This window comes from Nesoenas mayeri (assembly GCF_963082525.1).
Source record: "Nesoenas mayeri genome assembly, chromosome: 2".
Taxonomy (NCBI): domain Eukaryota; kingdom Metazoa; phylum Chordata; class Aves; order Columbiformes; family Columbidae; genus Nesoenas; species Nesoenas mayeri.
In genome coordinates this window covers 103,418,930-103,707,287 of record NC_137543.1, presented here as the reverse complement: position 1 = coordinate 103,707,287, position 288,358 = coordinate 103,418,930, and the positions used below count along the sequence as shown (strand labels likewise).

The following is a 288,358-nucleotide window of genomic DNA, read 5'->3' as shown; positions in this document are numbered from 1 at the left end:
ACAACCACACACACCAGCTGAATTATGTGAAGAGCTTTTCTTAAGTCTCTGATAAAAAATGACAAATTACAAGTCCTAGGCACCATGCAGAACAGCGCAGACACACCAGTCCCAGCCATGCAGGCAGATGGGCTTGAACAAAGAAATGTGAGTTGGGAAAACAAGCTAGCAATAAAACAAGATTTTAGCATAAAAGCTGTTATGCCTCTATTAGATGTTTTTAGTAGAGGAGATGTGAAGTACCAGCAATAAAGAAATTATCCATTTGGGGGATGCCTGCTCTACTTTAAGTCACAGAGCAGAGAGAGTCTCAGCAGAGAGTCTCACTGTATTTTGTAATTTGTAATTTGTCTAGCAAAAGGAAAGGAAGAGTAAAACTCAATAGCTAAAATGTTTTAATTCTTAGCATTTCAGAAGGAAACAATAAACATCCCCTTGGTTGAGATTTATAGCAAGACATTTCATACACTATTGAAAAAGAAATGTAATTTATCTTTCACTGGCAACAGGTTAGATAGGAAGTCACATAGCAATTTATATTAACTTGATTGCATATTTTCACTTTTTTAGAGTGGAAATGGTGTCTACTACTTATACATCTATTCGCTTGGCTTACTATTTTTCTGGAGGTACCACATATTAAAAAAAGAAAAATACATTATTCTCTGTATAGTCTAATCAGTTTTCCTCATCTTTTCCAAAACAGCATAAACTTCTTCACAGTTAGTTCTTCTGATCCCTCTAAATTATTTGGTCATGATGTCACTAGGGCCTGTTGGCACTCGATGTTTTAACCACTATAAAAAAGGTTGCCAGGTTCTATCCCAGAGAACATTAGCTTTTATATGTGCAGCTACTGACCCGCCAATGTGAGGTCAAGTCTCAGACTCATGTATCAAAAACAAGCCACTGTTGGCCTAATCTCACCCTTATTTTTGTAACAAGAGATCACTGACTTCTGACTCATTTATCAGCTGCTGAAGATTTGTTTGTTTTTCCTTTATTGTACCAAATGCTTTTAAGATGTCTGCAAACTTTGTTTTCATTTTGTTTATGTTTTGCTGGAAATGTGTTTTCCTACAGAGGATTGTGAAGCAGTCATCATCTCTTCTTTCCCAGATCTTTGTGTTTCGGGACACAAAATTCAAGTAGTGACCTGTCTATTGCCAGATGTAGGATATCACATTATGTGTAGCACAGGGGAAAAATATGCCCAGAACCACAGATTTCTAAGAACTTGAATCACTTATTCCAGGAATAATATTCCTGGTGTACATTATGCTGAAGCTGTGACCGCTGGGTGCTATGTTTGTTCATATACGCTCACAACATGGACCGCAGTTTCACAAGCTGTACATTATTAGGTACAGCCAATTTGCCCACTTACTAACTCATGTTTTGTGGTTTCTGTGTGGCATAACTACTCCTTGAAAAGCCATTGTCCCACATTTGTTTTGAGCCTGAAGTCAGTCAGACCTGAAGATAGTTCTCTCTCTGTGACATGCCGTTATGCCAACTAGCACTCACTGACAAAAGCTTAAGGTATTTCAGTAAACTTCTACAGGAGAAAAAGAATGGTGGTTCAGTGACAACAGAAAAAGACAGTAGATGAAAAAATCCCAGATATTCACTTGCTTAGCATTACAAAAACAGTGGCTGAAAAACACTTCATTAACTCATGAGTCAAGAGTTGTGCAATTTATATTTGCATTGTGGATTAATTTAAACTGAATCTGATCCTACAGATAAGGAAACCTCAAATCTCATCTTTCTTTTCCATGTTCCCTATTCCTCCATATGCCATATACTCTGGGAACATCTGTAAAATACAGCTGTATTTTCTGAAGTGCTAAACAGTATGCTATCAATATTATCTCCCTTAGGTTAATTTTATTAATTTTATCTCCCTGAGGTTAATGATTTCAAACCTATGAAGTCTGTCTAATGTATCTGGTAACCAAAGTTTTCTGAATAATGCAGTGACCTTATTTTCAGAATATTCTTTTAAAATGTGATTATTTCTTACATACACAGTCAGGGAAAAGAAACCCAAAGACAGCACTGTTTTACACAGGAAGTTTATTGCAGAGCTTAAAGCTTAAGCCCCACTTTCTGCCAAGCCACTGTTCTGAGCTTGAACCTCATAGGCATACTTTCGGCTTCCCATTTATAGTCAAAAGTATAGTCTATTTACATACTTAGCATTTATAATAGTTGAGCTTGATCCCAGGCACAGTTCTCCCACCACTATGCTGCCATGACCACACAAACAGGGACAAAATGTTTCTCTTAGATTAAGCCAAATTCAGGAACACTGAAGCATAAGTGGCTGTGCTTCTGACTTGCTCCAGTGGACTCAGTCTATGTAGAAAGGTGAAACCACATCTAATCTAATTTGCTTTGGCGTACAAACACCTCCCCTCACATGTTCTGAAGGAGCAAAAGGTGAGACTTTCCCATAAGATATCCATTTACTCTAATGTCTTATTGTGCAATTAGAGATTTCTAAAAAATGTGCCATGGTTCTTTTCCTGTCCTACTCATTTATTCACATAGGATTGTAGATTATTTTTGTGGTAGAGCATTCTTTAAAGTAGCAGAGGACAGTTCTGTTCAGCTATCTGAGGTCCAAATAGGAAAAAAGTATGCAATAGTATTTACTAAAGCAAAAACAACAAGTGATTCAGGACTGGAATTTATAATACACAACTAAAGCAAAGCACTCCAGCAATCACAACACACAGTGTAGCAATCTGCCACCAAGAACAGAGAATTATAAGATCACCTGGGAGATAAAGCTATGCATTGCCATATGGTAGATTTGGAGTACCTCACCCTGACAAATACCTGAAGATTTCTACTTTTTCGAACTTTCAGAATATCCCCATGAATGAAGTAAAATGTAATATGCGTCTTGAGGAATAGAAACTGTCATTTCCCTCTTTGAAATTGAAAGCTTGCCCTCATGTTGTAGGAATGAATTTGAAAGGAAAAAGTGAATATGATAAAGCTTTTTGAAAATAGGGGAAAATCCCTCGTTTTCAAATCACTTTTCCATGTAATCAAATTCCACATAAAGGCTATGTTGCAGTTTAACCTGGCAGACAGTTAAATACCACACACAATCATTCACTCACTCCCTGCCCCAGAGTGGGACTGGGGAGAGAATCAGAAAAAATAGTAAACCTTGTAGGTTAAGATAAAGACAGTTAGTAGGACAGAAAGGGAAAATAACAGTAATAACAAAAGAATACATAAAACAAATGATGCACAACGCAATTGCTCACCACCCATCAACTGATACCTGGTCAGTTCCTGAGCAGTGGTTGCCCCTCCTCCCTGGCCAACTCCTCCCAGTTTATATACTGAGCATGACATCATATGGCATGGCTGAGACAGTAGAAGAAACAGACAGGTGCATTCTATTTACACATGGCTCCATGGATGGCGTCACCACCACAGTTTTGGCTTTTTTGATAATGGGATGGCCTACATGGCACCAAGTTTGCTGGTGTCAGATGGAGTTCACCTTTCACAAAGGTGCAAGAGGGTCTTTGCACACAAGCTGGCAGGGCTCATTGACAGGACTTTAAACTAGGTATGATGGGGGAAGGAAATGTAATCGGACTTACCTGTGACATGCTGTGGGATGAGACACCAAGCATAGAGTGGCAAGGTGAAGCAGGCTCTAAACTGATGAGTTTGGAGAAAAGGGCCCAAAGTGGTGATGCTCATGCAATCATATCCAACTGAGGAGTATGCCAGACCAGCCAGAAGAGCAACAAATATTCCTTAGCTGCTTCCCAAGATGAGAACCAGAAGGCCAACCACCTCAAGGGTACATGTGACTGCAGGGGATCCTTCTGCACCCCTCATGAGAAACTCGCATGCTTGAGTACTTTTCTGAAGTGTCTATACACCAATGTGCATAGCATGGGGAATAAACGGGAAGAATTAGAGATCTGTGTGCATTCACAGGGCTGCAATCTCATTGCTGTTACAGAGATGTGGTGGGGCAGGTCACGTGACTGGAACATTGTTATGGAATGCTGTATACTTTTTGGCCAAGACAAACCATGGTGGGGGTCATGTTGGGGTCAGCCTCGGCGGTTGGTCATGTCATGGTTGGGGGCAACCTCAGCTGCAGTGACCATGAGATGGTGGAGTTCAGGATCCTGCATGAAGGAAATGGGACAGTAAATAGGACTAAAACCATGGACTTCAGCAGGGAAAACTTTGGTCTCTTCAAGGTTCTGCTTGGAAGAATCCCATGAGATAGGGCTCTAGAAGGTAGGGGCATCCAAGAGGGATTATTAATATCCAAATACCACTTCCTCTGAGCTCAAGACCAATGCATCCCTGTGAGGAAGAAATCAAGTAAAAGGAGTAGGAGGCCAGCATGGATGAGCAAGGAACTCCAGTCAAAACTCAGGTGAAGAAGGATGTTAATGTAATGTGGAAAAAGGGACAGATCACCTGGGAGGAATACAAGGAGGCTATTAGAGTATGCAGGGATGCAGTGAGGAAGGCCAAGCTCCACTTGGAAGCAAATCTGGCCAGGGGTGTCAAAAACAACAGGAAGGGCTTCTTCAAGCACATCAGCAGCAAAAGGAAGGTTAGGAAAAATGTAGGTCCACTGCTGAATGAGGTGGGTGTCCTGGTGACAGATGGCAGAGAAAGCAGAGTTACTTAATGCCTTCTTCACTTCCATCTTTACTGCTAAGACCGACCCTCAGGAATCTCAGAACCTAGAGATAGGAAGTCTGGAGGATGGAAGACTTTCCTTGGTAGAGGAAGATCAGGTTAGAGATCATTTAAACAAACTGGGCATCCACGGATCCATATGCCCTGATGGGATGCACCCACGAGTACTGAGAGAGTTGGCAGATGTTATTGCTAAGCCACTCTCCAACCACTTTGGAAGGTCTTGGAGAACAATAGAGGTGTCTGAGGACTGAAAGAAAGCCAGCGTTACTACAGTCTTCAAAAAGGGCAAGAAGGACAACCTAGGAAAACTACAGACCAATCAGCCTCACCTCAACCCCTGGCAAGGTGATGGAACAGCTCACTCTGGATGCCATCTCCAAGCATGTGGAGATTATCAAGAGTAGTCAGAGTGGATTCAAAAAATGAAAATCATGTTTAACCAACCTTATAGCCCTCTATAATAGTATGACTGGCTGGGTAGACAAGGGAAGAGCAGTGGTTATTGTCTACTTTGACTTCAGCAAGGCTTTTGACACTGTCTCTCACAACATCCTCATAGGCAAGCTCAGGAAGTATGGGCAGGATGAATGCACAGTGAGATGGATCATGAACTGGCTGGACAGCAAGAGTTCAGAGGGTTGTGATCAATGGTGCAGAATCTGGTCGGAGGCCTGTAGTTAGTGGTGTTCCCCAGGGGTCAGTATTAGGTCCAGTCTTGTTCAACCTGTTTGTCAATGACCTGGATGAAGAAACTGAGTGAAATCTCATCAAGTTTGGTGATCATATCAAACAGGGTGGAAGGGCTGACACATCAGAAGTCTGTGCTGCTATTCAGCAAGACCTGGACGGGCTGGAGGACTGGACAGAGAAGAATCTGATGAAATTCAAGAAGGGCAAGTAGGATCCTGCACCTGAGGAGGAATAACCCCAGGCAAGGGGTACAGGTTAACCAGTACAGGTTAGGGATGGACCTGCTGAAAAGCAGCGTCTTGAGAGAGAGAAGGACCTGGGAGCTCTGGTTGACAACAGGTTGACCATGAGTCAACAATGTTGACAATCTTGTGGCCAGGAAGGCCAAGGGTATCCTGGGGTGCATTAAGAAGAGTGTGACCAGCAGGTCGAGGGAGATTATCCTCCACCTCTACTCTGCCCTGGTGAGGCTGCATCTGGAGTACTGTGTTGAGTTCTGGTCTCCTCAGTTTAAGGGTAAGGATTTACTGGTGGGAGTCCAGCAGCACACAACAGAAATGATTAGGGACCTAGACCATCTTTGTTATGGGGAGAAACTGAGAGAGCTGGGTCTGTTCAGCCTGGAGAAGAGAAGGCTGACAGGGGATCTTATCAATGTTTATAAATATCTCAAGGGTGGACATCAAGAGGATGGGACCAGACTTTTTTCAGTAGTGCCCAACAATAAGACGAGGGGCAACGGGCACAGACTGAAGTATAGGAGGTTCCATCTAAACATGAGGAGAAACTTCTTTACTTTGAGGGTGACAGAGCACTGGAACAGGCTGCACAGAGAGGTGGTGGATTTTCCTTCTCTGGAGACAATCAAAACCCACCTGAATGCATTCCTGTGCAATCTACTCTGCATTTGGCCAGTTCAGATCAGCTGTCCTAGCTATGTCTCTACACATCTTCCTATGTATCTCCTCCCTGGCAGAGCAAGGGAAACTGAAAGTCCTTAATCTAGTATAAGCACTGCTTTGCAACAAGAAAAACATCAGTGTGTTGTCAACATTATTCTCATACGAAATCCACAGTACAGCACTATCCCAGCTACTAGGAAGAAAATTAATTCTATCCCAGCCAAAACCAGGACAGTTTGTCATAGGAATAACATGACAGCCAACTGCTCACACAAGACAATTCTCAAAAGGGTCTCAAAAGCTCCCATGTCTCTCATCTACTGCCATTGCTTTGATTAGCTGTTTCTTTTCATCTCAAATTCTGATGCTATGAAACTCATGGAAGGAGGAAGTAAGAAAGGTAGAGTGGGGTGTGGGGACAGAGTTGCCTGCTTGGGTTCATTTAAAATATTCTTTGTTGGTTTAGAAATAGTTGTATAAGGGTAATTTGCTAGGGAGTTATCTGTTAAGAAAAGACTGCTGCTTTCCCAAGTGCCTCAGACTGCTAACTGCCAGAAAGTGAGGGTGGAATGGGAGGAGTTCAGCTGGCAAAAATATGTGCCATGGAAAAAATATTTTCACTAAAACACTAAACTTTTTTTTCATTTTATTTCACTTCTTAATTTTTGGAAAAGCAGTCAGTACTATTTTTCATTCTCTGACCACTTGTAATGTCTTGGAAAGAGAACTTCTCTCTGCTGAAATAGAGCTTTGCCAAAATGAAGAAGTTAGTCCCTCAAAAATCTATGCTCAGTTGAGATTATTTATATGAGAATAAAAAACTTTGGATGTTTTCAACCCACATACATAGGTAGCAGCCACATGTAACAGTAGAGGTAGTCTAGAGGACAGAGTCCCATATACATTCATATACACACTAGCTACTTGACTGTAGTGCCGTATGTGGATATTCACAGGCCTTTTACAGATATTGTCAGTGAATTAAAATAAGCTGGCTAAATCTCTTGCTGATGTCAGGTAACCATTAGATCCCTGCCTGTTGTGAAACCCTGAAAACAGATAAAATTTCAGCATAGAGCATTAAGTTCAACGAGCAGCTAAAATATTAACCTGATATGCTGTACTCCTCCAGCTCAGGAACTAGGCTGTGAAGGAGCTGGATGTCTGTGACTTTGGGGCAGCAAAGTGCAGTGGAAGACAGGATGTGTGGAAGATCCTGAGCAGTAGCAACTTCAAGGGAGCAGTTAACATGCTGTTGATTCACAGTCTGACCTCCTGAAGTAACTTTCCAGTGTAGACAACAAAGAAAATCCATTCCAGGTTCCACCTACGACAGAACTGCACCTGCTTTGTGCCTCAGCTACCCCTCTATTAAAAAAATATAATGATATTGTAACTTACTGAGATACTCTAATATTTAATAACATTTAATTACACCAATCATTGGGTAAAGCTGTGATAAGTGATTAAGAATTTGGTGAGTAAATCAGGAAGGGACCTCAAGAGGTCATGTAGTTCAACTTAAGTGATGAGATAGATAATCTTAGTGCAAAGTTAATTCATGACCTGACTTTGAAGAACATGCGACTATGATCCAGAACTGGCAATATGACAGGTAACTTATTTCTAAATGCTTACACAGTCATTACAAACATCTGAAAACTCAATAACATGTTTTGCATTCTAAGTTCAAACTAGTTTCATCACCTGACAAAAAGCAGCATGAAACACAGGCTGTACTCACGAGAAAATTGGGAAACTCTTACAGTAACTTCATAGTCAGCATAAGGAAACAAGCTACAGTAAATCTGAGGCCCTTTTAGTCTGAAACACTGCATGTATAGAATTCTGGGAAAGAAAAGAAAAAAAATAATAAAATAAAATAAAACAAAACTTCCTGTTTCAAATAAAGTAAATTATAAAGTTTTCACAATGAAATCCTTGACATTTCTTAGAGACACTTTGTAAGAATTTGAAGAAGATTCAAGGAATGTTCTTGACAGATGCAAATAACTCGAGGACGTTTTTCTGCTTGATCAAATCAGCTGGAGTACCTATCTCTTCGATGTGTCTAATGCTTGCAATCATTAATATAACCTTTCTGGGCATCTACAGAATAGTTTCTTTAAAACATACTATAAATAATTATGGTGCTTACAGCATCACTTACTAATGTTTGACACTTCTACCTAATGACCATCTCTGACCTCATACAACGGATGAGATAACGGCATCATTTCTGATATGGTATAAAATATTTTGTGTCTGTATGGTAGAGTGGATTAACTTTGAAAAATAATGTAACCTTGACAAATCAAAGTGCCTCCTAGGAAACTTACTCCTAGATACTATGTTCTGAATAGAAAACTGTATTCAAGAAATACAGTTTTTCAGACCTTAGGGAATACCCAGGAATACTATAAATCTCTACAAGAGCAAACTTCTAATGAAAGACCCAGTCAAACTTGCTGGAGCAAGGTCAGGATAAAACACAGACCTTCATCCTGTAAGAGGATTTCAGTGACCTCTTTTTCCTAAGGTTTTCCATTTAAGACCAGCTATACCACACAGCCAGAAGTTAAGCTCCAGTACTGAAAAATGCCAGGCTTCATGCAAAAACATAAGGGCTTATGGACTCATTTCTAACACAGAGAAAGAGATTTTATTTGTATACAAGAATTTGAATTACTAGATTCTACAGCAACTTGTATGTGCACTAGTCCTCATACTGCACTAAAAGAGAAAGCTGTGAGCTGAAAAAACAATGAAAAATAGATGGAAGAAAAAATAAAAGAGAAGGCAGGTTCAACAGTGTATGAAAAAAAAAAAAAGAGTTTTTCTCACCTAAAAGATATTGGAAGTGCAAACAGATATATATAAAAGATATTAAATCTCCTTTGTCATTTACTTCTCCTCTGTAGAAAAATCTGCAAGGCATCATGTCTAGAGCTAGTAATTCAGGTCAAAAGTGGTAACAGTATTTAAGTAATAATGTACAATAGAATATATCCAGTTCTTTCTGTTCATCAGTAGTTTGTGTCCATACTGATTTGCCTGTGAGCTTATATACTCACTTATTTTCTCAATGAGTTTTCACAAGTGTGTTGCCTCTCTTATTAATGTTGAGCTTGATCAGTGGCTTGCTGAAGAGGATTAAATTATATGACTAGTTCAAGGGGCTTTGGAATAGGTCCATATTTCCAAATTGCTCACCAGAGCCTCATTGCAAAGGAATTATTATTTTTATTTGGTTTAATATTATGTTATGCCAAGTAACTCCCCTTTGCCTTGCTGTTTAAAATAGTATCTCTTTTAAAGTAATAGCATGCATTGGGTTCAAAATCATACTGCTATTTTCAGTTATTTATTTTCTGCTGGCTTTTTAGAGGTATATTTCCTTTCTTAATGTATAGTTCTTGTGAAGAATATTCTTTGCATTTCCTGTGCTATTTCAGAGCCATCTTAGTACTAGCTAGGTTGCAAAACATTTTCCTTTGGTTATGATTATTTTCATTTGCATAAAATTTTTGAGACAAAAAAGTGCATCAGCAGTGAGAAGAATGTGTGTAGAGCAGATCCAGGTTTTCAAAAGCATTTAGTTCTCCACATATAGTCTTACATCTCATCAAAACCATCTAAATAGTGAAAAAATTTACTGCATTATTTTACATATATAGCTATGAAAACCTAACTTTTTTGTATATGAGCGTCAGACACATTGTTTCCTTTCTCTCCTCCCTCTCTGCACTCTCCGGCCATTGTCTCCCCTATCTGAATTGTGTCATCTTTTCTTGAGCTACCTTTAGGCTATTGCTGACGCAATTTGTATCATGATAAACTCTTTAAAGACACAGCCAATGACAAAACATTAAATTAATTTAATTATATTTTGAAACATTTAGCTGAATATCGACATTTCTGTTTTCACAAATACCCGCTTATATGTTTTCCAAGACAGAATATTATTGTTTCACTGACCATTTTTAAACAATTTTTAAACTGGACATTGGCCAGAGATAGATCTCAAATAAATAAGGTTATCATACTTCATACTTATTAGCCAAATAGTTTGTGATCCCCATGATTTATCATACATCTGTTTTACATTGTGAAATCAGTATTTCAATGACAAGATATGTTTTTTTGGTCTGGAAGAGGACGTATACAAACTGCATTCAGCTTTGTCTAAGATATATTTTCAATGATGAAAAATTTGAAATTTTGTTAATTGGAATAAGGATCTTGTTTTCTTTACCTACGTAAAATTTTCAACAGAATTTAATAACTGGGGCAAATGGAACCCAAAATGTTTGTTATAAATGTATCCCCTTGTAGTCTTCCAAAACCTGTGATATTTTTATGTTTTGAAATACAACAGGCAGACTAAATCATATTTCCTTATATTTGAGACACTGAAATAATATCTCTAAGTCTCTAAATTAACTTTAATTCCAGAAAACCAAAATTAAAGTCTTATTTGAAGTCATTGGATCAAACCCTTGGGATAAAGTTTATTTGTACTGGAATTAATTCATATATGATCTACATGATCAGGGTAGTTCATTCTCCCCTTAAAATCCATAGTGTCCCCTGATCTGACCATGAACTTTTGGTTAATGCCTAAAACACCTACATCTCTGTCTTTCAGTAATTCCTAGGTACTTTGTAATTTAAAAAAAAAAAAAAAAAAATGTATATTTTTAGTTCTGTGACAGTGGTGGATTTGTAATCATTGGTGAAAAACTTTTTAGAGCTACTGCCACATCGGAGCAAATATGGCCATCATCCCAAAATATATCCTTCTAGAAAACCTTGAGCATCCTTCCACTTCTTTTTGTATTTATGCCATTCATATGATAAATGCAGTTCTTCTGAGCATCATAAGCAGACTTCCTTCCTCATCAAGTGTCTCCTTTACTCAACTAAATACTTATTTCACGTCTAACATTTCCTTTCTGTAGTTCCCATCATCGTGCCCACTCCATCTCTGATACAGCCGAAATTCACTCTCTTCTATTTTCTTGCTTCCATCTTTTTCTTTGCCAGTATAATCATACACAGTATGACATAGTGTCTCTTCTCCCAAAGAAACTCACATTTAATGTGTCTTTCCTCATCCAAAACTTCATCTTGCTCAATCCTAAACTCACAGATGGTATATATCCACTGATATTATTTTTCAAGTTCATCTGCGTACTTCTCGTGTTTTAGCTCCTGTCATTTACAGTTAGCTAAAAACACTCTTAAAATCTCTGCTGACTCCCTAAAATATTCTTGTTTCTTCAACTTTACCATAGATGACAACCACGACCATTGCCTTTAAAATCTTGTCCTACCTAGATTTTTGGCTGTTCTCATTGTCTATTTCTTCCATGTGATCTTTGGAGGATTTTCCCATTCACCTTCATCTTCTCAAATGGACTTCAAGAGAATGCCATTAATTCAAATCTGTCATCTTTCCAGTTCACAACCCTAAGGAATCCATACCAGAAGTTCATTAAACAGCTGAACACAGATAGCAAATAAATAAATAGAACAAAGAAGAATAATAAAGAAGAATATTTTAACCTTTCCTCTGATCAATTCACCCATTTGCAACTTAAGGAGCTGGATATATTTCCTGTGCATTTAGCAGCCCTCCGTGGATTTCTGTAGCATATAATAATCTTGCCTCCCATGTAACCGTTATCCACAGGATGTTGTGAATGCAAGAATTTCCATAGCTTAAATGCCTGCTGTCTAAAGAATTACTGCCTTCTGTTTGCCTTGAACCTGCACCCTCTAGCTTCTTGTTATGCCCTAACTCTTGGTTACAGCCTCATCCAACAAAAAAAGTCCCTTTCCAAGCCACTAATGACTTTTTACACACCTATCATATCCTTCCTCATATCTTTTCCAGGGTGAAGAATACTAACTCAATTTTCCCTTAAAAGAAAGGCACCCATAGTAACTTCCTGGCATAAGCAAATAACTATCATCTTACTGCTTATCTGCTTTTCTAGGTGATTTTTAAGCACATTGTATGACAGAGGTTCCTGTAGAAGTACACTGTCACTGTGACCCTGCTAGTAAACTTTAGTAAAAATTATTAAACTTCAGAATCTGCAGGAAACTCTTCTCTAACCACAAAGCTGGTGAAGGAGCTTATCTTGTACCACTAGTTTGTATCACTCTGTTCTTTAGCCTTGATGAATACAAGCTTACACAGCTCAAATTCATTTAGGTATTGACTTTCTGATCCACAGTTCTTCCCTGGCCATTCCTTATATCCTTCCCTGTTATATCAAAGAAAAGCTGTCCTTCACTACCCACATCATCTCTCATTCCATTACAGGGGGTTAATTCCCTGCATGGTGAGTCCAATGAAACCTTCATAGCTTACTTTGCACCATCATGTTTGTTCTGAGACAAGAAGCTACACATAAACACAAAAAGCCAATCTTACATATTTCCTTTTCCATTATACATAAAAAATAACCTACAGCCCACCTTCAACATAAACTTTCAACCAATAGTCTAGATCTCACAACCTATTATGTTGTCTACAGCCTTGCTCCATTGGTTTACTGCTTTGCCTGGCCAACTGCTCTGTATTTGCTCTCATTTATTGTTGAACAATTGTTTTGCAGAATACTAAGCCTGGATAACAGGTTCCTGATCCACAGCTAAAATTCCTTGGCACCAGAGGCTATATCTACAAAGATATTTATGAACCTAACTTTCCAGTGACATCAAAGGGGAGAAAGGCAACTAAGTATTTTTATGGTTTGAACTCATTGAGATCACACTAAAATTTTTTTTTGTATAATTAAAGCAGTTTCAGTCCTACTTAATAAAGACAGATTGAGTATCAAAGTACTGCTTGGTTTTTATTGTTTGTCAATATGTGCAAGACGCACAGATCTTTTTATATCATTTGCAATTTTGACTATCAGCCAGTTGATGAGCCTTAACTAGGAACAACAAAAATATCTAAAATCTGTGTTCTGCCTAATGAATATCTGAGTTATACAAAGCATAAATACATAAAACAGCTGAAACATCTGAAGAGAGTTCAAAGTGCTCTGAGGGACCTCTATTGCATTCTATTAGTCTCAGAACCCTGCTGTTTAGAAATTTCAAATGCTTGAACTCATTATGATGTTTTGTTGTAAATATTTTATCTGTTTGACTCACTGACAGCAGCTAGTTGGTGCTGACATCCCCAGCCACGAGGGACTTAAACTGAAGAATAATTGTATAGATCTTTTACCAGTTGTCTTGGATTTTTCTACATTTTACAGATTTTTGTGTCTAGTCCTAAAGTTTCAACTCTTTTATTTGCACCAATTGAAAAGCTCATCTAGTCAGCTGACTTTAACCTCATTCCCTTGGTGTTCTTCATGCTGCAAATAACTCCAGCTAAACAGTGAAATGTGCTGTTTCACCTCTAGCATATTTTGCTGAATGTCATAGGTCATGAATTCAAAAACTTGCACTGTTTGGAACTGCTTTTGTGACAAAAGAATTTCTTCTTTCACCCACTCACACTAATATACTTACTGGTATTTGCTCTCTTTCATGCCTAGTTCTCCACTTTTTAAAGGATATTACATTGTTTATTTCTATTAGCTCTAGAGCTAGAATTTCATAACAAACTCATGGACTTGGACAACATGCCAGATGAACAGTATTGATAGTATTTTTCACAGAAATAGGAAATCTTTGCTTTGGTGATCTATAAGTTTTCTAAACTGGCATCAGAAGTAACTGTGCTTAAAAACTGCACTTTCCACTTCATAATGAATCAAGGGTAAGTGCATTTTGTTCTGTTAATAAGTATTGTCACTAACATCGCTACAGTTCATACTTCAACAGTAATTAACCACACCCACAACAGGTTTTGCCCTTCCTCTGCAGAACCTCACACTGAGAGGAGTGGCTGACCCGCCAGAAGGCTGTGCTGCCATCCAGTGAGACCTGGACAGGCTGGAGAGTTGAGGGGGTAGAAATTGAACGAAATATAACAAGGGCAAGTGTAGAGTCTTGCATCTGGGCAGGAACAAGACCAGGTTCCAGTATAAGTTGGGGAATGACCTGTTAGAGAGCAGTGTAGGGGAAAGTGACCTGCGGGTCCTGGTGGACAACAGGATGACCATGAGCCAGCACTGTGCCCTTGTGACCAGGAAGGCCAATGGCATCCTGGGCTGTATTAGAAGGGGGGTAGTTACTAGGTCAAGAAAGGTTCTCTTTCCTCTGTACACTGCCCTGGTGAGACCTCATCTGGAATATTGTGTCCAGTTCTGGGCCTCCCAGTTCAAGAAGGACAGGGAACTGCTGGAGAGAGTCCAGCACAGGGCAAAAAAAGATGATTAAGGGAGTGGAGCATCTCCCTTATGAGGAAAGACTGAAGGAGCTGAGTCTCTTTAGCTTGGAGGAGACTGAGGGGTGACCTCATTAATGTTTATAAATATATAAAAAGTGAGTGTCACAAGGATGGAGCCAGGCTCTTCTCAGTGACAACCAATGATAAGACAAGGGGCAATGGGTATAAACTGGAACATAGGAGGTTCCATTTAACATAAAGGTGCTTAATTTGATCTAATATCACAGGCCTTCATGTCCTGATTTTTTTTTTATATATGTAACTGGTAACATAGTGTAGATAAAATATTGTAAACATCCTCCAACTTGAACTTATGACTCATACTATGTTACTAATGCAGTGGGACGGCAAACAGGATGATGAAGAATGGATGGTGCAGTCCAGAAATCGTTGGTTTTCCGCTGCTTGGTCATTACAGGGCAGTACCAGCCTAGCAGCAGCAAGACCATCCCACAAGTGACCAGGTCACAAGCACCCAGTCTCCGCCATGGCTTTGCTTCCCTGGAGGGAAACCATTGCTGACAGAAAGACAAAAGCTCAGTTTGATCACACTTAGGGGTAGAGGAGGAAGGTGGGATGGTACAGTTTATTTTAGCCTTTTATGGGGTAGAAAGAGCACCCATGATGAAATGGATTTTGATGGGTTTTTTTTTGCCTGGCTGGCAGAAGCAAGCAGATGCACAAGATTTTGGTTATTAGTCTGGAAAAACAAAACAAAACAAACAAAACCCAAACAAACAACAAAACCACCACAGGTACCTGTTCTGCCACAGTCACCTGAGGTGAGGAAGCAGTAGGTAAGGGGGAGGTGGGTGGCACTAGGCTGAAGGCATGTTCATTAAGGATGAAGCCAGCATTCTCCATCACAAGAAATAATGCCATTCTGATTAAGGGGTAACACAACTGAACAGGAGGGAGACTCACTCTTCATATCACATAGTTTCAGCTTTCAGCACACATCAGGCATGGAGAGTACGTAAACGTAGAGAAGCTGTAGAAGGAAGTTCATGTCATTTCATTTGAGCTGCACTACATATTTTATGACGCACCAGTGGGTCAGTATTCATGCGTACAGCCAAAACACAAAAAGGCCAACAAAGATTACGTGAAAAAAAGTCCATGACTACATGGTCTCTCAAGCTGGAAAGCTGATGTTTCACAGAATCATATAATCATCTTGGTTGCAAGAGACCCTCAGGATCATCGAGTCCAACCACAACCTAACCTAATGCTAGCACTAAACCATGTCCCTAAGAACCCTTGTCCTATCACTTGCTACTTGGGAGAAGAGACGAACACCCTCCATGCTACAGCCTGCTTTCAGGTAGCTGTAGAGAATGATAAGGTCTCCCCTCAGCCTCCTTTGCCTCAGTTCCCTCAACAGCTCCTCGTAAGACTTGTGCTCCAGGCCTCTCATCAGCCTCATCGCCCTTCTCTGCACTCTCTCTAGTACCTCAACATCCTTCTTATGAACTGAACATAGTATTGAAGGCGGGGACTCACCAGTGCTGAGTACAGTGGCATGATCATTTCTCTGGTCCTGAAGTTTCCATTAAACTTGTGGTACACTAGCACTAAGATTTAATTCTCCTCCAGCAGTAATTGTGCAATTGAAAATCTCACCCACAATGCATCAGCAAAGAGTGGTAAATACAATGGTAAAAGCTAGAGGGATGAATGGAGGACAAAGGCAGATATTAAGAAACTGGTGCATAAAAATTATACATAGATATTCTTGCTAAATTGAAGCAAAAACTCAGAAATTAAGGCTCTTCTAAAAAGCTAAAGCACAGCCCCAACTACATATCAGTTAAGCACCTGGAGAACTGTTGTTTAGCACTTGTATGTAACGGTAAACCCACCATTTCCACCATGACTACAGCTAACCCTGAGGACTCAGAGACAATTTTTCAGTTGAAATCATTGCATTTTGGAAGAGACTCATGTCACAGACTTGTGCCTGCCAGACATTGGATCAACAGAAGAATTTGTATCTGAGACCAAGTTTATTTGGGTCCTGATATCTTTACTGGTTTCCAGGTCAGCTCTCCATAAGTTACTTCACCTCCTTCTTGAATTTACTTTGCAGCTTGAATGCTGCTGTCAGCAACTTGTTTGTTGGCTATATTGTTTTCTTGCTTTTGATATATATCCATAAAACTGATGTTCATGCATATCCTGCCAAAAAAAAAATGTGTGTCAACATACAGCTAAGAACAAATTTTATCATTCCCAGTCCACTGTGGAAGAAACAAGGAAAGTCAGACTTTTTCTTCCCCTAGCACTTCTATTTATTACACTGACATACCACATTTACCATTCTTTAATTACAAAGTTGACATAAACATCCCATGATGCTACATCTGTGCTGCTGTATACTGTTCAATCATTTCTTTGTGCAAATAAGATGGAAAAGGGAGAAGGAATTAATCACTGTGACAAATAATCAAAATAGCACTTTCAAAAAGCTGAAGTGGATATCCTGCAATCAGGAAAAGAAAGGAGGAAGAGGAATCCATTTTAAAAGTTTGTGAAGCAAAGGCAAAGCTGAACAGCTTTAATTAAAATATTTTTATTGGCTTTCCTGTGGTAATGCTTAGGAGCCCCAGTTTTGGGTTGGTCTCCACCCTCCCTGTACTGCACTCGTTTCTAATGAGGTACTTACACACTAGAGTCCATGTTCTCACAGCAGCTTTCAAGTGGCCTTGGAAGGACTTAGTGCTACTATACATGCAACACCTGAGGCACATTATTCTTGAAAAACAAAACAAAACACTTGTTGTTCTTTTAAAGAAATCATTGTAATGAACTTTTGTTATTATAGCCACCCTAATCAGCTGCAAGATTATTAGAGCAGTAGAGGAGATTGGCTTTGAAAAGGAATGTAACAGGAAAACATGTGACTTGGTTGGGGGGTGTTGTTTGTTTGCTCATTTGGATCTTGCTATTATCATAAGCAGATAATCTGTTCTGGTCTCTGCTGAATTCCACTTACTATGCAGTCCTACAGAAGGGCACCATTTGAAGAATATATTCAGCATTTCTTCATCAAATGTTCTGGGTCAAATCTGCATATTGGCAGATCTTCAGTGAACCTCTGCAGGTTATATTCAGCTGAGTATTTGACCTAGTTAAAAGTCTGATTAATACCATATTCAGTGTTCTTACCCTCATGCAAAGCACGTTTGCACTGAACTACCACTTACCTAGTAAAACAGTATTTCTGGGGAAAAGATAGGATGTGACTAAACTAATTTCAAAAAGATGGGAGGAATTATACTTTTTGTTTACAAGTAACCAGCAAGACTAACTCTATTACTTAAAATAAAGAAACATTTTACAATAATAATAATCATTATAGACAACTGTAGCAGTTGCACATCCCCCTGAGATCTGGAGCCTTCAATAAGGCAGTTGATGGCTCCTTAGCACATTTTGTGCCCCACTGTGCCTGTCTCCACGTACATACCTAGGATGGTACTGACGGTCACATCCTTCCCACCTGCAGGCAGGGTGACTTCACCTCCATCCAGCTTGGGGGGCAGGAGGGGTGTGACCCTCAGTCACTTGACAGGGTCCTTAACAAAAGAGGTACACAGAGTAGCTGAGAAGCTTCTGACTATGTTGTAATGCCCACAGCCAGATCTGACCACGCTATAAAATGGGGTCCCCATCAAGGACTCCCTTTGAGTGGTCTTCTCAGAGCAGCAGATCTGTGAACTGGAGCCCTCCCCTTAGACTGGGATGCTGTCTAAGGAAACTTCCCAGGATTGAGAGTGCCTCACCTTCTCCTGTGGTAAGTGGTTATTTTTCTCTACTGGATATATCCTTTAATAAGTGCTTGCCTAACCCAGGCAAGTGTGAGCCCTCACCTAACTCAGGTGAGTGGTTGTTTCTTCAGGGTACCCTTGAGTGAGAGGCCTCTGGTTTTGTTTCTTGTGAGTGTATGTGTGCATGTTGTGAATCCTCACTATTCTTATGTTGCTGTACCCAAATAATCTCCTCAACTGATACTTGAACCTGTATTTTAAGTTGTCAGAGTGCTAAATAATTGTATAAACCCTGTTTCTAGTCGGTTTACTGATTACACTTTTCTGGCTAGAATAAAGTATGTTTTTGGAACTTGTTGTCCACCTAAAACGGACTTTGGGATGCCTCCATGACAAAAACTCTGAGCCAATTTACACTAAAAGATGAAGGCTGATGTCCCTCACCATTGCATTCTACTCACTATTGTATAACTGAAAAATGTTTGTGTGAGTCCTCTAGACACTTTCTCACAGAGGTCTTTCCTCTATATACAAGAAGGAGATCTTCAAGCAAGAAATTATAAAGTATAACTTGTGCAATGTTTTATAAAATAAAACCACTTGTTATCAAAATATGATTTTGAATGACATCAATCTTCCTATTGTTTAGTGCTTTTCTTCTCTTACACCTCTTAGTCATCTCTTGGGAAAAAAAAGTAAGGGCAAGATTTTAATCTCTGTTGTCGCCTCACTGCCTTTTTTTTTTTTTTAATTCTTCAGCTTCTGCTGAAAATTAAATGTCCAACTCTGTATTCAAGATGGAATAGCCAACTCTCTAATTCCATATGGGTTCTGTAAGTCCTTCATTGCACTACTTTACAAAGTGCCATTTCTGATTGCTGTTCTACATTGAGCAGCTCCTTCCATAACCTGCCTACAGTGTGCCACAACTGTAAGCACTCAGACAACATTTACAGCCTATCCAGAACTAGTCAGCTGAAACTTTCCTCTGGAGGGTGTAACAACTTCATTTCTGCATTGACTTTAACATATAACTGGGGAAAACACTATAGGCTAATGGCTGTACCACTGTTCTTCCATTAGGCACATATGAGTGAACACTCAATATGGAAAGCAAATATGATCATTGTCTGTGATTTTCTTTGCTGGTGCATTATAACTGATTTCAGCAAGTGAATAGTATTTATCTAAACACTTAACATTTTCCAAAAATTTTGTACAAATAAAGTAATTCATTTTCATGTGGCTCACACTCCCAGTATGTTTGCCTTCAATCCTTCAATTCCCTTTTAAGGGAAAGGGTTTAATAACAATGATATTCACATGTTGATATCACTTCTAAGCTGAAATGGATAGCTGGTTTTGAGACTAGTAAATCTTAACTTTAGGCAGAATAGGAAGAGAATAATTTATTACTTATAAGGACCAGTTCAGGCTGCTTGGTGCAGCTTGTAATTTACCTTTTATGTCAAGTCTTTGGGAAGAAATGTCCATTCTGCTGCAAAAACAATTATTTAATAATTTTGAAGACATATATTTAAAAAAAAAAAGTCCTTAGCTCTCAAGAAAAAGAACTATCATCAGTTCAGAACTATCATCTTCAAAACAGTCTATAAATATATACCTCTTAAAAATTAGTACAGTAGATAGGTGTCATACTGCTACTTCATAGATGACCAAGCTACACCAAAGAATTTACTTAATGCACCTGAAAGGGGAAAAGAGTGAAGTTGAGCAACAATGTCAGAAATCACAAACCTTTTACATCAAAATTTTTCTGCAGAGGTATGTATCTGTTGCTGTAGCCTTTTCATTATTCATTAAGGTCTGATCCATTGTCCTTTGAAGTGGATGAGAATACTTCCACTATTTCCTAACTAGAAAGCATAGTTTGGGAAAAGTGTCTGCAGCCACATGGAATGAGAAAAGTTGGAATAGTTCTGGGAGCAGAAGCTGTGCAGCCTGGTTGTCAAAGAAACATCCACTGATTTTATCACCACCAGGCAAGTTTTCTGTGGCAGAAATAACAGGGCTATTCAAGCAGCAATTAGATGCACTTCCGAAGATATATCTAGATGAAAAGGGATAAAATCCCTAAGGTGGCGGCTTGCCAAATTGCCTTTTGGATCCTAACACTTGTTCCTATGCTGCTTCTGGAAGAAAAAGCAAGGCACATAGGGATAGGCCTATGCTGAATACAAGGATCTTTTGTTTCACCATCTAGAGCAAGCATTACAATTGTGCATTTGATCCTCATAGGAAATACAAAAAAGCACAAACATTAGTAAAGTTGGCAATTGGTAGGTAAATGCCCTTCTGGTCTGTAAGGCTGAACTGCAGGCAGCATAAGCAAGGATGGATGGAGAAAACTAACACCTGGCAAAGGGTCTGAGTTTCCCAAAGAGGCAAAGCATTTCAAGAAAAAAGTTGCACCCAGCATCAGCAGAGCTGCTGCAGGCCAGATGACTGCACTAACTAGTTTTTAAACTCTACTGACCTCTATTCTAGAACAAATCTAAGTCAGCCAAAGTTTCCCAGTAGGGACAGCAGCTGTAACATCTCATCTAAACACCCAAATCACTGGCTATGGCTTTGAGCCATGTGTGATGGTTTTTTAAAGTTCTATTGGCATAAAAACTTCTAGTAAAAGTGCTTTGGCCTGTCCAGTCTTTCCAAATTAGTTATTAAACTATTCTTAAAGTTATACAAAATAATATTTCTAACTCCCTGTAGCTGATGACATGATGGCAGGACTCAGCTTCTATGCATGGCTGAGTAACTACAGGAGAGAGCGATCCTGGTTCATGGAGCTTCCTGGCAGATGAGTAGCTCATCAAGCAAACAACAGTTATTCTCCTCCAACTGGAAGCTCAGTACCATACAAAGAAAACAAAGTTAAAATCCAGGAGAGGATTAGGAAAATATCCTCTAAAGACATTTCCATGGATTTAATAGAAAAGGAGAACAAGATGAAGTAGACATGAAGTGAATCTGTAAGGGTCTATTACAAAGATTAATAGAAGCTAAGTCATTTTAACCTAAAACATGTGTATGGCAGTGTAAATGTATAAAAATGAATCCAGCTTATGAGGCACTGTTGGACAGCTGCAACTAAGGATAGTTTTTTGATGTGCACTGGGCAGCTCTGTTTTCACTAAGCAGAGTAAATTCTCTCCCAGTTCAACTTCCATTCTTTGTGTGAACAGGAACCCACAACTATCTATCTAACACACTTTGGTCTGCAGTGTATATGTACAAGCAAAATCAAAGACTTCTAAGTATTTGCCTGGAACCTGGACATGTGATAGTTTTGAATAAAGGTATATCTGGGTCACATCTTTTTCAGGTTTGGCTTTTTCAATTTTCAGAAAATTACGAAATGGTTTCCACAAGCATTGTCAGCAATGATAGAAGCAAATCCTGCTAAGAAGATTGTTTCAGTTTCCAACAGAGTTCATATTTTTGAATGAGATTTTCAATAAGATATTACCAGAATTAATTCTGGGACAATTCAAAGTGTGGGATTTGTGTGAAAGTGCTTCTCAGATTTCCCACAGATTTCTATAGTTGCCATATTTAGAAGCCAGAATTGTAAACCCACTAGAAGTAGTAAATGATAAAAGAAAGATGCTGTATGCAAGCATATTCAAAGCTTCCAGTTTGAAGTGTAAAAGGAGTTGTCTCTCGTACCTGAGAGTTCAAAGAGGTGGTTATAAAGGCGTGCTTGCATGATTGAGACCAGGCATTGCAGTTTCTTCATTTTGGTATCAATGCACTAAGAAGGTCTCCTATTTCTCTTAATAATCCAAATGTCTTCTCATTTGTGGATGTTCTCATGGCAAAGAAATAAAAATAAAAACAAAACAAGAACAACAACAACAAAAAATGATGCTACAAAATCCATAAGGGACAAAGCAAAAATGCTTGTTTAGGGAGCACTCATTAACAACAGATCTGACTTAATTTTATCTAAACCTTAGGACTCCTTAGTTTCAATGCTCTAAACAGTGCTTAAAAAAAAATTGTGATTTTTCGATTTCAATTATGCATAAAATATGCAATTTCATAATTGGCCTTTAATTGCACAATAGAATACCATTTTTCTGCATATACATTTCAGAATTATATTGTGCACAAATTCTGCTAGAAATTTACTTACAAAGTGTTATTTATTAAATAACTGTGAAGTCCATTCCGAAATGAGCTATACTAACATCTTTAAGGAAACATCTGCATGTCAGGATGTGCTGGCAAAGAATCAGACACAGTCCAGGGTAGAGGCTAGTGATACAGCAGGAAGGAGTTTTGTCCTACCTCACTCACAATTCTTCATATTCCCTCTGGGAACTTCTAGGTTTGACTGTGAGCAGCTGGCAGGATGTGCAGTCAGCTAGCAGAGGAGCCACAGTGGGTGTTTTGGGGTACAAATCCCAGGAGAGGAGCACCAAGAGCTCAGGGTCCTACCTAGTAGGCTTATAGACCCCATTCAGACACTCTTTATTGCCCACATCCACCAAAAACACCTCCATCATTTCCTGCATCTTAGAAGCCAAGCAGCACCATTCAGTTTAAACACAATGGCTTCAACTTTAGAATACAACAAAGCTAAATTACCTATGTTGTTCAAAATTACTATCTCCTCCAAGGATACTAACAGACACAATATGCGCCCTGTTTCCTGTGGAACAAGAAGCGTACATATCACTGTGCAGTTACTCAGTGTAATCCTAACTAGCTGAACAACATCTAGACAGTCCAATTGAACAGAATTACAGTTTTACATTCCCAAATAGGTCTCAGGCACTGTACAATTGTGCCATCTGCTGGGCAATAATTTTTAGCTATCAGCAAAAACTCTTGAGGAACCTGGGCAATATTTTTGAAAGCATACTGCACTCCTGGCAACTGAATTTTTACAACTTTATTTTATTTTCAATTGTATTGGAGGAAAAATGCTCATCAGGTGTCACTTCCACTGCTGGCAGTGAAGATGAAAGGGTGACAGTGATCCCCAGTCAACCAGCCTCACCCCACTGCCAAGCTTTTCTTCATGGCTGCTTAATTCCAAAGACTAAGAGAGGGCCCCTAAACAACAATCAATGGCTTTAAAACACCTAAGTACAATGCCAAGTACAGCCAAACACAAATGGTAAATTAAATGCAAAAAAATGTCCACATTCAGTTTCCACCTCAACCATCCTCTTCCTCCTGCATTGTCTCAGCAACAATAAAGGCAGGTGCTCCTGAGGAAATTATCTGAAACAAACTTGGGCATAATTTTATGGCAAGTGAGATTGTCCAGGGCTCTAAAGTTAAGGTTTGGTTTTGGCTCTGTCATCACCTTGCATGGCCAGAATCCTTAAATCCTCCAGGCTTTCATTTTGCTGTGTTTCACTATATACCAAAATACAATACAGTGCACACATATTTATATGTAAAAAATACAACACAATATAGTCCAACTTTGATTCTGGAAGTCTTTGGTTAGCATTTTGGTTACATAAGGAAAACCAAACTCTTTGTACAAGTTAGATAAAATGACTTCCACTCTCCTCACAGAACTAATTAACTACAGTCAACCTCTTCCCCACGTTTAGAAATCATCACATCAGTCAGCAAGAAACCAGTGGGAGGTAACAGCACCCATTGTCTTTCCATTCTCCCGAACCACGTTACCATGCTCCCTACCACCTAGACTCTCCACTGAACAGACCAGCACTCAGCACTTAACTCTAGAATCTCTGTTTTGCTTGCATTGAAATGGAAAGCTTCCAAAACTCAAGTTCTTGTGAGTTAGTACTCAATAATTTCTATAGGAACGGAAGTTCTTCTCAGATAGCATAAATTCTAATGAAAAGGTGGAAGGAACAATGTTAAAAAATGACAAATTGAGCTGGACTATCAGATACCTGATGTGTTGTTGTCTGCAAGAATTCAGGAAAACAAGTTGATCATATCCTCTAAGACGTCTTTTCTATTAAAAAAAGTTTTAAGTCTATGTCACATGTCCCTGAAGCAGTAGCTCCTCTCTATTCTAATGCCTTTTCTACCACCAAGCTGTCCAAGTTAAAACAAAAATTCTCCATTCCTCTAGATAACTTCCAGCTATCGCACAGTAGCTGTATTGTTAGTGTCATGTTGCTAAGCACTGATGGAGTACTGTCCTGGTTTTGTTAAAAACAAATTTCTCTTTCAGTGAATTTTGCCTGTCAGCTAAAGCCTTCATATTAACTGCATTTTCCTGGAGAACCAGACACATGTTTTGGTAAAACCTAGCAATGGAATGCAAACTTATTGATAAGCATGGATGGACATCTCGCGAGAGGGGCGACGAGAAACAACTGACCAACTGTGTATAACATACCATTCACGTGAATACTTCATATAAAATGGGAGATCACGAGGATCTCGTCCCTTTTTTCCTTCTACTTATGGCCGACATTAGGAGAGGACCTTGCTAGTCGTCCCTGTGAACTGAGGCCTAGTGAGAGACTGAATCCAGCTCTGGTTGGCTGTGGAGTCTAATCCAGGACTTTGGGTGCCGGCTCTGCAGTTGCTGAGACTTTCAAGATCGGTTTTGTATATTTTGTATTATTTTCTCTATTCTTATTAATAGCATTAGTAAAACATCTTTAATTTTTTCCAACTCTCTTCTCTCTGTCCTTCTTTTTTCCTCCCAATCGCCTCTCCTGAGTGGAAGGGGGGAGAGGGAGGGGCAAAAAGGGGGAAGTGGGGGGAAGAGGAGGTTAACAATACATCTGCCAGGGTTTTATTGTCACCCCGCAATCTTAACCCTCAACAGATAATTGGCGCCCAACGTGGGGCCAGAGAAAGGGGTAAATTTGGAGATTTTTGGCTTTTCTACTGCTCTGACGTACCTTTCAATTTTCTTGGCACGGTGCCAACTCTTAGAGTTGTGATACTCGCGCGCCTGTTTGCTTTGGATATTATTTAGTGGTATTAAGGGAAAGTGAATTCCACTGATTTAAAGATGTTATGGCTTAAGTTGTATCAGTTATTTTCTGCATTGTGCTCACTGATTCCATATCTGTGTTGGGCTTTCTTTTTAAATCGAAGTATTCATTATATAACAACAAGGAACTGGACAATGCTCATGATGATACTGTGTGGTTTGTCACTGGTTTATTTCATTATACTGCAGCCACTAATGAATTTCTACTCGCTTCTGCTTTACCTTGAAAAGCCTCCAGGAGAGATTAAAGAGCAGTACGGCTCTGTGTTTGCTAATTGGTCAAGCGAACCTTTAGAAAGGCTGACTAACAATACTTTCGTTTTTCGCTAGGACAGTTCGCAAATGTTTTAGAGAGCTTTGAATACCCTTGGAGTTTTGATAGAACTGTGATGGTGTTATCTGGTTTGCTGAATGTATGTCAGTTTGTGCTTCTGTTAAGAGAAATGGCGTTCAACAGGAGGTTTGCGTCTCTTTGTTGTCCGGAGATTTGCGGTGCGTCTTCGGAAGCTTTAGCAAAAAGCACTCCTGGCCACTCGAGAAAGAGCAAAACAGTGAAAGCTGCAGTTGCAGCTGCTGCCCTCGCCACGGCGCCTTCGCAGGCTGAAGCTACAGCTCCTCCGCAGAGTGCCAAGGTCACTTCTGATAACACTAATTCTGCAGCCTTAAAGGCAGCCCCCACTTCTTCACACACTGGGCACTGTTGCCGCTGTAACCATAGCGATCACTGTGACAGTCATTCAGACTCTGGAAATGAATCAAATGATGGCAAACCCATATCAGCATCAGTTGCTGGTTGTAAGAAGGTCACTAGAAAGACTACCCGTGCAGCAGATGATGGCACAGGGCCAACATCAACTCAAGGTGCACCATCAGGACAGGGAGGAGATGAAGTGACCACCACTCGATCCTTTTCTCCAGGTGAGCTGAGAGATCTGCGAAAAGACTTTAGTCGTCGTGAAGGCGAGAATATTTTAACCTGGCTGCTCCGATGCTGGGACAATGGGGCAGATACAATTGAACTGGAAGGTGGTGAAGCCAGGCAGCTGGGATCTCTGTCAAGAGATTCCGCCATTGATAGGGCAATTTCAAGAGAGTCTAATGCCACTACTCTCTGGACCCGACTCCTGGCAGCTACGAAAGTAAGATTTCCCTACAAGGAAGATTGTATATCCAGGTTAGGGAAATGGAATACTATGGAGAAAGGTATTCAGTTCCTGAGAGAATTAGCTGTGCGAGAGATCATCTATTTTGGACCAAACAGCCAAGAGGGAACAGACCCAGATAGAATCAATTGTTCACGACCTCTGTGGCGCAGATTTGTACAAAGTGCATCACCTGCATATGCTAAGTCATTGGCAGGAATGCTTTGGTCATCTAGAGGTGGACAAGATATTACTGAAGTGATTGAGCAGCTCCGTGAATTTGAGGACAGCCTTGCTGGTTCTCTACGGGCTTGTGTCTCTGCTGTAGAGAGACTGTGTGAAAAATCTGATGACCGATTTGAAAAGCTATTGCAAGAAATCAAAGAACTCAGAGAGGACACATACCATTCACGACCTGCACAAACATATGTTTCAGCTGTTAGGAAAAGGCATTTCCAGTCTCAAGAGAGAGGACAGAGGCAGCCCACAAAAAGAGGTTCACTGTGGTTCTTCCTACATGAGCAGGGAGAGAACATGAATAAGTGGCATGGGAGACCTACCTCAGAACTTCAAGAACGAGTACGTGAGATAAAAGGAAAAACTCCTAGAAAGGTGGCTGCTCCAGTTTACAAAAGGAGCAGAAGAGATTCTGATGCTCTTGAAGGAACCTCTAATTCACACCCAGAGACTGTGCAAAACAGAAATTAGAGGTGCCCTGCCTCCAACCAGGTGGAGAAAAGGGATAACAGAGTTTATTGGACTGTACAAATACGATGGCCTGGTACAACACACCCCCAGGAGTACAAAGCTTTAGTGGACACTGGTGCACAGTGCACAATAATTCCTTCTAATTATAAAGGAACGCAATCCATCAATATTGTTGGAGTGACTGGGGGATCCCAGGAACTGACTGTTGTAGAGGCTGAAATGAGCCTAACTGGAAAAAACTGGGAAAAGCATCCCATTGTGACTGGCCCAGATGCTCCGTGCATCCTTGGCATAGACTACCTCAAGAGAGGGTATTTTAAGAACCCAAAAGGGTATAGGTGGGCATTTGGTATAGCAGCTGTGGACACTGAGAAAATTGAACAGCTGTCTGATTTGCCTGGTCTTTCAGATGATCCTTCTGTTGTAGGACTGCTGATGGTTGACGATCAGCAGGTGCCAATTGCTACCACGACAGTGCATCGCCGGCAATATCGCACCAATCGAGACTCTTTGATTCCTATCCAGAAGTTGATCCGTCAATTGGAAAGCCAGGGTGTGATCAGTAAGACTTGCTCACCTTTTAACAGCCCAATCTGGCCAGTGCGTAAGTCTAGTGATGAGTGGAGACTAACTGTGGACTATCGTGGCCTGAATGAAGTTACGCCACCACTGAGTGCTGCTGTGCCTGACATGTTAGAACTGCAATTTGAACTGGAGTCAAAGGCAGCTAAGTTGTATGCTACAATTGACATTGCTAATGCATTTTTTTCTATTCCGTTAGCAGCAGAGTGCAGGCCGCAGTTTGCTTTTACCTGGAGAGGCATCCAATACACGTGGAATCGCTTGCCCCAGGGGTGGAAACACAGTCCTACCATTTGCCATGGACTGATCCAGACCACGGTGGAGCAAGGTAAAGCTCCAGAACACTTGCAGTATATTGATGACATCATCGTATGGGGTGACACAGCGAAAGAAGTCTTCGAGAAAGGTGAGAGAATAATTCAGATTCTTTTGGATGCTGGTTTTGCCATAAAACGAAGCAAGGTCAAGGGATCTGCACGAGAGATCCAGTTTTTAGGAATAAAATGGCAAGATGGCCGTCGTCAGATCCCAATGGATGTGATCAACAAAATTGCTGCAATGTCTCCACCTACTAATAAAAAGGAGACACAGACTTTCTTGGGCATTGTAGGTTTTTGGAGAATGCATATTCCTGACTACAGACAGATTGTGAGCCCTCTCTATCGAGTGACTCGTAAAAAGAACCAATTTGAGTGGGGCCCTGAACAACGACAAGCCTTTGAACAAATTAAGCGTGAGATAACTCATGCAGTGGCCCTTGGACCAGTTCGGACTGGACTAGATGTTAAAAACGTGCTCTACACTGCAGCCGGAGATAATGGACTTACCTGGAGCCTTTGGCAGAAAGCACCAGGAGAAACCCGAGGTCGACCCTAAGGTTTTTGGAGTCGAGGATACAAAGGATCTGAGGCCAACTATACTCCAACTGAAAAAGAGATACTAGCAGCATACGAAGGAGTTCGAGCTGCTTCAGAAGTGATCGGTACTGAAGCACAGCTCCTCCTAGCACCTCGACTGCCGGTGCTGAGCTGGATGTTCAAAGGGACGGTTCCCTCTCCACATCATGCAACCAAAGTTACGTGGAGTAAATGGATTGCACTGATCACGCAACGAGCTCGAATTGGAAGTCCCAACCGTCCAGGAATCTTAGAAGTGATTACAGACTGGCCAGAAAGCAAAGACTTTGGGATGTCTCCAGATGAGGTGGAAGTAAAACGTGCTGAAGAAGCACCACCGTATAATACTCTTTCAGAGACTGATAAGCAGTATGCACTGTTCACAGATGGATCCTGTCGTCTTGTAGGAAAACATTGAAGGTGGAAAGCTGCTGTGTGGAGTCCCACACAACAAGTTACAGAAGCCACTGAAGGACAAGGTGAGTCTAGCCAGTTTGCAGAAGTGAAAGCCATCCAGCTGGCTTTGGACATTGCTGAACGAGAGAAGTGGCCAGTACTTTATCTCTATACTGACTCATGGATGGTAGCAAATGCCTTGTGGGGGTGGCTACAGCAATGGAAGAAAAGCAACTGGCAGCGCAGAGGTAAACCCATTTGGGCTGCCACACTGTGGCAAGACATTGCTGCTCGGCTAGAGAGCCTGCCTGTGAAAGTTCGGCATGTAGATGCTCATGTGCCTAAAAGTCGAGCCACCGAGGAACATCTAAACAACCAACAAGCAGATCAAGCTGCTAAAATTAAAGTAGCTGAGGTGGACTTGGACTGGCAACATAAAGGTGAACTTTTCCTAGCCCGGTGGGCCCATGATGCTTCAGGGCATCAAGGTAGAGATGCAACATATAAATGGGCTCGCGATCGAGGGGTGGATTTAACTATGGACACTATTTCACAGGTTATTCATGAATGTGAAACTTGCGCCGAAATCAAACAAGCAAAACGGTTAAAGCCTGTATGGTATGGTGGGCGATGGTTAAAGTGTAAGTATGGAGAAGCTTGGCAGATTGATTATATTACACTTCCACAAACACGTCAAGGTAAGCGTTATGTACTTACAATGGTGGAAGCAACCACTGGATGGTTGGAAACATATGCCGTACCTCATGCTACAGCCCGAAATACTATCTTGGGCCTTGAAAAGCAAGTCCTTTGGCGACACGGTACACCAGAAAGAATTGAATCAGACAATGGTACTCATTTCAAAAACAGTATTATAGACAATTGGGCCAAAGAACATGGTATTGAGTGGGTATATCATATTCCATATCATGCACCAGCCTCTGGGAAAATTGAAAGGTACAATGGTTTGCTAAAAACTACACTAAAGGCACTTGGTGGTGGAACCTTTAAAAACTGGGATTCACATTTAGGAAAAGCCACTTGGTTGGTCAACACCAGGGGATCAACCAATTGAGCCGGGCCTGCCCAATCAGAAATTCTACGGACTGTAGAAGGAGATAAAGTCCCTGTAGTACACATGAAAAATTTGTTAGGAAAGGCAGTCTGGGTTACTCCTGCCTCAGGCAAAAGCAAGCCCATTCGTGGGATTGTTTTTGCCCAGGGACCTGGCAACACCTGGTGGGTGATGCTTAAGGATGGAGAAGTTCGGTGTATACCTCAAGGGGATTTGAGCTTAGGTGAAAATATTCAATACTGAACTGCGTGATGTGAATTGTTGTACTAACAGTATTTAATAAGTGTCTTTCAGATCAAGACAGTGATGATGAAACAAGAGCTAGTTTCTTCGAGTGGTGCCTGACAACTTCTTTGAAGTTGATGTCTTTAACCCACAACAGTGGTCATGAAATGAACTTGTACCATTTTTCCTGCCCTAGGAGACTGTTGTGACAAAATGAACTTAATGAACTTTTCAAAGGATGATCCACTGATTAATATTAATTACTCCTGGGTATATATGTACATATGTGTATATATATATAGTAGTAGTGATTAATTAGATTGTGTTGATAGATTGTACTGATAAGGTTTAAGGATTCAGTGAATGGCATATTTATAAGGGGTGGAATGTCCTGGTTTTGTTAAAAACAAATTTCTCTTTCAGTGAATTTTGCCTGTCAGCTAAAGCCTTCATATTAACTGCATTTTCCTGGAGAACCAGACACATGTTTTGGTAAAACCTAGCAATGGAATGCAAACTTATTGATAAGCATGGATGGACATCTCGTGAGAGGGGCGACGAGAAACAACTGACCACCTGTGTATAACATACCATTCACGTGAATACTTCATATAAAATGGGAGATCACGAGGATCTCGTCCCTTTTTTCCTTCTGCTTATGGCCGACATTAGGAGAGGACCTTGCTAGTCGTCCCTGTGAACTGAGGCCTAGTGAGAGACTGAATCCAGCTCTGGTTGGCTGTGGAGTCTAATCCAGGACTTTGGGTGCCGGCTCTGCAGTTGCTGAGACTTTCAAGATTGGTTTTGTATATTTTGTATTATTTTCTCTATTCTTATTAATAGCATTAGTAAAACATCTTTAATTTTTTCCAACTCTCTTCTCTCTGTCCTTCTTTTTTCCTCCCAATCGCCTCTCCTGAGTGGAAGGGGGGAGAGGGAGGGGCAAAAAGGGGGAAGTGGCGGGGAGAGGAGGTTAACAATGCATCTGCCAGGGTTTTATTGTCACCCCGCAATCTTAACCCTCGACAAGTACCTAAAGTACAATCAGCTGCTGTAGTTTTGAATGAGACTTCAGTATCCACGCCCACAGGAGAAATAAGCACCATATGCACAGCCTAGGAAGCTTAATAGGTAAACATATAGACATACATATACATACATAGATGTGCATATAAGATTGCTGATTTGGCTGAAAAATAATGTATTAAAATTTATTCTTTTTGGCATTATGGAATTTATATAAAATATATATACACATACGTACACATGTACGTATAAATAAGACCTATGTGAATGTATATGCATGTGCATTAAAGGTGTTCAGATGCCTTTCCATGATATACTCAAGCAAGTTATCAGTTAAGCCAACAAAATTTATCTCTATAACTTACCACACCAATGCTTTCTATAGGGTTGCGTGCATCCCTCATGCAAGCAACCTCTACTTTAAGTTGGCAATAAAAGATACCAAGAATGGCAACAAAGACGCCTGTATTGTGACTTCAAACAGCTGACAATTAGACAAGTAGAGATAAACAGATTTGGTTGTAACATATAAAACCAATCAATTTCCTAGCTTATGTACACGTCAGCTTTCTTGCTCCACAATAAGAGCATCACAGAGGAGATTACTGCAAAGCTAGTACAGCATTTAAGCTCACACTTTTGCCTAAGCCAATTTAACCCTGCAGTGGAGGAGATTCCAAGGAAGATGCAAGTGGGCTTTACAGTTTTAAAAAATTAAATCATGCAACAGCCCATCTTGGAAGGGACCTTAGAAGACCATGTGGTCTAACCTTTTCTGGGAAAGGGAGCCTAGATGAGATTATCTAGCACCCTGTTGAATCCATCTTGAAATTCTCTCCCACATTCATAGGAAGGTTGATCCAGTTTACTCTCATCCTAGAAAGAAATAAGAAAAAAAAAAAAAATAGGCATGTGTCTACGCCAGCCTACCAATGCCTAAACAATAGATATCTCATCCCCTGACACAGCAAGGTTCATATTATGCTGCAAGCATTTGCCAGATACAACTAGGAATCATACAGTCTTGTGAGCCTTTTCTGATCATAGAAAACCCCCAAAGCACTAAAAGTTTTCTGATTTTCCAAACTCCATATCACTCAAAAGCAATCTTCTCACCAGTTCACACAGCACCCTAAGTGCCAGAACAAGCTAATGCAGACTGCTTGGGATAGAAGAACAAAAAAATAATTCCTTCATTTGCTCACTTCTGTTTCCTTGTAGGAGACTAGTTACTTATTAGCAACCTCTTAGTCCTCTAATTTCTAGTCTTATCTAGTAATTTCATCCTGACAGCCCCTCTGTTTCTGTTTTGATGGGCAAACTTTCTGCAGGAGTGAGACAGGTGAGCTCCCTCTTCCCGAACCAGGCAAGGTGGTAAACAAACTTCAGCTAGGTTCTCCTCTGCTGTATCCCTTGCTTCTTGCAGTTGTCATTTTTATAGTCTTTCTGCCTCACTCAGCTACCCAGGGCCTGCAGATTTGCAGCTCCCTAATTCCAAATATCCTTCCCTAGCGCTTGTGGTGCTAAGAAACCCATCCCACAGTTGCGTGTGCCACAGCCAGTGAAATTGGCCACTACCACCACAGAATTTGGAACTGCTGTGCTGCGTGCCCACGTTACCAATATCTGTTTGCTGAACACACACTTGGCAATACCTGTTACCTTCCACCTGCCAGGCAATGGCAGGACCCACTTATCTTTACTGCCTCTCCACACAGAACCATAGGCTGACTTAGTGAGTGTGAGAAGACAGAGAACACATAGGTCCTTTCTTGTTCAGCACAGTGGATCCTGGTTGCATTGTTTGTCCTTCACAGTTGCTAAGCTTTCAGTAATACATGGTGCACATGGAAAATGATCTTGTTGTTGGAAACCACCTTGAATACTGTGTTCACACCTCAAATACTGTGTTATTTTCACTACAAGAAAGACATTGAGGTACTGGAGAGAGTTCAGAGAAGGGTAACAAAGCTGGTGAGGGGCCTGGAGCACAAGTCTTATGAGTAGTGGTGGAGGGAACTGGGGTTGTTTAGCCTGGAAAAAATGAGCCTGGGGGGAGACCTTATTATTCTCTACAACTACCTGAAAGCAGGCTATAGCATAAAGGGTGTTGGTCTCTTCTCACAAGTAGCAAGTGACAGGACAAGAAGAAATGGCTTTAGGTTGTGCCAGAGGAGGTTCAGATTGGATATTAGGAAAAATTTTTCAAGGAAAGGGGTTGTCAGGCATTGGAACAGGCTGCCCAGGGAAGCAGTTGATTCATCATCCCTGGAGGTGTTTAAAAGATGTGTAGATGAGGTTCTTTGGGACATGGTTTATTGAGAGAGTTAGTTTAACAGTTGGACTCAGTGATCTTGAGGGTCTTTTCCAACCAAAATGATTCTGTGAGTCTACAGTAAAGATTATATCTCTCTCCTAAAAGTTCCTGTCTCCCTGGACAAGTTTTGCCATCAAGCAAATGTTGGAGTGTTTATGATGCAAGGTGGATTGCTCCCTGCTCATAAGCTGCCCAGCACACAGTGCAACTCACCTTCACTGTCACTCGATCAAGTGCATGCATGATTCTGGCTATTGAGGAATACACATCCATCTCTCCCCTCGCATTTGGTGCCAGCTCAAGTGCTTGTTGAGGTCCTTGCCTGAATGGCAAGGGAGACACCATGAATGCTAGGATGCAAGCTAGTAAATCTTCAAGGACAGAGCCAACAGCCCCTAGACAATCTCAGAAACACACACGTAGCTTCCTGACTGACTCAGATACCGCATTGCTAAAAGAACACATGGACATCCCATAAATATGTTTGCATATAGTCAGGCAATAATATATGTGATATTGTGTTAGATTATCAGAGATATATTGTAGTGCATCAATCTGTTTGGTATAATTCATTATCTGCATATTTCTATATACTTTCTGTGAGGTGTGCATTTACCACTGGCAATTCTTACTGATTGTAAAAGTCAGATGATTCTTTCAATGTTATGTAATACAGGAACTGATTCAGCAAAGCAATTACATTTGCATATTATCTGTGATTCTTCCTCTGTACAGCAAAGCACTGAATCAAAATCTTCATAGTGTTGTGTCACGGAGACACCCCAAGGTTAGTTTAAGGGACAATAGGGTCCAAAACAACTTTTATTAAGCCAGTGAGAAACAGGGTTTTATCACTGCAAAAGTGACTTGAATACAGGTTCGGGTATCAGTTGAGGAAAATTATTGAGGGGCAGCAACTAATAATTCAGGAGGTCCACAGTGTGCATGCACGTGGCTTCACTCAAAACAATGCCAGAGACTCCCCGAGTCCGGGAAGAGTACACACTTGCCTGAACATGGTATGGGATTATTTTAAAGAGATATAGGTACTCGTATTGAGTACGGAAAGTGTACACTCGCAATTCTGCGAGGGTAAATTTATAATACAATTGCAATCCTGCGAGGGTTAATACACGTGCAAATGTGCACAGAATATTACACGTGCTTATGTGGAAGCATGGGAGGAAAATACACTTGCGATTGTGCGAGGAAATAGTTTATACACATGCTCGTATTGAGCACGGAAAGTTACAGGTGCAAATGTGCACAGAAAGTAGATACACTCGCAATCCTGCGAGGGTTAATTTTACACGTGCTTGTATTAAGCACGGAAAGTACGCATGCAAATATGCATGGAAAGTTACACGTGCTTATGTGGAAGCACTGGAGGAAAGTACATCCGTGTTGGAAAGTAAAATGTGGGAAAGCAAGATGTGTCGTTCCAGCCACCTGGATGATAAAGAAAGATCAATACTAACATGACCATTTGGACGGTCGAAGACATAATACTAACATAACAATATATAAAGGGCCTTGGACAGATTACTTTGAAGTACGTTTCTTGTAATTGTAAAAAGTTATAGCCCAGACTCATAAGAACGGTATCTCGGGCCGGATAACCACCCCCAAGTGCATGGGATTTGTGAATGTCCTTGTGCCTGGTCTGTGAATGAGTGGAAAAACAAGTGAGACGAATATCACATGAGTTTAGTGTGTTCCTAATAAAAATTAGTGGAAAAGCACCTTTTTGTAAACATCTTAGTCCAGGCCTGTACCTGTAAATCCTATAAATTGTCAATGGTGAATAAAGAAGGCAGGCTAGGCCTAGGTCAGCTCTCGGCTTGGCCAGGCTCTGCGCTCCTTCCTGAGCAAGATCTCTGCCACTGCGTGAATTTCTGTCTGTGTCCTGGTATGCGTCGTTCCTAATCACCACAAATGGTGCCCTGTGTGAGTGTGTGACCCCTGGAGGCTCTTCATTGAGCAGTGTGTTTGGCGGCAACCACGAAATCCGACGGGTAAGTAAATTTTATTTGTGGCCACATTAATCCCTATGGTATAGACAGGGACAAGCAGTCTTCGTTGAATGAGAGAGCTGCGGGCTTGCATTAGTATAGGGCAAGCCACTTCTCAGGAACATAAATTGTATTTGCAGGTTTTACTACAGCTATTACATTCTTCTGGGTATCGTACTTCTGAGAAGCAGGTAGCTTCGCTCCTGGTATGGGAGCGAAGTAAAATTTGGAAACAGGTCAGTGAACAGCTACATGCACAAAAGAATTCAGTTCCCAATAGTTTACATATTACTTGGAGGTCAGCTCTCTGCTTAGCCAGGCTCTGCACTCCTTCCTGAACAAGATCTCTGCCTCTGTGTGAATTTCTGTCTGCGTCCTGGTATGCATCGTTCCTAATCGCCACACACCCATGATTATGCGAAGATTAATTTTACACGTGCTCATATTGAGCACAGAAAGTACACATGCATATGTGTACGGAAAGTATAAATACACTCGCAATCCTGCAAGGAGAAATTTTACTCACACACGTGGTGGCAAGGCAAGCAGAGTCTCCATCCCAGTGGGGCTCTCGGCGGCAGCATCTCACTTGTGCTCTGAGAGATCCACAACAAGGGGTGGAGTCTTGACGAGAGTCCCGTTTTTTATTGGCTGATCAGATCTGACTGTGGGCATTTCAGAAGCTTCTCTGCACCTCCACCCTTGCTGTGGGGGTGCCCCTGAAGCCTCCAAACATCCCCCACACTGGCCGTGGGCACCCAGAGGCTCCCAGGTGCCTCAGCACTCCCTTCTCCTAACGGCCCTGGCCAGGGTGCTATGGGGCCAAACAAAAGAAGCTGTTAGCCTCAAAGAGCAGAGAGAGAGGGAGAAGTGTCTACTCCTTCCATGATGAAGGAGGGAGGGGGGGGTTGCATTCTGCCACATGTTGCCAGTCTATGCATGTATCTTATCATGAAATAGAATCATAGAATGTTAGGGATTGGAAGGGACCTCAAAAGATCATCTAGTCCAATCCCCCTACTGGAGCAGGAACACCTAGATGAGGTTATACAGGAAGGTGCCCAGGCAGGTTTTGAATGTCTCCAGAGAAGGAGACTCCACAACCTCCCTGGGCAGCCTGTTCCAGTGCTGTGTTACCCTCTTCTCATATTTACCTTCTTCTCATATTTAAGTGGAACCTCCTGTGTTCCTGTTTGTATCCATTGCCTCTTGTCCTATCATTGGTTGTCACCAAGAAGAGCCTGTCACCAAGAAGAGCCTGGCTCCAGACTCCTGACACTCACCCTTTACATATTTGTAAACATTAATGAGGTCACCCCTCAGTCTCCTCTTCTCCAAGCTAAAGAGCCTTTCTTCATAAGGGAGATGCTCCACTCCCTTAATCATCTTTGTTGCTCTGTGCTGGACTCTCTCCAGCAGTTCCCTGTCTTTCTTGAACTGAGGGGCCCAGAACTGGACACAATATTCCAGATGTGGTCTCACCAGGGTAGAGTAGAAGGGAAGGAGAAGCTCTCTGGACCTACTAACCACGCCCCTTCTAATACAGCCCAGGATGCCATTGGCCTTCTTGGCCACAAGGGCACAGTGTTGGCTCATGGTCATCCTGCTGTCCACCAGGACTCCCAGGTCCTTTTCCCCCACACTGCTCTCCAACAGGTCATTCCCCAACTTATACTGGAACCTGGGGTTGTTCCTGCCCAGATGTAAGACTCTACAATTTCCCTTGTTATATTTCATTCTATTTCTCCCTGCCCAACTCTCCAGCCTGTCCAGGTCTCGCTGGATGGCAGCACAGCCTTCTGGTGTGTATCAGCCACTCCTCCCATCTTGGTGTCATCAGCAAACTTGCTGATAGTGCACTCTATTCCCTCATCCAAGTCATTGATAAATGTATTGAATAATACTGGTCCCAGTACCAACCCCTGAGGCATTCCACTAGATACAGACCTCCACAACTGGACTCTGTCCCATTGACCACGACTCTCTGGCTTATTCCCTTCACCCAGTTCACAGTCCACATCACTACCTGACCATCCAGACCACACTTCCTCAGTTTCGCAGCAAGGATGCTGTGGGAGACTGTGTCAAATACTTTACTGAAGTCAAGGTAGACCAAATCTACTGCTTTGCCATCATCTATCCACCTCGTTATGTTGTCATAAAAGGCCATGAGGCTGGTCAAGCATGACTTCCACTTGGTGAAGCCATGTTGAATAGGCTGTAGAATAGTTGGTATTTTAATTTAAAACCCAGCTGATTGAGTCATGTATTTATGAAGAACTTCTCTTTTATTTTTGCTCACATAAGTGTATCCAGACTTCATAATTAGGGATATATAAACATTAAATGCTAATATTGAGAAGGCAATTGTATTTTTTTCAAGTGTGAATGTGGATCATGATCTGCTCATACTGAGAGGCTTTTCAATGAAAATTAGAAGGCTACAAGCTTTTTTTTTTTTTTTTTAACAAGAAGAGTAAGCTACCAACTTGATTTGACGTCTTGAAGAAAAATACAACCAAAAAATGATGGCCCACTCTTCAGAAAACTCCAAGGAGCTCAGCAGTTCAGTGGTATAACAGCATCTATGTCATTTTTCTGTGATAAACAGAATCCAGTGCATTCTGTTAGTACATAGGTGGCAAAGTACTTTACAAGATGATGCACTGGATGTTTCACTAGCACTTAGGGTTTTGGAGAAGTGGCATGGCAGAAAGGGAGTGAGTTGGTTTTTTGTTGGTGAGTTACACTATGAAAAATAAAACAGCTTACTGGATAATGAACACAATAGCTATTGCATTCAAACCACAGTAACCTGTGTGTAACCTGGAGTGCACAACTCAATAACCAGCTACATGTTATATTATAGGTTCACCAGCAGATGGAAGAGAAGTACACCTCTTGGATCATTGCTTGCATTGAAATTCAAAGAGAATTTTAAGGTCTTTTATGCTGTTCTAGCCAAGTAGAAGGAAACAAGAGATTGTCCCTATCATCATGTGAAATGCTGTGAAGGAGAAAACTTTACTTCTTCAACTAAAATATGTACAAATATGAACTGTGAAGTTATCAAAACACTTTGAGTTCTAGCCACAATTGTTATGAGGAACAATAAGGCAATACTTAATACGGCAAAATTTGATAATGTTCCAGTGTCTTATTTGTATATTTCATGCGCATATGAGAATACAATAGAATAGAATGGAATGGAGTGGGATAGATTTCAGTTGAAATGGTCCTACAATGATAATCTAGTCCGTCTGCCTGACCACTACAGGGCTGACCAGAAGGTCAATCATGGTACTAAGGGCACTGTCCAAGTGCCTCTTAAAACACTGACAGGCATACAGCATCCACCACCTGTCCAGGAAGCCTGTTGCAGGGCTTGACCTCCCTCTCAGTGAAGAAATGTTTCCTCCTGACAAGGTTGAATCTCCCCTGATGCACGCAGCTTTGAGCCATTGCCACACGTCGTGGCACTGGGTACCTGGGAGAAGAGCTCAGCAGCTCCCCCTCCACTTCCTCTCCTCAGGAAGTTGGAGAGCAGTGAGGCCGCCCCTCAGCCTCCTTTCCAAACTAGACAAACTCCAAGTCCTCAGTAACTCCTCATAGGATGTGCCTTCCAGCCCTTTTACCAGTTTTGTTGCCCTCCTCTGGTATGTGAAGTACCTTCACATCAGTCCAGAACAGCACACAGTACTCAAGGTGAGGCCGCACCAATGCTGAATGCAGTGGAATAATCACCTCTCTTGACCGGCTGGTTATGCTACTTTTGATGCACCTCAGGATGCAGTTTGCTCTCTTGGCTGACAGGGACGCACTGCCGACTCTTGTTGAGCCCACAGTCAACCAGCACCCCCAGACCAATTTCTTCAGGGCTGCTCTCCAGGAATTACTCACTCAATTTATACTTGTGTCTGTTGTTACTGCATGCCAAGTGCAGAATCCAGCATTTTGGACCAGTTAAATGGAATCCCATTAATCATTGCCCAATGCTCCAATCTAGCTAGATCCCTCTGTAAGGTATCTTGTCCCACAAGAGAATTAACAGCACCTCCCACTTCGGTATCATCAGCAAACTTGCTAATAGTGCATTCAAGCCCTGTATCCAGATCAGTGATAAATATATTGAACAGAACTGGCCCTAGAATTCAGCCCTGAGGAAAACCACTGGTGATTGGTCACTAGCCATACACAGCCCCGTTTGCTGCAACCCTTTGTGCTCTGCCCTTCAGCCAGTTCTTCAGTCAGCACACTGTCTACCTGCTTATTTCACAGCTGGACAACTTGTCTGGAAGGATGCTGGGAGAGACAGCACTCAAAGCCTTACTAAAATCCAGAAAAACTATATTCACCACCTTCCTTTCACCCACTATCCAGGTGACCTCATCACAGAAGGATATCAGATTGGTTGAAGACTTTCCCTTTGTGAACCCATGTTCCTCTTGTCTGACACGAATGCAGCAGGAAGACAAAGTTCCTCATTTCTCCTTTCTCTTTTTCCTTTTTGTCATGTAACAGCCTTTATTTTACTGTCATCTTGCACTGGGTCTTGGCGCCTGTGTGTTCCTGCCTGTTGCAGCACAGCCCTTCTTAGCCAGCTCCAAACACCACAGCTCCAAACACCAGAGAATCCTGCCAGTCCAGCAAAAAATGCATCCTTTTTTTTTTGGGTTGTATCCTTGAAATGTATCTGGAAATATCGGGCAATCTGCATTCATCAGAAATAAAGTTTTGATAAACTATTTCTCCTATTCCTGAGCTAAGTAGCATGCACACGTATTCGCTTGGACTATATGAGTGAAACTGGAGAGTGTTAAACTGTGACTGCTTAAAAACTGGTTAAATCCCTTCATCCTTAAACAGCTCTGGAATCTACACAACATGTACAGAGAGATAAAAACAGCTCCAGAGAAACTAAGTCAATCTCAGCTACTGCTACTAAACACACTAAGAGCAGATAAAGATAGGTCAAGGTCCTGATTTTTCAGGTGCATACCCCCACAAAATTACTGCCACCTCAGAAACACTCATAAGTTTACCATAGTATTAATGTTTGCAGGCCCAATACTTAAGTGATTTATTAACATCTAGCATGTCTAGTTTATAGACATAAACTGGAGACTGGAATTTTCCTTGCAGGGATCTAGAGTTTTATACATGATTCATCATCATCTCCCTTAAAAACCAAAACAAACAACAACAACAACCCAAACAAACAAAAAACCCACAAATTCTTGTAAGACACTTTGCACTGTTTCTCTTTTACAGTGGTTCCGGCCATTTCAAACTCACATAAGATTTTTCTCTCTCCAGCACTTTCTAAAAATCTTACCTATTACATCTCAGCAACATAGTGCTTTAGTCAGAAAGTACATTCACACTTAGATAACCTTACTGACAATGCAGACCTTACAAAAGGCCTTTGTGTGACTATGCACACAGGAAAATGTATACACAGACTGCATGTGAGTCAGTGAACCAGACTGAGGTTCAGGCATGAATGTAAAGGTATCCCAAATATAACCAATTTACGGGAGGTAACAGGAAGCAAAATTCTACCAAAATGAAGCATAGGAGTCCTAAGTTTTCATGAAATGTGACAAAGTATTACCATTGCAGAGATACAAACCATGTTTGTTCCACTTCTTCTGAGGTTCCAAGAAATAACCCAGAACAAATAAAATCAAATACCAAATCTGTATGTTCTACAGTTAACTAGACAATGCAAGATCAAATATCTATTTGATAAGAACAAACTCATATCCACAGGTCCCAGTGCACTAGTGTACCATGTGCACTAGTGTACTAGTGGTTTGTCACTACACGATCAATACCACTTTTGCAATTTTTTAGGTAACTGCCTTCTGTGAAAACAGATGGACACATGTTAAGCAGATTTCCTCATAAAAATCCTTTAAAGACTTCCAAGTGCTATTTCAAATGCCTAGTACTTGCTATGGAAAGAAACTAAAGTGGTCAGAAATTGTCTGAGTGCTCACAAGTCACTTTCAGGGCATGTTGTCCTTCTTGGTCACTTGGAGCAAAACATGCTTATATGTGAGAATATGGCTGCGAGTTTGCTATAGCACTCAGTTATATGAATGAATTTTAACGATTTTTATATGCAGAGAGAAGTTTGTGTGCTGGGAAGCTTCCTGCTGAGTTCTGAGGGCCTCCTCTCACCACTTACATGTCCCAGGTATAAACACCTATCATCCTCTGCAATGGGAGTTTCACATTAGCTTGTGAACAAAAAAGCTGGAAAGTAGTACTTCAATACATGAATCAACCTAGTCCTGTTTATTTTTACAGCTGGATTATTCTACTGTAGTAAACATAAGCACACAAATGTATTGGACCAATTGCATCCCACATTTTGATCCATAATGCATTTCATCCAAGTTTGTTTTCCTGTATTTTCTTTCACACATGCCAGCTGCTTTACAAAGAAATCACTACTTGTATATAATACAGGTAGCAACAGGAGAAAACCCAAAAATCAGATTTAATTAGGTGGGATAGGAATAGGCATAGATTAAATATATATATATATATATTTGAGAACAGTTTAATTTTGGAAAAAAAGTAATAGTTATGTAAAAAATGAATTCTGCTTTTTCAACTACTCTTGCAACAACTCTTTACCAAAGATGTTGGAAGATTTTTACAATGATGAAAACGTATTTTAATGATTTTAAAGGCTTATTTTTAAAAGAAACTTGAAGTGAATCCATTTTTTAAGACTGCTTAGATGACTGGGAGGGCACAAGCAGTTGATTGCAACCTGGAACAGTGTCCACGCATGGCTAAGAAATCTTGCCTGTCAGACTCTCTTACCTTTGCCAGCGTCCCACACTGCTGACGACCATGGTCGCCTCTAGAAAAAGAGCTTGTCTCAAAAAGACTGGCAACATGGACTGAGGTTTTGCCCCAAACTGTGGCTGTTCAGGTCTCCGGCTGCAGGGAGTGACGGAGCCTGCTGCTGCTGGGGGAGGGAGGCCAGCATTCCACCTGCATGCAATGTGAGCAGGTGCAAGATTTGCTCACCATGGTGGTGAAACTTAAGGAGGAGGTCGAGAGATTGAGGACCATCAGGGAGTGCGAAAGGGAGATCGATTGGTGGACTAACACCCTGGCGTGCCAGTCGGAAAGGCCCCAGGGAGGTACCCCCCAAAAGGAGATGGACCCCCTGCCCTCTCGGGCAGAGGGGGAAGTCCCGAAACAGCCCCTACCCCGTGAGTGTCGAGCAGAGGTAGGGGATCAAAAAGACGATGAGGGGTGGAAGCGTATTCCAGTTTGGCATCACAGGCAGCCCCCCTCCCTGCCTGCTTTGCTTCCCCAGGTGCCCCTACATAATAGGTTTGAGGCCCTGGATCTTGAAGAAGAGGTAGGTGAGGACGTGGTGCCAGACCTGCCTGCAAGGTCACTTAGGAAGAGACAGTTGACTCCACAACTCAAGACTGCCTCCAATAAGAAGGAAAGAAGGGTAATTGTAATAGGAAATTCCCTCCTGAGAGGAACAGAGGGCCCAATATGCAGGGTTGACCCTCATCTTAGGGAAGTTTGTAGTCTACCTGGTGCCCGGATCAAGGATATCGCTAGAGAGCTCCCCAGACTGGTGCACCCGACAGACTACTACCCGCTGCTGATCTTCCAGACAGATGGGGAGGAAGCTGCTTCCCATAGTCTGAGGGGAATGAAGAAAGATTCCAAGGCCTTGGGAAGGATGTTGAAGGACTCTGGGGCTCAAGTGATCTTCTCTTCACTCCTTCCATCTTCGAATTACAATATGGGATGGAACAGGGAAATTCAGACTCTAAATGGTTGGCTCCAAGGCTGGTGATATAGGCAGGGCTTTGGATTTTTTGATAATGGCTGGATTTATAAGACTCCAGTCCGGACAGTTATACACGGGAAAGGCTTATCTCGCAGGGGCAAAAGGAGGCTGAGACAGGAATTAGCTGGGACAGGAATTAGCTGGGCTCATTTGGAGAGCTTTAAACTAGGTTTGAAGGGGGATGGGGTTGAAGCTGGGCTTGTCCCAGTCGGGCAGCATTCTAGAACCGATGAGGACCAGGTGGCCTCCTGTACCCCTAGGGAGAAACTGGTGTGCTCGGCATGCTCCCTGAAATGCCTGTACACCAATGCACACAGCATGGGGAATAAGCAGGAAGAGTTAGAAACATGTGTTTGATCAGAATGTTATGATCTAGTGGCAATTACAGACACATGGTGGGACAGCTCACATGACAGGAATGTGGTCATGGATGGCTATGATAGGACAATGATAGGACAAGGGGTAATGGGATCAAGCTGGAACACAAGAGGTTCCACTTAAATTTGAGAAGAAACTTCTTCTCAGTGAGGGTGACGGAGCACTGGAACAGGCTGCCCAGGAAGGCTGTGGAGTCTTCTTCCCTGGAGACATTCAAAACCCACCTGGACATGTTCCTGTGTGAGCTCATCTAGGCGCTCCTGCTCTGGCAGGAGGATTGGACTAGATGATCTTTTGAGGTCCCTTCCAATCCCAAACATACTGTGATACTGTGTGTTTGTGGATCATAGAGCCACAGATCATAGAATGGTTTGGGTTGGAAGGAACCTTAAAGATAATCTAATTCTAACCCCCCTGCCATAGGCAGGGACACCTTCCACTAGACCACGTTGCTCAAACCTCATCCAGCCTGGCCTTGAACACTTCCAGGTATGGGACATCCACAACTTCTCTGGACAACCTGTTCCAGTATCTCACCACCCTTATCATAAATAATTTCTTTTTTATATATAATAAAAATTGCCCCGCTTTCAGTTTAAAACCATTACCCTTCATCCTATTGCTACACTTCCTGATAGAGTCCCTCCCTGTCTTAGCTGTAGGCCCCCTTTAAATTCTGGAAGCCTGCTATAGGGTCTCCCTGGAGCCTTCTCTAGGCTAAGCAACCCCAACTCTCTCAGCCTGTCCTAATACGGGAGGTGCTCCAGCCCCCCAACATCTTCATGGAGTCAGAATGGCTTCATCAAGAGGAAGTCACACTTATCAGCCTGATAACACTCTGTGATGAAATGACTGGTCTGGTAGATGTGGTGAAAGCAGTAGACATTGTCTTCCTGGACTTCAGTATGGCTTTTGACACTGTCTCCTGTAACAGCCTCATAGACAAGCTGTTAATGTAGGTGCTAGGTGAGCAAACAGTGAGGCAGACTGAAAACTGGCTGAACAGCCAGGCCCTGAGAATGTGGATCAGTGGTAAAAGGTCCTGTTGAAGGCCAGTAACTAGTGGTGTACCCTAGGGGTCCATTCTGGGTCCAGCCCTAACATCTTAATCAATGACCTGTATGATGAGGCAGAGTATACCCTCAGCAAACTTGCTGATGACACAAAACTGGGATGAGTGGCTGATAGGCCAGAGGAATATGCTGGCATCAAGCAGGACCTCGACAGGTGAGAGAAAAGAAGTTCAACAAGTGCAAAGTCCTACACTTGATGAGGAACAACCCCATGCACTGGTATATGCTGGGGCCAAACCAGCTTGAAAGCAGCCGAGCAGAAAAGGACCTGGGGGTCCTGGTAGATACCAAGCTGAACATGAGCCAGCAATGTACCCCTGTGGTAAAAGCTGCTAAAGATACCCTTGTCTGTGTTAGGCCATGTATTGCTCAGGTTGAAGGAGGTGATCCTTCCCAGTGTGGGTGAGGCCACACCTGGAGTACTGTGTCCAGTTCTGGGCTCCCTAGTACAGAGACATGAATATATCAGAAAGAGTCCAGTGAAAGGCCATGAAGATGATTAATGGACTGGAGCATCTGAGGAATAAAAGGTGCAACTCAAGAATAAAAGAAGAGTTTATGAACTTTGGAAGAAGGGGCAGGCAACTCAGAAGGACTACACGGATGCTGTGAAGTTATGCAGGGAGAAAATTGGAAGGGTCAAAGCCCAACTAGAGCTGAATTTGGCTACTGCCATTGAAAGCAACAAAAAATATTTCTATAAATACATGAGCAACGAAAGAGGGGCTAAGAACAGCCTCCATCCTTTAGTGGATGCAAGGGGAACATAGTGACAGAGGACAAAAGGCTGAAGTACTTAATGCCTTCTTTGCTTCAGTCTTTAATAGTAGACCAGTTGTGCTCCAGGTACACAGCCCCCTGAGCCAGACGACTGAGAGAGCTGGGACGGTTCAGCCTGGAAAAGGCTCGGGGGATCTCTCTGATGTCTATAGATACCTGAAGAGTATTTATACAGAGCCAGGCTCCTTTCCATGGTGCCCAGTGACACGACAAGCAGCAAGGAGCAAAAACTGAAACACAGGAGGCTCCCTCTGCACATCAGAAAATGCTTTTTTTTATGGTGAGGGTGACCAAGCACTGGCATGAGTTGCCCCAGCAGATCCTGGAGTCTCTGTCTCCAGAGATACTCAAAAGCTATCTGGACATGGTCCTGAGTAACTGGCTCCATATGTTCCTGTTTGAGCAGGGGAGTTGGACCGGATGACCTCCAGAGGGCGCTTCCAACCTCAACAAGTCTGCAGTTCTGTAAATGTTAGAACATTAAAACTGGTACAAACATTTGCACTTTGCAAAACACATCAAATGTTTTCAAAGGAAGTTTTGATATCTATTGCAGTGACATGTAATGCAAATCTTGTCTCAGTTATTCAGTCAGATCCTTAAATTCCCTAATAGCTCCCCTTTGCCCTCTTGATAGTCTGCCAGACTTGCTAAGTCTCCTGCAAGCTTCCTGTTTCTGACATGCTTTTGAGAACTTCTTTAGATATTTGCCTTCATAAATTTCCTTTGTGCACATTGCCTGATGTAGTTTACACTATTGTAACCTTTGCACTACGTGTCAACTGCAGAAGCAGAGAAGGGGTTTACTCTGCCTGTCTCATGGGCCAAGTTTTCTTGTTTGAAGAGTTTTCTCATATAAATATTTAAAAAAATCACCAGGCAGCAGCTTGTGCCCCTTTTTAAGATTCTGGCTGTTCACTGCAGGGTCCCTCCAAAGAAATTATTTATTTAACTGACAGAGAGTAGAAAAGAACAGGCCTCTGCACCCTTTCAAAAACCAAAAGGTAAGGGCTGAGTGTCATCTTGTTTAGCCTTGCCAAAGGAAGACTGAGAGACACCAGGGGGGTCAGATCTCTTGCTATAAATACCCTCAGGGAAGAAACAGTTATTCATGCTAAGAGACAATGCTGGCATAAGAACAACTGCATATAAACTAGCTGTGAGTACATTTAGGATGAATACTGAAAGCAGATTTTCATCCACTGGAGCAAAGAGACCCCAGAGCAGCCTTCAGAGTGGAGTCATAGCAGCACACATGTGCACAATGGCAGACAAGTTGAAGAACAAGCATTTAACAGGAGACTGCTCTCTGACAGAGATCCATTTTACTGTAGCATCCTTGTCATCTGTTCCACATTATAATTCATTCCGATAAAAGATGAGTACTTTTCATGAATAACTGTTGCATAACAACTCTGTTTATGCGCATGCATAAACCTCATGATGGCATGTAGGGATGAAGCACACTGAATGAAAAACTCCTGCCAGCCTTTGCCTTACAGAGAAGGAATCAGCATGACATAACAGAGCCTATCAGTCTCAGAAATAATCCTGATAAAGCATGTATATAATTCAAAATTCAATGTGTGGCTGACACACAGATTTTATACTCAGAGAGCTATGCAAGGGTGTCAAACTCATTTTCACCAGGGGACACATCAGCCTCATGGTTGCCTTCAAAGGGCCAAATGTAATTTTAGGGTGGAAAATGAGTTTGAGACCCCTGAGCTAGGGCTTAGATTTCTCACCCCCCTCAAGCTCCACTGGAAGTCTTTGCACCGTAGTCACTGTGGAGGCACAGTTAAATGGTTACAGACGACTCAGAAAGTGACACCATATGTTATTCTTACAGTGAAATATGCAACAATGGATAAACACAGTTTTATACCATTATAATCGCAAATTAACTAGGAAAGTGATATGCTTCAACTAGACTTGAACCACTAACAAACTCATATGAAGTCAAGTCCTTGAAAAGAATCTTTTAAGAAACAAAACTAAACCCGTTTCAGCATGCAATCTATCCTTACTTCACCAAAAAGGTTTTACTCATTACCTGATTTTCAATGCCAGAATTACTTTTCTTTCAGAACAGACTGCCCTGTAACACTGTATGTGAAATTTCATGTTCATAATTTTATTATAATCTGAATAGAAGCGATATTCAAAGAGCAGAGAAAATGAGTATACAAAGAATTTAGAGAACATTCATTTTTATGTACTGGAGACCTTTTGATGCTTTACAGTTTCAAGAAAAAGGCAAAAATTTTCACCAGTAGGTAAATCCAAGAAGGAAACACTAATGTTTTAATGATACTTTTGGATATAAGGAATCCATTTAATTAAAAACATGGCTTTTAGCATTTTAGTAGTTTAACACTGTACAATTATAGTAGTACATTTACTAAGCAGGTTAATAGGAGTCTGGCTAAATACATGTGTCAACTTGCTGCCATTAGTTATGAAACTGCAAATACACATCTACTAAAAATTTTGAAAGAAAGTGCTGTATTAACTATTTAGTCTTTTATTTGCCATGAACATAAGTTTTGTGAATATCTTTCTACATACACTACACCATGGTACACAATGAATTATTTTGCTTTGTGTATCTTTTAGTTAATTAAAAAGCAAAAGCACACGGCAATATACCATCCAAAGGAATGCATAGTAGAAAACCTCCCTTAGAAACAGGGCAACTTCTTTTTTCCGCACTTACGAAGTAGAGCTGAACTCCCAGGAAACACCACCAGGAGTGTCAGCATTCAGCTCCTCATGCTCTTGAATGTAGTGGGTATTAGGAAAACACAAAGAATAAAACATAAGACTGTGAATGGAAATTATAATACATGCGGAAAAAAAACTCACTTTATTTTCAGCCCAAAGGCCAACCCTTGGTGTCTAACAAGACACACTAAAATTTAAGTATCATCTACAGAAGTGAAAAACTGTAGTAAAAAATACCTCCTCATTTCAATGCTCACAACACATCAGATTTAAGTCTAATTGAGGCTTAAGTCTAACAGAAATATCAGCTGAAGAAATTCACATGCCCAAAATGGCTGACTAGGTTAAGGAACTCCATTCTTGGTGCAGCAAAAGAAAGGAAATCTGTTGTCACATGTTTCAAAAGGATCAAAGCTCCTAAAAGTAAGAAGTGCATTCTTTTTTGGATGGTACATAAACACCATTTAAGTAGTGTAACTCTGTGTAAGAACAGAATTATTTGGTACAAATCAGAGGCACTTGCCTTTGTTGCTTCAACGGTAGCTACTATGCTTTGGATTGCTTCATCCTTTTACACACATCCAATGCTCACTGCTACTAACACACCACTTCCTGAAACAAATACACTAAACTTCACATCTTTCTTCTCCTTCTCCTGCTCACTCCCTTCCCTTTAAAAGCTATGAAGTTATTTCTACAAACTTCATTATTACTCAAATAATTTGGTAACACTTTTGGCTATGTTCACCGAATAAGGCTTCCATGGTCCTAATATTTTAGGAAATAGAAAGAAAACTGTTAACAACAACAAAAAAAAGATGATCATTTATACAGAACGAACAGTTCAAATTGGTGGAACCTTCTTATCATATAGACCAACTGGAATTTCCCAGTCCATTTAACCATTATTTAGTAAAAGTGGATAAAAGGATTAAATTCTTCAAGTGGGTATAGTTACTAGTTAATCCAGTGCCTCAGGCATCAGCATGCTGAATTCAGTGTGTCATTTTATTCCTCGGGTTATTAATGTAATGTTGACAGCTACACATCAAAAAGATAGAGGCAATGAAACTTCTCAGCACTGTCACACTGCACCTGCTTTATTACCATCAGTTCTGATATGGAAGTCTAGTACTGCTGTTTCTGGAGAGAATGGGAATTACACAGTAAACCTCAGCAGTTTACCTTCCTCATGAAGGTTTCCACAGTAATCTACTGCATCCATTTCCTGTAAAGCTAACTAGCACTTTGTTATGCATTTAAAATATCAATGTGTTTAAGAAGACAGAGATATGTAGAAGTGTGATGGTTGCAGAAATTATAACACAAATGCTATCAAGAAATGGGACAGAGTAATAAAATAAACCTTATTCCCTTTTGGATTTCCTGACTCAAAAAATTATTAAAAAACATTATAAACCAAAACCAGTATCTACAGATAAAAAAGCCGAAAAATCTCCAAGCTCCAATGAAAATGGGGCCAAAAGAATCCACAAATATAATTATGTATTAGGTAGGGGAACAAATGTTACTACCACAACAGTATTGCAGAGACAAAAAATGGGAAGTATGTCACTGTAAGACAAAAGTCAAAATATGAGACTCTATTGTCTATAGTAAGGCACAGGCTATACACACTTATGGAAAATAGCACTAAAGAGGCAAAGCTCAGAAATCGTCTAGTTTAAGAATATCCATATGACATATCAAGATCTGGGATCTACTATAAATAATCTGGAACAGGTAAAATACATAAGTTATAAAATTTTCTTCTTTGCTTTTCCCTCATTTTTATCCTGTAATTATTAAAATACAGAATCTTCCCTGCTTAGTTCTCTGTATAAAAAATAATAATACAAAAACCCCCATTACAGAATAGATTACCATGCAACCTTTTTTTTTGTTCTGCCACCTCTCTCCTATTTGAAATTTTTCAAACTAAACGAGCCCAGCCTTCTTAACACTAAATATAGAGCAATCTCCCCATATATTCCACATTGCCACTCCTTTCTTATCAGAAATCAACTTGCACAAACCTTCTTTTCACCTGCATCTTCCCCTTTCTCCATTCAGATCCCATCACCGATCACATAAAGATGAAGGGAAGAGCAAATAGTCTTCCTCAGACCATCATTCTCTTAAGAGCATGTTTGCAAGGCCTACAGCTACCACTGATGCAACTATGGCAAGTGTCTTTGTGGAGGTTATACAAAACGTATTCTGCATAAAAAGTAGCACAGTCTAGTGAGTATTTCTGCTCTGATAAATGACGCAAAACAGCCTGTGAGAATATATTAGAAACCCTTCAGGGGAAAAGTTTTTCATTTATGCTTCATTCAGGTATGGGCTATATAGGTCTGGGTGGCACTCAGCTTCTTCTCTTTTGTCTTTTGAAATAAAAACAAAGAAATAATGCTTTGTTAAGTCAGAGGCATCTTCAGAGAAAATGCTGAACTCTTGCAAACACAATGCAGCTAGACTGTCCTCTGCTTTCCTTCTTGCAAATGACAAGGTTCAGACATTGTTGCTGAATACGCCTTCTCCCTCTCGCAGTGCTTTCCTTCGGTGAAGAGCTCTGAGTCAAGGACAGAAAGGCATCAGATTTTCTTCAGGGAACCAATCATGACCTTTGATACAAAGTTCACAATGGCGCTGGCAGGTTGCTCTGGATCATGCTCTGCAAACAGGTGGCATAGGTTGTCTGTAGTGCTGCCTTGCTTCCTGGCAACGAACCCAAACACTCTGCAAGGGCAACAATCACAGTGTATCAGAGAACAGACAGACAGGCATTGCCTTATTTCATGAAGCAAAAAAGATACTGCAGAAACCAAAAGCACAGAGAAGACCTGATCTGTTCTGATGGACAAGGTCCTGTGTGACTGTTAAACACAGTAGTCCAGATGCACCAGCCAACTCAGGAGCTCCTGAGTGGCTCAGAATCACCAGAATCAGGGAAGGAGACGATCCTCTTCCTTCTCTGTCTGTATTGCATCCCATACTACTACTGTCAGAGATATGCTGCTAATCCTGGGGATATATTTAAATATATCTGATTCAATACGACTTTCTCTTATCCACCTTGGTGGGTGTGTGGTACATTAACAGAGGTTTGAGGGCCACACATCTCAGTGGACAGAGTACTGGAAACAGAACTTAAGCCATCTACTCCTGTTCCTTTCCAGAACCCAGTGCCCGAGCTCTCTCTATTTAGGATTTTTCTTTTGGTAAATATGCGTCAACAACACTTGCATTCAATAGAAAACACTGCAATCCACTGGTAATTATACGTTTATGCCACACACTTGTATTACTAAGAGCATTTTTATGTATATGCCACACACAGGATTTTATTTTTAAAGCTATCAGTCTAAATGAGACAAGAAAGCTTATGTTAGCGTTGCTGGACAAGTGGAACACAAAACTAAGTAGCAAATGGTTCTGCTTTCATTTCTGAAACTTCAGTCAAATCACAGATCTGCAACCTAAATAAACAGCGCTAGCTTTGGCTCCAAACATCCCACGATCACATAATTAGGCCTTGACTTACAGAGATGCAGATGAAGTAAATTCTTAACTACAGTGGACAGAGAGACTTTTGTCTCTGAACAGCTGCCTTTCCTTCTACATCTCTGACCAAAATATTTTAGAACACTAAGAAACTGATCACTGTAATTATATTCCTAAAACTTTCAGTTAAAAGAGACTGAGACAGGTGCACACTTACTTTGCAGAAAGGCCATCTTTCGTCCATCTTATTGTCCATTAAGAAAGCAGTTAAAAAAAAAAAAAAAAAAAAAAAAAGAGGAATGGAGAAAGAAAAATGAAACCTATGTTAGTTTTTTTTTCTTTTTGTAGCTCAACAACAAAAACAACATATGAGAAATACCGCTTGTCTTCCTTACTTTCTGTCCTGTGGATCCAAAGCACAGAAAATAACACTGTTGACTGGATAATGTCGCCGAAAAAAGAGTCTGGATAGGAAGAAGTAAAACAAGTTTTAGGAACAGTTAAGATGCTTAAAATTACCAATAAGCAGACCTGAAACAGAAAAAATATTTAATCTAAATTTAATTATGATGATATATTATTTTTGCTATCTCTGAGTGACTTTGAAAGCCACCTGAACTGCTCTAACCAAATAAATCCATATTTAGAATTAGTGACATCTTACCCTCAAGCTACGATAAATAAGTATGAAATACATCTTTTCTAAAAAATGGCCATTTAGATACTATGTCAGTGGGAAATACAAGTTCATGGAACTTGTGAACAATTGGAGTATATTTACAGTTTCGAAATATAAGCACTCCTAGGCATTATAATTTAAGGTTAACCGACTTACACGCTTACAGACCCCACGGAATTAAGAAGCCTATCACTTTTTTTTTTTTTAGCCCATAATGAAATCGTGTTGACTCTCCTTTGTTTTCAAATCTAAAAACACTGTGGTAGCCTTACTGATGTTTAGTACAAAGTAAATATAAACTAACCTTTTATCATAGTATTTTACAGGGTATCCAAAGCACTATTACAAATACTGGAGATACACAGTGCCTGCTTAGGTGAACTCTGTTCAGTGACACTGGTAAAAGATACTGTGAACATCATTTATTTCACCGAGTATGTTGAACATCAAATGCTGGCAAAACCATTTCTTTCCCTTTTTATTATACTCTGAGACAGAGACTGCAGACCATAACTAAGGAAATCAAATCAACAGCAGCCAATCTCTTTTGCTTACTTTCTTTGATTATCTGTCAATGTGATTCCCTGTGCAGACACCTTGAAATGGACCACGGTTGAGATGGGAGAGGGATCCTGCACCAGTGTCAGGCTCAAGGCTTTCTGTACTGCCTGGTAGCCCGTGAGGGACTCCATCTCCACCGAATTCAGGTACCAAACATTACATGCTGTAATGAAAGAAGGGAAAGACTTTGAGAGGTCATCACCCAACAACAAGCAAATGGGTATCTTCTGAAAAAACAAGCAAACAAAATGTAAATTTTCTATTCTTGTAAACCAAACAGGAAAGACTGGCAGCAAACTACCAAACCTTCTACATGTGCCTCACCTTGTTGCACTATTGCTCCGTAATTTAAGACTAGAATTTCAGAGGTCAGAGGCCTTTTGATGTCCCTTTGTTTTTAATGCCTTTATATTTAACCAGTGACTGTATTTATATATTACCCACAGCATTTAAAAAAATACAAGACAGCAGCAGAGGAGCCACTCGTAGATACTATTAGGTTGGTGCAAAAGTAACTGCAGTTTTGGCTGTGAACTTTGAATAATTGTAACTAGTCTCAATCACATTTTTATTTATCAAAATAGGAACTGTTACAATCAACACATTTTTGCCAACAAGAAATACGTTTGTTTATTCCTGTAGCATAAAAATCCGTGCTTCAGAGTTCAACGAACCCTTGAAAGCATCTTCTGCATTCTGCTGGTTGTGGAAGCATTTTCCTCGCAAAATGTTGTCAAGATGCCTGAAGAAGTGGTTATCAGCAAGAGGTCAGGTGTATATGGCAGATGAGGCCAAACTTCGTAGCCCAGTTGTTCAACTTTTGAAGTGTTGGTTGTGTGACGTGCAGTTGGGTGTTGTGACCATGACCTTTGTTTGGTGCAAATTTGGCTTTGGGAAGTGCTTTGGAGGTTCTCGGTCAAACCACTGAGCTGGCTGTCGCTAGCTGTCGTATAAAATCCACTCTTCGTCGTATGTCACAATCTAATCAAGAAATGGTTCATTAGTGTTGCATAGAATAGGAGAAGACAACACTTCAAAACAATAATTTTTTTGATTTTTGGTCAGCTCAAGAGGCACCCATTTACTGAGCTTTTTCACCTTTCCACATGCTGGATGACGACAGAATGGTCAGTGTTGAGTTCTTCGGCAACTTCTCATGTAGTTGTAAGAAGATCAGGTTCGATAATTGCTCTCTGTTGGTCATTGTCAACTCTGATGGCTGACCACTACACTCCTCATCTTCAAGGCTCTTGTCTCCTTTGCAAAACTTCTTGAACCACCACTGCACTGTACGTTCATTAGCAGTTCCTGGGCCAAATGTGTTGTTGACGTTTTGAGTTGTCTCCACTGCTTTATGACCCATTTTGAACTCAATTAAGAAAATTGCTCATATTAGCTTTTTTGTCTAACATAATTTCCATAGTCTATAATACATATCAAATAAGCAGCAAGTAATAAGTCATCAGAAAAAAAAAAAGCGAGAAATGTGCATTAAAATGCTGTATAACATAGCCACATTTATTTAAGCAAGTATTCCAATACTGAACAGCAAATTTCAATAATGAAAAAAATGCAATTCCTTTTGTACCAACCTAATAATTTTTTTTACCTGGTCTCCTATCAAATCTGCAGCAAGCACTAAGAAAAGTCTAATGGATATTAACTCCTGGCTTCAACGCTGGTGCCATCGTGAGGGTTTTGCCTTTTATGACAATGGTACATTATTTTACGAATATAACCATGTCTGGAAGAGGCAACAGAATCTTTGGCAGTAGGCTGGCCAAACTGGAGAGGCAGGCTTTAAACTGATGAACTTAGGGGGTGGGGTCCAAAGTGGTGATGCTCACGCCATCACATCCAACTGGGGAATAAGCCAGGCCAACCAGAGCAGTGACAAATATTCCATGGCTGCCTCCCAAGATGAGAACCAGAAGGCCAACCACCTCAAGGGTACACATGGCTGCAGGGGATCCTTCTGTACCCCTCATGAGAAACCTGCGTGCTTGAGTACTTTTCTGAAGTGTCTATACACCAACGCCCATAGCATGGGGAATAAACAGGAAGAATTAAGAGATCTATGCATGTTCACAGGGCCATGATCTCATTGCTATTACAGAGAGGTGGTGGGACAGTTCACGTGACTGGAATGTGGTCATGGAAGGCTCTGTACTTTTTAGGAAATACAGGCCAGCAAGGCGAGCTGGAGGAGTTGCATTTCATGTGAGAGAGCAACTTGAATGTCTTCAACTCTGCCTGGGGGGTATGAGGAATGAGTTGAGTCATTATGGGTAAAAATCAAGGGACAAGCTAGCAAGGGGGACACTGCTGTGGGTGTTTACTACAGGTCACCTGATCAGGAAGAGGAAGGTGATGAGGCTTTCTACAGACAGCTGCAAGTAGCCTCACAATTTCTTGCCCTGGTTCTCATGGGAGACTTCAGTCACCCTGACATCTGCTGGGTGGGCAACACAGCTAAGCACACAGTCCAGGAGGCTCCTACATATCATTGATGACAACTTCTTGACACAGGTGGTGGAGGAGCCAACGAGGTGCTACTGGAACCTGTCCTAACAAACCTAGAAGAACTGGTTGGAGATGTGAGGGCTGGGGGCAAACTTGGTTGCAGTGACCACGAGATGGTGGAGTTCAGGATCCTGCGTGCAGGAAGCAGGGCAAAAAGTAGGACTAAAACCATGGACTTCAGCAGGGAAAATTCTGGTTTCCTCAAAGTCCTGCTTGCAAGAATCCCACTGGTTAGGGCTCTAGAAGGTAGTGGGGTCCAAAAGAACTGGGTAATATTGAAACATCACTTCCTCCAAGATCAAGACCAATGCATCCCTGTGAGGAAGAAATCAAGTAAACGGACTAGGAGGCCAGCATGGATGAGTAAGGAGCTCACATCAGAAGTCAGGCAGAAGAAGGGTGTTCGTGTAACGTGGAAAAAGGGACAGACCACCTGGGATGAATATAAGGTGGCTGTTAAGAGTATGCAGAGATGTCATGAGGAAGGCCAAGCTCCACTTGGAATTAAATCTGGCCAGGGATGTTAAGGACAACAAGAAAGGTTTCTTCAAGTACATGAGCAGCAAAAGGAAGTTTAGGAAAAATGTAGGTCCGCTGCTGAATGAGGTGGGTGTCCTGGTGACAGAAGACACAGAGAAAGCAGAGTTACTGAAAGCCTTATTCGCTTCCGTCTTTACTGCTAAGACCGACCCTCAGGAATCTCAGACTCTAGAGACAGGATAGAAAGTCTGGCAAAAGGAAGACTTTCCTTTGGTTGAGGAGAATCAGTTCAGAGATCATTTAAACAAACTGGACATCCACAGATCCATGCGCCCTGATGGGATGCACCCACAAGTACTGAGAGAGTTGGCAGATGTTATTGCTAAGCCACTCCCTAACCACTTTGGAAGGTCTTGGATAACAGGAGAAGTGCCTGAGGACTGGAAGAAAGCCAGCGTTACTACAGTCTTCAAAAAGGGCAAGAAGGACAACCCAGGAAAACTACAGGCCAGTCAGCCTCACCTCAACCCCTGGAAAGGTGATGGAACAGCTCATTCTGGACGTCATCTCCAAGCATGTGGAGGAAAATAAGGTTATCAGGAGTAGTCAACATGGATTCACCAAGGGGAAATCATGTTTGACCCATCTGATAGCCTTCTATGATGGTATGACTGGCTGGGTAGACAAGGAGAGAGCAGTGAATGTTGTCTACCCTGACTTCAGCAAGGCTTTTGACACCGTCTCTCACAACATCGTCATAGGCAAGCTCAGGAAGTACGGGCTGGATGAGTGCATGGTGAGATGGATCATGAACTGGCTGGATGGCAGAATTCAGAGGGTTGTGATCAATGGTGCAAAGTCTGGCTGGAGGCCTGTAGTTAGCGGCGTTCCCCAGGGGTCAGTACTGTGTTCAGTCCTGTTCAACCTGTTCATCAATGACATGGATGAAGAGACTGAGTGCACCCTCAGCAAGTTTTGTGATCATACCAAACTGGGTGGAAGGGTTGATACACCAGAAGGCTGTGCTACTAATAAGTGAGGCTGGAGCCTGGACAGGCTGGATGACTGGGCAGAGAAGAACCTGATGAAATTCAACAAAGGCAAGTGCAGGGTCCTGCACCTGGGGAGGAGTAACCCCGGGCACCGGTACAGGTTAGCAGTGGACTTGCTGGAAAGCAGCATTTCAGAGAAGGACCTGGGAACTCTGGTCAACAACAGGTTGACCGTGAATCAACAATGTGCCCTTGTGGCCAAGAAGTCCAAAGGTATCCTGGGGTGCATTAAGAAGAGTGTGACCAGCAGGGTCGAGGGAGGTTGTCCTCCCCCTCTATCCTGCCCTGGTGAGGCCACATCTCGAGTACCGCATCCACTTCTGGGCTCCCCAGTTTAAGAAGGACAGGGAATTACTGGAGGGCTACAAAGATGGTTAGGGGTCTGGAGCACCTTTCTTATGAGGAGAGACTGAGAGAGCTGGGTCTGTTCAGCCTGGAGAAGGCTGAGAAGGGATTTTATTTATGTTTATAAATATCGCAAGAGTGCGTGTCAAGAGAATGAGACTAGACTCTTTTTAGTGGTGCCCAATGATACGATGAGTGGCATCGGGTACAGACTCAAGCATAGGAGGTTCCATCTGAACACAAGGAGAAACTTTTTTACTTTGAGGGTGACGGAGCACTAGAACAGGCTGCCCAGAGAGGTTGCAGAGTCTCTTTCTCTGGTTGCATTCCTGTGTTATTTGCTCTAGTTAAACCTATTTTAGGAGATGGGTTGGACTAGATGATCTCCAGAGCTCTCTTTCAACCCCAACCATTCTGTGATTCACATGCTTAATTACTTTGGTACTGTGGTATAAAGTCAAATTTACAAGGAGATTAAGAACATTTTTGAAGCTGAAAAGCCTTCTTAGTCTCACTCTACAGCACAAGCAAGAATAATTAAACATATCTATAGCTAAACACTGGTACCAACAGACTTTGTGTTTTGGTAAAAACGTTTATGTATCCAGAACAGAATTTACAATTCTGGCAGCCGACACATGCAAATTACCATGCTAATATTTCATTTATTTAGCAGTTTAACTTGGCTTTCCAACCTTCCTATAAAAGCAAAGTTTAAATTAAATCTAATAGCTTCTCTTTTCATTTGGCTATTCTGTAATCTGACTAAAGCTTTCTCCTGTGACTATCTACGTAAAATGCAGCTAGATATGGGCACTTTAAAAACAACCAAGCAATCGTAACAGTTAAAGACTGCCTAAGTCTCAATTACATAAAAGTTTGTTTTGGAATCAAAAACGTAAGTTTTATTCCAGCATGAAGAACTTCACCCCAGTAACTTCAAGCTCTGGAGTCTCTCAGTGAAAGAAGCAATTCAGAGATTTGAACTGTGTGAAATTTCCCAAATGTATTTGCACATCGGTGTGATATTTTCCATAACCTTTGTTTGAATCAACTACTATAAAATTAATGCAGAGGGGGATTTAAGACGATGAATGGCAAGTTCAGTAAGGCCTTGCTTAACTGCTTTCTGTAATGCGTATTCAAAATTGTGAATAACGTTCCAAACCATAAGCTCTCTTCCCCTCACATCATTACTGTGCATGTTTGGTATGGCTCTAAAGTTCTTCATTATCCTGTCAGCCTTTTCCACCACAGGCAGCTCGCCTTGTTTCAAAGTCACACTCCTCACCACTTCTGAGACTTCCTCTTCTGCCTCATGTTGCAGTGCTGTCAACAAACTGTGTTTCGTTTCTAAACGAATAGCAAAGCATTTTGTCTAGATGGCCCTCAATGTGATAGTTCAAAAGCTATCACCAAATAAAGTGGGTCCCTTCTGTAGCACAAAAAAAAAAATAAATGGAACCTTCTTCAAAAGTGTTGCAAAGTGTAAAAATGTCAGCTTAAAAAGGAGATTACAGGAAAGGAAAGGTAATGAGAAAGGCTTGAAAAGCCTCATGAGGTATCGAATGGCAGCAATCCCACTGAAATCATACTCAACGCTAGAACAAAAGGAAAACATCTACATCTATGTCTTCTGTGCAATGCAATTGCCCCTGCCATGTCGCTGCTCTCATCTCCCACAGGTAGCATTTTGTGGTCACATTCATGGTACCACCAATAGCTACAAAATGCAGCCATTTTGAATAATCCCTGCTGCTTTTAGACTGTGAATGTGCTTCATTCAGAATGCTTAGTCCCTTGACTGTATTAGTGGAAACATCTAGGAAGAAACAGGTTTTATTTGGGGCAGAAAATTTTGCTGCTGAACAGGAAGGTTAATAAAGCAAGGTTTGTTCTAGGGAAAAGCCACTTATCTGTATAGTTCCTAGTCTTCATTTGTAACTCTTTCTGTTCAGCTTCTGCATTTAGACAATGGCTGGAAATGCTCATTAGGTTACTCAGACATCTATAAAAAATTATCATCCTAGGAAAAGACATCTTCATGTTTTTGTTTGTGGAGTAGAAGAGTGAGATAAGGCAGGGTAGGGAAAAAGTGCATCTGCTTTGACTGAACTGCAGGTGCTCGCACAAGCTCAGATAGCTGGAAAAGAAACGATTTACATGGTTTGGGTCTGCACTTCTATGTTGAACTCCACAACTTAAATGTCACTATGACACACAGAAAATCAGTGGGAAATGATGTATCAAGGCAAAAAAAAACCCCAGCCTTTGAGAATCATTCATAGCTCATTTATCTCTTCAGGTCCCAAACCTTATTTAAAACCAAAAGCAACAAAACAGGAAAAAAAAAAAAAAACACAGTGTGCCAAGATCCCCAAGTAATCCATGATGTGATAGCCCCCATAAGGAGCTATCTGACTACTGCCTCAACTCAAGTAAAAATTATTCCTTTTTCTTTGAAAAGCATTGCCTGAGCAAAGAAAAACAAATGTTTCTCAAAAGACAACACATGCCCCCTTTGCTGGGTTTTCAAGAGGGAAAATTCTACAAAAATTTGTTCTCCTTGTTTTTTATCCTGTTAGCCACAAACACTACCAGCACTGGCAGACAGAAAACCCAACATATGCTCAGTCCTGGCACTGCCTTGCAAAGGCTTGCCATTGCCTCAGCCATACATTCCTGCTTGATTATTGCACTCAAAGTGGTACTTCAAATTTTTAAGTCAAAGTAGACTGCTGTACAAGCAAGAAGCAACACTCCTACTCTCCAAAGCTGCTCAGCTTGGCAACTGCTCCCTTCAGAAGTGCCCTAAAATGGAGGAAGGCTATGAGGCAGCATTCTTATAAAGGGCATGCTTGGCCACAACCCTTCTGCTTGTGACTCCAGTGGTAGGCTAAACTCAAAGGACAGCAACAAATGTATTCTCCTGCTCTAATGTGACTAACAGGGTGGACAGACAGATCCTGGGAAGAATGCATAACAGGGACCATGGGAGGGTGCACACAGAATACCCTGGGCATGCCCACTGGACAGGGGAATGACATAGTGACTGCATTTCTACTGAGGACAGGCTTCAGATTATGAAAGGGTACTACTCAGAGTATTGTGTCCAATCATCATGGGTTAAGATGCTATCACATTTTTTCAGACAAGCTATTTCACTAGCTGTCTCTGGGTCAGCTGCACACAAACAAAGCAGATGAGAAGCAGAGCACATCTCTACACAGCTGCTGTGAATACCTCTGTTTGAGAATTATATAGATGAAACCAATGCACAGTACCACATCACTTGGAGGTCATCTTGTCAGGGTTCTTCTGCCACATCAATATGGTCACAGTAAGACAACTTCACTTACCAAAATGTATGCTGCAGTATGCATGACAATCCATAAAACAGCATCCAATGGAAAAGATACTGGACATTTCCCAATAACATGCAGCATCAAGTGAAGCACAGGGCAATGTTTTTTAATATGTTTTTTTTCAGATTGACGGGACAGTAAGCATCTTCCAGTGGTACTGTTGAGCCCTATGCTGAGAACTTAGCCCTACTGAACACTTTCCTTAGTTGATTTTTGCAGGCCTCAGACATAATTCATGAACCAATGCAACTACACGTTGAAAATATCTTTTTTATGTTCATCAGTTATGAAAACAATATCACCACTTAAAAATTGCTGTGCTTGAACCAACCTGTGTGTACCTCATATTCTCATGGGAGACACAAGTAGAAAGCAAACACAGAGTTGTAGAACTTAGAAGCTAGCTGCAGAAAACAGAAAGAATTTGGTACAGATCCTCAAGGTGTCCTTTACACTTCTATACAGCACTCTAAATTAGCTGTTCCCTTAAACATCCTTCAGTCCAGTCTAAGCTTCAGCTTCTCACAGTCTGTGAAACACAAAATTTGGTGGCAGTCAAATGCAAGGAAAAAGTTCAACAGACCTGCACCCTGTTTGAGAAGCTCCGCTGCTGAATTTGCTGCAGTTTGTGGAGATGTTTCTGCTATCTCCTCCAAGGGATCTGCAAACAGAAAGCACTGTCTTGTTTGGACTTGAATCGACAAATCAATGCACATGGTTAAGTATCAGTTTAGCTTTTGTAATCGCAATCTTGTTTACTGGACAGCTCTTGGCCAAAAACATTAAACAATCTTGTATCTGCAGCTATAATAATTCCTGTGGTTTCTGTGCTGCATCAGTTTTTTTGCCTCCAGTGCTGCAGAAGGGATGCTCAACCTTTATTTTCTGACAGTAAGAGACAAAACTTACATACCATATCTTGCAGGGACACACATGATGTCACATAAAACAATACTAGTAGTTATATTCCCTTATTATAACCTCAATTTGTTTTGAATAGTGCAATTTTAATTCTCATTTAATTTGCATAATTTACACTAACTTAGGCAGAAAGACTTTGTGATTCTATGATGAAATCAATTATTTGCATTTTGATTCAGAAGATGACAACATAATCCTTCTTTCTTCATACTTATGTAGAAAACAAACATCTGAAGTATTAAGACCTCAGCAGAATGCTTGCCTCCCAATCTTTTGTTAAAATTAGTGAGAAAACAGTCCATCAGTATGTTATTGTCTTCCTATTAGCAAAGACCAGTCACCAACTGCATGAAGTTTAACAATGGCAAGTGCCACATTTTGCACCTGGGACATGGCAACGCTGGCTATATATACTGACTGGGGAACAAGATGCTGGAAAGCAGCTTCATGGAGAGGGATCTGGGGGTTCTGGTCGACAGCAAGTTGAACATGAGCCAACAGTGTGCCCTGGCAGCCAAGAGGGCCAACCTGTTCTGGGTGCACCAAGCACAGCATTGCCAGCCGGGCAAGGGAGGTGATTGTCCCACTCTGCTCTGCACTGGTGTGGCCTTACCTGGAGCACTGTGTGCTGTGCTGGGCAACACAGGACAAAAAGGATATAAAGCTATTGGAGAGTGTCCAGAAGAGGGCCATGAGGTTGTTGAAGGGTTTGGAGGGGAAGCTGTATGAGAAGCAGCTAAACTCACTTTGTTTGTTCAGCCTGGAGGAGACTGAGGGGAGAGCTCATGGCGGCTACAGCTTCCTCACAAGGGGAGGAGGGGTAGGCACTGATCTCTTCTCTCTCGTGACCAGTGACAGAACCCGAGGGAATGGCAGGAAGATGTGCCAGGGGAGTTTTAAGTTGGACATTAGGAAAAGGTTCTTCACCCAGGGGGTGGTGGAGCACTGGAACAGGCTCCCCAGGGAGGTGTCACAGCCCCAAGCCTGACAGTGTTCAAGAAGAGACTGGACAAAGCCTTCAGACACATGGTGTGGAATTGTGGGGTTGTCACATGCAGGGGCAGGAGCTGGACTCAATGATCCTTGTGGGTCACTTGCAACTCAGGACATTCTATGATTCTATTTTGGTTATATAAATGCATGTAAAACGATCTCACTCACTGCTGCATTCAACATGATTCCTGTTGTCTTTGAAGACATCCAAATGAGAAAAAGAGCAGTAGTGTGACACTATTAATACATTTAGAATTATCCATGTGCTTTAAATAACTCCACGCACTGTGTCTAGTATCAGTAAGCACAGAAGATCGTCTTAAAATGCATGATTCAAAAATAAATCCAAAATAAAATTTCACTGTGGTATGTTTTTTCAGGACAAGGCAAATTTTCAGTCCTGTACCTCTGCCAGAAGAGAAGGAGCTTTCCATTTTAAGTGACAAAGAGAAAAAGCCTACCTACCACACTGGTTTGCCATATAACAATATCTCTGGTCACATCTACCATAGCATACTTTTGTGCTAAACGGTTTCATTAAAGTACCTGCATAATTCAAATGCTATGTTTGAACACTGATATACAGCCTTTAACAAAAGTTTAAAGAGCTCAGTAGAAAACCACAATAATGTTTAACATTTCAATACTACATCTGGTGTTAACTTCACGTGGGAGATTAACAGACAACTGAATTATGGGGCAAGCATAGCTTTTGCTGTTGTCCTAGAGTGGTTTACGAAACTACCACAACCAAAATTAGAATTACAGTCCCATGATGCAGCACGGGCTTTTCAATCATTTACTCAAACAATATTCGGACCTATGTAAGTTGCTACTTCCTTTCTGCCAGTGTCACACCCAGGGCACCTTCTGTCCTTTACCTACTTGTCTTCCCTAAAGCCCTTATGCTACCCAGATCTGAATGAGTGGTTACATCTAACCATACATGGGCATAATTTCATGTCTGAGAAGTACATTTGTCTTCCTACATGCTAGATTACTGTGATTTCCATGACACATGTTTATGACTGGAATATCACAGTACGAGTCTGCTCACAACCACAGCTTGAGTAAGGGCCATCAGCAGTACTGAAGAACGACCTTTAAAATACAGCTTCCTTCTCTGTGCATTCTTGCTTAGATCTCGACTTTTGACACATTCACCCGCCTTTAGACACTGACGCTTTAAAGAAGAGCTTGGTTGGGTGTATCTCTTCTGTATTTTAACAAGCATACCTCTGTCTGGGATAAGGAGCTTGCAGGGCAATGCCAGTGGAGTGATGGAGTGCTGATACACCAGAGCTGTCAAACTTCCTGTGGTCAAAAGAGTAACAAGACACACATGGTTAACTTGGAGAACAACATGAATGCTTAACAGCTATGTTGGCCTTTAAGTATTCTATAGACCAAGGGGCCTCCCCTCCACCCCACTATTTAAAAATACTCTCTTGGCACCTAAGCCAAGACCTTCTTCAGTCAGCTTTAGTGTATTTGTGTTTCCCAACACTGTCACAGTTGGATATACTCGAAATCATTAATCACAATCATATGCTCCCTGTCCCTGCTTAAATACTAACCTAAATGGCTTTGCTTCAAATGGAGAAAGAGAAAAAATGACAAAACAAATGCTGTATGGAAGTCAGCAAATTCCTTTTGATGTTCTTCTGTTACATTATATGTAGTAAAATCTTATCAAGATAGTAAGTGCACAAGGGCTTGATGCTATGTGATGAGGCAGAGAATGAGCAAGGAATTCTGCCTTACTCACCTAGTCTCCACTGTCTAGTTTTTTGTCTACATGCACCTCTATTTTGTGCTTATAAAACTAAAAAAGATGGTCTAGGTAAAACCTCCGTTCAATGCAGCAGTGATGTACATAGCATTCTCTATTAAATTATTATTTTCTATTCAAAGTCACTTTTGTAATTCGGACTTAGCTTAATTAAAATAATTAAACATTACTTATTCCTGATATTAGCATGTGAGATCATCCTCTAAGGAGTGAGAGAAAGGCATAATATTCATTGGTCTGTTTGTATAAAAAGCCAATCTTTGATCCTGTTTACTAACAAACACTGAACATTATAATCATGTATTTGAGAAAAATCACAATTCAATCAAATCCAACCTCATTTTTATAGCCCATCGAAAACTGATTTGAAATGGAAAGATGACCCAGTCCTGCAATGGTCTCACAAAAATGCGAAGACCAATTAACACTACCAGTCCTTCATCGTGTTATCCATAGAGGTGTGTGACAGTGCCTGCCCACCTACTTTTTGAAGCAGTGTTGAGGCTATAGACATTGAAAGATTAGGAGATGCTCAAACTAAATCATTAGTAGAGCTACATATGTGCCATAAACAGGTACTTCAAGATCAAAGTAGGACAGGGCTAAAAATTCTGATTTGAAACAGGTCTCATGTCAAACAGTGACAAAATTCAATCCACCTTTAAATAAGACTTTTCATTTTATACTTGTTCATTTTATGGTAAATGAGACAACCCATTCATGGGTGTATTGAGTGTATGTGAGAAGGCTCGTAGCAGGGGGTACGAGGGCTGCAGGGTGACCTCTGTGGGAAGAGGCCAGGGACACAGCCAGCTCCACATCCACTGCAGGGCCCTGCTGAGCCACAGGTGGGATGCCTCTAGGGAAAAAAAAAACAAAAACAAAACACCACCACAAGAGGAAAGGACAGAAAAGGCTGTACAGAGACAAGAAGGGAACAAAAAGGGTGGGACACAGCAGAGGGAACACCAGAGTTGGAGGAGGTGCTCCAGGCATCCAAGTTTACATGCCCTATCCTGCAGCCTGTGGAGGACCTCACACTGGAGCCGACAGACATTTCCTGAAGGAACTGTGGCCCATGGAGAGTACATGCTGGAGCAGATTTTCTTCTGGAAGGATGGCAGCCCATGTGGGAAGCCCACACCTCAGCAGGGATAAAGTGCGAGAGGAACTGAGCAGCAGAGAGGAACTGTTCTGTAGTGACCATATGCCCCTCACCCCTTCCTGCCCTGTCTGAGGGAAGCAGTGAAGTTCATCTCAGGAAAAATGGAAGGAAAAGTGTTGGTTTTTTTCTTTGTTTCTCACTATCTGAATATTGATTTTAATTGGCAAAAATTTTCCTCAAGTTGAGTCTCTTTTGTCCATGCCAATAACTGGTTAGCTACCTCCCTGTCTTTATCTTAACCCATGAGCTTTCTCATCTTATTTTCCCCTCCTGCCCTACTGAGGAGGGCAAATGAGCGAGCAGGTAGGTAGGTGTTTTGCTGTTTGCCACAACAGGTAACGTGCATTCATCACAGCACATTAGGTAGGCCGATGGAGCATTATGTTACCTTGTGAATGTCCCACTCTGGTGCCATTTTAGCCAGCTAGTGTATACAGTGTAACTATATAGTGCAGGACAAAATAAGGCAAAGGTCCTGAATCAATAAGGCACATCACAGTCATCTAGCTCAGCTGCCTGCAGCAGCACTCGTAGTGGCAGACAAGCCTGACTGCTTGATGCTTGGTCGTGTGCATCTATGCTAGAGTGCCCTGCACATATACTAAAGGTAAAGGTGTACAAGGCTCCTATAACCTTAGAATGGGTTCCTACAGAAACCATCAGGACTTCAGCAAAGTATTATCTCCCTTTTCACTCAAGTCTATAAAACACCTCTGGCAAAAGCAAAGAGTCTCCATTTTCTGTGTCCCTGTGATGCACAGTACTTACCAAAATATGGTTCATTTGGGCATCCTTTCAAGCGTACTCCCTTGTGAGTACATTCAATCAGAAAATGCCTTACAAGTTCATTTGACAAATCTCCAACTGTGTTGAAAAAGAAACACAAAGCTCATGAAGAGAAGCAATGAACAGACAACAGTCTCACAAATTAGCAGGTCTTCATGAAGCAGCTTTCCACATTACCACCAAATGTTTTATACACAGTATGTAAAGAATACATTAAACCTGCTCTGATGCAGGTTTCAATCTGTAGTTAAGAGGCCATTTAAAAACAAAACAAAACAAACAAACAAACAAACAACAACAAAAAACCAAAAACAACAACATAAAAAACCCCACAAAAAACCAAAGAAGTAAATAAATCACTTTAGACAATGAGTGGAAAAAGTTTTAAAATCATAACTGACTGACATTCAAATATACACTGATGTCTAAAACATGCAAGCATGGTCCCAAGTATAGATAAGGAACAGAAATCTGGAAAATGAATGGTTAGAAATTCTGATGCATTTCCCCATGAGAAAAATGTGTATCCAATAGGACAATGGAGTAAAAGTATAATAAAATAACTCAGATTTTTAAAAGTGACAGTTCTACTCACAGAACCTTTCCAGATTAAAACAACATAATATTTAGTTACACAAAGGTAACGATGCCAAGTCTCACCGTGAACTTTTAAGTATTAAACTGTTTGCAGTTTTACACTAAGCCTTTGCTCCTGAAAACAAACAACTACATGAAACACTCAGGTTTCACTACATTTTTAAAGACAGTTTTTATCTCTCAGGAATCTAGGACAAACCAAAATTGTTAAGTTGGATGTAATGAGGAGATCCAAAGTCCAAGAGGCATATGAAAATTCCCTTGAGATTTAGCATTCTTTTAAACATATACATATGTACGCACACATATAATAACGACAACTTAATTATTTACTGAAAGACTGGTTCACAGTATTTCACACCTGGCTATAAACCGAATCTCTCTCCAAATACTTAAAGGGTTATTTCATAGCAACGGAACAAAGCTAACCAACCATTCAAACCTTAACAAAAGAGCCACAAACACAAATGGTCCCTCTGACTCTGACCTATCAGCCACAGTCCAGGACACACATGACATGAAGTTTGTCTTTCAGCCTGATACAGATGAACACATTAATCTGGATAGTAGAAAGTTCTCTGCAAGCAAATATTGCAAAGATCACCTTCTCAAACAACTAACTCATTGCCGTTATACTCTCATGGTATTAAAAATAAATTACTTCAAGGGTATGTGGGAAGGGGAATCCTGGATCAAGAAACCCTGCAGGAGACTGAACAAATTTGTGAAGCGTAAGAATGCTGCAGTCTCAACAGGAATTTTCTCTTACTATCACTTGCCTGTGGCACAACTAACATAAAATGACTCTTGAAGGCTGGTAGAGTTTGAAATTCCATGCCTTCCTGGACTCCACTGGTCTGATGATAAAAAAAATCACTAAAAACACCTACAACCACTCTCTATCTGCCTCCTTGTTGCTATCACCACCGCAGTGCACCCCTGTTGTCTTCATTAATATAAGACATCGCAGTCTCAAAATACCAGATTAAGGTATAAAATTTGAAAGTGTTATTGTAATAGAGGTGCACTGCTAACCTTGACCCAGAGTAAGCATGGAAACTTTAACCCCCCCCCCACCCCGAACCCACAACAGTCAACCAACCAACCAACCAACAGACGAAACCACACTTCCATAACCATGACACTAAGAATCACAGCTTTCTTGTGATCTCAGTTGCTTACCTTGCCAGGCAGCATGTACTAATGAAACATAATAAGATGTGTAAAAGGAAAACAGCAGCAAGGAAAAAACCACCTCGCTACCCCTGCAGTAGTACAAATGGAGCCAACTTTCCCTAGAGTAACCTCCTCAGATTTATATCTAATGTAAAACTGTCTCAGAACAAAACCCTGAGGTAAAAAATATTTAACTTTCCAGCCAAATGAAAACTTTACATGGTGGTATGTGGATCAGATGCAGACTTCTGATTTCTATGGAGGACCCATTACAGACACTGGTTTTCTGTTAGGTTAATAAGGTACAATATATGCACAGCCACAATGAACATACATTTCTAAGCCATGGTTAAACTACGTAAAGTACAAAAAACATCCAGTCTCATTTAACAAGGTACCAAATGGAGCTTGTAATTCGAGTTGGATTTATTAGAAGAGGGGAGATTCCTCCAGATTATTACCCAGTAAGAAGGACTACTTTGTATGGCTTGCTAAGTAATAGACAGAAGGCATACAGTACCTTTTTTGTTTAATTGCAGCACAGAAGGAGGTGGTGTAGCAACTTTCATTGCTAGCCCATAGGCTCCCCGGAAAGAGTGACTGTCTCGAACAATGAATGACCCAGGTTCCTTGTCCTTGAGAACAGCAATGGCTGCAATGGATTCCAGGAAAGAGAGAAAAAAAACAGTTCCAGAGCAATGCAGACACCCAAAAAGCACAGAAGTGCAAATCTGTAATTAAAAGGAGACTGAAGTAACTGAGATCCTTTTCTCTGTCTCCATTGCTGTACAACAGAATACAATCAAGCATATTTAGGCGATCTGAGTGGAAACATCTTATGCAAATCTCACAGATACTTATTTCAAGATAAACCTGATTTTTAAACTGAGAAGGACATGCAGGTCCCACCAGGATTCCTACAACCAGTGCAAGAACAAGCTGATTTCTGCCTACATTTTGTCAACTTGTTAAAAGCATGACAGAGAGCACAGCGCTCTGTCATTTCCAGGCTGACTAAACAGCACTGTTTCCTATGCTACTTCAACGGGTAGAACAGATGCATTTTTGTTCACCACCAAGTTTCTGTCCCTGAAAAGCAGTCTCACTCCCCTGGTAATTTTAAAGAAAAGGAAAGGAAGGTAAGTGAATATTTGCTCTTTGACTGTCCAGGCACTGAAATAATTCACGTTTATATCCTGTGATCTCTGCTGGCAGTGTTCTATGAAGTCCTCCCCAGGAGGAACCATTTGCAGGGAAACCAGCCTTGCTTTACATGAGTCTGCTGCAGACTTCGAAATCCAGTAGCGGAAAATCTTAAACTCACTTTGAAAAACAGCAAAGGGTTTATCTAATGATTGTTTTTCATTTGACCTTAAACCCTTAGCACTTCCATCTTTTTTTTTTTCTTTTTCCCCCCATGAGCAGAGAAGAGGAAAGGGACTGGAGTGAAAGGACCAGTAAAACATCACCCAAAGACAAATTAATGATCTGTTTCTATGATCTTTATTCCCCATGGCTCATATTTACCACTACATTATAAGAGGCATCCTCATCATTTGAGAAACTATGAACTACACAGACATAGCAATTCATTGTTTGCCAATAGCTGAAGGGTATTTTGGTTCAGCGTAAACTTCATTCCCAATGCAGAACCAGTTAGTAATTTTTCCTTTTTGATAATTGAATTTTAAGTATACCAGCTTAAAATCCTGCCATAACTCACTAAATACAATTCAATACAACCAATTGCATTTGCAAAGCACCCAGCATGCTTTATTTACGCATTGTTGCTGAGACAATGTATATAAGTTCATACGTATACATTTTCACATACATAAAAGCTTTCTCCATCTCCTTCAGTAATACATCTACACATAGATGTACTATATCTAGATTGTACATCATTAAGATGTTCCATGGGAGTGTTATTTTGTAACCTTTAGGAAATAATCTATGTCACTTGCAGCTGACAATGAAATCGAAGCTACAGAATGACTGGTACATGAGGACAGTTTTATGATGACTTTCAGCTAATGAATTATTCTCTGATATTTAGCATCTCTCAACTTACTATCTGTGCAGTGAAACACACATGGCTGAGATCACGCCACAGCAGCACACCTGTACTCAGTTTCTGAGAGCAGACAGTTGTTTGGTATTGCATCCTGCACATCTGTCATTCCGAAAACCAGAGCTTTACCATAAAGTACATTTGCAGCAGATACCACAGGCAGATTTAAATTACTTTGTACTTAGTTCAGTTACGCTAATAATTCGTCTGATTAACTGAATATTTTTAAGGACTACTTGGCTGCCCTCCATGCTCAAATTCAGCTTTTGGATAAAAGAAATTCAGTGAGGTTGCCTGTGGCCCTTCTAGGTTTTTTATTTCTTCTTGTATTTCTTTTAGACATCAGGTATGCATCAAAAAAATTTAAGAAATCACCAACTAGCCTTTCTGTGAGTGGATATGCCAGAACACGTATCAGTTGATATACCTTGTTCTCTTGAAATATCTGGCTTATACCAGAACTTGGATGTGTCCTGGACAAATTTTACAGTCACATGCTTATCAGTTGTGTTCTCTGTGAAATAGAAGGGAAAAAAACATCAAGAAATTTTTTTACATTCAAAAGCATTTTATACTTGTTGTTCCAATTTTCAATTACCTTAATTATTTAAAAAACTCATGATCAGAAGGACAATCTAGAGAAACTCTGAACTGATTTAGAAACAGCAAATATAATGCCATACACTAAGATTCTGGTAGTATTATTGAAGTTTATGAAACACATAAAAAACCTATTGCATTTATAAAGCCATATTAAATATAAAGCTTCTCAATAGGGTCCAGTGAACACACTCATTTTTAACTATTCTTGGCACAAGTCTAGAAAGGTGCAAAGAGAACCCAGCTCTTATTAAAAGAAACTTGTGGTTGGCAGTTCGAAAGGTAGGCTGCCCTTGGCTGGAATCTACAGAAGTACAGAAAGAATTCTGCAACCTTGTTCTGAAGAGAACATCCAAAGCCAGTGAACTGGTGCCACTTATTGCAAACATTTAAGTCCTCTATGCCACTTAAACTCCATTGCTTCCTACCCTCCACCCCCCTTTTAAAGTCACCTAAGTGTTTTTATAAACTCACATGAAATCTAATGTATTTTGCATATCTCTGATGCAAAACCTACCTGGCACTGGGGAAGTGCTTAACATTTTTGAGAAATCTGGGAGGACATTTGGGAAGGGGATGCTGATTGTGCTTCCACTGTGGGGGCTAGAGAAGCCACTTGAAGAAGGTGACACAGAGGTAAAGGAACGGTCTCCTTCAGAGGACCTCTTTTTCTCTGGAAGAGGGGGTTGAGCATGTATGTTCCCTCCACGGTGCTGCTGAACCATACTGTTCTGACTGTCATGTCCAGAGGCCACTGTAACAAAGTTTTGTGTCAAAAAGCCATTGTCCTCAGCATTTGCCACTGATGAGCTCATGGTTTTAGGAGAGATGCTAGCATTGGCTATGAAATTAGCTTGTTTCTGCTCTCGGGGGGAGTTACTCCCCATGTTGCCCCCGCTGTAGCTCAGGTAGGCCTGGGTACTGCTGCTGACAGCAGGTTCTTGCTGTGACTCTGCTGGTGAATTCTCCAGGCTGCTCAGGGTGATGACTTGCAGTCCTGGTGTTTGGAAATGAGACAAGAGGGAGACATTCTGCATGGCATTTGAAAATTCAGAGGGTACAAGGTAACCTCCTGGTGGCCTGCTGTTTCCCATTGAAAGCTGGAGAGATGGGGTAGCTTTAGGGCTGCTTTCAAGCCAAGGGCTTTCTGTTGCAGAAGAGCTGTCAAAAAAAAAAAAAAAAAAAGCCAAAAAGTGAACACAAAAGTTAAACAGATAAATCATTCCCTTAAAATGTCACTGGACAGCCCATACTGTAGTGATCATTGAAAGTAATGAATCACATCACCCAGGACAATACCTGAGGGTGCTCTTTGACAACATGCTGGACCTAATGATGAAGATGGATCAAGGGATTCCAGCCCCACCCTGATTACCCATTCCTTCAGTGCAGGTCATTACTTTTCTGCCTTATCTTATCCTCCATCTAGCCATGCTGATGGGATAGTTTCTAAGTTTGTGCTGTAAACTAGGCCACCAAACTAATCACAGTTAAAAATACTCTTCCCCCATTTTAGAGGGTTACTTCTACTATGAATCAATTCAGTGAAGCTGTTCACAGCGTTGCTTCACATACAGTGGTTCTATATGTGGTCCACATCTACGTGATGAGGTGTGGTGCTACCCAGAAAAGAGTAGAAATTTCTTAAGCCAAGGCTGCTGTCAAAGGCAGAGGTTTATGGAAGAAAACTGACGCTGCCACAGCAGTTCTTACAGACAGAGAGTATCTTATTCTCATAAAAAAAACAAAAAGACCCAACCAAAACCAAAACACAAAAACCAGAACTAAAAATGGGTTAAGGAACTAGCTGTGCACCATCACACAATAAATGAATAACTATGATAAGAACACAGTCCACAAGCTCTTAGATCAGGTCTCTTTTAATAAAATTTATACTAAAAAGGGAACAGAGGCAGGTCTGATCATTACTTTATTTGATGAAGGAACATTTCTTCCTTTATTAATTATTTCAACAGTAAACATTAGATTGCTACTGGGTAGCAATTCCACCCACTCAAGTGAAAAATAACAGGTATCCTTCTAAACAAGACAAACAAAGCATCTGATAAAAGCTTAAATTGTCTCCTTTCTTCTAGAAGTGAATTGCCTTTAGACTGTAGCTGGAAAACATTATCAGCAACATAAATGTAGAGAAAAAATACTCATTGTGACTTGCAAATGGGAAAGATTTATAAAAAATATAAAAAAATATAAACAAAAAAAAATATAAAAAATATAAAGGACTTTTAATTAAAAGGCAGCTGTGGAAATTGATACCAGTAGATTTGAACAGATCAAAGAAGAAGCGCCATAGAAAATGGAAGTAAAGCAAATGGAAGAAGACATAACTGCAAGGAAAAAACCCGTAGCTGTAGCTATCTGCTAGATGAAATGAAATGTGACAGAAAAAATATTTAGAAAGAAGGGAACAAAATTTTCTAGATAAAGTTTGAAGTTGGAATGTAAACTTGATAATGACTGCATTGCCTGATAAGTTCCTATTTCATATCCACTTGAAATGTTAAATTGCCTCCTCCTCAGAAAATACTATTTTGTTCAGTCCTATGATTCATATTCAGGATCACAAAATGAAAACATTCTTTCACAGTGCAAGTACTGATTGAAAATGAAATCAATTACATGGGAAAAGAAATAAAAGATAAATAGGTATCAACATACTTAAGTCCTCACTGAGAGTCTTACACACCAACCAACAGCATTCCACATACTCACTGTGAATAGTTCAGATTTACAAAATATCCAATTATCCAAGAACAAGAATAGGATAATTAGCCACAAAGGAATGTTGGTGTAGAGTGATAGGAAAGGAAACCTAATCAGCTGCAATGTAATACAGAAATATAGGGCACAGCTAATGACTGACCATCCATCATCAGGGCTTTCTGAAACTTCTAACAGTAACCTGGGACCTCGTTTGTTTGTGGTGTTTTCTGCTATTTCTCATCTTATGCTGTAAGCTCCTTGGGACGACTATTTTGTAAATCTGAACTATTCAAGCTCTGTTCTAGAGCCCTACATATTTACTACAATGTGAAATAATAAAGTCTCTTGGCCTACTGAGCAGTTGAAAGGGAGTCAGCTATTCACTACCAAAAGTAAATCTTCTGACATTTTACTGAGAAGAAATGCAGGTACTGCAGGGAGAAGAGTACTCCCTCTCTCTCACATACAACTTATTCCAATGTGAAATTTCATGAAATGCTTTTCAGTACAGCATTAGAGAAGCTTGTTAAGCACACAGGATAATATGTATAAGCTTGTGGTAGTACGTAATAAAGTAAATGAGCTATAAATTCCTATTTACTTTTGTACTCCTATTTATTTTCAAAACTAATTGTGTCATGGTAAATTCTAGCTGGTGGACAACATCATAATGAAGTGTCACAACCCAACTCAAAGTCCTTGGACAAATGCTCTGCAATGAAGATGCAAGCACAGTATCTTGGCTGGAAACCATAATTATAAGAACTGAACAATAAAGGAGGAGAATATTTTCCTACCTTTCTCCTCCTGGAATAGGACTGTTACTTGAAACAGTACATGAAGATGTAAAACAGTGCTGGAAGGAGGGATCCATCTGCATGCTGGCCCTCAGCAAAGGAGGGTTAGTGCCCACAGTGCTGTCAGACATCACCAGAGAGTGGTTAACGGCTTCTGTGTAACTTCGAGATTCTGCAGCAAAAGAAACAAAGTAAAAGGCAAGTTAAAAAAAAAACAAAAACAAAAACCAACAAACTCACATTTTTATGGACCTTGTACTGAAAAAGGTGTTGCAAAACAACCTATTTTATTCTTAACAGGACTATAAAGAACAAATTTTATTTGTTTGAGCAGTAACAAATTTTATTTGTTTGGCATGGGGTTTAGTTACGAGTACAGCTACAGATGTCAGGTGTGATTTTGTTCATACCACACAGGCAAAAAAAAGTAAAGGAAATATTTTCTAAAAGTTTGCAAATGGCATCAGAGTTATTGGTTTCTATACTGATTCAAGTCTGAACTATGTTCAACTTAATTATACTGGACATAAATACTACAGGATACAGTTTAAACAGATGTATTCGGATAAGTAATAATGTGGATGCTATTACTGAAGAGCCTTATATAGGAACAGTTTAATCCCCCTTTTTTACAGGTACATTTTAATAACCAGTCAAGCTGTAATGAGGATTATGTTTAATTATTCTGGCATAGTCTAAAGCAAACCAACAGCCATTCACATAAGCTCAGGTTCTATGGCACTATTTTGTACCAGAGAAAAGGCCATGCACTAAGATACTACAAATGCCTTCATATATCTCAAAGCATGTGCAAAGGCAGTCAACAAGTCAACAATGAATAGCTCCATTGCCCTCAACAGCTGCAGGACTGGAATGCAATTAAGGTGATCACAGATGAAACAATCTCTAGTTACTGCCTCTTGAGCAGATACACTTCAAAAGACTGAGGGTGAGAAAACACACAAGAAAGTTAAAATTTCAACAATTCCAGTCCTGCACAGAGTTACGATCATGTTAATGCATCTTTTCCATATGAAACGCTAAAGTAAAAAGGAGGAAGGTTCTCATTATTTCTGTGACCACCACTGAAACAAGTCTAAGTAAGTCTTCTTTTTCCTTTGGTTCATGGCAAAGCCTGGCTCTGCTATTATTTGGAAGAGGAGGGTGCAAGGTACTTAAAAGAAATGTCTGAGATAAGAAAATCTGCAAATCAGTGGTCTGACTGAAAACCATCTGAATTCCTCACATAGCACACATACTGCACAGAGCAAACATCTAACTGGAGGAGGGAAACATCAGAAAAGTGCATCGCTGTCTTTTAGCTGTACCAATTGCTTTAACTATATCCACACCAGCCATAAAAGTGAACTTTAAGGAAATACTGAAGAAATGTGTGTGGTGTGGAAGAGCCAGAGAAATCTGAATCTGTATCTATCTAACAGATCAGATATATACTACAGTCATTCTCATACTGATGCAAACACAGAAAAAGCTGGCTCCATAAACCCATGATTTAGGCCATATTCCTACTGAAATCAGTGGCGCTTGTTTATGCAAGGATTACCAAGTCTGACTGTTTACCCAAGTATTATAAGGATTTACGTGAAGCCTTGAGCAATTATTTCAACATATAATAAAGTAATATTACTTGGTCTCAACTATTATCTGAGAAAAAGCTGATTAGTTGAAGAGGGTGGCCCAAACTTATGTTGTACATCTGAAGACTACTGGAGCCTCCCCAAAAAACCCACTTTCACTAGGCTAAAAGCAGAATCTACTGAGAGTAGCACCAGTAAGACAAAATATCATAAAGTGCAACAAACATCTCACCTGTGCACATGAACCTGCAGATGCTTCCCAATTATACTGCAGGTTGAGATGACTGCTACTATATGGGGGAGATTAAAGCATTCTCTGCAGTCATTGAAATTGTGATCAGAAGCTTAATTCCATGTTTGCTTATTTTCATGTCTCTATGTCTGTTTCCCTGATACCAGACTATATAAAGGAGTCACTGGACACCAGTTACCACCAGCCTGGTGGGAAGAAGGGGAGCAGCTCTCCTTCTGAAAGAGCTTAAAATCTTCTCCCACTCTAATGCAATCTCAGCTATATGCATAAAAGCTAATCTAACACATTTGCACAGCATGGTACTCTTCTCCCACCAATAACAGCATTTGCTTGAAGAAATGGACCAAGACTTGATTCTTCCCTGTTTCAGGCCTTGGACTATTGCTATTACCTTTAGAGCACTGAACACTGTGTGATGGAACGACCGCTATCATGCTCACAGATGCATTTCTTTTCATACCAATTTTTCACAGGTGTAAAATACTAGATTATGAGTGAAAAGCCACTGGCAGCCAGGCATGTAATCTGCAGAAAGAATGAAAACTCTGTACTTCCCAAGCTAGAAACAAGTACATCTGAAAGGCACTTCCCATGAAAGCAGCTTTGTTTACATTTCTATTAAAAACAAGCTTGCTGAATATTTCAGCTGTATCCTCTCTATTGTCTGATGAAGAGTCCACACTCACTGGTCAGCTGTTAACCCTTTATCTCATGGAATCCTTAACTCAGTGCAATCTCATAGCTTCTACAGGATTTCTGTATGCATGGTACAAACTCCCCTAGCTTGTCTGCTGTGAAGCATCAGTGCTTCTTGCTGCAGGCCCCTACTAAATCTACGCCATTGTATTTGTGAGAACACTGACAATATAGAAGTTCAGCTCCTTACTTAAAGAAGTGACGTGACAAAACCAGGATCATTCATGTTCCTGTCTCTTCATTCAGACCTGCCTATCTATCAAAAAAGCAGCCTAGAGAATGGTAGTGACCTGGGCACTGCAAACAGAGCCAGATGTGGCCATTTGTGCAGCAGTTTGCATGGAAGGGCACTCAGAAAGGGTGGAAAAACTCTGCCAGCTCAAGAAATTAGCTCAATTGGTGGTTATCACCCTCCCAGAGGAGCCTTACTAGGGTACCCAGCCAGTGCAAATGTGTGTCTTCTGTACTCACCAGGAAGGATGCAGCAACCCAGACAGAGTTGAATGGACACAGAAAAGTATACTCCTATAAAGTAAGATAAAGCAACCGAGCCACCGCCAGCCCTAAAGAGTAGCAAAAGGATAAGAAGTTTTGTGCAATACTTTTAAATTTCAGTTTGTTTCCTGATCCATCCTTTGATGGCTTCAGCAATGCTGAAAAAATCCAGCCTAATGGAAGACTTGCAAGAAGCCACATCAGATGTGGCTGTGAAACGTTTGTTGTATCAAAGTTCTCCTTCAGAGGTCCCTCTGCTTCTACCTCTTTTCACAGGAGCAACTGAAAAGCCCATTCCTTTAGACAGATTTCCTGACAAGTCATCTACAAAGACAGTACCCAAGACATGTAATAGAAGTGTTTGGTATATTCTCTACATAGTGGAAGTATTTCTTGGTTTTGGATGGTTGCATTCCACTAAGACTTGATATTTCTCATTCTCCCAGGACCTACCTTGCACTTGTCCTACCAGGCAAGCATTCTTAAGATCTTCCCTTTGAAATGTCTCATAAAAAAGGCACACAGTACTCCCTAGCATTCAACAAAACCTCCATGGCACTTCACAGCTTAGCATCCTGCTAGATCCAACTATGACAGAATCACAGAATGTTAGGGATTGGAAGAAACCTCAAAAGATCATCTAGTCCAATCCCCTGCCAGAGCAGGAACACCTAGATGAGGTTACACAGGAATGTGAACAGGTAGGTTTTGAATGTCTTCAAAGTAGGAGATTCCACAACCCCCCTGGGCAGCCTGTTCCAGTGCTCTGTCACCCTCATTGAGAAGAAGTTTCTTCTCAAATTTAAGTGGAACCTCCTGTGTTCCAGTTTGCACCCATTATCCCTTGTCCTACAATTGGTTGTCACCGAGAAGAGCCTGGCTCCATCCTCATGACACTCACCCTTTACATATTTGTAAACATTAGTAAGGTCACCCATCAGCCTTCTCTTCTCCAAACTAAAGAGACACAGCTCCCTCAGCCTTTCTTCATAAGGGAGATGCTCCACTCCCTTAATCATCTTTGTGGCTCTGTGCTGCACTCTCTCCAGCAGTTCCCTGTCCTTCTTGAACTCAGGGGCCCAGAACTGGACACAATATTCCAGGTGTGGTCTCACCAGGGCAGAGTAGAGGGAGAGGAGAACCCCCCTGGACCTGCTAACCACACCCCTTCTAATACAGCCCAGGATGCCATTGGCCTTCTTGGCCACAAGGGCACAGTGCTGGCTCATGGTCATCCTGCTGTCCATCAGGACTCCCAGGTCCCTTTCCCCTATGCTGCCCTCTAATAGGTCATTTCCCAACCTATACTGGAACCTGGGTTTGTTCCTACCCAGATGCAAGACTCTACACTTTCCTTTGTTATATTCCATTAAATTTTTTCCCCACTCAACTCTCCAGCCTGTTCAGGTCTCACTGGATGGCAGCAAAGTCTTCTGGTGTGTAAACCACTCCTCCCAGCTTGGTGTCATAAGCAAACTTGCTCTATTCCCTCGTTCAAATAACTGATGAATATCTTGAATAATACCGGCCCCAGTACTGACCCTTGAGGCACTCCATTAGATACAGGCCTCCAACTAGACTCTGCTCCATTGATCACAACTCTCTGGCTTCTTCCCTTCACCCAGTTCACAGTCCCTCTCACTACCCGATCGTCCAGATCGCACTCCCTCAGTTTAGCTGTAAGGATGCTGTAGGAGACTGTGTCAAATGCTTTACTGAAGTCATTTGGAATTTACATTACCGCAAATGTAAACTCTGCCACAGTGCTTAGTTCTTCATCTTGCCTTCCCACATGGAGGGAACTGTAATAGTTTCTATCACAACAGTCTCTGCTGATACAACTTTATTTTGTCCAGGAGAGCAAGGGTCAAATGATGGCCACTTCCCTTTTCCAATATTAAATTTCATTACTCATTAAGCAAGTTACTCCACCATTCACCTGAATGTCCTGGAGAAGATTTAAGCTCAGCTCAGAGCTGAGATGTTACACATACAAGGAAGAGTAGAACAAGGTTTGAAGAAAACCCTAGCCTCTAGTACTAAACATCAGAACAACCTATTGAGTGACAGAGTGGATAGCTCACTCCATGGTTTAAAGTATATCAGTCAGACAAAAAGCACCAGATGAAGATCTTAAGCAGATTTTATGAAAGGGTTTTGTTCAGATGTGTTTCTTTCCAAAACTTGAGATCTACAAAGGGCTTAAAAAAAAAAAAAAAAAAAGAGAAAGCTTTATGAGGGAAACAATCAATGAAAGCAAAACCACCAACAAGTACAGAGTTAAAGTTACTGAGCAGACAGAGTTTTAGTTCTTCTAAGACATTTTGCCAATATTTCGGCAAGGGAAACATTAACAGAAAGATTAGTTGGAAAAACCACAGTTTCGAGGAAAAAAATGGAGCAAGGAAGAGCTTTAGTGGAAGAGACTGACAAGCAACATCCAGTGACAGCTAACTGTACTGGATAATGTGAAAAGGAACGCACAATTCCAGCTATGCAGTGTGAGTATGGAGTAGCAGAGGCTTATGCTACTATTTAAAGCCAGAAATCCTGGAAACAGTGAATTCATGACAAAAGGATTTGGCTCCCTGGAAAAGAGAGTCCCTCTAGCAGCTGACAGAGTGCGAAGAGAATCGGCAATGGTGGAGCTAAGGAGCTCCTTAGCAACTTCTACAGAGTTCATGGGGAAGGCCAGAATTAAAACCCCTGCATATGGAGAATGAAGAGATCAAAATGGCCCACTTAAACCAGTTTACAAACTAACATCTTTCCAAGTCCATCAGCACTGCAAGGTTCTCATAAGGTAGACATCTTCCCTTTCAACCTCCTGCTTTTCCAAATGCTAAGGTGCCATAATTAGTGAGACTGAGATAACACTGAAACTCCTCTTGTTTTTAGTCAGTCTGCAAACTATTGACTTTACTGAAACTTTGACCTTTTATATTTGCTATATTCTGCCTTCAGTTTCACAGAAATAGAGCAAACCAAATCATTCCCTTCCAGGAAATCCATCAACTTGGGTCCCACTGTTCCTTCCTTTCTATAGAATACATGGAAATCAATGAAAGATGCTTAAGATCTTGTCTTTAGTAATTTCATCTGTCAGGGAAGACAATAACTTTATTACCTTTTTTTGCACAGTATATGGCATCTTTTTCAACCAAGTTGTTCCACCTCTCATTCAAGGCTAAACTCCCACTAGCTGTTGTTGCTAGCCAGCTTCCACCATTATTTCTTAAGTGTTTCAAACAAATAGCTCTGAGAACAGCTAATTTACTGTACTACTGTCTCTTTCAGTTGAGAAGAGTTACAAGCTGACTTAAGCCATACACATTGGAAGCAAAACTCCTATCAAGCCCAGGCAGCAACAAAACACCTTCCGGTTTGTTGTCTTCAAAAAAGAAGTTAATTGCTTTATGATCTTCACATTTCTGATAGGATAGACTTGTTACAGAACTTCCCAAATAACAACTTCTGGGCTGAGACAATGGTTGATATTGTTAATTTACTTTTTGCTTTGGCTATCTTGCCCCCAAACCTGCAGCGATCAAATGCTGAATCGGCATCTTGTCATTTGGCCTGCTGTAGTCACTAAGCTATGTAAAGTCTCCACTGCCATAAAGCTCTGAAAAAGCACGCAAAACTGTAACATTTCCTTCAAGTCTATATCATAAATAAACTGAATTTTATACTATTAGACAGCTATTTTTCTGTCTTTGAGGGCAGCAACAGAACCCCTATTTTCCTCACTATTTCTTCAACACTCTTATTTATTTAGAAAAAATAAATACTCTTGAATGACTAACACAGTTTTTATATTCTTTTCACATTTTTTGCTTTTTACTTCACCTGAGCAAAAAAAAGACATAATGACTACAATTTGAAAAATCATATTTTGTTCAGATTAACTCCTCATCTGCCAAGTGAACATTTATCAATTCAGAAGAAATTTGGAAATCCACTTTCTTAATTTTCTTAAAATCTGAGAACTTAAGAGTTAATGTCCATACCAAAAATTCTGTTTCACTGAACCACACTGATAACTAGAAAAGGGATGATATTAAGCCCATCTTTAAGAATTGCAATAATGAGTACAGGGACTTTGGTGAACTTGAGGCTTGGACCAACAGAAATCTTATTTAAGACCAACATGAAATAAAAAAAAAAAATCTGTACCTGGGGCAGAATAAGACCTTGTAACAATACAGGCTGGGATCCAACTGGTAATTAGCAGCCCTGCCGAAAAGTATCAGGAGTTGCAGTGGGTAGCAGGCTGAAAGACAGTCTTCACTTTGCTCTCATCCCAAATAGGGCATATACTGACCTACAGCAGGAGAAACACGGCCAGCAGATCAGAAGAGATTGGTTATTACTCTTTTTGTATTTGATGCTGAGAAAGATTCATCTGGAATACTAAATTAAGTTTTAGGCCACCAGTTCAGGAACATAAGAAACTGGAAAGGATCCAGTGGAAGACTACCAAGATGACCAGCAGTCTTGCTCACACAATCTATGATGATAGGATGATGGAGCTGGGACTTTTCAGCCTGGAGAGGAAAAGCAACTAGGCAGGGAATCTAAAAGCAGCCGAAAACTACTAGAAGAGGGTCTCTTTTCTACCAGAAGAGACAACAGAGCCAAATTCTTCTCAGTAGTGTCTTTGGAAATTCTCATTACAAATCAAAAAGGGCTTTGTCCTTATGGGCAGTGTACCACTGAAAGAGGTTAACCAGGGTTGTGGTGGAACCTCCATCAGTAGAGTTTGACTCAGATCTCAGATGGTTTTGTTCTGAGTCATGGCGTTGGACTACACACCCTCAGAGGCACTTCTGAAACATTATTTCTGTCTTTCTATGGTAACACTAATTTCCTCATGCAGAAAAGTCTAACACAGTCAGTTCCAAACTTTTCTAGTTGCACACCCCAACAATAAGGAATTTTTGAAAATGTATCTCCAATATATGTATATTTATTTAATTACGAACTGTATATATGTACTACTGAAGGTCTGATATTTTCTTCCCACACCCCAATGGATCATCTTGTGCATCACCTGAGGTGCACACACCGCACTTTGGAGATCAACACACTGGCAGAAAAAAAGGGCATGCAGCTAAGAAATAAAAAGACTGTTTATTAGGGTTTTTGTGTGGGGTTTGTTGGTTTTGTTTTCCCTTCATTGGCCTGGAATCTGCTGGGTTTTATGCACATCCAGAAACTCTTCTTCACTATTTCCTATGTTCTTTCAAAAGGAGAGCATGTCATGAGCCAAAATCATGTACCATAACAGAGCCACTTGCCTTTCAAAAACCCGGCAAACAAATATAACAGATTTTTTAATGCTGGTGAAGGAAAAGACAAAGTGCCTATTGCTTAGAGATTCTGCCAATGCCTGTCTGAGTGGATCAACTCTCTTTGCAAGTAATCAAATCAGTCAGGCTAAACCTGGAGAAGTGGTGAAGACAGTGGCTCTAGCATCCACCTCCTAACCTCTCTGCACTAGAAAGGTCAGCTTCAGCTGCTTCATTAAACAGTGCTGAGAAGGATCTCAGTCAAATACATATTATGTGCCTGGTTCTTACAGAAAACACAACAGTGTGGTGCCTGACAACCTGGGAAATATAACAGCGAATCTGGAGAGGCAGTAAACTATTTCTCAGAGATATTGATCTGGTGGAAGAAGTAACACACTGAACAGTTAGAATGCAAGCCACTAATAACTAAAGGTAAGTTACTCTCCAGTACTGAAGGCTTCTAACTTCATGTGATTATTTATTGCACGCATTCAGAAAATGCTTGCTGTGTTTTGGGTACCTTTCAAATGTATTTAGAATTTTTAAAAAATCCACTCTTGCCTTACGCCTAAAGAAAGCTGTAAATCATCCATGCTGCCCCTTAAAGAAATATCCCTGGCAGAGCAGCCCTCCCCAACAAGTACTGCACGAGCAAGGCTGGTGCTTCTCTACCCTCCACGGGAGATTTTGGCCTGGTGGCAAGATACACAGGAGTGGGTACACACTGCGACATTCCTGCGTTCCAGCAACTTCTACATCCCACAAGGGCCCACAGAAGCTCCTGCCAGTAACAAACAAATGCAGCCTCTGAAGCTGCGCCAGGGGTCAGCTTATCTCCAGGCAACCCCAAGATCAGGAAATTAATTGCACTTACCCTTTCTCTTGCCCTTTTCTGCACAGGGATGTGTATCAAAAGGATGATTTATCAGACCCCACTTTTCCCCACCCACAGTTCCTGCCCCTAAGATCTTGCTATCTGGCTTCTCTTCTTCTGAGGAAATACCCATTCCATTAAGAGACCCTTACACCATTTTACAGATACTTGGTAACATATAATCATTCAAAAACTACCAAAATACAAATAAGTCATACTTGCAGAATAAAATTTGCAATACAGTATCTTCAAAGCAGTAAAATTCTTATAGTGCTTTTCTGAAAGACTTCCTCATACTAATTTATTTTCCCAAATCATACAAGGAAAAAGAAAATAAAGCTCCCCAGGGACTAAAGCAATCAGTTGCACATGTCTTCTCATGTATTTTAGAAGATCTTGCAGATGCTCTGCTATTGACTTTAAGCATAACTTCGCTTAGGAATGCAAATCAGCTGTGAAGGCATCTCCTCAAGCCATCCGGGTCACATGCAAACATAAAATGCGACATTTATTAAAACACTCTTTAGGAGAGCACCATTGTCAGCCCATAATGCAAAAACAAGAGCACTACTATTCTGCCTTTAAGTACAGCAGATCATTCAGTGGTGAAGAAAAACAAATCCAACAAAACAATTAAAATACAATTATTAACATGCCTGCACTAAATTTTCACAACAAATTAGTGAAGTGGCTTTACAGACAGCCAATTCCATTCTTATCGTGGTTTATCTCACAATGGAATTTCAGATATTCACATGGCTGAATATGGTAATTTTCATCAAATGTAGAATTGAATTGCAATAGTTTTAGAGGGGAAAGAACACAAGAAACAGAAGTGCACAAACCAGCACCTTCAAAATTAATAGTAATACTTTTTCAGGCAGAACGCCCTGAAAGACCAAGCACCTTTAAAGAGTAAAACTTCTGTCCTGCTCTAAAGTTCATTAGCTATTCAATTTGCTTGAGATGTGGGAGAAGCAGGCTCAGGCTGTCTGTGCTGAACTGAAAAATGCAGCTCATGTCTACTGACAGATCCACTGCAAAGCCAATGCAAAGGGGGCAAGGGTGGCGGTAAGAGGAGCAAACTGGAGGTAATACTGAGTGAATGAAGAAGAAACTGAGCTTGAGGCTGGCTTTCTGGCATTCCTGGAAAGCAAGCATCAAGACTCATCAGGGAATTTTTAAATTTAACGGTATGACCCTATGTATTCTTCTTAAGGTGAAGAAGAGGGCAAGAGAGAGTCTGAACTTCACTTTTTCTCTCTCAGTCCAGTTTCCCAGTGCCAGCAGGCACCAGAGAGGTCCAAGTATACAGCTTTTGATGTCTGAGGAGTACTTATCTAGCAAGAGGAATGGAACCAATCAAACTGATATTCAGACCTTCTACCAAAAGACTTGCTTTGGTCCTGGTCTTCTACTGTGAGAAAAAATCTGCCTAGATATGACCCTCTTCAACCTGCTCGCTTTCCTGAAGTCACTTGCCTATAACAAATGGCTGAACTGTGCTCAGTGCAGCCTGAATACCAGAAGTGAGGGTTGCTTTTTAGTTTTGAAGTGGTATAACTAAACCATTTTCATTTTAGAACCAGAAAAGAAACTGATTTTTCAGAAGCTGCTTTTAATAATCTGGTATTGAAACAGGTAAAGCCAAACTCAGTTCACTTTATCTTCAATGTTGTTCAGTACCACGTAACAGGACTCAGAAGTGAAGCTATTAGGTGTTTTCTTGGCCTGTCTCTTAAAAACTGTGATTCAGTGACTCTCCTAGGGTTGTCGTCCTTACGTGACCATCTGCTGCTACTGACTGAATAGAAAAATCGTTTGCATTAAGGCCGTAGAAATCGGGCTTTTTAAAGTATTCCGGTGTATCCTGCACATACTATGCAATAGTTGGCTGCTCTAAGACTGTATTATATTTTGATGGAAAACGCAGATCTGGAGTAAGAAGACGAGAATATTTACCTGTACCGCCTGAATAAGACATACTACCCTGCCAGTGCTACTGGCACAATGCACTGTTTTTCTAATTAAGCAAGGCAAGAGGAAAACTATGTGATAGTCCTTGTTCAGGAAAGACGTTTACAAAGTCAGTTAGGTTTTTATGCTTTTGAAAGGAAATTTACTGCTGCTATAACATTGCTAGGGGGAGGAAAAAGAATCAGCAATTTTATATGTTCCAGGCAGTCTCCATTTTTTCTACTTAAAAAAAAAAATTAAAAAAAACACACAAAACAACATTACTCACAAAAAACTTTGTCTTCCTCAGCAGAAAAGTAACTCCACAATGCTCATGGCACCCTGCCTCATGCCCCATCGCTCCATTAAGGTCACAGAAGAAAAACCCTGACAACACTCCTTGTTTGCAAAGCTTTTCAGTTCCTTTGTGGACTCCAAATGTTGCTACATAACCACACAAGGCATAGTTCTTCCCCTACTTCTTTTCTTCAAAGTTTGCAGCCACCACAGCAGCAGACCGCATGCTCCGTGAAACCCCGGTCCGCGGAACTCTGACCGTCCACTGCTGGAGCAACGTGTTATTTGCTTTAACCTCCGCCTCCCCCCGCTCTGGCACTGCAGACAAACGCGTACCCACTCAGACAGACACACAGACACATACCCCACCCCCACCCGGCGCAGATCACGTTTCACTGCCGCTGCGCGGTGCGAGGAAGGCAGCCAGTGAAACACAAGCCCACAAAACGAGTTTTCCGGATGAGGAAAACGTACACAGAAGAGGGAAAGCAGGAAACCAAGAACATACCTATAGAAGCCATCATGACAGCAGCTCTCTCACGGAACACGGGCTGTGGGAAATCCTGCCTGCGGTTCAGGGGAGCTGAGCGGCCCGGCAGCAGCAAAAGCCATTTCCCACATTTGCCAGCTCCAACACCATCCGCTTACCCCGAGTGTTAAAAACTGCACAGCAAAGAGGATTCCAGTGTCTGCAGCAGGAGAAAACCAGGCTCCCGCTCTCAAAGCAGCCGCTCAGCTGAAGACAGCCAGAATTCACTCCATTCAGACGGAAAATAATTCCCCGATTGTTGTTGGGCTGGATTTGCCGCTGGCTGTTCAGCCAGACTGCCCGTTCAGTGCATCCCTGCTCTGCTGACTCCACCTGGTTTGAATATGACTTTTTTCTCCCCGCCCCCCTCTCCGCCCGTCTCCCGCCCACACAGCGCCGCGCCCCGCGCATCCTCCGCCCGGCGCGGGGGTAAGAAGGTCACTGCCCTTCTTCCACCAGCAGCACACCAGCCGTAGCGTTTGGTATCTTTGTTTCTTTCAGAGAGATGCAGGACACAAAACTAAGCCCCCACAAGTAAGTGCTTTTTAATGTGGACCAAAGCCCAGCTGCTCTATAATGCCAAACTGGCCCAACAATCTCCAATAAATATAGCATCCAGAGCTCTGAACAAAGTTTGACTCACTTCCCAGGATTTCTTTCACAAAACACCACGTGCAGAACCTACTGTGTTGCATTCAACATCACCCTATCATTGTTCAGAGCAGGTTTTATTCATGGCTCAGGAAGATGAGTGGAAACGCTGCAGCACTGCAATGGCCAGCACGTTTCCTCCTCAGATTGTTCTTCCACATCCCAGGGCACTGCATTTTCTGAAAGGGCGACTATAGGAAATAACCTGATATGGACAGAAACAAACACAACCATTTAAAGCTTTCCTGTAATGAATTACTCAATTGCTTTCAAATTTCTAACGGCACCATATTTTGAATGTGTGTACTAAACTCTTCTGACAGATTTTAAAAGATACAAATTGGCTTGATTATAGAGATGAGCACTGGTAAACTAATTAGAATTTTGCTTCTTTCCACAGACCAAAAGGTAAACTAAATCAAACTACTCCTTTACAAGAATATTCACTCCTATCAGTGATTTTCTTTGTAGCAGCTGTTCCTATTAAACAATTTAATAATGGTTGCACACAGGAGGACCCCAATAGCAAGGATTAGTTGTGATATACACCATACTGTCAGGTAAAAAAGGAGGGACAATCCATGCCACAGGGGCAGAACAGGTTATTAATGTAACGGTCCAGAACTGCCATCAGTTACTTTGATTAATTTATTATACAACTACACTTTGTCTTTGATGCTTTGTGGCAGAGACAAATGCAGTCTAACACAGCCTTCAAACTCCTATAAACAACAATTACTAGAGAAAATTGCTTTCCATAGAAAGCATTCCTCTGCATAACAAGCACTGTAATCACAGGAAACCTTTGGATGTCCCATTTCCTTCCACGTCTCGGAAGCTTTGCTTTTTCAGCTTTTTACACTTGCTGAACTAGAAGAGAACAAGGATAGCAACATTTAACAAATAAGATGAGTGGTCTGAGATACCACATAAAAGCTAGATTAAGTGAGAACATGTTAATTTTGAAAGTAATTTATGAATGCAATGTAAGTAGAAACCAGATAATTAAAATAATTAATATAATTGAGTTTTGTCAACATTTTATCAAATTCACCCTTCGATAAGATTCTTTTTTTTGCATAGAGCTTTCTAAATAAATCAGACTTGGTTATACTCGGGCTGTTCATCAACAAAAACTCTTTGACATGAACACTTTTAATGACACACAAAAGGCTCTTGATACAAAACCTGTCCTTTTGTTTGTCCTCTGTCTCAAGTTTGAAGTTTCAACCAGCTAAGGTGATTTACAGGAAGGAAAAAACAAATCAAACTCTAGAGCCAAGAGACAGATATAGAGGGCCAGATTGGAATTTTATTGTATACAAACACATACAAGTAAGAGCTAGGAAGGGGAGGGGCATGTTGGATGTCTCAGGTGAGGAACTGGTTTGGGTGAGCAGTTTGTGAGATAATGCTATCCCAAAAGGATAAGGTCTGTCATTTGGTAAGGAGGATTGGTTTTATGGCTGTGCCAGGCACAGCACAAAGATAAGGATCAGGTCCTCCATCCTCTGCCAGGTGATAGAGTTACTCACATAGCAAAGCCTGTGTACAGTTCTTCTAAGTAAATTGCACAAGATCCCCAGTTTAGTCAGAACTATCACACTACAAGATCTATCTGAACTAGCTTAAAATGCAGAACTTGAATTGTAACTTGCACCTTTCTCCAACAAGAAATCCTACAAGAGGGTGGCTATGCTGTGACCCTCAGATGCAAGGCCAGCAAATTCCACAATTTATGAAGGAATGGTATACATTTCACTGCTACTCCTATGACTGACAGAAATGTGGGAGTCAATCTCAAGTGACTGTGCATTTCAGATTTTGTCTACTACGTTTCTGAACATGAGTGGCTTCATTAAATAACATGCCTAAACCAGGTGTAGTTTTCTCCTTTTCTACAAGAGGGAATAAGCATGAAGGGAATTAATGTAGAGGAGAACAGCATCTTAAAAAACATAGAGCAATATGGACTTTGAACTGTAAACACTTACGTGGAACTGAATATGTATTTCCTCTATGTCCTCACTTAACACTGTCAGGTCTGAAATTCTGGAATTACAGAACACCTTTGACTTGTGAATGCAGCAGACCAGACCTTCCCAGGCACAGGATCATCTTAAGACTTTGTTTTGAAGAGGTGTGCTCACAGATGTACTTCAGTTTTTGGAGCTTTCTCCTCCTCCTTCAGCCTTCCCTGAAACTACATGGTTTACTCTGGCACATCACAATCAAGTGCCACGTCATATAGTAGGAGGCCTCACCCTGGAAAATTTGAAAAAGCTTGTTTCATGTAATTATAGGAAGGGAAGTAGTTGTTCATGTGGATTTTTGTTAATTTAAGCTTTTCCAGACAAAAGGACTAGTGCCATCTAACAAAGGTATGCTACCCATGTGCATTGCTAACTAGCATTAACAAGTATATCTAAAACCAATCCACATCTGCCAGACTGCCTGCTCATCCAATCCTGTATTTCTGTTGAAGTGATGATAAATTTCTGCCAAGGGCTCATCTCTTGTATCTTCAGAAGAAGCAAAAATTAGTGGTGCACTTTTCGGATTGAGATTCTTCTTTTTTTATATATGTGTAAGACCTTACTCCTATATACTTAAATAAATACATACATTGATAGTTATTGGTCAAATGACAGATTTATGTGAGGAAAGGCTAGACTTCTTCTCACCAAATGGGAAAAACAGAAATCAAACTCTCTAAAATTTAATGCTTCAGAAACCTCTCAAGAATTAATTTTTCACTCGTTCTTAAAAAAAACCCCAAACAAACAAAAAACAAACAAACAAAAAAGACGACCACCAGTGCACCAGTGTATTATCCAGGGTGTATTTTAAGTTTAACTGAAGAGGCACATCTACTTTGAGACGATGATGAAAAGTTGTAACACTGAAGGCATGTGTAAACACATTTTCTCCTGTATAATAATTTGATCATGTAAACAACATTTTTTTGGCATTTACAACTTCAGAATGACACTGTTTATATTATCGCCTGAATTTTAGAAATTATGCACTCTCATAGATACTAGTGAAGATAACAAAAACCTGTGTTCAGTAACCTTTGGAAATGTGATCATCTTCTCTGCTAACAGGTATATATTTCAAGTACAGCCAGTTCTCTTCGATGGCAAATATAAAAAACCCTCTTAAATAACTAACTAAATACCAGGTAATGCTACTGCTTTCTCGCAAGAGAAAATGCCTTTGGACTAGAGCTATGGGATGTATGTAAGCTGCACACTGCACAATTAAACTTTCAGTTGTATTGCTGCTGAATGGAATTCAAAGCCCCAGGGCAAGAGACTGGATTTGCCATGTAACAGATGGGAAATGTGAGGTTCGTAAGATTCATGTTCATTTTGCCACCTAAGGCTAAGTAATAGACACTGCACAACGAAAGTTTTATGCTACTGTAGAGAACTGACAATTCCAGACCAAAAGAATATATTTACATGAGTTTCACACTTACAGACTTTAAATAGTCTAATGGAGTTAGCCCTTTATCCTTTGTCCTGTTCAGAGGACCTCCTCTAAATTAGGCCAGATCTGAACTCATGGTTTCCTCCTGTGAGAAACCTACTTTACTGTTATTCTAACTTGTATTAAATAGCAATGTGTATAAACTAAGGCAGAAAAACAAATGTGACTCAATAGCATAACACTTTTCAGACCAGCATAGGAAAGCCTGGTTCAAATCCTGCTGATGATCATGCAGAAGAGGGAGACAATCTTGGGCCTCTCCCATGAAATATAAACACACTAACTGGCTATTAGATTTGCATGGAAAAGCTCCTCCTCCTTCTAAATGTGATTTAGAAAATGTCTAAGATTTAGGTTCGGCTGGCGGAAAATGGAAAAGACCATCATGTTCGTAAATGCCACTGGCTTTAACAGCACAACTGTACGGACTGGGTGAGACCTGAGTGATCACACATAATGTCACTGTCTTGAAGTCACAATATTTACTTCACTGGTGCAATGCTGATGCCCACTGAATTCACAGCCCTCAGCACTGGGTGGTGGGAATAGGAGGAGGATTCTTCAAACTGGAAAGTGCCAGAGCTGTGACCACCACTGCACTGACAATCTCTTGCTTTGGTATTTTCTTCTGGTGACCTATGCACCTTTTTCTCACCTGCTTTTCCTCTCAGAGTAATGCAACCTGAAGTTTCCAAAACACATCAATTTTCTGAATGACAGTTCTTTGACATGCAGGTATTTATGAGTCTCCTAGTGGATCTACTTGGTAAGCTGACTGGTGCTTAGCAATGATCCAAATAGACTAGTTGTATCTTATGCTCCCTGACAGAGCAAAAATAAATTGGAACAAAATTTCCGTAACAAATATTGCATATAGAGGACATATTTTGAACATACTCAATATTTTCTATTTTGTTTTCTCATGTTTTCTTAAACTTGGTCTTATTTTTCAAACATCCTTTATAATAAATTCACTGCCAAAATATTTGTGACAATTGAACACAGGCAGAGTTTTCAAGTTACTAGGCTGCCACTGAGACATATAAATAAATGGTAAGATAAAAGAAATAAAATCTAAGCACAGCAGAAACATTTTCATTAACATTATACTTCACTGTCTCATATAGTGTTTGAGCTTGATCTTATAATTTCAAGGGACGTGAGCACAGCATAATGTCTCACGTACACAGGTCTCAGCTTTCATTAAAATGCACATTTTATGCATACCTTAGTACTAGGTAGTTTTATCAACTCAGTGTCATCTCATCTCCCAACTAGGCATCGAGTCAGTTTGGAGAGAATTACAACCAACAGGCACCCTTTGAAAGCACTGAATGAGAGGTATTAATAATTCACTTTGTTTTGACCACATATGAAAGCATTGAAATAACAATGAAAAAAAAAAGCCAGAACCAATGTGTAATCATTAGCTATTTTGAAAATACTCCCACTGTTTTCTAGAACAAAGAGTATTTGGCTAATCTTCAGATAACATTTTGCTATGACCAAGTACAGAATGGATCTATAATCTAATGTACCCCATTTTAGAAAACTATGAGCTGCATCTATTCTCTGCCCTCAAAACAGAGGGGTTTTTGAGTGCACAGGAAAAAGAAAACTTTTCTTGACATAATTTATTCTAATTGTTGCATTAAACATTTTTAACAAAATAAACAGAATATAAACTTTACTGTAATTTATAGAAATTTCTTATATTGGTGGGTAAATGTATACAAATGAAAGCTCAGCTTGGCACCAGTAACTGAAGACATCTGAATGAGTGTTCCCTTAACCTTCCTATACATTTCATTAACTTGTCTTCCACAATCAAAAATCTGAATATAATAAATGATAAAATAAAGAAATAACTATTTTTTCAGGCTTTTTGAAAGCAATAAACCTCACATGGTGCAATTTCATATTCTTATAAAGAAGTCTATATAATCTACTGTATAGATTACATAGACTGCCTGGCGGAAAAGGATCTGAGGGTGTTGGTCAACAGGTGGCTGAACATGAGCCAGCAGTGTGCCCAGGTGGCCAAGAAGGACAACATCATCCTGGCTTGTATCAGGAATAATGTGGCCAGCAGGACTATGGAAGTGATTGTTCCACTGTACTTGGCACTGGTGAGGCCACACCTTGAATACTGTGTTCAGTTTTGGACCCCTCACAACAGGAAAGACACTGACGCGCTGGAGAGAGTTCAGAAAAAGCCAATGAAGCTGCTGAGGGGTCTGGAGCACAAGATCAATTCAGGGATCCCAATTACTATCCCACAGATCCAGAATATCTTACCTGCAGCACTATATTATCTTCATAGCTGTTTATAACCTCCCAGCAAATAATTTCTTTTTCATTTACTTTATTCTTCAAGATTTCTGGATTAATTCTTTAAACATTGTGAGATCACTGATACCAACTGAGAATATGCAGGAAATCCAATGACAATAGCAGGCACAAACTAGCAGTGTGATTGAAATACTCATATTGCCTTCACGTTGTTTTTCTTGAAATGCTACAGATGCAATACTATGCAGACTTAATTTTATTTACAGCCCATTTAGAGTTTGTGCTCTTAACACAGTGTTTGATGAAGGACTTAAAAAACAAACAAGAATGTAATCTACTTTCTGTACTAGTTCTTTGCAACATACCTTCATTACATCCCTCAGCCTCAGCTATAGCGACTCTAGCCCTCCTCAGCTTCCTTCCTGCTGTTTCTCCCTCAATACATGCACATAGTTTTTTACTCTCCATTACAAGCATCTTCTGGGAATGGAGGGGAAAAAATTCAATGTACCTGTGGCCCCTGAGGGATCCTAATGACACTTTGTGAAAAAAAGTATTGATATAAATATATATATTAGAGAAATCTCATGTATCAGGTTTTCAGAGCAGGAGGTGGTGCAAGGGGGCAGGAGGTGAAAATAAATGAAAGCAAGCTGACAATTCCAAAGCCTATTAAGAGAATTGTGTGATTTTTCAAGACTTTTTGAAAATAACTAAGCAAAATGCAGACAATAAAGATTAACCCTAAATACAATATTTAAATTTTAAACAATATTTAAAATTTTAAATTCTTGATTGTAAATGTCTGTTGGATAAAATACCTATGTAGTTAAATAAATGTAACAAAATGAAGCACCACTTCATCTGTTCATGAAGAAATATATCCATAAGCATCTTCCAGAACATAGAACTGGTTTTGCAAAGTGGTAAACAGAAAGAAAGAGAAAGGGAAACAGCACACAAGTGAGTGTTCACCATATATTCCTGGTGCAATTTACTCAACATGATAGCAATTAATTTACGCAAAACTTCATTTTTACAGAGAATAGGAATATACTAAAGGTGATACTCCAAAAGCTCAGTACCTATCCCTGGATAAGCATAACCACTTCTTAGAATGAAGTGACTCTGAATTTCCTACCATAGTGGATTTCATTTGCTTTCTGAAATGTCAGACAAATGGTGGACCACTTATTTTTCCAAGCTACAGTAACTCATAAGTATATTTAGTACACTTATTAGTAGCATATTTGTCTGCTTCAACTGGTAATGCTGACAGTCCACAATGAACAGAGATTAATGCAACACAGCCTTTGACATGCCATGGGCTTTTCTGTGTGTCATTTTGAAATGGTGGTAAGTCCTCAAAAATTGCCCACATATAATATTTCTAACAGGTAATTCAAATCATGAGGGTTCATTGGTCTATCACATATTTATTTTGCAGTCACCAGTGAAGCATGTGATCATATAAACACATCAGACAAAATGCACAAAGCTCAGTTCCCACTCCTGCCATTTCCCTTATATTCATGTTTTTTTTTTCTCCCTTCAAAAGTTTCGCTATGCAGGAAAATAATAAGGAAGAAGCATGCTTTGTAACTTGTTTAAAATGCCACAAGGTTTGTGGTCATTCTGTTACGCGCTATGAGTGAATTCTACGCTTGTGAGCCACCTGTTGAGAGGCATCTCTCCTAAACACTCGCTGGTCTTCAGTGGCATGTGCTCCTCATTGCTGCAGAACGGCACAGCCATATGGGGCACCAAAGGCCACTGAAGGCCAGAGTGTCTTTGAAGAGCTCGGGAGCATCTTGCAATGCAGGCTTTGAAGACAGAATCATAAGCCTTCACATTGTGTGGCTGTCAACTGCTAAGATATGCAGTGAGAAGAGTTTCTAGTAGGCTCTACTGCCAAGCACACAGGTGCTGTTCTCTGTGTTGCTGCTGGTTCCAGGTTTTTCTCAGTCAGTAACTCCTTTTGAAAAATGGCAGTTGTTTCATTTTAAATTCCCAGTGTTACAAAAAGTTAGGCAAGACCAAACAAATAGTCAATAGACTGAATTAAAGTGAGGTGCCCCATATAATGGAATAAGTCTACAAGGTGAGTCTTCCTGAAGGAGAACCTATCAGCAGTTATTTGGTTTAATGGTGTTAATGTGGGATCAAGGAGCAGCCAGACCTGTTGAGCTACCATTGATAGAAGACTTATAATGTGTAAGAGAGTTTAAAGATGTCCTGAGCTAAAAACCTTATTACATATAAATTCCTATAGGACAGCATTTTCGTCACAAGGTCTACCATTCCTTTAATACAGTTCAACATTTGACTTGAGGACAAAATGAGCAGGTGAGAAAGTGGATGGCCTGTTTCTACACATAGGGTACCCACCACTTGGATACTCATTTCCCTGTGAGAAAAGTTAATTCACATTTGCTATTTCAGGCAGAAAACTCCATGTAACTTCTCAGCAGTGTCTTGGTCCAAATAGATAATGCAGACATTGCCAGCTGGCCTCTGAGAGGGCTGTTAACTTTCCCTTTTTAGAGGGACACTCTGAGTTCCTGTATTTGCTTTTCAATCAGTACTTTCCCTGCATTGAAAGAAAAGTCATCCAGTAAAACTAAGAAAAAAGAGCAATGTCAACACTTCACAGAATGTAAAACACAGTAAAAAACAGAGTCTTTCCAAATCAGTATATGATTCATTCTCCAAAACAATTTTAACAGGGCACAATACAACTTAAAGGTCATTCTGATCTGCAATCACAGTGTTTCTGTCCAGATGGAAATCCTGCTACGCAAATGAGGGTTGGAGGAAGAGGAGGCAGTAACTAGCTTCACTGATAATCTCTTCAGTGTAATGGCTGAAGCACCCAACCACTCACTCTGTTTTTTTCTTATTTCATTTTGTTTGTTTTTTAATTCTGCAGGACTATAAAGCAGCTGCACATGGAATTATGTACATGAGCACTAGATTATGCATTCTGCTAGCACTCAAGTCAACCTATTTTCCATGACCATCTGTAGCACATGAATTTGTCTCATGTTTAACATCATGTTTAACCTATAGGTCACACCAAACCCTATCCCTTGCAGGAGTTTAGCTCCATGAAATATCTCTTTGTCTTGACATCAGCATCAAATTTAAAGAATTTTTTATTCTGTGATCATATACAACACTGGCTACAAACCAAAATATATTCATGCTATAGAATATTTTGTCAAATTACTGTATCCAAAACCAATTGAAGACAGAGGACACTTCAGACAATGAGCTTTTTTATGAAAATTCTTGTTAAAGAATGACATAGTTTGTTAGCTTTAACCTATCAGCCAAAGAGAAACACATTTATATTGTTTCACTGCTTCTTCATCACACACTATCTTCCATGGACTTGGCACTCTCTAACTTTTTATATTCAGATAGGTACTCAGATAGCTGTATTTGTATTACTTACTCCTCTGAATCAATGACATGTTAGAGTTTTTACTGAGTGGCTAAAATATGTGCAGATTTTGTCAAGTTTTATGTAGAAACAAATAACATGGAGTGGCAGATGCACCCACCCCAGTACAGACCAGGGCTTCTCACTTGGCAGCCACTGGCTCTTTCGCACCCTCATTTTCATGCCTCTTGTGCCCCACCATGGCTGACATCACCTACACACTTTAATCAGGTGCCAACCATCATGTACCCACCAGGGTATAGTCAACACAATCACGTATGCCCCTCAGGCAACGTAGCAAGAGAGGCAGGATCACTCAGTCAACAGAGTCCCTGGTCAATGGGGCACCTTGACCCAGAGAAGCTTCTGGACCATATGCCCACATATGACCACAGCCAGATCCCACCAGGCTATAAATGGGGCCCCTGCCAGAGACCCCCTCTGAGTGGTCTTCTCAGAGCAGCAGGTCTGTGATTGAAACCCCTCCCCTTAGACTGGGACACCATCCCCAGGACTGAGTGTCCTCACCTCGCGCCCCATGAGTGGTTATTTCTTCTGGATGTACCCTTGAGAGATGCCTTTCCCCCAGTACAAGCAATTATTTTTTCTGGGCACCCTCGAGTTTCCCCTTTTGTGAACATGTGCACACTTAGATCATGATTCTTGCATGCTAAAGTGCAGTAATACTACACCAACCGGTACAACAAACTCATAGTGGCTTAAATGTTATCAGAAGTGCTGATTGGTTTTGGATTACCCGTTTCTCATTGCTTTCAGTTTTGTAATGAAATAAAGTTTGTCTGAGCTTATTACTTGTTTGGATTAGTTCTGGTCCACTTCACATGGCTATAAACAAAACCAGTCCATTTTTAGCTAATGATTAATTTCTAAATAATTTCATTCTCATCTCCAAGCCAGAGAACAAGGCTTTGGTAAATTAATCAGCATGCACTGGGAGAGTACCTCCCATGAAAATCTTAGCCAAACTGTGTAGGGTAAAAAAAAAAAAAAAAAAGGCTCAATTAAAACTGATTACCAAACAGTAGACACTGAAACTCTAAGTATTTTGGTTCATATTGCTCACTAAAAGCAGCCATAGACTACAAGTATTTCAAGCTATTTTCAGTTTGGTTCTTCTGTTACAACATATTTTCCATCATTGAGATGGATGCAAATTAAATGAAACTGTTATCTATTCAGCATCCAAGATGGAACATTATTACCTTTGCTAATTTGGATTACCAGACTGAAATACCTGATAATAAGCATTAGTCCTTTCTCTGCAAGCCGGACATGGTACAAAACTTCCATGTTTGAATTTGAAAGATGTGTTAAGAACTGTATTACAGTCAGTGGTACAAAGGGAAGGAGGTCTGTGACAATGAAGACTTGCAAATACATCAAGTCATCTCCAAACTTCATGAAAAAAGAAGTTTGTCTGTTGGTTAGTTTTACTGAGCTAAATGTGTCAATGAAAGTAATCCAGGGAGGAAAAAGTGTGACACAGATCATAGCACATTACATTGACTTCAGTGTTTACAACAGCAAAGAAGTGGCCTCTGAACATTTAAGGCTATGCTTTACAGCATTCCACATGCTCTTTCTGGAACACCTGATTAAGTTCATGTTGGTAGAATACAAACAGGAGAACTGCATCCTTTCCTACTTGCTCCTGAACCCTATTGGAAGCCTTAATAAACACTAGTAAGTGGTATATTTTATTGTAACTAAGAAACATTGGCTGTTTCATTATAAAAATATTGTGGAAATGAGCACACAACATATACCTGTCAAGGTCGATTGTAGGACAATGAAAACACAGACCTATCTATCTACCATGCAGTAGGCATCATACATTTCTTTTCTCTACTTGTATTTTTTATTGCTCATTAATAGCCTCAATGTTTAAAGCAAACAATCAAAAAACCAGAAAAGTATCAAAAGAAAACAAAACAACACCAAAAACCTCAACCCAAAAATCCTAACAACAGCAAAAACCAAAATGCACCTTTGATTCCAGAAGGACAGACATTATGATAACCATCCACTGAAGTAGATGCACTAACGTTCTAAGCAAATAAACCCAGGCGTCTGGAAAAGTTGTATACCTATGTCTTGTTCTGGATGTGTATGCCTTATACAAACAGTTAAGGGGAGGAGACAAAGGCAGGTATAAATAAATACTATATTAAACTTTTTCATACTGTGAAGAAAGTTTTTGCACGTCATAAACTGGGAATTTTCCCCTCTCACAAATTAGTATCCCTTTTATTCCCTATGCTCCTAGCCCCTGACACACAGAAAATGTTTCCAGTTCGGAACCTTGAATTTTTTAACAAACAATTAAGCAGTATGCTTCATTTCCCTTGCAACTCAGTGACTGGAAGAAATGGCAATCCTGGAATAACACTATGAACTTACAACAATATAAAATTCTAATCAGCACTAGAATTATGCAGTAATGAGGATATCTATTAGTTTATGGTTTTGCCTTCGAGAGATTTATGAAGCATTCATTATTACTCTACTGGGTGATGTAACAGAGTAAGACTATTTTAGTCAATGGGGGGGAATTTAGGATTACAATGTGTCTCTCAGCTAAAAACAGATTCTGTATGAGAAAAACTGTGAAAATATGCCAGTGTCTGGTCTTGAAGAGTTTCATAACAGCATGAGGAAAAAAGATGAGCTTTTGACAATTTTTAGAAAAGATGCAGCTCAAATGTGTAACGCAAGCTTTGAGTACAGTACCTAGGCTAAGCTCTGTGGTAGGTATGAAAAGGCAAGGCCTTACACATGCTTGAAGGCTCTGAGATTCCTCATGTCAGTAGCACTGCCATCATTCCACCATATACACTGTTTGAACTATGCAAGTTTACTTAGGCTGCTCAGGAAAGATGGAAAAACAGGACATCATGTCTTCTCTTTATTAGTACATGAATAAAGGATTATAGACAATCTTCCCTTGTTCCACAGACCCCTGCCTTCTGCTGCAAGACAGTGACTGTTTTGTGAATGCGTATTTTCTGCAAAGCTCTCTCTGTGCTTTGGCCAGGGCTGAAAAGGGGGCAGCTCCTCATGTCCAGCCGGAGGGGTGGAGTGGCAGTGGTGGTTAGCCAGAGTTCAGTCCTCCGCAAAAGAGCTTCCTACAGTTTTGTTACTTCTGTTTACAAAGGGACTTCAATTAGCTGTATGCTGTCTGAGACAAAAGAGCCTTTATAAGCTTAAAATTGGCCTACAAATAGTGCTTCTGTTCCTTCACTGACGTGGGGGACTCTCCCTGCAATATACAATGGCTATTGTGTTACTTGGAGAGCTGTGTCTGGATTCTATCTATAGCCTGCTTTTTCGTGGGTATTTACAAAACTAGCCAATTTATAGACTGCTCAAGTTTGTCTTAAGAAACAAGGTGTCTTTCAAAAGATAATTAAGAATGAACTCAATGTCTGCTGCATTACTTGCAAACTATGTAAAGTGAGGAAAATGGCACTGAAATCATGGCAGCAAGTGATGTCTGGAGCAGCAGCACTGACACGAAAGGACCACATGGCTGAACCCAGACTCAGGGAGGTTAAACTTGCTCCTGCCTGAGAAAAAAAGGCAGCTCTGGGAAGGAATCCTGCTTCTTCTAGCTGGTGCAGGCACAGCATCTTAAAGAAATGTATGGGGAGAAAGAAGAGGTAGGGCATAGCTAATTAAAGGGAGACAGATACATAACACCACTGGACTGACTTTCCCTAACAAAGTGGTTTCACCTGGAAAGGAAATAAAAGATTTCTAGGGCTAAGAGAATGAATAGTTTAAGAATCAGAATTAGATTAATCCAAGATATAAGGTACACAGTTTACGACAGGAATAACTCAGAAAATAACATAATTTCATCATTTTGTAAACATAAGGACTAGATGCCATTGTAATTCCTGAATACTGAATACACAAACAATGCATTGCTCTTTTAAAATATATACTTTCCTAAAACTACAGTAGTTCTCCCTTGATGTGATTACATGCCAACTACACTGAAAGCCATTCTCTACAAGGAAGTGGGGAAGAAATAAGACAGTAATACATCTAGATAATTGGTAGCCAGATGTTACAGCATCCTTGCTACTAACTTGGAATGCAGATAAGCAGCAAAGCTGGGATGCAGAACAAAACAATTTTAAATTTAACAGTGATCTGAACTGAGACAAAAGGGGCAATATCTTAATGGCAGAAATTAAGACTCCAAAGTCCTCAACTCAAAAGGCCGCAATCTGTTGAAAATCTCTGGAGAAGTCAGTATGTTTTCCAACTTCTACCAATATAAAAACCATGAAAGCACTTAAAAGAAGAACAAGGCTGCAAAGAAAAGTACTAAAAATTTGGGCTCTAAAAATTCTTACAAAGCACATCCTCTGAGAGTTATCCTTGTTGCATGTGCATTAGAGTGGTCTTAACATAGGAACAGTTGCTTCTGTTCCCTTGAGGTTCTTGGCCTCATTCAACACACAAAACACAATGCTCTTGCTCTGGCCATGAATTAGAGACTGCTAGCAAAAGTAACAAGATGACATCACTTTCACTTCTTGCCAAAGACAGAAAAAGTCACAAAAGCAAGTAAATACAGTAAATAGGTACGTACCGTAGATACAGGAAATTAAGCAGAATTGTGAAGAGAAAAGAGAGAAAAGAAAAAAATTAAAAAGTAGGATTCTAACATTGTCTCCGATAATAGAAGTTTCTGTGGTCTGGTGAGAAAGTCACGCAAAAAACACTATCTAGAGGTGCTCACCAATGGTGTATTGCATGTTTTCTAGCTGACCCACCTCATACACCTTTAACCTTAGTGTTGAAGTACATTATGTTTGCAGCTAAAAGCAAAGTCATAGGGAGCTGAGCACTTAATCTGTAGCATTCTGTACAGCTTAAGCATCATTTTTAAAGGGGCATTAGAAGGGAAAGTTACCTGCTTTGATCTAAGCTAATTATTTTCAATGTCCCATTAACTGAGTATTTAAACCCAGTATTTGAGAGATGATAGCATTAGGAATTAGGCAGGAGAATCACCAACAAAATAGAGAAATACACTGAAAGCCACAAAATTGCCCAGGGCAAGTCCTAATTCTTAGCAACAGCAATGGAAACCACTTAACAACAAAGTGTTCAGCAGATTAATTCAACATAAGCAACCTGTAAATCAGGGTTGTCAAACTCATTTTCACCAGGGGCCACATCAGCCTCACGGTTGCCTTCAAAGGGCCAAATGTAATTTTAGGACTGTGTAAATGTAACTACTCCTGCATTTATGCAGTCCTAAAATTACATCTGACCCTTTGAGGGCAACCACAAGGCTGATGTGGCCCCAGTGAAAATGAATTTGACAACCCTGCTGTAAATGATTTGCTGAAGCTGCCCTCAGGAGCATCGCTACCACTAACTGTTTAAGAGGTGAGAGAGTAAAGGTCAAAGCCAGAGCAACTGAATCATAAAGAGATGTCTCAAATTGGGTAGAAGATCGCTTTATTACTAAAGATAATTTTATTCTAGGTTGATGTTATTTGCTTTTGATAACTACTAAATGAGGCAAATTAAACAGGAAGGTTTTTATTCCAAAGTTAACCACAACACTGTAATTATTACTGCATTAAAATCAACCATCAAATTCATTGGAAGCTCTACTATCAAGATCCTGCCTGAGAAGACAGTCATATCCTAAGCAATAAAACTATGTGTTTATGTGAATTATCATGAACATCTTCTAAAGCATACAATTTAAATGAATGCAATTTTTATTCAAGTTTTAAGTAAATTATGTTGGTTTCCTTTCAGGTCCAGCACTTTCTGTTGTAGTCATGTGAAATACTTTTTAAAACTTGTTGTTTTAAAATAATTCAGCACTGACAGGTGGCAGCTCACAACAGCACTTTTAGCAGCAAAGAGTTAAGGTCTCAAAGAAGAATCCGTTATTATTAAAATTCATAGCTAGATCACATTAAGTCTTTAACCATATAGTCATCTATTACCAACTACTTTTCCCTGCTTCTGCATTTACAAACCGTATCATGGGGAAAAAAAAAAAAACAAAACCAAACAACCCTGCAGAACATTCATTTCTTTGATTAAGGAATGACTTGAGAATGGCTACTGCCAAGCTCTATTGTCAGCTTCACTTGCCTGGCAAGATGGCAACATGGATATCACGCCTCTTTCCTCACACAGAGACAAAACCTACTAAAAATCACAAGAAACTCAAGTCTCCTCACAGTATTATTTTTATATTATCAAATATAAGCAGAGAGATTGTGGAACACTGAAACCACACAAGCACGTACCAAGAATAAGAGCAGGATAGCCTCAAACACTGAATTGCATTGCCCTCTTATTGCCATGACACAACTGCTTAATTGCTCCACACTGGTTTTGGACACTGAACATGAACATGGGACTCCCTGTTGGCAGATAACAGATTAAATCTTGCTTAGGTAATTCTTCATTGTTTGTTTCTTTTTGATACAATTAAAATAATACTGCTAAATTCTGTTTCTCTGACTTGCATGTCTGAATTCACCAGATATATGACCTATTTATAAAGGAATAACCACTGTTGTGTTAGTTGCCGTCATACACAATTCAGTTCAGTTTCAAATTATTTAAGAATTAGAATCTTACCAGGACTAGCTCTGTACAGCTCAGATGGACTGCTGACCTTTTGGCTGGAGGTAATCCGCTGATGGTACAGGGGAGGTGTTTTCACTAGGAGAGAAGGAAAAGTACAATTCCTCTTCAGTAACAGCTAAAATGTTAATATTGCTATTAAAATAAATAAAAAGAGAAGACATTTCCTTACTGTATGGTGTCTCTGGTGACAGGGGAAAAGCTGGTGTTGACGGAGCAGCTTTATTTCCATTTTTTGTTGGAGAAAACATTCCCCCATCTATTTCATCTTGGTAATGTGCAACAACCATCTAGAAAGGGCACCAAAAAAAGCAAAATGACAGTGTGAAATTAACCCTACAATACAGCATGGCATTTTTCAGCAGACTACAGGAAGTTTCATATAATCTGATCCACTGTTCCAGCAGAGAGATTTTGGAACATTGAAAACATGCCAACACACAGAAAGCCCATAAGCAGGTCATTCTTAAACACTCAATTGCATTTCCGATATAACTACAGTAATTTGTTTTTCTTATTGCCACAATGCAACTGCTCAATTGCTTCACATTGAGTTTGGACACCAAACGTGAACATGGGACTCCCTACTAGCTATTCAGCTTCAATAAATATTTATTGAAGAAATCTTGGTTGTTTACCTCCTTGGTCTCCCCTACAGGAAGTGGTGATCCTGGATTTACAGCCTGGTCAGTAGCAGGAGACTTCATCCACCCACATCTATTATATGACGGCTGCCCAGCGACATCATTGTCATACTGCCCAACACTTAACTTTCTGATCCTTCCTCCTGTTGCTGCATCATCATCTTGCATACCTGTTGCTGAAAACAAATAGGTAAACTGATTTATATATATATATATATATATATATATATATATATATTTTTTTTTTTCATAGAGCTGTCAAAACAAACTTCACTGTTCTCCCTTCAGTGATTCTGTTCAAGAATCCTCAGGGACCTGAGGGTCCTGGTGAAGAACAAGTTCAATATGAGTGAACAGTGTGCTGCTGTGGCAAAGGCGGCAAACAGGGTGCTGGGCTGCATCAAGAAAGGCCTCACCAGCAGAGACAAATAAGTCATTATCCTGCTCTACCCAGTGCTTGTCAGGCCATACCTGCAATACTGTGTTCAGTTTTGGTCCCTGCTATACAAAAAAGATGTGGTCAGGCTGGAGAGGGCCCAGAGAAGGGCCACACAGACGATCAAAAGACTGGGAAGCTGCCATATGAGGAAAGGCTGAGAGAACTGGGCTTGTTCAGCCTTGAGGAAAGAAGTCTTAAGGGAGAACTCATCACCATGTTCCAGTATTGAAAGGGTGGCTACAAAGAAGATAGGAGACTCCCTTTTTACAGAGGGTCACATGGAAAAGAGGAGGGGTAACGGGTACAAGTTACTCCTGGGGAGGTTCTGACTTGACACAAGAGGGAAATTTTTCATAATGAGAACAAACAGCCGTTACAATAATGTCCCCAGGGAACTGGTGGATTCCCCAACATTGGGCACTTTTAAGATTCAGCTGGACAGGGTGCTGTGCCATCTTCTCTAGACTGTGCTTCTGCCAAGAAAGTTTGGATAGATGATCCTTGTGGTCCCTTCAAACCTGGTAATCTATGATTGAACAACTGATTTCGTAACTGCTTTTACAAAACCATACAGGAGGGGGAGGAGAGTGGAATCATTTGTAGTTAGTCTTCCTGACACAAGCTGGAACATATCTGCAGTACACCTGGTTCCAGAGGAGTGAAGCAGCATGTTTCTGCTGACGCTCATTTCTAACAGAGGTCACCTCCGGTGCCAGCGGCAGCGCGGGCCAGTAGGGGGCGCATGGAGCATCCCGAGGGAACCGCTCCGGCCGACCCCAACTCCCCGCGGCTTTCCCGAAATAAACAGCTTCCCTTGGGCTAACACAGGCCCTAAACGGCAATCACACTTAACCACAAAAATTAGGTATTAGATACACACAGAAGCTGTAACCTGGAATCTGAGAAAAGGAGTAAACTGAGCCAGCAGAACAATCCAGGATATTCAAAGGGCATAAAGCAGTATTTGTTTCCAAAACCACTATTAAAGGAGTGTAATTAGATACAGTTTTATGATCAGTAGGACTTTATACTTACCAACAGGCACTTCCAGAATATTCCTGCAGCAATTGCTTTTTCCACCCTTCTTCGTAAGAATAAGTTAACAATGTGTGACTGTGTAGTCACAGGACAGTAAAAAAATTTACACGCATAGCAACTTTTCAGATACTCCTCTCAGAGTTTTTATTGCCTATATATGCAAAGACATCTTTGAGAATTAGCTCTTAAAAGAGCCAAGGGTTTCTAAAAGAACTTATTTGCATTGCTTGTTGTCATTTAAGCTTTTACAATAATTTCCAGCTGTAACCACACGTTGATGAAGCACATCTCCTACAGACCCTGATCATGGAGCTCTAACAGCAGGAGTCTAAAGCATGTCCCTTCATGTAAACCAGCAGGAAGGCTGAACCAGCCACTTCGGTAGAAAGACAACAGCGCACACCTTCCATATGCATCCGTTTCCTAACCCGAAGTAGCTGACAGAAGCCAAGATGTAAAACCTGGTATGTAGCATTATGTGCCTATATTATAGATGTTTCACCTTGCTTATATAGCACAATTATGGAGCATCAATGCTCAAATAGGTGTATGAGAACAGTTTTGATTCAACATTGAAATACAGGTAGGGATTTCAAATTAAAATCCATGGTACTTAAGTGATTCTGCATTGACATAAATATGCATCAACTTGAATAACTATTTGTTAAGTAGTGGTTTATCCTAAAAATATTAATAAATCTCTTGTAAACCTACATAATTAGACATCTGCAAAAATCCAGCTCTGCTACCATCAAAGCCAGTGTGATAGTAACTACTACTAAAGCCAAGAGATAAATAAAACCCTGTTAGTCACTTTTGAAGAGTCTACCAGTATAGTTAAATTTCAGGGTCCAAATTTAGCCAGTTATTTATTTTATTGAGTTAATATAAATACATCTAGCACATCTTGGAAAAGACACAGCTGAGATTCTGGGTTTTATGGTGCAACTAAAATACTTTTTAAAGCATCTGTGTTTTAAATGCTTATTTAGCCTTCTTTCCCCTGATGAGAAACTGTACATCTGGTCTTTCAGGTGGAAAGTGTATCTTCTTAACACAGTGAGCAAACTAGACGCATGAAACAAGATCTTCAAAGCCAGAAAAGGACATGAAATCACAAATATCTTCCAGACCTCTTAAGTGATGCTAAAAAGTCATTAAGATTTCTGCTGACATTGAAGACATTTATGAATGTAGACAGAGTCCATACTACACAAGATTCTTCCAACTCTTTGCATTGGAATTATTTTATTTTTAATTTCTGTAACAAAAAATGAGTGGGAATCACCTTCGAAAAGACCATCGGAGACCATGCACTCCCACCACCCCTCCACAGGATGTAATGGGAGCCAGGAACAGCACATGAGTTTCACTCCATTTGTAACTAAGTTACTAAGGTAAGCGCAGTTTCTTTCTGAATGTGCCTCTCCTACTTAACACAGCCACGTATACTACTTTATGTGAGAGAATGTCTACCTTTTGGATGGGTCAAAAGAGGCCTCAAAATTCAGTGCAGATTTTACCTGTATTGCTAAGGAGAGGGCTTAATCATCAATGATATGCTTTCACTAATGTAATTAGTATTCACACACTCATGAAGCTTGTCATTTCTACAAAGTTAATGAAGTCCTCAGAAAGTTGCAAACAAGTAGCTCAAGGAAAGGGGACATTTTCTTTAAATAGACTCTAAGTGCTTTACGTATCCAATTCCAGCAGATGTACCTGAGAGGGAAGAAGTTGAGCTGATACATTGCAATAAAGCTTAAAGCAAATAACGTGAAAATAAAAGATGAAAATTAAGAGAAGTCAGCAAAAAATGACTTTTACTTATTTTATTAGTTTTGCAAATGTAATTCAGAGCTGCTTCAATGTATTTAGAAGTGTAAAGTGTCAGGAGCCAAGACAACCTTGTTCTTGTAGTCTACAGTTTTGGCAGAACTTCATAAATATCCCGGGAGCACATATTTATTTCTCTGAAAGCATTTTGTATAGTCTCATTTCTCTCTTTTCCCTTGTGAACTACAAAAAATAATTCTGTTTTCCCTGAAGAACAAATAGTAACATTCCAACAGATTGGCATCAGAACAGCATCATGCATCCATCTTGTCAGATGGTTATCACCATGCAAATGCTACCACTAACAGAAGCATGGCCAGTGGTTAAAGGTTAATTTTTATTTGGTTTCTTTAGCTGCTTAGGTTTCCTGGAGTACTACTGAGATGTATTTATTAACTATTAGAAAGAAAACAACACTAAGCTAAAAATCTTGTCTGCAACGGCATGTCAACAGTGCACTCTCTCATATATTAGTAATTTCCCCAGCTAAACTTCAGAAACTCTTCATATGTTATACATGTATATACATGCATGAAGCACACCATTAAAAAGGTCCACATTTACTTTCAGTTGCCACAGTCACTAGTAAGATGATGATTACTTGTTTCCACTTAATTCACACAGCTTATGGGCTAGTGTCAAAACCAGCTTTATGTAAGAGTGGGGCGAGTACAGCATACGTAATAGGACTCTCTGGGAAGAACTTTTCTTGTGGAGGTAGAAAAACAAGCTAGACTGATAGCCCTTCTGCTGATTATGGAAGTCCTTAACATTTGTAAAATAGAACTATCAGACTTCTCCAAAACCCAGCATGGTCCATTGAAGTCTCTCCCTTAACTTCTACCTAGCTTATATCATAGCCAACTGTGCAAATTACAGTCAAACTGGAAACCCTTTGCAACAGATAATTATAAAGCAAAGTTCCTAAGAAATATGACAGTTTCAGCATCTCCTTCTTTACCCCCAATAAGAGTCTCTAAATCGCATTATGACTGTAAGAGCATGAAGAAGTGCAGTCACCTTTAAAGACTTGAATATTACTTCAGGCTACTCAACTGCCCTTCCATTACTCCACAGTATTTCTTGATAGAGCCTTTTTTTTTTTTCTCTTTTAAACAAAAGCAATGTATAATAGAAAAGACTTCTATAAAGCCTATAAATAAACTTATTCAAACTGATTGGGGGAAGGGAGGGAAGATTAAGATACATTGAATTACAACATGACAAAAATGCCTTAGAGTCTCCAGATTCACATGTTATCCTGGTTACCAGTACAAGTAACTAAAAAACATACTTAGCAGTTATTTATCCCTTGAATAACCTAGAGGCTCCATAATATAGTTCAAATTAGCAAAAAAATAATACTTTGCAACTTTCAGTTGGAAGAGACACACAATGACCACCTAGTCCAACTGCCTGACCAGTTCAGGTCTCACCAAAAGTTCAAGCATGGTATTAAGAGCATTGTCCAAGTGCCTCTCAAACACTGACAGGCATGCAGCATCCACCCCGTCTCCAGGAAGCCTGTTCCAGGGCCTGACCTCCCTCTCAGTAAAGAAATGTTTCCTCCTGTCAAGGTCGAACCACCCCTAACAGACACAGCTTTGAGCCATTGCCACATGTCCTGGAACTGGGTACCCAGGAGAAGAAGTCAGCACCTCCCTCTCCACTTTCCCTCCTCAGGAAGCTGGAGAGAGCACTGAGGTTGCCCCTCAGCCTCCTTCTCTCCAAACCAGACAATTCCTCAGCTGCTCCTCACAGGACGTGCCTTCTGGCCCCTTCCCCAGCTTTGGTGCCCTTCCTGGGATGCATCCAGGTACCTTGACACCCTTTTAAAATGGTGGGGCCCAGAACCACACACAGTCCTTACAGTGAAGCTGCACCAATGCTGAATATAGTGGGATAATGACCTTAAAAAGCAGTTTTATTTTACAATACTGCCTTCTATCAACTGCAGAGCAGTTTAGACAATACCAGATGATATTGAATCACCAAGAATTAACTTCAAACTGGAGCCATTAATTTTAAGTTTTTCACATTTAAACATAAGACCAAATGTATTTTCTTTTACACTCTCTCCTGAAAATTAGCAAACATCTACATCAGCTTCAATGGTTCATGACAATGTGTTAGATTTTGTCATTTTATAACTAAATAGGTGATCAAAGCTTGTTTACAGATTATATTTTGTTTTTCTAAATCAAAAAGTGCTATCAAGCTTCGAACCTAAAACTATTAACTGAAATTTCACATTGGCCTTAAGAAGTTTGAAATATTCTATCATACTGAAAATGTGGAAAGCATTAATTGCTGCCACCAAAAGCAAAGAACTTGATTATTCAGTTTTTACAAGACACTTATCTTGAAAGTTCTGTGCTGAAATTATCCAACAGGTTGCAAACATGGTGAATTGTTACAGCATTGAAACATAAATGTTAGAACTTGTAAAACTAATTGTAACCATTTCAATCATCAAAACTGGAGTAGCAGTTAGGATCATCTTTCTGGGTAGAGCTTAAGCAATGTTAACTATTATTTCACAGATAGCTTCTCACTTGGTTAACTTCATTCATTCCCCAGCAGGATTTTTGGAATACTGAATTCATTTCAACACTATCCCTTTCACAAGAGACAAAAGGTAACAGCTACACATTTAAGAAAATCTGGCAAGCATGTATACAAGCCACATGTACATGGTTTAGGGAAACCACAAGTCGTTTGAAGAAACAAAAGGAAAACTTAGTAGGATGTATGTTTAATCAATCAACTAACCAATACAACTTAATAGATACTGTAATTAGAAAACTAATACCCACAACAAGTAATAGACTCTGCAGACAGAGCATGTCACACACAGAGGAGCATAGAGAGGAACAGATAAAGCAGATGCACTTCTAGGGAGCTTATCACTGTAGATTCAATCTGTGTGAAAAGTTAGCATGACCTAAAAGAGGGTCCACCAGTTCAACGCACAGATCAATAAAAGCCAGGGTTCTCTTGAGAAAGGTAGAGTGAAAACTCCAACAAGGCTGTTTTTCCAGTGCCCCTTTCACAGACCCCAGCATAGTCATGAAGGCTGAAAAAAGACTCTGGGGAAAATTATGTTAGCATTGCAGAAATTCCAGATGACGCTGCCTGTACAGCAGTTTAAAAAGACCTGTGTAACTCCAACTACCCATCACTGTGAAACATGGGGATTCAATCCAACAGGAGGCTTAACAATTAATGAAGAAAAAAAAAAAATCCATAATTTAACTTCCAACAGAGAAGCCTTCAGGGACTGCCCCACATACTGAAAACTGTTACCACAACACTACTCAAATAAAAAGTGATTTCCTTCTCTGACACCATTTATCTTCTACAAAGTTTAAGATTTTTGCCAAAGTCATTTAATGATCAAGCTTTCACAATGGCTTTATGCTTAAACCAAAGCAAATCTACTTTAAGAATTTAGAATTGGCTTTACAATCACTGTTAGAAGTTTAAAGGAAAAATAACACCTTCAAAGATAGCAAGACAAAACTCAAGCTAAATGTTATAGTGGAAAAAGAACAAGCAAAAACATACCCAGTTGAAACAAAATGATCAATCTGATGCAAGTACCAACAGACTATCTTGTTATGCTCAAATTTTGAGATTCACAGCTCTATAGGTACATTGTTTCAAAGGGACTAATCAGAACAAAAGCCAACTGAGCTGCATCTGTGATACCTTCAGTGCCTTAATCTTTCTAAAATGTAGTAGGAAACACTACTACAGACAGAAAAATCTCATTGTTTTTGAAAAAATACCCCATGTTTAGCAATGATTCACAAGAAAACTATTCTTTTTTCCCCCTGTCTAGAATTGGTAGTAGACTAGGAGTTCAAACTCCTTATAAGCTATTAGCCTAACAAGTAAAGGAAAAGTTCTGAACTCTGCCCCGACTCCAAACAGGCCATTAAACTTGTTCATGTAGGACAGAGCAGCTTCACAGATCTCGCCACTTCAGCTTCTTAGCCCTTTTACTCTGTGCCAAGCAAAGCATGGGCAGCAAGCTTGTTGCGAAATCCAGCCTGGCTTCTCCAAACCTGTACAGAGATGTCCTAGTGATGCTACACTCAGACTCACATCCTGGAAGTTAAAGGATTGATAAAAAACTGTGGAATAAGTACATGACATAAATTACATTAAAAATGACTGTGCTGCTAAATCTAACTAAAATTCCATTTTTAACTTAAGCTTAAAAATTAACTAAATTAGTTAATTAGTTCAAAAACTCCAGTTTTAACTTTTTAAAGTTAAAAACCCCCTAAGTTTTTAACTTTAGTTTAGCTAAAACCTTCAAATTTCTGGAGTCAAAGTCAGGTACTAAAATTTTCCTGTGTGATGGAAACTATAAGCCACATGAGGATTTGGACGAGCTTAGTTCTTCTGACACTTCACAACTTATTTCAGATGGACTGGGTTTGCTCGCCCAGAGAACATCACAAAGTGAATGGGATCACCTGGAACAGTTTGATGCTTTTGAAAGTTATTATTTAATAAAGTATGCAAAAAGGATTTCCTTTCCTTTGTCTGCAGATACACTGTAGCATGATTTATGATACTGTAATTTAGACTATTTTCAAATATTTATTTTGTAACAGAGGAAAGATCTCTGAAGATGTTCCAAACACTTGTAATCAGATATTTAGTCACCTAATTTTTATTCATTTTGCATGTTGGGATATTTTTGAGCAAGGGAGGAAAGATGGCTTTGTTTAATGCTCAATTCTTTAGCAAGCTGATAAACTATATAAACTCCAAATAAAATGTAGGTCTGTGTGACCTGTATATTTGTGTTGTCTGCACTACATTAGGTGACCTAAGAATATTTCCAGATGGTATTTTCTAACACAGTAACTGATGCATGAAGAAGAATTAGAATTAGCTGATAGCAACAATATAATTTTATCCTTAGGGAATAGATAGTCCCTGTGTTCTTCATGCTGGCTGATACAGATAGATATGCAGCTCTTGGTCACAACAATGGAAACAGCTCTGTCCTCCAAATGTTGAATGCACGCATCCATGTGCTTTGGCTTAGTTTGATCACATAATTCTTCAACTGCTTCTACCACTTTTCTAAAGATGCAAATTTTAACACTTTTAATGTGAAAAGATGGGAGGGAAAGGATGAGACACGGGTGACAGTAATGGTAGGTTGTACAGAAAATGGGTATAAATCTGTTATCTACATTCGTTAACAGAGTCTTGCTTTTTTAATTTTCTAGGTAGAAGCAAAACATTGTTTGAGCTTTCCTTCTCTCCCCAATAAGCATTAAAATTTGTGATAGAAGATTTGAGGTTTGACGAAATAAGTATTGCAAAATGATCTTTAACAGCAGACTGAGGTCATATGTCATTAGGTATGAAAGAATATACATATAATGACGTAAAGGGAGAACATCAGGCTGCAGAGAAAAGCTTACATTTGCATTCAAATTTCCTCAGGCTGTAAACTTTCCCATTATTTAAAATTATTTTTTTGTATTTCAGTAAAGCCTTTGATATTGTCTCTCACAGTATTCTCCTGGACAAGATGTCCAGCATACAGCTGGATAAACACACAATGCAGTGGGTGAACAACTGGCTGATGGGCTGGGCTCAAAGGGTTCCACTAAATGGGGTTATGTCGTGCTGGCAACCAGTCACTAGTGGGGTTCCGCAGGGATCCATCTCAAGGCCAGCACTCTACAATGTCTTTATAAATGACAGACTCAGGACTGGAGAGATTGCTTAGTAAGTTTACTGATGGCACAAACTTGCAGGGAGCTGTTGACACTCTCGAGGGCAGATATGCCCTGCAGAGGGATCTGGACAAACTGGAGAACTGGGCAATCACCAATCACACTATGTTTAACAAGGACAAGTGCCACATTTTGCACCTGGGACATGGCAACCCTGGCTATACATACAGACTGGGGAACGAGATGCTGGAAAGCAGCTCCATGGAGAGGGATCTGGGGGTTCTGGTCGACAGCAAGTTGAACATGAGCCAACAGTGTGCCCTGGCAGCCAAGAGGGGCAACCTGTCCTGGGTGCATCAAGCACAGCATTGCCAGCCAGGCGAGGGAGGTGATTGTCCCACTCTGCTCTGCACTGGTGCGGCCTCACCTGGAGCACTGTGTGCAGTTCTGGGTGCCACAGGATAAAAAGGATATAAAGCTACTGGAGAGTGTCCAGAAGAGGGCCACAAAGTTCGTGAAGGGTTTGGAGGGGAAGCTGTATGAGGAGCAGCTAAAGTCACTTGGTTTGTTCAGCCTGGAGGAGACTGAGGGGAAATCTCATGGCAGCTACAGCTTCCTCACAAGGGGAGGCAGAGGGGCAGGCACCGATCTCTTCTCTCTGGTGATCAATGACAGAACCCAAGGGAATGGCAGGAAGATGTGCCAGGGGAGGTTTAGGAAAAAGTCCTTCCTCCAGAGGGTGGTGGAGCACTGGAACAGACTCCCCAGGAACTAGTAGTGGCCCCAAGCATGACAGTGTTCAAGAGGAGACTGGACAACACCCTCAGACACATGACGTGAACTGTGGGGTTGTCCTATGCATGGACAGGAGTTGAACTTGATGATCCTTGTGGGTCCCTTCCAACTCAGGACATTCTATGATTCTATGATCAGCCACTGTTCTACATGGTTCACAAAGAAACATCCTAGCAAAAAGAAATTCAAAGGTCACTGTCCGCTGCTCCGTTCCGAAAAACACTGAGCACTTAACCCAATACATCATTTCACACAGAACCAAGAACACGGGCAGTCAGTAGCTTGGTGCCCATGTTAAGCTACGTTGAGGCTACATGTATATAAAAACCTCTAGGAAGAAGTGTGAGATAGCTGCCTATCTGTCAATCGGTGCAGAAACATGCAAAGAGAGGTAAGAATGCACCACCATGCACAGCCCAGCACACTTTTAATTCTTAAGGTCATCCTTTAAGTTTTGTAGGGCACAGGAAACACACACATGCCTTCTTAAAGAATACATTTTCTGCACAGTCATGCAAGAAACCTGATAACCCCACTATACTCTCGTAATTCAACCCTCAAGCTAGGCATCACATCAGTCCCACTCATCTCCAGTATTGTTTGCTCTTGCTCACTCAGAGTATCTCATTTGTCCACTGAGCCTCACTTAAGAGCCATTCAGCCCTGATCTCCCAACTCCCACCATCACACACTAATTTATTCTCTTGATACACTTGTTAGGTCAAGGACTGTTTAAGTCACAGGGTGTAGAGCTTCCCCCAAAACCTGACTGTGTAAGACCAACCATTACTCATCAGTGAACAACTGCTGTTTTGGTTATCCTTTCTTTGTTCAAGGCTATTTTCCTCATCCCTGTGGCAGTCAGCATTTCTTCATGCTATCAATTACACCTCCTGTGCTGCAGTAGCTTCAACAGCTAATTAACAGTCTTGGAGAATCTCCTGTTTATCCTGAGTCGACTCCTAGGTAAGATAAACCACATCCAGCAGGCCTATGGTCTGTTACCACAAACTGGCAACGAACAACAACATATTACTGTTATTTTAAGGGATTATTTAGCTTATATGGGCAAGGTTTTCTTCTCTTTCTAGTATAGCACGTTTACAGCCTTTCACTAAAAGTATGCAGAGTACTTCAGCTTTACTGCATGTGTGTGCATGATGCTTCAGCTGTGCACTCTGGAGGAAAAGCAATGTTAAAAGTCTGAAGAGGAACCTTCCACGACTTTACACATTAGTTTGTTCCCACATATGCAAGAACAGACTTTTGGCTTTAACCAAACACAATGAGTTATGGTTTTATCTGTTTTTTCGTTTGTTTTTTTTAAACTGCTTGACACTTGCCATTAACTTCAGTGAGTAGAGAGGATATTTTCTGTTATTTATTAAACCTTGCACGGAAGCACTAACTTTCAGTAGGAGTATGAAGACAACAGACTTTTAAAGGGCTTGGCTTTTTACACTAAAACTAGTCCTATATTTAGGCAGTCCTAAAGTTATATTCGGCCCTTTGAAGGCAATCACAAGGCTGATGTGGCCCCCAGTGAAAATGAGTATGACACCTCTGCCCTGGAGCATTTGACAAACATGCATATCCTAAGGCCACTTTACCTCTCCTCATACAAATATTGCATACCTATGGACCCCAGTGAACTGTATACCATGTTTGAAAAAGGAAGGGAAATAAGAAAGAGTATTTCCTTGTTTCTCAAACTTTTCGCTTCCTGCTCCTTTTCAAACCCACAGTAAAAAAAAGATTAAGTTTTCCTGTTTCAATTTACTTGCCTATTTTCTCCTACAGCTAAGGCTTGTGAGGTGGCAGGATCTTCTGCAAAAAGTAGGTTACTTTTCCAGTATTCAGTTATCTGACTAGCAGAATACTGTGATGTTTGGACTACACCTCTGAATTTACTCCTTTGAAGTGCTATGCAGAGTTTGAAAGAACATATCAGAACATCTGTGTTCTATGCTCAGAACTATCATCATCATCTGCATTTAGATGAACCATGGAATTTTACTCCTGTTGCTTTCATCTGACCATCCCAATTCACAATTTCTCCCTGCAGATAGAGAGCTCCTTTTCCATCAAATGATGTATCAAGGGAAAAACATTCCAGGCCTTCCTCATTCTTCAAATTAATTCTGTCAAACTACTTTTTCCCCTTCTTGTTTTGTGCATGCCATGCATAAATGATTCTGTATACAGCACAGGGCAAGTCCAGATATGTAAATAAATAAATAAATAAATTCTACAGTATTTTCAAAATCACTATGTGCCAGTGATCTCCCAGTCTCAAGCTGAGGTAGTAGCAAGCCACATATACATATTATTTTACCTTTGGGTAGTTTTAAAATCAAGGTCTTACTAGTATAAACTGAAAGATGCAAACTTAAAAAATTATTATTATTATGATAAATCTATATAAAGGAATATTTATTTCAAAAAATGTTTTATTTAATTGTTATTCTTCTGTTATTTACTCCAGTGTCATACCCTGAAGCACATGCAGAAAATGACAGGTGAATCCTGACATCTCCCAAAATACAGAATTTACCTTGCTCATAGGTCTGCCCCAGTATTAATCATAACTTCCTAATGGTGTTAGGTAGCACAATGGAATATCTGTGTTCTTCACAGTGAAGCTCCCACAGATCCAGTCCTATCACCAAGATATATGCATGGTGTTTCAGGATAAGCCTGTTCTGTCTGGTTTAAAGGATACTAAAATGGCTGTTCTGCTTGCCTCCCACCCCCAGCCACGTATGTGCCCTCATAACTCTTTTTGCACATCACATTTAGTGATTACTTGTCCATATTGCAAGTTTAACTCTCTGAGCTGACAGAGAACTAACCCATAGGAAAACCTTCAGACCATTAAATTAACAAGATAATCCAACAAACCCCATCACGTAGAATTAACACATCTGATAAAGAGCTGAGTAGGGTAACACATGTCCAAGGATTACGGAAGCAGCATAAGGCCACTTCTCTTAGGAACAGTCTGCTGCATTTCAATTGCATTAGATTCAACACAAAACTGCACTGTTAATCACAATTAATATACTCATAGGATTCAAAGAGCAGGCAAGAGATTCAACGCACATTTAAAATTTCTGCTTAGCGCTCAAGAACAAGGCACAGGATCATTACACAAGGGAAACTCCTCAAGACACTACCCATATAACCACATATACACATATAACCACAAGCAGATGTCTTTAAACTTTAGGGCAGTCAAATGCACTTGGCTGCCTACAGGCCCTGACTAAATTAAAATACCTAAATTCTTACTACTCCTACTCTCTGCCTCTTTGACTAAAAGATGCCACTCCCTGAAGCAGCAGTTGTTGAATATGATGGTGCTTTAGCTTATACCCCCAGAAATGTAAACTAATAATGCCTCCCCATACTCCACCAAATTAAAAGCTGGAGGAAAAGCACCCATTCAGTTTTGCTGCCTTTGAGGAAATAAACTGTAACTTCTCAATAAGGACCACTACAAACAGATCTCTGCTGAGAATATCCACCACAGTTTTATATTAGCAACCTGTTTCAAAATGACTACTAAGACTAGAAGATGCTAACCAACCTAAACATCACTGGCAGCATAAGGCCATCAAAAACAGAAGGTTAAATTGAGAGCATTTTAAGGGTTAAACTTTTACAGGAAATTTTCCTAAACATAAATATCCTAAGTCACTACAAGTATGACTAGAATGAGGCCCATAAATCTTAAGGAGGTAAACCAATACTAGAGGTCAACACAAGCCTCCAGTCTTGCATCCTGTATCTGGGATTCCATGAATTTTAGGCTCTCTGCAGTGCTCAAACTCTAGATACAGTTCATTCATTTTGGACCCTGATAATGCAAGGGTATTTCTTTACTTAGCATCCTTCTCCTTAAGTCTCTAATGTCAAAGAAAAGCTTTGTGAGAACTTTAACAGAATCTGACTTCAGGACAGTAGAAGTGTAAATGGAGTAAGTACTTCCTCCAAGGAAAAAAATAAGAAAAAAAGCTTACAAAACCCAAATACCAGTTGATTCACTCCCCAATTATGCCTTAAATAATTAGCCTTTTTGCCAGATAAAGTATGCCTAGCATACTAAAACATCATGCAGAAGTACTCATGATTTGGTACAGAACTGTCCACAAAATACTAGATAGCACTCCTGTATGTTCTTGATGAAATTAAAGTGTCTTGGGGATCTCACCAATGTATATAAATACCTGAAGGGAGGGTGCAAAGAAGAGGGAGCCAGGCACTCTTCCATGGTTCTCAGTGACAGGATCAGAGGCCATGGGTACAAACTGAAAGACAGGAGGTTCCCTCTGAACATCAGGAAACAACTTTCTTTTGCTGTGAGGGTGACTGAGCACTGGCACAGGTTGCCCAGAGAGGTGGCTGTAGATAGGAGATAGTCAAAAGCCATCTGGACATGGTCCTGGGAAACTGGCTCTAGAGAGCCCTGCCTGAGCAGAGGGGCTGGACCAGATGATCTTCAGAGCTCCTTTCCAACCTCAAACAATCTGTGACTGTGATTTCAGTGGGAATGCAGGTGCTGCCTTAGGGCAGAGATAGAGGGTATGGGAAAAAAATTTGTGTCAGAAACAGAGCTGCTGTTGATAGCAATTCGTGTCTACATAACACTTTCTGCATGCAAATTGTGCTCATTACCTCACTTTCAGAGACATATACGCTGTGTCTAATTAAATCCATCAAAGAGGTCTTCTACTGAGTCGAATTGGAAGCTGAGTAGGAATCAGTAAGAATAAGGTTATGTTTGAAGCTCAGTATGATGTAAACATCCTGTAAGGATGTTCAGTATTTCCAAGAGACAGGTTTAAAAAATAAATCGAAAAAAAATTAACCTTTCTTTTCCCTTGCTTCAGACTGATGAAGAGAAATGCTTTGGCAAAGGCAATGGAATAGCAAAAAGCAAAGGAGCTTCCTGAATCCTAAACTCTTTCCTCTTTCATACTATGCCCTGTTACACACCCCTATCTATTCTGCCCTCTCCCCTTGCCCCCAATTACCCAGGATTCTATATGCTGTCTGTATATTCATATTTAATTCCAAATTCATCAATATCTCTAAAAAAACCCACCTCTTCCAGAATATACCCCAAGGACTTGTATTCTCACCAGTCTTAATACTAGGACAGGAAGTTTACCTGCTTTACCTGACTTTACAAATGGAAGGGAACTGATAGTGACTCCTACTTCCTTTGGGAGATGACCAGAATCTGTGAGAAAAATTCAAACATCTCTTTTCAGATACATATCTTTAAGCACAGATTCATAAACGATGGCTTATTCTAAATGACCCTTTTATCCCCTTCACTAGCTTTACTGTATACCAAAGAGTACTCTCCTGCTGGAAAAAATCTCATTTTCGATTTCTCTACCAGCTAATCACTTGGAAAGATTCAAGAGAATGACAAACTAACGAATTTAATCCTGTAAGAGCTACAAAATGCATATTGTGTATTAAAAACAAACAAACAGCAAACAGCTCATGTATATTCATCATGGTTTTCTGGACTTCTTTAGTCCTCGGTTACTGTCCTGAACACAAAATTGTGATTTCACTTTCTCTACAAGAATCACTATCCTTGATCATGCAGGCCTGCACATTAAAGGAAACAACACACTAGTTGGGCACAGTCATCATTGAATGATTTGGCATATCCAACTGGGCTTGAGCTGAAGCTTGTGTCCAATGAGGCCACAGACAATTGTTCTGGCATGTTGGCTGATACTGCATCACATCCTGAAGACACAAGCAAGTCTTTCATTGCACCAAGACTGGACATAGGAAGAGGGAGAAGATGATGGGGGAAATGAGAAAAGGAAAGCAAGGGGATATGTTCTGCCAGAGTAATTAGACCACACAGAATTTTCAAACATGACAGCAAGAGTTTGTTTATCACAAATTTTAGTAACAGCATTAATGAAAGGTTTCAGTGGACTTCAGCAGAGGACTGCTCATCCTTTTGCAAAGCTGCTAGCTCTAGTAGCATTACTTAAGCAATGTAGTCAGCAACTGCTGCATAACAAATTCCACCGGTTGATTTCTGCAATCATTTCAGAGCCAGAAATAACAAGCAAGCACTGTGACTTCTGAATATTAAAACAGAAAAAAAGTTTAAGAAAGAGTATGTTTTAAAATACTTTACTGGAAAATATTACATTTATGAAAATACTGTATAGAAATTTAATGCCAGCAGCATTACACTGAAATTGAAGATAAAATTGTTGAAGCTTTTTCTCCCACTTTACGTGGAAATAATAAAAAATCATTCTAATAAAAAAACAATCATAAATCATAAGCCATTTCACTACAGATGTCTTCTAAAAATGTCTCAATGTAGGAATTGTAGGAATTCTGCTCCCTTATCATTTACACTTACAGCAGCTAAAAAAATAACTGATGATCTATAACAGGTAAGAATTCGCTGAAGAGTACATTTTTCAAGCAAAAAACAAGTACCTGCAAAATGCACTTATCTTACATCAGTCTGATTCCATAATTTCTGAATGGTTATATAAAGAGGGTATGAGAAATAATCCCTTGAAAATCATCCTGAAAGTTTTAAGTCACGACCTGACGTCCTGCCGTACCATATCAAGAACACAGAAGTGCTAGGAAAAGCATTATATTCAGAAAGTACTACAACATCTTACCATGCCGGGAGGGATTCCTGTTTGTGACCTCTAATTTATCATGGCAGCCAGGACTCCTGCCAAGACCTTCAACATCTACATCAAGGCTGGTGAAGCCATTTACTTGATTTCTGTCCCTGGGGACAGTGTTAATGCGGGTCGGGATAGGTTCAAATGTAGGGTCTAACTCCAAGATAAGCCTGTTCAGTTGCTCAATGGACTGATCAATATCCAAAGTTGGAGAAGCTGGCAAGTCATCCGAGTTCTGTCCTCGATCCAGGGCATTTGTGTCCCTCTGAGGCACTGGCCTTGACTTCAAAGTCTCAGCACTGGCATGTTCTGCAGCTTCAGCAGCACATGGCATGCTTCCCAGGCCCCTTTGCACAGCATCTCTGCTGCTGGAACCACGTGTTGGGGTGTCCGGGACTTGGGCCTGGCTCTGGACACTCCCCACAGTGTTATGAATGCCAACTCTGATTTCATTCTCTGGTGCAAAACCGTATTGGTGAGTGACCATCTGCTGCTGGCGTACCCAGGTCTGAGTAGAGTAGTTGCTTGGGCCATAGGCTTGAGGCTGGGGTGAGGTACAGGGATTCCGTTGCAATTGCCGAGTTGACTTTGGTTCAGTGCTTCCAAATGATCTCTCATAGAGGGGATCCACACCAATTCCCAGGTCTGGAGCAAAAGCATTGTGATGCTCTTCCCCAGCGTTACTTCCAAAGCCGTCTGAAAGAAGTGAGTTCTGACTGCTTTTGTGACAACTAAAGTTCCCTAGGTGGGTGGAGTGCTGCCCTTCAGAGGAAGACAAAGTCCCAATGCTGTCCACACTGTGAAGGTCATGATTAGGCATTTCGTCATCCAGAATATCAGTCTCCCTGTCCTTCAGTTTGGTGTCTCCATTCACATGAACTTGAGCTGGGACTATGTGGTGAGTTCCACTGTACTTGCTTCGAACATCAGTCATATCCTTGGTGGTGCTGACAGGATCCTCCAGACCAAAGCCACTAAGTAACTGGTCCAGTTCAGCCTTTTCTTGTAGGCTCAGACCCCGTTTGACTCTTGGCCCAAGGTGCTCCTCAGTCTTGTCTGTCCTGATGGAAGCTGTTGAGTGTCCTGAATCACTGCTGACAGACAGGGTATGATCACTGTGATCAGGACTGCCAGTCACGGGAACACCCTGAGCAACACCAGGGATGCTGCTGTCTGAAGAGCTCTTCTTTCTCACTTTTGCGTACAGACTGCCATCAATGGGACCTTGGGTATGCAGCACTGTGGAGAGATAAGCAAGAAGGAAAGGGAGAGAAAAGGACAAGGCATTACATAAGGGCTTTGGCTGGTGGTGTATCACATGACAGAAGTACTGCTAATACTAATGGTATTGCTACTGAAAAACTAAATTTGCTCTACAAATACAGTATCAACCAATAGTATTATCTTCTCTCATGTTTCAATTTGTAACAGGTTTCTTGACAGAAACATAACAAGCCTTTCATAGCTCAAGACCAAATACAGTTCCCTCTTTTTTTTACCATTTTGAATGCATGTTTATGGCTCCACAAACTCTTCATACTAATTTGAAGAATTACAGCACTAGAAATTTGAGAGGCTGCTACCATGCATTCCATTCAGAGCAAGAATGGTAGGAACTTGCCAGCAATACTTGCCTTGAACATAAATCATGCAATTGCCAGTTCATCCATTTCTACTTGATAGTCTAACTAGACTACAAAGAATCATTTACTCCTTTTCTTGGTGGTGCAAGGAACAAAACAGGCTTTCAATCAGAGCTGCAGTCCGTGCAACAATATGTAAGGCCTCTTCACAAAGGCATGCACAAGGAAGTGTTAGACTATGAAATTTCTATACATGTGTGGAGGATCTGGTATGCACTTCAAGTTTCAATTTTAAGAAGCAAGGCCATAATCCCTTAAAAATAAAAATATAACTCATTCTCCATCAATGATGGGAAGAACCTCACTTAATTTCTGATCTCCAAGGTACTCACTCAACTAAAGTTTATGCATAACCAGTGCAGGGCTTCACTTAAGTGACTATATTGCTTTCGATCCTAGAACTGTTACTGGCATCCATGAACCCTGCTGCTTCTTGCTATTTCGAGGCACACATCCTGTATTTTTTTAATCTGATATATTGATTTTCTCCCATGCTACGGCCACCTGCCCATCTTCATTATTTCCTTTCAATAATCTGTAAAAATTAATCATAGAATCATTTTGTTTGGAAAAGACCCTCAGGATCATCGAGTACAACCATTAACCTAACACTGGCACTAAAATATGTCCCTAAGAACCGCATCTATAAATGTCTTTTAAACACCCCCAGGGATGGTGACTCCATCACTTCCCTGGACAGCCTGTTCCAATGCCTGACAACCCTTTCTGAGAAGAAATGCTTCCTAATATCCAACCTGAATCTCCTCTAGTGCAACTTGAGGCCATTTCCTCTTGTCCTATCACTTGCTACTTGGGAAGAAAGACCAACACCCTCCATGCTACAACCTCCTTTCAGGTAGCTGTAGAGAGTGATAAAAGTCTCCCTTCAGCCTCCTGTTCTCCAGGTTATACAGCCCCAGTTCCCGCAACCGCTCCTCATCAGACTTGTGCTCCAGGCCCCTCACCAGCTTCGCTGCCCTTCTCTGCACTCTCTCTAGTACTTCAAAGCCTTTCTTATGATGAGGGACCCAAAACTGAACATGGGATTCAGGGTGTGGCCTCACCAGTGCTGAGTTCAGGGGCACAATCTCTTTTCTAGTCCTGCTGGCCACACTATTCCTGATACAAGCCACGACGCTGTTGGCCTTTTTGGCCACTTGGGCACACTGCTGGCTCATATTCAGCTGGCTGTTGGTCAACACCCCCAGATCCTTTTCAGCCAGGCAGCTTTCCAGCCACTCTTCCCCAAGCCTGTAGTGCTGCCTGGAGTTGTTGTGATCCAAGTGCAGGACACAGCACGTGGCCTTGTTGAACCTCATACAACTGGCCTCAGCCCAATGATCCAGCCAGTCCAGATCCCTCTGTATGGCCAATCCTATCCCTCCAGCAGACCAACACTCCCACACAATTTGGTGTAATCTGCAAACTTCGTAAGGGTGCACTCAATCCCCACATCCAGATCATTGATAAAGAGATTAAACAGAACTGGCCCCAATACTGAGTCCTGAGGAAGACCAGTCGTGACCAGCTGCCAACAGGATTTGGCTCTGTTCACCACAATAAAGGCAAAACATACAGCAGAATGTCAAGAGAATCACAAGTTAGCGACTAAAATCTCAGCCTTAGAATTGTCTCTTATATACATACTTCTACATGATTTATCACATAGATAATATTTTAGATATTATGTTTTACTTCTAACAGGAATCACGAAAAATAGGTATTCAACAATAACAAATATGAAATACATACAAAATAGGTAATTAGATTTGTTGAAAAAATCTCAAGAACACAAACTTGAGCAGATTTTTATAGACTACCAGGAAGTAAAAAAAAAAATCCATTGGAGTTAAAAATACTACTGTGAGAATAATCTCTTCCATATTATTTCAGTACTACCAACACTGTCAGTAGATAAAACCACAGAACACTGAATATAGTGGTTTCCCTCTGGAACATTTTAAAAGCTCAAGAGCTTATTTGAATCCAGCTTATTTTATCCAACTTTTTCCTAACTCTGCCGGTCAGAGCTTTTAAAGCTCTCCTTGACATATAGACCAAGGAGAAGAAACAAGAATATGCCTTTTGCAGCTTTAAGATCATTTATTGGACTTGTTTGTCCAACTCCCATACACTTCACACAAGTTAGACCAACCTGAGGTTGAGTATGGGTACTGGGCTCTTATCCAGTGCTGAAAATGAACATCATTAGTTCTTTTTCTTATGAAAAGCTTCAGAAGTAAATATTTCTACTGTCCACAAAACCAAGAAAGTAAAGTGAGAAGTTCTACTTTCAAGGGATTTGATGCTCCTTTACAAAAACATTCATATTAAGCAAAAGTTTCTAATTAAATTTTCCTATGCATAGTTTGAAAATTGTTTGATAATAAGAAAAGTAGTCCATTACAATTTAGGAACAGGTAGATTTTTGTCAAAGCTATAAACAGCTTTTAGTCTACATCTGTGGCAGTTCCAGAATCAAAAGAGCCATGGAGACCTCAATGCATTGCAGTAACAGCTCTACCATACATTTTCAAAATGTACTTATGATGGCATTGTGATCGCGAAGCTCCTCAACTAGGAAGCTTTTCTAGGCAATACCATTTTAGAAAAAGCATTATTCAGAAATTGCACCCATGATGGCAATGAATTCATTGGTTTATAATGGCAAGAAAAGTGGTCTGGTTGGAAAAAGCCTTAATTATGGGACACACTGCCAAGTTTCCATCAGTTAAAATACTGACCCACTGGAGGTTATATGATAAGTTTTAAAAATTTCAGCTAATAATAAAGGAAAACTTTTTATTCTTTAAGGACTTAGGTACTATTACTTGCCTGATGTTGATTTTAAAAAGAGTACATGCAAAAGACCAAAATACTTCTTTTCAGAACAAGTCATCAGGATAGGGAAAAAAGAAAACAATTCCTCTTGCTGTAGAATTTCTCTATCAGCAAACTGTTAGAAGTTTGCTCAAGTTTATGATGTGCAAATCCCACGGTGAAAAGAGCTTCTATGCATGAGGTTGAATGTCTGTGTACACATATCTAAAAAAAAATATTTAGGAAAAAAGATACCATATCTAAGGAAAATATATCCAATTGACGGTTTCTCAACCTCTCTTATACTGTGATTTCTGTAAGTTCTCACTACTGCTAGGGCAATGAAGCACACTTGGTGCTTCATGTGGAATTATTTAATACAGTTACCACTATACATTGCAAAAATTAAACAAAAAAATCAAAACAAAACAAAAAAACACCACACTACGACTAAGTATTATGTGACCTTTTTTCTTTTCTGTGTGCTTAGCGTTTAAAAACTAGAAAAAAAAAAAAAAAGAATACAAAACTGCTGTGTTTTGAATATTTGAATATCCTGACACAAAATAGACATGAAGAGGTTACAGGTCTGAACTGGAATGCAGCTAAGCAAATACAGGACTAGTACACTTGAACCATTAAGAACTCTTTCTGTCTGACTTTTCTGTTACCCAAAGCTAGGCACAGTGTTGTAAATCTTTCAAACATACTTGTCAGCCATAACTACCTCACACCAGATGAAACATTCTAGCATGGAGATTTGGTTTGCCGTGCAGAATTGTTAAGTACAAAATCTAATTCTCAAGTGCAGCCACTGCAGTAATGAAAAACCTTTGTGCATTTTCTTCCATTAGCCCTTCCTGTACCATCACACAGTGCCATCCAAGCATAGAAACAGGCATACAGGCAAGAAGATGGACAGACTGCCAGTGGACTACTGACCCAAGGGTTTTGCACATGTGTGCTCTGTAAGGTTCAGAGATAACCCAGCCCAGTACATCTTCCACTAATACAAAATTATCAAATTTATTCTGAAAGCTGAGCAACCACAAACTATTTGGAGGTCTCCCAAATTGTGACGTGTACAGCTTCCATTCTGAAAAAAGAGACATGAGTTCAGCTTGCCAGTAGCATCTCTACTTAAAATTATGCCATTTCATTAGCAAAAAAACCAAACCAAACAAACAAAAAACACCCTACCAATAACAACAAAAAAGCAAGCCACCAGAACACACCAACCATAACAGAAAATGAAATGTAAACAACAAAACTACAGTCACAGAAGTGGACTTTAAATCTCAAGAATTGCTCATCTCCACTCTTTATGTTTCCATTTGAAACAAAGAAAGCTTTTTAAGACAGGTTTTGTTGGTTTGGTCTGGCTTCTCGGCTTTTGTTGTTGTTGTCGTTTCTTAAATCTGTACTGTATCTCTACACACAAATTGGGAATTGTGCAAAAATAACTCATCAATGTATTTTTAATGGTGTTAAGAACTAGCACCATTGGATGTAAAGACGAAAACAGCTTTCAGAAGATGGGGTTTTGGTTGCTTATGATCTTTGCTTGCAGCTTATCCATTAAGTGTGCAAACTAGAGCACTCGGATGATTCTTCCATCAGACTTTGGACTGGATACAATAGCTTTACAATATTCAAAAGCTTGTTAGAGTTTTGTTTCATTTTTTTTCAAATTCTGAACAATTTACATTTCTTAGAGACTGTCCCTTTTCATATTGCATTTGTGCCATAGTAAAAAGTCTGAACTTACACTGCTTCAGAATTCTGAGACGTCTTAAGTAAATTTAAAAGCATATTTTCCTGATAAATGTGCAAGTTAAATGTCTGCCTTTTAACTCTCAGGTGATTTCTCTGAACAGGTAGTGTTAACTGGTAAGTGTCAAGGAAGGCTGTAGGAATGTTTTAGACAAGTAAATCAGATGAAAGGAAGAAAAATTTTGCTAGAGGAATTTCTCCCTCCCCTCACCTGTCATGTAGATGAATGGAAATGTCTTTTTTTTTTTTTGCAAATAGATTTTTTCAAAAATACTTAGAAGTACAGATCTCTACTACACTGAAGAATGGCTTCTATACTCATTTGAAGCTTGACTGATAGATAGATACTACTGGGAACTACAAGTGTCTTTCTGGGACTTCTCATAGAGTTTGGCTCAGGATGACCCAACACAAAAATTGGTTATAACAGATGCAGCAAATTTAAGAGAGGAAAGGTTCATGGCCAGGAGAGGAATGCTTACATGCACAAGTCTGTATATGTTCATGAGTCTGTATATGGAAACATCTTCTCTCCCTGCCCCCCCCCCCCTTTTTTTTAAATGGGGAAACTCCGTAAATCTGATCTGAAGCTTCAGCAGCAGTAACCATGTTTTTGCTACAGTATAGTCCCTGTTAAAAATAAAATCCCTGAAATGTGAGTTTCTGCTAAGAACCACTTTGTATAAGCAACCAATGACTGTGACCTGCCCGGGCTTCCCAGTTACTACATGTGCTAATGAATCACACAGCCCTGTCAGAACTGAACATCATGGCAGAAGGGACAATCTAAGCATACTAGCATCTCTGTGAAATATTTTGGTACCATAAAACTGGCAACTAGGTTTTGTGGCATTCAGTGTCTCACACTGTTACCTCATGATTTGATGATACATGGAATGCCAGTGGATTAAAAAGTCTGAACAGTTGTGGACATGAGTACTGTCTTATTCAGCATCAGCCTGTGTTCATAACCAAGACAACAACATACCACTTATTAAGATGAACTTCACAATGAAAGAAACTAGCAGCTTGAAATATGGTATACACCCTACATTATTATCTGATAAGTGTAGATTATCTAGTTGGAAGGAAATATACATGAGAGGAAAATGAAGAACTTGACTAGAAGAACAAGATATTGACCAGGATTCCCAGTCCTGCAATAACCATTTAATTGAGCATCTGGCTATATAAAAAAGGGATTTAAGCTGCACAAGGAAAATGTGATCAGTAAAGTGTGGGACCTAGATGTCCTACTTAAGTCTCCCACTGCTAAGCTTCAAAAATCCCTAAGGCAATTTCTCAAAGTATTGGCTCCCCAAACGGGGATCACACTAGTCAAAAGTAGAATGGTGAGCCTAACAGACACTGCTTTTGATATTTATGCTAGAACTTGAGGAGTCATATTATGTTACCTGTGTACGAGTGAAGTGAGAAACAGAAATGTTCGGGACCTGCTGACTTTTAGCTGTGAACTTAAAGGTGAATACAGTATTGTTAGACTTCACAAGGAAACACCTTCAGTTGTGGGATAGAACAATTTACTTGCAACCAGACCATTTTGCTCTAGTAGGTAGCTGCCTTTTTTAGAAACCTCAAATAATCACCAAAAAATTATCTTTCTACCTTATAAACAGATGAGAAAGAACGAGACTCACAGCTAAACAAAAATCCAGGTACTCCCGAGGACTCTGGATATTTAAACTTGCATCTCCTGATCATGAAAACGCAATATATTGCACATAACATATAAAAATAAATTTCAAATTTGCACAGTTGTAGCAAAGCATTCTTCGATTTTTTTTTTTATTATTATTATTTTTTTATTTTTTTTTTAAATGATGACAAGCACTTAAACGTAATTACCCAGTAACAATTAAAAAAATTCTGGCGTGTGATGCTGACAGTATTAGGAATTTTGTTTCACCTCAGACTTATGTAAGATTTGTCACTGCAAGTCCAGTGGAAAGAATACAACTTAGTTGAGGTAAAAAAAATAAATACTATCTAGATTTTTTTTTCCCCCTAAGTTGGTTTAGCAGGAATATGAAATGCTGTATGAGGAAATGATAATAATTTTGTTTTACAATATAGCATTTCTGCTGGGGGTCACAAATATACAGTATCACACCCTGCAGACAGAGTCAGCATTTATAGAGCACATGTATACATCAGTGGTTTCACCTAAATGTTAAACTGGGCAGCCCAAGATATGTTTCTGAACCAGAGTAACCCTGAGAATACTTAGATTTGTGGTAATTGTTTCCATTTAAAACAGTTCATATCTGTCTCCAAAGGTTCAATGACATCATAGTAGAGAACATGCAAACATATATGCATATAAAATATACATATGTACACTATTTTATATATATATATATATGGTCTCTATATAAGCTCTCTCTCTCTCTATATATATATATATATATATTTAAACTATATATATGGTTAATTTGTTCATGAAACCAAGACAATTGAACTACTCAAAAATCTAGAAACCTTCAAAATACAAAGTTTTGAAGTAGTTCTCATATTATGTAACACCTTCATTTCCTATTCTACCTTTTTCTAAACCATAGCTTTTTAAATACCTCTGCACTAAGACTTTTGGACTTCACTTTACTCTGGTCTTCACGTTTTCTCCAAAAAAAGTGACAACCAACTTAATTGCAAAAGTGAAGCTACGAATATAGGCAGGGAACATTTTTGACCTAAGAAAATTAAAAATATACTAGCAATGCACAATTTTATTTGTGCGCCTTGTTAAGTAATGGTACTGAAGAAGTTTTATGCATTTGATACCTCCTCTCAATGCCTAACTCAATCCCTGCTCTCATTTTTTCCAAGGAAGCAACACTCTATAAAATGCGGGAGTAAGGCAGCTGTCAAAAAACAAGGGAGGTTCACAACGGTGGAGACCTAAGTAATGCTGGAATTTAGCTGACCAATCCAAAGGGCTCACTTTCTTTCAGCCTGACCTCTCTTACCAGGAGCTATTCCAACTCCCTGAACTGCCTAGGCTGAAGTCTGACAAAATTCCCACACTGAATCTGAATTACACACACACACCCCAGTATCAGGGACTCTCTTATAAATGAAAGCCTCAGAGCAAAGGGTATGTGTGTATTTTCACTCCCATACCTAATACACAAAGAACAACTTATATAAAAATTAGGAGCTGAAATACCAACACATACCAAATTCAGTGGCTTCCTTCCAAGCCTGTGTGTTTCCTGGCACTTCCCTCCTTGAAATCCAAATACCCAAATGCAGGCTTGTGACTTAAAAAGATGTTTCAGCCTTTTGACTTGTCCCCACAACTACCCCCTGTCCATTCACCACTTGTGAAAACAAATATAAATGCAAGCCGGCTAGGTAAACACATATATCACAAATTCAGCAAGAGCCGTTCTGACCCAGTCCACCTGAACAAAAAGAAGAAGGCTGCAAATGCACAAACCTTTGCACACCATACCCTAGTTCATGTTGCAGCAGGAAACTTTAGAGGAGATCTGGATTATTTTTTTCAACCCAATAAATAAATATTTCTACCTTCAGGCAAACCTGGACAAGTCCAGAGCTGCATTCCTTCAAAGTTAGATCTTTTTATGTGTGCTTGTCTTTTCCTTTCTCCCTCCCTAACAAACACAAGCCCTCATTCCCTGCAAACTCTTCCCATATAGTTCCTATAAAATTCATACAGAAATACACACAGTTTGTATTTCCAGCTCTTGAACCACAACAAAGTTTCTTACCTCTTTACTAGGCACGATCAGGAACTTTCTGCAACAGTCAACCATTGGCTCATTTAAATCATCTAATATTCTCTAAGCAAAACCCTGCACAGAGGAAAGCCAGAGTTAGGGCAAACACCTCAGCCTAAGAAGGCGAATGTCTTCTACTCCTGCTGTTTGAGCTGCAGCTGCTGTTCCTGCTCCTGGAGGTAAATGGTCTTGCTTAAGAAGCATGAGACTTGTATCAGCCAGAAAAAGCAATGAAAATGTAAACACGAAGGAGGAGCCTGAGGGGACAATCAGGTTCAATGAAATCTGAACTCCTGGACCAGGGAGGAGGGGAAATGTATTAGCTGAAAAGGTAATTCAGTCTACAAGCTATTTCCTTACAGTGGTTCTTTTCTCAGTCTGTTTCAACATCCAAATGAAGCCGAGTGAGTTTCAGCTCCCAGATCATTTAGCCACACACTTATAATTGCTTACTTTTGATGTCTTTTTCCTAAAACAAACAGCCTTTAGAAAACGATTCTCAGTTCTCCACACTGAACAATCAGGTTAGACACTCTCATCCACATTTTCACTAATTTGTATATTAACAGAGTTCTCAAGCAAGAAGAGTTTTATGGAAGTCCTGCAGTAGTAACACTTATTTTTATGTAGCAGTTGCTGCTCTCAAGCTCTCAAACCCCAGCAGGCTTTGACTCCTCTGTCTCTGGAATAAATCAGCTCAAGCTAAGGGGAGTGAGCCTGTGATTTCCTGCTTTATTAACAGCTGTAACCCACTACACAGCAGCCCGCGAACTTTTGTTTTAAACATTACTGCAAATGTACGCATGCAACACCACTAGACAGACATGTCCCTAGGCAACACTCACTTTCTGGTTTTGGGGACTGTCAAGACTTTAATGACTTCTCGGTTGAACAAAGGATAAAAGTGAATGCTACAGTATTTACAAAATACATCTAACTGAGAGAGTTAGAAGTTCAGTTCAAACCTAATTCAGAAAGTACAGACTTTTCTGTTCTCGTGTTGCTGTTACTGCAAATCAGTAAATGGCTGCACATGAAACCAGTCATCAGGACTCTGATAAGATATAAATCACACAGCACAAGCTATGTCGGCAGTACTTTCCCAGAACCAGAGAACTGGCTCTCCCCTCTGGGATGATGCAGAATTACTTGTAAGCTGGAAAATTCCAGCATCTGCCTCAAAGATATGAAAAGAAACAAAAAGGTATGTTCAAAACTCTCAGTGTAAACTGATGAGTTTCACTTAAGGTACAAATTTAGTTTTGGTCTCACTACATTTTGGTTCTGTACGGAAAAAAAAAAACCCAATTGTATTCCTTGCTTCAATTGCAGGCCTCTTTTACTCCTTTTTAAACCCACAGTGCATGTGCATGCTGGTGGTCTTGGACCATTACATTAGCACTCAGCATGCTCCAGTGTAGGCTGAGGCTCAACACCAACACCTGCACTACCTGGGTAATCAGAAGAAACCTGGACAAGGCAATAACAGCTCTGCATAAATCAACTTATCCTGTGGATAGTTGATGTGCAACAGATTCATTCAGACAGATCACCATGCTGCTGAAATTTTATTGTTCTACACAGCCTTAATGGTGCTCCACACAATCATTGCAGTAATGCTTTGGGAACTCAAACCCTGTGTAACTACAAGTTAAAACTACCCATGGATGTGTTTAGAAATATATTCTCAAACCATTATCGCTCAACCAGTTTTTTTGATGCTTCCTTTGTGATGAGTTCCAGGCTTTATGTGACACATCACCCTTTGCAGTACTGGGCACCTCTGGTTGTGTGCATGTACTCACACCTGAGGACTATCAGATTACTGAATGTGCCAGTGTGGTCCAATTCAGGTATTTATTTAAATTAACATTTAAATTCTGTAACCCAGGCTACAATATATCTCTTCAAAACTTCTATGTTCACTGTTGTGAGTACAGATGACATCTGGTCTGAACACAGTGGCAAAGAAGGGTCATTCAGATGAACTGATCACAAGTTTGGGGAATAAGATATGGATCAGCATTGTGAATCCGTATCATCTTAGACCTTTGCATTGTCCAATCATGGTGCCTTCTACAATGTGGAGACCTAAAACTGCATATAGTGCAACTCTCAAACTGTGTTATAAAAAGTAGGTCCTGATTTGGTAAATTCATCCAAATCTGTGAGATCAATTCCTGATTCATAAACATTCATCTCACAGTCCATTAATACATTCTAGAGAGAGTTTTTAGAAAATTATAATTCAATGATAACAGAATGGGCTGGAAAGAAATCAAAAAGATAAGAAGTAATCTTCTACCACTGTTTTTCCTTCCCTTGACTAACCAAGAGATCCAAGCAAATGCTGATGTTCATATATGCCTTCCATTTTAAATAACTAGTTTTCTAACATGAAATAATAGTTAAGTCATCAGGCAGCTGTTTCTTTTGCTAAGCTGCTCAAGTCCTTGACTCTAAGAGGAAAATAAAGGAGGCTGAAGAAAACAAGGCATGTATCACAAAATCAAGAAGTGAACAAACACTCTGAAAAGCAATCTACCGAGAGGGCTGCTGTTGGCAAAATGCTAACAAGCAGGACTATCAGGCTCACATGAGATCACTAAGCCCTGAATCTTTTGAGCAGCAAAGGAGAGGGCATCTGCGACCCTACAGAATCTTTATGTTGTGCAAATGCTAACGTATCTTTCCCAGCCATTCAAAAGGATCACATCTCTACTTCAATGATTTTACAAGTACTCTGGCATAAGATAAAACTGCTCCACAAAGCGTAGCTTCTAGACCAGCAGCTGGCTGCTATCCAGCCAGCCAGCACAGATTCACCCTTAGAATACTGCTGTAATATGTAGTCACACTTTTGCCCACCTGAGAACAATATAAAATAATACCTGTGCCACAATCCAAAGTACAAAGAATAGACTGATACATTTATTACTGCAACCAAATATACAGGAGCTAGGATTTGTTGTATCATTTTGATTTTAGTTCTGCAAACTCTTGTCAGTCATTTAACCACAGACTGAGCTTGAAGTAGCTTGTGCCTGGATAACCAGGAAAAGAACAACAAAACATCATGGTAGAGAAAACGTCACCACAGCTACAAAATACTAAGCAAAGTTTAAGGGCATTACAGAGTCACTGAACTATGTGAAACTATGTCCTTCCATTTATTCCAAAAACAAAGCCCATCTTCAGGAACATGCCATTAATTTGCACATGTATAATCCAAATGTTGAGGTTTAGAATTCATTATTATTCTTCCTTACAGCTGGAACACGTGCACCTTGAGTCATTAGTTTTCTCCTACTATACTGTTAGGCTTCTAGTAAAAATCAGTGATGGTCATTAAATGTGAAGCAACAGAAAAACACTGATGACTCTATATGGTTGCTGAAAACTATACAGGAGCACGGTAACATAAATTTATTCTTTCTGTTGAGTACAGAATGTGTAATTTAATAGTATTACCATTATTAATAAAATTGCTTCACCTCCCTATGGTGTTTTCAATAAACTGATCTGCAGGTGTTTCTAAACAAGTCCACATATTGGAAAGCGATGCTGAGGCTCAGATACATCTAGCAGACGTCTTTGATTTCCTAACTTACTAATTAAATGGTTTTGCTCTGGGACTCAAGAGAATTGTTGTTTATGTTCAGGTATTAGCACAACAGTAGAAGAAATATACAGCAACCTTGTATCATAATTATTGTAGTATTTACCTTTCTCAAAAAGAGTATTTGATCATCTATGAATGCTCCAGACAAGCATACACTAACATAATACAGTATGTAGTTTTGGTGGAAAATTTCTAATGTGCCTATGTGATTTAGGAACAAAAGCTGATCCTACAAAGAATATTTTATGTGTATTCACTAAAAGGAACACAAGGAATAGCTTGATGCCAGAAACATAAGATGAGCTTCAGAAGTCTGGCAAGTCTCTGAAACAGGTATCAGACTAGGAAACATTCTTCAAGGTCAAGAGTAAGACAGAGAAATGATATAGAACATGAAGAAATGGAGATACAGTCTAGCCTGTAGTACTTGAGAGACAGCTCAGTGCCTAAGGCCATCTCAGAAAATGCACAGATGAAGGCATACCACAGTGCTTCCACCTGTGTCTAGTAAGAAAAACCCTCTTGCCCTTTCAGCAAGGAACATGTTCATATATTGATGGACTCCAGGAACAGAGAGAACAGCTCTAGTAAGACAACTTTTTCTTTCACAGTTGGACAGAAGGTATCCACAATAAGAAATAGGCCTGGGTTAAGACAAAAAACCTTCCCTCTGCTTACTAGAAGTTGCCTCCTTCAGTTTAGTCTGGAAGGGGTTTGAATGAGCTGCTCTTCCTCAGCATTCAGACGCTGTCCATGTTTGAAAGCAGGACCAAAAGGAGGCATCATCAATATACAGGCAGACCTGAAGTCTGTCCTATCACTCAATTTCTCCTTGTTGCTTAGCAGTTTGACCCAAAGCTCTCTGATGTTCATGGAAATCTTTGCAAAGAACTCAAGCCTTAAATAGAGGGGATCACAGATGAACATTTAACAATCAACAAGTGACACTTCTGGAGCAGGGGTAGAGGTTCCTAGAACAGCTTTCTGGGATTGATCCATGAATTACAAGTGTACTATCTTTAGCAAAGCTTCACTTGCATCTACCAGGTACTACTGAAAAACTAGTAGAACAGTAGAACACTAAAGGCTGCTATGGTTACTGGTACAGCTAAAATTCTGCTGTTGGTCACTTAAAAAAAATTATTCTCTCACAGTTTGGAGGCATTTATTAAACCACATTTTACTGTCAGAAGTACCTGCAGTTTATAGTGCTAAAAGGACACTTAGAGTGGTATGCTTCATTTTGTACAGACGACTGAATATAATAGGTAGCACTTAAAAATGAGACAGGGAAATCAAAAGTTGTGGGACTCAGAAGGGTTAGTCTTTCATTCTGTTCTTTTCCCAAGTCAAGAAAAAACAAAACAAAACAAAACAAAAAAACACACACACAAAAAAAAACCAAAACACACCAGCAGCACATATATGAAGTGGCTGTGCAAGTATTAACACCACTTTGGAAACACATGCAAGGGGGGGAAAACCTCTCTATATATCTTTATATGGCTCACTAAAGAGAACTACTATTTGCAGAAGATGCTTGCTACAGAAACCTTTCCAGGAAGAGTCCTCCTTTTTTCAGTACTTGCTATATGTATTCAATGGCAGAAACTAATGCATATGTTATAGTAACCAGCATGCCAGACTCTCAGCAAAAGGTTCCAGGATAATCCCAACAGTAACACATGCCCAATTTGCTGGTAAAAGCCTCCTTCAAAAACCAGCACTCATTACAGAACCAAGCCTTCCTGACCAAAGCATGTCCATAACAGAACAAAACACTTTGTGCAAGCTGTAAGCAGAAACTCATCAAGGCCTTTCCAATCAACAGAGCATGCTTGCCAATGGAGAAAGGTGCACCAAAAAATGCACATCACACCAAAAAATCACTAGTCTTCTTATGAAGAGAAGTCATGTAGTGATCAGCTGAAACTTTGAAGCAGAACCACAAGGAGAGAGTCTTTGAAAAGGAATCTAGCCAAAAAAGGCAAGGTGCAAGATCTTAAAAGACGGGCAAAATGGGCAGTAATTACTTTCAAATCCAGGAACAGTCACTCAGAACAATCTGATTACGTCAAGAATTCACCAGATGAAGAAGTACTATTGCTTCATGGTGGCCTAGAACAACCAAGAAAATCCAACCTCTTTCATGTTGATGTCTGCCTTTTGTTTTGTAAGTCTTCCCAGAGATTTGCCATTTGGGGATTATCACTAATTCAGTATCATGAATCAGGAGTTCATTCATGCACACCTATTAATTTAACAGGCAGTACGATCCCTTATTTTGTGTGCAAATGGCACTATGACTGATGATGCCCTCTATTCACATTTTCATTGGTTACTGGACTGAACACTCACATAAAAAGCATGATGCACAAGGTAGCTCAGTGCGCTTGGATGCAGGCACAGAGAGGGGACTTCATTGCTTCTCTAGTAGGTCTTAAGAAAGTCACAAAATAAACAAGCATCAAATCCTAATTTGTACTAAGGCACTTCGGTTTGTTTCTTCCAGTTACACCTCCAATCTCTGATGCTGCCATGCTAATTTTACTCCTAAGTGAGTAAGGTGTTACAGGAAAAGAAGATACCGAGACACCATCACAAAGGTAATTTTTCCCTGTCTCATGAAGCTAAACAGGTCGGATGCCATACTGCCTTCCCAAGAGAGAAGAGTTGTTAGGGAAGCAGGTACAGGGAAGGAACACACACCTGTGGCAGAGGTTTGCCTTTCAGGACTCTTTGTTCAACCTGAGCCACTAAGCATATTGTAAGACTGAGTGAAGAGGATTCTCCTGTAGCATCTGTACATGGAAGGTGATATTGATTTGGACATTAGTGTTTAAATTGTTAATATTTATTATATTATTATTATATTAATAACCATAGACTGTAGTTGAGATGACTAAGAAACAGGAACATGCTAAAAGGTAAATGCAAGCCTGCTCAGGAACCCAAATGAGCTGAGTGAAGAAAGACTTGCTCGAAAAAGCAATGTTACATGGCCCTGAGATAACAGCCTTTGGGTGATATGTAGAGAAAATGGTAAGGAGAAGGGGGAACACTGCCACAATCATATCTGTCACCTTCCTCGGAGTTTTTACCGTCTGAATTCTCCTGTGCTGATAAGAGAGGGCTTTTGCACTATTACAAAAATAGAACACAAAATATATCTGTATGTGCCATAACCATTTATTAAACCACTCAAATTTTGCCCTATGGTCTTTGGGTCTGAAAGTGTAATGAAAGCCATTGACAAAGGGCTAGTGAACAACATCCTTAAGATAACAACATTGCCTATTACTGAGACAGGACAAATCAATTGGAGGACATAAAAAAATGTATTTTTTTGAAAGCAAATAATTGGTTCTGCAGTAGCTTTGAAAGTATTTGACATATGCAACCTGTGCTTCAAAGAAACTTGTGCACTGTTAAAGACATTGATACAAAGGGGTGTGGAGGCAAGTGTGCCCAAACAACCTTCAGAGAACGAAGGCAGAGAAACTAGGGGAAAATCTATAAATAGGAGGTGACAAAGAATTAAGGGCAAAGGAACTCATAGGAAAGAAAAGGTAAGTACAGGCAGTGAGAGGCAGGCGGCTAATGGGAAGACACAGTGGCCTAGACTAAATGCCCAGGGAACCCTGCTTCTAATCTGTTCTTGTTTTCAGACATAAGACTTCCAAAACACTTCTTTGGTGTAACTGTCCCTCTCTGGCACTTAGCTTACAAATGGTACCTACCAGAATCAATGCTCCAGTGCACCACGTACAATGCATGTAATTCCTAAGACTTTCAAAAATATGTTCAGTATATCTTAAGAGATAGTTTTTAAAAATGAGCCCCCAAAAGTCACTTTGAATCAGTAAATTCTTCAAAAGTCTGCCCCCTGACTGTACTTAACTATTAGCTCCTAACTGACCTAAAATACTCTAATAATTTTTTTTTTTTTGGCTTAACAAGAACAAACCACCCCCCCCATACACACAAAACCAACCACAAGAAACCAAACCCCCAAAACATTAACTTAAGATATTACAGTCCAGAGCAATCTTAGCTAATCAACCACAATCTTAAAAATACCTGCAAGAACTTACATTTAGTGCTTAACATATTGAGCTAAAAAGGTATTTAATCCATAATGCTGTTACAATTAATGAAGTATTAGAGGAGGAGGAGAGAATTACTCATTGCTGCACAAGTAGAAGTGAAACCTTGTAATCCTATGTTTGCATTCAATATTACTGATATAGAAAAGAAAATGTTTTACATTAATTTCTCTCCAACTCATCGTCAGCCTCATGAGTAAGAAGACTAACTATATATATTAAAAGAACATACAAAACTTCAAGAAACAGAAGACACAAGTTTCCTCAGAGAAAAATAATTAAAGGCAGACACTCCAAGGTGCTGCAGATCCTGTTTCAAGCTGGCAGCATTTCATAGTGTAAATTTTTCTATTTTCTATAGATGTTTCGATTTTCACTGTCAAATAGAGAGAAAATTGTTGCAGGACACCTTTTTATGCCTACCTTCTAACAAATCACTCTTTGTCTCAAAGAAGAGGACATCTAGCTGGTGACTAAAAGCTGGAATTACCATTTCTTCGCTACCAATTTATCCTTCAGTATCTCTCACTAGAAATGGCATCAATCCTACTGTTTTCTTTGGTAGGCATCTGCATTCCTCTTAAGGTACCAAAGCCAAGCAGTTTTGCCTCAGCCGTTGAGTTTTGCAACACTGAAGGGGCCCTCTGCAAAAATGAGTGTTTAACTACATGAGAGGGCACCTCCCTACTGAATAGCTATTTACTTTGGGTTAAAGAGGAAAAAAAATTTCAATAAAAGTCAAACATCCCATCTAATCACATGACATCAGTGCATACCAGAAAGTTGGTTATTGCCTACCTGAAGAAACTTCTCAGATACTTCCCTTTATGAAAAGAAAAAGAGGAGGAGTAAACAAATTTATAAATATTTGGCAATTTTTGACTAATTGGTGTGGTCACAAAAGGCTACAAAATTTGTAAAGCAACACACTCGAGATACAGGAATTTGGATTCACTCAGCCCTACCCTATTTGGCTTGAATTAAAAACATCCTTTTGTTTCCAAAGTTGTTTCTTTTCTAATTATCAAACACTGTTAAGCACTTTGCCAGGAAACAGTGAGGTTCTGCTGAGAAAGATATTTATTTTCCTGCCTTGTAAAGACTTGCTGAAACTCTCTCTCCTGTCATCTTAAGCAATTTCTAACATGCACACGTTTTTTTCTTTCCACAGATTGTAGAGCTGGCAGACAAAATAGCGCAGAGGGATTTAGTTGTTGTTAAAATAAGTTGAACGCCTTAAAATGGAACACTGAACAAGAACCAGGTACATTTCTGCTGCCAACCTACTGAATTCAGTCAAACTAAAACAAATACTGTTTTGGCCAACTATAATCTTTATGCTTACCAGTTTTCTTTATTTAAAAAAAAAAAAAAAAAGGCAAAACAAAACATCTTGTATTCTCAAACAACTGAACGCTGCACACACCAATGGCAGTACAACACCAGTCACATATATCCTACAGTCATTGTCTTAAGACAGAGTCGTTCCTTAACGGTAGATTCATCCTCTATCTAGAATAATCCTGAAAATTACCATTGAGAACTAAAAAAACCCCAAAAAGTCAATTTCTTTCCATTTACCTCTCCCTCTGGTTGAGGTCAGGGGAGCTTTTTTGCAAACCAGTTGTCATTTAGTATTAGAGAGAGACAGAGAACAGTAAGTGCAAAGTATATGAATAGTTTACCAGAGAGTGAGAAGGCATCACTTATTTCTTTCAACTTTGTGTTCCCATAGAAAATACTTCATCCTCATTTATCACTACCCCTACTCTCCCTGACCCAAATGCCATAATTACATGCAATAATTGCTTTTACTAGCCTTTAATGATAGCAATAGTTACTAAGCCCACATTAGTTCAGTCCATCACTTCACTTCAAAGTACTCCCAAAATACTATCACAAACAATCCCAGTCCCAACATCAGTCTAAATATAAAGGACACACATATGACAGTAAAGTAAGACAGACGGTGAACTACAGCTGAAAGAAAGTATGTGAACTACAATACCCAACTTATAAAGTGAAAAACATTATTATCAAGAGGAACTGGGACACATTTGAATCTCTTGACATAACAGAAGATACTATTCATTTGTGGCCACAGGTGGGATATCTTGTTGTCAACTTGCTATTTTGCAGCAAATGAGCAACCTTTGTAAATCCATACACATCTATTGTATGGTAAGTGACGCCTTAAGGTAAGAAAAAAAATAGAGAGTATTCAGCAAGATCAAAAGTCATTTCTGTTCTTTCCAGCCCACAAAACATGCACGAGACTCAATGAGTACCATGACTTTAAAACCACAAGAAAACTAATGGCAACTATCTCAGACTTGTACATGGCAGGAGGAAGACCCTCCAATCCTTGTGGTTCCAAATCCTACATTTGACTACATACTTTTACATCAATGTAACAGTCTCTGTGCTAATGTACTCCTCAGGAAGGAGTAAATCCAATACAAACTTACAATTAGAAATTTAATAAAGTCTTCAGTCTATTACAGAAGACCATAAGCACAATATACAAGAGACACTTCCCGAGTTATCTGAAGAGAAATAGTATGTAGAAATAGTACGTATGACAAGAAATTAAAATAATTTATTGCTTTCCAAGTGTCAAAATACCTATAACTGTTACAAATAAGGGATAAGGAACTATATCAAGAGAGCAAACTGTCCAAAGCCTGGCCTATATTCAACACAAACGTACACAACCTTATTATCATCAAAGAGTTCAAGATCGTTTAAAAGGCAATTGCTTCTGTCTGCAATATTGTATCACGCCAACAAGCCAAGATACTTTGGGTACATTTTTCTTTTAGCGTGTCCTTTCATCTTTTGTTCTTTCGGTAACAGGGCCAAATAGGTGTAGGATTTCAAAAGAAACATACTGCTTTCTTGTTCACTTCTCATTTTCCATTGTAATACATCAGCTTGGAAATAGCCATTCCACACATGTACACCTACAAAGCAAAATCTGTTCATTTCACAAAGCTCCAGTTCCTACATAAGGCTGGGAGTTTAACACAGAGCAGATCTGAAACACACATTGTATATGCGACTTCCCTTTTTAATGCAAAAGCACATCATTTAATCACTGTAACAAACCACGAAGAGAAGTCTGTCCTGGTGTTTACTAATCCTATGTAAAAGAAGACCTAGAGCAAATGCATGAAGATGGGAATATCAAATCCATCTATCCAATCTATCTTGGCAATTAAAAAAATACTTGGTAACAATGGTTGCTTGCTGAGGGATATGTATACACAAAAGAGTGGGAAAAGGATGTAGGGAAAAATGGGAACCAAATGACATGGAAACATCCTGGACAGAAATTAAGATATCTTTTTCAGCCAAAATTCAGTCTCTTCAATGCTACTCCTTCTAAAAAGACCCTACACGGTCTTATCCAACTATAAAACCTCTGATGACTTCCTACAGAATGCACTACCTGCCCCATGTAATGATGCCATATGACTGCTCTCTTCCCATCCTCTATTTTCCCTTAGTTTTCTGGAGATTGAAGTTTGCAGTGGATTAGGGGAAATACAACAGCTGTACAAGAGTTGTGCAGTGGAAAAAAAAATAAAAAAAAATTAAAAAAAAACAAGCTCCCAGCATGCCTCTGCCCCTAAAACCCTCAGCAAGGTAGTCACTAGATGGTCAATGCTGAATCCAGATTACAAAAATCAATGGAAACTGAGCCTAGAGAGAGGCTAGTTAAGTATCCTAGCCCTACCTCTTGTTTCATAACAGGAGAGTTGTAAAAACAAGAACTTGGCATCCATTCAATACCTTCTCTCATGTTTTTGCTTGCAATAACGTCAGGCTTGCAAGTGCACTGAGGTGTGCAGACGCAGGTGTGACATTCTGAGTCCTTACGGGAAGGACATTGAAAGTACAACATTCACTCAACCAAAGCATCAGGTAAACATCCACATGGAAGTCAGAATCTGAAAGCAGATACTGGAGGCAGTATCAGCAAATTACAGAAGAAAAATCTAAGAATTAAAAGGGCATTTTGGTAACAGGTACATTTATGAGGGGAAGTATGCAAATAGGCACATCCTTTTTTGTTTGTTTATCCTTAACTTTACAGTCTAGCACATCTCCTAGTAAGTATCGAAGGCTACAAACTCACCACATCATTTAGTTGTTCATAATACTCTATGTCAGTATTCAAACTAGAAGCTTTAAAACAAAAGAAAAAAAAAAGGCAAATTTACAAATGATGAAATAACTCTTATTAACCAGTTGTGTCTCAGTGCAACTGAGTGCATTAACAACAATCTTTCTTAAACAACTCCTACAGCTGGCTTTCCATTAGAGCCAGTAAAGCTAAACAGAGAATGGTAGACAGTTACTTAACAAATCAGTAAAGCAGCATTAGGTTCAAGGCCATTTCAAATGCTCTGTCTGCAACAGTTGTGAAAGGTTTTGCCTTGGTCTTATGTAATCAAATTACTCACCTTCCCCATCAGGGCTCATATTTTCATAGGAATCCCAGCGTATTAATGGGTCTGAGGTATTGTAATCAATCATCACTCCATGGTCATTCTGCAAGTATTCACATCCTAAAACATAAACATCTGTTTGAGACCAGAATTTATCACAACCACATTTGTAATGATATAGACACAGATATGTATGCTGGCTTCTGACAGAATTTTGCTCCGCAAACTGCAATATCATATTCTGAAATATAAGAAGCAGCAGTAGGGGAAGAAAAGGTATATAAACCAGCTTTAAAAAAAAAAAAAAAAAAAAAAGGCTTAACTTATGTTTCACTACAGAGGTGCAAGCAGAGAATTTTATCTTGAGCTTCTTGATTATGATGAAGCTCTGATAACTTGGATCAGCCCTAAACACAGCTAATACAGATGATCCACCCAGCCCCATAGGCAAGCATGATAAAACAAATGGTTTTCCAGAATGAAAACACAAGTATCTATGAAGAGATGGTACTAAGAGAACGATAATATAAGACTTTGTTACAGATTATCATTCTGACGCCAGAGCAAATTACCACTAAAAATGAATAGGGAGAGCAGAAAACTGCCACTCCATGTCCCTCCCAGTTCCCCCAAGGAGCCAAGTATGCTATTTCATCCATTCTCCAGCCTCCTGGCAGAACCTGAGGATTGGGTGCCTTGTCATTAATTTGTTTGGCTGCACTTACGTAGGCTCTGCTGAACACACCTGGAATTTTCAGCAGTAACCCATGTTTTTGTGCCCTTAACAAGGCATAAGATAATACATTTAGGTGTGGTCCAGTGATTCAAAAGCAAAGCACAGGCATCAAGAACTCATGACCTTGGACTTGGCTTGGACACTGATACAAATGAACTAGGCTTTCTGCCTTTGCTCCTCTATCTAGATTAGGGAACAAAGAAACCCTTGTTTATCAACTCTTTGACTGTGTGGAGAAGCAAGGCCTATTGTAAATTGTTCTAAAGCAGTAGAGTCTTACGCACATGCTGTGACTTTTAAAACATGGAAAGTTAAAATTAAAATAATGGTATGGTCCTGTACCTTTATATGCAGGCATAAAAAAGCCACCCGTAAAGAGTTTCTGTGATGGTGTTTGTCACAAAGCAGATTTAACAAGTTTGTTACCTAAATATTTAGGTGTCTCATCTTCTTACAAGCTTGAGAAGTGGGCCCATGCAAACTTCATGAGGCTCACAAGGCCAAGTGCAAGGTCCTGTGCACCTGGGTTGGGGCAACCGTCAGTATCAATACAGGCCGGGGGATAAAGGGATTGGAAGCAATCCTGTGGAGAAGGACTTGGGAGTGCTGGTGGATGAAAAATTGGGCATGAGGTGGCAATGTGCGCTTGGAGCCCAGAAGGCCAATTGTATATTGGGCAGCATCAAAAGGAATGTGGCCAGCAGGTGGAGGGAGATGATTCTGCCCCACTGCTCTGGTGACATCCCACCTGGAGCACAGCATCCAGCTCTGCAGCCCTCATCACAGGAAAAACATGGACCTGTTTGAGAGGGTCCAGAGGAGGCGACCAAGATGATGAGAGGGTTGGAACACCTCTCCTGTGAGGACAGGCTGAGAGAGTTGGGCTTGTTCAGCCTGGAGAAGAGATGGCTCCAGGGAGACTTTATTACAACCTTTCAGTACTTAAAAAAGGAACCTATAAGAGCGATTGGGACAGACATTTTAACAGGGCCTGTTACAACAGGACAAAGGGCAATGGTTTTAAACTAGAAGAAGGGAGATTCAGGCTAGACATGAGGAAGAAATTTTTTACAATGAGTGTGGTAAAATACTAGCAGAGGTTGCCCAGAGAGGTGGTAGATGCCCCATCCCTGAAGACATTCAAGGCCAGGCTGAACAGGGCTTTCAGCAACCTGATCTAGTTGAAGATGTCCCTGTTCATTGCAGGGGATTGGACTAGATGACTTCTGAAGGTCCCTTCCAATCCAAACTATTCTTGGCAAGTGCATTCTTTCTTAAAAATTCTAACACAGTCTGTTATGTTCTAGAATATTGTGTCCAGTTTCAAGTTACACAATACAAAAAAGATACAAATAAAATGAAATAGGTTTAGAGGAGGGTGACTAGCGTGGCCAGGACTGAAGGACTTGCCCTGTGAGGAAAGGCTGAGGGACCAGCTTCTTCAGTCTGGAGATGAGATGGTCTTGGTGGGGATCTGAAAGCAGCCCACCAAAGACTATGGATGAGACAGAGCCAGGTGGGAGCAAGGCAGAAGGACAAGGAACATGCATAAATTTAATCTAGGTAAGTTTAGAGTCAATATAAGGAAAATATAAATCCACAGTCAGGACATTCGGACATTGAAACAGTCTAGCCATTGAGGTTGTGAAGTCTCCATCCTTGGAAGTTTTCAAGATTTGACCAGACAAAGCTCTGGGCAACCTGGTCTGATCTCACAGATGACCCTGCTTTCAGGAGGAATATGGATTAGAGATAACCTGAAGTTCTTCTATGATTATATAATATTTTTAGATGTGGAACAGTTTTAAGTAAATATTTAAAGGTGAAGTCTTTTTTCTAGCCAGTTAATCCCTTAGATAGCAATTGAATACAAATTTCCAATTACTTAGAACCTTACTTTCCAACAGCTTGGAGCCTTTTAAAACACACCTCTGATTTGCCATCTAAGGAAGGGAGACTTGAAAAATGTGGTCCTCTTTCAGACACATCAGTTGGCCTCTCTTCAAGCATTTACTATCCAGAAATCTTTCAAACATGCTGGACAAATTTATTTATAAGACTGTTTTTCTTTTATGAGTCTACAGGCTAAGGGAGATCTTCATGTTCAGCTGGATAGAATCCAACTTCTTACTAGCTGATACTACAAGTTTCCAAGTGATCAAATTGGTGGGCTAAAAAAAAAAAAAAAAAAGGAAAGCAAAGCATGCAATTCACAGGACACCAAATGGGAATATGTATGAGACAGACAGTTATGGATATTTCATTTATGTTCAGTTTCAGGTAGAATCCATACTTTTCATGACACCATAAAATGAGTAAGAATGCATCCACTAACAGAATTAAACTGCAACTTGATATTAAGTTCTTATTCCAGGTCATAATTATCTATGATCTTAGACATATTACAATAGAATTGTGGAGGCATATAGTATATACTCTACAAGCCAACTTCACAGCAGAAGCATTTCCAGCAAAACTATAGCTCTATCTCTTCATGCTAAACTGAAGACAGTCCAAACTTCACCAAATATGAGTTGTGACAACATCCAAAAAAGGTTATGGGATACACCACTGCTGTCACTTATGCTGGGCCAAGCTACATATGCTATGCATGTTCTACACAGATATACAAATGTTTTCTGATAGCCATCAGCAACTGTTCTGGTACAGTCTTAAAACAAAATCTGTTCACTCTTATGCTGATGTAAATACAGAGTTTTCATTAATTTTTTCAAATTTAAACCAGTAACTATACTGCATATTTTAACAGCATAGTTGAATTTCAGATCTTCTACAAGAGAAGTGGAGTACAAGATGGTTTGTTTGTTTTTTTTTTAAATACACATGTCAATTTATTTTCAAACTCAGCATATTTTTTTTCTGTATACTCACCCTGAATCTTCTCTGGAGTTCCTGAAAACACTAATTCCACTTTGCCATAATCAGGGAAACGGTCATCTGAAAACAAAGGGCAGTATATCAGCAGGCTACCTCCCAGGAAAGCAGTTCTAAGGCACTCAGAAATCAGGCTATACATATAACCCCATTTCTATTTCATTGTCACTTGCAATTTAGCCATTTGCTTCTAAAAGAGTCGCATTCTTTGCCTTGTACATTCTCCAGAAAATGCCACAGAAGTGCCAGCTGGAGCTTTGTTTACCTCAAGAACAGTCAAAAGCAGAAGAGATGTACAGGTCCCAAACCCCTCTCTAGACAGACATGGTTGGCTTTGGCCTTTCAAGGAAAACACATCCAGAAGCAAAATAAAATTGTTCTCTACATTGGCTATACTGCAATACTCGACCCCAAAACTTTTGTTCAGCCATATGTTGCAGGAAAACACGTTTGATCTTAGGTTGCTGCTAATGTAGGATGAAGGAGTTCCAATTCCTGCATATAAATATAAAAATAAAACTGAAATAATAATTTGGAAAATACAAAGATTAGCACAACACATTTTCAAATGTGTCTGAAAACTTTGCCTCCATTTTTGGATATACTGAAGCATATTAAAACATCTCCATACTCAAGTAGACTAGGTCACAAACACAGTATCAGACCTAGTGACAGTTTTAATCAGCCAAAAAAGGGATTGGCTTAGCTCATCTTATTTCCTGTAATAGTGACTAGCAGAGCTAATATTTTAAACAAAAGTCATTTTTTTTTACAAATGTGAGAAGAAGCGATAAGGAATTATTTTGACAAGTTAACTCACTTGAAGAGTGTTTCTTCTCACTAGGGGTTTACCTGTGTTAAATTCTATGAGTTAACTAACACAAAGCAGTCCCCTTTTCTGTAACAGTACAGATGGAAAAAAATCCAAGAATCCTTTTAGAAACAGGTCCTGAAGATGATCACCATGTACAAAGGCACATGTGTGCACCCCCACACAAATACGCATCCAGCCAAACACAGAGGGCAGGTACCTTTGTTGGCATTGTCCAAATCCTCTTTGCTAAACACCAGGCCATGTCCTTGAATAGCTCCAGTGTGAAACTGAAGGCGAAAAACCACATCACGAGTAGCTGACCGGTATTTTTTGTGATAACACTTCAGCTAGAAAGAGACAGAGAGAAACATGTCAGGAAGTAATTTCTTACAAATCTGAACAAACATGCGTGTATGCATTAGTTGCTAAGTAAAGCAGCCACAGTACAATTTACTGCAGACCTCTCTGGTGTTGTAACAAGCAGGGTATGTGTTATTCGATCCTTTAAAATTATAAAGGCCCAAGGCAAGATCGCTCCAGATGTGTAAAAATAATAACCGCTATTTTCATCACTATCAGTCACCAATCAGTAGATTATGATTCAAAATCACAACATTTTTCAGTACAATGTTGGAATGCTGACTTGTATCCATACTTCTTCACAGTACCAAATTAATGTAAAACTGAATTAAAGCACACATTTCAAAATAACTGAAGAATATGCAGAGTTCTTAGAAGTAAGCCTGCAAGCTGATTACATCTATTTGAGGGCTTTTAAAAAAAAACTACTCTAGTGATGACAGGATCTTGTTTTATGTTACTGTGGGAAGTTGACAGCAGTTTTGACACCTTGGTTAGAACAACATAGAACTCTATAAAAATAACATCTAGTATGAATTTCAGCAGCTAAAAGTGAACACAATACAGCTATTCTCTAACATCACATTCCCTTGGACTAGACCTATGGATATTTTACCTACTAATTCTGTTGAGTCAACTGTAATACAAAGCCACTCAGCATTCTTACAGGAATACAGAGAAATTTTGGTAACCTTAGTGCCAGGACTAAAAACGCTGTTATACTATCCTGATGATGTCAGGATTTTACGATAAAGCAGATATTACTGAAATGCATTATAAAGACAACAAAAATTACTTTTTCTTAAAGCAGACTGAGAAAAGTGTTCTAGGCAGAAGATAATGAATTATGAAAGAGAAAAAAGTTGTTCAAACTGAAGCAATACAAGAAAAATGTATGGGTTTAACACGGATGCTTCTGAAAGCTTAGATTAAAACATAGTTATGAAATCCTTCTCACTAGAGGATCTGAAAATCTAATATAAGCTGTTGCTCCCTACCCTTCATTACAGTAACCCCATGATGTCTTAAATTCCATAAGCTAATCAGCACTGACCATATACCTGGCACATAGGACAACTTCTGAAATACTTCAGCCAATATATCAGAGATGTTTTCTTTTCAGGCATTCACTACACAAACCACATATTCCTAACCCTTTACAAAGGCTGGGAGATTTTCTATGCAAGTAAGCATTATTTTATCTGAAAGTGAGGATTTGGGGTTGTTTGTTTCTTTGTTTTTTAAAATAGAATCCCCTACAGCATAGTGGTAATAACAGGTAAAATAGTATTAGCTTCTTACTCTAAACAGTGCTGCACACCCACTGAAATTAACAGTTTAATAACTCCTACCAATTGAAGGGATCTACTTCCTTTTAGTACAACTACCAGCAGTTTTTCACTAGAACCCTGGCCATAAGTCAGTTTCTTCAATTACCAAAATATAAGGTAGGAAAAACAGTTAAGACACTGCTTGATTCAAAAATAAATATTGCTCATTCTCCATTATGCCCAGTAACTCTATGTAAAGGCAAACCACCATCATAAGGGATGAAAACTGCAAGTTTGTCCAGAATTAAAAAAATGGACAGAAAGGTGATTAAAAGAGCCCCAGATTAAAGATATCAGAACTAACCTGCACCAAAATATATAATCAACCTGATAGTAACTGTGATAATTCTATTTAATTACATTATGTATGCAAAAAGAAGCTTGAAAGACTGAAGAGCTTTTTTAAGGTTATATACATCCCTCCACATTTTCGTGTTAAAATATTAACTTCTTTAGCTTTTTCAACAATCACATTATTTTTATAGATTATACACAAGAGTTTGTGAAGACACAGAAGAATAAATACCTGAACAATCCGTTTTATCCTCCAACTCGTCAAGAGTTTTGGCTTTGCACAGTTGCTGCTACTATCTTTTGCATAATTGTGTTTATAACAACACTGAATCCGGGCCAGTCCAGAGAACTACGAAGTTCCTGCTTCTTTCTACCTTCTAATTCAAAATAACAGCCCTGAATAATTTTAACTTAGCATATGCTAACCAACTTACTTATGTAGAATTGTAATTGTTTATGAAAATGTAGCCTCTCCTACAATCAGTAACTGTACATTTCAATGAACTATAAGCTTAAGACCGAATTCTGACTCCTCTACTTTCTGATGCCACACCCAAAAATTAATGCAAACCACTGTAATATGTTGGGAAATACCTATATGCATTTACAGATATGAGTGCATCTAAACCTAAGACAAGCAAGACTTTTTTCCACCCCCCCCAGCTTTAAACCCATGTACTTCAAGTAGTTAAACCTTTTGGAGTCAGAGGCAGAACATTCTACAGATTTTTCTTGAAATCCCTGATGGTTTTGCTTAGATATAGTGAAAAAAATATTCAAAACTGAAGTCTTTGTTTACAAAATACTACCATGCTGAATAAGATGCTGGCTTGTTCAAAACAATTACCTCCAATAACAGCATGCAATTAATGACGCTGATCTCCTAAAATGATGCAAGCACTACTGAAAAACTACAGGCTCATCTTTCATTTTAAACACACATTTCAGAGATATTTGTCTCAGACTGATTTCTTTTGTTATCTATTCCATTTCTTTAGGCACCACCAGTCCTCTGATGAGTAACAAATCTTCCTCAATTTGAAACTGTCCCACACTTCCAGAGTACACCAATTTATAAAAGCATATTTAAAAACTGTTGCTCCATTTTTCAGTGAAAGAAAGAACAATATACTAAACTGAATGGAGAGGGAAAGTAGGAAAGGGAAAAGGAGAAAGGATAACAAAAAACCACAATATTTAAATAAAGAAATAATTTCATATCAAGGACCCCTTACACTGAGGTCCAACATTTCTAAAAGTACTACATATAAGACCATTCTGAAACGTACAAGCAATAGGCCAGGAATATTTTCTGAAAATATTTCCCCCCACCATTCACACCACATGTTCTTCTGTCCTCTTAATTTAACAAATTGAAAGGCATGGCAACAATCTTTCTTTACTTTCTCCGTGCATAATGTGTATGACAAGCAAGAGAGAAAGCAGATTTAAAATAATATTGCTGCAATTCAACCATAGTTATGTTTTGCACACAGGGAATTAAAAGCACAATATTAATGTGTATAATTTACTTTCTAAATACTGAATTGCACTTGTAGAATCAAAAAGCTTTTCTTTGGTATCACACCTTTTTGAATCCCAAAACAATTTAGAATTAGTTAGGTGCTTTCTTTATAGAATATAGTTTTATGACTGTGCATGTCTGCCAAGTTACAGGACAAGGGTATTTTAATGGCAAGTTACAAACACTCCCTGAAGCAATTTTTGTAAAGAAAATAGCGATACTGGCCTTACAGCACTTGGTGATGCTATGAAATGGGAATGCGGAGAGCAAATGTTTCAGCTCTTAAAATATTCTGGTTTGAGTTTTACAGGAATTCTGATTCCTATAAAACTCAAGAATGATGACTAAATTAACTTAATAACCCATTCTGTAGTATGTGTGCAACCATTTGCTCAATTTAATTTTTTTACAAGAACACAAATCAGGTCTAAATGGCACAGTACTAGATTTACATTCCATACAATTAACTTACCATAATATCTCCCTTCAAAAGCTGGGCAGGGTCTATAGCAATGCAGATTCGGGTCTGATTTTCTGGTCCTACACTACTTAACAGGAGAGAAACAAAAAATAAAATTTATGGTTTAAAGAAACAAAAAAAACCCCAAAATATACTATGTACTTCTGCAATTACGAGAATTAAACCTGATTTCAAACATAAAGCAAAATGCTTATGACTTACTATATTCCAGATGTATAAACTGGTTGCATAGCCTGATACACCTTCAGAAAAGGCCGGAAAGCTGAAAAGAAGTAAACAGAAAATACTATTTTGTAACTATTTTCCTTTAACTGAATATCACAACTAGGAAGCTTCATGCACATCCAGACTGAGCAAAGTAGCACACAAGTGGCATGTTGACCATCAAAATATCCTTCAAAGCAAAACTGGCTTTGAAAGAGTAATTTTCCCTCAAAAGAATATTTGATTATATTTTATGAAAAAGCCATTTTTTCCACATCTTCAGACTAGTTCTCAGTTGGGGAGGAGGGGATTTCAAAGGAATTCAGTAATCAAAAAAAGAAGGAACACTCTGCTCCTTTTAGATGTCTGTCTTCCTTCTCTCCCATGTTTTCTGCAGGAAAACAAAATTACTTAGGAAAGAGAATGACCAAAACAAAACAGACAAAACCAAACCTCAAAACAAAGTAAAAAGCATTTTCAAGATGAAACAAAATATCTGATCTACAGTTTTTTCCAAAGCTAGTAAGTCCCTTAAATTTCTTTCTACAAACAATATCTTGTATTATAACTGTATTGAAACAGTTATTTTAGAAATAAAAATCAGACTAAACAGCAATGACAATGGATTGCAAGTTATCCTGGTAACATTTCAAAAACAGGTGCTCTTGGACGACAGAAAAATAGTTATACTACTTTACCATGCTCTAGCACAATACGGTTTAGCACTTTAAAGTCACTTATTATAGCAGAACACCTTAGAAGTGCACCATACCCAAATGGCTTTTCTACAGAAAATCCCATCTCAAAACAGAACACAGATTATATTTATGTTTTTTTCCTAAACAAGAAGGAAATAACTGTGAAACTTGACCAGCCTCTCAGCTCATCTGCAGGGACTGGGATCACAACTGTTCAGAAACTAGGCAGACATTAACTTTTCATTTTACAAAGGACAAAAATTTTATTTCACCTGCTGTAATTTTTACTCTTAGGATATTTCTCTTCTACTGTCTCCTTTATATGGACTATTGGGACTGATATCAACGAACATCAACTCTACTTTGAGGTTCATGCAGGTTTTCTAGAAAGCCCCAAAACAAAACAATACTGTGAGCCTACACTTGTATAGGAAAAGGTAGGTAATTTACCTGCCCCAGCATCAAAGCTTGGGATGCCATGAAGGATAACATAGTGCAGGAAAAGAGGAGTTGCATTCATTTTTACAGATCCAGAGAGAAGCCCACTTAAGAATTGCACATATCTAAAAATATAAAATTTATCCGAATTAAATAAAAACAGTAATGCAATCTATCAGGGAAATACATCCTTTACACATTACTATTTCTAGGCTATGGGTAGTGAATAGCATTGTGACATTACACATAACTCCAAAAGACTAATCTTCACAAAATAGCATGAAAAGACACTTTTATTTACCACTTCATTAAATCCATGGCTGTCACACTGCTGTTGTTGATATCTTCATCTTAGTTACTTACATCACTAAATAAGAAAGGAACTAGCAGCGATAGTAAAGTAAATCATTTTGGTACACATCCTAGGCTGCAAGTGAAGGTCTCCATTAGCTTCCATAGCAGCCTGACATGGGTTCCACTCCATTTACAGTGAAGTGCACTCCATTGAAACAAGAGCAAGATGCTCCCTTGTCAGAAATCTTATCTAAGGCCAATACAGACAAATAACATGAGAAGTCATCTCACTCAGCACTAAACAGAGTAAAACTACCATAAAAAGGTGAAAATAATTATATTACTGCTATTTAACAGCTGGTTTGGTCACAAGCTCATGAGCAAGGAAATGCAAATGAACATCACTGCAGCGTGTGTTAAACAAATTCCTTCTATCTGCTTAAATAACCAAGGGACATCAGTCCCCTTTAGTTTTTCTAATGGCTTTGAGTCCCTTTTTCTTCCGTGCCCATGACACAACCTTCATTTAACTTCACTATCAGGAATGCACAAAAAAAAAAAAAAGAAAACCACCTCGTTTCCCCACCTCATGCACAGATCTCATCCCTTACTGCAGGCACCTGCTAACAGCACAACTAAAGATAACCTGTCCAACAATGACAGCTTTACTACTCCTGTAAACCATCACAGGGGGCCATGGTGGTTTCAAATAGGTTTCATTTTACAGACAGCTATCAAAGCTCACTTTATTTTGAAATGTTAAGACAAATTTACTTTTTGGTTTCCTCCTTCAGTCTTTCTGAAAACATCTGGTACACCAAAAGCGCACATTTACAAGTTTTCAGATATATGTGACAAAAAAAGAGTGCGGTAAAACACTTCGTCAGTCATCTCTCAGTCTGAACATCATCTCTCTACCACTATTTGTTTTTAATTATTAAAAAAATTCAACTGAATTTTTTAATGCCTTTCTCAAGATACTGCACTTAAGAGACTTATAGGCAGTTGGCTTATTTTTGAGAATCAGGTCCGAAGATTTATCATGATGATTTCTGAAAACTTTTATGAACATGTACTGTATCTCTACTTCTTATTCAGGCAAACCTTCAAATGCTTATCTAAGAATGAAGTATTTATTTAAAGTATTGTCAGAATGGATTCAGAAAAGGAGATGTGGACTATAGTTGCTTTTCTTTCCACTGCTACAGCATCCAGCCAGCAGTGATATTTTCAGAACTGAAGCACTTTAAGGCCACAATTTATTTTTTCTGGACAAAACTTAGTGAAGGAAAAGTTTAAAAACACACATAATAGGTGTATTTTCAAGCTTTATCATTTTGATACTGACCTAAATTATACCTGCTTATACATCAACTTGATTTTAACAAGGACATTGCTAATTAATTATTCAAGAATGGCTTCAGAGGAAAAGCACATTTAAAAGGTGATTCAGGCCACTAATTGATCAAAATTGAATCAAAAAAGGATTATAAAATTACCCACAGATATTACAAACTTGGTTTTCTTTTCTGTGCAACTGGATTAGTAGCCACTGCCAGGCCAGGCAAAGGTAGGAAAGGCCAGGTTCAGGAGGAGAATGATTCTGACAAATGGTTTGGAAAACCTCCTCTGTTTCTCAGGGGGAGTGACACTCTGAAGCACCTGTGTATACATATGTCTGGCAGACGCTAAGAGCAGCTCAGGTTCAGCGCTGCTGAGCAAAGATGCTAATTCCACTAGTCAGGAGATGAACCGAGCCTCCCTTCATGCCACCATCCCCAGAAGAATTAAGCAAGTGTCCTTGAGGAGGGTAGGAAAGCTAGATGCCACCATTTACACCTATGTCATCTGTAGCTTTAGGGCTCACGTACAGATCACCTAGGTTAGTAGCTACTGAAGCTTTCTGTCAACATGGATGTAAAACCTGCACAAGTCACAGACACTGCTGTGAGGGTCCCAGCCACTCATGGAAATACACCTGGTGTATAATGCTACTCCACAGGAATATTAAGAACATCTATTTTCTTTTGTTCCTACAGTGCACTCCTCTCTGTCTGGTGGGTGCCACTCTCAAATCCCTATTAAAATGCAATATACACAAGCATAAGACTGGGCAAACAAACAAACCCAACAACACACAAAACCAAACAACCATCACAACTTATCATATACACACTGATTAAGACCAAAAAGAACAGTAACTAATTAAATCAAATCCAGGTGATATTTTATGTTTCCAAAAGAAGATTCACCTGTACCACAATTTCTTGTCTGATGGATATAAGTCTCTTTTGGTAATGAATCCTTCATTATGTGTCATTGAATGAGGTAAATATGAACCGCAAAACTTTTCACTTTCCAAACTGCTTACTTCGAGTCCTAACTCAACCTTATTATGCAGACAGACTGAAAAGGTAGGACATTCAGATAGACTGAATAAATAATGCATGCTTTAATTTACTAGCATGGACATGGGGTAGAGGCATAATCCTCCAAACAAGTGGTAATAAGATCTTTATTGCACACTAATCAACACACATTCCATACACAACATTCATGCCACAGAAAAATGAATTGGAGCAATTGAGAAACAGATTGTGACATCTCTTTTTGTTAACAAACAATGCAGTAAGAATACATGTAGATAACAGTATAGTACAAAAGGTCTTATCTATCTTGAGTTATGTGCATTAACCGAAGGAGAGATCTCATCAATCAAGGAATATTAATATAAGATAAAGTGCTGAGAGTTCAGAAATCACTGGAGGGTCTTCTGAAACAGTCTTCACATAGCAGGGGGGGAACAAGGAATGAGGGCAGAAGATAATGATGACACTTCTTATTGGTATGAATTAGAAATAAATAAAAGTACCTTCTTTGGGATGGCTGCATTAAAGCTGAAACTTTATCATCAAAGAATTTCTTCATAGCAAATCTATCTAGAGCCTGATCAGCACTGTTAAAACAGAGACACAAATACCATGTTATTTCACCTCAGGGTTATCCTGGAGATTCAGCAGGTTAATGCTTGAAATATGCCAAAATATTTGGAAGGAAAAAGCACAGAAAAGCAAGTAAAAAGAAAAGAAAGAAGCACCTAACTAGTAACTCTAGCGCTAACAGGTCAGACAAGAATGTTTTTCCACTGACACCTTCTCATTCAATACCTTAAGGCAGTCTCCTTCCTGAGGCAAAGCAGCTACTCCCTTATTCAATTAACTGGACTGTGTACTTCCAATGTGAATATGTCAAAGCCATAATGCAATAAACTTTAGCAAAGCTAAGCAGGTCAGGCTGCAAAAGAAGGATACTTGCCATAATTTCGTAAGTGCCACTGGGGAGTTCTCTCTGCGAAATACAAATTTATTCTCTTTTTAAAAAGGAAGCAGCAACATTATTGAGATGAAAACCACTGCCCAGCTCTGACTGCAGTACAGTATATGAGGTACAAAGGATGCTGGGCTAGAGAACCATTTAAGCAGTCAAATAATTAATTCCGTCTTTTGTTTCCTGTGCCCTGAGCCATGATCAGAGAGAATGTTTAAAATAAAAGCGTTAATCTTTGAAAAAGAAATGTGTTCGATGAGACAACCACAAACTCTTCAAATGCACAATTAAGGAGCAACATATTCAGTAAAATACATTTTCTTCCATTTTTTATCCAGAATGGCTCTGATGTGAGTCTTCTGTACCTGTGCAGAGGAAAGCAAGAGGGTATAGAAAAAAAGAAATAGAAGCGCCAAAAATCAGTAAGAATGCTGTTAATCACATATGCTAAGTAACAATGTATGCTGATTCTGTCACATCCATACAGAAAAAAAAACAGTGTGTCTCTTAACAGTTGTAGTTGATAGTGTTAATTAACACTGGGACATAAAAAAAGAGCAGAAGTTTCAAAATAATTAGATGCCGGAATCTCAAATCCTAAATTCCACTCCTAGTTCTACCTGAACAAGTTCTGAGGAAAAAAAAAATACAAGTATAATATGCATGTCAGGTTAAAAATGGAACTTATATCTTTTCCAAATATTAATCAGTTACTGATTGTCTTGATAGGGTGCTGGATCAGGCTGTAAAGTCATGCCTTCTCTTTATGGATGTTAAAGATTACATACCGTGTGCTTAAAATACCCTCAACCCAAACACTCTGTTCTTTACCCAGCCCATCTTCACACATTTTCACCCACACTACCACCCAGAATTTAGGCAACCCACTCATCTTGCCAAAGACTGCTAGCACTGGTTAAAACACAGTTTATCAACTATCACAAAGAGCTCTGTTTGCCCTCATTAAATTTGATGTCACCTTATTCTATCTAAATGAGAAAAACAGGTATTTATAACATGTAAGCAAAAGAGGTTTGCATCCTAAGGATTTTCAACGAAGACTAGATTTTTTTGCTATGTGCTTGCAGACTATTGAGGATGTTCATGCTAAGTAAAGGTCCTAATGTTTTCTGAGTGCTGTTCCTACAGCAGCTGGCACCTTCAACAGCAGCACCTGTGGTAATTTCTGCTTCTGTGAGGTTTCCATGTACCATTTAAGAGTCCTGATAATGCTAGAGATATACAAAGGCTAGCTGTGAAACTTGCCCAACCTCATTCGTTAATAAAAAAAAAGAAAGTTTTTGATAGGAGCTGACAGATATCCCGAAATTTAAAGTCAGACTTCTAAACTCTCTCCTCCCAGAGGAATCCTGAATTTCTTTAGGGTAAAAGAAGACATCTTTCATCACTGGTCTTTACAATCACATCCAGATGTTGTTCTGTATGGCATTACTTAAACATATTTATAGCCAGGTACCACCTTTAAGGATGACATAATATTGCGACACTGAGTCAAAACACAGTACTGTACTATCCTCACTTGACATATTTTGTCATTCACAATACATCGCAATAAAATATTATAAAATTCTGGCACTGTTCCAATTACTACTTGAAGATACATGTATTTATTTTTTTCAGCACATACTGATGTGCGTAGTGCACTTAATTTCTTAGCCTACAATTACCTGTTGATCAGGCTTAGCAGAGAGAACAGAGATTATTTTCTGAGATGCTAGTTTTACTGAAATCCACGAGTAATTTGCTATCAGCCTATAGTGATTCAGCACTTCATCCACTACAGTATTGGATCAAATCTGTTACTGACAGACTGGTGTGAATTCAGAACCAAACTTGATTTAACCATGGCCTCTACAGTGCATTTTAATTTTGATACATTTATATATGTGTATACACAAAAGAGACCAAATGAAAACAATTTTATTAAAAACCAAACCAAAAATCCAAAACACATTTCATCCTTTTGAGATCATTTATCAAAATTTATCTTTGTTGACATAAACTGTCAATTATCATTTCATAATTTGAGCATTCTAAAAGAAACAATTAAAACCAATTAATCAGACTGCAAGATAAAGTCTAGATGATTTCTTAAACTGTATTCTGCACTTTGATGAGCATCTTGGAATTCCCTGTTCAAATACCGATTTCAGGTTCTAAAACTGTGCTCCTTAACTACTTTAGGAATAGTTTCTCACTGACACAAAAGAGGCAACTCGATGGATGTGGCAAATAGATGGGTATAACAGAATGAAGATGGTGGTATTATATCAAAATGGTTTCTCACACAGTTCTTCATTCATCTCAAAAGATTCTTTAGAGAATTTTCCCACAGAATCATTTAATATCTCAGATTAGAAGGGACCTTAGGGTGTCACCTACTACAACCTCCTGCTGAAAGTAGGACCACAAGAAAACTCAGTCATGAAAGCAGGCTGTTTTAAGACATGCTCCAAGATTCTTTGGGAAGAAAACGTGAGAAACAGTAAGTTGACAAACAGTACTACAATTAAAAGGCATCTTTTTCTCATGTTTCCTTAATGGTAAAAAACCCAGAATATGCATCATCTACAACTTACCTTGCAGAAACATTGGTGAAATGCATATATGATGATATGACTACGCCTATTCTTCCTTTTCCTCCCTGTATTAGGAAAAAGGGAATGATAACTTATTTATTACATTATTGGGCATTATTTTATTTAAGACCCATGATAAACAAAACCTGAAGACAGGAGATTCAGAGAGTCCCTTTGCTCAAGCATCTCCCAGGTTGTAACAATGATGAGCAGCAGCTTATCTGTCTATGCAAGCTGTCTGACAAGTGACAAACACCAAGTAGGATTTCCATGTGCGTGCCTGTCAAGTCTTACTGGCTGAGAGGAAATTATAAAAAAAAAAAAAATCCTGACCACTAGCAGGAATTGCATCAACTATTCTAATTTTATATTACTTTTTTTCCAGAGATCATTCAAGACAAGTCTAGATTCTGCCAAAAAAGGCTATAAAATACCAATAGTGGAAAGCATATGAGTTTCTAACAGGTTTGGGCATTTTTAACTCCCTAGCACCTGAGATTTATAACAACTACTACTTACTTTTATATAGACACAATTTTAAAATGTTCAAAAATCTTGTTAAGTAATTTACATGACATAAATTCAGTACAATTTACCAAGTGGTAATTGCCACAGATTTGAAAACAATTTAAGTCTCTCAGCTGATACAAGTAGCTGTATCTGTCTTCATGGTTGGAAACTTTTAAAGTCATTACTGAAAGGCATGAATCAGCAACATGCATTAACAATTTGTATACAAAATACCTAGGAATACTTTTTCCCATGTATGGGCCATTTTCCTGGCCGCAGCCCTGCAACTAATAAGAATTCAATAGAGTTTCATACAATCATGGCATTCTGCCTGCAAGCAGTTCAGAACTGGGGACTATACAACATGACTTGAAATTTTGGTCCCATTATCACCCTCATTTCATGCAGAGTAACATCTGTCAGGGATACAGAGACAGATTTGTTTCAATGTCACCCGCACAGCTACCAACTCAGCTCTGAATTAATTTCATCTGTATTTAATTAAGGTTTCTCTTTATCCCTCTTCATAGTGAGCAAGCAAGGAGAAGTGACACTGCACAATGGTAACTTGGCTGTAAGGCAGTGCACTGACACTAGCAATTAGAACCTGTCAGAAGTACCCAGGAGGTACTCGATGCCCTCATATCCTACAACCATACAACAGTCTAAAGGGATGATTCGTAATATGTTACCTATGCTTAGCCCACAACAAAATGTCACAGAACATAAAGAGCTTCTAATGAGTTTGCTATTGAGCTGGAAAAACTTCAAGCTTCTAAATATGCTCATGGGAGTAGCAATGACTTTTGAAGGAAGTGAATTAACATTACTGCACGCTAATAGCCAGAGCAGAGGCTAGAAGCTTAGTTATCGTGAAAAGCAATACAGGGTTTTTAAAAAAGATGGACCCATTTTGAAATCACTACTGCTTTGAAACTGGGTCCATCTGTTCAAAGCACTCTGTATATAACAAGCATGCAAGGTCAGTGGATTTAAGCTTATTTAAATCAACTGAAGATCTATCCCATTGTTTCCAACATGGTAAACAGATGAAACTTTTTTTTTCTTTTTTTTATATGAGGAAGAATAAAGGACAATATTTTGGAAATGAATACAGATAGGCAATATGTATACACAAAGGTTACTTACTCTGCAATGAATCACCACCACATGTTGAGGATCATTGTTTAGCCATGACTCCATAGCCTTGCAGATGGTGCACACTTTATCAAGAGGCGGAGCATGGAGATCAGGCCACCCCACATCCATAATCTGCAATTAAACAAGCAACAGTCAAAAGAAACACCTTGATCCTAACCCTTCATATTAAAATCTGGCTTCAAATAACTCTGGCAGAGAAGAATCTCCGTATTTTTTCCAATGTCATACAATGATGCCATTCAAATGGCATGATGTAACTAAAATATGCATACAGGTTTCTTAAGGGGAAGAAGAGATACGTTTGGTTTTTTTAAAGATACTACTACTTCTATAGAAACAAACAAACAAACAGCTCTTACCAAAACACACCAACCATTCACAAGTGACAATATTTCTGAAGCTTGACTGCCTAAAGAATCTTCAATTAGAAATCCAGATATTTTATAATGGTAAAATATTTAGAAGGTCAAAATTAGAATTAAGAATGTTAACTGGCCTGGTTCAGTATTTTGTGTTTGTTTTTATTTAATTTTCAATTTATTTCCTTCATGTGCAACAGATTTAACATCTCCAAATTTGGTTCATATTTTCTGTTCAACTTTAGTCACTGTATTATATGCATATAGTTAACTCTAACAAAAACTGTAACCATGAACAACTTAAACCCTTCATGATCAACAAAACATTTAGAAGGTCAAAATTAGGAGTTCTTTTAATGTTTTCCTTCAAGTAGTGTATATCCCTGTAAATCTACTGCTGTAAGTATACATCTGTGTTACTCTGGTCTTACAATAGCTGGTGAAAACTACCTGCATATCATTTTTTACAACAAATACAACAACTGGTGAGGAAGAACAAAACACAGACATCAACAGCTCCCTTCTTTATGTCTCTATTGTGCAGAGAAGCAACTATGAAAAGGTAGTACAAAAGGGAAGTCTATTTCCGAACAAAGTTCACTAGCTTCAAGTATTAAGACTGTACATTGCAGCATATAACTCCTAGCATCCTGTGACTGCACAATGAAAGTGTACTTGGAGTAAAATTTATATCACTCAACAGGTATTTTTCAGTAGTCCCAATGGGCTTTGGGCCCTGTGTGCAAATTCTAAGAATACAACAGAAACAGCTACACAAAGCACAGACCTAAGAGACACAACATGGAACTTGGGAAAAATAAAAGGGACGCATGTGGGGTTTTCTATCATCTTCCTAAAGTTGTTCTCTTACTCTGTATATGTATATGCATGCACAGCTTCAGTGGTTATCAGGCCATTTAAATTGTATTTAACACTAGAAAGAAAGGCATGTTATGGAAGTTAACCAATACCTTTGGGTTAAGCTTGGCAAGGTCATATCTCTTTTCTGAGAGGTTTAACACCTGTTCAGAAAGAAAAAAAAAAAAAAAAAAATCAACCATCAAGTCTTCCAAATGTAGTTAATAGTTGTATGTGAAACACTTGATAATTACAAGAAACTACAGTGGTAAGGCTTCAGGTTTGCCTACTGTTTTACTAAACTAAATTAACATTTGAAGACAGGTAGCAACAGCAAATGTATTCTAGGGATTCAGTTATTACACAATGGAACTAAATACACATTTTGAAAAAGGGCAATTAACATTCTGCTACATTTTATTTACTTCAAATGGCTTTTAGTCAGAAATACACTGAGATATCTGGGCACCATGCAAAATAACTGCAGGACATAAGAATTTACAAAGAAAAGTTTAGTTGGGTGGTACAGTCTTAAATATTTGAATTTGAGTGCCTGGCAAGAAAACATTGTTCTGTCAAAACTTCACAGGGAAGATACGGCATAGCTATTTAACTACAGCTTAGGCTGTGAGATCTTCCAACTCTTCTGTTACTGTTAGACAGTAAGTTACCATATACTTACTGTTTAATAATGAGCAGTTAAATGGACTGCTAAATTAATGTAAAGGTTGCTATACATGTGCCTCTCCAGCAGACTGAAGGGCTCTTTGAAACATGAGAAACATAAGACAGTTTAAAAATAAGCTCTCCGGATATACAACCTAGTTGTCATTTGCCAGCTTAACTTGCCAATTCGCATACTTGGGACAAATGGCATCAAACCTTATTTTGATCAAGCCAGCCGATTTCCAAAGTATTCATTAGAATATAAATAAAACTAAGACAAAACCAAGAAACCAAACAGATCTAAACTTTGCAAGAGAAACTGACTGCAATCCCACTTAGAAAGAGGGCACCTTAAACAAGACTTACCATATACCAGATTTTTGTAATACAAACAGGCATTAGTGAGATTTAACTGGACTGAGACTACAAGCTTATTTCACAAATACCAAAAGCACTGCTGTTGCATGGGAAAGACCACTGTGAACAACTGAATTTGAATTAGTAAAGCTTTACATATAGTTTATCTTCAAACTGTTACTATCTGGCACCTTACAAACTACCAGCACCTGATGGAAGGGAAGCCAATGTTAGGAAGGCAGCATGTTGAGGACATCAGACCACATTACAAAGTATAACAAGTGCATCCTGAGAACAACAGCTAGTTCATAATGCATCTATGACAGCTGGGTTTGTGAGCAAATTATAATGTATTTAAATATGTATTTAAATCATTAGGTGGAATCTCTCCAGAAACTAATTTCCACTATGAGTCAAAGTCATGCTCCTGAAGCCATAGATTTGATTTTAATAGTTTACACGTGGTAACTAACACGAGAGTAGAAGAAAAAAGTAAATAAAACATTGGCCCTGTTTTAAATTCACCTTCACAGAACAAACTAAGACAATACATGCCATATGGTTTAGATGCACTAGCCAGAAAAAAGCACAGGAGATTAACAGTTTGTGTCATCATTTAAAAATAAATAATCTGCACAGAGAGCTCATTACAGATTTGCTTACAGCTTAATTTCCTATAGAACTAAAAAGCAGGAAAAAATGCATCTAAATCAAGTTAATGAGAAAGAGCTGAACTGAACACACAAACAGCAGCTCTATTTCTATATGTTGTTTCACAATATGCAGTAGAGACAGCCAAGACATGATGGTGAGAGAACATCAGATACCCAGCTGAGGACCCAGAGGTAGCTGGCTGCTAGAAAAAAAAAAGAAAGCACTCCACATTGCAAGGTGTGTATCTTTCAAAAGCATGCTTTGGACAATAAAAACAGTCAGAGCAATTATTCTACAACATTTGGGTATGTGCTATGATAACAGAGACTGCAGTGCTGACCAGCAGAAAAGTGCTTTTAACATCTGTACTTGCTTAACAGCTTAAAACACTACTGAAAAGTCTTGCTCTTGCTTACAAAGCTGTAAAGGTAGACCAAAGAGACTTTAGAAGAGTGACTTCAAGTTTACAACTGTATACGTGGACATACAAGTGGTCTTCCTGCAGGACAGATGATGTATCACAAAAGACTGATGCTACACATACCAAGTAATTATCTCCATGTTTGGATTTGAGCATTCGGGTCACATCTTGTAGATTATGGAGGTAAGTTTCCTCAGAACAGCTAGCAGGAAACGATACGGCAATGATCCGCTCTGTGATGTAAGTGAGGTCAAGTTCATAGCCTTCCTCCATAATGTGATCAAATTCTGCACTTCTGTGAAGAAATTAGATGTGGCAGTCAGAGCAAAGCAGACAAGAACAAACATAGCATATTAATGAGAAGAAACTACAACTTGGCCTCATACAGTCAAGCATCTGATGTTTCCAACCTATTCATTACAACTACAATCTAATTATTAAATGCCTACAGAGCTCAAATTCTTCAGTTTAATACACAAATGGAGCTAGCCAAACATCAGTTCTTCACATCAAAACTGTAGTGAAAAAATCTCTGCAACCAATAACACCAAAAAGCAGTAAAATGAATACAAGCAACTTTGACAAGCAGTAGTGCAACAAATTTGGGAGTTAAATAGAAAACATAAGGGTACTTATGTCTGCACAAATCTCTTTCTGTAGAATTCTGCAAATGCTTTACAAATTGGTAGATTCACCAGTGATCTATAAAACATTGCAGTTGGATACCACCTTGAAATCTACTCCGAGTAACAGTGCAGTCCAAAACCAGTTACCAAACTACAACAGACATAAATGTAATGCAATTAATCTCACAGGTTAGTCTAAAGACACTGTTTACTCTAACTTCTGTTTTTCCAGGTTGAGGGTACAAACAGGTACCTTACCTTGTCCTTCTTAATAGACTAATCAGAAGACTACAGTCAATAAGTTAAAAGTATGCTCAGCAAATACACCAAGTTGTTTTCTCAGATGGGGATTCTAAAAATGGTCCTTGCATAGCAGGACATGCCTTGCAGAAGTCTGAACTCACAGGAATCATGAACACAAAGAAAACCCAAACCCATCACAGCATTACATGACACTACTACACAAAATATTAAAGAAATACGTGCCTCGATCCTTTGTCACAACTGAAAGGCAAGTTCTTCGAAGTACTGCTGGAACCCTGGAACAAAGAAAGAAGAGCAGTCAATCCCATACCTTCTTTGCTGCCACTGATGTCAATGTTCCTGTCTTTTTTCATCATTTATTAAGTCCATACTGGGGAAAACTATACCAACAATAGGATAAGAGAGTATCAACACTTTATGTTTTGACTGCAGTTATAGCAAGAATATGGCCAGCTCTTCATACAGACTCACTGCTACCTCTTCCAACTCACTACTGCCAGAGGAGGACTGGTTGTCTTTTGTGCTTTTCTTGGTAACTGTATTAAGATTAGAGAAAACATTCTATGGCATTCTGAGAAGATGGAGCTTGAACTTCTATATAAACCTGCAAAGTAAGTTCTTCTCAAATGATTCTCTTATGACAAAACTGAAAAATATACTCGGTTCATTCCAGTGTCAGTCTTGGGACTTCAAAGAGAAGCCTAAGCTGCAATGGTTTTGCTTTACAAGAATTCAGTGTGTGTCTTTTGTAGTTCTATTTGTTCAGTAATAGTAACTATATACTAAAAAGCATCAAAATGTTCTCCCCCTTGAACCTTAGCAATAGATTTTTTTTCTCACCTAATTTTAGCTTTCTAAGAATGAAGCTCCAGCATGATAGACACTCAAGCTCTCTGTACATAATAGAAACAGAGACATCTAGAGGGAGCAGTATCCCTTCCTTCCAGGACAGATTTTTAGAAGACAACAGCTATTACTATACTAACACTAAATAAAAATAAATTACAATATTTACTTAACATTTAGAAATATGATTTTATACAGACGATCAGAAGTTTAATATCATATCATATATCATGCATCAGTAACTCTGTAAGAGTATTCACTTATCTTCCTGCCCTGAATTTATACATACTATACAGAAAAATGCACAGAAAAGCTTGCTTGAAGGATGTGTAAGAGCTGGAAACCTGATAAACCCTGTCTGCTTTGACTGTACACATGACAAATATTCCCAAACAAAATAAATCGTGTTCAAATGCAAGAGGCCTTAGAACTTTCCGAACAGAGACACTGTGTATAAAAATTTGGGAACAGCTAGGACACATACGAGCATGCAAGTGGCACGTTTCCTTCCAAAATTTCTGGAAATGAGCTGTTCTGTCAAATTTTAAAGCACATCTGATGGTACAAGGTGCACCTCACCTAAGTGACTGGTCCCAGTTCTACTAGCTCCTGTCTTTACTTATACAACAGAAAATGAGGAAACTTAATGGTATTTTCAGCTTTTTTACTTATTCCTTTCTTAGGATTTTAAAGGCTGTAGACAATACAACATGGGTGCCAAAACAAGTAAATAACTAATAACTGAAACTAAAGGTAATGCTTTTAGCATGTTTTATTCTGTTTTGATAACTATAAAGCAATTAGCAAAATGCGCCTCTCCCTTGACTTCCTTGGACTCTGTTGGTTACACAGATGTATCCATTGCTTAGGGAGTACTTCCACCATTTATTTAATACATTTTATGACTAAACCTCCATGCAACCTAAATAATCTGTCACTTGTTTTCTTACCAGAGGAAGATGAGAAGTGATAAAATCATTCTCTACTGTACATTGCTGTAGCATGTGAACTAACATATAACCTAGTAGCATGCAGCATACAAGCATGTGATCAATAACGTAATGCAAATCACTAGCAGAAATAAAACCTATTAGTGAGATATGTGTTTACTATATGCGTGCTGTGTCACCTACTGAAATGCACAGTACAATATACCCATTACTGCTCTGTGTACAAAAATGGATAATCCTCACAACATGCACTATTCAACAGCAAGTACAACTCAAAACTTAAATCACCAGTGCTATCTGAAAATAAATTTTCTTTAAGCACCTACAATACAGTTTAAAACTCCAGCTGATTAGTTGCACATATAAAATGTATCAGTTTAAAAGAATCCTTCTTCTGAAATCTCATCTGGGTATCACATTTCATTGCATAGTCTTGAATACTCTGCAATACTTGCAACACTCTTCAGTCTGTCATTATGGGTACACTTTTATACCAGTTCAGGATAGGTCCCAAAAATCAACAGAACTCTACCATCTTCAAAAGATACTTTGATTCAGACCATGAGACCTCCCACTGCCTATGTATGGTTCACCAAGCTACTAAATTCTACTTAAGCCTTCATAAGGTCAAGATCACCTTGTGCATTACATGTTGACTACAGTCAAAGACTTGTTGGTAAATGGACCAACAATCAAGGACACACATCTGGTTTTCTTCATGTCCATGAGATTACAGTCACTTCCTCCTCTCTTCCATGGCTTAATTATCTTGTAGCTAGGGATGCATTATTTTTTTCATCAGCTTTTCTTTTTACTATTTGTTTTGTTTACTAATTATCAATGACCACACCACTAACTTCTACCTTCACAGCTAAAATATTTAGCGAACTCCAACACAAATATAATACATTAAATACTACAGAGGCAAAATTGTTACTGAAAAAGCTTTTTAAGCTTTGATGAAACACCATACATGCACACACCCCTACAACATATTCTCTGACACATGAAGATGCTGTTACACCATTTCTCACAACAGGTAATCTATAAACATGAGCCATATCTTACAATGGTTCTGACTCAATTCAGGTTTAATAGTCAAATAAAACCAATCTTTAATTTCTGTTACTTCCTCTCTTGCCTCTTCCCTCCACTCTCCCCACCATTTCTGTGTAGTTTTAAGGTCACTTCTCTGATAAGAAGGTATTTTTCTTCATTCTGGACCAAGTCACACACACCTACCAGCAGAATATGAGTCTCATCAAGCACAAGACTCAACAGCACAGTGCAGACTATTCACAAAGGCAAACCATCTCCATCCAAGTGAAAAAAAGCCCACTATTTTCTGTCTTGCTGCACACTGGAAAGATAATGGCAAAGCATTTGGCTAATCTTCCAAGACAGCAAATACCATCTGGCATCTCCCAGGATGAACAATGACACAGAAAAACTTCCATAACTAAATAAGATTTTCATTTCCTGTCAACCCATAGCAGTAGAGAAGCTGAAGGCGAATGAAAAATAATGGCTTAAAATGGGGTGTTCAATGACACCTGGCTAAAAATTTAGAGCTGTAACTAGGATAGGGTCAGAGAAACTAGTGCTTGATTTGTTGCCAGCACAACAGACCACTCTGAGATTATTCTTCTTTGAGCATCTCCCTATGATTCCTGTCCCCCTGAGACTGCCTGGCAATGAGCAGAGTTCTGAAAAAAAGACCTCACATTTATCTGTTCATTCAGTTTTAAGGAATTTCTATATCTCTGACCAATAAATCTCAAACAATAACACATAAAAGTTATTGCTATGCAAACAAGTGCAAAGAGCCTTCTGGTCAGACAAATTTAGCTACAGCTGTATGAAAGCCAGCAGGGGGAAGCAATTGCTTCTCAAAAGACAACTGTCTTCTTGATGTTACTGAGCACACCCATTGCATCCAAGGAACTGCATCACTGCCCTTTTCCTTTGACATAGTCCTTACTGATTTTTTACCATCTTTGGCTTCTGCACCTAGTCCTGCGCACACTGCGGAGTTTGCAATCCCAACTTTCTTAAAAATGCAGCCTTCCAACGAGGCCAACCCAGAGCCCGGTACAGCTTAGATGTGATACAGAAACAGGTCCATATTTAATTCCACATCATTTTCACCAGGTTAAGACAGCCACTAGAAGGTAAGTTTCCCAGCATAGCCTGTTGTCATTTGAAGCATAGGAAGTACACAAGACAGGAATTAATGCACAGTTTATTCAGTCCTGTTTATTTACCCTCCTCTGACACCAAAGAAGATGAACCTGCTTATGGATTACCTGGTCTGCCTCAAACAGCTAGCTTCTGCTGCCCCAGGCAGCAGGCTGCATCTCATACCTTAAAATCTGTCTCCAGTCTCTCTACAGCTTCAGGGCAAAAACACGACAACAGGCCATCTCACACAGTATGGCACTGAGACACCTCCTGCACCAGTTCAGACACAGAAGGAATAAGAAATAACCTTTCTGCTAAACCTGCATCCCCTCGCCTATGACAAAAGGTTGCCTCTCAAGGAAAGAAATGGGCACAATCAAGTCAAAAATAATATATGTAAAAAAAAAAAATTAAAAATCATATTTGTAAGAAAGCCCTGTGTCTCTCATCAAGATGATCATCCTCAAACATTTCAAGTTCTAAATAAGGGAACCTGGGTTACAACTAGTAGGCTTACACCTTTCACAGACTACAGCCCTCTGTAGTACAGCTCCAGTGACCAGAAAGATCACGGAAGGCACAAAGGGTGAAAGGAAATCAGTTTTGTCCCAGATAACTTCATTTGGTTTTTTTCAGTACACTGATTCACTGATCTTTATATGACAGCTCAGGGGGGTGGGGGCAGAAATGAAAAACCTAGTATGTAAACCACTGGTTTCCAATACCAAAGTAAAACTAGACATACAGGCCACACATGGGCTTAGAAATACCAGGTGAGATAATGACTTACCCCTTCTGAGACTAGAATCAAAGGCAGGCTAAGGACATCAAATGAAAAATCATTCAGTAGCCTCTACCAAGGCACTGTTCCTGGCATTGAACTACAATATAATAATACAATATCTGCTCGAAAGCAATCTCAGCAGAATACATGAACTACTGGTTGCAAGGATTGCATTGTTTTAAATAGCTAAGACAGCTGACCATGAACTATACACTCCTCTGAGGAACAGCACTGCTGAAGACTCATGGCTCCAGGATCTGACATGCATTTCTCTCCTGTGCTCCTTGAACGGGAGCACTAACAAGTGTAAGGATCAATTAACAGAAACTACAACTACCTGAAATGTAAACCAATGAGTAATCTGTGACTTAAAGGTATCAGGTCATATTTAGAAAGACATGGATCTACTTTGAATATAAATATTTTGTTTATGCCTATTTTAATGTTGATGTAAGCATCAGAAAACTTGAAAAGACAATCTGTCATAAAATTAAATGCATTTTACACAGCTTTTAATTAGCTTATGAAACTTTTTTCCACATAATTGTTCACTATTCAAACAACCACAAATAAGAATATGAATAAAGACACTGATCAGCAGGAGCCCTGAATGCTTTTTAACCAAATTTGTGATGGTATTTTCATCCCCCAAGCCATGGATAGGAATCTGAAGAAATTCTCTAACCTATTCTAAGGTGTAATGTAGCAGTTCAATCTGGGGTACTGCAGAAAAGGACAATGAACTACATTGATCGCTAAACTGCTCCACCATGATCATTCGTACTGACACAGTAGTTGCTTTTAGAAGCTACGGTGAAACACATGTTTGGGTGTCTTGGATGAGAACCAAAATTTGCATAATCTTTTGGCCTCTTGCTTTCAAATGATCGTTAATGTGGAAAAAGATTCATGCCTTGTGAATACAAATGTTTCTATGTTACTGTGTAACTATTCCTGCAGTAAATATTAAAAAATTACTAAAAAAATATTTTTTGGACTTGACTCTGCAGAAGAGATTTATAATTATTACTTCTGCAAACAACCATTTATTTGGCTGTACATTTTATTTTTGTTCTGTATATCATGTTCTGTAAAAATAATGATCTCTTCCCCCATGCAGTATAAAAGCAAGCGTCCAGACAAACGTGCCCCTTCCAAGCAGCAGCATCTGCCAAAGGTATAAATCCCATCTTGCCGTCCTCCTGCCAAAAACGATCCTGACTCTTAGCTGCTACTGTGATTCTTCCCTCTAACACTTCGGCCAAGACAGGTCAGGCTCCTTTAAAGAAATTAACTGTAGGGTACTAATCCAGCTCGAGTTTGTGGGGCACTTGGATATGGTGTTCTACCTACCAACCTGCCAGGGCAATAAGGAACTAACAGAGGCAGGAAGATAATCTTCTAACTCAGATTCAGAAAAGCAACCTTGCTCACAAACTGAAAGTTCATGCTAAAGCTGGGTCTTCTATCCATCTTTTTAAAAAAATGAAATTCATAACAGAGAAGGCACGTAGAAAATTTTTGCTACTAAGGGCTCTTTAGGAGAGAATACTGAATGCAAGTAAAGGCCATATTCAAGTGAGAATGAGGCACAAATGGTTTTTTACTTAATATACAATTTTACAGATAAACACATTCATATCTGTAGAAAAATAACATAACTGAAGCCTTAGTTCTACAATGCATCAAGACTAGGACTTCACACAGAGCTTTGTAAGGCAAGCACCTGGCCTTAACCAGCACTGTTTGATGCTGTCTCCTGCACACCTGCCTGGTTGAGTTAGAGTCAAGTCAACACTCAAATGGCCCAGGGAAACATACAAAGTCCATATTTAAGTATTAGCACGTTAAGTGTTAGGTGAAGAGTTCACCTGAACTGACTAAAATAATACATGTGCTCCAGCTCTGGGTGTAACATAGTTTCATAATTACTCCAGAGCTATGAAACACCTTCCTAAATTAATTCTATCCACAGACAATGTAATAAAGCACAACAGACACAGCAGAGTATAAAGGTTTCTGCATTGATTCACATCTACCAGGTTATGAGGCTCTGTAGAAGTCCTGCATAGCATGACTCAACAGTACCTAATGCAAAGTTCCCGTATATATATGATCTACTTCTAACTCTGTAAAAAGATAGTGATGTCCATAGTGGAAACAAAAAAATGTGGTGTCAGAGGGGAATACTGCAGAAAATCTCCTGAGTTTCTCTCTGACAGAGTTAAGATGTAAGAGATCATAACCAAAGCAAACTTTCATCATAAATTTGGCACCCTACTAAGAGAAAATTATGTGTTTCAGAATCACTTCTGCTAGCCTTTAGTTGAAACAGTAAGTCCCATTTTTTTTTGTTTTTAATACATTAATATTAAGAACAAAATAAGATTCCAGTCCATAGGGGAATGAGGAAGCCCTCTAAAGTAAGAAAGTGCACTTCTGACTTCTTGAGTGAGAAAGTATTATACATGACTCAGAACTATCCCAAACATTAGAATAAAGGTAAGAAAATTTTGGTTCTGACACTAGGTGAAATTCAAGCCAAACTCTCTTTGTTGATGTTTACACAGCTTTCCTATAAAGCAATAAGGACTGATGACAGAAATATTCCTTTAGCAACCACATTGCTAGGAAAAAGCAAGAGCTTTCTTTCCTGGACCAGAGAGAGAAGAAGAGAGAAGAAATCCCAGAGCCAAAAAGGGGTCAGGCAGGTTAAAGCAGTCTCTTCCAATTTAGTTAATAATCAAAAGGAGAAAAAGGACAGCACAAATTTATGAGGAATAGAAGGCAGAAAGACGAGGAACGCATTTCCCATTAGCACTATGAGATGGGGTGTGCACTGCAGTTACACAGGTCACAGAACCAGAGCTGCAAAAGCCTCAGCCGGGCAGCGGCGGCATCCAGCCCTGCTGCCTGCAGCCAGCAGCACTTCCTCAGGAATCCCCCACACTTGCAGCTTTACACCTCCTCTCTTTTCCAAACAGGAATATCTGTTCCTATTACTGTGCTTCAGCTGGGAACTTTCTTCTATTCCTCAATGACCCCTACCCCTCATCCATGCCACCCTTTGCTCCTGGGGTATAATGGTCCATTGAAAATAACTACCAAAAATTTCAGAAAACTTGCTAATGGTCTAATAACAAGCAATGCGAAATATAATAGCACAAAAGGCACAGTTGAAGAAGCACTGCTTGCCATTAAGGCTGCCTTCAAAATGGCTCTGCATGAGCTATTCCATGTACAGAAAAAAACCCAGAACATATTACCTTTGGTTGGGTAACAAGCAATCAGTACAAACAGAAAATCCTCTGAAGTATTCAGATGTAACATACTGAACCTAAAACCTTCCAGCTAACAACAGAAAATGATCTGCAATTATTTTCCTCACAACGTATGATTTTGTTTTGTTTCACAATTGTTACTCTAGGAGCAGCTGTCTAAACCAATTATTCACATGCAGATAACCAAATAAGTTTAATCTATTCTGATTTTTTTATTTTATTTAATTTGTCTAGTTAAGGAAGAGTGAAGGGAGAAACAACGTTGTCAGCAGACATTTTAGCTGTTTTCAATATCAAATATATTCTAGCAACTTAGAAATAATTATAATTTTACTGGAACAGCATGTATCACAAAACAAATGTAATGCACACAAAATGACAATGTAAAATAGATTCTCATTTACTGCAATAGAGAGCTGCTCTTGAACTGAACAACGAATTGGTGAAGATCATATGCATTGTGCAAGTCCCTGCATCTACCCCTTTTTAAATCTTAACTTCATCTTCACGGCAATGAATCAAATACCTGCATCACAGTTGCCTACTAACGGAGAGTTAATTATATGCATCTCCCATGATTTATTTAGAAATGAAAGAGACTTGGCATCTCTGATAAAAGGTAACTGTGAAGGACTCCAAAGATTTTTCTTCTTTTTTTTGTCTTACTCATTTCACAGAAACTGTGCTAAAAGTATCCTCATAAGTACTACCAGTACTGAACATTTCTCACCTGCAGAAGTGTCTACAACACTAAAGACTGGGTTCTATCACACTTCAATAAATGTATTTAATACTACTTGTACCAGCAGTACTACAGCAACAACAATAATAAAGGGTTGGGAAGGGGCATTTAATTTGTTTTGGAATAAATAAAGACTAAAAAAAAAAAACAAAACCAAAAACCACCTCTTGAATTTCTGAACTCCTCTGAAAACAGTCAGTCTACGAAGATTTTAATATTTCTCTTCTCCTCTGCTTGACTTAAAAATAAGGAACACAGAGTTCCTTTCACTGTTTCTGGATAAAGTCAGGGGGGAAGAAACCACTAATTATCCTAATCAAAGGCTAATTTCACAGAGTATGGAAACCAAAGTGCATACTTTGAAAATGGCTAGCAATGAATGCTTTGTGAAGATCTAATAAAAATAAGCAGCCACAAATAGGAAAATAAATCAGACCAAGTAAATGAAAAAGAAATAAATAAAATGGAATTACTTACAGTTCTGATTACATGATTTTTAAGGGCCTCAGAGTTATTAGCCTGCAAAAGGAGAAAAGTTAACAAAACAGACTTTACCTTTCCAGATAGTTTGAGTATATACTAAGAACTCCCCTCCTAACATATACACAAACCGCAAATAAAATAAATTAAGACATACACATACATTCTACAGTATTAATAACTGAACTATCTTCACACAGATAGGGAAAACAAACCAATTCTACATTATGATCCTGTATATTCAGGTGTTGCAAGCGAGGACACAGCTACTGAGAATGCATACTCCAAGTTACAATATAAATGAAGATATATGCTGTTAACCATGTATTGCCTTTTGTGTATTTTCCCAATCTCTCTTGTGTGGGTACTGATAAAGTGAACTGTCTAGGTTCTTCTTTAAGCACTGTTTAAAATATTGGTTCAAGGCTTTGAAACATGCTAAGTTGTACCTGTGGAAGTTTAAAATAAACCTTTTAAAAGAAATGAACCAATCCAGTACTACGAAAATCTAATACGAGTCACCAGAAGGACAATCTTCCATCAGTACATGCTTTTTTAATAGATGACTACAACCAGCATAAAAGCAAGGTAATGTAATAGGGAAGTACAGTGGTATACATGGACCAAAAAAAACCTCCAAATGTTTGCTTAAGATTTCAACAAAGCTAAGTTTTGGCATTTCCCAAGAGAAAACACCCTAGATTAAGGACCTTACTATTTGGAATTACAATGGGAGAATAACAGAAGTATTTCACCTTGAAATACGCTCAAACTGAGAAAATCAAGTACAGCTTACACCCCATCTGCATCTTTACCCTGTGGAATGCAAAACCATTTCACAATCTGGAAAATATATCTTGCATGCACATTTCATACAGAACAGGAATCACTGAAATACAGACACCTCTGCAACGAAACACTAAAACAGCAGTCTGCAACACTTCTCAAGTGTGTAGGATGAGAAGTGCAAACCATATGCAAAATAAACAATATTTATCTTGGATATATAAGGTATAAACTAAAAAGGGCAGGGAAGGAAGTGCACAATGAAACATGTTTTTCCTCTTCATAATTTTCACTGGCACGCTACCACATATGGACTAACAGACAGGTAAGAGAGCAACTGAAATTGAACCTTTCTTATTTGGAGAGAGCACCTTCAGGAAAAAGGAGGCAAAAAGTCACAGGAAACTGCTTTCTGATTCTTGGTAAACAACCAGACCATCTTAAAATGGTACAGACAATAAAATGAAAAGCTAGTTCTTCCTGTTGAATTGCACTGCTGACCAGAGCTGGATTCTCCTGCAACTTCAAGACTGTGCAGTAACTTACAGCTTGGTAAGTGTAAATAAAAAATATAGCTAAAGCAGCACATACGCACACAGGAACACAATGTTTGCCCAAACTAAGAATACCAGTCTCTGCCCATGACAGATTATGGGTACTGTAGCATACTTGCTTGGCCACACTGATACACCAACACAACTCCAACATGCACACATCAGCAGTGGTACAACTGACAATTTGACTTTACCACCTGCTGTGGGAAAGATGCTTTGAACCAGAGATGCAGCTTTACAACTGCCAACCCTTCTTTTGGTAAGCCACTGAAGCTCAGATAGATTCTAGTTGCAAATCTCAACTGGAAACACAGTTACTGATTTTCAGAGTGTAAATTACAGTAGCAATAGTTTGCTAATTCAATAAGCCCCACAACAATTCACCAGGGTATAGAGCCTGCACTAACCAGAACCCTCATGATGTGACACTGGCTCAAAATTAACCCTTGAGAAATGGCTTTGCAGTTGTCTTATTTTTTTGTTTAAAAACAACTTAGCCTGTCAGCTATCAAATCTCCACAGTGTTAAATGTACAAACCTGTCAGTCAGAAGAACTAACATATAGACTGACCAGTGCTATTAATTCAACCCAGAAACCCTGAATTGATTGAAACTTCAATTTATCCTCAGTCGATTAAAGATGATATATATGAAAAGCACCTCTATCACTATAACCTTAGTTACTACTATTTCACAGTCTTCAGACACTCACTGCTACTTAGCAGAAATAAAGAGATCCATATAGAAAATGGCAACACACACAAAATACAGGGTTTTTTATTCACTTGGTGAATTCACTTCACTGTGTGAAGAGACTTTGTGGGCTCCATAAGCAGAGCGCTTGGGAAAATGCGCCGCCTGCTTTGCTCTTCACCAGAAGGTTCATACACAAGCTGAACTCAGCACATACCCCTCCAGAACAACTAAGTAGCCTATTTGTGTTACTGCCTATAAAACAGAGACATAAATGAAGTTTACACCTAATGTCTGCCAGTTCAAAATAATTTTTATCCTTGTATTGCTCAGTTCAGCACTGTATGGGTGTACTCTGAAAGTCTTCTAGGATAACCAGTACATTGAACATGGAATAAGCATCGAGAATATCCTCTTCTGCTCTTTCTTTTTTAATGCTTTGAGTTGGCTCTCCAGCTTGTTGAGCCCCTACTGAAATGTATCATACTCTCTCACTCTGCTAGAAGCAAGAGGTCTCTCCACCTTACTACAGAGAGGGAGCACAGAGCGCTAGAAGCAAAGCGCGTGACATAACTATCTCAACTAGCAGGATTACACTGTTCCCCTTTTCTTCTAACTTAAAGGGAAGAATGCTGAAACTGAGTTATGGTGAAAAAAAGCATCTCAGGTAAATATATGTTTTACATAAATGTGTGTATGTATACATATGCATATAAATATATATATACATACACACAGTAAGCAGATGCCCAGCACCTAATCCTTTTCTTTCAAAACTGGTCCACCTAAGGATGTAGAGTCAAGTCTCCAAATGCACCCTGCATAGCTTTAAAATGGTTGTCCCCAAGCCAAATACTGCTACTCCTGCTGCCTATTCATCAACTCTAGAATTAAAATTACAAATAAAACTCTTCAGTGGCTAACTACTGTGGTACACTCATTTGAGATGTGGGAGGACACAGCTTCAAGTCTTTGACTGGACACAAATGAAGGGAGGTTGAAAGTATATTCTAATACCCAAACTAAGGATCTTAACCAAGACTACCAGCCACATTAAGATGGAAGAGCTGCATCTCTAATTTCAAAACATTTTTGTGAAAGCTTGATATTTCTTCTTGAAACTTCATCATTACTTCCTACATTGGCATGGGGAGACCACTCTAAGACACTGCTTTGTCAGTTATACATCGTCCTGTTTTTAAGTCCTAAGAGATAAAAAGGAAAAGAAATGGAAAAGAAGCCACATCGGAGACAACAGGACATTAGATGCCTTTCACATCTCATTAGCCCCATCTGCAGCTATTATATTTTGACTCAATACAACATACTGAACACTGTGATGACAGTGTATTATAGCTGACGTGCATTACTTGTGCACCTCGCCAGTCACAGCATTTCAAAAATATCAAACACAAAAATATTATTGTTTGCACTCTCCCATAAAGCCAGATCAAAGGGTTAGAATTAAAAACCAGTTTCCTATGGAAAAAGGAAAATCATTAAAAAAAAAAAAAACCTGTCCCACCTCCCTCTCTTTCCATCACAGATTCCTTCCAAGAGCTCCCTAAAAAAGCTTCTCCAAAGGAAAAAAATAAAACAATTAAAGCAAAAGATAAAATGACACTGCTACTTCAAAACCAAAAAAGTTATATTCCTGTAGTAATTACAAACAAGGAACACAGATCAGCCTTTCAATGACTGCCACAGAAGATGTTCTATGCTCTTCATTCATTCAAGTCACAGTTTCTTCACCTTTTTTAAGGTTTCACTAATCAGCAGGGATTTCCTGCCCTGAAAGCTTCTAATGTGGATTCCACTTTAAACATACTTAAAAAACAATCAGCTCCAGCTTCCCTCCCTCTCTCCCTTTCCCCCCCAAATCTACCAGGTAGTACTGTGACACTTCTCCAAGAAACAGACTGGAGCTTCAACCTCTCTCCAGCATTTAATAACAGTAAGTGAGAAGTATCAAAATCAAGCTCATACATAACATTTCTGCCACACACACTTTGTTACTTATATTCACTACTGCATTTTTGAGCCAATGTAAAAAACATTAACCTAAAGCAAATTAAACCAGCATGATTTCTGACATGACAGTGAACTAAAATCAAATAGGATGCTAGGGACTGAAGATTAGTTAAGCAGTGAGCAAAGATGATCCACCATTATATAATAGTCACACAACACATCAGAATTTAACCTAGGAATCACATTTGCTTCACTGTTCTGTTTGAAGAGATGGGCCTATCTGTGCTTATTACAATGAATACTGATTATAAGGAAAGCTGATTTTTAGATTAACACTAAAGGATTTGTCTTTTCCTTTTGAAAGACAGGTGGCAGTCCTCCACAACACTTTTAATACTTACAGTGACAGTTTTGGCTTTGGTTTTGGTTTGTTCGTTTTAATGCTTGGCTGGCAGACACTTTATAGAGATGGGATTGGTACTGTTCTTTCCGTTTTACACATTCCACTGTCAAGAAAGCACTTTCAAAGATTAACTAAAAGCATGTTCACAAGGGACATAAGATCTGTCACTCTCAGGATAAGCTATGAAAGAACAGTAAATTATCCGGAAAAAAACTACCCTAGAAGGTGTATTTCCCTTTTCCAGTGTGAGCTGTCAAGCAGAATCTATGCAAGTTCATTTGATGCTTAGTAAACCAAGCATATATGGAAAGTTTCTCTGTCAACTGAAAACTAATGATATTGAGCAGTCCTGAAACATCAGTAATTTCCCTTTAGCTGAAAGACAGATGAGAAGGCAGAAAGAAGCATGCTATACCTTGCAAGAACATCATGCTTCTGGATTTAGCTGCTCTAGTAAATAGGGTCACATTTCTGAAAAGCAGATGCTTCTGCCCTGCAGCAGTTCCACACTCAGTGGAAAGGGTAGGAGTCAACCTGAAGAAAATAAACAAGTAGGCAAACCTGTCTCTGCAAACTACTGAAACCTTTCCCTCTTGTTGATCTCTTATTTTTGCAGACTGTTTTTGTTCAAAGAAAGCCTCATTTTCATTTCATTTTGGATGAACATCAGGGACTGAACACAGTGTATTATACAAAAATAAATTTGTATTTAAGCTTTTATTAAATCTCATCATCCTCAAATATTCTTAGAAATGTATTTGCCCTCTTCTCCTGCCAAATACAATGGCTGTTTTTTGAATTTACTATATGCTGCACAGCTCACTTCAGGAACAATGCATTTCATTAATTTAGAGGAGTGGGATCTCCATATTCACAGAGTTTGATTCTCTGTGAGAAAGAGAGGGAGAAAACAGTAAGAAAACTCAGTACTCTGTGTTTGAAAAAAAATGATTCATTTTCAGCAAAAAACCCTCTGTTCATTTTTTCCATGGTGCCTGGTAAGAAGAGTCCTCCTGAGATACTTTGGCTGAGAAAGATCAGTAGATACAACAACATGTATTTTATCCCTACTGCATTAATTTACTTATTACATGCAACTCCCCCTCCCCCCCCAAAAAAAAAAAAAGTGAGACAGTGTTGTAGCAGAGTCCCATCTGTCAGAGACATTTATGAACAAGGCACTGACTGCACTTTAAAATAGGATTTTTGAAAATGTATTCTGCAGACCTATTGGGTCCATGGCCTTACTCTGGTAAGCACTTGGAACATAAAACCAAACAACAACATAGAAATGTTATAGAAATATAGAGGCCCACGACAACCCCCTTCTGGAGATCTTCAAATGAAAAAGTTTCAAAAATAGTTGTGTCAAGTGTTACAATTCAGACAGCAGCCCACAGGCTTTGTCAAAAAGGTGTCTTATCAGTCCATGCTTCTCCTACTCAGGGAATGTGGCACTAACAATTCAAGAAATGTAAAAATATTATTGGTTGATGAAGCTGGAAAAAAGGAAAGTAAGAAGAAAGCACAACTCAAAATTTAATAAAGTAAAACTGAATAGCAAGAAAGAGCTAGATTTAAAAAAATAATAATAAAAGAAAAGAGTCTCATGGCATCTTTGCTTCCTCCTCAGTTCAGTAAGGTTATATGAACCAGAAGTAGAGAAACATCATCTGTTTCTCCAAAGCCCACAGATTTCTTCACATGGAGACAGTGGCACTGTGGCCCTGGATGGTGATGAAGCAGAAACTGAGCAGTGAAATATGAACTGGATATTCCTACTGGAATATTCCCACCCTTTGCAAACAAATTTGACACAGCACAGCCCTGTTGTGTTTCCCCTCCCATGATGTGCACACACTTTCACAAGAGAGGCAGCTCCAGCCTGCAGCCCTCCCTGCTAGGACTGCTCTGGCAAGATGGAGGAAAGGAGACAGGAAAGATCATAGCAATGGGGAGGTATGGTAGACTTTGTATACCCTTTACCTCTACCAAATCATGCTTGTTACGGGCATGTAACACCTGCTTTGTATGCATTTCATGAGTCCTGTGAGCTGAAGTTTGAATGTAGTAAATACAAAAAAAAATTAAGTCCCTGTGAATAAAAGAGTTGGCTATTTTCCTAGTTTTCCATAAAATTTCCATGATATTGCTTGAAAGAAGAAAAAGGAGAGCCCAGAAATGAATCAGCCGTAAGTCACAGAAATGTATTACAAACCAAACCCACCAGATGCAGTTTTACAGCAAAACTCGTACTGATTTAAGCCAGAAACCAACATCATAGCTGACAGAGTGAAACTGTTGCATATGTCAGCTCCTAATTCAGCTTAGTCACTGCCACCATACTCCACGATATTTGGAAGTTGTACCAGATTAACCCAAATTAACAATCTTACACCTTCTAGTACTGAGGCCCCATTTCAAATGTAACTGGATAATACAATCCTTCATCTACATGCTCAGGCCTTCCCAATAGCACAAAGACCAACTCAGCCTCAGATTCCTAAAAAAAGTCTCTCTTGTAAACTCACATTAAAAACAGATGGGACTCTGCTACAACAGACTGTCTAACTTTTTTTTTTTCTTTTTTTTTTTTGGGGGGGGGGCGTGGGGGGAGTTGCATGTAATAAGTAAATTAATGCAGCAGGGATAAAATACATGTTGTTGTATCTACTGATCTTTCTCAGCCAAAGTATCTCAGGAGGGCTCTTCTTACCAGGCACCATGGAAAAAATGAACAGAGGGTTTTTTGCTGAAAATGAATCATTTTCTTTCAAACACAGAGTACTGAGTTTTCTTATGGTTTTCTCCCTCTCTTTCTCCACATACACTGGATTTTGGTTTTTCTTTGTATCATAATACATTTTTATGAAAAAATGCTGGCACTAGGTTGGATACATTAAGGTATATGTTAACTACCATAGATTTAAAGCAAAAATGAGATATGCAATTAGGATGAGGCCTTTGTGACTCCACCATTCACTTCTCAAGCAATTTTTTCCACTCCTGTGGAAAACAAACAAACAAACAAAACTACTCTCCCCTCCTCCCCAAAAAAAACAAATAACCCACCTACACAAAAAATTCTCTTTTTTCCCACAATTAGTTTTATTCTGTTCCCCTCCTGCGCTGAGACAGGCAAGAGCACAGTCTGACTCAACTGCTCAAAATCAAGCTTTTGGTTTGTTAGGAGGTGCCTGAATGTGAAAGTCTGATTTCTCTGTTCACAAGCAGAAAAGAGGCTTGCAACACTTAAGAGAAACAGTTAAGCTAAACAAAAAAGGCAGAAACACTGCCACCCCTCCCCAATTTCTATCAAAATGATTAAACTTCCACTCCATATTCACCAAAACAGCTAAACAAACTTCAGTGTTAAGAGATATTACAACAAAAGATAAGTAGGTGGGTAAGTGCCCACTTAATTTTACCACATTATAACAGCTGGTTATGAAATATGATGTTTAAATGGCAGAACTAACAGTATGCAGAATTCCTTGGTAACCAGTTAGAATTAAAAAAAAAAAAAAGATAAAAACAAGGCGGGGGGGGGGAGGGGGGGGGAAGAACAGTTATACAGATTAAATCAGAAATTCCTCTGGTAAAGATCACTACTTAACTCTGCTTTAAAACTGACAAGTCATGCAGAGATAAGGACCATTCAACCAATGGAGTAATTTTAAGATAAGAATCCACGTATGCTAAGAGGTTCAGGCCTTCACACCACATTTCATTACTGCAAGACATTTGGCAGGACATGTGAGGGGCCTCTGAGGAATTAAGAATTCTTTTCTTCTATTATTTTCAAAGACATACTACCATGAAGGATGGAAGAGAAATTTCAAGAAGGTAGTAAGTTTGTCTCCTTCACTGAAACATCTTAAATTCTCCTAGAATACTTCCTAGAATCTAAAAATAACCTCAAAAATAATATCCTTCTATTCCATTCTTCTATTTTTATATTTTTAAAGTAACAGATGAAATGAAAAGTATTTGGAGCTTTAAGGTCAGGGCCTAAACCTTCTCTTCTTTTCGCAACACTAGATAAAAATAGGGAAATGTTTAGGGAAAATGTGTGTACTTGTTAGAAATTATTTTTTGATTTTAAAAGTTTATTTTAAAAAGTAAGATCAACTGAGTAACTGTCAATATTCCAAAGTAAGATCCAACAATTCCAGAAAAGGCTATTTAAACCAACTTGTCATCTTTAATTTTTACCAAAATTTTGGACAACTGTCTCATAAACTAAGTAAACTCTTACATACAAAAAAAAAGTGACCGTGGCAGGTATTTTTTTTTCCTTTCTTTTTTTTTAATCATTGGGTAACGCTATACATATCTGCAGTGAAAGTCCATTACCACAAATAAACCATTGCCTCTTCACAAAACAGAATGAAGTGCACCAGAACAGGTCATCTTTGCAAGACATTTGACTTGAATTAACAGAGCGGACTAACATCATTCCCCTTTTTCCAGTCAGAGGAATGTATACAACAACATAAAGTAGTACGAAAACACTCAACAGCAGCTGGTTTATATTTTAGCACCTGAAACTCCTAACAGCTGCATTAGGTTGATATATAAGGGTCCTGATGTCATTACAAAGCTTCCAAATACATGGCTCATGAGAAATGAGACGAAAGGGCCTCTTTGGAAACAGACATCCAAGCTGAAGATAATCAATAAAACCCACATTTGAAGAAAAAGAGCATCTGTGCATTTCATTAGGCTTCAGCAGTCTTCCAACAAACATACCACTGAGAGTTTAACTACAATAAGCCACAGTAAGGAAAGCAATAAGGCAACCATTGCATTGACTAAATATAAGTAGCACTAATTTAGAGCAGGCATATGCATCATTTATTTATGTGAGAACTAAAAGGTTGGAATGCCTTGGCTGGAATGAATGGGGATAAATCCACGGCTCCGAAGCAAACTGCAATGCAACAAAGTTTTGGTTCATTTGAATAGAGTACTGCGCTCACTATCATCTAAAGATCTCAACTAAATCTTGACCTTCTCAATAGTTTACACTCAAAATAGTTGTAAAAGAAATTGCTTACAGCTAATATTGTCACAGATAATCCTCCCTCATAACAACTGAACTCTTCACTAAACAGATAAAATCTATTTGTGCATAAGGCAGACTCCTAATCTAAAAATGTCACCAGGTTTCATATCAAAAGCAAAGCACATTGTGCATTCTCACTCAGTAATAAGAACATGTTACATACTATGTAGTGAAAATATTTCACCTATGTCTTTCCCTGCAAGCAATTTAAATAGAATCCCACCCTTTCCTCTGCCTAAAACTAGTAAATGTTTTATTCAGGGACTGAATATACCTCTGGCTACATCCCTGCTGGTAAACTAAAACAGGTTAGGCCACTTTTGCCATCCATACTGTTCAATTTTCAGCAGGCTGCAGAGTCAGTTAGGTCCACACCACCAGCATTGCCCCATGTTGACAGTTCACATAAACCAAGTTCAACCAGAATTATTAATGGTAATGACTAGTAACATATCCCACAGGTTGCTGTATGTTTAAAACTGCTGCTGAATCACAATGTCATATTTTTCATGTCAGAATCAATGTTCCAGTTGTATGCACAACATGAAAGAAATAGCAACCATGGTTACCAGCATACATCTAATAATATGAGTGGCAGACATAAGAAAGGGTTTCTTTTCCATTAACAATTTTAGCAGTAATGCCATAAAGGATCCTCAGACTCTGACGTGGTTTGATTCATAAAATTAGTGTGTCAAAATTAGAAGGGAACTCCCATGAGCTGATACTCACATTCCTCAAAATACCATCAATCACGAATTTAGGTTTCCAGCCTTTCTTTTAAAGGATAATAGTTGAGAAAACATGAACCAAGACTTCTATACCACCTTTTTACTTCTGTGGTTCACATTAGATAAGTATTATTCCAGCAGCAAAATCAAAACAAAAATATGCCAAATGACTTGGTCAATTCACATAGCAAGGCGGGATTCCTAATTGCCAGTGGCTGCATCACATACCTACAATACACAGAGTTCTTGGGTGACACTTGGGCATCAGCTGTTGGCTGATTAGTTCTATTATAGTAATGACACTAGCAGGTGGCGCTGCTGGTTCAATAAATAACTGTTACATCTGATCTTCCAGGCATCATTCATGTTGCCCTTAGAGTTAAAATAACCAAATTCAGTCACACAAGTCAGAAAAGGCTTATCATTTTCCTATCCTGAACAAGCATGGGTAAACTTCCTCTCTTCCACCCTGAACAAAAAATAACAAGCCCCAAACAAACTGCTATTTGTACTTTCAAACTGACATGAGACATCATTATGTTAAAACAATAATGTCTTTTTTTTTTTTAATTTAAAACACAAACAAAAAAACAGATAGCATAACATGGACAACAGCACATGGTTGCTGCATCACAGGCAGGTTGTCCAGTCCAGTTTAAGAGGAACCCTCAACATCTCACCCTTAGCTTTGCAAAATACTCAATAAAGCAACCATGTTCGTGAACGGGACAGGACACAGTAACAAGTTTCACAGGTAGAACCTCATTTGCCAAGCCAAGGTGATGCCACAGTACTGAAAATAACAAAAGGTTACAGGATGCTACAAGAATAACATAACCTATTACTTAATAAAACCTGATGGATATCAGTAGTGCCAAAAATACTTACCAGTTCATAGTTGCTTGGCAAAAGGCAGGGTGTCACCACCTGGAATAAAAAATAATAATAAAATAAGGAAAAAAATATACTTCTTTTGGAGATAAGCCAATCTCATTGATTGAGCTCCCTCAAATACTGTGAAATCCAGAGTCAAAGGGGCACCAACCAGATCAGATGTAGAATCTGTGTGTCCAAAGCTGCTCTTGGCTGCATTACTTTCTCTCATCTCCCTTAAGAATTAGCATTAGCTCAATGCTAACTTTGTGCCCTGCTCACATGAAGCAATCAGTGAAACAGGTCTTTGCCTTAGGTCACATATGCAGGGAAACATGGAGGGCTTTCTCCCCCCTCCATCCTTCGCAGCATTCTTCTAATATCACCTCAGTTTCAGTTCATAAGTAAGTATCCTGCTTTTCAAGTAATCTAGAACTTCAGCAGTCACCAACACCTTATACTTGCTCTGGATTTTTTATGGGGTGTGTGCTGAGCACAGCAAGCAGAACAGCTATTCTGTGGACTCACAGAATTTCAGAGGCTTGGCTCCAAGTTGAAACACTTCTGTGGAGAACATGTTCTTTACACGTCACACCAAAAAAAAAAAAACAAACAAACAAACAAAAAAAAACAAACAACCTTGTTTGAATACTTAAAAACCAAAACAAAGAAAGCCAGGAAAAACATGGCTAACTCATATTATGTGATGATCTAGGGACAACCAAGTGTTAGCTTCTCTCTATAGTCCCACACATCAGGCACTCTCAGACCTCATACAGTCAAAAGATTGTGGTTCATCAATGTGTGCCACTCAGCTGAGCTTCGGTAACAGTCATCACACATGCTCACTTTAACAAGGACCTTGAGTTTAATCCCAGTGAATACTGTTTCAGTTAACATGTTCACCTTCACTATTACAGCTCTCTAGGACAGGCTTGCCTCTTGGCCAGCAGAGTGGAGCTATAAACTCTTTAGCAACACCTGGACTATAAAGGTGGCACTTTCTCAAAGGAACTGTTGGTGAGCTGCCCTACTAGCTCTCAAGTGATGGTGTACAGTGTGGATTACGGAGCAGCAGGAGCCTGATGTGTCATTTATAAACCTTAGAGTAATAAACAGAAGATGCAATCCATACAACAGAGCAAGCTGCAAGAACAAAAGAAACATTAGTCCTGTAAGTATAACAGACAAGAAGAGACAGACCCGACTACACTGAGACAACCCACTCCACTCCCAACTCTCCGGAACAGCTTTTAACCACTAGCATGGAAGGGATGGCATTTGCCTCCATATCTTCTTGTGGAAAAGATACATCTCTGATTCCCAATGCTTTTTTAAAATCACAAAATACTTATACAAAGAAAAAAGAAAAAGCAGCTAACTGATTTTCAACTCCCAGCCTCCTCATGATCTCTCTGTTATCCCTAAAGAAAACAGGACAGATAGGAACCCTTGAGGTTTGTCTGTTGCACTCTCTGACTCCTCATTGCGCTTCCAAGTCCGGGTCTTAATAAGCTTCACTTCTCCAGTTCATTTTGTGACTGCCACTCATGATTCACTCCTCTATCCAACCAAACACTGGGGCCCATATTATTCAATATATTCATTAATGATTTAGACGAGGGAATAGAGTGTACTATCAGCAAGTTTGCTGATGACACTAAGCTGGGAGGAGTGGCTGACACGCCAGAAGGCTGTGCTGCCATCCAGCGAGACCTGGACAGGCTGGAGAGTTGGGCGGGGAATAACCTAATGAAATTTAACAAGGGGAAGTGTAGAGTCCTGCATCTGGGCAGGAACAACCCCAGGTTCCAGTATAGGTTGGGAAATTACATATTAGAGAGCAGTGTAGGGGAAAGGGACCTGAGGGTCCTGGTGGACAGCAGGATGACCATGAGCCAGCACTGTGCCCTTGTGGCCAGGAAGGCCAATGGCATCCTGGGGTGTATTACAAGGGGGGTGGTTAGTAGGTCAAGAGAGGTCCTCCTTCCCCTCTACTCTGCCCTGGTGAGACCCCATCTGGAATATTGTGTCCAGTTCTGGGCCCCTCAGTTCAAGAAGGACAGGGAACTGCTGGAGAGGGTCCAGCGTAGAGCAACAAAGATGATTAAGGGAGTGGAGCACCTCCCTTATGAGGAAAGGCTGAGGGAGCTGGGTCTCTTTAGTTTGGAGGAGACTGAGGGGTGACCTTATTAATGCTTATAAATATATAAAGGGTGAGTGCCACAAGGACGGAGCCAGGCTCTTCTCGGTGGCAAACAATGATAGGACAAGGGGTAATGGGATCAAGCTGGAACACTAGAGGTTCCACTTAAATTTGAGAAGAAACTTCTTCTCAGTGAGGGTGACAGAGCACTGGAACAGGCTGCCCAGGGGGGTTGTGGAGTCTTCTTCCCTGGAGACATTCAAAACCCACCTGGACATGTTCCTGTGCGACCTCATCTAGGCGTTCCTGCTCCAGCAGGGGGATTGGACTAGATGATCTTTTGAGGTCCCTTCCAATCCCAAACAATTCTGTGATACTGTGAAACAACCTTACTAAACACACAGAAGATGTTAAATAAGCTGTCATGACAGCATTCCATTGCTGAAAGCAAAGACATCAGCTGCGTCTGTGACCTCTTGCCTGAGGTAAAGGCCACCTTTAATTACAACCACAAATTCTCCTTTCAAGCCAAAGTGGCAAACCACCAGGCAGAGCAGTCTGTGGCAGGAAGAACTGAAGCCCTGTGCACCCTGCACCATCACCAGGAGCACCAAACACTGCATCTATAGATAAAAGACTGTCCACAGTTGTCCCGATCATGTGATTACTTGGTACTTATCATAAGCACTAAAATTCAGTTTTTGCTAGTATACTCATTAGCAACACCTAAGGTTAAAAATAGAGAAAAACTGAAATTTCAACACTTTTCTCTCACTGCCTATAACAGGAAGAAGAGAGAGAACTAATGGAAACCCCAACAGAGTTTGCAGGCTGGCTGGGTAGTGCAGTAGAAAAGCAAAGATGAACAAGTATCATATGCTTGCATAATTAATAACAGAGAGACTCCATCTTCTCCTGGTTTTCTGTCTTTAGCACTTACTAAGATCAACACCTGCATTAGATGCTACTGTTCTAGGACCAACAAAGAGTTATATAATATCCTTTCTGGTGTACACAGCAATTCCTTCAACCTTGCACACTGCCACTTATCACTATGCTGCACTGTCACTAAACTGCAGAGCACTCAAAATGCATCACAAAGCCAAATACTTGGATGCACTGCTACTGTTTTCATGCTACAAAACTCAATGTAAAGCACATTGAATCACTTAAAGTGCACTGATTCTTTTTTCCTCTGACTCCTTATACACAAATAGCTTATTTATTCCTAGATGAATCAAAACAGTGAAGACCTCTACATATCCCAATTTCAGTTCTCATGAGCAGTTGCAGAAAATTCTTCCACTATTAATGCAGACACAAGTTATAAGCAAAAGAGCTGACGTGTTCACAGATAACAAGAGAGGCTATCACGAGGTTCAGGCAACGTAAGCTGGGGATATGTGAGTGGCTCCAACTCTTTTTCCTGATTTGCAAAGGTCTGAGACTCCTTAAATCAGCATTTAAAGTATAGAGCTGGAAAGCAAGACTGCAGGACCAATCCAGTATCAATGCAGAGAAAATAGAGTATAAATGTCTAATTTCATTGGTTTAAAAAATTACACTCACTGTGTACCAACTGCACGAAACAAACTTCAGAAGGATTTTTCTGACCTTCCAACTGCAGCTACAGCTCATCTCAAAAAAGACATTTGCAATCACTTATTTTTTCAACTTTCGATAGTGTCTTTATTCTTGTAAGAGAGATAGTGGATATGCATTAGTGTATAATCTCATAATTACACACAACTAAGGTGCATTTAGCTTCTGCACTTTCATGTATTAACAAGTAATACCAGGATACAGGAATGCTTTGCCTGATTTTGAAAAATAGTTACCTTCTCAAGTGCCTGGCACATATACACACACAGATACAGACATATCGGTCTACCCACAAATAACCAAACAATTATTTGAAAGGCAAACTACCTGTTATTGCATACACAGTTAATATGGAAACACTTTCCTGGTGCGGTACGTCCTGAAACGAGCCTTAGTTTGAAGAAGTCCCATATTGACAGAAAAAGATTTAAAATAATTACTTCGTTGAAGAATTCTGACTTCCATGAATCTGTGGGTAATTTTCCTTCATAAGACTGTAACAGCACTCACATCAGTTAATGAGTAACCTACCAACATGAGATAAACGTTAACTCAAACAAGAAAAAATGTCAACAAATGGCAGGATATCTGGCACTAAGGAAATAAAATCTGTCCCCACTTGCTGTAACAGAGACATCACAGTGCCCCCCACTGTTGCACAACAGATCATTTGCCGGGATATCGAGTATTTACATTTTAATGTTTTTTTCACTCCCAGATGCATCTTTCTTTTTCATCTTCCTAACACTACATGTACCCACCTCATCAAGGTGTAAAGAGGATCAGCCAAAGCTTGAGAAACTCTCCATGAATTTATTGGAAAAAAACAGAGCACTGTAACACCTAAGCCATGTTCCTACAGTCCTGACCCCTGCACAACTCCTTTGTGTCTATTTAGGATTATGACTTATGAAATAAATTATGAAATTAGCCCTTGAAATGGAAAGTTACATACCTTCAGGAGGGATTTCAAAATATAGCATATTATAAAGATACAAACCTTTGTTTCCCAAGACAAAGCAACGAAGCTGTTCCAAATGAAATCACCAAAGGAAAAGAAACCTTTCACAAGTAACTAGGAATGCAGTTACCCCAAGATACAGAAAAGTATTGTTCACATATCTGTGCCATCTCAAAGTCTGGCTTTCTTCCATGTTGTGATATTTGATCTTGCAAAGTCACAGTCCTCACTTCTATCATGAAAGTAGTTCTCCCACTCTCTGAATAAGACAGTGCCAGACATTTGGTACATATGTTATTTGGAAAAAAAGATCAAATAGAAGAATCTCTTTAAAACTCCAATGAAACAGAAGATTCCACAAATCAAAAATGGATGAGTTTCTACTGATAATTGTAAACCAGTAACCAGAGATTAAGTCTTTTGCTTTATCAGATCACTGGATTTGCTCCAAAAGAGTTCAGAAGCAAAGGACAAGAAACTTAGTCAGAACTTGGGTGTAGCTAACAGGGGTTAAACCAGGCAGCAGATGCCAAAATCCTAAAACTAGATTTTTTTTTTGATTTTTTTTTTACTGGACTTTACACAAGGGCTCTGCACTGTGGTTTAGTTTGCCAATCTGAACTGTAAATGGAGTGCTAGCTACTGTCCCTCTTGAGTTACTATGTTTAACCACAGAATTATAAATTAGGTTGAAATTAGTTGATGCTAAATGAGTGCAAAAACATAGTATCTTTGCTTAAAATGTCTCATTTTGCTGCTTCTCAAAGAACAGTTTAAAAAAATTCTAATTTTGGCAATTGTGCACATCTTTGAGACTTCTGCTTTCTTTGTATCAAATCTGACTTCTGCAAGCTTCATTAGGTATACATTCCTCAGGGAACTACGTTAATTCCAAGTCTATTTATTTTGGTGGAATCCTCATGAGAAAACATGCTTCATTTGCAAAGTCAAATAAATCTTGCAACACTACCAGATAGGGAAGGCCCTAGCAGGCAACGAGGATACAGTTCCCCAGACATTTTCCTTTACCAAAAGAACAAACTGCCAAAAATGGATTGGATTTTCTTGAGCAGAAACAAGCTGAGCACCAGGGCTGTTGTACCTTAGAATTTTTAACCTTTAACATATTGGTGTGATTTATCAGTTTCAGTCTGCTTCCAGGATCTGAGCAACGATGATAAGAGTTACAGGCATTGTGGTTCCTGTGGTCACAAATGGCACCACACAGCCAGCAGTATCAGAAGTTTTAGGAGGAGGAGACAGGAGCTTTGTCATGACAAATTGCAGAGGTCACTGCTCAGACCACAGGTTTCACTGTTTCCAGTGTACCTTTACCAGCTGGGACAGAGAGATGTCCATTAAATGAAAGTATTAAAGACAACAATTTAACATAAAAGCAATATTTAAACAATATAATTAGGTTAAAATCGGAGGGAGGATATTTTTCATAATACATGTTACAGAGAAGAGAGAAACGTGATAGACAAGTAGAGCTCCAGAAGACAACAACGCCAGTCTTTTCTACTCAACATCAGGATATGAAGGCAGAAGACACCTTGATGGTAAAGTAATGAGTTTTGGGCTTTTTTGTTTGTTTTGAGGTTTTTTTGTTTATTTACCTAGAGTGGAAAATCTGCAGGATGGTTCTCTGCATCTCACCAAGGCCAGTTTAAAGCCTACAGCACTTAGCACAGGACTGATTTCACTCTGTGACAGAAGGTCTGTAAGAGTCATCGCAAAGCAGCACAGTGACCTCTCCAGCCCAAAGTTTACATAAATCCTTCAGAACAACTGTTGGAGTACACTCATCTGTAAGACAAAGGAGGCCAAAGTAGCCCAAAGGGTTAAGGAACCAAGAAGGAATCTTCCACTTTCCCACCAGAATATATTCTCATGTTGTAAAGAAAGAGTCCCTCTAGAAGGCCCCAGTTTGCCCATTTTTGAGATTGAGAGCACTTTGCTGAAGGCCAACATGAAGACACTGAGGCACCTGAATTTTATTACAGTATTTCTGACTTTCTTATATGACAATCCTGACTTTCATAGCTCTCTAGTCATTTTAACAAATTTCCCTCCTCTAAAAATATATTAAAGTCTTAAACATGTACATTCTAAATATATCTTCCATTTTCCAGCTATTCAAAAAAGAGACAACACAACAAAAGGGTACAGAATGCTCTCTGTGACACCCTTAAATACATATCTTTTCTCATCAAAACTAGCTCTCCCAAATAGACTGTTTTCACTAATGCTGAATTTCCTTTACTGTGCTTTAACTGTGGGAGGTATTTTAAATGTCTTCTTCAGCAAGCCAGAATAAGACAAGTGAAGCAGCCTTTTAGAGATAATGACTAGCAAAATACTATGAAATGCTGTGTTATCACACAGAAGTAGTAAAAGCAAATTCTAGTGAAGCTCAGACATTTCAGCTTGCTGATAGAAAACAGTGAGGACTTCTTCTGGGACAGAGCTCATAACTTCCAAAACAAATAGTACTCACTCTCTTTCATTCTATGCTTTCAAAAAATTGTGGTTATTCATGATAATGTCTGTATCTCAGTTCCCATTCTTCCATCAAGTCAGTAAGGCAATCTAAGGCTGGTGTGGCTCCAACTTTTTGAGATGTCACATTGCAAAAGGGAACTCAATCATTTCCTAAGAGTATGCACTCTTCCTCAAAACCCCCAGCAAAAGCAAAACATGATACAGCAAAGGGGCAAAATGTTATACATCATTGGGAGACTATGCCTGCTACCCAATTACAGCAGCTGTTGATGTTCAGAGTACCCTTCCAGATGCTGCTATTGCCTTTAGCTGTAACAGCAGACACAAAAGAAATGCCTCTAGCGCAAAGGCTAAGAGCATCATGTACAGTAAGAGTAAACAACTTTTAATAACAGTAACTCACAAAGAAAGGAGTAGTATATTATTGTAACCTACTTAATTCTCATTTCCCAAAGCTGACTATGGCATGAGCTACATAAGGTCACCTAAGGGAGAATTCCAAGCAGCAGCAATGTAAAAATGCATCATTCCCAGGTTCTTTGATCCCATTCTAAAAGGCTGACAAACGTGTTTCTACCTCTCTTAAAAAAAAAGTTACATGGCAAGTGTGTGTGGGATTTAATGTATATACACGGAAAGGACCAGAGCTAGCCAGAAAACAACTGGACCAGTAAATACATCCTTCCTAAAAATCAGCCAAAACAAGAGAGGGCACTGGAGGAAAAAAAATCCAACCAATCAACAAACCCAACTCTCCTAAAACACCCTAAGATTTTCCACTTCACATCTGTCATGAAAATGTAACCTACCCACATTATGGTGGTGAACAAAGAAAAGCAGAAATTGTTCTGTTTCCTTCCCTCACTAACATCATCTTATCTTCTTTTCCCTTTGCCAACAGCTAAATTTATTTTTAAAATAAAATCAGCAAGGAAAAAAACAAACCTTGAAGTTGTACATGTACCAGCTGGGTCTTGCACAACATAGCAAGCTATCTGAAACAGTAAGTCTAAATGACAGTTCTTACCTAAGAACACTAGCATACTTTAAAATACTTTTTCATTTTTTGAAAGCCCCAGCAAATTAACTGCCAAATACAAAGCACTCCATCACAGCACTTCTGCTACTTAAACAATGCAAGGTTTATGCCCATAAAAAGCAATTTCAAGTCCTCATATCGCTCAATAACATACAGTTCTGGTTGAATCTGAAGGCTTATTCATTACACAGTTCATTACAGTGGTATTATATCTAACAGGGCACAAAATATTTTGCGAAGAGGAGGATCTGCAAAATACTGATTCTGGGTACGATCAGAAAAAACCTGAAGACCCCTTTGAGTGGTCAAATGTCAGTTACAAAACGAACACAGCAATCTTTCAGACTTCAACTGCAAACATTTTTATTCCAGCCCAGTGCTAGGCAGCACTGAAAGGGTTGCATGCATGGCAATGTAACATGCCAAACACTGCCTATGAAGAAAGAAATCCTTGAAGTCTTCAGCCTTTTGAATGTGTTTGGATTTATAGATTACCACAAAAATGCATCAATCACAGAGATTCGGTTCACACAGCTGCCTCCTGGAAACAACATGACACAATTTTTCATTTAAGTCCTTGATTCCCTCTGCCCAAAATCTGAGAGGATTAAGGAGAACCCACACTGACATTTAAAAATAATTTAAAAAAAAATAAATAAAATCACCTCACGTAGTGGCCTTGTTCGCATGTGTGTGTATGTTACAGAGTCAAACGCATATGAGAGAATGAACATGAGCAAGTATATCTGTCAGCCACTTGACGGGAACTATTAGACATCCTTTTAGGAATGTAAACTAAATTTCAGGAAGGTAAATGAAGCAACTGTCCATGTGACTTGCATTGGAACTCTTGGCAAGGATGACAACCATACACAAAAGAGAGAAGGATCTTTCCTTCTTGTTCCAAAAACACAGAAAAGAAATTGTCATATGGCAGTGGAACATATGTTTCTCACATAAGTATCTGTCCCACTGGACTGCTGAGGGCCAATGATTGCCTTCATAAGGTAGAAGTACCTGCCTTCATGCCCATCCACTGCAAGAGACTTATCCCAGCCTCACAACCTTAAAAACACTACCCAAGTAAGCACTAGGTTTATTCACAAACCAGTCCAAAAAGTACCCAAGTAAGAAAATTCAATAGAGCCTTTTGAGAGCCAGAACAGATTGTGCTTTAAATCTCCAAACTGAAAATATCTGACCAATATTAGTTTCTCCACATATACATAAAGATAGCTAGATAGGAAGTTCTTTACTTTCACAATACAAGTTGAACATGCAACCCAGGACCAAAATCAACCACCATTCCTTGCGATTTTTTTTGCTGTGATTACTGTCACTCTCCCTTCTATAGTGCTGCTAGTCATGTTTGTTTACAATAATTCAAGTTAAATTTTTGTTTATTTCTATGCATTTTTCTGTAATCATGTTCCTATTTCCTAGACTGTTAAAGAGACCAAGAAAGAAAAATATTAGGATATCACAAGGGACTATGGTAGTTGGAGGCAGTGGGGAGCCTTCTTTCAATCATCAATCAGCAACAGCTTTAACAGTTCACAGAAAAAGGAAGATCAACATCAAGGGAAGAATCATATTTTCTCACATAAAAATTCCTAAAAAAGGGAATCACAAAAAACATGGCCTTTGAGAAATTAGCAGGACAAAGTGTCACATCAGAGTTTATGCCTGTTATGATTAAAACAATTTTCGTGGCTTTGTAAATGATAAAATGGTAGAAATACATTATGAATGTTATTTCTGTTAAAAAAAAAAAAACCAAAACACTGCAGAATTTGAAATAAATTGTTTGATCTAACTTTACTAGCATTCACATGGCACACTGCAGCTCAGGAACCTAGTCTAAACAAGGATTTTAGATTACTAATTAAAAAAAAAAAAAAAAGCTTTGATTAGACCTGCACTCCCCTGAGATGTCTAAGACACCTTCTTGAAAGGTGAAGGAGAAGGTGGGCTGAATCAAACCCATATATAAGTTAAACTTACTGGAAGTGGAAAAAGCCATAGAGTCATCTGCCTAGGATATTCGTTTCTTTGAAACGTCATTTCAGACTAGCAAAGAATCAAACTGCATTATGTAAGAAAAATGTCTTTGGCTTAAGCATAGCAAAAATATCTTCCAGGTTGAATTAAGGATACATGCAATGTTTGCTAGGCAAAGGCATAAAGCTGGATCACACCCGATTCAGCAAAAGACTTCAGCAAATACTTAGGCTTACTGATTGTAAGAAAATGTAAGCATTTCCTTGTAAAATTAATAAAATCAGTCAGTTCTCAAGAGGAGAATCAGCATACAAGAAAAAGGTCTAGAAAATATGGCCAAGAGGCTCCCCCTCCCGCTTGTAGTCTTCCCACAGATCAGGAGACAAAAACTGGTTTTCAAATTCCCAGACTTCAAAGAAAAAAGTTTGGCTGGAGTCACGAGACTATGCCTTTCAATGCCCCAGATGCACACCACATACCTAACTGACAGAGTCAAAACCAAAAGATGGACAAAATGGTATCCCAGGACAGACAGTTAAGGGAAAACTTTGTGGGGGGACAAACAAGTATTCCTACATCATACACAGAGAGACATGCCCCAAGACAAAGCTACAAACCTACGGGGACTCAACTGCCCAGGGCAAAACCCAGACCAAAGCCATGGGGCGTTAGATACGCTGTAGCTTCCGCAACCCTAAGGAACACTGATTACATATGTACATCCAAACAAACAGCCACAAAGAAACATTTCCAAGTTAAACATGCATGAGCTGAGGCCATACAAGGTAGTAATTATCTGAACGGACTGGGATTTGTACATTAAACCAAAATTCTTTCAGAATTCATTCTTATGAAGTTTTTAAGAGTGAAAACAAAAATTTATTTTAGAGAGCATTTTAAAATACAATACATACATAAAAAAGTACAGATGACTAAAGAACAAATAGTATATTTTTTTTACAGTAAACTGAGATAGTATTATATGCTGCCATAACATAACAATTTGAACGGCTGTCTTTAGTTCTAAATAAACCTACTGCAAACTCAAGTATATTACAAAAGCTTAATCTGTACAAAGTCAATGACAAGTTTATGAGGGCTTCCCAAGGTCAGAACAGGTATCTCTATAGTACAGTAAGTTAACAAAACCTGCTACCGCTCAAATAGTGCAGCATTTTTAGGCCCTTGTTTCTATCAAAATGCAAGAAAGTATGGTTCATCGGGCCTCTGTGATGAGCAAGTGTATTTGTCAGCAGGACAACACCTCACTACGAGTATGTACAGACAGAATACCAGAGAAGTCACATTACAGATGCAGCCATGTGTCTTTCTATGAACACATATCAAGTTTCTGAGGCTGAGAACAAGAGGGCTGATATAGCTCAGCACTGCCAAGGTACATAATGCCGATGGGTGCAGAAGAGGTCCACTGAGTATGCAGGCAAAACAATCGCCTTGAGAGGCTGTACTGAAATGAAATGCTTCTACAGAAACCAGTGCACACTGAGATCTCTGACTGGCAGAGATGCAGCAGAGAGTTTCACAAATAGCTTACAGGAGTTCACACAGGACATGAGAGTTGAGGGACATCTTCAGAGCAGATTCATCGGCCAGACCCTTTGTGGTGCAGCCCACTCAGAGCTCTGTCTGCCAGGATGCGATTAGACAGCTTCAGTCCTGAGTAACCTCACTGCTTTTCATCTCAGCAAAAGCGCCTGGGAGACATGTTTACATATCCATTGCTCTCTGCGTGAAATACTGCTTCCTGACATCTGTTCTGAATTTGTGAATCCTTAATTTTCATTTACTCCTTCCTGCAGCCACATACCCACCCCCTACTTCAGGGCTAAATTGAAAACAGCAATCTGACGGAGAAGGATATATGTCTTAGGTTTTATATCCAGACTTCCACTATATTCACTTTTTTGTTTGTTTCTTTCCACATACAATTCCAAGAGAGTGAAGTTTGGACTTCTGGCACTTTTTTTTTAATTGGATTTTTGGGTAACTTTCTTTTACAGCTAATTCAATTTTCATGTTGGCATCCATCTGTACCATCCAGTGCAGGCATGTCAAATTCCTTTTTACCAGGGGCAACATCAGCCTCATGGTTGCCTTCAAAGGGCCAAGTGTAATTTTAGGACTGTATAAATCGACTGATCTAGTGGATTTATACTACATAATTTTAATTTAAAATGTTGTAACCATTATGTAATTGACACAGAATCATAGAACAGTTTGGGTTGGAAGGGACCTTCAAAGCTCATCTAGTCCAAACCCCCTGCAATAAGCAGGGACATCTTCAACTAGATCAGGTTGTTCAGAGCCCCATCCAGCATGACCTTGAATGTTTCCAGAGATGAGGCATCTATATAATGTAATGGCACTATAAATACATCTATATAAGGGCACTCAATGCAACAGCCTAAATTGGTGCAAGCTAATATCTGCTTCTTTAATTTTCTTTTCGTAACTTCACATTTTCTTACAGTGGTGCCCTAAGTTTTGAAATATCATTAGGATGCTTGCCTGCATTTGTTATTTTGTACTCACTGTTACGTCAGGAGCAAGTAGAAAGCCCTCGCAGAACCGATTCATGGTTCATCCTACAAGGCAGCATTTGACATCCTGATCAACTCCAAAACGTGATTCTTCCTTCATTTGTACTTTATGATCAAATTCAGAGTCCACTTTATTTTCAGGTCTGCATAAAGATTTTTCATGGATGATTTATGTAACAAGAAACATGTTTTTCATTTCCAAGCATAATAGTGTTATTGCCTTGACAACCTCTTAAAATCCTGCATTGTCATGTTGTCAGTTGAAGACCTTAGCTGCTGCTTTTACCTGAAAATCTTTATGACATTATCTGTTTTGTTATGAGGCTTTATGGCTAGACTTGCATATAATATTGCTTTTATGAATACTCATGACCCCAATAGTCTTTTGAGTGATGCTTTACTGTGCTGATACATTATTCTTTTCCAAAATGACTACAGGATCTCCAAAGTACAAGGTTCTTTGTTCTCATTCACTCCTTTTCCATGTGACTGTCAGGTGACCAACTGCTTACACATTTTGTCTTGGGGGAAGCTTAAATGATGTAAAAATAGTTACTCCCCATAGGCTGTGAACAATGTAGTTTTATAGAAGATGCAGGATACTTCTCTTAGTGGTAAAAGAAATTCTAGGGTGAAGAGATACTTGTGGATAAGCTGGCATCCATGAAACACTTTCCACACACCGATCTGAATCAGTGCATACAATTACAGCTACAGGTATCCTTTAGGTTGCCTGCAACGTTCTTAGATGGTCTTAGTATATTCTCAGACCGTCTTAAAAACCATCAGAATCATTCCTCTCTTTAACCGATAACCAGATGAATGAATACAGATGTCATCTTAGGCAATAAAGGCAAAACACAGATCTGAATCAGGATGAACAATGTAACAAGATCATCTCTTTTCAATTATTTAAAAACTATAACATAAACCAGTATCTCAATGATAGTTACACTACTACAGATTTTTAGCACTCCATATATTAGTCTTTCGAATATCTCAATACCCAAATGCCTGAGAGAATAAATAACCAGTTTATATAGTTTCCCATTTTTAACATATGGTACATGTATGAAATTGTCTCTAAAACAAGTTTAAAGAATTTCTCACAACAGCTTCCTGTATAATTTATAGAGTCATAGAATCATTTTGGTTGGAAGAGACTCTCCAGATCACTGAGTCCAACTGTTAACCTAATACTGTCACTAAAACCTGTCCCCATCTACATGTCTTTTAAACATGTCCAGGGATGCTGATTCAACCACTTCCCTGGACAGCCTGTTCCAACGCCTGACAACCCTTTCCGTGAAGAATTTTTTCCTAATATCCAATCTGAACCTCTCCTGGCACAACTCGAGGCCATTTCCTCTTGTCCTATCACTGACTACTTGGGAGAACAGACCAACACCCTCCATGCTATGGTCTCCTTTCAGATAGTTGTAGACAATAAGGTCTCCCTTCAGCCTCCTTTACTCCAGGCTAAACAGCCCCAGTTCCCTCAGCTGCTCCTCGTAACACTTTTGCTCCAGACCCTTCACCAGGTTCATTGCCCTTCTCTGAACTGCCTCCAGCACTTTAATGTGCTAAGTACAGTCAGACGATCAATTCCCTAGTTCTGCTGGCCACACTATTCCTGATACAAGCCAGGATGCTGTTGGCCTTTTTGGCCACCTGGGCACAGTGCTGGCTCATATTCAGCTGGCTGTCAACAAACACTCCCAGGTCCTTTTCAGCCAGGCAGCTTTCCTCCCACCCTTCCCTGAGCCTGTACTGCTGCCTGGCGTTGTTATGATCCAAGTGCAGCAGGACCCAGCACTTGGCTGTGTTGAACCTCATGCAATTGAACCTCAGCCCATTGATCCAGCTGGTCCAGATCCCTCTGTATGGCTTTCCTACCCTCCAGCAGATCAACTCTCCCACCCAACTTGGTGTCATCTGCAAACTGAGGGTGCAGTCAATCCCCTCTCATCCACATCACTGATAAAGATATTAACAGAACTGGCCCCAGTACTGATTCCCTGGGAACACCACTCATGACCGGCCGCCAACTGGATTTGACACGATTCACCACAGCTTTTTGGGACGGTCCACCCAGCCAGTTTTTCACCCTGCAAAGAGTACACAGGTCCAAGCCACAAGCAGCCAGTTTCTCCAGGAGAATGCTTATGTACCATTACTTCTGGAAACTCGACACCTGTGTAGCACCTACCTGAGCAAATCTGCAAGCTACCAACATTATCAACAAACCAGAATCTTTCCTCATGGAAGCTGGTAGAATTCCATACTGCAATTGCTGTTCGGAGAACCAAAGCTACTGTGCAAAGAGGGATCAATAACCTCATCTACTCTAATAAAAAGTATATCTTTCTAGTAAACTGTTTCCCTTCTACTTCTAGACCACCATTACTATAGTATTATTACTTATTATTATTGAATATATGTAGTTGATGAAAACTTTCAAAAGGCAGTATCTTTCTTGCAAACTTTACCACTGTGTGTACTTTATCATCTTATTTCATGAAAAAACAAAATTCTGCATTTATTCAGCATACCACATAACACAGCAATTTTCAAATGCACAAGCACAATTTTTCACTCGAAGTGGCAGATGCTCAGCCAACTGCCACTTGTATTGCGTTTCCTCAAATGGTTTGACAAATCTCCAAGTCCTTCACTAAGCAGAGGTTTTTCTCTTGAATTTAGTTGCATTTCTTGGAAGCCCTGAAACAAACAAATCCTTGCACAAGTACAAGATCCATGGTCTCCAGAAGCTCAGTGCTCTAACTACAAAAAATGTTGTTTTCATAAATGGCAAGTACTAAACAAAAGTTTAAGTTAAAAACATGGAATAATATCCCATGAAGGTGGTGCTGCTAAAGTAAAGCCCTCTAAGACCGCTAGATTTAGATTGCAACACTCTGTAAATGCCTTTGATTTACACAAACCTAGGGATCTGAGACTATGGAATTACTGATCTCACCTCATGTGAAAGGGACTCATGTTTTTAAAAGTAACAAAAATCTAGTAATGAAACTGAACTAGGTGAAAACTATTTACAGTACACACTGAAAATAAATTAATATTATGCTTATACTTTTCATAATCCAATGCCAAAAGTTTGCCTTTAGATCTCTGTTGCTGTAAAAATTTTATATATGTATATATAAATGATAGATATGTAGGGGTGTGTCTATACACACACATTCACACACACGTGTGTGTTTATACAGATATACATCTTATTCACTCCAATACATTTCTTCTTTTCTGCTATAACTGTGTGGTTTATATTTCCCCCATTTAACTTGCTGTTTTAAACTTGACACATGACCTCTCATAGGAGGAATGAGAAACTCAATCACTGATGCAGATGTTTCGATTACATAGGGACCTGGTTTTTATTAATGGCAAGAACAATACCCCAGCAAAAAAATATAGTATTTTTTGACAGTTAGGCATCTGATTTAATAATCATCTTAATCTTAGTTAGTTGGTACAGCTTTTGTAGTCTCAATTTCAAACACGTGGATCAGCAGCAAAAAGTGAGACAAGTAAATATGCTTACCTTTTCTTCGCATTTCCTGTGGCAGGCATACTTGCAAACTAAAACAAAAGCAAATAAAATATATGAGTACAAGAGCGAGTGGATTCTCCCCTACATTTCTTTACATCAGCTTTCTGCTAGAGATCTTGCCAAACTCAAGTCTGTACATACATAAGTATTTACATACTTCAAAACAAACTAACTAAAAAGAAATACATGTAGTTTTTACACATTCCTGAAAGATTTATTAATTACAGCAATGTTATCAGATTTGCGCATTCCACCAGCTTATCATAACGTATGTCCAGTTAAATTTCCTGGACTGATCATCTTGGCACCTACCTTTACAGCTTCACATGCACCAGAAGTGTTACCATCTAAATAACATGGATAGCAAGATCAAATTCTTCCCATTTTAACCTGCGAATTTTAGTCATATCAGCAGTTCCAGAAGCCTAAGAAAAGCAGGGTGACTTCAAACTCACAAGCAATCATGACTGTTCAGACTTTAATGTCTGATTGTGAAATGCAGTTTACACAGTGTTGCAAACATTACTTCCAAGAGGTAAGCACTTGATTTCTTTTAAATTCTGATGACGTAAGAGTAGGAAAGGATGAATCATACTAGCAAGTTTAGATTCAGAAAACAGCACTCAAAAAGTAGCCAGATGAACAGCAATATAACTATGATGCAACAGCATAACAGCTAGAATCTGACACAAGCTGGTGTTAACAGATTTTCCATTTATATGCACTTCCTTTTTTACTCTGAAACTTGCTTTATTTTCCATACCGTGTCTATCCTTTGGGTTACTGTGAGCTACACTGTATTTTACATTCAGGAAAAATTTACTTATTCAATCTTCAAAATCAGTAAACTGCAGAATACCACAGACATTTAGCTGAAAGATTAACTGGGGCCTAACCTTAGGCCACTGAAGCTGAAAGCCAAGCTCTTTTCACAGGGCTTCCACTAAGATATTCTACAGCCTGACACAACTGGAAATATACAACTGCCAAGATGTGATGTCAGCAAATAAATGACCATACCCATTTCAGATTCAAGGGCACTGACTGCTAAATAAAAAAACCTCATGCTCCAGTCACTTCTCAAGGGAAAAAAAAAAGGTAAGGCTTACTGGCCCATTTTCTTATGCAATCTTGTAGGTGCTGGGTTCTTATTTTCCCCAGGTATAAATTAGGAGTATGTTCTTTGCTCATAGTACTTAATGGGATCAAGATTCTTTATTCTAAAAATTTATTAGTGTTCACACAAATACACTGCTTAACTATTAGCACTGATAACAATCAATAACCACATACTTACAAATGCTATCAACCTTAAAGGGAAGATGGCCTTTAATCCACAAGGAAAAGCTTAATTTTCTTGTGTGACAGTATGGGGGAAGACTAAATTAATTGATTTAATGCACCAAAAGTGCATATTTAGCACAATTCATATTTTAAATCAGCATGATTAGCTTTGACATTGCAAAAGGCTAACAGATGCTCTAAAAATATGCATGCATACTGTTTTCTTCTACAACCTGAGTTCTCCTGCAAAATGGTGAAGAAAAAAAAGAAGATTAAAGAGAGACAATCAGAAGAAGTAAAGAATAAAACAGTAGATCTGTCCTGACACTACAGACAAGGTTCTCATCTTCTTTACTGATGCTTAAGCCTAGATTTCTAGGGGGCAAGATGAAATACAAAACTAGATTTCTTTCCATGACAACTTCCACAATTTTGCTACTGGCTCATGCAAAACCAAATCATAAATGCTACCAACAATACACAAAATCTTTATTAAAGATGTAGGTAACAGTAAATGCAGCCATTACATTTTTTCAGTTTCCATGTACATGGAAAGTCAGAGTGTGCGACTGTTGTGTAACACAGCAGTGAACTCAGATGTGAATTTAGCGTGGATACCAACAAGATGACTGAGTCTCTCAGCAATATCCCATTGAAACTCATAAGTAACACAGAAATATAGTGTACAAACTCCATGCATAATTGAAGGGAGAACACTTTGCAAACAAAGCATTGCTATATTTATGCAATTCAAAGGAAACAAAGACTATAAAAGCCTCAAGAGGTAAACAGCCAAATAAACACCAGGCAAAGCTCTCTGACTGAAACAAACTGTGTATTTTTCCAGGTATTTAAATCTGTAACATTCTGAGGACAGAGATCTGATTCATTCATGTAGACAGACTCACTCTTCCTCAGCATCCAGAAATACTATTCATATCTAAATCCAGCACTTTCGTGGATTAGACTAAGTTAAATCTTTACCTTCTCTCCCTCAGTCTAATAAAGCTGATTATGATAGTAAAACTGCATAGAAATAAGCACTCTGAAATGAGATCACTGACTGCCCAGATGCTGGGAGCAAACAAAGCATTCCTTTGTGCTCAGAAGCAGAAAGGAGATTCTCCCCCTTCCCTCCTGCTCATTGCATACATTGCTCCCAAAAGGTACACCAGTTACATCCCAACAACAGAAATGGATCCCCAAGCTAAGAGATCCAACCAACAATCCCTTTTCTGGCAGGTTTGAATTTCACTATTATACCAAATCTCTGCCTGTAACAACAAAAGTTATAATGACTGAGTCTATTTTGATGGGCTGTTCTTGGCATTTACCACAGGCTCCAGCGTTCAAAGCATTTTGTGTAATCTACTGAGGTACAACAAGCATCACAAGTTTTCATTTGCTGGTAATCTTTTTTTATGTATATGAAGATCTGCATGTGTTTGTATAAACATTTACAAATATATATGTGTGTGTGTGTGTGAACATACATGTACACAAATATATACATGCATATATACATATATACATGACTAAAGTCTTGTTTGTAGTAAACATAGAACCATTTGCTAAAACCAATTGGAAAAAAAAAATCAAAAAATGAAAAGGCTGTTAGCATAGAACATTGCTTAGGAATTAACAACTGATCGGAAGAAAGTACACCTTGGATCACTAACCAGAAGCCAATTATCAATCTCCAGATGATAACTCCTACCAACAATTTTATTGCTAGTGTAGTAGAGTCATGAGAATAAACTTCAGGATTGGTTTTAAAGTACAGATAGAGTTCAGTCAGAGTAATTTTAATCTAATTTGTCCTTCTGTTTCCTTGTCTCTTCTACTTATTTCTCCAGAAGGGAGGGGAAAAAAAATAGAAAAATAAAATATATATTTATACACACGTAGCAGGGGTGGAAGTATCAGCATCATTTAAAAGAAAGAGAGGTATCAAGAAAGTGCCATGAATCAGGTATGAGGAAGCATGCAGGTGCGCAGAGAAAGAGTGAGTGTAATACGGGCCATGCTGCAGCAGCCACAACCTTCCAAATATCGGAGCACAGAAAAGTTAGTGGAGAGAAGCACCACTGCCTTTCCAGGCACTTCCATTTACAAAGCAATACATACGGTTTTCTCCACTATAGCTGCTGAAAACTGTTAACAGTGAGAGATCTCTTCACCAACACTAGCAAATTAACCACTCATGCACAGAAAAAAAAAAAAATAAAACTGCTTAATATTTTGTTACTTAGAATTCATCCTGCCACAGCTAATGCTACTACCTCACAACTATCCTGCCTGGATGGATGAAACCCTTCAGCCGAAGTCTGGTTTTGTCTCACTTCAAGCACTTACAGTGCTTGCAAAGAGATGGACTACCTCAATCACCAGAATGCCAGAGATAACCATGTTTGAATATGCCAGCTGTTTTTATGGAAAGTCTCGAATAGCAGAGAGAGGCACTTTCAGAAAATTTCTACGGCTAAAAAAGCAGTATATTATGCCACAATTGTGCAGCCAATGCTTTTTCAGTGCAGCAAGCGTGCAATGCAAAAACATATGAAGAACTGAGCATACTCACAGTGCATCAAAATTAAGGAAAACACATGCAACTTACAGTTAAAAGATCTCAACAAGCAGCTTCTACTGAATGCTGGCATTCTTCGTGCAAAACTCTACAAGCAAAATAGCACTTGGTTCTTTTCAGGACAGTTCAAGTGTATTCAAATTTAAAAATATGTCTGAAACAGTCCAAAGGACTTAATCAGTGTCACACTCAGCAAGGCTACTTCAGTTCTTCAACTGAACAGCTGAATGTCTGCATCCCACACATCAGCTCTCGTCAAATACCAGACTTTCCAAATTTGTGTTTAAGGATTCTGGCATCAGTTCCAAGAACAACTGTCCCAAGCTGGCTGGCAATGAAATGGAGGCCAAGCCATATTTAGTCAATTTGCTACACTTCAAAACAGCTCCTAAACAATAGCTCTGAGAATCCATTTTTTGAAAAGGGAAAGGAAAAAAAAAAAAGATAACATTTCTTTGCATCAAAATGAAGATGTGGTAATTCCTACAAGTTAACAATACTGATGCCAGGGTAAAGACAGAAAGATAAGCACAGTGAATCATATTTTTCAGACTTAAGCTCCAAGGTTTTTTATGAAATTAAAGTCTACTTCTTAAATTCATGCATTTAAGATGCTATCTGAAAACCAGTAGCAATATATTTACAAAGTAAGAGGGCACTTCTGTAACAGAATAATTTATGGTTTACCAGGACAAAGAGCTTAAACTTTTATCTGTGTAGTAAGGGCTACTCATCTCGTCACATTTTAACATTTAATGGATATATGGTATGGTGATATATTTCATACAAACATCCTAACATGCTATAAATATAGTGAATATTAAAACATGACTAGTTTATAACGACAACCTCACACTTAACCAAAACTTTTATCAAGTGATTCTCCATGGTGTTTTTGTATGTGTGCATTTTTAAATAACTCTATTCATGGCAAGGGTACAAGCAAGGTAATTCAGAAAAACTCTTGGGCCACAAACTTGCATATAAATAGAAAATCTAAGAGATGTAATCTAGTTTAAGAATTTACTAATCCCTAAGAAAGTTCACTTACCCCAAAAGCATACACTACACAGCTCTTGATACTAATTTTTAACTTTCTGGTGACAAATAATAAATTAGAATACCAACTCACAGGCTCAGCTGCTTGAAAGATCCTTTCTTTCAGCATCTCCAATTCAGTTTCCCCAAAACAGACACATACTATTATAGTTATTTTTTGACAGTAATGGAAGAGTCCTGGATGTTCCACAACAAAATGTAATCTAAACCAAGCATATAAAAAGATTTGTGTAATCAAGACATTGTTTTTATAGTTCTCAATTCCAGTCTTCTCTCTTAATACCACAGAACAGGGGATGTCAGAGTATCTCAGGAGTGGTAAAGCTCAGCCATTTTAGTAGCTTGGCTAGTGATACCACTACTGAAAAACATCTCCCTCTTGCAGGAAATGTTTTGCCCAAATTCCCAGGTCTGTCATCGACTCTGAGTAAGAGATGTTCCTTTTTTCAGAAATCAAATCAAGATGATTTAACAAATGCATAACAAGGCCACCACGACAGGGTTTTCTCCAGGCAGAGCTTTATACAGAAAGACATCCATCACAAAACATCCCAAATGGAGAGAACTGTGCAACTTGCTGGCCGCTTCTATTTTGACATGAGTTTACTAACATTGTGATCAGGTTATTAGAAAAACTCTCACCAACACATGCACACACACTTTTCTGCTGACCTGTTTCTACCAGTTCTGTAACTATTCTATTCAAGACCCACAATGAAAGCAGTATAAAATCCAGACACACGGAAATTACTAACTGCAGCATTAAAAATGACAGCATGCAGTTCTGAGTGGGCAAAGTGTGCTCTAGCTTGAAATGTTGGGCTTTCACTGGAAAAGTAAACACTTCCATTTGTGAGAAGTTATCAGTCACACGCCAACAATGCTGCAAGTCACACTACAGCAACAACATCTGCTGGTGCATTTCCTGTGCCTCAAGCATCTTCCTAGATTTTATTTTGTTCTTTTTTCATAATCAGCCAGCCACTGTCTCTTCATCTGAGTACTGCTCCCAGCACTTCTTGACAGTGACTGCAGAGAGTGTTTTTGAAGATAAAGGCCAAAAGACAGTTATAGGAACTTTGTGCAAAGCTTCTGCATTTTTCATAATACTTGGGGTGGCTATACAGTACAGAGTGTAATGAATGAGCTTTCCTGCAGATTAAATACTCTACTTGCTGTTGCTAACAACAGATGTGGAAAATCTTTATTAAGACAAAAATACTTTGGCACTACTGCTGTAATAGTATGTCTATTCTTTTCCTTTACTCCCATCTTCCTCTTATCTTGTAGGAAGAATCTTGACCAAGTGTTCTTTGGGGGTTGTTTGTTTGTTGGGATTTTTTGGTTGATTGGTTGGTTAGTTGGTGTTGGTTCGGGTTATTTCTTTTGTTTGGGGTTTTTTTGTTAGTTTTGTGGGGGATTTTGTTTTGGTTCTGTCATTGCTCCCCCCTACCCCCTGTGGAATTTACAGTCTAACTTTATAATTTTAACTGCATCCTGAAAACTCCTGGGTGGGGTTTCTTTTTTGTTTTGCTTTTCTTTTTGTTTGTTTAAATTTCCCATAGATGCTGTTACAAAGGCAGCACATCAGCACAGTGAAAATGTTTTCACTTTTTACAGAATACTCATACAGCATTTTTTCCTCATATTTTTAAGCTACACTTGCAATTAAACCTTAATCCAGATTGGAATCAACGGTTATTTTTTGACCTCCTCCCTCCAGCTGAACAGACAACACCATGTTTCAACATTTCATCCACAAAACCATTTTAACCAGACCATAGGTTACTGTAGCCAGCAAGCCCACATGAAACAAACAAACAAAAAATGGCTGGACTGTCTCTAGGATTTTCTCACAGCTTCAGTCAGTGCAAGAACTGTAAGATCTCAAAAGCTTCAGGATTACTTGCAATACATTTCTTAAACCATCTCTTCTTTATTTTAACTTTATCTTCCTATACATTATTTTTGTCTCCCATGTAGTTCCTCTTCCCCTTTGTTTTAAAGCCAATTAGAGGATTCAAGTGTGAGGTTTTAGCCAAATGCATCAAGATTTACCTTGACGTTCTTTTCTCCACGTGGCATACCAAGTTCATCACACTCAAATTACACACTCTAATGATGGTAGCATTTCTTTTCAAATTTTGGGGTTAGAGCAAGTAATTCTAACTTCAATTCGCCCTTAAGAATTTTGGGTTCTCTTCAAGTGGGCTAAATTTGTAAAATTGCAGGTATACTAGATCACATAGCAGTCATTGCTTTTTCTAGAAAAAATACAGGTGGCCACAGAGAATCACATTTACATCACACTTTTTTTTTTTTCCCCTTTTTAATATATTACCTGTAATGAACAGAACCTGCAGCTTTTCAGAAACCTTAGTGGTTTGAACTTTAAAATTAATTTTATAAGCACAGATCAAATTCTGGCATGATTAAGTCAGTCCTCATGAATTAAACAAACAGGAAACTCCTGTTTTCACTACAGACAACTTTCTGAAACATCATCTAATATCTGTGATACAGCTTGTTTTGTGTATTTTTTGTTTTTAAATTAGTAGGAACTCACCTCAGAGATTTCTGCCAAAATTCCACCCCCATTCCCCAGTTCCCACTGGCTAACAACATGTCATCAAAGGATGTCAATTCTACAGAGTTTCTCAGCTCCAGAGAGGGCTGTATTCAGCCAGAATGCTTATTTATCACTCGTGTAACATCTACTAATTACAGTGCCTTCTTCTTTATCTCTCTATGCTCTAGTTAAGTCTTTATTCATCCTTCCCTTTCACATCTTTGCTGTTGTTATGCACACAGCTTCCATGTTTCACTAAGCTCTGTGCTGAAATACGAATGCATAGCTTGCACAGCTGTGTTAGAGTACATTTTACTAATCTGGTGGAATTTGCTGTTTACTGTGTGCATCTTCTGTCTAGAGAAAAGGGGTTGAGCTTCCCAGGTTTCTGGTGTCACAGATGGGCAGCAATCCAAGTTCCTCTTTCCAGCCTTCTCCTCCCCAGAACAGTACACTCTTTTGTCACTCCTGTCCAGGTCAATCGACATCCACCCATTTCTGAGGGGTTCCTAAAAAGACTTCTCTGCTGCCGCTAGATCAATTCATGCAGTCTCCCTTGGACATCCTCCCAGATGGTTTTCACAAACAAGGCTGACAGTCAAATGAGGTTTTACAGACCAGAGCCTGGGCCTCTACCTAACCCAGCCTTGTCTGGGCATTCCATAATCACTCTTCCTTGGAGTTCACAGCAGCTACAAGATATTAATCTGTTCTAGGGACAAAAACTACACTCCTTGGTCCTACAGCCCACATAGTCTGGTTTACATGCAGTTGTCTGTCCGTCGTATCATCGTGTTGCTCATAACTGAAAACATACAGTGCTAGCAAAAATAAATTCTAGGTCTCATTTTCTCACAAGCCCATATACGTCTTAAATTTTGAAGTAATCAGCATTAAATTGCTTAGGAAAACAGTAAGGTTTTTTGGTTTGTCTTCTGTTTTTTCTTGAACAGCCTGAGCCATACCCACCACTAAAAAGCTTAACTGCTTTTATGTTAAAACCACCTTAAAATAGTCCCATGGAAGGCAATACAATTTGCTGGATCAGTGCTCAAGAAAACATGTAAGTGTACATACAAACATCACACAGAAAGCAATAGTGATGAAAAATGCTTTTAACTTGTTGACAGCCCTTTCATTCTCTCAAATATCTCCCGCATTATAATATTAACATAATTATATGGGTATGCCTATTGCCATAATTAATCATAAGATGACTATGTTACAGTTATGTTGAAATTACAGTTAATATGCCTTTTGTATGATGCATTATAATATCAATAGATGGACAAACCTCATAATACATGAATATAAGTGCCTAGTAATACAGAATCTTATATCACAAGGAACACTCCATGGAAACCAGAGTAACACAAACACCCCTAACCTCACAAATACAAGTTATGTGCTTCACCATTTAGAGTCAAGCAGGATACAAATGTGTCTGGCATTTTTAGCCTTCTAGTTTGTCTGCCATAACTGTAACCACAGACATGCTTTGCACATTATTAAGATAGTAATGTTATTACTGAACTTAGCACTTACTGAAAGATAAAATATACAAAACCATCTGCTATCACATAAGATTAAATATGCATATATTTACACACACAGTATGCACAAACAAGCCTTAAGAACAGTTTGTAGGCTTCAAATGAGTCTAATATAAAAACGTATCTTGTATTGCCAGAAGCAATGACATTTGATTAAATACAGAGACCACTTTTTATTGGGTAACTCCAACTAACCCAAAATAAGATTTTAAGTGGATCATTAGCCCAGATCACAAGTACAATCACAAAAAGCAGGTGAATTTCAAACGAAAATATCAAGCCTCCATAAGAAGAAAACCAGCTCCAACTGTCTTCAAATCCTGATCTATCATCCATAAGCAGCTGGAAGCCCTTGATTAAACACATATATTGTAACCTGATGAGAAAATGTACTTTCTATGAATATCACAACATGCTACATGCTCAAGGAAACAGTCCAGGACTTACTGAAGCCAATCAACACTTGTATGAGACTGTATGTTAGCATGACTTAGAAGACAGAAGTTATTATACAGATTAATTTTACATGAAGAAGTTGAATTGTATTCTTCATTACACTCAGCTTGCACACAATACCATAGTAAGCATTTCTCTGCTCACAATATACCTAATAGTACATGCCAATGTAATTTAACATCTCTGACTAGCATCTATACATGGTTCAAAATATCAGGAAGAAGGCAAAATGCACATGTGGTCAAACCATCAAGGAAAACAGTCTTCATAAAGATCTTTTTTTTTTTTCAAATGAGCAAATAAAATTCTACAAGCGCCCCTACTGGGATCGCTCCAATACATATTCCCAAAATCAACTCATTCATGGCTAGGTTAGATTAACAAAAATATACTTAGTTTATTCAAACTACCATTAATTGCTTTATATCCAAAATCTAGTTCATTAAATGCTTTATACTGTATATATGTAAAGCCTTACTAGCAGCATCTAAACATGTTAACTTAATCATCAGCTGGCAGGGAGGGGAGTTTCATCAACAGAAACATGTAAAGTGTTTCAATTCTTCATACTTATTTCACCCATTTCATCCTGTCAAGAGACAGGAAATAATACTTCATTATGTAAAACTACTCAAATTCCCTGAATCTGGTCTCCAGTTTTTAAATTGGCAGAAAAGTACTTTCTAGTGACAGGAAAGATTCAGAGCATCTAAAAAAGCTCTCTGTTCTACACTACCAGACATTTGATCCCAGCACAAAGATAAATGATCATTTTAAAAAGCAAAGGAAAATAAAGTAAAATAGAAATAAGAAATGTATATAGGCATATATAAAAACACAAAAATATATAAATTCACATGGAAAATACATAGAAATTATATCACTATGACAGCTTGTTTACAAATAAAGTCAAATACTGAGTATTCAGTATCTAAGATAAGTAGCTTGAAAAAAATAAAATCAAAAGGCTTCTCTAACACTGCAGCCTGTTGGCCTAACTACGCAAATGTGCATGATTAGGATGTGTATCTGCTTAGCTCTGAATTAAACTGAACTGTACTGCAGAGAAGACCAAATCAGAGCTCAAAAGCATTCTTGTTTGAGGTACTGCTGAAGAGACACGGGGAGTCACATTGTTCTCGGTTTACTGCAGAATGTGCAGGTACTGTAGAAATCAATCAACAGCTGTTTGTCCTTTCTTCATAATGAGAAGCTGCAAAGACACAGCCCAGCTACAAACATGCTTACCACGCAGGGAAACAGCCAGGAGCTGAGCCTTCTTCAAATCTGTCTTTCCTTTTTGCCACTGTTTTTGTAGAGCTTGTTAAGAATAAATTTACAGTAACTGAATATACTTTACTGAGGTGGACTGAAGGACAAAGGGACATCATCCTTCAAGCATACCTTTCAGTCAATCATTCATTTTTCACAGCAATCTTTTAAACACTGCATTTAGACCCGGCTACTAGCAAAAGACACATTTTGCAAGACAGGGCTAAACAACACAACCCCAAAATGACTGACACATACTAATGAAAACTTATCTAAACAACAAAACACCCAGTAATGGCTTTTTTTTTTTTTTCTTACGAGTAGATGATTCATTGCTAGATAAACAGCAAATGCTACCTAGTGACCAATCTATAGAGCCTTTCCCCTCCTTTAATTTCTCTTGACATGTAACTTTCCTTTAACTGATAAGATATAGTTTGGAAGGAACCTGCAGTCTGCACAAAGAGCTATTGTTTTCTGAGGTGAAACTGTTAAAAAGCAAGATTTTCTCATTAATACACAAAGGAACTTTATTTCTTCCTAACTAAAGGCTTGCCTTCCCCTTCCCCTCCCCTCAATCCCAACTTGATCGCTTTCATTCAGGGAGTATTTACTAGAAGCAGCAGTAACAGCATTTGGCTCTGAAACAGCTGATTTATTTTTCTTCACATTAATAGAGTTTCACAGTACTAGGGTACATTTCAAGTACTGCAGTGCTGGCAAGGCAACAGACAACTTTTAGTTCTGTCTTTTCTAAAACTCTGCCTTATAAAGTCCATGCACTAAGTTAAACTACAAACAATTTCTTATTAAACAGAAACTACTTAAAATCATCACTTCACTCCGTGCAACTCCTGTTGCTCCCACCCCACAGGTAAGTATCAAGCAGCTAACAATCAGACTGTACCTAACAATCAGACTGTACCAGCAGCAGCAAAGAAGGATGATGGGTCTGCCTGGTGCTCACATGAACAAACGAGGCCACGTGATACTATCAAGGGGCTCCTTCTGAAAATTGCACTCAGAAACCTAGAGAAAATTACCCCAGAGAGACTTAGATATGGACATGGATGTATCACAGCCATTGATGTACTTGTAGCATTTTAGTTCCTCAGATTTTCTTGTGGTTTTTTTTTTTTTTTCTGAAAGCTTTTTTCCTTGATGGTTTGAGTACATGTGCATTTTGCCTTCCTCCTGATATTTTGAACCATGCTAGCCAAAGAGATGTTAAGATACATTGGCATGTACTGTTAGTTTCCATATTTAAACCAAAGCTATTAAACATTGGGGCAAAAGGAAAACTTGCTCAGACTCGTCCTAACCTCTGACTTGTTTACAAGACATATGATAAAGCTCTTGGCACCCTTGCTGGGTAAGCACACTGACACAGTGTGTGTGAATTTGAGACTTCCAGCTCTGGGCTGTGAGAACTCAAATCCAGAGCAAACTGGGAAACTTTTTTTTTTCCCCCCCTATGTCCACCCCCAAGGCCTTTCCCTGATTCTCTCCTGGTACAGTGCTTTTTAGACTGAACCTGATCAAGAAGGTCTTCAGGTAGTTCCTTCACTATGCAGGCTTCCTTCCAACAATACTATTTCTGCTAAGTTGAAACCAACTAAATCCTAAGAACTTTGGAACCAACCTCCAGAAAGACAGAAGAAAAATGTTAAAGAAATACACACATAACTACCACTCGTATGACAATAACTGTAATGCTGAACAAGTGAGGCAATTTTTACATTTAGCTGTTCATCTGCAAAGTCTGCACCTTAATTCAGTCACCTTAACACACACGCAGCAAGTTAAAGAGATTGTTTTATTAACATGGAATAACAGGAGTTGAACATTAACCAGGCTTAACTAGTACAGGAGATGGAAACCTCTCTCTCCCTGGACAACTTGCAGAAAGGACCTATTGAGCATTCCCAAGATTTAATGCCGCCACAGGAGAAGAGGCAAGTATGCTCAATTCTACACAAGGGAGAAGAGTGAAGGAAAACAGCAGTATGGAGGCAGGCAGTGATGCCAGAGGCAGCTGAGCCTCTGCAGTCTGCATCCAGGAGGGTGATCTCTTTATTGTTTCTGCAAGTGATTAGACTGAAGGACTAGGGATTAGACAGAGCATAACACAACTGCAAAAGCATTAAAAGGAATAAACAGATGGCTGCTCTTCTGAATTTTTGCAAATTAATGCAGAGAAAACATTCATGTCTCAGTGAGTGAGGGTCACACCCTTCCTCATTTGGAGACTGAATTCCAGAGGCATCTGTCACCCACTGTGCACACATCACTCACATGCTCCTCAGAGAGCCCCCACAGGCATTGCCTCATTCTGGAACCTGCTTGAATTGCTCAGTAATAAAAGTACATCATTATACAAGTCCAATTACCTCCTACAGAACCCCACTCCCCAACAAAAGCAGGGAACATTATTGTACAAAGGAAAGAAAGAAACCAAGGTAACACTTATACTTAGTCTAAGGGGAATTCCAGAAACATGGATTCCTAGAAACTTAAACACTAATATAAAATTAATTTCCTTTACACAGCAAGAAAGCAAACAGCATGCCATACGTTACTCACCTCTGCAGGAAATGCCTTGGCTATCAATTACTTGTTTGCAGATTCCACAAATTTTGGATTTCTTAAAAGACTTGTTTTTGAATGTGTGAGACCTTGAAGATGTTTCTTGAGGCTGGAAGCAAAGGCAATAACATCAGACCTTCCCTCAGCTTTTGAGTCCCATACAGACAATTTTAAATTAAATTTAACAGTAGTGTGTCAGTTGTATAATAGTAGTATGTCAAAGCGCTCTCTCATCCTCACTCTTATTCAACAGCATGAGCTTTCTGCTGTTGGAAGCAACAGAGTATAAGGAACCTCCGGCTATGAACACACGGACGTAGCAAGATATTTTATATCGTAACTTCCTAATTGACTTTATGACCTATCTTTTAAGAGGAAATACAGAATAATCTCCAGGATATGAATTAACAGTCTTCTGACCTATGGTCTTATCTACAATAAAAATTTGCATTGGTTCAGCTTAAACCAGTTAAAACTAACGCAAGTAATGCTCTATCACAGTAACAAATTTAACTCATCCGGTGCAGAAGACAGCTTGGGCTTTTCATTTAATAAATGAAAAGAATCCTCATAGAATAGTCTGGGTTGGAAGGGACCTTAAAGATCATCTAGTTCCAATCCCCTGCCATGGGGACTGCCACTAGACTAGGTTGCCCAAAGCCCCACCCAGCCTGACCCTGAACACTTTCAGGGATGGGGCCTGCACAGCTTCTCCGGGCAGCTTGTTCCAGTGCCTCACTACCCTCACGATAAAGATTTTCTTCTTTGTATCTAAGCAGACATGCAAGTTGACTTTGGCACAGATTTCTAACTTTAAAATCACTTTTGTTCTTTCCTGCGTACAAAAAGCACCCTAATTTAAAGTAACGTTATTCTCACAGTATGTCACAGTAACTGAAATAACGTGTTAAAATATAAGGCAATAATGACCTTTCTAATTGGGGACAGAACTACAGAAGTCAATACCATATATATGATGGATATTATATGGCTTCTGTAACCTTGGAAACATTTAGGTAACAGTACAGAGGGGACTACCAAAAGCCTATGACAGAGTCAGTACGTCCTCTGGAAGGGTATAACAACCTTCACTTTCACTGGCAGATTTTTTTGAAATAACAGTTACCTATTCAAAACCCAGACCATTAATAACCACAAATGAGTTTTCACATTCCTCATTTTCCTTTCATATTTGCACCTTACTGTCCTTAACTTCAGTACTGCAAAGGAGCCCCAAGGAACACAAATGGCAGCGACTGATCACCCTGCACAGGCCTGGGTGCTCAGATACCAGGGTCACCAGTGGGGATGCACAGTCAGCCTGCTCTTAAGAACAGCTTCAGGACACATTGTTGGTCTTAACCACAGTGTAAAGCCCAGATAATTAACACACTTCCATAAACACCACAGTAGAAATTACTTAGGCTGAAGGAATAAAATTCAGGTTAGAGTTCTCAGGAAAATCTTTCCACTAGTGAAGTGTATTAATCAGTAGAAATTAGTGAAGAGAAATAGTAGAATAGTCCACATCCTCAAAAGGCTGAAGCAGGGGATGAAACACTTGAGAAATGAATTTGAATTGTAATTACAATGCTTTGTTAGACACTTCGATCAACCACTGTAGAAGCTGAAGTCACAAATTACCCTATATCCCCCTCTGCTGACATTTGCATCATGTTATTTCAGGTTATATCGAAAGATGTTGTCAGAATCATGATTCATATTAAAAGTAAACCATACAGGAAAAGAAGAGCTGAAATCCAGCTTTATGTAGGAACATGCTTGATGGCAAACAGATTGAATTTACTATTTCTGAAAAGTCTCTGTCATCATTGCTTTTTTATGCATTTGAAAATATGGGAGATGCTTTTGAAGAGACAGGGGTCAAGGAAAAAGGAAAAGTGTTATTACATCCAGGTAACTTCACTAATCTGATTCGTCCACGCTGTAGATATATAGACAAACAAAAAACCCCACAGATTTCTCATTTTAGATTTTACCCTCTCTTTCTCTGCAGAGTTCTGTTTCTAGGTGAAGTTTACAGGACATGGCTACAACTTCCTGGGAAAAGGACAGTTTTGCAGAGCTTGCAGTTCTGAAGAAATTAATAGATAAACATCACAGAAAGTTTATTCTGTATCTAGGCCTGCTTCTCCATATTTCCTGCCTCCCAAACACTTCCTCACAAGCTTTGATGCTTGCACTGTTCCAAAGCAAGACAACTGTCCCAAGAACTCACTGTTTAAATACTGGAGTTTAGTGTTAGTAGTTCTTGACATTAATTGATCAACTAGTCAATCTGTCCATTTCATTTGCAATGTAAACATCAAATAATTTTCCTCTGTGGCATTTTTGCACCTGAATTTTTTAAAAGTGTATTTTTTGTTCCCTGTTGTTGATTTTAAGTATGTTCCCATGGACTCTCCAAGCAATTCAGTTAAACAGTTCATTTAGGAGATTCAGTACTCATAGCCATTTATAAAAGAAGTCCGCATAATCTACTGTGAAAACTAGAGAAGCCTAGACCAAGGTTTCTTTGTTGTCACCTGATACAGCTTTTGTGGTTCTCCACTAATGAAGATGCCAAATGGAAGAGGGAAAAAAAAAAGAAAAAAAAAGAAAAAAAAAAAAAGAGAGCGAGAGAAAGAAAAAAAAAAAAAGGAAAGCAACCATAGCTGGCAGTAAGCAATGCTACAGAATCTAAACTGCATGTAATTGTTAGGAGCAAAAACTGGAAGAAAACAGTGAGTTTTTGCTGGAGGAAGAGGCTGTGATTAAGTCTGGTCTCAACTGCTACCATTATGAAACTCTCTTTTGTTTACCACACAAGAAAATATTTTGGCTATGCTCTGCTTCCTATGGCACACAGAAATCTAATGAAGCTGAAAGTTTATCCCAGACTTGCATCAATGTAACACAGCAGACTGAGCAGATTGTGTAAAGACCTACATAGGCACCTTCAGCTATCATTATTTCCAAAACCCTCAAGGCTGACCATTTTCATTACATAGCAATATATTGGTTCATTCTTTAAAAAGATAGTCACAGGGCTTAGATCTTCTATCAAAGAATCAAGCAAATATTGTGAAAATAAACCTGTGTAAATAATTAGCAAGAAAAGTGTATAACTATATTCACACACATGCACGCTTAACTGAAATAAAAATAAAAACTTAACTGATTATTTATTACTTATACAGAACCGATTTCCTCCAAAGTGATCTGAGCAGTGAGTAAATTATACTTATAAATTATACTTATAAATTATACTTAGACAAGTCTGAACAAAAATAATTAGACTTTTAAAATGAAATCATTTAGTCCAGATGTTACTCTATGTGGAAAAAAAAAAAGCCAAAAACTGCACATTATTTCTCGATCTCCAAAACTTGTAACAATCCATGTCATATATTCCAGCTCAGAGAAAATTATAAATGTATGTTTAAAGCCCCATAAACTCTCCCAGTGTCAGACTCTACTCCTGATTAATTGTACGTGGCTCATAAAAACTCTCTTAGGACAGCAGCAAAATAATCTAAAGCAAAGATAAGTTTTGTTCACTTCACATCCATGGTCATGCAAGTATGATCCCTTTCCCCATCCTCTCTCTAAATAGCTTACCAACGAATACAGCAATTTCCTGGGACTCTCTTTGTAACATTCTTTTACTCTCTAAGATAGCTTTAAATCCACTAGCATATATTACACTTATGACTATTATTTTAAATACACAGGAGGGAAGAGGTAGCAGCATATTAGCAGAATGGGTATTTCACCACCTTTTATGGGCTAGGGAAATGCCCATGGGGATGTCCAAAGAAAGTTCAAGTATGGGATGACTGAAAGCACTCTTCATGAAAAAGCTGAACCCCGGTTAAAAAAAGCTTTGCAAAACTAAGCCATATACCTACTTCTGTAAGATTGCTACAAAAATTAATCATATGACTAATGAAAAAAAGCACAGCTAGCTGAGGGGAATGCCAGAAAACTCACTCCCTTTCATGCTTCCTGTTAAGCTTGCTCATCACTACTTCCACCCCTCTCTACTTCCTCTTCTCCCATCTCTTATGAGAAGCCTGCACAGCAAAAGTCATGATTTCTCCACAGTTACTTAAAGAAATCAAACATTAAAACCCATCAGGTTACCTGCAATTCCCTGTAACTAACGTGCCTGAAGTGAATACTGATGAGACAGGAACACCCAGGATACAACAGTTAGTATTATTGAAAATACAAAATAGTTGAGAGTTTTTCTCTTCCCTCCCTGTAGTAAAAAACACTTTCAACTCTCCTACTCCTAAAGCAGGCTTCCATGTTTGGTGCAGGTTTCACTTTAAAAAAAAAATATTTAAGAGTGCCTATGATGTCATACAGGTCAAGTAATAGGATATTATCCATCTAGTCTCCAAAATGGCTTTTAGAACAACAGGGCTGATAAGAACTTTTTTGTAATAATAAAAATCATTATATTAGAAGTTTCACACAAGGAAAAGATGGTAAAATACTGGCACAGGTTGCCCAGAGAGGTGGTAGATGCCCCATGCCCAGAGATATTCAATGCCAGGCTAGACAGGGCTCTGAGCAAACTGATCTGGTTGAAGATGTCCCCGCCCACTGCAGGAGGGTTGCACTAGATGACCTTTGAAGGTCGTTTTGAACCCAAACTATTCCATGATTCTCTGAATATACAATGAAGAATTTTACAGAAAGAGCAAACACCATAACACATGAGATTCTCTGTGAGAATAATTTCTTGGAAAACATACTATTGCTTCAAAAACAGCTCAGTATTCTAGCAGTAACTAATGGCAGTAACTGAACATATCACATACATTTAAGTGCATATACAACTACCATCAGTAGTTGTAGGGGGGAGGAATATTTTTACAGACTGCAATAAGGCATTTCAGGATGTTTCACTCACATTCAGAGATTATATCTACAGTCAGAGACATAGCACATATATATATATGTTTACACACACACCCACGGTAAAACGTACACAAACAGCTACTAATACTACTGTCACTACCATGTACTGTTACCAAATAACTTCATATGGATTGCAAATACAAGAGAATATTTGTTAAACACCCATTTACTCCCCACTCATTCAATGCATTTCACAGAAAGACAGACAAACAACCCAAGCCAGAAAAGAGAGACTTGAATTAGGATCGTACAGCTGATAATACCCTTCCCAGTGGGGTCCACTCCTAACCTGTGACTCAAGTAAGGGCACATGGAGATGCTGGTGAGGAAAAAAATGTCTCATTAAACCAGCTGAGTAAACTTCATGTCGAGAGGAAAAACAACCTATGATTTGGCCTTACTGCATAAGCATAAGAGGCGAAAGAACAACAGAAAATAGCAGAAAAAGAGTATTTTTTTCCCTTATTTAAAAAATTTGGTGCTATAATTTTAAGCAGTCTTTGCAGTCTCTCAGACAAAAGAAATCTGAAGTCTTCATTTTTTTTACTAAGAAACTCTGCCTAGGTACCAGAGTCTGAAAAGTATACACTTTTCCAGAACATAACTAAAAAGGAAGTTTCTGTCCAAATAACCTTACAGGACTTACATAGATCTAAAGAAAAAGATCAGAGATGTACAAAGCACCTATGCTCAAGGTTTACTCAGGGCATCAAAAGCCAATTGTAGAAAATGCATTTCAAGACATAAGGTATGCCTTAATGGTTCAGCACAACATTCATTTCACCCACCCAAGCACTTCATTGCTGTGTCAAAGAGAGATACTATTCAAACAGAACAAGCCAGCCCTGCCCCTTCTGTATCCCGCTCCTTCTGCACTCCTGCTGTACCAGGGATGCTGGAAGTTCCACCCCTGACACATCCTCTTAGTATTTATTAATGGACCTCTTTTCCACTAGTTTTGTCAAACTCTGCTTTGAACATAGAATCATACAACCATAGAATAGTTTGGGTTGGAAGGGACCTTCAAAGCTTATCTAGTTCAATCCCCTGCAATGAGCAGGGACGTCTTCAACTAGATCCGGTTTCTCAGAGCCTCATTCAGCCTGGTCTTGAATGTTTCCAGGGATGGGGCATCTACCACCTCTCCGGGCAACCTGTGCCACTATTTTACCACAGCCACTGCAAAAAATTTCTTCCTCATGTCTAGCCTGAATCTACCCTCTTCTAGATTAAAGCCATTACTATTTGTCCTAATGTAAACAGGCCCAGCTAAAAAGTCTGTCTCCATCTTTCTTATAGGCTCCTCTGCAGTACTGAAAGGCCAAAATAAGGTCTCCCTAGAGCCTTCACTTCTCCAGGCTGAACAACCCCAACTCTCTCAGCCAGTCCTCACAGGAGAAGTGTTCCAGCCCTCTGATCATCTTGGTGGCCTGCTCTGGACTGTCTCCACAAGGTCCATGTCTTTCCTGTACTGAGGGCTCCAGAGCTGGATGCAGTGCTCCAAGTGGTGCACAACCAGAGCAGAGAGGCAGAATCACCTCTCTCAACCTGCTGGCCACGCTCCTTTCAATGTAACCCAGAGGGCAAATCATATCTTGGGTGGCAAGTGCACATTGTTGGCTCATGTCCGGTCTCTCATCCACCAGTACCCAAGTTCTTCTCCACAGGGTTGCTCCCAATTCCTTCATCCCCCAACCTGTATTGATACTGGGGGTTGCCCCAACTCATGTGCCATCTCTGGATAGTATCCCATCCCTCAGGCCTGTCAGCTGCACCATTCTGCATGGTGTCATCCACAAACCTGCTGAGGGTGCACTCAACCTCAGTGTCTATGTCACTGATGAAGATATTAAACAGTACTGGTCCTAGTACAGACCTGAGAGACACCACTTGTTACTGGTGTCCATTGAGACACTGTGCCATTGACCACTGCTCTCTGGGTGTGACCATCCAGCCAGTTCCTCATCCACCCAACAGCCCACCCATCAAATCCATACCTCTCCAATTTAGAGGGAAGGATGTTGTGGGGGACCATTACAAAGTGCAGACAAATGACATCTGTAGGTCTTCCTCTGCCTACTGGTATAGTCACTCTGTCACAGAAGCCCACTAGGTTGGTCAAGCAGGACTTGCCCTTGGTGAAGCCACACTTGCCCTTGGTGAAGCCATGTCCCTTAGCACAGCTTCTAGGAAAATCTGTTCCACCATCTTCCCAAGCACAGACGTGAGGCTGACAGGTCAGTAGTTTCCAGGGTCCTCCTTTCTACTCTTTTAAAAAGTGGGTGCTGGTACTGTCTGCCCCACAATCTTCTGTAACAGCAAGTTCCAAAAGGTCACAGTGCCCCTTATTTAAAGTAACTTCATTTGTTCATTTTAAAGCATCTGACACTTCTTAGTTTCTGTACTGTGGAACTGCATGACTAGTTCTGCCTAGTTCAACCTACCCATCATCTTTATGTTTCTGTAAAATCTTGATCATATTTCCCCCAAACTTTTCATTTTCCAAAACAAAGAGCCCCAGTGTTTTCAGTCTCTTCCCAAAAAGCAGCTGTTCCATCTGCTTGGCCATTTTGGTCATCTCTTTCTGGACATGCTCTCCTTACCACATGCTTTTATACATGCTGGGAGCATTTGCTCCACATCCTATTTAACTCACACAGCCTAGCACTTGGGTCCCTAGATCTAGATTGCCAGGTACAGCTGTACATAATTCCAGCTGCCAGAAAAAAAACACATTGGTCATGAGCTGAAAGTGTTAGGGAATAGGAAAATTGTACTGGTTCTCACACACAAAGCTTTTCATCTCAGCTCTCTCACAGCTCTGAACTAAAGAAGTTAAAAGCCAGAGGGATACAAGGCAGTGCAAGATGCAACACAGAAACAGCAGCACTACCTAGTCTTCCACAAGGTCCTGGAACAGGAGGTCTGCAGCCTCAGTCACCCTACCAAGTGACCCACCTGGATGGAGCCATGGCTGAACATAATGGCAACTTGGCTGTTCTCTAACAAGAGACAGGACCTATGCCTCATGCACCTTTCTTTCATGCTTACATATGACCATTATATTTGTAATCTGTAAACAGTTCACCTAAGGAGGTCCTTCATCTAGATCATCAACTGCATGTGCTCTTCTAGAAGGTTTAAATTCTTGAGACAAAACAGTATCAGCTTTCTTTGAAAGATGGTTTCCACAGGATACCAAGGTAATGTAAGAGAGTAAAGTGTTTTGAATAGACTGATCATCAGATAAATCTCTCTCCCCACTTTAAAGTTCGGGGTTTGCAACATCGAACTTTAAAGAACATTTAGGAACCTTTCTGTATTTGCTATTTTCCCAGACAGTTTCAAGTCTTTCCACTTGTGATCTGGCCGAAATTTCAGCCAATAAAACAATAGGTCCAGGTCCACCTAGAGGTGGGTGACACCCACTGAAGAAAAACAGCACCCAAGGGGGTCTGAAAGTATGCCCATGAGCAGCCCCAAGACCTCTTCTAGGAGGATGCAGGCAGAGCAGCACACCTGTTGGAGAGAGGTAAGGCAGCTCCCCTTCATCCAATTATCCCCAAAAATCAGTCACCTGTAGAGAGCAGTGGTTCACCCCCTCTCCTCTTAGCAGGAAAAAACAGGGGGCCTGGGGTCACTCCTCACTTGTAATGTAAAACAGCAGCAGCTCTCACATTTTTCTATTTCATCGGTTCTTTGCATTTTTGTTTCAACACCTTCATTTCTCCACTGCACATGAATCTGTATTGGTAGAAAAGCAATTAGGAGACAGATGGAAAGTCCATTAAGACAACTGCTACTCCAGACACTGGAAAACTTGTCTTTTTCATCCTCATCTCATTGGCAAACCAACACTTTGTTCTGTGTGGGAAAATACTGTACAAAGGAAATGTCTGAAAGCAGCAAAGACTATGTGCATCATGAAAGCTCCGTGTTTGTCAATGGCTTTTTTCTTTTTTTTGTTAAATGAACTGGCCTTGGCATCTCTGAGGTTACAACACTGCTTTTATTATAAGAAGACTGAAACTCCCACATATGCAGAGCTAGACATCTGAAGACTAGAATTCACATATTTTAATAACAGAGAAAAGAGCTGCTTCTGAATATACCTGGTTTATCTTTAGTTCACAGGGGAAAAAAAATGTTGAAGGGTATAACAAAAGTAAAAATTCAGAGACATCAGGTGTCTACCCTTGAAATGCCTTTTTTTCTTTTTTTTAAATCACGTTCACCTAGAATCTCTAATCAGACTCCCTCTCACGGCACATGAATTCTTGCAGGTACACAAAAAACAGCGAACAAAGCATATGCTTCTACATGTATTTACTCCCTCTGTCTCAGTAATCCCCAATAAACCTGTTTATAAAAGCAGCAAATCCAAGAAGGACTGCAGCCATGTACAATCTAACCCTCCTACATGATGCAGTTAGTTACAAGGCCACATACCAAAGAGCTACCAAGAGCTGTATGTCTCAAATAATTTATGGTGTAATAAAAAAGAACAAGCTATTTAAAAACAAAACAAAACAAAAACACAACACACAGTACAGTCACCAAGATCTCCAAAACAAGTGGAGAAAGGGAGAGCGGAAGCAAAATAAGAGGTCAGAGTCAGGCTAGAACAAGGACAGATGGCAGCAGCTGTGTGCCAGAACACTGACCAGGACAAACAGCTGAAAGGGATGAAAGATGCACATCAGTAAATCACTCGCTGAGACATGGAAGAAATATTATTAATACTAATGCAGTGAATAACTTCAGCAATTTCATGTAGGCTAATTTTGCTACACAGCTTGAGCCTTCCCTCTTACCCTTACAATCCTGCTAGAGGCAGGTATGCTACACCAATACATAATCAATTTAGCACTTCAAGTTCATGCAGGCACTCTGTTGTCAACACTGCTACCTTTCAGACATATCTTCTTTTCCCCCCAATCCTCCAGAGAAAGTCAGTATCCAGGCTAGAAATACAGAGGTAAGCAAGCTTAGGGGAGACGTTATCACTCTCTACAACTACCTGAAAGGAGGTTGTAGCATGGAGGGTATTGGATTCTTCTCCCAAGCAGCAAATGATAGGACAAGAGGAAATGGCCTCACGTTGCACCAGAGTAGGTTCAGACTGGATATGAGGAAGAATTTATTCAAGTAAAGGGTTGTCAGGCACTGGAACAGGCTGCCCAGGGAAGTAGTGGCATCACCATCCCTGGAGGTGTTTAAAAGACCTGTAGATGAGGTTCTTAGGGACATGGTTTAGTGCTAGAGTTAGGTTGTGGTTGGACTCTATGATCTTGAGGGTCTCTTCCAACCAAAATGATTCTGATTCTAAGCTGATAGTTGTACATTTCACATACACGTTCATTTCGCAGTTGCAGCACTAAGGAAGCATGCACACTGGAAGTGCACATATCAGGAAAGTATCAGTCATCAGCCATCATCTGCCTTTTGTAACATCACTATCTCGCATCTTCAAGTAGAAAATAACATGCTTCCCAACTGTGCAGGAAAATCTCATTGAAGGTGATTCAGTAAGGCAGAAAAATAGCAACATCAGTTCAGTTTCCTCCTCTCCCCACACACATCCTTATTTAACTACTTCAACAGTGCAGCTCTTGGGACCTACCAACACAGACAGTATTAATGACTGTGTGAAGTCTGGCCATTGTACTTTGAAAGGCCAGTTACACTAAGCAGGGAACAGAGAAAAGACCAACATCTGTGGTCAGAACATCTTCACTCAACACCTATACTTCCCACCCCAAAGCACATACTTTAATTTATTCCACTCCTGGTTCAGTATATAAACAGCTCTATTTAAACATGCAATTCCATAGAGGTTACCATTTGTAGCATCAGCAGTAACTCATACAGGAAAAAAAAAAACACTCTGTGTGTGTGTGTATGACTGGAATTACCTTTATAAAATGAGGAAACAGTTAAGGATGTAAGTAAAAAAATATCTTTCAAATGAAAACTTAAAATGGGCCCATTTTCTGCACTCCATTAATCCTGAGGATCCAAAATTTTTGGCTTACAAAATTTTGTATACAGTAATTTAAGAAGTGGGTGAGAATCCAGTGCGGACATAGAAATCTTCACTGTGCACTTTTGGGTAGAACTTTGTTTCTCTCATAAGATTGCGTTTCACTTTTTTGCTGCTATTTTACTGAGACTTTGCTGGTTTTTTCCATCAAGTTAAATCAACCATTTTCAAGAAACAGAACCAAATTAATAATACAGAAGACTTCCACATGAACTTTTTAATAGGATAATCTAAGTGCCACTCCAAAAAACAGAAATGTTCACTCAACAATCCTGCTCCAGGATGTAATTTCACTACTTTCATTGGACAGCAGACAATTTGTGGTTAGCCATTTATTTTGTATTTTTCCTGGTATTCCTGTGTGGTCTTGTAAGCAGAGTCTATGGGAACAAAAGTTGATGGAAACATCTACTTGCAACCATAGATTCTGTATACTTTCTATTGATTTTCCTCTGATATTACAAGATTAGTTGTACTGACCAATCTGAACACATCTCTCAAAGTGTTTACCAGGTGATAACAGTATGCTAAATCAGAAAGTCTCAATAATATTCCCTTATTGCTACTAACCACAGATGATATTGTAGAGTTCACACTCACCTTAAGTTCTAACAGGCAAATCAGAGGAAACTCTGAGAGAGCAAAGGCTAGTACTAGTTAGGTTTGTATTTTTACTGAAAAACATGAGCTCCACACAAAACAAAAACAAACAAGTAAACACCAAGCAATAGTGTCAAAACTTTCTGGTTGAAACTATCATTCATACTACAATACTTTCCTGATGCACAACTATTTAAAATATGCTAAGGAGGAATCAAAGTTAACCTGATGGCAACAGATACATCACTCAGTGCAGCAAACAGCAAAACAGTGTTCCTCATCTGATCCTCACACTGTTTCCAGCTCTAACTGTCCTTCCCACTCTGCTACCTGAATCAGTACTACCAAAAATAGGCTGTTCAGGCTCTGTCAGACATAGCTAGCACAGGATGCAGCCACACTTTGTAATACAGAAAGAGAAAGCACTTGACATGTCAGATTCAAGCTTTGCCTTTATTTGAGAGAGGTACTCACAGCAAATGCATTAAATGATATAATATACAGTTCACATATACATTCTGATGTTGGGTCTGCAGCTCCAAGAATAAGAAAAATTCAACAGCAAAGCATACTATGTTATGGTAAAAGAATCTGTCTGGAGCAAGTTAATCATCATAATTATACCCATTTCTGCTGAACTGCATACTCTTATACCTACAAAAATCTGAATTAAGTTACCCTTATCTACATCCTTATTATTGTAACCATTTTCAAAGTCACTTCAATTAGAGCCTAGAGATAGGATAACACCATTGCCTGCCTGTCTGAATGGTCTCCACCCTTCGGATTAGCTATTCCCATTCAAACATTAATCTCTAGTAGGAATACAAGAAAATAGCCATCTTGACAAACTGCATTAATTCCAGTCACTGACTAGCACAGGCTGCTACTAACCGTGAGCCCTGTGTGCTCCTCCTACCCAGACAGGAAAATATTTGCTGCTATTGGCCTGAGGCTTGGAACTTCAATTCCTCTCTGCCATCTGAATGAACCAGGATAATGTAAAAGGGCTTAAGCACAAGGATCATATTCAGCTACAAGATCTAAAGCTCTTGTGGAAATGGAAATCAAACACAATAGACATTTATAAAGTTATTATACAATGCATGCTCTGTAGCTGATTAACTTGCTCACTCACCCAAGGACAAATAGTTAAACTATTACATTGAGAAAAACAATTACAGAAAATACAACTGTTACTTAACTGAACTGACCTGCTCCTTTCCTTGTAGCTCAAAATAACCATTCACTTTAAATTTCCAAATAACTATCTTAGTTATTTCCCTGGCACTAAAATCTCTTAGCACAGCAAGTAAACACAAACTCACTAAAACATACACTGAACTTGACTTTTGACTTTCAGAGTCCTTTTTTTTAAAGGCTCAAAGAATCCACTTGAAACCCTAAATTCTTCTTCCTAGTGACCAGGAAGTTCCAGAAACCTTTAATCTTCTTATCAAACACTCTCGAATCTCATCAGCGTCACTTCACCAAGGTTCTTCAGTTTCCATTCTCTTGTTCTGCTGTACCATGGGTACTTTCAGATTAGTACACTGGAAAAGTACTCTGTTCTCTCCCCCTTCTCTCAGAACAATGACAGTTTCCTTTTTACTTTATTGTAGCTTAGATTTCTTTTCTTGCAGTCTTACAGGATTTAATTCATTATGAGAACAGTTACCACTCCCTCTGCCTCACAGGAAAAAAAAATCCTAGAACAGATAATTCAAATAAAGCAAATTTCCAGATCACAGCTATTTACAAGAGTAACAGTTCCATGGTACACTTACCAAAACCTGAAATACTTTCATGGGAATTTACAACAAAATAAAAGTGGGACAAGAGCATGCTCATTTTAAAGGCTCAGCCTGGTTCTGACAGTATGTTCTTCATCATTACAGAGCACATCACGTAGTATATCAATATTGCTACTGAAATAAAACTTCTGAAGTATCTTCACTGCCTGGACATGTTTGTTTCCAGATCTGTTGACAAGGCAGATCTGCAGACTGGTATTTTTATAAATGTAGTGAAGAGAAAATGCAAATAGTATTTTCTCAAGACTTGAGGTGTATTTCTGAATGTCTACTAATGAAGAAGAGGTAGTCTTTCAGAAGAAAGCTACCAAGTCTCAGTCTAGACAACAGTATTAGTCAGCAGGTATTCATCCCTCAGTGAATTTCACTCAAAATGCCAGGACAGTCAGAAGTTTTACTCTTTCAGGATCTTTGATCTGTCAAAGTAGGCTTCTTTACAAGCACCAAGCCACTTGACAAAACCAAGCAACTAAGAGCAATCAGCAATACCAGTACAAAACCAGTACAGTCAGCTATTCAAGATTTGTGTTGGCTTTTTCGTCTTAAGTGATTTTTTTCATATAATGCAGTTCAGCGCAGGAAAAGCTGTAAAATTTTCAGTCTGTTTTTCTTGTTCAACCTGACACTACATATCAATGTAGTTCTTTCCCCTCATTTACAGCAAATGTACAATTTCCAAATGAGAACCCACTTTTCCACAAACACATAAAGCCTTACTGACCAAGCCACAGTCAGAACATATACTGTTTTCCTAAGAAAGAGCATACACAAGAGAAAGGGAACAAGAGAGAGGAGAACCACCTCTTGCTAACATTCTCTGAGCAAAAATTTATAATCCCTTAATTTTGCCAAACAAACCTGATGCCTCCAGCTATAAAGAGCCCAGTGCTTGTATGCTTGTTTTATTTCTTCATTTTCATTATACACAAGGCTTTAAGGCAATAAAATTGTTTACAGGCTGCAACCCTTAGCAGCAGAGAAACCACAAAGAATTCACAGATGTGATTACCTTCTTCCAAGTTAAAAGCATTACTTCAGAAACATCAGCATATAAAATGGGTTGAATTGCCGAAGAATGAACATACCTTGGTTTGTCCACCAGCCAAATCTCCAGACTAACTGTTGTCAGCCTGGTTTAAACAAAGGGTTGCTTTAATTAGTGAAATATTACTAACTGACAGGGCAAATTCCAAAAATACTTCACTACAATTAGAAACCTCTTTCCCTCCATTAAAACAATTTTTAAATAGCATTTAACCCTTACACAGCCACATGGGTGTGCTCTATGTATATCCATTTCTTCTCTGTACTCCAAACAACAGTTAAGTAAGCAATAAAAATGTCTCCCTAAGCATCTGAAAAAGCTTCCCAATATTATTACCAGAGGATCAAGGCAAGATTTCAACATTTCATTTCAGTCCTGCTTCAGATCCCACAGGGACTGAAGTTATTCCAGTCTAGCTCTGCATTGAGTTTAATGGGGAAAGGGTGGGAGAGGGACAATAATGATACATAAAGGAAAGCAAAATGCCAAACAACCATTCAAAACAGTTTTCAGTTCAAGTTAAGTTCAATTCGAAGTTTATTACTATACTGACTGTAGTTGACACCTTCCCCTAGCTACGATTAATTTTCCATCTTTTCACTTTCTAGAAACAGTTCAGTTCTTCTTTCATCACCCCAGCAACCTAACAGGCCACAGTTCACCACATGTCCACGTGACTCCAACTCGTCCCCATGCAGTCCCTCACACAGCCACTAGTACGTTGTGTTTACATATGATGGCAACTTGAACTACAGAAATCAAAATCAAAATTCACTGTTGACAGAAGAGGTAGTGAGACATCAACACTAGTGCAAATCCTTTTAAACAAAGAAATCTCATTCTGCAAGCAAATGAAGGGCAGAGCTTAGTGTTTTCTTCTTAGAATAAGCCATAAAATCTTCTAGAGTTAAGTCAAACCAAATCCTGGAATTTAGTAACCTGAACTACTGTACTTCATACACTCAGGCATGACAAATTAATCTTTTCCATGCAAAACATGCACATATACACAAGATATTAATTGTATAATACCTGTACAACAACATACAGATGCCTTTTTGTTTTTGCTGCTTGCATGTCCTACATGTACAGAGAGATGCCTTCGGACTAAATGAAACATCTTGTCATACTGATATTTTGCAGAAAATTTAAGATCTTTTATTGCTTTGCTTCTTCGGAGGATGGCTGTGTTTAACTGTCTCTCAATGACTGAATGTGGTCATGGAAGCATTTTCCATGAAAGGAGAGGACTCCTTATGGACTTCTTGGTTTGTATGAGGTATTCCCCAAATGCATGGCTTCCTGAAATGAGATTAAGATTTGTTTCATGCAACTCACTACCATATCACCTATGGAGGTCAAATGCAAGACCTTTCGGACAGAAAAAAACCACACTTCACTTGGTTTAGTCAAATTCAACCTCAAATACACAAACTCCTGCTAGCAGAGGACCAGCCACCAGTGGGTGACAAAAAGTCATCTTGAGTTCAGGGGGATTAAACCATGCCCACAGTTTCTTTTAAAAAGGCCTCTGTGAGGCAGGTGAGAAGAGTCCTTGTACCCTTTCCTCAGGATCCCAAAGCAGCCACTGTGGGCCACCCACTACAAAAGTAGAGAGATGAGTGATTAGTGTTGCATCTAACCAAAACTGAGGACAGACTGACATTATTCATCTTTGAATGTGGCCAGACCTCTTGGCCAATCACATTTATGAACAAAATTCTGTGAGACCTTCAAATAACAAAGAGAGAAAGGCAACACTACAAGCCAAAGCAAGCCCTTAAAAATCTTTAAATGCAGATGTATAAACAACACAGGGAAAAATTTCACTAAATAAATACTATAAGCTTATTGCTGTTACGTGCTGCTATTTTCTATCTTGAACAAGAAATAAAATCGTCATTTGTGGCATAATATACCCTCACAGAGACTGAAAGTTCCAGACAACACATGCACACACACAAACCTTTCCAAAGCACCTTCTAGGGTGGGGAAGAGGTAGGAGATCAAATCTCTCAAACTGACCAGTGCTATCTTACCTACAAGATAAACACCCAGGCAGAATTCCAAAAAAATCCAGAGTGAAGAAAATGTTGGTAGTTTTGGAAAATCTTGACTTAAAAGAGCAAGTTGAGGGGAGGTAGGGCATACAAATTCAAAAGAACACAAGTTTAACAATCTTTAATAAGTTTGGTTGAGAAACAGAGCATATTTGATGTCATCAAAGGCTTGTCTACTTTCAGGTCACTTAAATATATATAAACATTCCTACCTGTATTTAAGATATCTGAAATTGAAATAAACAAGAAAACTGAGGATGTTTGTGAAGGTGTTTAACTATTACAGATTACTGATGAAGAAAACGTCCCTAATCTCACTTAGGCTTCTATACAGTATCCATAGACTCACAAAATAGTTTGGGTTCAAAGGGACCTTCAAAGCTTATCTAGTTCAATCCCCTGCAATGAGCAGGGACGTCTTCAACTAGATCCGGTTTCTCAGAGCCTCATTCAGCCTGGTCTTGAATGTTTCCAGGGATGGGGCATCTACCACCTCTCCGGGCAACCTGTGCCACTATTTTACCACAGCCACTGCAAAAAATTTCTTCCTCACATCTACCCTGAATCTACCTTCTTCTAGATTAAAACCATTACCACTTGTCCTAATGTAAACAGGCCCAGCTAAAAAGTCTGTCTCCATCTTTCTTATAGGCTCCTCTGCAGTACTGAAAGGCCACAATATGGTCTCCCTAGAGCCTTCTCTTCTCCAGGCTGAACAATCCCAACTCTCTCAGCCAGTCCTCACAAGAGAGGTGTTCCAGCCCTCTGATCATCTTGGTGGCCTGCTCTGGACTGTCTCTAACAGGTCCATGTCTTTCCTGTACTGAGGGCTCCAGAGCTGGATGCAGTGCTCCAGGTGGGGTCTCATGAGAGCAGAGGGGCAGAATCCACATCTTGCCAGCAACCACACTGTTATACACTGAGACACAGGAGAGGTTGAGAGCCCTACTGAGCAATTTTACTTCCCTCATCCTGCAGAATACATTCTAGATGCAAACACAGATGGATTAGTAGCCATTTCTTCATGTATCATAGCTGAAAGAAGAGTTACGTAGCCCTGCTTCCCATCTCCATTATTCTTACATTCCCTCTATCTAGTATGGAACTCCAATTCAGCAGAGAAACATCTTCCTGCAGGCAAGAATAAACAAATCTCTCCCCAGTTACAGAGCCATGTGTGGGCTATAAGCAATTTTCCAAACATAAAAGGAAGGAGGGAATTTGCCATCCATATATTAACAAGCTAAAACAAGCCAACCTGCAGATGGAAAGGATCAAAGTGTCTGTTTCAGTCACCTCAAAATTAATCCCCTCCAGGAATATTCACCACCTCCCCCTCCACGCACACACACTATATCCCTCCAGTCCCTCCCAGAGCAAAAAGTCAAGCTCAAAGCATGCATCTAGCTCTTTTAGATTAATATGATTCTCCTCAGAATACACACACCCTCCTTTTGTCTTTGAAAGACTATGTTCTCTCCCCTTCCCCCTCCTTCCCCAGACACGTACATGCAGATAGCTGAGAGACAATTTTATCCCCATTGCCTATCAAACATGATACCATGCTTCATCAAAAAGATGCATGGCAGGTTCAGGTTGGAAATGGCAGCAGCATCACACAGAGATATGTCAGTCCTTTCCAAATGTTAATACAGTTAAACTAATATCTATCATCTGTAAAACAGATTATTTGAAGTAAATTTGCTTTATAAGTATGAAAAAGTGCATGTGAGAAGCTAAAGACGTTACGAAAAGCAAATATACACATGATGAGAGAGAGTTTTTCTAGTATTTCCAGGACATTATTCACAATTGAGCTGCCACTGCTCAACTGCATTTTACATAATACCTTAGTTTAGATCTTAAAAGGGCATCTGTGATGTTAAACTATTGCATACCTTGCTCTTAGGCAAGCTGAAAACTATTATGATTTGGAGAGGGTCTGAAAAGAAATTCTTGCTCTGCTAAAGCACGTACCAAAAAAAAAAATTCTTGTATTCTTGTAAATTCAGGTGAAGTCAAGCTTTTTCCAATAATTAAATTTCTTCATTAACTAATGGATCCAGCTATACCTAAAACACTTCACTGTATCAGTCATATTGCACTGAAGTTGCACTCAATATTCATGAAAAACTTTTCTTTCGGAAAACGCAGAACTTGAGTTCTGAATAAAGTAAGTCAGAGTCACTTGAACTGAAACTCACCAAATAGCATGTACAGCAAATTTCATGGCCATGGTAAACAAATAAAACTGGTTTCCAATTTGGTGTCATTAACAAATGAATGGAGCAAGCTGCTTCTGAGAACAAACTTCTCTGAGAGCTTTCAAAAATTGCTAATGACTCATCGGAAAACCTCAATTTGCTCTGCACACATGCTTCATTTCCCTCACCACTTCGAGTACAACAAAGCAAAAAAATTGTGCCTGCTTGATCATTCCCACTCTGTTTTGAAATGTTTTTCCCTTCTCAGTTTTACAGGTCTTCAGAGCACTTACTCATTAGGGAACAACTACAAACAGCACCCACAAGGGTAAGTCAAATCAAGTAAACCGAACAACCAAAAAATGCTAATACAGGCAATGCTCCCTCTATGAGCAAACTGTAAAAGACAAGTCCATTTCCTTGAAAGACCTGAAGGAGAAGGAAATTGTTCCAAGATGCCCAGGAAAGGAACGACATTCACAGTACTCAGAATGCAAGCTGAAAGCAGAGAAGCACAACTCAAAGCTCAGAAGTGTCATCACAAAAGATAAATCAGGGTCTGATTCTTCAGAGCAACAAGATCCTCCAGCTCACAGTTCTTCCTAAACTCCAAACTCTGAAGGAACCACGAGGGTTTCTGCCCACCAAGAGCTTGCCCACCCCACCAGAAGAAGGCAGCACACAGCACTGGGCTGCCCAGCAGGCAGAGCCCTTCCCATCCTCCTCTCCCACCGCAGTAGCACCCACCGCCCTGCCCTCAGCACAGGATTCACAATTCCATCCTTTTAAGCAACAACAGGCATCACCGTGCAGATGACACCTGAGAACCTGAAGTTGCTCTGCAAGAGGCAGAACATTATCACCTCCAGAAAGACAGAAAAGGGATCCCAGTGAAGCTGAGCGTCAAACTCTCTCACTGTGTATGATTTTATGCTTCAAGCTATGTTAATGGTGACAATATCAGCATGAGTCAGTGACAGAGAGAACACTTAAAGTCTGCTTTGCTTGAATTTCAGTCCTGTGCTCCAAACATTAGCTACTACATTCTTAAAAAACAAACAAACAAAACCAACAACAACAAAAACTTAAAATGTAGAAAAGCCATTACTCACATTTCAGATCAGTTCAGCCTAACCATGATTTCTGTTAAGCAGAGAAATTGTTTTCATAAAATCTCACACCTGCAGGGTACACAGTTTCACATAAAAGCACACAGATAAGGTATTAACCAGCTCATTTGGGCATGTATATTAAGTGTTAATCCATTAAACTAGGGATGACAAGGTGCTTTCCCCTTCTCAAATGAGCACAAGCCATTAAAAAACAATTCTCAAAGATGCTTCAGTTTATTTATCAGTGCCTTCTGACAACACGTCTCTTTAACCGTAAGATCACTGACTATTTTGATACTATTATCTTAAACTAGACTATCAATTGACATTTCAATCCTCATTTTCCCCAGAAGTACTGTTCTGTACTTGCAGATTCCCTGTGTCACAGCTGGACACAGTCACTCTTTCCCAATTAGCTCCCAAAATTCCTGTCTTGAGGAGTAGCATACTATCTCCTGCAGGTCATAATCAAAGCTAGAGTGCCTCATAACCTACCCTCCGCTTTCAGGAAAGGTCAGCTTGTTGAAACACTTTACGCCTTTGAGACACAAAAAGAATAGCTATATTCTCTTCAGGACAGAATGAGCATCTGCATTTCAAAACGAAAACTGAGAGTAACTGCATGTATACAGGAAACAAAGTGTTTCAGTTACACAGAAATAAAGAGTCAAAACCGCATTTTTAAAAACTACTGTTTTCTTCAAAGTACCTTCGCACAGCAGAGGAACCACGTATTTGACTAAAGAATACTCATAGCAAAAGCCAAAAAGATTTTGGCCCGCTACTCTTGTGCTTCCTGGGGGATGGAGTTCTAGCTGGCTTCTGGTATAATTCTGCTAGAGATTAGTTTCTTTAGAGAGAACTACAAATCTCATTATGCACTTCAACTCTAATGATAAAAGTATTGTGCTTCAGGAAAGCCGTTACTTGGAGAAAAGTTGAGTACTTGCCAAAAAAATAAATAAATAAATAAATTAAAAAATCGCAAATGCAGCATATCGCATGAAGCGGCACAGAAGTGAAAGCAAAATATTAGATTGAAAATACAAAATTTTTAAGCCTCAAAATTCAAGAACTCTATGGAAGAAAATTAAGTTTCTAGCCAGAATTAAACTTATTTCTTCCTGTGCCCCATCTTCAAGCATCTTGAAGCGCATGTAATTTAATACAGACAGATGACTCTTAAGATTGAAGCCCACCCACTTCAATATGCTTTTGTACAGTAGAAAAACAAAGGAGTGGCAGGATAGTTAATTAATTTCAAGTAACCACAGTATATAAGACAAAAAGAAATAAGACAAGTAAAGGAATACTGGCATCCATAAAAATACTGAAGAACAAAAAAAGCTCTCCAAATAATGCTGAACTGCTGAACAACTGGATTGAAGCTGCAGCAAGGCCACTGCTGAGTATTTGCTGAAAGGGAACACCTGCAAGGTTACTAAAAGCACAAAACATGGAACTCTTTTTTTGAATATGACTACAGAACATTTGTCAGTCATCTCTTCACAGAGTCATATAGAAAGCATATGAGACTTTCAATATTTACTTGGCATATTTTACTTACGGACTGAAGATGCACTTCTAAAACAGGTGTATTGCTGATATTTGAAAAATACAATTTTGCTTTCAACAAACCATAATCAAAGAGCAAGAGCAGCCAAGATACAATAACAGTATTTTAGATGCTTACAACCTTACAGCTCAAAAATATCCAGTATTTGGACTAGACAGGAGAAAGCAGAGTAATTTAAAAAAACAAAAACAAAAACAAAAACAAAAACAATCTTTGTGTTTTGACTGAAATGTACTAATTTAAAAACGTATTACTGAAAATTCAGCCTACTACTGAAAACATACACCCTTCTCCTAGAGTTTGATCACCCTAATCTACTGAAACTTTCACTGGAAATGCTAGGTTTCCCCAGAGCTGCTGTAGTAAGTCATAAATTGTACTTGACTTTTTATCTTCTAAATCAAATCCAACTCAACTGGAAATAAAAGTAATTCTGATGGTGAGAGTTGCTGATAGCTGCAAGAGTAAGTGAATGACTACCAAAAAAAGGTAGTACACATCAGGAAAGGCTTACTTTTAATCAGTTAGATACCTTGTGTTCATAAGGAAGTGTTTTCAGAAGTTTTTTCAAGCACAAATTAATTACATAGTAAAATCAACAGCAATGAATTTAACCACAGGCCTAGTCAGGTTCCAGGCTCTCACTTCTTGGCCATAGCAACAGGTTGTTTGTTTATCAACTAAAATCAGATAACAACTGCTTCATCAAACTTGAATGAAACTGTTTGTTAACAAAATCCAGGCAGCTGAAGTTTCTTCATACATATGTAATAAAAAAAAGAGTAAATGACCCATAAGCTGGCAAAAGTACAAAGTCAACAATTCATAAAGAAATTACATTTGGATTGCAAACCCTACAGAAAGGCTCATACACCAGGTAAACAAAACCTAACACATGTTCAGGAAATCACATGTTCCCAGATGTACAAGCACACAATACACACAAAGATATCCTTTGCTCTCATAGTTACTATTTTCAGGACACTGACTGCTCAGAAAATATCCTATAACAAGCTGCTGTCACCTATTAATCATTAACGTTATACAAAACAAAAGCTTGGAAGCACTCAAGTTGTGTTTCCATGACTAATTTCTTTACAATTTAGGGAAAACTCATATAAGGCTGTGGAACACAGATCATGTCTCCCTCTTTGCTAGCCACAGGAAGGGCAAAGAACAAAGATGCCAACGATGTGGCACAGAGCCCAACACTTGTAGAGTTGCAAGTTACACACCACACAAAACCTCACCTCCAGAAGAAACCTCTAGTGGAGTAATGCATTAGCTTGTGGTTGGGATCAAATAGCCAGGAATGCCTGAGTTATGCCTGGCCAGGGTACCTCTCAGTCTCTCCTGGTACAGCAATTCCACTTCGTGTTAAAGCATCAAAGCAGAAATAGGAGAGTCTGCATACACAGCATACAAAGAGAGAAGACCATGGGACTCCTAAGCCAGCACGCCCTCCCGTGATGCGGTAGGCTCAGGTTCAAGCTCCTGCTCTCCTTGGCTTCTGTTAATACCTTGCAGATGAGCACCCCAAACACACTGCTACAGTAGCTGTCTCTTCCTGGCTCCACCAACACTGGCTATTTACAAGCATCTAACCTCAGACCCCAAAACCAACTTTTCTCCCTCCCAGTGAGATGCCCCCAATTCCACTCATCCTTCCAACCACTTTTTCTGCCCGAAAGCAACAAGTCATCTCTCCTGGCCGCTACAAACCCAGCTGCTGCCCTGAAACAGGACTTATGTCAGACAGCACAGGGGACTGACTGAGCTACTGACACTGCAGCTGCCAGAGGACAGAAGGAAGAGGAGGCAGCCACTTCTGGGTGGACAAGAACCAACAGCAGCAACCTGACACTGACCAGCATGCTAGAAGGAGATGCAGAACTTCACATGCAGCTGTCTGGGCCCTCCTCACCCCCTCCACAGAAAAGGTGGCAAACCAGACAGAAGTGTCCCCTGGGCCACTTTCAACTGCAGCCACCTGCTGAATCACTGAACCAGAGATACAGAAACCTGAGGGCAGAAAAAGCATCAAAATGTATTAATTGGGATGAATATGGGTGATTAGGGCACAAAAGCACCCTAATATGGCAACCAAGAAACCTTGCAAAAACCTGAAGATTTTATCTGAGACATTTTCATGCTGAAAGACAAAAGATGCAACATGCACTTTACTGGTGCCAATAAACACTGCTAGAGAAAAATATTACTGCAGAGACCCTTGTATACCACAATACAATATTACGCAAATGTAAATATCCTTCATCAAATGACGCACTAGTGGCTTCTTTTTACCTTCTCAAAAGAATTTCAGTAGTACTAGCTGTAGAAACACGGCAATTATAGAAAGAACCTATGGAAGAAGGAAGGCAACCCATTTTACTTCAACTAAAAAGAGAGCTGTAAATACAGTACTTCCGTTGATCAGCAGGAATGTGCTTACACAAAGCATATAATCTGAGAAATGGCAGGCAAGGGACAAGAGAGCAGCATGGTACACTGTAAGTTTTATATATGGTCTAATGATGTTTTTCAACAAAAGGAAGAACTACGTATTCAGTTATGTTGCAGGATTCCACACTTTACCTAACTAAAATTAGGAAAAAAAAAAAAAAAATAACAAACACACATCATTTTAATTGAAAGCAAATACAGGTTAAAGTCATGGTCACTCACTTTTTCACTCTGTCCACAGCCACACAGCTGTCAACAAACTCGGATGAAAAAAAGATTACCTCAACCCTACTCTTTTTGCTTGTTTCTGTGGTTAAGGCTTCAAAGATATCACCACCTTTGTCTTTCAGTAAATCAATGCAGGACTGATAGATTACATTAAAAAGCTAAGCTCTAGCATTGTCTCCTGAATATGTAAACCTAACAGACTGCTCCTGAAACACAATTCTCTTTCTCATTCCTCAAAATCACAGATAAATACATTCCTAAATGGATTAACATCCTCTTTCTGCCATCCCCAAAGCTTAGAGAGCATCTGCATAGCTTAAAGAACTACAAAGACATAACAGCCTTTTCCCTTCCTCTGTCTCCAAGGCTGCTTAATTTCCTCAGATCTTTTCCAGTGGAGCTGCACTGGAAGCAGGCTGCATCAACACACCTGTCTGTGAGATTACCGCAAATCAATCTGTCACCTTATGCCTCAAGCAATTCATTATCTCAATTCTGTTATCACACAGGTCTGCACCCACAGGGTAATTAGATAGTAGCATGGGTAGAAGAAAAAAAAAAGAAAAAAAGAAAAAAAGAAAAAAGAAAGGTGAACACCTAGTCCCTGTGAGGCAAGGCACTGCTAATTTCCTATCACTGGCAGATCACTACAACAGACCCTGCAGGCTATGGAAATTCTGCCTTTAATACATCAAGCACAGAACAGCTATAGACCTTTCCTGAACTTAAGTCCTGAGCATGCAAGTCCAGTTATATTCTTAAATTATGAAAGAAAAAAAAAAAAAGCAGCAAATTTAAAGCACGGTGAAATGTATCGATACAAGAGACTACCAAATCAAGTGGTAGAGGGAGCACGTACGTGTATAAAGTGCATTACCATTATCACTGTAGACTCTCCCACACTTCCATAAAGGTACTTTAAATGTAAGAAAACCTCCTCAGTCCCTCACTTACCAGACATAGCTTATTATGTTTATTCTGCCACTTTCAGAAACCACAATGAAGTACATTCCTGTCAGAGTGCTGGGGTGTTGCAAGGAGTAGGGTAGCACGCTGCTCTATCCCCAAGCGCAAAACATCATCTCCCAAGCTGTTTTTTCTGAAACTCAGTTTTCATTCACCATCAAGTGGCAGGCCTCACTTTGGGAACATTAGCCTACCCAAACTTTAATAGCTTCAACATTTCCAAGATGCTTGCTCCCCCCCACCTTATTCTCTACCCTCACTAAAATAATTTGCTGCTTCACACCTGCAAATACTTACATGCAAATCCCTGTCACAGGCCTGCTGTGTAAGAAACAATTAAGCAGGGACCAAACCGACTTATGGAGAAGCTGTATGGTTACCTGTCTTGCTTCTCACCTTCCAGCCGCAAAGGTGCTGAGGCCAGAAGAAACAAACAAAAAGCTTGAGCCACTAACTCACTCCTGTTCCCCCACCTCTCCTATCACACACATCGCACATCTACCTTCATGGCTGGAGAATCCCATAAAGAGGGATTTTCCACGAGAAAGTTCTTCAGCAATAGCTCAGGTATGTAATTGATACGTGAAGACTCTCGTCAGGATTTGGTAACTTCTGCTTACTTTCAGTCCTGTACTTGAGCCCTCAGTATGGAAGGCATAGAAGCTGAAGTTGACCTGCAAATATTCTTCTTTTCTAGGCTTCACTTACTTATTGTTGGTCAGCCTTAGCCTATCGATCGACTGTAGTGCTAAAAAAGTCTGGCATTTCTGAATGGCAAACAACGGGAATCACTCCACAGTCCTATTTCACTCAAGCAATTAATTTTAATTTTTAAACCATCAACATAAGGTAAATGAGTACCTTACTTAACATCTGGATAAGCACTTCCACTGTGATCTTGCCAACTTTACTCAGTGATTCAGTGTCAGTATCAGGAATCATGAAAAATTTTACCCATGAAAAATTTTAGATTGTACTTAGAGGCCCAAAGTGTGGCAAAGCTGTACTTACAGCAATACATAGCATTTTTCATACCTCAAGAACACCGTGACAAACATCAACGTGCACACTGTTTTAGAACTTTTTTCTCCTCCACCAAAAAAAACAGAGCTGTACATTTCTGACCCATTTTGTGAGGCTGGTGGCTAAGGCACATTGTACGATTTCTACCATTGTAATGAGTGCTCAATCTCAAGAGGTACTCTGTAAGGATCAAGAGATTCTTCCAGTGTGTGAATGAGTTAATAATTTGATTCTTCAACTGGCAGCCAAAAAAACACCACTAGAAATTCTTAATAGGAATAAAACAGAACTCTAAGCCTTAAAATAAAAGGCCTAACCAACCATTACGCCTCTTGCAGTATGTTTAGGAACTTCTAGATTAATTTCCTTGTATTGCAAATGTCTGACCACATTTGGTTTTCCTTCATTACACCTGTTTTGCAATTTTAGCACTGCTTGCTATTTTGGTTACCACCTCTGTTTTTAATTTTGTTGAAGAGAATGTTTAGGAGACACACAAGTAATTATACTAATAACATTTAGCTCAAATAAGCCTCACCAGTTGCTCCAAAATACCACGTCATTCTCTGTCATTTTGGTCGTGTCCAGAGAAGGAAAGTCAGGTATCAAAGAAATGAAGAAACTCTCCATCAGCTTTGTCAGAGACAAAAGGAATTGCTGTATTCTTCCAATCTTCTGTGCTATTATATCACTATCTCAATGATACCACATCTTCTGCCAGTCACAGAGCTCATGGTCAAAGAGAGAGAGAAGCATGAAGGATGGACTCACGTGCCACTCTGCAAGCAACACAGCCACAAAAAGAACCCAGACAGGGATCTTTTGTCTATGTTCCAGCTATAAATATTTTCTGTATGACAAGGAAACAAGAGCAGGCCAAAGAAGGCAATGCCAACAGTAATGATATCCCAAAATATCACAGTTGTTCAGTAAAACAAAACGTGAACTGCAGAAAGGTACTTTGGATTAAGTCAGAGATTGCAAAGAACATTGATTAAACCACTTGTGGTCACCACCTTCTCTAAATAATCATTTTCTGTGGCACATACACATCTATGCTTAAGTCAAATGGACTGTTTTAACTCACCTAAAACTCTCAGCAACATAGCACTGATTCATAAGCACCTGTACTTCCAACAAATTAAATGACTAATTAAGCTTTTCAATAAACATTAGTTATTAGAAATAATCAATTTAATTGCTACATACAAAAACCCCGTTTTGGCCATATAGGATGAAAAAAATGCTACTTCCAATATTTCCGAGGCTCTATTTCACAGCTTCAAAGTCATCAAGAATCTCATTAGTTTCATCAAAAGCCACACTTGGCCTTCTATACAATAAGCTTAACTAACTGCAGTAGTTTCTTTTAAAAATTAGCCAGCTTAGTACATCTGTAATCAATCATGGTGTTGAGCAGTATCCAGAAGTTTCCTATCAAACATCACATAAAACAGATCCAAAATCTCCTTCGTACAGCTACAGCCCTTGTGGCTCTTACCACTATTTCATTTCATACCTAGTAAAATGTAAACACTAATATTAATATTACAAATGCAATGACCACCACCAGGCACTCCTCAACACAAGAAAATAACATAAGAGCATTTCAAATTATATAAAATGTAATTATCACCCAATCCAAATGTCAGAACACACACAAAGATCCTGAACCTCAATCCTCCCTAAGGCTCATTTATTGAAGAAAAACATCGGTAAACAACTAGAGATTTTGACGCTTCTGTAAGACAGCTAGCAGTTTTAGCTAGTGATGGCAAGCCACTGCCAACAGTTAGAAGGTGCGCATCCAGAGAGATTTGAGTGGCTACCAAAGACAGCCCATTTATCACGGACACCGAACAGATGCGCTGCAGCGACTCAGGGTATCAGGGTAGCTTCAGCAGGGGCCGGCACAGGACGGCGACCCCAGAAGCCGAGAGTGGAGCGGCGGCTCCGCGCTGCTGGACGCACCTCGGCCATGCACCAGGGGCTTTCCTCCGCCTGACGAGCCCGCAGGTTTAAGTAAGTTTCCATGAGAGAACCGCGTACCTTGCCGCTACGCTGCCCAGCACTGAGAGTCACGGGAGCGCCTTCCTGGCCCCTCGGCCAGACTCTGCCTGCGGACGGCGCGGCTCCTGGCCCGCCGCCGCCATCCTGCCCTCCCGCGGCGGCTCTCCCCCACCTTTGCCCTCCCCTTAACACCAACCCTTGAACGCGCTCCCAGCGGACAGCGTTCCTGATCCCTTCCCCCTGCCCCGCACCGCCAGGGGAGGCAGACAGGCCCCGGGGGGGGCCCCAGCCCACTGCCGGGAACAACGCCCCTCCCCACCCTAACGCTCCCCGCGATCAGCCCGGCGACGGCTGGCCCCACTTCTACCGCCTCTCTTCAACCCCTCCCTCCCCCCGCCGGACCTCCTCTGCCCCACCAGCAACAAAGCCCCACGCCGCCGCCCCGGCCGGGCGCATTCCCACTCCTGCGGTTCCCGACGGCCGCCCAAGTTTACCTCGCTTCCCGACTCGGCGGCAGCGCAGGGCAGCCCGGCTGAAGAGCGGGAGCAGCGATTCCCCCTCCCCCAGCGCCGCGCACACTTGTTTGTATCTCCTACGGTCCCTCCCGCCGGGGAGAAATCTCCAGCGCCTCGATCGAGGCTGAGAAGGAGGCGGGGAAGAAGTACGGGGCAGACCCGCCGGGCCGTTCCCCGCTGCGTTTGCTTTGCGGCGGCGACACCGCCCCCTCGGCCCTGCTACCTGGCGCGATTGCCCCCGCGGCCCCGGCACAGGCCTGCTTCCCCGCCTGCGGGGCTCGTCGCTTGGGGTCTCCGGGCCGAGGGGAGCGCCGCCAACCCGTAGGGCCCTACAAGTCTGCGCTTTTCCGCCCTGTGCCCCAGCTCTCTTGCAGCGGGGAGCCGCAGCTCCTGGGACGCGAGCACTCCCGGCCGACCCGCCATGGCTGCGGCAGCGCAGGGAGCCGAGCAGCCTGGGCAGCCACGTGCAAAGCAGCCACAGCAACGAAGCCAAAACCAGTTGGGTGCTGAGGTGCCCGCACCAGCCTACATTCCTCAGCGCAGCATCTGAGGTGCCAGGCTGATCCCCAAAACCACAGCTCAGCCACTGCCATAGAGTCTCTGTGTACACGTGTTCATGCCAGTACAGTTCTTTACTGTGCTGACATTTGTGCTGTTTACATACTAATAATTACCTCTCCCTCGAGGTAGCTCAAGAAAGGGCAGCTCCGCAGCTGGAGTTCCTGCAGGATCCACAAACCAGGCACTGTCCTCTGTACCTGCTGGATCACTGCTGCTACTTGCAGAATAGGGTAACTTACATGACGTGAAGAAAAGCCAAAGAGCAGTGCAGGGAGGAGACAGAGGTACGACTGTCCTTGTGCTCAGCATTTCAGGATGTGTAAGTCTCAATCTAGATGCAAGAAATTAGAGTTCATGTCCTTTCTACAGTGAAGAATTTCATCCCCAAAGTAATCCTAAAACTTCGATGAAACAGGCAGGACCCAAGGCTCATTCCTTCCATTATTAAAAAAAAAAAAAAAAAAAAAAGCACTGAAGCAAAGTGGAATTTAATTAATAGGATTGAGATGCCTAACCCAGATCACGCTATCAGCTGATAGCTGGGGCCTCACATGAGAGGTGGACACACATCACTAGAGACAAATGAAAGGATTTGAATGTCCCTCTTATGACTAGGACCTCATGTAAATGGCATATCCGTACTGACATGAGCTATAGCTTGATCCAAAAACAAGGTCATGGAAGTGAGTCGTAAGCAGGAATAGACACTTAACTCCTGTACTCTTAGAGGCAGAATTTACAGCCAGCCCATTCTAGCCCTAGGCATTTTCCCCTGGCTGATTTAGGCAATGCAGTGGTTAATATTTGCAAATCCTTTGCATTGAGGAAGAAAGGACCCTAAGAAACAAAGGTCTCTAGAGATCTAGAGCTGGACTTCAAAGTTCAAATCTAAGACTGTTCTTTGCAATGCTTCATAATATGGAAATAGGCAGACAGGTGACCACATGGAAGGCAATGACATTCAAATACAGATCCATTACTTACTGAGAGATACCAATATAACAAATTCTGAACAAACAGAAGACAAACTAGGTCCCAGACATGCTTGGACAAAACTATATTGAAATGCTAGGAAAGCTCCAGCATATTTAGAAGCCAGACATAATAAAAATCCTTTATTCATCATCACATCTTAAATCTCTTCACTCTCTTTGTGCCAAGCAGAGAAAGAGAACATGTGTTACAAACCGTTTAGACATGTGCATCTCACTGTTCTGTGAGACACAGTTTGTCTTAAACTTCCTGCTGGATCAACGCCATCTGCATGACCCCACTGTATGGCTCATGTTTAAATAATACCTGACGTGTCCCTAAATCAAGCCAAGAGATTCTAGGAATTGGATCGCGCTCTTAATCAGCAGTGCACAGGTGCACACAATCAACCTGTTCAAAGCGTCACAACATTTGGTGTTTTTCTTAAAGCCCCATCACATGGATTATATGATTACCTGAAAATTTCACCAACAAAACAAAAAAAAATAATTACAATCAGCTTCTGTCTTGCAAGAGGAAGTTTCAAAACTTGAACCCAAAGGAAAGAAGGCAGAAAATATTATATTTTTAAAAATCTAAACTATCATGTGATCTGACACAATTTTGAAATGCTTGCACTTTGGCAATACTTCATGTATATGCAGCTACCAGCTTGCAGATGCATGTATTTTTACACATAAATGACACTAGCCAAATTTAAAAAGTATTTATTTTTGTATTCCACCTGCAATACAATATGAAGACTCAATCTCAGGCAGTTCAGTAGGTAGGGTTACTGCCGCAGTGTTAGCTTAGCGCAACTGCATATTGTTTACATTTTATAACACATGGCTCTGACAAACAATATCTTGTTATATGTTTACGCCCCTAATTATCACGTCTATATTCTGAATTTCTCCTCTCCCCACTCTTCCTAGGAATGGAGAAGAATAGGTAAACAGAGAGAAAATATGTGTGTTTTAAAGAGCTTTAAATGTATTGGAACCTGCCTGGAGGTGTAGTCAATGATCAAGTTAAACATTCATCTCAGATACACACCTACTGAATCAAACAATCTGCTTTGTGAAGGGAGTTGCTAAGCTAACCTGCTAATCAAAATAGTCTTGCATTCTACTTTAATGACACCACAAACACTTTTAAAAATTCCAAAGAATGGAGTAAGAGGAGTGATGATAGTGACTCATACCTTTTACACACTGGTGGTCGCCCCTGATTTTGCATGGTAGTTTATTCTTACTGGCTTCTACAGAGTCACCCAAATTTGAGTACCGTATCATGTAAACAAATAAAGCTTTTAAATGGGAAAGAAGAGGGACTTGTTATTTGATCATCACTGAGCTGAAACTGACAGTCCACTCTTGTCAGCAACCAAGAACTTGCAGAGTGAGTTATGCTGAAATCAGGGCACAGAAAAATGGTTTTAAAGGCTCTTAAAACTTGGTAGACTTTTAATACAAATTTGTAGTCTGACTTCAGTGTCAGAGATCATAAAATAACAGTTTGGAGCTACTTAAAGCTATGTACCATAAACAGTAGCATAAGAATTTACAGTGTTTCATAAATGCCTCCCCAGCAGCTCTGTATTCTGGCATGAACAACCACCACTAAATCCCAGTCTGTACTCGTCTCACTGTTCTTCCTGCAACACTCATTTTGCTGCAATACAATTTCACTTTTCATTTGTAAGGTCTCCTCCCAAGATAACAAAGACAGGCAATAAAGTTTTACTTTGCTGCTAGAGTATTTTATAATGAAAGAGTTGTAAAATAAGTAAAGTACTTTATAGAAACAACAATATAAAAACCCCCTCAATGGTTATTATAAGAGAATATTCAACTCATTGGTCCTGATTTTCTTGTATCAGATCTAAGGCAAAACAATTGGTTTCCTCAGGAGAAGAGAAAGCCATTCATGGATTACTTTGGTAATACAAAAATAAATTATAATCAGTACCTCAGTGTACTGCCAAAATGTGCATTAGTTTCCCATATGAGCAGTTTACCAAGTTTACTTTCAGGAGCACTTTTCTACACATCTGCAAGTCAGGCAATTCCCAGAACCTACTGCTCTGTTTTGGAAGAGACTGCTAGGAAACTATCTTATTCAGATGATAGCTTAATCTTAACAAAAGACAGTAAGAAACAACTTCAAACTTAGCTTGAACTTCAGAGCTTAACATTATTTTCACAAGAAGACAGTGGAAAAAAAATTACCAGTGCTTACATTTTTATTTGCAAAAAGTTCTCTGGTAACTAGGTTTTATTGCTTTCTTTCATTTTCAGTAAAACAAATCCTAATAGCTGCAGTGCTATACAAGTAAAAATCATCTAATTCAAGTACTGTTTACAGAACTGCCCCCACATATGTCAACTCTGAAAAATATATGAAATTGTGGCTTAGTGCCCAAGCTACCACACTGATTAACCATGTTTAACCCCATGTTCTATGTTCTAAGAATCAACTCACATGACCTATTTTCCATCATTGACTTACTGGTACAGAACATGATCTCTGTGGTGGTCAAAAAGCTCACATTAAATCCACTTACTGATCAAACACACCAGTGGTTGTGTTACAGGCACGACAATGAAACATCAATCTACATTAACCTTCTGAAACATTCAATTGGTACAAAGCCACGAGAGAAACACAAAATCTCTTTAAACTGTATGAATAACTTCAGTCCATGCCTGCAGTATGCTGCAGAAAAATCTACCATTAATCTGACTCCCATTTGGTACTCTGATTCTTTATGAAGAATGGACAAGAATCTTGCACAGTATTTACAACATTTTCTCCTTGTACTTATTTACCACATTTTCCTACTAAATTACTGCATTAGGTTATTAGCATGCAAGGCAGAAGGGCCTGTCTACATCACCCACTACAGGATAGTATAGGCATGCTGAAAATAACCATAAAAAGTAGGGCTACACAGTTTTAAGGTAGAACTCATTTATGTTATGATACAATGAACACTGTATGTGTAATTATTCATATAATCCAATAGTTAATGCCCTGTGATTTAACAAAAAATGCCTGGTACTTAACATTATCCGATAAACATTTTGCTATTCTCCAGTTTGCTAGAACTGTTCCTCCTTTTTGTTTTTCTTGAAAGAACAAAAAAAGTATTAAGAAGAAACTAGTGAGAAATACTGCAATTGGCAAGTGTAAAAGTGAAATTGTGAAGGCTGAAAAAAAGCCTCTAATGCATTGTATAACTGGTTCTTTGTATAACATATACTAGCACTACTATAGTTCTGAAAAAAAACTCCAGTTCCAGAAGAAGCTTTCAACACAAATCTGGTGGTACTGAGTGAAGGAAGTCAAGTGTTACTTGATACAGAGAAACTGGTAGGAAAGAGAACTAAATGAAAAGCAAAACCATTGCTGCTTTATACTTTTCTCAGAACTCAATCAGTTCCTCTCATAGGACTCAGACAGAACTTCCACACACAGGGATCAGTTGCACAATTCTTCAGCTCTTGTGATGGAAGGCAACGATGAATCAAATGCCCTGTATCATATACTCGGTGCAACGTGACTGGAAGGTTAGTGCAGAGCATATAAAAATTCCTGCAGCTGGCTACACAAAGTTCAAGAAAACAAAGAACCAAGACCATAATGTTGTCACATGCCTTATCAAACCCCAGTACGTCGCTTCTTGTGTACTCTAAGCACTGGTGATGGTCTTTTTTTTTGGTGGCACAGGAGCTTCAAAATTATATATTCCTCCTCCTCCACCTCTCTTCTTCACACAGTGAAACAGGGCTCAACTCAGAACAATGTGTAGAGAAATTTTGTTTTGAGATAACAGCTCTGAGACGGAATCTGTTGGTTTGTGCCTATGAACAACATGACTACGTATATACACAAATTATTAGGGGAAATGGGTAGATTTCCTTAAACCAAACAAGAAAGCAAGCTTTCTCGAAGCCTGTGCATAGCATCCTACCTCTCATTTATGGTCCAGTAGTATCAGTTACTAATTATCCATGAACCCATACAATACCTTGTGTATGAGTAACCATGAGTTTACATGTCCATTTAGACCCTTCAGGGACTGCAGGTTAGCCACCACTGCTTTCCAGAATATGGAGCTAGAGAATTGGTTTTTCAGGCATTCATTTGAAAATTTGACTCTTTCGATAAGGGTAAATAGAGACACACTATTTGAATACTATAAACAGGAAATTTATTTAACCAAGGGTTTTCTTAAAATTATGCATTCTTAACCGGAGCATGCTCTGTCTCTGCAATATATAAAACCAATGGCTGTGCCCCAAAGAGCCTAAATCTGTCCGGTGACGCCACTATCACCTGGTTCCTTTTTGCAGCCCTAATACCATCTCCAATTTAAGGAAGTCTCCTCAGCTTTCATTATAGTGTCAACTGTAGGAAAGCATTAAGGATTTGAACAGCTCATCTATGGTTCACTTAGACCGTAGGGCTAGTTACTCTCCTCAGGGAATATGATGTCTTATTTCTAATTCACAATGGCATGATTCAAAGAAGAGGTCCCAAAGAGCAGAACCTGACCTCTAAATGTACATTATGAAAGGGAGATGCAATAAGACCAAATTGTTTATATAATAGCTGCCTGTGAGTTGACAGATGTCTGCCTCCAAGGTCCAGGCACCAAATCTGTGTCAAACTCCTGTATCCTTTCTCCTCCATACTCCACCATTTATAAATCAAAATAGTCCTTTCCTCCCCACTTCGAATCATATAGGGTGAGAGGAGACACCAAATTCAAGTCCGGCATGGGCTTACATTGCCCAATGAATTCAGGAGAGTTGCAGTAACATAACTGTAGTCACAATGAATTAGGAAAAGTATCTCCAATTAGCTATAACAAAATAGAACAGAGGAACAGCATTATCCTGTGTGAACAAGAGACACAAATAAGCCCATTGTGTCTTCCCACGACTTCCACTGAACTCTGAAAGACAAAGCAAAACTCTTAGAGTTCAATGAGAAGCAGGAAAAGTTTTAGCATAGCATCAATTATAAAGCACAGGAGATCACATCAGCTATTTGTGCAGTACCAAATCTCAGCATAGTACCAGCCAAGAAAAAAATAGTATAGAAAACAAAACAAAACAAAAATCTCTCATTGAAATCTGTCATAGGTATGGGGAATGTTTTAAAAATTTCACTACCTCTTTGGTGCTTATGACAAAAAATCCCGCCTTCTTACAATTCAGCATTCCCAACAGAATTTTCTGAAAAGTTGCTTTCTGCCTACCTGGTAGATTATGCCACTCTTACACAAGTGGAGACAGAGACGTTATTTATAGTAAGTGGCAGGAAGCACTGGCATGAACTATGTCCTTTCGGGCACCTCGAAACACCTCACCTTCTTGGGCAGAGCTTGGGAGCCCATACTTTTGGCCCACCTAGGCTGACACAGCTTTCTAGCTCAGACTTAGTTTGTGCTGGCCTGAAGGCTCTCTTCTGCTCACCTATACAAACAATACGAGACACACACAAAAATAATTATTCTTCTGCCAGGAGGCCTCTATCTCCACTGAGGCTTTGCCAGCAGTGCTTGATCAGTTTAGAAAAATTTTGGTTTCTTTTTCCCCTAAAAGGACTCCCAGTTGACATAGCTGTGCCATTCCAACTTTACAACTTCATAATGTAGAGCAAGACAAAATTCTGAGGCTAACTTCCACTTCATCGATAATAAACTTCATTTTAGTTCCTTTTCTTTGCCATCTACTTTGTAATCCTGGAGAGTTTGCATTTTCAAGCTTTTATCCAGAACCAGGAACTTTCCTCATTATAAACAAAACTGAGATTAATTTATTATTTACTTGCCTTCAGAACACTTCGTTAAAACATGGAACTGTTACAAGACTCATGATAAAATGAACAATATAGCTAAGCACATCCACTTTCTCAAAGCTACAGGCAGAACAAGATGTTGCTTAGAACTACAGAAAGTTACTATGGGCAAGAGATACCTTCTTGTTTGCCTGTGTCAGCAAAATTCATAGAGAATAGTTGATGTTTGTCTAATTTACAGACTGCCAGATCTTCCTGATTTCACATTACTCCAAAAGCAGCACCACTGAAATGAGCTGGGTACAGTACTTTTCTCTCTTCAGTACAGAGAACAGAACTAAGCCTAAAATAAGGGACATTATCTCACATTCTTTCAAGCTCGGTCCAGCTTATGGCTCTTTTGGATCATTCCTATGTCTACTGCAACAGCAAACATACAGTGGTAAGCCTAACTGCATGACTCAGATTTTTGTGACTGTTCTTTCTGAGGCTTTTCCTCTTCTTTAACATTCACCACAGCAATGCTTAATGTGTTTAGTGGAGGAGAGAGGGTCTAGAAAAGGAAACCTGGTGGGCTTCTAAGGTTCTATTTTTAAAAGCCACCATAAAAAGATACATCACTCAAGTTGAAACACACCAAACACTGTGTTTTGAGATCACAGTGTTGTAACTTCACAGAACATCTGAAGACAAGTTATCAGGTCGCCATGATGCATGCTAGGTGTAAGTTACAATATGAGCATCAAACGTCTTGAGATATGTTAGGTAGCACCTTAACGAATTTCAAGAGCACTTTTCAGTCACATTCACATAACTTATCTGAGTGAAAATAACTAAGAAAGCATAACTCTTTGGCTCATCAGAAGAGAGCCTCTTACTACTGGCTCAGCAACAAGGCAACTGTTGACCTTTAACAATTTATTCATATGTCAGCCTGGGGATAAATTCTAGGTATATATTTATACAGACACATATTTAAAATCCTTGTACCATTTAACCAGATTACACAAAAAATGTTCCCTGAGGGAAACAAGATAAAAAACACAACATTTGTTGTTTGTAGATGTGGCCACAGAAACCTCAAGTGTGCACACCATGCAGCCTTAACTCTTGTGCCCTAAGGAATTCTTCTAACTACTGCTCTGTAATTTATAGGTATAGGAGTGGAAGGGAGATTTCATGTTCAACATTTGGTAATGATATATCTGAAACTAAACTCAAGTAAAGAAAGGGAATGGCCTTGTCCAAAGGAAAGCTACTTTCTTTTCCTTGGTTTAGATCCCAGGGCCAGGTTTAATGAGCAGTGCAAGTACAAGTTACCTGCTACTGTTCCGCCAAGGTACTTCCAACAGCAGAAGTTACTGAATACAGAGGTTACTTCTACCATCAGAGACTCAGCCCATCCAGACTCATTTGGTCATTTTGATGAAAGTTCAGCATTTTGATGAAATAGCTGAAATGCCAATAATGCTAAATAAGCACCATTTCAGTTTGGAGTTTCAATAATCACCCAAACCAGCCACTTGTTCAGTAAGAGCTGTATTAAGGTCACAGCTTATTTTGCATAGATCACATAACAGCATATGCTTACAGCGTATCCCTAGCTGCATTAGCAATGAGAGTGGGAACAGTTTATCCCAATACCAGTGACTTGAGGTAGAATTAAATCCATGTCTTTAGTCTGATATCCAAAGTATCTTGCCATTTTTCAGGGAGTTATCACTGAAACTGACATACAGTGAAGTAGACTGACTTTACAACTACATGCAACAATGCTTCTTAGCATAATGTTGTTGTCCCAAAAATCTGAGTTCTTTTACCCAGTGTGCAAAAAGCTGAATAACACATAGAGTTGAGATATTTGTTTATTTCATATCTGTGCAGAGATGGGTGATAGGTGGTAAATCCCCAGTTACCAAGATTTCGGTTATTTATACATCGGTTTGTATGGAACCCCTCCTTTCTAACACATATGCACCCCTACTTACATGTTCTCGCCTTCATTTACAGTGCCTTAAAAATTCATTGTGCATGTTGAGTGGGCAGAGGTCTTCTTTGGGTGGTGGGCAACTTCCAGAGTAGAGGTGTGGTTTTCATACTATAATTAGCTAGTTCACTTTCAGAACACCAAAGAGTGAAACTTTGCTGGCTTACCAAGTTAGTTTAGATAAGGATGCTGACATTCACAGGTATATGTCCATTGTTTTAAATCCTTTTGACCTTCTACTCCTTGTTACAGATATCCTGTCACTCATCTTCATTATATTCCTTGTTAGAGTAAATAACACTGCCATCACTTCTAACAATTAGTCATCAATTTTAACCCATGCCCAGTTCTTGTAGGTCCCATCATGTCAGCCACTGCCTTCACCATACAAGGAGGAACATCTCTACGTATTCATTTTAGGATTAAAATACTTCCAAAAATTTTGGAGATAGGAGTTTTTACCCCTGTTTCAGAACATCTTAGATATGGACAGAGAAGTTAGGTAATCATGTAAATAACTACTGTGGAGCAACTAATTGGTCAATTTTGAAGAGTGCTATGGCTTGAAATAAGGCTTACCCAACAGCAACTCTTTGCTTTCTAGGGGAACTCCCTGATACAGTTTTTGTCCTTTCTGCCATGAATACTCTCTGAGATCAACACTGGCCCTTGTTTCTTCAGTATGTACTATGTTTTCTTTCTTTATGGCACCTTATTATCTTCAGCTTTGATCACCATGCACATACTTGCTCTTAAGAGCTGATGTATATGCTGCCTGCTTTACTTTTGCTGGTATCCACCTTTTTATCAGTTATGAATGTGCCCATCCTTTAGCTGAACAGCACAGTTCATCCTAACTGGGATCCACTCCTGGCTTTTTTCTGCTGTGCAAGACCAGAAGCCCTCAGAACCTGCGGTGCCTTTCTGCCACCAAAGTATTTGCACATAAACTTTAGGTAGCACATACAGAAGAATTAGATTAGTTTCTATCTATTTATTGTGGTTTTACATTTGCCCTTCTACTTAGCTTAAGCCTCTATACATAAATGCCTCTATCTGCACTGTCATTTTTAATCACCCCTCTTTGCTAAGTTTGTAATTTTCTTCTCGTCATCCCAGTTTTAACACTATGTCCAGATTATTTAATTTGGATTTACTTAAATACATATTTAATGTCAATTAACTTTTATTTTAGCAATAAGGTTAACTCCTATTTAGCCTGTCTTTTTTGTAGATAAATACCTTACAAAAACTTTTTGCCAGTATTTAGAAGAATCTAGCAAAAGTAACAGACTAACTAACAGATTAGAAACTTGCCTGAACACTAACATCTTTCTTCAGTACAAGTTTTTACAACAGTTTAAACAATTTGCACACATTTTGATGAGATTTTGGTCTTGAACTATTCATGCCACCTCTCTTTGGACTGCAGCATCCACAGTGCTGCAGGCACAGCTATAAAACTGCCGGCAGCGTCTGGGTGTCCCACAGATAGTTTGTGACAACTTCTGCAGCTCCACAGGCAGCTATTAAAAGTATGCAACTTGTGTATCCTAAGATACACCACTGCATATCTTAAACCACCTACCAGCTTATGCTGAACAACCCCAGGTTCCAGTAGAGGCTGGGTAATGACCTATTAGAAAGCAGTGTAGGGGAAAGGGACCTGGGGATCCTGGTGGACAACAGGATGACCATGAGCCAGCACTGTGCCCTTGTGGCCAGGAAGGCCAATGGCATCCTAGGGTGTGTTACAAGGGGGGTGGTTAGTAGATCGAGAGAGGTTCTCCTTCCCCTCTACTCTGCCCTGGTGAGACCCCATCTGGAGTATTGTGTCCGGTTCTGGGCCCCTCAGTTCTAGAAGGACAGGGAACTGCTGGAGAGGGTCCAGCGTAGGGCAACAAAGATGATTAAGGGAGTGGAGCACCTCCCTTATGAGGAAAGGCTGAGGGAGCTGGGTCTCTTTAGTTTGGAGAAGAGGAGACTGAGGGGGGACCTCATTAATGTCTATAAGTATATAAAAGGTGAGTGCCATGAGGATTGAGCCAGGCTCTTCTCGGTGGCAAACAATGATAGGACAAGGGGTAATGGGATCAAGCTGAATCACAAGAGGTTCCACTTAAATTTGAGAAGAAACTTCTTCTCAGTGAGGGTGACAGAGCACTGGAACAGGCTGCCCAGGGGGGTTGTGGAGTCTCCTTCTCTGGAGACATTCAAAACCCACCTGGACATGTTCCTGTGTGACCTCATCTAGGTGTTCCTGCTCTGGCAGGGGGATTGGACTAGATGATCTTCTGAGGTCTCTTCCAATCCCAAACATACTGTGATACTGTGTGATGATCCCTTTCAATTCAATCACCAGGGAAAGACATTTTCAAGACAAATGTGCCTAGTGCTTCACTGTGCTACAGGACAACAAAATCACTGTGAATAAACATTGAGAGGAAGGAAAATAATTTAAAATTACACAGAAAGATAAAATATTGATCACTTTTCCCATTCTATTTATACAAGTATCTTTCTCACCAAGAAAACTTGGAGATATAAATAACAAAATAAAGAAAGGAGTACCAACTAGTTATTAAAAAAAACCCCCATACTTGCAAAATGGATTTAGCCCCTGACATCTGGAATACACTGTGAGCCTGACTACATGTGTCTCAGCTGATTACATGGGAAACTATTGGCAATACAGCAGTGACTGTAATATGAAGGACACAATCAAAAGTGCATTGTATCAAAGCGTTCACTTTCTTAGTACAGTGGAAATGCAGATAATTATGGCTTACACTTGAGAAAAGAATCTCCTTGAAAATATTAATGACAGTGATTCTGGCCCTTCTCTTCCAGTAAGGCCATTGAGATGTTTAAGCAAATCATCCTAATTTCTGAGGCGCTAATGTGCATTTTGATGCAATACTTTTCAACTCCTGTCTCAAGCTTGCCAGCCAACAGCTTTCTTCACCCTGAGTGACAGGTCAAATGCCACGTGCTCAAAAGCTGAATCTTTTCCTGTCTCTAATAATCAGCTAGAGCAGTAAAATCAGAGTAAAATTACTTAAAGTTTTATAGTGAGATAAAGATTCCAGTACCATTTTTGCCTCTAAACTGGATATCCTTTGTCAAAAACGTTTAACAGTAATAAAAGGTTTAATTATCATGAAAGAGGATGTGTTTTTAATTTATATATATTTCTCTTAAAAAAATACCTCTCAGTGGCATCAGAACTGCCTGAGGTTTTAAACATGCCTATTACTGAGCATCCTCATGCAAGTTCACCAGATTTTTCTGTCTCAGCTTTGGCTTGAGTTTTTCATTTATTCCCAGAAGCTTCCCAGCTAATTATAAAACATGTGCTTGTTTAATGCTTGTGACAAGCTGAAAGATCACGGCAAGCTGTAGTGTGAGAGGCAGAAGATCCTAGACATCTAACTGCAAGAAAGCAAGCCATGGTGGCCTTGCTTAATGCATTTGTCTTTTTTCTTCTATTTTAGCTTGGTTTCGTAACTATTACTTGTGAGTACAAAGTCAGCTTGCTTTAGATCTCTCTCTTCTCTAGCAGTTTTAAACTCAGCAAATTCAATCCTAGATAGTTCTTCACATTTCCTGAAAACAGGAGTTAGCTGGAGGATGCAAACTATACTAGTGTCTCTATCAATAGAATACCATCATGAGAGCACATTCTTGTTCAGAGTCCACTCAGAAGACTGTTCGCAAGATGCTAAAGCACAGGAAAACAGATTTATTTATCTTTGCTGCTTTTAGAAATCTTTGTTTGAAATGCACTTACTGCTTCTCTTTCCTCCTCTCCCAAACCAAAGGACATTCACTTAATTGCCTCTCCACAGTAATTGCCCAAACCACGGTGAGGAAACACAAGTTTCAGCATCTAAAGCACAAAAAAACCCAAAAAAGGTGTTTGCCAAAGCTGAATTCAAACTTAACATTGTCCTTAGGTGATAAGAGAGACACATGTCAACAGAACAGTTCTGCCTTTCACAAACCTGCCAAAAATTTGGCCTCTGTGTCGCCCCTGCCAGTTGCCCTATACCACGGCAAGGCTCAATTAATCACCCCATTCCTGGCCAACAAGGGCTCCTTGCCCCTCTGAGGGCATGACAGTAAACTGGGTGAAAACCTAGGACAGGATCTTCAAGACAGCTGAAGTGTTCTGGTTAAACTCTGTGCTAGTGATAATTTTCCTGTTCTCTTTTTCTTCATGTTCTAAGCAGAAGTTACCACTAAACAGCAACCTTTGAAGGAAATCTTCACCACCCATGACCAAGACACCCATCAAATTACAGTCATACCTGAGGGAATAAAAGCTTTCCTGTCTCTTATTCATTTCCTCTGGACTACAAAAATATTACAACATTTGAGACAAGATTCTCTCTGTCAGTGATGAACGTGCCATCTCTAATGTTTTGCTGCTCCTTTTCTAGTGCTAGGGGAATGAAGGACCAGCCAAACTCACAGAGAGCTACAAAAAGAACCACAGCAGAGATGTACAGAAAACAGCAGATGGAGACTAACTTGTTTAGGGTCAAGTGATGGCTGTGGTAGCCCAAGGAAGGGGATGGAAGGGGCTCTGGGATTAATGGCAGTGTGTAACAGCTCCTTCAGACTGCAGAATAAAGGCTTGGAAAATGTCACATTTACTGTATAACAGAGTCGGCTTGACAGCTGACAGCTTATTTTATGGAGATAGCTTTCTTACAAGTTAAAAATCAGCAGGAAAGCAAGCTGGAAGGAGCAATAAAGCAGGCATATAATGTTAAATATCTCTGTGCTTGCAAGTCATTCAGTTACTTCCTCCATCTTTCAGCAGTGCTGCAGTGCAGCTTGAAATGGCTTTGAGTTTGGCAAAAATGAAAGTCGGGCCATAGGACATGAGGCACCTGACCCAGAGAGACATCTCTCCCCAATGCAGCCAGCTTCTGTCACACATAACGAAAAGAACACTTGGTATAACCAAAAGCAGGGTATATTAAAAGAGCTATAATTACAACAAATGGTTCTGGAAATATTTTTATAAAATATCTATTCAGGTTGTGGTCTGATAGATCCCAGACTTTTTCTTTTAAGCACTTCCATTTCCAGCAGAGAAATTATCAAGTTAAATAAATATACACTTTTCAGGTTACAAATTTATTTAGGATAACTACAGGTCACAGAAGAGCTATTTATTGGCCTAATAAAAAGATGTTTGCATTTGTTCTTGGTTGTGAGTCTGGGTTTTTGGTTTTGCTTTCCTTTGGTTTCTTTGCATGAGCATCCTTAATATTGTTATTTCCTGATTTACATAACCATCATCTTAAATATAGGTGGTTTGTATAGGATTCTGTTACAGTTTTATTCTTCTGTTTTCATTACAATAAATAAAACAATACGCAGTCACCCTGAAAAATAAGTATAAAAAGGAATATAAAAGCATATACAGAGAAACAAGGGGCAGGAATGGTTAATTAGGGAGAGTGAAAAGGACGGAGTAACAGTGACAGGAAATCAAGTCACAAGCCATTCATGGTACCCACTGCAAAACCATGTAAACATGTAAATACTGAAACACAACTAAAAAGGGAGCTGGGTTAATTAGTCCTAGAATGAGGAGGAACTAGCTTTTTGCTATAATAAGAATAAGAATAAGAATAAGAATAAGAATAAGAATAAGAATAAGAATAATATACACGCTTCCTGCTGAAACGCCACACCACGTGCGCCCGGAGGCCCGCGGAGGCCGGGACTGCAGCGCCCCCCCGCGGACCGTCCGGCAGGAGAGGCTGCTCGGTCGGGGCTTGGCGAGGCCTCCCTCTGCTCCTGCCGCCCCGCCACCACAGCAGGTAACACCTGATACGCTAAGCCTGCAAAAAATAGCTGCTCTCTTTTAAACGTGCACGTTGGTCTGACTTGCTAATAACTAATAATTAATAATAAGTCATAATTGGTCGATTTTTACTCCCTCCAAGGTCAAGTCAGAGCGTTGGTACCTGCCACATGCCCATAAAACAAGGCGATGCTGTTCTGAGCAAAAAAAAACCCCACTGCCATAGCTTCAGTCAGCATGAGGATGTTTGCTGTGCAGATAGGACAGGCAGGATAAAACCGTGCTGCAGGAGTGTCCAGAGCAATGGTTACACAAAGCTTCCATGTGAAGGATCCATCACACATGCACAGATTTGATTTTTTACAGATTTTTTAATAAAATTTGCAAAATGCAGGCCTGGAAACATACAGGAAGCATAGAAAAGGCTTTTGGCTAATCTGTGTCAGGATGTCTGCTAGGCTATATTGTGCTAATTTCATTTGTGCAGTTCAGTCTTCAGAGATGTAGAGAGGAATCAGAAGCATTTAATCCTGAGGCCATATATTCCAGTAAGTATTCTTCTTTCCTATATAAAATTTTGTTCGTTTACTAAATCCTTTCATTTGCCATGGAATATTCTATATCCTTCTACTTTTTTCATGTTTTAATCTATCACATACACACAGTAAACACACTGCTTTTTGTATTTGAATAGCCAAGGCAAACATCACCATATACTTCTGGATTTCCAAGTATCAGGTACACAAATAGAGTCAGTTGAACCTAAACCGTGTGATGGTCCTAATTGCCCAAGACTACTTCCAGCATTTTAGCAAAATTATTTATATTCAGACATTTTCTAGTGGGTCCCTACTCAGAGGCTCAAGACTTTTTCAGGGAAGCCAAAATTAAAGTTCCTAATACTTTACTTTGAAACAACAGGGACTAGGAAACACCTTCATTTATAGACACTCTTTTAAACACGGCAGAAGTGAGTGCATGTATGTTTTAAAAAAAAAAAAAAAAAAAATCTAAATTTCTCCCCTCAAAAGCAATTAGCAATGTTTTTTGCATAAGCATCCCAGATTAACGTATCTGAATTCACAGCAATGCTTCTCCCTTCTAAACTGGAAGACAAGCCCATAGCTTGCAATACTGCTAGCTAAGTAAGCAGAAGACGACAAAGAAACATATTAAGATCCCTCAATTCACATTGAACAGCAATAACTAAGGTTTATATTCTCGGTCATGGGAACTGAAGTTTTGGGAGATCATAATTGCAAGTGCAGAAATGTGGACAGCTTAATAACAGAATTAAGTTTCTTTTAACTTTATTATGTAATCACTTTTTTTTTTTTTTTATAAATCTCTTTTCTAGGATGCTGTGCTCAAAGATCTTTTCTATACAACCTCACAGTTTGGCAAGATCTTTAAAAAGCTATTACAGTTGATTCTTTAGTGATATACGAAGTACACAAACCAAACACTGTTATATTCATACACACAGGTGAAAAAAGTATAAGCATCAAGCTAGACTATTTTGACCTAAACAGCTTTTCCTTTCCCACCAGTTTACAGTTTTTAAAACAAAAATATCCAACTCTAATACAGTAAGTAGAATCATTTTACCAAATTTTAGCCAGCTAAAAGCCAGCCTTCAAGTTTAAACTGTCTGAGCTCCCTCTGTAACCAGCAAACAGCAGGGGCCAATCTTAACATGGGTTGCATAAATCATCTTCTGGGACACTTAAGTAGGAAGCCTAGATTCTTAATGGCCTAGATGCATAACTTTTAGATAAATATTAATGTAAGCCAATACATACATACTACAGAAATTTATGCAGCTTGTGCTAAGTTCTCTCTTTTTTGTTTTTCATCTATTGCTCCCTCTACCTGCCTCTTCCCCATCTCATCTCTATTTTCCACTGCTATTTTTGTTTCACTTCTCATGCACTTTTCTTTGCAGTTCTTGCTTTCATATCTAACTTCTGGTTCTTTCTCTTCAGGATCTGCTTTGGTCTCTCTCTTCCTTTTTCAATCTCCACATACAAATCATTCACTCCCTGCCTCCTACTTCAGAGTCTCCCCTACTCTATCCTCTCTCTTTATTCTTCTATCCCAGTCACCAAAGGTTTAAGGTCAAGAGAGTTACCAAGCAGCAGCTTTGTTACTCAGATGGGGTAGGAAGAAAGCAGAGAAAACAGTAGTATCAGTTTCTTCTTCTATTAAGAGCAAAGAGAGACTCAGGACTGAGACTGCTTGCACAGCTACCAATCAGTAATTTAATCAGTAAAATCTCTTGCTTGACAAAATGGTGATCTTTCACCAAATCTAATATAGGTGCAATAAAAGAGCACATGTGGCTTCGGATGTGTTAAGTTTGTTCTCTAATTCCTGATGCCAAAAGACCCCTAGTAAACATAAAACATCTGTTCCTCTGGCATCTTTAGATGTATAAACCTTGTTTACATAAATCTGGCATGGCTGGGTGGACCTGCAATCAAAATTGTGCGTTTCAGGAGGGCACCAGATATCAGCTTGCAGGCAGATCAGGAAGTCAGGAATAAGATACTCTTCCTGTAGTAACTCACAGAGTACAGTTATAACAGCTGAAAAGGAAGGAAATTATTTTTTTCCCCCACCTAAAATTCAAGTCTGCTGGAGTGGGATGTGCTTTTAAAGAAAAAAGAATGAAGTTATGAAGTGATAATAAAAACTAGTTAGAAATTAAACAGAATTTGTTAATTCTTTTAATGGATATATTGTAGTTCAGGGTCCTTTATTTAAAAAAAAAAAGCAAAACAAACAACAACAACCAAAAAAACCCACAAAACACTACACTTTTTTTTTTTTTTTTTTTTCCTTCCTTCAAAACAAATTAAACTCTTAGAACAGAAACAGCAAACCTTTGGGTAAATGGTCACAGTTTCAGCAAAACTTTTCTCAGGACCTCCAGAATCCGTTTCAAAGGGATATCGTCTAACTTTCCATAGCAACTCATTTCTACATCACAAGCAGCAATCCCACAGCAAACAGTGTGTGCATTGCAAGGGGAGGAAGAGAAAGGCAGAACATGAGGAAGAAGGTGGCAATGGGACACGTTTTCCTTCGGTTTTCTGTGACAGAACTGTCATGGCTGGTATTAGACCTAATTAAAGCACATAGAAGACCTTCATATTTGTTTCCATGGCTTTTTCCCTTCATGTACCACTGCCATAGGGTTTGGTTAGAGCAGACCACATCTCATACAAATGCTGGGGAACTAACCTGTTTCCCCAAAAATAAGACAGGGTCTTATATTAATTCTTGCTCCAAAATGTATTACTTTTTTTACATGTATAGCTGCTTGGACACTATTTATATTGACTTTTTTTAGGAACTGTAACTAGGGTTTATTTGTGGAGTATGGCTTATATTTCAAGCATCCTGAAAAATCATGCTAGGGCTTATTTTCGGAGTAGGTCTTATTTTGGGGAAAACAGGGTAATACAGTCTTCAGTGGCCCTATACCAGTTTAAGTCTGATGTTTCCTTTTCTTCTTTTGGTAATTAGCCTTAATTATGATAGATTAATCATGAGGTGAAGTGTTGGAAAACTTATTGAAAAACTCTTCTTAGGATACATTTACCTTCCCTTCTCCAGGAGCCAGTCTTTCACAGGCTTCATTTACTCTGCTTTTACCTGGTGGTTTCTAGTACAACCAGATGGATGGCATTGAACTGGCTCTCAACACCCATCCTCTCATGCTACATCTATCTCAAATTTGAAGGGGGATGGGGAACAAACAAATAAAAAAATATAATTTCTGTATTATGTAGCAAGAGGCCACAGCATACATGAGAGTGTCCTAGGTGCAGGTATGCATAGCAATTCCACATGGCCCCATGTGGCCGTGTTTAGTTTCAGGGCTTTCACTCTGTCCTAGTGTTGGTCAGAAGCACTGAACCCTGGTTTCATAAGGAAAGCACAACATTCTCAACCCACACCTCCTTCCCAGCACTGGAAAACTTTCACCACCAGCAATGCATGTTGCAAATACATACCACACCACAGCTATTCAGAGATGTCCAAATAACCACCAGTGGTAAAAATCAGAAGGGCAAGGACCTTATACATAGAGAGACCTTTCCTAATGAAAGTTCTGGGGTTGATTTTCTGGCTCTAGCAACCTAAGCAGAGATTTGCTACTCTGGGGGAGGCAGAATTTCCCTCCTTTGATCTTGGTACTTTCCCTCTATATAGTTTTGACAGAGGCTAAAAAATAAAATAATTATTTTTGAAAATTATTTTTGCACCTTTATAAACACCTGTCCTTTGAGATGGTCATAACACTAGGAGATTGTGTGCAATGTGCACTGAGGCAGAAAAAGCCAGAGGGTAAGAGCCAGAGCACTTCTTTGCTGACTTTGATTATATAGATCCCAAGGACAGTGTTTCAAGAACATACAATAAATGCAGTAAACAAGACCAAACTGCTGCACTAAATTTCTAAAGTCAGTCAGAAAGCAAGGCATTATGTTGCTTTTTGCACTTTTTTGCAACTGACAGCACCATATTGTCTCAAAAGCCTGAACTCTCCTCCTGGTTGGCACTGTGGCTTAACCCAGTTAGCCTCACGCTGTCTGTACAGACTGAAAATACATCCCTATGAACTTACTTCTGGGTGCACTCTGCCAGTTATATCTGCAACCTATGATTTCTGGTACATCCTAAAAGTTGTATGTATCTGATGCTGTTATTACGAACTCTTTCCTCATTTTGCACTTTAATCTGAGGTCTCAGATGTCATCCATTTGGCTCTGAAGAAGCCTCTCTCTACAGCAGTTTTCAGTTTTCCCACACTCTGCTTGGTATTCAACTGTGAGAACTAGGCTCACAAGTATTCCACAGCTCATGATGTTATGTCCCAGTTAAGACATTATAACCTGTTTTGTTTTTCTGTTAAATCGCATATGAAAATGTTTATGTAGATTGGTACCTTATTCTAATGTAATTTGTTTCTCTTGTGTAGGTTTTTGCATGGCATCTTTCCAGCCAATAAAAAAAGGTCAGTCAATGGAAGTCAGAATAAGTATGCCTTAAAATATAAATAATTCAGCAACACATGATGCTATATTATAATAAATACTTTGAGATGCTCTTCCAGCCACCATAATATCATGGCCAGGACATACAGCTACACTGGATACAGTGTTTTTCCTCAGTTTCCCAATCTCTGTGTGCCTCTGAGGAATGTACAGCATGACTTCAGCTAAAGGAAGGAAGCTCGCTCTTACCAAAAAGGTCCTGTAAGAATTTCTAAGCCATGTAAGCAAAGACTGTACCCCCAAGTCATTCCACTAGTGATTCAGACACTATCAGATCCATTTGATCTAGCCACTGCTAAAACTGGACATACTGCAAAAACCAAGAAGGAAGCACTCAGGGAGTCCAGCTCTCTCCAGCAACAAGACAGCCTTTTAGCAGGACTTCTTGGAAACATGGTTTTGGATGCTGGCATGCCAGCTCCTTCAGTTAAATACCCAAGGTTTGAAAATTAGTTGAAAAGTCTCTCCAAAAGAACAGGCAAGCAAGGCGGACACATGAAGTATTAACTGATGCTGCAAGTATCATTTTAATCTGCAGGTCACACAAATATGGAAAGTTTTTCTTACCTAGTGGGACTAGAAGATGGATAGATGGGTTTCAGAATTATTGTCATTATCAACAAAAGGAGTAACAACAATAGCAACAACAACCCACCATGTAAAATGTTTTCTAATGTAAAATGGATTTCTAATCCATTGCATTCCTGACACCAACATATACAGTCTGAGATAGTCAGAACAGGGTTCTCCTGCAGTTTCATTTAAGAATAAGATATAAAATTGAACATCCTGATGCAAGGCTTCCAATTTATAACTCTGAGATTCAGTACAGACACTATACAACAGTGTTTGGGATATACTTTGCAAAACAAATAGCTAGTTTCAATCAGGGACACATGCAAGGAGGCATGAGCTCAGTGCAAAGATCTTCCTTTACCACTAAGACATCCCTTTCTTGTCACTACCAAAAACTACAATCACTACTGCTGTATTAGTCATCCTCTGCCTTTTTTCATTCAAAGGACTGAGCACAGACAAAGGACACAGTATGATCCTAAACCAGGTTGCTAAGAGGACTCTATTATTCTTCATTTGTTCTTCTGTAGACTGAAACATGAAATAATCATGTTTTCACTAAAAAAAAAACAAACCAAAACCACCCAAAACAACAGTTTAGAAAAAAAACCAATAACCTGCCTTATTACAAAGCAGTAACACTTTACTGGACCATCCAAAGTAATTTGTTTTTTATATCCGATATGAACTTATCTTCAATGGAAGCATGACAAAATAAGTAGTTACCATGTGTCTTGCTGAACACCCTGAACATTTCTGCAGCTCCTACACTCTATTAGATCTATTAGTCTAAAATAAGCATACATGAAAAATAGCTTACAGGAGAACACAAAGTCATGTGGAGCATGAAAATGCACAACCTTTAAAAAGTATTATAATACATTTAATATTTTTTCAGTGTGATTTTTCGTTTTCTCCTTACAGTGTAGCTTATAGCTAAATTATCCCTCTTCAAATAAGAAAACAGTATTAATATTTGGATCAAAAGAGATTTAACAATAGATTCCTCTGCATTACAGAATCCAGTTATCCCCCAAGAAACATTATAAGGAGTGGAGTGGAGGTGGGAAACCACCTGTGGTTCTATGATTTCTAAATTTTACCTTATGTACTGAGGGCAGTCATATTTCTTAACACGTAGGAGAATATGATCCACAGCTTGCGTTTTTGGGGGTTTTTTTTTGCTTTTTGGGTTGTGTTATTTTTTGTTCTTTTTTTTTTTTTAATCTGCAAATACTTTGAGAATAATGTTTTCAATGCACTCTCATTTTCATAAAGTTTAAGGCCACAATATGAAAGTAATTAGAAGTGTACCACCAGAAATATTTTTCAGCTATTTTTAAGATTTCTTGGCAACCTTTTGTCTCTAATCCTGGCTCCCAGTTTCTGTATAATAGCCCATACAGCTAACAGAATTTGAGAGGAGGAAGGACTTACTACAGGAAGGGCAAGATGTGATTCTTCTCCCACCATTAGCCAAAAGTGGCAGTTCAAAGAATTTTCAAGAATCGAGCAGCCAGCAGTCCATTCGTCTGTGTCAAATCCTTGTGAACTGATGCTTGTTCAAGTCGGGATCCCAGCTTCATACCACGAATTCCCAACTCAAATCTTTCTTCTCAGTAAACATAGACTGAAAATGCACTTTTCATATTTGCCCTGTCAGTGTTTGACAGGTATAAGCCACAGTTTACTTTGCAGTCAAATCCGAGATAAAAAAGTGTTGAAGGCACAACTTCAATTAAGTAGATATTTAACTTTAAAAATTTATGGTGATCATTTATCAAAACATTGAAGATAGCACTGAAATCCAACTGGGCTAGTATTAACAAGAATTTTTGCTATTTATTTATTATTTGCTTTATTTTTGTGACAAAGTATAATAAATTTCTTAATGAAAATTTCTACAGTATGTGGAAGCAACAGAGAGAATATCAATATTTATAAGGAAATTATTAAATCTGCAGTATATTTCATAACAGCTACCACTTGAAAGTATTTTGTGCACAATCCTGTAGCAATGTTAATCATTCTCATCCTGTTTTCTCATTCCCATCACATTTCAGCAAAAAATTAAGATTATATTTTTAAACCTTGTGAACCAGTCCTTTGCAGCTAACTTCTTCTGAGTTGGAATTAAAAGGAGTTTAAAACAACTTAAACTGAAAATAGTGTTCTTTGGTTAGTTCCACATAATTATTTTTCCACCTAATGCCCCCTGACATTGCAGAAACCAGTTCGGATTTGCTAAGTTTTTGAATGACATTCCAATGCTGTTACACTGTATCTCCAATAGAGCTGCAAAACCCCAAAGCAGCAAGCATAGCTGGAATCTCAGTCCAAGCTACTGAAGGCTCAATTTCTCCCGTTCTAGAAGCGATAGAGGCCATCCACAATGAAACCGAACACTGGCCAATCAGTTCTACATTTTAATGAACATTTAGCATCAATAGCCTTACAAGATGGATTGCAAGGGAGAAATAAGATGAATAAGGAAAACAACTTCTTGCTTTCAAAACAGCTTCCATTTCTCCTTTTATGGATGTTAAGTGCAGTCACTGACCCAGCTGATACATTAAAAACACACTCCTTTTTCTGTGGGGAAAATAACAAAGTGTCATGGTTTGGTGACACAGAGGCTACCGCATCACTCTTTTTGAGGGTTCTGTCAGTGATCCTTTTGTCTACACCCTCACATCTTGAGACTCTTCTTGCTATGTGTCTAAATGCATTCCTAAATAGGATTTTTTCCAAATGAGGGCTAAGGAAAGAAAAGCCAGCCCCGTACTGTTCTGACATGGCTCTACAGTGAAGAAGACTACAGCTTTTGCCTTCAGGTCCCTGGTTTTAAAACACCACAACCCACAAACCCCCAAATCCTGCAAGTTTTGTTCAGTTTGAACCAACAGATTCTCTTGTTTTCCCAGGTGGGGACACACTTGATGCAACTAAAACTACCCAGAAGTCAATGGGAAACGTTAGGACTGACTCAGGAAAAAGTTATGAGTCAAATGTCTCATAAGCAGTTAACAGAAGACATGCTTTTGTGTCAGAGTAACTGTGAACCTCAGCTTCCTCCTGCTCTAGGCAAGTTACAACCACAGGACCTGGGGCAACAGATCGGCCATCAGACTTCCCTCTGCATGACTTCAGCCCCCCTCAAGCTATCTCTACCACTAGTGCCATGGCTCTGGAGGAGCTGAGCGAAGTGCTATACTCACAATCATTACTTTCACATGAATATAGTTCTTCTTATGGTGCCCACCAAAAACACTCGTGCACAAAGTAGCACTTTCCCCAGCTCAAGTACAAAGGCAAGAAAAAAAAACAACAACAACAAACTTTCCTAAATAACTTAAACACAGGCTAAAAATACAATCCTTTATTTAACCACCACAAAAACCACAGCTGTGTGAAATCCAGGTCGAAATCCCCAGGTTGAACCCACTCATCTTCTGTATCATTTTTCTTTCTCTCTCACACATGCATGTGTGCATACACTCACCCACATGTAGGTCCTGGTGCCACTGTGCATATGCTTAAATGAAGCCCTTGGACCACTGCATTCAAGACCACAACATGATCAGCCCATCACTGAAGCACCATACTGAATACACACACTGAAAACCCATGAACTGATTTTGCAATAAATCTACAGAGAGCCTTCATAAATTGTATGGGGAGCCTTCAAGGACAAAGACCCAAATGGTTTTAATTTCCCCTTAAATGATAGCCAGAGTTAATACCAGATTTGGCACGAAGCAGGCATTCCATGCCCGTTGGGCTTATATGGACATGAAAGAGTTTATGTTTGACATTTGTTTTAAAAACATAATGAAAACCTTTTGCTCTTTCAAGTCCCAAACTTGCATTAGTTTCTGAGAATCTATTACTTTAAAAAAAGCATTTGTTGGCTCTGATTTCTTGGATAACTGACAAAAAAGCATTAGGAGAAGGCTCTTTGTTAGTGTTCTGTAGCTGGATGATAGAGAACAGGGAGCAAGAGAAACAAGATGCTGAACAGCACATTTGCTCTCTGTCCCTTTTACAACTGTTTTTGATAAATAAGAAGTGTCTTGTGACATCAAGCTCTGATTCATCACTGGCAGCTCTCCATCAATTAACAGAGCTGAAAGAATATGTAGTACTTCTACACATCGCACCAATTCTCTCCACGTGTTTTCTCCCTGAATGTCACACATACCCATCTGCCTGGTGTCCCGGTGGCACAGTCAAACATTAAGGCAAGTATTGGTAACAGTGGAGAGCCAAAAGCAACACCCCATTTTCCATCACCTATGTTCCACATTCCTGCAGACATGTAACAGAGGGCTAATGCCTCCACAGTGTCAGATGCATTTAGGGTAGGTCAGAGCTAGGAAGATTTGTGGATTACAGACTTCTCAGGGCAGAGGGTACAAAAGGGCCAAGGCCAGCTAACTGTGAGAACAAAACCAGAAGTTTAACAGAGCTCTTACAAATCTCATAGTCAAAACATAACCAACCTGGTCCCTCAGTCTTGAAATCTATATGGGAATCCAAAAGATACAAATTTCTTCATGTATCACAGTTCCTGAAAAACTGGCTGACTTAACACAGCATATATAACGGCGTAATTCAGCTGTTAAAAATCATGACCTAAGGAAAGGAACAGCTCTGTGGTGTGCCCTAGATCCATCACAACCAAGACTTACTGCTTTAAGTTACATTACTTAAAATTAATACATCACCAGTTTAGCCATGTAGTCAAATCCATTCTGTGGTTCACAAGTAACTTGGGATATCAATAACAACCAGTGTGGGCATGTGAATACATTCACACATGTACACATGCAGATTATGTGCTGTGTTTTGTAAAAATATATGTAATTTATTTTAAAACTAAACTCTTGCTACAGAAACTGCTCCTATTCGTACCCAGGGAGTTAAGACTATAACTCAACTGTCAAAGAAGTGACAGAGAAGTCCTAGCTTTGGTGACTTCGAAGGGGATCTGGGACATAAGCAACTTCTCCTAAAGTCCACTGAGTCCAAAAGGGTTTTAGAAAACAGTAACTCATCTCAAGGTGACTCTTATATTATCAGCTCTCCTTATATTACCAGCTGGCTGAGGTTGGAAGCCAGAAAAGACTGGGATGGAATAGGGGTTGGACCTTCCCAGAGAGGGAGTAACTTCCATGACCAGCTGGACCAAGGCCAGCGGGAAGATCTACAAACCAAGTACAGCAGCACAACAAATCTGTGGATTAACAGGAGCATTGTCAGGGAGCAAGGCACGCTCAAAGCTGGTCATCACATGGGATTTGGGAATTAACTCTGTTTTCAGATGCAGTTAAAAAATACCAGACTGAACCACCTCCCAAACATCATGATTTGAAGTGTTTATCCTTGCCATAATGAGCTCTCGAGGCTTGATAAGAGGCCTTACAAGAAAATGTACTGGGTGGCTGATAATAGTAAGTATCTCAAAGACTTTGAGATAAACTTCACTATACCCTATCACCCTAAAGACTTTTTCCTTCAGTTTTATGCACATGTTATAAAACAAAAATGGCCAGGAATTAATGAGAGCACCTATTCATTTCACTTAGCTCTGGCTTCATTCAGTTCTTCTCCCCAGATCTGGAACAGCTCTGATAAACAATAGTGGCAGTGACACTTCAAAACATTTCACGTCTACGTTATTTGTGATAGCTGAAACAGCTATTTATGCCTTTAATCCAAAAGGGAAGATCTAAAAGGCAGTGGTATTTGGCTTTAATTGCAAAGACCTTGTAAGAATAAAACAAATAATAGCCAGGAACCCACTATTGCAGAAAGCAGTATTGACTGATAAAGCACAGAAAAACTGAAATAAGATCTGTTACAGACTGTCCTACCAAGTTTTTTTGGTTGTGTCTTTTTACCATACTATTTATTTCATTACAGCCAAGACAAAAAAGTACTGTCATTGTGACAGAGACAATGGAAAATCTGCAAAACTGGAATGAAAATGATGACTTAAAAATTCCCATATTCCTTTCAAGTGACATCTGAGGTTGCCATTTGTTTCACTTGAAAAAGAACCTCTAGGAATCTGTTTGATTTTGGATATGCTACTAATTTTGAAGGCAGACATATTCTCAATGATCATATGAACATATTTCAAACAGAACTTTTAATTAAAGTAATGGTTTCAGACAGGAAGCATGAAGATATACATATACATTTCAGGTGACTCTCATATTTACTCCTGTTGTCCTTCTATGGTGATAAAATTTGTACTGTGCCTCCCAGGTCAAACTTCCTTTCCCATTTGACCTTACAAATGGTAGGTCATTGAACAAGAAAGCGGGGGTTTCATAAACACACCCCACATTAATTCTCCAAGAAAAACGACCTACTAGTTAAGCAGAATAATAATTTTTTACTCAGAAATTGGTGAAATAGTAAGGTAGAGACTGCACAGCGTGCTAGACAACAAATGTAAGAAATCCTGGAGTATTTTAATGCCGTTTTCTAAGAACAAAAACATTATTCAAGCCAAATAGCACTTCGTAATGCCTTCAGTTGTCACGAAGCAGAGTCAAACTCCTCTCTCCACCATCTTGCAAGGAACTACAGAGGGCACAAACTAAGACAAAAATAATCTCAACCCCTCACACACACTCTGAGGAACACCTAGCATATACTCAGCACTCTCATGCTTACTTTTTACATTCCCACTGTATTTACTTTAGTTAGCACGGAAAATTGTGTCTAGCCAGAAAAATCTAATCCCGCTTATTTTGGCTCTTCTTGTGTTAAAAACAGAACAGGCTGGAAGGAGAAGAGAAACAAAAAGTTAATGCAGTGCTGTCTTCATCTGTTTTTAAGAGGAGACCACTTCACATTTGGGTTTTTTGGCCATGTGAAAGGGGAAGGCTTTTCCCAGAAGTGATTACAGAAAGTGGCAGGTCACATTAAAATGAATTCACAACATGAAGGTAGCTGGAACATTCAGTCACTGGGTCTCGGCCTTGTCGTGTACTATGTACCATAGCCTCTTTTCTAATGGTTAAACCTAGATAGTGGGAATTCACACTAATAAAGCAGAAGTACAGCATATGAGCTGACAGACTTTCTTGCAAGAAGTTGTTAGGTGGCTTCTAACTTGAATCTCCCTTTTTCCCTTGGTCCCTCCCATGTATGCCTCCCCAAGCCAGCCCATGCATATGAAAGTTAACATGAAGAATATTGTTAACTACCATCCATGCTAAAGATGAAAAAGCCCCCTGAAATCTAAGTTTAATTTTCTGCAGGATATTTGTATTATAACTGCCAGGGCACTATATCCTGTATTTATTATTTCCTGGGTAAGAGGTAACTTCACTTGCTACGAGTTTTTGAGCAGTCATTATCAGCTCTGTATGAGACTGAATCAGGATTCTTAAACCTTATTTATATGTTTTATGTTGCACCAGTAGTCTGTTATTATACAATGCTGTAAGAGATCAACAATGACCTAAGTTCAGCACCAAAAGTTTTGTTGCTGTAAAAGCCATGAATCAGACCCCAATTCAGCAACTGCAGATATTTAAACCAGGGCATATATTACATATAAATAAGGATGTTAACGTATGAAATACCAGGGTTAAATAAGTGAAAATCTATACCAGAATACATCACAGTTTCACACCCAAGCATCATGTGATATATGTACCCACATTGGGGGAAAAAGGAAGGCAGTGGGCAAGAAAGCTGGTTTTGTAAGACTATCTGACAGGACACAAGAAGTAATCTCTTTGGAATAAAATATAAGAGGACATAAGTGTTGTTATGTTTGGGAAGGAGAAGGAAATTTATCATGACCTGCACCATACACAGGTCACTAAGAGATTAAACATTCCTAAATTTTAATTCAGTAAAATATCTTCAGTCATCTTTAAAATTAAATTTCTAGAGATGTCAAGATCACATGAGCCTCTACATATTTTATTGCATAGGACCAGGCTTAAGAAATTGCTTAATGGTCAGGTGCTGTGTTCAACGAAGAATTCTGCTGCTGGAGATAAGTACACGTACAACCACGGCAGACTCATGATGATTCCCCAACCTCTTACATGAGTAGAGCAAGGTGAAGGAGGAAGGGAAATGCTACTAACATTTTACTTTTTATTGAGAGAGGCCAGGACTGCTCAGGCACCAGTGCTACTCAAGCATTTATTAAAATCAGCAGGAGCCCTCTCTGCTGTTGGACGGCCATGGGATCTGCACCACCTCCAAGGTCAGGAGGAAGAACCAGCTGCAGTGAAGGAGAAGTGGGAAAAGGATCATGACTCTCATTCCACTATCATAAAAAACCTCACATGTTTTGTATAACAATTATAATAATTTAATCATTGTTTTGGATGATTAAACAATGTGTATCATTGATGGAATTGTGATGTGAACTGTCTGTGCAAAGAAACAGCTTTATGAAGTGGTGGAGTGACTGAAACTATTTAACCTCCTTGCTTTTAACCAGATAGATTTGAAGCAGATTGTACCTACTTGCATTCAACACATTTATTTCTTCCTCAGTATTCTCTGATACTTTTATTCTGTCAGTTTTCTAGACAACCAAAGACTGTCCAAAATCCAGGAAACTTCTCTATTTAGATTTTTTAAAATATTTTTCTTTTAGAATAACACAATTTTACATTCATAGTCTGTGGGAAGAAACAATTCTGAAATTATAAAGCAACAGCAATTGTCAAAGTAATCCATAAACACTAAAAAAAGTATTTCTATTGTAAGTTTCATGAAAAGTTATTCATCTTCCAGGATGTCACTTGAGGGCAGTGCATGAACCATTTGGAGAGCCTTCTCTTTCCTACTATTCACTTGATATTCTTCTGGAAGGAGAAAGTGTTTTAAATCCTTCTTTGCTTATCAGTTCCTCTAAGAATTTACTTTTGTTAAGTTTTGAAGTGGCATTTTTATAAATAAATAAATAAATAAATTACTTCCCTCTTGCTGAAAATCACTATAAAACTGAAAAATGACTGAAAACTATCCAGCCCATTTTCCACAGGACATATCACAGCTGTCAGACAGAAGGCAGGATACTGAAGTGAAGGTGTAATTCTTCCTGGTGACGACCATGATGTTTCAGTGTACTTCACCTGAGACCATTTGGAAACCCAACTGATATAGCAGCTAAAAGTGCTTGAGGTTTTTGAAAAGTGTTTCCTTTTCCTCAGTCATTAAAAATATGATAAACAACTTGCACTTAAGGAACCAGACAATGTGCTGAAGACCTTGAAAACTCCAGTTGCATACTGTTACACAGTTTGTATTAGGATGGCTTCCACTTTCCCCAAAATTCTCATGTGCTAAAAAATGTTAGCAACAGGAACATCATTACATGAATTAACCTGACTGGTTAAATAATAACAGTGGAGTGGAAACAAGATGCATAGTCTAAGGCAGGGCTGTCAAACTCCTTTTCACTGGGGGCCACATCAGCCTCCTAGTTGCCTTCAAAGGGTTAAATGTAATTTTAAGACTGTCTAAATGTAGGAGTAGTTACTTTTGTAGGAGTAGTTACATTTATACAGTCCTAAAATTACATTTGGCCCTTTGAAAGCAAGCGGGAGGCTGATGTGGCCCCCAGTGAAAAGGAGTTTGACACCCCTGGTCTAAGGGATTTCCCATCTATATATGATAATAAAAACGATGCCACTTTCCTCCAGAATGTATTCATTATACAAAATAACATATTTATTAATAAAGTTTTATTGGCCTACGGGATTCATCAGCTTCTTGATTAGGATTTGACTAATAAGGCCCCCACTGGCTGGGTCTTCTATAGTGGTCATCAGCTTGGCCTGCAATCTGCACAGAGGACCTAGCACTCACAAAACCAAAATTATTCTGGAGGATCCTCATTGTTTTCTTCTGCCTTTTCTGTTGCATAACATGATACAAGGAAATAACGCTAAAAACTTCTGAGCTTTTGGGCATTTTGGGCCAATGCTGCTATTTGCTTAGTATGCAATCCAAAACCCCTTTAAAATCTTCCTGGAAGAACTGCTTTTCTTCCTGTTCTTTTCATCTGTACAAATAAGTCATCATCATCAGAAACCAGAACATTCCTGCAGGGAGATTATGGACTGTGTAATTTTGGTGACTATTCTCAGATGTAAAGTAGCATCCTCACATTCGCACACTTCCACCAGAGTCAGAGATACAATATGGAAGCCTGGTATATAGAGAAGACAGTATGAAGATCCATTTGCACAGTCCTTTTTCCTTGCATTACACAATGACAACTCATTGCTTAAAAAGTAATATGCTTCAGTGGAAAAGCATTATACTGAGGATCAGGAAGCCTGAAGTGTTTTATGTATTTACTCAGAAATTCTGAAAAAGTTACTTGATTTGCTTTACTTTTTACTTTGAGTCTGACGTCACTAAAGACTGCTCAGGGAGTCTGACCTCCCTTACAATATTATACACAAAGAAAAAGAAATGTAAAGACATGGTTAAAAAGTTAAGATTAAGGCAATGACTTTTCAGGTAACACTGGGATTTGTGCAGAAATGATTGCCTACAGAAACTGAGCCAGCCCCCCACAGAAAGCTGATAAACCACTCGAAGACAAGGCCTAAACAAAAAACATAACTGCAAACCTATGGCATTACTGCCAATTTTAAGTTAGCTTAATTTCATTGATTCAAAGAGAAAAATACTTGTCTAGTGTAATGATACTAGAAAAATCTACCCTTTGCCTTGAAAATACAAAACAAACCCCCTCACTCTTTAAAACACCTTCCTAGAGTCAAATTTATGGCATTTTCCCCTCAATTTTGTGTTAAAACCTTTTGGCATATTCTGAGGTAGAACGTCTAATTATTTCAACCACCCAGTGACAGAAATTCAGATGGTCTATTGTATAATTCTACATCTTCCTGCTGGAAGAGAAAGATGAATAGAAATGTAATTAAACAGAAAGCTCATCTTTTACCCTGTTGCTTGTTGCCTCCTTTTTCATGTTCCAGATGTAAAATAAAGCCACAGATGTTAATACATCCTGCCCATATTTTTGTTCCATAAGAGCAGCATAAATTGGAACCTATGCCAGCTTTGATTTTTAAATGATTACTCCATCATTTGAAGTCATTTTATAACCAATATTTTGAGAATTACTGGCCCAGCTTCCCCTATCACTCATACTAATTTAAAACTGATGAAATGCAATTGGTTTCAGAGAAGAAATTTTTTATTTATACTAATATATAATAAGAGAAAAATGCAAACCATCCATTTCATGGAAATTGGTCTGAGGGTGGTGAAGCTCTGCTTAGCCCCAGCAGTCCCTGCCATATCCCTATGGACTGGTGCTAAGGAAATGAACAGACTTCTCTATTTTCTTGCTTTGTGTCACCCTCTCACTGCCTTTTTAAGTGCCACAAGAAGAGGAATTTAACATCGTGTAGCTTGGTCTTTTGCTCCTGGGTTCAATGCTCAGGTTGACCCTTCATAACTTAACAAGGAAGAAAGGAAGAATCAAGGACAAACTTGGAAGTAAAATCTAGCTTAAAAAGAGTGACCCCTAAACAATATTAATATCATTAATAAGCTGGAAAGTTCTCTGAGCAGCAGATTCACAATTAGCAGCCCCAGGCAGCCATAAAGAAATAAAGGAACCAAAGTGTGGTGGGGCATAACTGTCATGGTGAAAAGGTATCACAGCAGTGTCCCAGTGTTTCAGTAACAGGGTTACCCATTCCTAAGTCCTAACAATGTAAGTGCCAGCATGAAAAAGAGAACAAGGCATGACTTTTGCTTCCAAAGTGGGGAATATTTTCATACTGTGTTTCTAGAGAACCCAGCAAAATTGAGGTCCTGGTGCCAGCTAAGTCACTGTGCAATGATCAATTAGTCAACTTCCCTTTAACAAAGCATACTCCATTAAGATTCTAAAATTGGACTCATAGTGCTGGAACGAAGAATTATTAGAAAATTTCTATTTATCAATCCCTGAAAAAAAGGTGCGTTACAGTAATTTTTCCATTTTAACATTATGATTTTTAGGTTTAATATTACGTCTAAGGTCACAGGCCAATGTTTCTTTGGCAAGAGATCATTGGAGATAATCGTATATGCTTTCAAATGAAATAAAGCTCCTTCTCCTAATACTGAGAGAATGCAGAAATTTCAGCCCTTTAAATGAGTCATTTCTCTTCAACCAAACACTGGCCATCTTACACCATAGAGGAATGCAATTCTGGCAGGAAAACATACTCACATATTTCCTTGGCAGTTTTTTATAATAAAATGGTTATTTGAAACTGCTTGGCTTGAAATGTTAGACAAGAGTGATGGAGGCCGTTTCAGAGAGCGCACATGAGATGGTCAAAGGGAGCTTGATTGTTCAGTGCATATATCCAGTGTACCACTTGTGTGGTATATTATTCATTACTTTATAGGAAACTAATCCTAAAAGGTTTCAACAGAAATTGTATGTTTTCAGAAGGAATTTGAAATGAAAGAGTATGCTCACTTAAGCATGCAAGGGGAGAGGGAGACTGGTACAGCATGCCGAACCACAGTCAGCAAAAGCATTTAAACGTGCTTAAAATTAATTTAAATCCGTTGCTGAATCAAGCTTTCAGAGGTAACCCAGAAAGAAAAGCATGAAACTTCAAAGGTCCAGAGGTTTGCTTAGCAAACCAGAAATAGAGATGCTTGAATGAGTCTCTGAAATGAGTTGCAGGGCACCAAGACTCTCAGCTAATGCTCTAGAGAGGTTTCTGGTACTTCCGATTTGCAGTTGTGCCGAGAGGCTGCTATTTTGGCAGTTTCTCTGTTTTTGTCCACAGTCATGAATTCGAAGAGAACCCATCGCCGAGATCAAAGAGGTTTAAAACCATAATTATTTAAAGTTTATCAAACTTTCATAACCATTAAAGTTGGTACTTCAGGATAATCAACTCACCCTCATTTTTGGACATTTCCCTAATTGCCCCAAAAAGTGTTTTAGGTGCATATTCAAAGCTAACGGGTAATATTTACACGAAGAGGAAGGCGAACGCATACTCTGGCATGTGGCAGCGGCAGCCGGTGTCACAGGGCAGCAGCGCCGCTGACCAAGTCCCGCGGCCTCGGCGCCCGGAACGGCACCGGCGCGGCGGGAAAGGCGAGCTGCTGCGTACGCACACCGGACTCGGACAAGGCGTCGGGCAACCCCGGCAAGAGTTACGGAGGGTACCGAGAGGCCGCCCCACACACCCGCGCCTTTGCTTTCCTCACCGCCGCGGAGAAAGGCGGGCGCCGCCGCTGCCACGCACACCGCACGCCGCCTCAGGCGGCGCGGAGCGGAGCTGCAGACGGCGCCCCGCGCCCGGGCCCAGCGGGGCAAAGCACGGCGGTACTCTCGGCACCGGGCGCAGGCGCGTCCCCGCGGCCCGCCCTTCGGCGGCCACGGGCCGAGCCCGACGTGGGTGGCCGCGGGTCCAGCAGTGCCGCCAGACTCCTCGCCGCCCCTTCCGCGCCGGGACTGGGGAGCACATCCCGCATACCTGAATCATCGTTTCGGACTCTTCTTGCGCCGAGCGGCGACGGGGCAGGGGATGCAGCTCCCTCCCGCGGCACGCCAGGCTCGCCCGGACGCCCATCGGATACTCCCGGCCGCTCCTCGCCTCCAGCGCAGCCCCGGGGCTCTGCCCCCTCCTCACCCGCAGCCGGCAGCCATGAGCCCTCAGCCTCTAAGCGGCCGATGCGGGCCTTCCCCAGCCGGCCTGAGCTCCGCTAGTTGGTGGCCGCTTTCCGAGCTCGTTCCGTCTCCGCTTCCCCTTTTGTTACCGGGCTCCTGAGCTGACCACACCGTGCCCCCTCCGGAGCCAGGACGACAAATCAGAGAGCCGGTGCCGAAAGCTCTTGTCTCCAGCTGGGGAAACTTAGCCTTCCCTATGCTGGTGGGAGGGTTTTTGGATCACCGAGTAGTATGGATACAATAACAACGAAACTAATAACTCGCAAAAGAGTCTGCTTCGGAGGGCGCGTTGCTTTTGTGCAGTAGCAAAGCGAGGCTTCCAGTAATCTGTCAGTAAAGCGAGCTAATAGTACCCAAGTAACTTGTGAGGGAATAATGGGTATTTAAAGCTAACACCAAGAATTACTTTGAAAACAATTTAAGAAGGGGAGAACCTAAAGGAATTTCCTGCTTCTTTGCGTAATCTGCCTGCCTGTGTACATTAATTCTTTCTCTTCAGTTTCTAACATAACTTATTTTCCCTGCCTGCAAAAGGATGCGTACTGCTGAGGGACAGGAAGGATAACCATGTGGTGGAAGCACGGCACTGTAAACTTAAAGATTGGGGCTCTGTTTCCCTATTTGCCAAAGGCGTTTGCTATCCCATACAGTGTAAGTTTGCAGAAATGTGCTGTAATTTTACATGCTTTAATTCTTAGATCTCCAGCTTCAGGAAAGGCACAGCTGCTTTACTCAGAGTGCTGAGGGTCTGTAGCTCCCAACAGGACCCAGTGCCGTAACACTGGATAACTCTTACTACTATAATTAAGAGATCACATACAAAAACTTTCAGCTGTCTTCTCTTTGGGCTTCCAAGTTTCCTCCTCTGTAAAAAACAAGGTATAAATCAGTGCTTCCCTGCCTCTGACGTGTCCTGAGAAGTTCAAGACACATTCATTTGACAGTCATGTTGTAAAAGATGTCTGTCTGTTACTGAACAGTTCATTACCTATTTCCAAACATTTGAAATTCGGTGTTCTAGCAGAGTCACCTTAAAATATATTCAGAGGAACTGGGTTCGTCAGATTTGTTTTTCCTCAAGGAACAGAAAAGATGAGAAATCATTTCTGAACATTTATGTGATAACATCTGGCATGTTATGATTTAGGTCAAAACAATATGTCTTTTATACAGCTAACAAGGAAAATTAATTAAGTTTTTTAACATTATTATTATTTATTTGTACCATTTGAATGTTCTAATTAAGTACTTGGCCCCCGTTATGCCAGGCACTCAACTTCAAGTGACTTGAGCAATTTTACTTTATAAAATGAGTTGATCTTGTTCATGGAGAAGTTCGGGTATACACTGAGTAGCCTATATAGGGATGTTACTGGGCTGTCAGGTTATTTTCACTACATAAATCTTCCCGTGATTTTCCCTCCACCCTCCATTGCCTGGAGAAAGGGTCATTGTACAGGAAGAGCTATTCTCAGATAACCTGAAGGTCTGATATTGTCATGTAAACTTTTCCTTGAGAAGTCACAGATCATGACTAATGAGCTGTATTTGAAATATCCCAAACTGACTGGAGTCATAATGTGGGAATGTGTATGTGAAGGTGACTTTTATGAGCTCGTCAAAGGCAACCTCTCCAACTGGCAGTTGTACTGGCTTATCCACTCCAAGGGAGTTCATCTGGTCCTTATTGACTGATCCACAAAGAAGAAACAGGAAGAAGAAAGAACTTAAATCAGTATTGTTACTTTGACAGTATAGGAATGGCTATTGACAGATTTGAAATCCCTCTGCAGAAATGAAATGGTATGAATGTGGAAATGTCAGCCCCTTCTGGAAGATTTTTCATTGTTCTACCTTACTGGAATGATCACTTCCATTGCTTTAGTGCTTTGACCCTACTTTTCATTACTATCATCTTCTAAATATGACCTAGTGTGTTTGAAAGTGTTTACAAAGCTTAACTAATCCAGCCAGTGTTTCATATGGCTCTGCAGTTTGTTCTGCTACATTTAAAAAAATAAAGTAGTATCTGTTTTCTCAAAAGCAAAGTAGAATCGAGAATTAGAAGGGGACAGAGAGTCACGCTGCTGTTAGGTAACTAAGGTTATCACTTTCTTGACTAGTACTACCACTTCCCTTTGTATAAGTATTCTTCAAATGCAGCTGGGCAACTTGTCAGCTAACCTTGCCAAATCGATCACAGAACTTTATTACAACTTCCTTTAACAGAGGTAACCAAGAACATTTTTGGACTCAAATGCGAACATCCCCTCTGGATTAGTCCTTGACTCTGCCACTTGTATGCAAAAAAATTCAGTGGTTATTTGTTCGTAATTAGAAGGGAATTTTATCTGTGGATTCCACAAGGTGGTGACCCTGTCCTAGACCACTTAAATGCTCCCAACTTACATTATTTGGTAATTCAGGAAACTCATTACCACAAAATTGATCCAGTGCAGTACCTGCAATGAAAAGGGTGTCTTTTTAAATAAAGCAGTAAATGTGGTTTCACTTACAGGAGGGTCAGGCAAGCATTAATGACCCATCATTATTTAAGTAAATAGGAATAGAAGAAAGAGTTTCCTTAACCATTCAGTCCCACTCCTGCTTCCTCCACCATTGTTAGCAGTTAGAAAAGATGTGTTTCAGCCTTGTCACTAGCAAAACCAGAGGGAGGTTGGGGAGGACCAAGAAGTATAAGGAAAGAAGAAAAAATGCACAGATGTGTAGTGTTTTCAAATTAACTAACTGTGGCTAAGATATAGATTACTTCCTAGAGAATAATGATCACAGCCTGAGGCAAAACTAGGCATATTAGCATCAAGTCTGCCATTAACTCTCCAGGAAATGCACCAGTCTGAAGTCATTAATGAAATTATAGCCAGTTATTTGGTGGGAGAAAGATTAGTCAGGCAAGATGAACATTTTCCTTGTGGTGCTATTATTTTTACTGAGCAGCACAAAATTTATATTTGTTTCATGACCCTGCTTCTGTGTTGGAACATCTACAGAGAAAAAATGGATTGCATAAGTTATTTGAAATTCTTTCAAAAGCTCGGAATTTTTAGCATTGTTGCACTGGGAACAGGAGCAGCTCCTAAATTTTGCACATGTTGTCAGGGTTGTGCAATTCTCAGCCTTCTATTCTTCAAATATTTAGCTTTCCTCTGTACTGAACAGTTTTGTTGTTCTAGTATACAATTGCCGAAAGACTCCCATTTGCCTTAACAGTATGTGTTAACAGACTGTTTCTTATTATTCAGATTATCTGGACATAACAAAACTTATTTTTTTAGAAGAAAAAAGCTCATTGTGCTTAGGCTGGCAAAAAAAAAAAAAAAGAAGTGTTAAATAGGATAGATCAATCTATGCCAGTTTTGAATAGACCTCAGTCAACAGTATTTTATGAGAGGATTAATACATTGCAGTTACTGCATACTGCTTTAAATGGCACAATCTAAGAACCAAGCAAAACTAAGAAGGAATGTGCTCTTCTATAACACTTCACGTTTTTCAAAGTCTGCACAGACAGTACTGCTTTTTGGAAGGAGTTTAGACGTAGCGTCCAGTTTTAAAGACTAAAGAAACTAACTGCTCTCTTCTGGAGGAGGTAGGATGGTACCTCAGCTATGCAGAGCAGTACCTAGACCCTTTGGCACCAGTGGAATGACAGAGTGATGCACTGGTGTCAGTCACAAGCCCTGAGTCTAATAACTATGCAAGAGCAGCACTGTTTTTAATAATTTTTCCAAAACATTGTTTTTTCCTGAGAAGGAATATGAACATGCAGAGTTAAGGGAAAATCAAGTTTATCAGATTTAATTTTTCCAGAGTGAATTCCAGACTCAGTATAATAATCATTAAATACTAACTTATGACAGAATCACAGAGTAGTTGAGATTGGAAAGAACTTCTGGAGGTTACCGGGTCCAACCTCCTTGATCAGCCATGGCCATCTCGCACCAGTTGCCCAGGGCAACATTAAAACAGTTTTTTAATATCTCCAAGCATGGAGTCTCCACCACGTTTCTGGGCAACCTGTCCCACTGCCCAGTCACCCTCACAGTAAAAAAATATTTCCTGAAGTTCAGAGGCAACTTCCTGTGTGCCCATTGCCTCTGGTCCTATCACTGGGCACCACTGAAGAGAGCCTGGCTTAGTCTTCCTTACACCCTCCTTTCAGATATTTATAGACATGAATTAAACCCCCCTGAGTGTTCCCTAGGTTGAACAGTCCCAGTTTGCAAATGACACAAAGTTAGTAGGAGTGGCTGATGGACCAGAAGATTGTGCTGCCATCCAGCATGAGCTTGACTGGCTGGAGAAATGGGCTGTCAGGAACCTCATGAAGTTCAGCAAGAAGTGCAAAGTCCCACAGCTGGTGAGGAAAAACCCCAGGCACCAGTATATGCTGGGGGTCACCCAGCCAAAAAGCACCTTGGCAGAAAAGGGAGTCCTGGTGGACACCAAGTTGAACATGTGCCAGCAATGCGTCCTTGCAGCAGAGAAGACTACCAGTATCCTGGGCTGCATTAGGCAAAGTGGTGAGGCCACACCTCACCTAACTGTGTCCAGTTAGGGCTATCCAGTACAAGAGAGAGATGGGCATACTGCAGAGAGTCCAGTGAGGGGTCACACAGATGATTTAAGACACTAGACCAGTACTGACTCCTGGGGTACACTGCTACTTACCAGCCTCTAACTAGACTTTGTGCCACTCATCACCATCCTTAGGGCCCAGCCATTCAGCCAGTGGTCAGTCCACCTCACTGTCTGGTCATCCAGCCCCTACAGCAACAGCTTAAGTGGCTATGAGGCTCTTATGGGAGACAGTGAAGAAGGCCTTACTGAAGGTCCAGTAGGCAGTAGCCACTACTTTCCCATAATCTACCAGGCACATCAGTTCATTTTAGAAAGGTTATCAGGTGGGGCAAGCATGACTTCCCCTTGGTGAAGCCATGCTGACTACTCTTGAGGCGTTTCTTGTCTTTCATGTGCCTCGAAATGGTTTTCAGGATGAGGTGCTCCATCACCTTTCCAGGGATCGAGATGAGGCTGAGCAGCTTGTAGTCCCCTGGCTGCTCCTTCTTAACTGTCTTGAAGATAGGAGTGACATTTTCTTTCCTCCAGTCTTCAGGCACTTCTTCTAGCCACCACAACTGGGCAAAGATTATCGAGAGTGGCCTTGCAATGAGATCTTCCTCCTCAGTCAACACTCATGGATGCTTCCCATGAGGATCCATGGATTTATCTCAACAAGAGTTACTATGCGTTACACTAGTTGTCTTTGGTACCAGCAACATTTTTTTGCCAATAGCAGTAATGAGCTCTGCCATGGTCAGTGATACCCTGGCTATCCTAATCTGGTTATAGATCAGAATACAGCATGTGAGTATGGGGGAGGTAGAATAAAATAAAACTGAACCTGATATTGACATCCTTATGGGTGAACTGTACATTAGAGCCAGAAATGGAAAATTCCCCAAGACAAGCATGGCCTTTTTACATTGTGAAAATTCCTCTAGTAAGTAACATTATTACTGAGATACTTTTTAAAACTGTTCTGAGCTTTGCTAAGAAAAAAAAAAAAAAAGTATGAACATCATTCCCATCAAGAACCAAGAACTGAATCGCCATGATCCACTTATCCAAGACCTGTAGCTACCCTGGGTCACATCCTGAGACCAGCATACACAAATAAACTAATTCCTGTGGATTGTTCTGAAGAAAAAAAATGAACAAACTTCTCATGTCAAAAAGAAACACTTTGGCCATTCTGTTATCTCTATCCACTACCTCCATTAACCTCTCCTTTTGATACTCCAAAAATAAAACCTAACCAAGAGAATTTTCCCCCCAAAGGGGTCAATGTTAAAAGGCTTCAGAAAATATGTCATTTATCGTGCTCTGCTATTCAGCTGCAGGGACACTGCCTTTCCTGCTCTGCCAGCCGATTATGGGGGGAAACACTGCTCTTTCACCCCAAGCCAAAAATGTGGGAGGTCGAGAAAGGACAGACAAATGTGGCAGACTTAACAACCTCACTATGTCTGGGAAACATAATGAAAAGACATGTGTTTTATAATCCCACTATATGTGCCAGGAAAAATTAGAAAGAAAAGGGAGTTATGCTAAACCATTTAAACTGCTCCCTGTATAGTTATGCCCTTAACTCTCCCACCCCAAATAAAGCCTCACCCTGAAAGTAAATAAGCAAAGAGTATCATCTTTTGTCAAAAGCCATTTTACAGTAGGACTCACACAACATAAAGAGAAAGGCAAACCTCTGCACAAATGCAGATCTGAATGAGAATTGTTCAGGTTTTGTGTTTGTTCTTAAATCAGCTTAGTTATTCATGCAAAGTAAAAACACATACTTAAAACTTACTTTGTTATAGAGATGGAAACATTAGCCAAAAGCTCTGGTGGTACCTTGAAAAGAAAGGAAAGTTTAAAAAACTCAAACATGTTACACAACTCTGCTGGATTTCCAAGAAAAACACACAGCCGTGTAACAGACAGTTAAGGTCTGCAGAATTCCAGATTTTTTTTTTTAAATGCTCTCTGGGACCAATTTAATATTTTCCAGACCCTTCCCCCTCCCAGCCCCACTTGCTGAAAAACAGCAGGGAAATACCAGGAAATGGTCCTCAGCTGCAGTTATGTTTTCATTTGCCCAGTGCCTGAGCTTTTGAACTGTTCCCTAGCCCCCCTGCCCCAGCCTTGTGGTGCTTTTGGCATTCCAGGAGCAGGCAGGTGACTTGGGTTTGCTCTCTGCCAGGCTTCTGGCACTCCCAGCCAAATTCAGCTCTGCAGGCTACCTTCAGAAAAGAAATTTAAAAAAAAATGTGCAAAGAGCAGCTCTGCAAAACTGGGGACAGTTTATACAAGCTGCTCCATCCAAGTATCCAATAAACTTTCCCCTTGGAAAGCTGTCTCCCCACTCCTAAACATGTCATCGAAACACCCTTTCTCCTAAGTGTATTATCAAAAACACCCTTTCCAGAGACATTTGCTTGCTTACACCAAAGGAAAAAAAGAAAAGCTGTGTTTAATATGTTTATCCTGTTATTTTTTAAGGAAAAATACTCGGTTCTGCTCAAAGGTATTTAGCTTTTATTGTCTCCCATGGGTTGTTGAACAGGTGATCAGGTATGCAGGTCCAGAGCAGTGCTGCTAATTGAGTCTTACAAATGTATGAGAATAAATACACAAGAGGAGGAAGGAGAGAGAAGTGAGATTTCAAAGTAAAACAAGAGTATCTTTTAATGGATAAAGTATAGGCATTGTACTGCAGGCCCCAAACTACAAGTACTCACATATGTGTGTAATACTGCTCTTGCAGTAGGTTCCTGTGCAAGCAGTCCTGGTAATTTAATTTGTGTGTGTATTCATGTGTCTCTTTTGCAAAGCTGCCTGGCAGGCACCTTGTAGTGGACAGCAGAAAACGCACAAACAATGGCGTCTGATTAACTGTGAAGGCTGCTGCCTTAACCTTTGAAAGTCACAATACCTCTGCTTTTAGTCACGCTGGAGTATAGCAGTAAGTTTGCCTGTATTATGCTTTCTTGCAACCAATCTCTTCTCCAAAGTGACAGCTACAGGAACCTTGTCCTCTCCACACTTCGCTGTCTTCAAGTGAATCCCACCAAAGGGTGCACACTCATTACGTCAGTCAGCTGGTTCTGAAGCCCTGAGCTACACAACACTTTACCTGTGCCAACGAACTAGTCTTTGAGTGAGTGCACGTGTGCTAACTGAAGGCATAAAACTTCTGTTCCCTCCAGTTTCACACTTGTTTTTTCACATCTTTGTAGTTTTGCCTCTAAGTCCCTTCAACTTGTGCAAACCAATGTGGTTGTATTGTCTTTTCCTGTAATCCATATGCTTCTGAATTCTCCCAGGTCTCTTGAGGACGAAATGCAAGGCCCAAAAATTTCCATTGCACACACAAAAGCTCAAAGTCAGTTGACATAAGGGCATCAAGAGAGACTATAGCAGGCTTGGTTAAAGATGGATGCACTTAGCTGAAAGCAGCCCATGTCTTTTATCTGCTTCAACTTCAATAAATGCTTAGTGCAGCTAATATGTTAGAAAACAAGTTTTGCAGAAAAGTGAGGAAAACAAATGGGCATATGCTTCAAAGTCATACAAACAAGGCCCCCAGCCCCCTCCCTCCATAATACTACTCCTGTAGAAATTTCAGAACTGATCTGTGTCACTGCAACCTGGAGCACTACTAGAGCAGCAATGCAAGCATTCCTTTAGTTACTTTATTCCCAACTATTCCATTGCCATTTCTAGGATATATTCAAATTGTCATTTGATAAAAGTTAAGTCATTATTTCCTCTACTTGGACACTGTCAAATAGCAAAATGTTTAGGCTTTTTGCACATGCTAAAATTATACGAATAGCCAATCAGGCTATGTGAAGAATGAGTTTTCTATCTTATGCAGGCTATCCATGATGTCTAAATTCCAAAAAAATAAATAAATAAAAGCCCACCGTGCTTTTTTTTTTTTTTTTTTTTTTTTTAAGCAACATTTAAATATATACACCTTAGGCATGGATCTCAAAGTATGGGTTTTTTTCAGCAGAAACAAACAGTGTCTTTTGGATTTGATTTTTTAATCCCCTGTGGTAAAGTCAATAAAAGTGAAAAGTTTCTCTAAAATAACAAGTTAAAATGCTGAACTAAAAAAAATCCAAAGTAAGAACTGTAGCTCCCAAATCAAAATTCCAAATAAAACTACTTAGTTTATTAAGCATTTAATTTAAAATGCAACTATGTGGTCTCACACAGAAGGACTTTTTCAAAGTTTTACTGTCTAAGTTGGTACACGGTATGTTATTGCCTTAAAATTCTAAGGGTAAGAAGACTGATTAAAAATGATTGATTATAGGGAAACTAAGTTTTTGCAACCAGGCTGTGTCTAGATCTAAAACTAATAATTAATTAATATTTTGAAAGACTTAAAGTTTTCTTTTTCCCCAGATGGTCTAAAGCATAGAGACTAATTTTGTTGAATGCCACTGCAATCTGAGAAGAAATAGCTACAAGTGTCCATAAAAAATGCTTAATACATCTAATTTTAGTCTGGCGAACTTCACATTAGGGGCTTACATCCTACATCCCTTGTTCCCCCAAAATCTTACTGAAGTTTACCTGCGATACTGAATGACCAGATCCTCAGGATGTTTAGATATCTGGTTGAGTGCAAATAGTAAGCAACATATGGAAGTGAGTTTGCATTTCTTTGTTCAGTTGTCATCAAAGATAGATTGGGGTCAACCACCTAAGACTTATGTTCATTCCAGGGATTAATACAGACTGTGTTTTTCCTGCATGCCTGTATCTAAACAAAGTAAAAAGAATTAAAGAAGGTAATAAAACCACTAAGGCTGCAGAAAATAGACTTGCTGCATCTCTTCTTACAGTATCTTCTGAAAATGTATATGAAAAGTAGTAAAAATTACAGTAAACAAAAAGATTAATTTTGAAATATGAGAAAAAAACTATGTAAGTATTCTGTTTCCTTTTCCATACTTGGCCAATCCAGTTTTATTAGTAGCATAAGTACATACTTGTAAAACTTTTATCACTGATGAGGATTTAGACTTTCTGAAAGTTGGACCATTTGTTAAGATGGCTAGTTTAATCATCCCAAATCTTGCATTTACCTGTCTAGTCTCATTTTCTGTTTCCTGAAGTTGGCATGACACTGCAGTATCTTTTACACAGTAAATACAGTTAAGTTAGATTAATCAGTGTTTCTGCAACACTTTGAAAACTCCAAATTAAAAAGAAAAAAACAAACACCACTTGGTAAAAACAAAAATTAGTTATTCTTGCAAATCCTTTATGGACTTATGGATCAGAAAGTAGTTTTTAAATCTGTGTGACACCCAAGTGAGGTGGAAAAGAGAGGAGGGGGAGGAGGTTCAAAGAGTTTATTTTTTGCTAGTTTCTTGTTCCTTAGGTCCTTGGTCCTCCGACCATTAGTGTATATAAATGCTAGTGAATATATTTATGAACTAAAGCTTCTGTGAACACATCAAAGAGGAGAGGATGCTAGCTAGTGTACTGTTCAGTGGTGTAAAGAGGAATCTAGTTCCCACAGTTATGCACCTTTAGTGGCTAAAAAAATGCAGTTTCTGCTATTTTCTATGTACATATGCAGTTTACAGTTTGGAAAGGACACGTGCGTTTTTAAACACATACACAGCTGCTGACGAAGGAGTAGGATAATGCATTTTGCATTTCCCTTGTTGATGACAACAAGGAATAAATGGTTTTAAGCAGCAGCAGTATAAATTTATGTCAGTCATTAGGACAAATTTTCTACTGATAAAGATACTCTGGACTAGATTGTCAGGGAAAGGGAGGCTACCGGAAGCCTTTAGAAACACATCAGATCAACAACTTTAAGAAGGAGGACCCAGGTATTCCTGCTTGAAGGCAGAGGCTTCCTATTGCGTGTTGCACAAAATGCTCTTTCAGGGAGTACTAGAACGATGGGATATATGGGGTATTCCCTCCCCACAGATTTAACCTTGTCTTTGTAAGGATAGTGTAATCCAGTTCTCCCACTTTAGGTCTGGACATAAAAGGACAAAGTTTTGTTCATCATAAAATATAAGTGTGAGACATGCAGTTAGATTATGAGCATTAGTTAAGTCATCATAC

The 288,358-nt window shown here is 39.5% G+C and overlaps 1 protein-coding gene across 1 annotated transcript; it reads right to left on the bottom strand.

Annotated features, from left to right (window-relative positions):
• Positions 1 to 51,181: 51,181 nt before the first annotated feature.
• On the bottom strand, positions 51,182 to 277,571 carry TNS3 (tensin 3; the record flags this gene model as incomplete). The annotated part of the gene is given in 34 exon segments (XM_080340298.1): positions 51,182 to 51,326; positions 52,309 to 52,335; positions 52,487 to 52,555; positions 53,326 to 53,494; positions 61,680 to 61,757; positions 64,247 to 64,324; positions 66,736 to 66,831; positions 69,047 to 69,178; positions 71,025 to 71,111; positions 71,715 to 72,358; positions 74,719 to 74,890; positions 103,245 to 103,328; positions 103,423 to 103,540; positions 103,889 to 104,070; positions 120,400 to 121,647; positions 142,606 to 142,710; positions 146,219 to 146,284; positions 147,253 to 147,382; positions 151,018 to 151,093; positions 151,228 to 151,288; positions 152,379 to 152,491; positions 155,533 to 155,616; positions 158,588 to 158,652; positions 160,247 to 160,369; positions 161,589 to 161,639; positions 163,697 to 163,868; positions 164,686 to 164,738; positions 173,725 to 173,766; positions 184,822 to 184,860; positions 201,187 to 201,224; positions 214,559 to 214,670; positions 229,036 to 229,065; positions 229,069 to 229,080; positions 277,476 to 277,571. Coding segments are annotated over 34 exon segments (4,797 nt in total).
• Between the last annotated feature and the right edge of the window lie 10,787 nt (positions 277,572 to 288,358).